This window comes from Thunnus maccoyii, chromosome 23, assembly GCF_910596095.1.
Source record: "Thunnus maccoyii chromosome 23, fThuMac1.1, whole genome shotgun sequence".
NCBI lineage: Eukaryota > Metazoa > Chordata > Actinopteri > Scombriformes > Scombridae > Thunnus > Thunnus maccoyii.
Window position 1 is genome coordinate 23,608,959 of NC_056555.1, and position 240,135 is coordinate 23,849,093.

At 38.2% G+C, this 240,135-nt stretch overlaps 11 protein-coding genes and 5 long non-coding RNA genes across 27 annotated transcripts; 8 read left to right on the forward strand and 8 right to left on the reverse strand.

The window, feature by feature from the left end:
• Positions 1-24,454: 24,454 nt before the first annotated feature.
• Positions 24,455-31,115, reverse strand: LOC121890752 (lysozyme g-like). The gene is made up of 8 exons (XM_042403290.1): positions 31,040-31,115; positions 28,711-28,764; positions 28,578-28,595; positions 27,968-28,045; positions 27,372-27,465; positions 26,755-26,872; positions 25,570-25,708; positions 24,455-24,732 (listed from the first exon to the last, which is right to left on the reverse strand). Exons 1-8 carry the CDS (start codon positions 31,110-31,112, stop codon positions 24,617-24,619), a joined length of 690 nt encoding a protein of 229 aa, XP_042259224.1. The 5' UTR covers positions 31,113-31,115; the 3' UTR covers positions 24,455-24,616.
• Positions 31,116-31,221: 106 nt separating this feature from the next.
• Positions 31,222-35,548, reverse strand: LOC121890774. The gene is made up of 3 exons (XR_006093927.1): positions 35,423-35,548; positions 31,738-31,808; positions 31,222-31,310 (listed from the first exon to the last, which is right to left on the reverse strand). It is a non-coding gene; the product is annotated as an uncharacterized LOC121890774 (long non-coding RNA).
• A 12,406-nt stretch (positions 35,549-47,954) lies between these two features.
• Positions 47,955-48,376, forward strand: LOC121890762 (histone H2B 1/2). The gene has a single exon (XM_042403300.1). The coding sequence runs from the start codon at positions 47,956-47,958 to the stop codon at positions 48,328-48,330; it is 375 nt and encodes a 124-aa protein (XP_042259234.1). The 5' UTR covers position 47,955; the 3' UTR covers positions 48,331-48,376.
• A 1,338-nt stretch (positions 48,377-49,714) lies between these two features.
• On the reverse strand, positions 49,715-50,142 carry LOC121890763 (histone H2B 3-like). The gene has a single exon (XM_042403301.1). It carries the CDS (start codon positions 50,127-50,129, stop codon positions 49,761-49,763), a length of 369 nt encoding a protein of 122 aa, XP_042259235.1. The 5' UTR covers positions 50,130-50,142; the 3' UTR covers positions 49,715-49,760.
• A 1,640-nt stretch (positions 50,143-51,782) lies between these two features.
• On the reverse strand, positions 51,783-52,189 carry LOC121890767 (histone H4). The gene has a single exon (XM_042403305.1). The coding sequence runs from the start codon at positions 52,144-52,146 to the stop codon at positions 51,835-51,837; it is 312 nt and encodes a 103-aa protein (XP_042259239.1). The 5' UTR covers positions 52,147-52,189; the 3' UTR covers positions 51,783-51,834.
• Positions 52,190-54,639: 2,450 nt separating this feature from the next.
• LOC121890758 (histone H2A-like) lies at positions 54,640-55,093 on the reverse strand. Its single transcript, XM_042403296.1, has one exon. The coding sequence runs from the start codon at positions 55,074-55,076 to the stop codon at positions 54,690-54,692; it is 387 nt and encodes a 128-aa protein (XP_042259230.1). The 5' UTR covers positions 55,077-55,093; the 3' UTR covers positions 54,640-54,689.
• Positions 55,094-63,146: 8,053 nt separating this feature from the next.
• LOC121890748 (CCR4-NOT transcription complex subunit 2-like) lies at positions 63,147-76,076 on the forward strand. Of its 3 annotated transcripts, none has more exons than XM_042403278.1 (15): positions 63,147-63,230; positions 65,768-65,899; positions 67,193-67,265; positions 68,040-68,187; positions 68,390-68,599; positions 69,581-69,660; positions 69,786-69,929; positions 70,034-70,164; positions 71,210-71,333; positions 71,479-71,635; positions 73,109-73,170; positions 73,933-73,982; positions 74,201-74,301; positions 74,385-74,529; positions 75,299-76,076. In XM_042403278.1, the coding sequence occupies exons 2-15, from the start codon at positions 65,780-65,782 to the stop codon at positions 75,383-75,385; spliced, it is 1,632 nt and encodes a 543-aa protein (XP_042259212.1). In that variant the 5' UTR covers positions 63,147-63,230; positions 65,768-65,779; the 3' UTR covers positions 75,386-76,076. The 3 variants fall into 3 exon arrangements, with proteins under 3 accessions (XP_042259212.1, XP_042259214.1, XP_042259213.1); XM_042403280.1 differs by having other exon boundaries at positions 69,786-69,911; XM_042403279.1 differs by lacking the exon at positions 63,147-63,230 and adding an exon at positions 63,265-63,965.
• Positions 76,077-81,392: 5,316 nt separating this feature from the next.
• On the forward strand, positions 81,393-124,869 carry LOC121890750 (calcium-activated potassium channel subunit beta-4-like). Of its 7 annotated transcripts, none has more exons than XM_042403287.1 (6): positions 81,393-81,486; positions 87,907-88,016; positions 89,133-89,683; positions 94,725-94,895; positions 113,012-113,139; positions 115,848-124,869. In XM_042403287.1, the coding sequence occupies exons 3-6, from the start codon at positions 89,519-89,521 to the stop codon at positions 116,170-116,172; spliced, it is 789 nt and encodes a 262-aa protein (XP_042259221.1). In that variant the 5' UTR covers positions 81,393-81,486; positions 87,907-88,016; positions 89,133-89,518; the 3' UTR covers positions 116,173-124,869. The 7 variants fall into 7 exon arrangements, with proteins under 7 accessions (XP_042259221.1, XP_042259216.1, XP_042259219.1 ...); XM_042403282.1 differs by having other exon boundaries at positions 89,502-89,683; XM_042403285.1 differs by lacking the exon at positions 81,393-81,486 and adding an exon at positions 86,332-86,367 and having other exon boundaries at positions 89,502-89,683.
• Positions 124,870-130,473: 5,604 nt separating this feature from the next.
• LOC121890769 lies at positions 130,474-143,151 on the forward strand. The gene is made up of 4 exons (XR_006093917.1): positions 130,474-130,633; positions 130,886-131,000; positions 142,770-142,909; positions 143,061-143,151. It is a non-coding gene; the product is annotated as an uncharacterized LOC121890769 (long non-coding RNA).
• ptprb (protein tyrosine phosphatase receptor type b) lies at positions 137,130-181,658 on the reverse strand. Of its 2 annotated transcripts, XM_042403265.1 has the most exons (40): positions 181,293-181,658; positions 177,248-177,671; positions 173,743-173,880; positions 172,318-172,458; positions 171,970-172,230; positions 171,584-171,871; positions 170,676-170,792; positions 170,411-170,557; positions 169,897-170,014; positions 168,977-169,122; positions 166,335-166,601; positions 165,592-165,650; positions 164,907-165,111; positions 164,686-164,783; positions 163,320-163,485; positions 163,078-163,208; positions 162,664-162,811; positions 162,297-162,566; positions 161,495-161,670; positions 161,147-161,297; positions 160,632-160,732; positions 159,977-160,142; positions 159,609-159,884; positions 156,131-156,409; positions 153,830-153,979; positions 153,494-153,633; positions 152,152-152,288; positions 151,940-152,046; positions 151,745-151,850; positions 149,930-150,010; positions 149,014-149,031; positions 148,791-148,872; positions 147,553-147,643; positions 144,663-144,739; positions 144,446-144,580; positions 143,022-143,144; positions 142,764-142,927; positions 141,608-141,743; positions 140,547-140,667; positions 137,130-139,432 (listed from the first exon to the last, which is right to left on the reverse strand). In XM_042403265.1, the coding sequence occupies exons 1-40, from the start codon at positions 181,356-181,358 to the stop codon at positions 139,410-139,412; spliced, it is 6,030 nt and encodes a 2,009-aa protein (XP_042259199.1). In that variant the 5' UTR covers positions 181,359-181,658; the 3' UTR covers positions 137,130-139,409. The 2 variants fall into 2 exon arrangements, with proteins under 2 accessions (XP_042259199.1, XP_042259198.1); XM_042403264.1 differs by having other exon boundaries at positions 163,078-163,485.
• On the forward strand, positions 145,973-153,917 carry LOC121890773. Its single transcript, XR_006093926.1, has 4 exons — positions 145,973-146,362; positions 151,756-151,883; positions 152,158-152,339; positions 153,836-153,917. It is a non-coding gene; the product is annotated as an uncharacterized LOC121890773 (long non-coding RNA).
• LOC121890775 lies at positions 157,507-159,684 on the forward strand. The gene is made up of 3 exons (XR_006093928.1): positions 157,507-158,575; positions 158,964-159,001; positions 159,599-159,684. It is a non-coding gene; the product is annotated as an uncharacterized LOC121890775 (long non-coding RNA).
• LOC121890772 lies at positions 166,557-170,750 on the forward strand. 3 transcript variants are annotated; one of them, XR_006093923.1, is made up of 4 exons: positions 166,557-166,764; positions 169,875-169,995; positions 170,429-170,488; positions 170,660-170,750. It is a non-coding gene; the product is annotated as an uncharacterized LOC121890772 (long non-coding RNA). The 3 variants fall into 3 exon arrangements; XR_006093924.1 differs by having other exon boundaries at positions 169,875-169,989; XR_006093925.1 differs by having other exon boundaries at positions 170,429-170,538; positions 170,660-170,746.
• Positions 181,659-190,278: 8,620 nt separating the features above from the next.
• ptprr (protein tyrosine phosphatase receptor type R) lies at positions 190,279-231,536 on the reverse strand. Its single transcript, XM_042403277.1, has 16 exons — positions 231,116-231,536; positions 224,375-224,718; positions 210,533-210,646; positions 210,301-210,450; positions 209,855-209,962; positions 205,628-205,750; positions 205,417-205,538; positions 204,600-204,734; positions 200,017-200,206; positions 198,524-198,608; positions 195,067-195,146; positions 193,797-193,934; positions 192,705-192,815; positions 192,438-192,595; positions 192,239-192,352; positions 190,279-191,205 (listed from the first exon to the last, which is right to left on the reverse strand). The coding sequence occupies exons 1-16, from the start codon at positions 231,159-231,161 to the stop codon at positions 191,112-191,114; spliced, it is 2,112 nt and encodes a 703-aa protein (XP_042259211.1). The 5' UTR covers positions 231,162-231,536; the 3' UTR covers positions 190,279-191,111.
• A 5,198-nt stretch (positions 231,537-236,734) lies between these two features.
• On the forward strand, positions 236,735-237,660 carry LOC121890759 (late histone H2A.L3). Its single transcript, XM_042403297.1, has one exon. The coding sequence runs from the start codon at positions 236,761-236,763 to the stop codon at positions 237,142-237,144; it is 384 nt and encodes a 127-aa protein (XP_042259231.1). The 5' UTR covers positions 236,735-236,760; the 3' UTR covers positions 237,145-237,660.
• Positions 237,661-239,063: 1,403 nt separating this feature from the next.
• LOC121890755 (histone H3) lies at positions 239,064-239,546 on the reverse strand. Its single transcript, XM_042403292.1, has one exon. The coding sequence runs from the start codon at positions 239,522-239,524 to the stop codon at positions 239,114-239,116; it is 411 nt and encodes a 136-aa protein (XP_042259226.1). The 5' UTR covers positions 239,525-239,546; the 3' UTR covers positions 239,064-239,113.
• Between the last annotated feature and the right edge of the window lie 589 nt (positions 239,547-240,135).

Here is a 240,135-nt window from a genome sequence, read left to right on the forward strand (position 1 = left end):
CTACTCAAGATCCCAACATTTATAATGATATCAAATATGTCAGCATGGATGTTGGGAAAATAGGAGGAAAATGATGTTCAACTTATCGACATTATTTACATTTAATGGAATGATGTCGCCATGAAAAAAATCACAGCATCTTGTGTTTAAATATTTCTGTTAATATAAACACTGCACAGCTTCATAATAGTGTTGGAACAAGTAAATACTGGATATTATATTTGTTGCTGTCTGATTGAGGTTTTTGGTTTAAATTTAAAGAACAAAATTTAAAGTGAAGTAGAGCTGGCCTATTAACCGAAAATGTATCAAGACCGACATTAAGACCCTCTCACTGACTTAATCTTTCTCATGTTGGTTAAGTCGGTTAATAATTTCCCCAATGCGTGCGTTCATGAAGTGTCCCTTTAAAACAATACTATGTTGTGTTCAGTCATGTGCCTCCGCCCCGTCCAACTAACATTAGTGCGAGTTCACTCAAAGCAAGCTGGCACCATGGATGACACAAGCACTAACACTGAGCCAACAAATAGACCTCAACCTGAGCAGCTTATAACTAAAAAGAATACCGTGTCTGTGGTTTGGACACATTTCAGCTTCAGTGAAGACCACACAGAGCAAAAATAATTCAAATGTAAACACTTTGGAAAAACAATTTCAGTGACCAAAGGTAACACCACCAATCTGTTTAATCACTTGGAACACAATCACATCACCGAATATGAAGAGTTCATGGCTCAAAAAAAGAGAGAAACTGACAAACGCTAAAGCGCTTCCACAAAGCAGCTGACACTAACACAAGCATTTACAAATGCCGCACATTATGCAAAGGATTCAAGACGATGGAAAGAAATAACTGATGCTATTGCATATTACATCATGAAGGATATGGATCCCATAGCTACGGTGGAACATAGTGGGTTTAAACATCTTGTTAAAACCCTCGACAAAAGATATGCTGTGCCATCGCAAAAATGTTTTTCCCAAACAGCAGTGCCCAACATGTACAAAACATGTCGTGAGAAGGTAGCTGCTGAACTCAAATCTGTTTAGTACTTTGTAGGAACGTCTGATCTCTGGTCAAGTACAAGGATGGAGCTATACTTGAGCCTTACGTCGCACTACATTGACGATGAATGGAACCTGCACAACAGATGCCTGAAGACGGCATATTTTCCAGATGATGACACATCAGAAATGATTGCACAGGGCCTGAGAAATATGCTGTCTGCATGGGACCTCATGGAAGAGAACCTCATGACCATTACGACAGACAACAGCACTAATGTCATCAAAGCTACACAGCTCAATGGACGGAAACAGGAGCAATGTTTTGGACACAGGTTGCACCTGGCAATTGATAGGTAGCACATCAGCTGATCAGACACTATGCTTCAGTTGAGCTAGAGCTATCTTTTAGTTCACTTTAAATAAATACTGTGACAATAATAATTAACTATTCATATAGCACTTTTCTTAATGTTACAATGTGCTTCATATTACAATGTTAACTTCACATTACAATTTAAAACAAAGCTCATCATTAAAGTAGAAATAAAAATTACTCTAGAAGTCTGTTATTAATCTATTATTAATTAAGTAGCTTTGAATTAAGAGATTTCTCCTCATCTATTATTTTGCTTACGTTTTACAGTTTGTAAAGTCTTTAGGTATAAGTCAAACCCTCAATAAAATAATAATTCATCTTTTCATATGTGTGTATTTCAGAAAATGCAACGGAAGATCAACGTGTGCGGCGGGAAATGAGGGTTTGCAAAAAGATTGTCAGTGCTTTTTCCTATAGTTGGAAAAAGAGGAAGGCGCTTGTGAAGGCAAAACAAGAGCTGAACCTGCCACAACACAAGTTGAAAACTGCATGTGGCGCCAGATGGGGATCAATGAAAATGATGACTGCAAGGATCTTTGAGCAAAAGAAAGCCATCACACAGGTCCTCGCTGATGATGAGAAATCAAGGCAACTTGTTCCATCGTGGGCTGACCTGGATGTCTTAGAGGCTGTCAACAAAGCTCTCTCCCAGGAGAAGAGTATGTGACCATTTCATTTGTGAACTCTGTCCTACAAATCCTCCGTTCATGAGTGCTGGCTGAGGAGGAAGATGACATAGAGCTGACTAAAACAATCAAAACCTGCATCCTTGAGTACCTTAAGGAGAAGTTCTCAGAACCCATCACAGAAGAGCTACTGGAAGCATACACTTCTGCACACCATGTCCCCACCATTCAGGAAGAAGTCAGAACAGAGATGATGGAGTCAGCAGCTGCAGTCCACAGGGAAAGTACCCCAGAGAGCATAGAGCCGTCTACGTCTTCATCAGAAGCAAAGAAACCAAGGAGGTCATTAGGAAGTTTTTTCAAAGGAAGTGAGGCAACCCCTTCAACTGCACCCACTGTGTCACTTCAGCAAACAGTAGAAGCACAGCTGAGCAGCTACTTGGTGTCTCTCATGCTGAATAGTGAGGAAAATCCACTGGAATGGTGGAGAAAGAATCATGTACACTTTCCCACTAAAAGCAAGGTGGTAAAAAAGTACTTTCGCATGCCAGCCACTAGCTCCCCATCCGAGCAGGTTTTCAGTTCGGGAGGAAACATTGTTACATGCCTCAGATACAGCCTGCTGATCCACTGGAGGTGTCTTGTCCAAGCTTTTCTCTTGCTCTTAATCAGCGGTGCTGCATTAACATTTTCACACATGGCGTTATTTAAAATAATTTATTTTGTTTGCAAGAGATGCAAGTTATTATTTTCTACTTTTTTTTAGGGAACTTGCTTTTTACTTTAGAACTAAAATGTGACCTTTTTCACAAGACATTTTCATTTCAAGTGATGTGTGCTTTGATTTCAACTGTTTGAAATATTCAATAAATAACCATAAATAGTTTATCTATGTGTGTTTCAAAAATTAATTAAAAAACACAAAGTTAACAAAGTTAATATGTTTCATTGGAAAAAAATATCCCAGTAGTTCAGCATGTTTACAGTACAGACCTTGTCAGAGAACTATGAGGGCAGTGTGTAAAAAAAAAGCATATAAAACAAATAAGTGTTCATTAATCATAATCGAGGTAAAAGTTTGAAATAATCCTGATATTGATTTAGTCATATCACCCAGCCCTAAAGTGAAGGTGAAATTTAATGTAAAACCCAAGAGTTTCAGAGGTTCAGAGTGAATTATCCAGTGTAGATTTTTCTTGTTATATGAAGGTTTTAAATGTGCAGCTCAACATTATTCTGACAGTCAAAGGACTAAACCACTGAAGAAGAAAATAGATCCTCAGTGTGGATCAGCATAATATCAGCTTTATGTCTGCAGTTTAGTGTCACCACAACTGTCACATCATATTAATCTCAGTACAGAAGTAAAAAATGGTGTCTGACCCCAGAGACTCCAGTCTACAGTGTGGACTCTCCAGAAAATCACACAGTGGCGTCACGTCACACATGTCGTTTCCTCCCAGATCCAGATCTCTCAGATGGGAGGGGTTGGACTTCAGAGCTGAGACCAGAGAAGCACAACTGGCCTTTGACAACCTGCAGGAACTCAATCTGAAGAAAGAATAAATGATGTAGATTAAAATCCATTTATAATCCAATCAGATGTGTTCAGGTTTTAAATGTGTAGTTCAACATTACTATGTCCTCATCAATGAGCTTTTCACTAAAACGAGCAGAGTAACTTTGTCATTGTGTTATTGTGGATCATCATGATGTCAGCCTTCTACATACATCATCCAAATGTCACCACAACATTCAGACACATATTCATGTCAACACTGATTCATAAAAAATACTTTAAACACCTGCAATAATCAGTGTGTGTGTGTGTGTGTGTGTGTGTGTGTGTGTGTGAGAGAGAGAGAGAGAAAGAGAGATTATTGTGAAGGATCAATATCAATTATCAGACATTATTGTGTAAAAAACATTAAACAATATAATAAAGAAATATTTCTCCTTCAGCAAGTAACTTGATCAATTTAAAACAGATATTAGTTGAGAGGATCTTCTGTGTACAGATGTGACTCTTTACCAAAAGTTATAAACATTCATTTACTTTAACAACTAACAGTGGACATTTTCTACACTTTCTTTAAGAATCAGTCATCTTTTATAACTACAGACTAAACTTTGTACAGTAAAAAAATGAAAATATGGAAAAAGAAAATGAACTTCATGGATGTAAGTTATGTATGTACATAAATTAGGTTCAGTTGTTAAACATTAAGATCAACAATAGTAACAGACAGTCAGTGAACTGACCTAAGAGTCTCCAGTATACAGTCTGGACTCTCCAGAAAATCACACAGTAGTTTTAATCCTGAGTCTTTCAGGTCGTTTCCTCTTAGATCAAGATCTCTCAGATGGGAGGGGTTGGACTTCAGAGCTGAGACCAGAGAAGCACAGCTGGTCTCTGACAACCTGCAGAGCCACAATCTGAATAAAGAATAAATGATGTAGATTAAAATCCATTTATAATCCAATCAGATGTCTTCAGGTTTTAAATGTGTAGTTCAACATTACTATGTCCTCATCAATCAGCTTTTCTCTAAAATGAGCAGAGTAACTTTGTGTTATTGTGGATCATCATGGTGTCAGCCTTCTACAGACATCATCCAAATGTCACCACAACATTCAGACACATATTCATGTCAACACTGATTCATTAGATTAGATTATTTTTTAGTTTGAACATGTTAAAATAACAAAATAAAATAAATAGGCAGCAAAACAAAAGAAATAAAAAATAACAGCAAACTTTCAGTAAGCAACACAAATAATAACCATTCAATGGAACTTTTCTAGTCCTACCCCTTTTTATAATTTATTAATAAAATCAAAGCCAAAAAACATTCAAAACAACACAAGAGAATAAAGATAACTTGCATAGAACCAATAACAACAAACAAAAACAACACAAGTCAAAAAGACACTCTGTACCAAATCATATTATTCCAGACCACCTCTTTGTTCATCCATTCTATATCTGTTCAATATGTTATTTTTAAAGATTTGTTTAAACTTACTTAATGTTCTACATGTTTTCATTTCTTCATTATAGTTGTTCCATAGATTAACTCCCTTTATTGTGATAACAATGACAATAACAACAATAATAATAATAATAATAATAATAATAATAATAATAATAATAATAATAATAATAATAATAATATTTATTGAGTTGACTTCCATGAGTTCATTCATAAAATTGATTCATAAAATGCTGATGAACTCAGTCAAGTCTGAAATTAGAGGATCAATATGAAATCAGACATGTTGAACTACACCTGTTCATTATTTATTACATGACCTCCTTCTTACTGTATTTGGTAGTTTAGTAGGTTTGTGTAATTAAAACATGTTATTGGTGGCAGTAATGATTCCTCCTGTCCATACTGACTGTGAAGTGGTCTCTTCCTAACACAGCTACACTGTAGGAAATAGTTCATAAGTTCAGCTGAAGCTGATATGAGGCTTTGACAATTTGGTAGACTCCCACTTGATTTATCTGACTCAAAGTTACAGACTATTTAGTTCAAAATTCCCTCTTTGAGTTATGATCCCTCCACTGCAGCTCAGCAAGGAAACACTGAAGAAACACAAAAATACTTACTTGATATGTGTAACTCAGACTGCTGAAGACTCATATTAGTTTAAACTCATTTTTCAAATGAATCAAATCATCAAATCATTTTTACACAGAATAAGACTGTGGATTTTAAATTTAAATTCTACAGATTTGTGCTCAGGGAAATACCGAAAATGTATTAACCAAACATGTGAACTTCAGTGAAGGATTTGAATTGAATATATAGAAAAAACTGCCAAAGCTACAGCCAGTAAACTGACCTCAGAGTCTCCAGTCTACAGTTTGGACTCTCCAGTCCAGCAGATAGAAGCTTCAATTTTGAACCAGTCGGATCTCTATTCAGGAAGTTTGCACTCAGGCCGTAAGTCAGATCACTCCTCAGGAGGTTTCCACTCAGGTCAAGCTCTCTTAGATGGGAGGGGTTGGACTTCAGAGCTGAGGCCACAACTTCACAGTGAGTCTCTGAGAGTTCACAGCCAGAAAGTCTGTAATGACACATATATTACAACATATGTTATCATGAAAGAGGACACTTTTTATTTACTTCCTGCATTTGATGACAAAACAGTTTGACATTCCCTATTTTGATTAACATTTGCTTTTCATATCAGTGATTAAGCTCATCTTTTTTAAAAATATATTTTTTTTTTTCTAAGGCATTTTATTCCTTTAATGTAAAGCGACAGTTGAGAGATAACAGGAAACAAGAGGAGAGAGAGAGAGAGAGGGAATGACATGCAACAAAGGTCAGCCACCCGAATCAAACCACTGATATTGTGATTATATGACATGTATCTTAACCAGTAGGCTACCAGAGCACTCCTAGTTCAGCTAATCGTATCTCACTGTGCTTGGATGAAACAATAATTCTCATCACTCTCTCTCATACCTGCAGACTTTTAATCTTTGTTTTGCTTTAATCTTGCAGATGAAGGGAGAGAAAATGGAGTTACATTGAGGCTTCCATAATGTGCTCAGTCTGTCTGTGTGATCTGATCCCATGTCTGTCTCCACAAAGTCAGCATGAGGACATCTTGATAAGAAAAACATTTTTACTGTCCACTATTTTTAATTTTTAATTTGACTGCAGTATATTTTTACTCAGTTCAGCTCAGTGAACAGTTACAGTTGAGAAAGATCATCTCTCATTGCTACCTGCTGTTGTCAGGTTCACATCCATAAGCGGCAAAATTTAGTGACAGTTGACAAACACAAATGAAACAAATGGCTTGACAATATTAAACCTGTACATAATCAAATATTAATGTAATTCAATATTTAGATGTGCAGGACAGACGACTGCATGATGTTTAGTTGTCAACATTCTTTTCTGAGAATCTGAAAAACTGATTCAGCACAAAAACAATTAACAAACCAATAAGGTTGAATTATTTTCATCATGATGTCATCATAAAGATGTTATCAGGGTGTCAGCATTAAAATATAACATTGATCTTTAATGTGTATAAGATCTCTTTAAACAGTCTGAATTCTACCATTCTGCTCTTATATATTCATCAGACCACTGTGCATTTCCTGCTACTACTCTTCTCTACACCAACAAGAGAGAAAACACCTGAGAGTTTCTTTCTGTGACTAACAGAATATAAGAAAGACTTAAAAACAAGACTGTGTAACACGACTTCCCTCTTTAAAATAAAAAGTTGAATTCATGAGAAATAAAGGGCACCATTGTTCGGTTCAACACACTCAGGGGTTTTGTCTCGTATGACCAGTAGTTTACGGAGGCTAATGTTGGTTAATGTTAGCAAACTTTAGATATTGTTGTATAACTGACATTATACAACAGGTAGTTCTGACCAAGCAATCTAATTGGTCAACTAGACATTTAGAACGTGCTCAAATCAGCATGACAGCACACTGAAGCTGAAATGATAGTTTCTGCGTCCGTGAGGGTCCGTGTGACGTAAATTTCATCAACTTGCTCAAATGAATAATGCCTCATCACTCTTATCATATTGCTGGCCAAGTTTTATATACATTAATGTAAAGTGTTAAAAGTTAAACCCTCTTTGTTCATTTAAAGAAGAAACAGAATCCTACATTAAAAAATTGTCTACCTCATGCAATAGAAAAGCTGTGAAGACTATAAATTTGTGCTCCAAATTTAATGAACTAATATAATTGTAATGTGTACATTTATTTTTTATATCTTTATTTTCTACTGCACCATTTTCATTTCATATTTATCTGTAATCCCTGGCGTTGTATATTTGTTTGTTCTATATTTCTGTTATATTACTCCATTTATGTTATCTGTATGTGATATTGAAGTTGAATGAATAAAAATATCACTCCGTCGTTCATTAGAACTGTAGACCGTTTATGTGCTGTGTTGCTTTGCTAGTGTCTTTGGGTTATTTTGTTTTGTGGGGATCTGCAGTGAAACCCCAGAGCGGAGTTTTGAGTTTTCCTCCTTTTATGTTTGTGAAACTGGATTGAACTGAACTGATTAGGGGTTGTGGGGAAAACAAAACGGACCCTTTACCGAGTGGATTGAACTCTGAGACTGTAGGACGAGTTACACACACACACACACACACTGAAAAACCCGAACCCTTCTCCACTCGTTATCGTTAACCGGCTCCCCCATAAACAGTAAAACTGAATCATTTTCCCTTCAGTTGAGTTTATCTCAGCTTCCACTCCGGCATCCTCCATCAGCTGTGCCGGTGAGTCGGTGACACGGAGCTACTAGCTTAAAAATGTCTGTGAAGTTTGCGGACGTAGCCGCTAAATCTGTCCATGGATTTTTTTTTTTCGGCGGATATCTTAGTTACAACAGGATTGAGCTAGCAGAGCAGTTTTGTGTTTATAAATGTCGTATTTATTCAGTTTGGGAAATGTCGCGATCTCTAGAAAGCATTAGCTCAAGTTGGCTGGCTGACTCAACAGGGACTAGAAATCGTCTCTGTTGCTTGGTCGTTACTAAGGGTCAGTCTACTTGCTGGAGTAGTAAACTAGGTTTCATTACATAGCAGTCTAGTGACGTGAGTGATTGTTTTCCAGGTATTAGTCATATCACTATGTATTTCCATAGAAACGGATATAACACAAGAAAAAAGTTTTTTTATTTTTAGAGCGAACTGCCTCACAATATAAATACATTTTGTTAACATCTTTTATTTTGTTGGTAAATGTTGTATAATCGCAATATTACCCTCGAGGGTGTGATTTACCGTCATTGTTGACACGACAGTGATGCGGTAAGCATCACGTGTAATATCACTTAATTACTGAATCAGTTTGGTGATTTGCTGATCCCTCGTGCTCACTATGAAATGACTCAGAAATCATTAAGAAAAAAAGATGAGGAAAGCAAATCTCTCTGACTTCAGAAATCACCTTTGGAAAATGATACAGATCTTATTTTAAACTCTTAATCATAGCAGTAAAAACAGTGTCTGTCTGATTATATATTATTTGCAGAAGCTTCTCATGTAATAATAACTTCACTACATTCACTGATAGCTGTAAAATACTGATATATGTTCTGTAATAAAACCTCAACCACAACCTCTAAAGTCCTTCATTTGTTTTACCAGGTTTGAATGACGCCTCCGTCACCCAAAGGAAGATAAATAGAAGAAAAGACTGTAAAATCCAATAATTACTAGAAATAAATACAATAACTGTTTTCATTAACTTAACAGCTATAAACTTAAAAATCAACATTATTTACACTCACAACATTTGAAACAGCTCAAGAACATCTGAGATTAAATATAACTGACATATTATTTCAGCTATGAACAAGTGGAGCACTATTTTAACAATAATAAGAATTTTATATTATTTATATTTGTAGAACTAAACTACTAATCTGCACTGATTTATAATGTTAATCACATCTGGACTTACAGAGCCTTTCTGCAGTTCCTCACAGCTGGGATCAGTCTCTGTCGTCCCCCCTCTGATGTGTTGTACTTCTGCAGGTCCAACTCATCCAGAACCTCCTCTGACATCTGCAGCATGTAGGCCAGAGCTGAGCAGTGGATCTCAGAGAGTTCCTTCTCTGATCTGTTCTCTGGCTTCAGGAACTCTTGGATCTCCTGATGTACTGAGAGGTCGTTCATCTCCATCAGACAGTGGAAGATGTTGATGCTTCTGTCAGGAGAGATATTGGACATGTTCATCTTCTTCAGGTTGTTGATGACTCTCTGGATGATTTCTGGACTGTTCTCTGTCTGACCCAGCAGGCCTCCTAAGAAACTCTGGTTGGACTCCAGAGAGAGGCCATGAAGGAAACGCACAAACAGATCCAGGTGGCCGTTTTTACTTTGGAGAGATTTCTCCATGGCTCTCTTCAGGAAGTCATCCAGAGATGAGTTACTGTAGTCTTTTACCAGGAAGTCATCCAGGAATGAGTTACTGTAGTATTCTCCCAGGAAGTCCTTCAGTACCTCTGTGTTGCTGTTGGTGTAACAGTGGTACATGTAGACTGCAGCCAGAAACTCCTGAACGCTCAGATGAACAAAGCAGTAAACTGTTTTGTGGGAGATCAAATTCTCTCTTTTGAAGATCTCTGTACAAAATCCTGATAACACCGAGGCCTCTTTGACATCAAGACCACACTGCTCCAGGTCTTTTTGGTAGAACATGATGTTTCCTTTCTCCAGTTGTTCAAACGCCAGCCTCCCCAGCTTCAGAAGAACTTCACTGTCAGCCTCCGTCAGCTCCTGTGAACTCGTCTCCTGTCCTTCATCATACTTGTCCTTCTTTCTCTTTGTCTGAACCAGCAGGAGGTGTGAGTACAGGTCAGTCAGGGTCTTGGGCAGCTCTCCTCTCTGGTCTGTAGTCAACATGTGCTCCACAACTCTAGCAGTGATCCAGCAGAAGACTGGGATGTAACACATGATGTGGAGGCTCCTGGATGTCTTGATGTGTGAGATGATTCTGCTGGACAGCTCTTCATCACTGAATCTCCTCCTGAAGTACTCCTCCTTCTGGACGTCAGTGAAGCCTCGTACTTCTGTTACCCTGTCAACACATTTCTGATCTAGGATCTGATTGGCTGCTGTAGGTCGGGAAGTTATCCAAATAAGAGCAAAGGGAAGCAGATTCCCCTTGAAGAGGTTTGTCAACAGCACATTGACTGATGACGTCTGTGTGACATCAGACATGACCTCATTGTTCTTGAAATCCAGTGAAAGTCTGCTTTCATCCAGGCCGTCAAAGATGAACAAAACTTTACAGTCTTTAGACTCGAGCTTCTCTGCTGTGACCTTCTGTAATGTTGGATGGAAAACATGGATCAGCATGAGGAGACTGTACTGCTTATCTTCAATCAAGTTCAGCTCCCTGAATGAAAGCGGAATCACCAAACTGATGTCTTGGTTTTTCGAGCCCTCTGCCCAGTCCAGAGTGAACTTCTGCACTGAGAAGGTTTTTCCAACACCAGCGACACCGCTCGTCAGAACAACTTTGATGATGTGTTTCTGTTGGTCGGGTAAGACTTTAAAGATGTCGTGGCACTTGATTGGAGTGTCATGGTGGATCTTCATCTTGGAAGCTGTTTCAAGCTGCCTCACCTCATGTTGGGTATTAACCTCTTCACTCTTTCCCTCTGTGATGTAGAGCTCAGTGTAGATCTTGTTGAGGAGGGTTTCACTCCCTGCTGCATCAGTTCCTTCAGTCACTTGTTGATATTTCCTGCTCAGATTAAACTTATATGTATCTAAGGCCTTCTGCAGTCCACTATCTGCTGAAAGAGAAGAAAAATATAGATTTGAACAACTATCAATATGTTTACATGCATTTATGTAACCAGGTTACACGGAGAAACCATGTTACGTGTGTAATTGGGGTGTAACACTGCCACAAGTGTGAGGGGAAGAGTAATATATAGATATCTAAATTGTATGGCTTAATACTAAAAACCCTTGCAAGGTTAAACCTCTGATTAACTCTATCCCTGTTACCCATACTTTTACTCTGGTGCCATGTGTAGTTTCCTGTAGGGAACACTGGTCAGAAAACCTGTGGCAGCCATGATCACAAGTGTAGGGGTGTGGGCCAGGGAACAACAGAGAGAATTGTTTGGGGCAGAAAAAGAGAAAAGCAAAGGGAGAAATGCTTCTGGAACGAGACAGAGGAGATCTGTAAGATCCTGGCTGTCTTCAATAGATAAAAAAGGCATTTAGCTCCTTTTTTATGGTGATTTCTCATCCATGTGGAGATAAAAGGAGATTCTGTGAATTGAGGACTATAACAATTGTGCTGAGGACTGGAGATCAACTCTAGGTCGGACCCGTTCCCTGTTCTACATCCGGCGAGTTTGATTCTATTGGACCCTTTTTCTTCTTTTTTGCAATACGTTGCTGTTCCTGATTCTATTCTTTTTCTGCATTTTGAAGGGAGGACATATACATCCATTTTTGGTTTTTTGGGACATTTCACTTGGACTATGTGAGCAGTATAAGGAGTTTTTTCTTTGAGTTGGACTAACATTGGACATTCAAATGGATGCTTAATGTGTGAATTTATTCCGTTTTCTTGATAAATTGTTGTGTTTGCATACATTTAAGTTTCCAATTAGTACATTTGTTTGTCAGCGTCAAGAGAGCTTTAAAGACATCCAAAACCAAATATCCTCATTTAACCTGATTGTATAAAAGGCTTGGACATTTATGGGTGCTTATCACTTTAATACTCACATTATCAGGCCGTAAGAGATGACGTATATTTACTGCGCTAGCATTTGCCATTGTGTGTGGGTGAAAGGAGCGAGTGCTAATGCGAAGGTGTATCATGTTGTGGTTAAGTTCACTCACCTGTAACGACCCATAAGTCTTTTTTTGAGCATCCTTATTTTGCCTGTGTGGTCCAGTGGTATTCCCGGTATTGAGTCAATGACGAGAAGTAAGTGTCTCATAAGTTTAACTACATATTTACATGTGTTCAGCGTGATGAGCGATACTTCCGGTGTTGTTACGATGCTCATGCAATAATTTTCTGGAGGAAGTATTAAGTTAGTTACGGTAATCTTTCATATGTTTAAGTTAAAGTAGTACTGTTTACACTGTTGTGACGAGTTAACTTAATAACACCTCCATTTAGGAAAATGTCCGTGGTGTGTGGTCGCCATTATGTAGTACTTTATTTGATCAAAGGGTGTCGCCATTATACTTTGTTATACTTTATGTGACTTGGTCAGTGATATATATGAGAAGTTTGTTTATTTCGCTGAGGAGTATTCTCATCTGTATGTAACTCAGGTATTATTCTGTTAAATGGGGACTGCAATGCTTTGATATATTTATGTTTAACTGAGTCTCAGTGGCACCATGGGTGTATATATTTCTTTATTCATGCTTAACTGTAATTATGACCTGTTGCGGTCAATATGACAGTGCCTAATGGTGATTTATTTGTTATTTCAGACTGATGACAGTACTGGTGTTGAACTGCCGATAAACACGGCTGGACCACAGCACAGTTCAGAGAAGCAATTACATCTCTTCATCCTCATTCCTGTATCCTGACCGATACACCATCCTGTTTACTGTCAAACCCTAAACGAGCTAGCCCTGCCTAATAAGCTCTCTAACACTGATCTTAGTAAATAGATCACAGGAGCTCTCTAATTGTAATTGTAACTAAGTTTAAAACTTAAGCTGATTGCTACAGGGGTAACGTGTTAACATGCACAGTACTGGTTACTGTAAATTTATGTGTACAAGCAACCAATCAGTGATCAGATTTCTCCTCTACACTGACCTTATTCTCAAAGCATGACTTTCTTATTTTATCAGTATTAGTGATAGAAGACATTTGTTAGTCCTTTGTTCTGTTTTGCTCTGTGTGTCTGAGTCAAAACTTTTCCTCGCAGCATGAATGTGTCTGAATTCAACAAACAGTAAAATGTTACGTGGTGGAAACTGACTCATTTAGACTTCTAGAGGACACTTTGTATTTGTTTAAGTTTTAGTTGGACTTTAAATACAAGGATAAATCACTCTGTAATGATCTCTCCTTTCATTCAGCTGCTTCACTTTCCCTATCTACAGCGTTTTATTAAGTACATGTTATATATTTACATGGCAGAGAAATTGACATTCTCCAGGAGAAATCTACCTGTTGAAAAATTTTAAATAATAATGCAATAGATTTAATTTGTACTGCACTTTTCCTTCTGATCCACAACTCCAATTACAGTAACCAATAACAGTTATTTTGTAGGACCACCCGTCAGAATTACGTCACTGCCCACCTGACAAGAGTTCATTCATGTTTTCCACAGTTGTATCCACAATCTTTCAATAATCCAATGACAACCCCCAAAATACCCGCACAGTGTGAAACCAGCCTCCAGGAAGTCCTGTATGTTTCAGAGCCGCTAACGTCTGTTGGTCAGTGGAGGAGATATTACCAGATTTAACGTGGGCATCAGCTTATGTAGTTTTGTTTGCATCATTGTATGATTGTTTAGTCTGACATCATGTGTATCTGTCACATTACTTTTGAGCACTATGTGTTAAAAGGTCTTTATCTCCCACACAGTTCTTTCTATGTTGACGTAAACCTACTGAAATTAAAGCTGAGACTTTAATGTGGTATCAGTTATACTATTTTAAATTGAATGTGCTGAAGCACAGAACCTGAAGAAGTGAAAAATTGTGTAATTGTCCAAATACTTACTGTTTGGACTGAATCTAAAATTATGAAAAATATAAAGACACAGGCTGTTTCTCCTCACAGATCTGCTGTCTGGATGTGATGTCATGTTTGTATCTTCCTGTGACCTTCTGCTCATGAGCCGATGTTTGACAACTCCCTCACCAGATCATTCCTGGTAACTGACAGAACAACTTTGTGTGGAAAAGGAAAACCAGGATCCAGGGCCGGACTGGCAAAATCATTCAGGCCGGGAAATATAGCACGAAATACAGTCCCAGTCAGGCCACTTTCTAAGCGGGGAGTCTGAGGGTCCCCAACTAGGAACATTTTAGTTACAAATACTGTGAATAACAAACTAATGAGCCAACATCTGCTTAGTATAATGTACTGTTATGAACCTCAAATAAAACCAAAGGTGCACATCAATAAGGAGGGAGACAACACATGGACTAACTTTCGACCAATAGTTATTAAATAATAAATAACTAAATAAATGACTAATATACTAACAAAATAGAAAATGTCTTGTACCTGCAGGTTGCTCTGAAGTAGTGGGCTTCTGTACTACTGTGGCATCAGTGCTACTCTCTCCACCTTCAAAAAGAAAAAAGCAAAAGCACAACACACCAGATCTTTTAATGTACCAATATAATACAGTTAACAACTCTCTCCATCTATTCAAAGAACAGAGCAAGAGCACAATACCCTCCTCAGTTTACCGATATACACTAACAGTTACCCATCGAAGGTTAAAATAGCCCTTTAACCAACACAAACATTAAATAACACAGATCTTTAACTTTCAACAAATTACAGTAGCTTGAATAGTGACAGAAGACGTTGTGTTGTCTCAATAATTTTCAATTATGAGCTCAAAGTATGAACTCACTGACTGAGATTTTCACCAAAATGCATTAATTTTCAAATATTCACCACATTAACTAGACTAGATATGCCAATTATGCCATCCATGTATTTGAGGAAGTTAAGGGAACAAACACGTTTATTATTGATTATCCAGTTTCTTGGCAGCTTTAACATTGTCAGGAGACGATGATGACGCATCGCTAACATTAGCTATGTTAGCTAGGTAGCTAACGTTAGCTAGCTAGGAAAGAGGGAAGAGTCCCGCTGCCAGTCCGGGCCTGCCATGACCATCTTCTGGAGCAGGCCCTGAGAGGGACCTGGAGGCCACACCAGCACCGATATGACCCAGTCAAACTTTACCCAAAAAAGCAACATGGGGTTGCTGCCATGCTGGCTCACTGGGGTTTGTTGCATTGCCAGTCAGATGGTGGATGAAGGTAAAGGTCTTGGTGTTCAGACTCCAGACCACCTTCATATTCACTTGAATGAGAAAGTGTGTCCAAACTTTTGACTGGTACTGCAGGTCTGCTGGTCTCATTGAAGAATGACGTTTGCAAGTACTGGACATATTACATAGTAATGTTTTTTTAAGTGATGTACTTATTTTGAGGATCTCAGAATTCGAATAATTTATTGATTTTTAGTTTTTATCCTGAGAACTTTTGATCACAGTATGTTGAATTATTTGGTACTGTACAGCAGCAGCTGTGTGTGTCCAAGGCAAATTTCCCGCTGAGACAATAAAGACTTATCTTATCTTATTTGTAGCCAAGTATGAAGTGGTTGAGATAAGTTCTAGAGGCTGTAAAAAGTTCTTTATCTCATTATCTCTTCTGGGTCCCCAGTGAGAAAGTTCAAGTATCTTGGGCTCTTGCTTCCCAGTAAGGGTAAGATGGAGAGTGAGACTAACAGATGACTGGTTGCAGCAGCAACAAGGATGCGGCAGGTAAAAACAGGAACACAGTTGTTGTGTTTTCATGTTGTGAGCCAGTTAACCAAATTTATTTTAGCTTGTGAGACATTTAAGAAATATTCTTTATCCTGCTACTTTTTGATGGTGGTACCATAAAGAACGATAAATCAATCTCTAACATTATTTCTACATATTTTTGTTAACACATTACTATTAATAGAACACTGTAACTCATAACTCATGTAATAATTTATGAAATGCATGTGACACTGACTTACCTTTTGGTCCAGAGCTGGAGTTTTGTAAACACTGCACCAGATCATTCCTGTTGATCTTTCCTAAAATCTTCATGGTTACCTGCAGAGCTCCAGGATCCTGATATTTCTGTACCATTAGATCCACTGTGTCCCGCCTTGCTGCTTTCTCCAGCTGAGCCCTTGGGATGCCTTCTGGGTTCAGGAGCCACTTGAAATTCTCATATTCATCTTCTTTTAATTCCTGCAGAGTTTCCCAGAGGTCCTCTTTAAGCTTTGCCATTATGGCCTCCTGCTGAAAATAAGAGACATTTTAAATAGGAAGGACATGTATTCAGTTCTCATCTCATGACACTTTACCAGTATGATTTTGGAAATGTGCATGTTAAATGTAAATCATCTACTGTTTGAACAAACAGATCACAACTTTGATTATTTTCATAGTTTCAGTTTTTCACCACTGAAAACTCATGACAATCCACATTATCACATGAATTCCAGCTGAATACATTTACATCCTCTGTGAGGAAGCAAACAACAGACTTTTTGCTGCCACGTTCCAAGTGTGAAGCTTTTGGTGTCTGTATTTCATATCAAATGAGTACATCTCATTTTTATTGTTGCACTTTCGGTGGGCAGTATCATGTTTTTATGAAGTGCTGCCCTCTGCTGGTATTACAGCACATTTAAGGATAAACTTTTATATTTTTACCTCACATACCTCTACAGGAGTTCATGAATGTTCAGCTGATAACGTTGGACGCTGAGAGGAGCTGTTTGTCCTGCGAAAACCTGAAGGGAAAATAATGATGAGATACTACACTTCACCATTTTCATTCCTGGTGCTTAAACTGGGAGGTCAGAGGTCAGCTGCTGATCATGAGCCAACAGACATACAGTGTCTTTCTCAAGGACAATTCAGAGTGAAAGATGCTTGTCAACATTATGATTTGAGGAACCACTGAACCTCTTGTATCATCTACTAGTGCTGCTACAGTTGTTGGTGATAAACACTCATCCTGTTTCCTCTGGTTGAGCTAGATGCCAAAACCTGCAGGAAAGTTTATTTATACAGTAAATTTCATACATAAAGGCAGTTTAAAGTGCTTTACACAATATATTGAAGTAGAGAATAATGACTGTCTGCTGTTTTCACAATTCCTGGAGTCCACTCAACTTCTTCAGCTAAACACCAGGAAAGGAAGAAACTGTGGCTGCACCTCACAGCAGGTATTTTTGCTCTTTGATTGAAATGTCTCTGAACAAGACACTGTTGAAGGATGCACCCTCTTACTGCCTTTCTTGGAATGATCTTCCATTATACAGTTTTTTAAAATTGTAATATATATATATATATTACAATTTTATGTGCCCTTCCTCACAGTTTTGGCCAAAAGTAGGATCACTATTTTCTACGCATCCAATCTCATCACTATGACCTCCTCAGACACAGAATCTGTAATATAGCTGGCGTCATGAATGCATAACTAAAAGAGCACTAAAGCCATACAGAATTTCTTTCCTATAACATTGCCGGATTCACTATAGATAGTTTAAAAAACAGGATTGAAATCAATGCAGCAGAACCAGAGATATTATTTTTTATTCCACACGTTCTTCTTTCATGTCAAAACCTGGTGCCTACATTACCCACAATGCAACTCAATTCACTCTACTGTACTGATTCAGGTGTGAGTGTCACAGGTTTAACTCCTCCAACTGGCCTGAAATCATGTTTCAAAAAACAGTAAATAAACTGCAGAAACACTGCAGCTGACAGAAAGAGGAGGTCATATTATACAGAGAAATATTAGTTTTTTTCTGAATAAATGTTCATTTGACTTATAAAAAAGGAAGCTAAAGGTCAACGAGAATGCTGAGCTTTAAAGTTTCATCAGGAGTCATTAATAAAACCATCAAACACATCATGTTAGGAAAGTAGTTTAAACACACACACAAAGGGCGACCATTTACTGCATACTGCCGATAGAAACTGAGTACAATCAGCCACCGTCAGTAATTAACACAAACACATATTAGACTGTCAAACCAATAACTAACAGCAGTCAGCGTCAGACAACCTTATCATACTTTCACAGCTACCTGCTGTTTCTGTAGTGGTGACAAAATGTTAAAGATGTACATAGTAGCAGTGAATTAAACTGAAACTCCCTGCGCTCTCCGGGGAAAGTATTACGCCAAACTTCCTCTAATAAATATGACATATTAACAATTCCTTACGTGTCCGCAAAAACACATCATTCTAGAAACACAAGATAAAAGGCGTCATATGTCGACAGTCTTCTTGTCAACTCGACATTAATTTAATCCATAAAGATAAACTATATTTGTGAACAAACTTTACATTTTGGATTTTGTCGCCTCAACTCGCCACCAGCCTCCGTTGGTTAGCTGCACTATTTTAGTGGAAGAAGACGGTGGGAATGAGAGGCGAACAGTTTCAAGAATTACATTTCTCACTAAAATACGTGCTGGACGGTGGATCAGATACACGCAGAATTAAACACCGACTCGTAACATTGTTAATTCACCGTCCATCGTGTGTGACGGTATTTGAGGATTTATTTCGGTCGTTATAGTCACTTTGCTGCTTCACGTTTGGTGCTGGACTACGGAGAGCCCCTGGGGTCACATGGTAGAAAAAAACTCGATGTGTAAATCCGTACTGGACAGAGCGCACCTTCACTATTTGCATGAGCCAAAACTAAAGACTCAGGACAATATTAAACATGTTTGATTTGATCGGAACGTCAAGACGAGATAAAGACTGAGTTGAGACGCTCGGACTGAGTTTTTTGACCACCTTACACCAAACGGTGGAAATGACGGGAGCGCGCCACAACTCTGGCAAAACTCTCATGATTTTATTCCGACATTGGAAATGTGTCTGCGACAGTGACATCTTTTGAAAAGTCGTTTGGTGTGAGGCCGACATGAGTCCTTCTTTACTGACTTCTCTCTATTTTAACCGAACCAGCGTTACATCACTGTAAGGACGCAGAAACCAGGAAAAGAAAAAAGGAAACAACGTTTGAAGACGTCAACGCTGTAATTTCATATTTTTCTGACACAGTTTAATCAACTAAACAATGAATCAGAAAAATAATCATCAGATTGATCAATAATGCCAGTAATCATTATTTACAGCTCTAATATTAACACTCACCCTGCCTCAGACTGTTTTCCTCCTTCTGCTCTGTTGACTTTAAAATGGAGTCTGAAGAACAGACTGAATACTTTCACTTTCAGTGTTCCTCCCTGTTTGTTCCTCCCGCCTTCTTCTTTACCGGAAGTCACACGTGTGTGTGTGTGTGTGTGTGTGTGTGTGTGTGTGTATGTGTGTGTGTGTGTGTGTGTGTGTGTGTGTGTGTGTTTCAGATTTAGGATCAGTTAATTGGGGACAGAAACCATCTCTCTGTATAAAACAAGGAATCTCTGTCTGTCTGTATGTTTGTTCTTCGTATATCATATATCTGAAGCAATTTCACTCCACTGGCACTTTAGTGATTTTATCAACAAGATAACAAAATAAAGCAACTGCACAGAAATAACGGAATAATGCTTCAAATATAAATAAGTGGCTTAATGGGGTTTCAGTGCATCCATGTGAAGTCGTTAACATACTGTCCTATTTCATCTGAACCAGACATCACACTTAAGGAAGAAGTTCTGTCACATATTGTAAGAATAAAGTGGTTTGTATGTTTAGAAGAGGACATGGTTTAATAACGGTCATAAAGATAATATATATTTATATAATTATGATTTTAACAGAGTGCTCACCTGGACTTTTATTTTATTATATCCATCACATCTGTTATATTTCACTTTCATATTTTGATCATCTTTAAAGTATTGACTGTATATACTGTTACATATGTATCTACATTGTGTAAATGATCAATAAACAATTTATTTTAACATACATGGACAATGTGTCCAAACAACCCACAGTGGAAATATGAAAGAGTAAAGGAGGCCGATTCTGCATCTTGAGACAGTCGTCTATAGAGTCTGAGCAGTAAACACTAGTGGAAACAGCGTCACATTATGCCCAAAAAAATATGTTATCACATTATTTTCCCTCTCACATATCAAAGTGTAATTTTCCAGAAGTATTTTCTAGCTGACAGAAGCTGCTGCCTGGACTTCAGCCTGATATGACCTGTATGACCTCATCATCAAAATACTTTAAACCTGATGTCTTCACATTATTTTGTGTGCAAACAGGTCAGTTGTGGATGTGGCCTGCTGTGACTGCAGGCTCAGTCACCAAAGACTTCAGTTTGTATTGTATTATTATTATTTTATTGTATAATCTGAACTGTGTATTAAATAATATTTAAACATTGGAAATGAAACATGAAAGGGAACAATTGCTTCTTAAAATATAAAAATATTTCAGTCTGTTGAGGCTTAAATTAAACTCAGTCACTTGGTCTCCATTTATTTGTTGTATAAAATTATTATTGAATTCACTTGATAACTTTATTGGTTGATTTAACAATGAAAATGCATCTTAATAAACATATTAATGTTAGTTAAAAAAATAGCATGCAGCACATCACACTACATTGTCAGCTACTATTTAAAATATGCGACACAGAAACACATCATACAAGACATATAAAGCAATAAATTGGGAAATATTAATGTTAATATAAATTTAGACACTAATAGAAACATGAAGAACAGAAGCACAGACATGAAAAGCACAAATAGTTCATAAGATCCTGAACAATAATCACTGTGACTGAATTAAACATCAACTTGTAACAGTCAATCTAAAATAAACACTCACATGACTACAATGAGTGTTCTAACTTTACAACCCATCAGATCAATATTGTCATCAATCGCCTTTTAATTTCACTCCAGACTGAAAAGCGAGGTGTGCATTTATATTATTAGATTATTTGATATTTAAACGGTAAAACGTTTTCTTACTCCACTTCCTGTTTTGTTAGTTATGCTGCTCTTCTGTCATGTCTTAATCTCTTACCTGGAAACTTATTTATCACAAGTTGACAGTTATTGATCACCTCTTTGCTTTGGGACTTAAGTTGTCTCATTTTATACAACAAAAGTAGGTGATCAATCATCTTTCTGTTCTTTCTGTTTATTGAGTTTGAGAGAGAGAAGTTGTTAATGACCAATTTAGGTTAAAAGCAGATGCTGTAAGCTTTTAATTGCCTTTAAATCACAGTGTTATTGTTAGTTACAGATGTGGAAGTTATGTATATAGTGAAGTTATTGGAAGTGATTTGCTGTTAATTGCCATGATTGCACTAAACTATAATGATGTGTGGTGAATGGTGAGGCAGGAGCTGTATGACATGCAGGTGTTACCAGTTAAGGCTCGATGTGCATGTTATCTTTATTAGTAAAGTTAAATACCATATTCTTGTAAAATCTATGGTTAGATCTAATAGTTATTATACATCTCAACTTTTCTTTATGTTGTGCATAGTAGTAATGAAAGATAATTTACATTATTATATGATTTGATTGATAGTGGTTGAACTACTCTTTGCTACTCGTTATTTTTCATCACTTTGGCTGATAAGTTAAATTAGTGATAATTTCCTCAATAACGTGCATAAGAGTATTATTATTTGCAGTTGTTTCACTTGCTATATATTCCTTTTATATGTGTTTCAGAAGCACACACCCTCCTATCCTCATACACCTTTAAATGAGGCAACAATGAAGGTTCAAGTTCAAGTGGAAATGACCAAGTTTGTCATTTAACCCCTAAAACTAAGAAACAGTGACTAATCAGACGTCCTGCAGCAATTCCTCTCTTCACATCAGCAGTCAGTAACCTTGAGATAACCTTCAGATAACCTTGAGCAACAACAAATCTGCCAGTCCTGAAGATTGCATGCTGTTATTTGTCAGCAGAGGGAATGCTAACTGTTAGCTTGTGGACGACAGAGTAACATCAGACAGCTTGATGATCCCTGACTGTTCCAGGATCAGCAGCTTGGACAGCGGTTGTGTCTCTTTGCTGCAGAATGTTGTAATGATCCACCTGAGCTGTACAGGAGAGCAGGAGGAGGAGAGAGACTGGAGACTCTCAAACCTTTATCACACATCAACACATTATTTAACACCAAATACCTTTTCAGTTGATATCAGTATGATAGCTGCTGGACTCAGATAACGTTACAGATTGAAGGATATGAATCTGAATGGCAGCCAGTAGCAGCTATCTGGATAACTGCTCCTTCCTACAACGTAAGGCACTGTGCTGAAATTTCACTGACCAATATCAGTGATAATAACTAATGCAATTTCCATAAAAACATAGATTTCTGTTCTGAGTTGCACCAGTTATGTATATATTTTAGTACAATTCTATCATTTAATACACAGCACTACATTTTTAATTTAATAAGAGTCTATAAATGTTTAATCTAAATAATTTCAAAAACTACTGTCAACCTATCCCAAGAGAGACGTCTTTTCTTACCTTAAAGGAGCACCAGAGTACCTCAGTGATTAGCATGAGTCAGGAACTTTGGTTGGAGTGTATAAAAATACAAACCACTTTTATTTGGTTTTACAAAGCAAGCGTTCTAAGATTACAAAAATAGTAAAATACAAAAATCAAAAATTAAAGAGAGTCTCTAAGAGATCTCAAAATTAAAATCTTTTTAAAAAATGTTTTTAAAATTAAAATCTCAAAATTTTTAAGGCTTTTCACCTCCTCTTCCTTGTATTACCACATATTGTTTAGCTTCACATCTGACAACTTCATGACTTTACATAAAAAGATGAACATTCTGTCACGTATAAGGTACAGAAAACTTTTGTTTTTGAGGTCGTTATCAAAGGATTTCTGCAAGATGCAGGAACACAGCTCCTGTATTGCTTCAGAGTTTCAGGTGGTTGCTTAAGTTTGCCATGTTTGTTTGTACTTTTATGGTCATTTCTAGAAGGGACAGTTCTTAGTTTGGGACACGTTGCACACGTTAAGCAAATTCATCAGAAGCTGGTGCAACACATTATGTTAATTTGTCTCCAACTTGAGTAAAAAACAGTTTAGAAAAGGCCTGAAAGTAGGCCTGAATAGAGTTTGTCTCGGCCACATATAGTGGAACTTTGAAGAGACTCAACGACTGGAAAAATTGCAGTGAAAAACTCAAAACCCATGAGAACAGTCCAGAACATTTTAGGCACATGACATCATGGCAGGAGTCATCTATCGAGTTTAATCTATGAATAACCAAGTGCCAGTGTCTGTATGTTACTAACAGGTAGTTGGTAATATTTCATTATTTATTCATTTTTTGATACATGATTCGTTTGTTAGAGAAATTAATTTTAAATTCTAAAAATAAAAATATATATTTTTGTCTTGAAAGCATTGTGGTGTCTGATGTTTGTTGTCTATATTTTTACTGTAGAATGAGCGAGTGGTGACGAGGCAGCACTGGTGGGGTAATTTGGGTGGAATGTGGTTGGGAGGGGGCATTAAAATGGCTAGAGCCGGCCCTGTTTGAATCTATTGTACAAACATCATAACAATATGTTTGTTTCCAAACAACATCAACAACAACAACAACATAACACTGAGCTGAAAACTTGAGAAGAGCCAGTTTGTAATCTCACTACTCAGCGGGTTTGTTTGGCAAAATCTACACAAACTGTGACAAAATTATGATGTGAGGTTAGAAGAACTGCATGTTCAGGGTGGATATTATTTTCAATCTACACATCACTTTTATGAAATGGACAGAATACATTTGTGACATCATGAAAATACAACTGATGATAATGGAAACTTTTTTCCCCTTATGTTTCCGGTGGGAAAGCTGTGTCACTTTATCACAGGTCACATATTTGTCTTAAAAAAAACTGTTGAGATTGGCAGAAACACAATCAGACCTCCAAGACGACGGCTAGTGGAGGTGAAAGCATAATTATACTTCACATTAGGCTGGTGCTGAACTTCTGGTATAAAAAAAAAAAAAATCATATTTGTAGCCATGTGTGTCTCTTCATGTCTGCTGTTGTGCTCGTCATTTATGGCTTATTATTAATATAAACACACTTATTTAGGACGGTCAAAATGACATCCAGCAGGAAACTGTACTATAAAATATAAGTAGAAAATGCAAAGTAGCTACGTAGACTGAGCTCAAACAAACAAAAACCAACAACAGACAGCTAAAAAATAATGATCCATCTTCCTCTTTCTAAACCCTGTTGCTCTATTTTCATATTAATTCATTAATTCATTTTCTCCTCTATGGTGTGTTTGTGTGAATGCAGCAGTTAAACACGAACAAAAAGGAAATGATCTGACATTCAGAAGCCTTCGCAGGCGAACCATTGCGCTCTGGCGACCACGTCGTTGGCGAAGTCACTGTCTATGTCTTCATATTTCTCCGGAAAAACTCCTGTCATGTAGCACGTCAACGCTCCTAAAGAGAGAGAGAGAGAGAGAAATGTTATTATAGGAATACATGTGTATGTAAAACATCTGTTATTTTCTGTGGCATCTGTAAATGAAGCTTTGTATATATTATTATATATACTGTGTTTATTTACTGATTTCCTACATTTTCCAGAAAGCTTAAGTCAACTTCCAGACAGCATATATTTTTCTGGAAGTTGTTTTTAGGCCACAACTAACAATTAGTGTCATTATAAATCAATCTGATCCAATTTATCCATCAATTATTTGATTTATAAAATGTCAGAAAAAGGTGAAAAATGCCCGTCAGATGTTCTCAGAGTCCTTGTTGACGTCATCAAATTGTCCAATCAACAACTCAAAACCCAAATCCTCACATTGTAGGAGAGAAATTTGGACAAAATTCTTTAAAACGTTACTTAAACAGTTAATATTCTGTCAATTGATTAAGTGATTCATTGTTGCAGCTCTAAATTCTGTTGAAGTTGCACTAAAATGATTTTCTTTCCTGCTGTCCAACCAAATATGGGACCAAATGGGTCAAATAATCAGTATTTTCAGCCAAACAAACTTAATAATAAGGAATTTTTTCATAATTGAAGACACAAATTACAAATTTGAGGGATTGATTTATCAAATATGTAACCAGAAGTTAAGTAGCTTTAAAGTATCTCTGCAATGAAGTTAAGTGTTTATGGTGACTGACAGGAAGAATGAAACTGTTTAATTAGTGTAGTTAGTTCATGTAAAATGTGCAACTTGAACTGTTCACGATTTTCGCAACAATTCAACAAATCACGAGTGATCACACAGTGAGGAAATGGCAGTCGTCCACGTTTTTTACCTTTGAGCTGCTGTTCTTTGCTCCAGTTCCTCTTCCTCATCCGCATGGTCTTGATGAGCCCGACGACGACTCTGACGCCTTGTTCCAAGTGATCCTTGCCGAACGGGTCGTCTTTCACTGCGTGGTAATCTTTATTGAGCTGCACAAAAGAGACACAGAGTCTTCACGTCTGTTTCATTACCCAAAACTGGATGTTTTCTTTATTTTATGGCTCACCAGCTACACAGCACCGTAGTCTCGAGATACCAGACAGACGGCGATCTCCACCGACTGATTGTCTGGGGATTTCTAAATGCTCAGTTGTTGCTTGAACGGCCGCTAACAAACTTACACCCCTTACATTTCGTCAAGGGCATGGCTTATTGGAAATGATGCTCTCCTCTCCATTCTCCTCCACAGTGAACTGCATGTTACCGCCCCAACTCTCTAAATGTTTTCACCCAGTTTTAACAATAAAAGCTGGGAGATTGTTCTCAGTCTCAAAGTGTTTAGACACTGACTGTGAGTCTAACAGCACCCAACCATCATGCACAAGGTCAGACAGACATAAAAATCTGCAGTCTTTGACGACACAAGACACACACCTGAAACGAGGATTTTAAATATGACTAGGAGGTAATGAAATGTTAATTTTATAAGTCTCCCATCTGATCATAATCCATTTTCAGTAGTTTAAAACACTGTAGAAGTCTTTGCACCAATTTAACATTAACTGGTTGAAAGTCAAATTTTCAGACATTATCATTCATTAAACGATTTTTAATTAATTGTCCTGAAATTTAATATCTGATCAAATCATTTCATTTGTAGGTTTTTCACATTTTATTACAAAATAGTCATTAAAATAATTGTACAATATCACAAGGTTTTGAAATTCAGTTACCTTCTAATAAAGTACAACACAACAAGCTTCGTTTGATCACGTTTTTTAACTTATTCCTCATGATGTTCACATGATGAGCAACAAGACTGTTAAGAAACATGAACACCAGCTCCATCAACATCTTTCAACAGTTCAAACTGCTCTGTGATCAGAAGGAGACCTTCACACAATTTAGGAGATAAGAATAATGTTGTGGCCAAATGTGACAGAATATAACAAGATGTAATGAATCACATGGTGGAAAAGTGGTTCTATCATTAAAAATAACAGGATAACAACACTAAGAATCAACACAGACACACCTGCATGAGGCCGAAGCAGTTCGGGTCGCCCTTTCCGAAGCCGTCAGGTCTTAGTTGGGTTCCTGCCTGAGACTGTTTGGAGATGATGGCGGCGATCAGAGCCGGGTGGACTTTGAGTCTGCAGGAGAAAACAGCTAACATGACTTTAATAGTGTTTAATTTACCTCAGTAACAATTAATGAAACCATATCATTAGGACAGTCCTGATCAGGCTACTTATATTTATGTAGTTACATACACAAGATACTGCCTGAGATACAGTATGATGAGATATATATGTATCTGTCCCATTAAAATAACGCTCTCTCAGTACAGACGCAAAAAACTACAAAGATGCAGAAAAAAAACTACAAAAAAACCTATCAAAAAAATGAATAAAATGACACACAAAACTGCTAAAAAGATGCAATATGACCAAAAAGATGCAAAAAAGGCTACAGAGACACAAGACGACCACAAAGATGATGTCTAGTTGAACTAAATACTGAAGTTGCAGCCTCAGTTTTTCCACGAATGTCAGCACCTTCCGGTTCTGCACAATATCACTGAAATGGCGCTGCCCTCACTGTGAATGTTTTTATTTAAATGCAGCAGGTCTGAGTTGTTGTTTTACATACTTTTCTCCTACACTGATGATGTTGTCTTTGTACTTCGACACCTCCTCTTGGTCTCTATCTGCCATCATCTCAGAAGCTTCAACGCCGGTCAGATCTGAAGCAGAGAGTCAGACATGTGACTGTGAAGGTTGTAGTAGTAGTAGTAGTAGAAGAAGTAGTAGTAGTACAACAGGCTCTGTCTCCAGAAGTATATGAACCCAACATAAGATCAGTTAGTTCATCTTAATTATTAGATCAAGATGAAATATCCTTTATGACCATCAATCAGGTGACGTCCAGATGAACGTGGCAGTAAGAAGTTGTTTGTTGATGCAAAGCAACATTTTCTCCCACAAAGTCAGTCACAAGAAAAGTTTGTTTTTGTCAAGATGATCTTTTAATAAGCTCAATGTCATCATGATTTCCCTCCCACTGAAATACTCCTGCAGCTCCTAACAGGAGCCTAAATATAGGCTGTTACAGGCTTTACTTCCCAAGAAAACTGATAAAATGATTTTATTCCTTCTCCTAAAACTAAATTAAAACCTCAGCTCTTCCCATCGACATGGAGGTGAAGTTCCTGAGTATATAAAAGCTTCCTGTCTAGGTGAACTGACCTGTGCCGTGCAGCTGGTTTGCTCTCATTGTTTCCTCAGAAGCTCCTGTTGTGTCCACCTTGGTGATGTCTCCATACTCTGAAACACACAGATCACACTTGTTCAGCACCGTCTCATCACTTAACAATAGACCGTAATACAATAGACCTTAATATCACAGAAACTCACCAACAGTATTTACATCACTGGAAGATTTTACTGAACTAGAGCTGCAACAATTAGCTGATTAATCAATTGTCCACTATTTACATTAATTGCCAATTGTTTTGAGAACTGATTAATTGCTTTGAGTCATTTTTTAAGAAGAAAATGTCCAAATTCTCTGATTTCAGCTTCTTAAATGTGAATATTTCCAGGTTTCTTTAGTCTCTATGACAGTAAACCGAATATCTTTTTTGTGGATAAAACAAAACATTTGAGAACATCATCTTGGACTTTGAGAAACACTGATTCACATTCACGATTTTCTGAACCAAAATAATCAATTAATCAAGAAAATTATCAAAAAAATAATCATTAGTTTCAGGCCTAAACTGAACTATTTTGATCTCTGGTTTAAAAGGAGACTTTACAGTATTTAACTAAAATCCTGACAGGAAACAGTGTTTACCTGTGTATCTGTCATTACCTGCAAAAACAAAACAGAAAACATCAGTTTAGGAGCAAATTATTGTTAAAAAAAAACCTAAATAAAATAATATATGTATAACTAATTATAATAATAAATAATAATAATTATATACTCATTGTTTTCTCAGAAGTTCCTTTTGTGTCCATGTTTTTGATGTCTCTGTTCTCTGAAACACACAGAAGCAATCACACCTGTTCAGCACCGTCTCATCACTTCTAATGACAGTGAAGACGTCATTCTGGTCAGTTCAGAGCTCTACTATTGGTTCTGATTCTCTCAATCGTCCTCGTCTGTTTCTACCCTGATGGGGTGAAGTTATTTTCCTGGAAGTGACATCACTCTAACAGACGTTTGAATCACAGAAACTCACCAACAGTATTTACATCACTGGATTTTACTGAACTAGAGCTGCAACAATTAGTCGATTAATCGATTAGTTGTCCACTATTAAATTAACTAGGGCAGTGCCCGTTCAAAATGTGCCTGTTCGAGATGGACCGATTTCTCAACACCTAGAGAGAGTTGTGCCCCTCCCCTAAACGCCTCTCATGCAGACTATTGGTAGACGCCACAATTTACCCATGTTCCCTAAATGCCTCATGTGCAGAATATCTGGAGACTATAATTTTGAGCTGAGCTGAAGTTGATGGGATGAACTGTAGTGCCTGTTCAAAACATGCCTGAGACATCTTGCACTGTGTCTTGAACATACATACAAAGTTCCTGCATGTGAGAAACGGAAACAGAGCTGAACTCTTTAAACCTTTTTCAGTTCATTCTCTATGGTAGCTCTCATCAGGTACTTGCTGTCACTGTTTCATCTCATATCATGCAGTACTTCACTCATGGTTCTGATGATGTCACTCGTAATTAACAACCCCGCCTCTTTCACATGAACGCGCTTGTAGATGGAAAACCTAGAGTTGACTGAGCTGGGTGATAACCAGCTTCATAGTTCTGGTTATCTGGATGGACAATGTAAGGCTCAGTGAATGAAAAGATAATGAAAAGATGTCCTGGGTATGCTGAACTTGCTTCGTAGTACAGGCCTCAGGTTACTCAGAGAAACCAGGTTATGTGAGCAATCAGGGAACGTGTTAACATGTACAGTAGTAACCTGGTTACTGTAGATCTGTGTGCACAAGCAACCAATCAGTGATCAGATTTCTCCTCTACACTGACCTTATTCTCAAAGCATGACTTTCTTATTTTATCAGTATTAGTGATAGAAGACATTTGTTAGTCCTGACTTTTTGTTCTGTTTTGCTCTGTGTGTCTGAGTCAGAACTTTTCCTCACAGCATGAATGTGTCTGAATTCAACAAACAGTGAAATGTTACGTGGTGGAAACTGACTTATTTAGACTTCTAGAGGACACTTTGTGTTTGTTTAAGTTATAGTTGGACTTTAAATACAAGGATAAATCACTCTGTAATGATTTCTCCTTTCATTCAGCTGCTTCACTTTCCCTATCTACAGCGTTTTATTAACTACATGTTATGTATTTACATGGCAGAGGAGAAATTGACATTCTCCAGGAGAAATCTACCTGGGGAAATAATAAAAATAATTAAATAATAGATTTAATTTAATTTAATTAATTTTTAATTAAACTGCCAGTCGGATGGTGGATGAAGGTAAAGGTCTTGGTGTTCAGACCTCAGACCATCTTCCCTTCACTTAGATGATAAAATGCATCCAAACTTTTGACTGGTACTGCAGGTCTGCTGGTCTCATTGAACCATGACGTTTGCAAGTACTGACTTGATTTCTAAACGTCCGGTGACACGGTTCCACCAGCAACACAGACACACAAACAAGTGATGTATGTTTTTTTAAGGGATGTACTTATTTTGAGGATCTCAGAATTCAAAGAATTTATTGATTTTTAGTTTTCATCCTGAGAACTTTTGATCACAGTATGTTGAATTATTTGGTGCTGTACAGCAGCAGTTGTGTGTGTCCAAAGCAAATTTCCCTCTGAGACAATAAAGACTTATCTTATCTTATTTGTAGCCAAGTATGAAGTGGTTGAGATAAGTTCTAGAGGCTGTAAAAAGTTCTTTATCTCATTATCTCTTCTGGGTCCCCAGTGAGAAAGTTCAAGTATCTTGGGCTCTTGCTTCCCAGTAAGGGTAAGATGGAGAGTGAGACTAACAGATGACTGGTTGCAGCAGCAACAAGGATGCGGCAGGTAAAAACAGGAACACAGTTGTTGTGTTTTCATGTTGTGAGCCAGTTAACCAAATTTATTTTAGCTTGTGAGACATTTAAGAAATATTCTTTATCCTGCTACTTTTTGATGAAGGTGGTACCATAAAGAACGACAAATCAATCTCTAACATTATTTCTACATATTTTTGTTAACACATTACTATTAATAGAACACTATAACTCATAACTCATGTAATAATTTATGAAATGCATGTGACACTGACTTACCTTTTGGTCCAGAGCTGGAGTTTTGTAAATGCTGCACCAGATCATTCCTGTTGATCTTTCCTAAAATCTTCATGGTTACCTGCAGAGCTCCAGGATCCTGATATTTCTGTACTATTAGATCCACTGTTTCCTGCCTGTCTGCTTTCTCCAGCTGAGCCGTTGGGATGCCTTCTGGGTTCAGGAGCCACTTGAAATTCTTAAACTCATCTTCTTTTAATTCCTGCAGAGTTTTCCAGAGGTCCTCTTTAAGTTTCTCCATTATGGCCTCCTGCTGAAAATAAGAGACATTTTAAATAGGAAGGACATGTATTCAGTTCTCATCTCATGACACTTTACCAGTATGACTTTTGTACTTGTGCATGTTAAATGTAAATCATCTACTGCTTGAAAAAACAGGTCACAACTTTGGTTATTTTCATAGTTTCAGTCTTTCACCACTGGAAACTCATGACAATCCACATTATCACATGAATTCCAGCTGAATACATTTACATCCTCTGTGAGGAAGCAAACAACAAACTTTTTGCTGCCACGTTCCAAGTGTGAAGCTTTTGGTGTCTGTATTTCATATCAAATGAGTATATCTCATTTTTATTGTTGCACTTTCGGTGAGCAGTATCATGTTTTTATGAAGTGCTGCCCTCTGCTGGTATTACAGCACATTTAAGGATAAACTTTTATATTTTTACCTCACATACCTCTACAGGAGTTCATGAATGGTCAGCTGATAACGTTGGACGCTGAGAGGAGCTGTTTGTCCTGCAAAAACCTGAAGGGAAAATAATAATGATGAGATACTACACTTCACCATTTTCATTCCTGGTGCTTAAACTGGGAGGTCAGAGGTCAGCTGCTGATCATGAGCCAACAGACATACAGTGTCTTTCTCAAGGACAACTCAGGAGGAAAGATGCTTGTCAACATTATGATTTGAGGAACCACTGAACCTCTTGTATCATCTACTAGTGCTGCTACAGTTGTTGGTGATAAACACTCATCCTGTTTCCTCTGGTTGAGCTAGATGCCAAAACCTGCAGGAAAGTTTATTTATACCGTAAATTTCATACATAAAGGCAGTTTAAAGTGCTTTACACAATATATTGAAGTAGAGAATAATGACTGTCTGCTGTTTTCACAATTCCTGGAGTCCGCTCAACTTCTTCAGCTAAACACCAGGAAAGGAAGAAACTGTGGCTGCACCTCACAGCAGGTATTTTTGCTCTTTGATTGAAATGTCTCTGAACAAGACATTGTTGAAGGATGCACCCTCTTACTGCCTTTCTTGGAGTGATCTTCCATTATGCAGTTTTTTCAAAATTATATATATATATATATATAATTTTACAATTTTATGTGCCCTTCCTCACAGTTTTGGCCCAAAGTAGGATCACTATTTTCTACGCATCCAATCTGATCACTATGACCTCCTCAGACACAGAATCTGTAATATAGCTGGCGTCATGAATGCATAACTAAAAGAGCACTAAAGTCATTCAGCATTTCTTTCCTGTAACATTGTCGTATTCACAATAGATAGTTTAAAAAACAGGATCGAAATCAATGCAGCAGAACCAGAGATTTCATTTTTTATTCCACACGTTCTTCTTTCCTGTCAAAACCTGGTGCCTACATTACCCACAATGCAACTCAATTCACTCCACTGTACAGATTCAGGTGTGAGTGTCACAGGTTTAACTCCTCCAACTGGCCTGAAATCATGTTTCAAAAAAAAAAAAAAAAACAGTAAATAAACTGCAGATACACTGCAGCTGACAGAAAGGGGAGGTCATATTATACAGAGAAATATTATTTTTTTCTGGGTGAATAAATGTTCACGTGACTAATAAAAAAGGAAGCTAAAGGTCAACGATTGATTGATTGGGCCCACATTTCTCTTCCGGCCTACATACCGCGTGGAATGATGGCACTTGGGCGGTCCGCTCCTGTTTGCCAGATCCAGGCCACAAGCCTGGTTTGCTTGTGGCCTGGATCTGGCAAACACTGTGATTTCATATTTTTCTGACACAGTTTAATTAAACAATTAATCTGAAAAATAATCAGCAGATTGATCAATAATAACATTAATCATAATTTTCAGCTCTAATATTAACACTCATCCTGCCTCAGACTGTTTTCCTCCTTCTGCTCTGTTGACTTTAAAATGGAGTCTGAAGAACAGACTGAATACTTTCACTTTCAGTGTTCCTCCCTGTTTGTTGAAGGCAGGAGGCCTTCTACTTTACTGGAAGACACGTGTTTGTGTGTGTGTGTGTGTGACTTTTCCCAGTGGCCTGGCCTGATAAGTGGCCCGCCGCAGCCTGCAGATTTTTTCTTTTCTTTTTTGGACCCTGAATGACCCTGAAATATTATTTTTTTCTGAATAAATGTTCATGTGACTTATAAAAAAGGAAGCTAAAGGTCAACGAGAATGCTGAGCTTTAAAGTTTCATCAGGAGTCATCTCAGATACGGAAGTGGGCCACTTCAGGCAATGATACGGCACTGCTGGTCTTCTTCTGGCCCGGACAAAACGGATATGAGCCTGAAGTGGCCTACCTGTAAAATAACAAATATGGCCCAAATATCCCAAAACAAATGTGGACCATTTTTGGCAAAGGTGCAGTGCTCTCGGCGATATGTGAACTGGATATGATCCTAAAGTCGCCCATGTGATACATAGTGAATATGGCCCAAATATCACAAAACAAACGTGGGCCACCTTTGGCAAAGATCTGGCACAGTCGACAATATTTAATGTGGGTGTAAACCAAAAGTGGCCCACATATGGTGCAGCAAATGTGTCCCGGTTATCTTAAACATATCTGGGCCAGTTCTGGCAAATATGAGACACAGTAAGAACTAGCTAATCTGGCCAAAATATGGTTGAACAGTATTGGGCCACTATAGGTAAAGATGCGGCGCAATTGGTACAGGCTAATCTGGAAGTGAGCCTAAAATGGCCCGTATATGATATGGCGCATATGGCCCAAATATTTTACAACAATCTGGGCCCATTCTGACAAATATACGACACAGCCCAGATAGCTAAATTGCTGTGGCCCTTATCCAACACTTTCATCCGGCCCACATACTGCGTGAAATGATGGCACTTGGGCGGTCCGCTCCTGTTTGCCAGATCCAGGCCACAAGCCTGGTTTGCTTGTGGCTTGGATCTGGCAAACACTGTGGTTTCATATTTTTCTGACACAGTTTAATTAAACAATTAATCTGAAAAATAATCAGCAGATTGATCAATAATAACAGTAATCATAATTTTCAGCTCTAATATTAACACTCATCCTGCCTCAGACTGTTTTCCTCCTTCTGCTCTGTTGACTTTAAAATGGAGTCTGAAGAACAGACTGAATACTTTCACTTTCAGTGTTCCTCCCTGTTTGTTGAAGGCAGGAGGCCTTCTACTTTACTGGAAGTCACGTGTTTGTGTGTGTGTGTGACTTTTCCCAGTGGCCTGGCCTGATAAGTGGCCCGCCGCAGCCTGCAGATTTTTTCTTTTCTTTTTTGGACTCTGAATGACCCTGAAATATTAATTTTTTCTAAATAAATGTTCATTTGACTTATAAAAAAGGAAGCTAAAGGTCAACGAGAATGCTGAGCTTTAAAGTTTCATCAGGAGTCATTAATAAAACCATCAAACACATGACGTTAGGAAAGTAGTTTAAACACACACACAAAGTATTTACTGCATACTGAAGATAGAAACTCAATACAGCCAACATCAGTAATCAAGACAAACACATATTAGACTGTCAAACCAATAACTAACAGCAGTCAGCATCAGACAACCTTATCATACTTTCGTAGCTACCTGCTGTTTCTGTAGTGGTGACAAAATGTTAAAGATGTACATAGTAGCAGTGAATTATACTGAAACTCCCTCTAGAAACACAAGATAAAAGGCGTCATATGTCGACAGTCTTCTTGTCAACTTGGCAGTAATTTAATGCATAAAGATAAAATATATTTGAGTAAAAACTACAACTAAAAATACAACTCGATTCACTCCACTGTATAGATTCAGATGTGTTATGTTAGCAGAGAATAACGTAGCCTGGAGCTGGAGCCTCCAGCAGAGATGAAGAGCTACAGAGGTCTGGTCATTTTCAAACTTCTAAGTTATATATTATATTATGGCTGATACATAAACGTGTAGCTGGTCATATGGAGATAATTTGGACTACTTTGTACACTGTTTTCATCCATATAAATGCATATTTTGTCAAATGATCATATAATCAAATTTGTAGGTAAAATCTTTGCAAAGTCAATAGTTACTCCAGCTGTCAGATACATTTAGTGCAGTAGAGAGAGCAGACGCTGACTCAGAGACTTTGAACATTAATAGTAATGTGTTATTAACACTCACCCTGCCTTATACGTCCTGTTTTCCTCCTTTTGCTCTGTCGACAGTAAAATGGAGTCTGAACTGAATGATTGTATAATTTCACTCTCAGTGTTTCCTTCCCTCAGAGTTGCTCCTCCCCTCTACATATCCTGTACTTCAGTACTGTGGAAGATTTAAAACATCTAAATAAAAGGAATCAAACAAAGAAATAAAGTAAAATACAATAAACACTATGAAGTGTATTTACTTTTTAGGTAGGTATTTACAGTGTTAATCATTGTCTGTAATAGCTGTCATAATTGAATAAAACATGTTAAAAGGACAATTATTGAGCTTTTTGAGTTTAATTAAACTGAATGAATTATTTTTCATTCATTCAACTCTGATTCTTATACTTCATCAGTCCCTGTTACAGACGGACTGTAGTATTACAGTGTAGAGATGCCATTTTATGTAGCCCCAGTTTTATAGTAATATGAATAGTAGCAGTAAGACTAATACTGGCAGTATTAGCAACAGTTGCACTAACAGTGATATAATAGTAACAGTAATACTATCAACTCAGAGCTCAAGACTCAAGACAAACAAGTCTGCACAAGTGAACAGGAAGACCTGGGAGTAGCAGCCAGTAGTGAGAACAGGAAGTAGCAGCCAGTAGTGAGAACAGGAAGTGTTCTTGACTGTAAAATGGAGACTGAAATGAATGATTGTATAATTTCACTTTCAGTGTTTCCTTCCCTCAGAGCTGCTCCTCCCCTCTACATCTCCTGTACTGCAGTACTGTGGAAGATTTAAAACGTCTAAATAATGCTCTCTGAGAGATTTTTACTATTTAAAATTTTTAGTACCTCAGTGCATGAGTTATTAGATAAATGTTTGTAATTAATTGATCCACCATTCCAGTCTATCTGTAAATGTTGATGCTGTGTAATAAAGTCTCCATATACCAGTTTGTACAGAGGACCATGTCTGGCTCTCCCTCTCCTCTTCCTCCACATGGAGAGATCTCCAACCCAGGGAGCATTTCTGGAGACATTTTTAACAAAGGCTACTTTTAATCTGGTACCAAACTCAAAAGCTCCCAACCCACCATATTCTTTGCTTTTATATCATAAATCTCGTTTGGTGACTTCTCTAGTTGTTCAGCAGATTAAATTAACACACTGTTTGTTTATTTTTGTTATCATTTTGTTGGCTGGAGGGAGAATGTTAGCCAAAAAGAGGAGTTTGGACAGGATGAATGTTTTGACTATATTTATTCTTCATTTGTAATTAGTATTTTTATTTTCCCATTTCTTTACCTCTTCTTTAATTTCACCCAGTTTTTTCTCCCAGTTTATTTCACCACAGTCTTTGTTGCAGATAGTCAATCCGAGTATTTTAATTTCTGGTTTGATTTGAATTTTTATATTTTGTCTGTTACTTTCCTCTCCTATCCAAACTCCTTCAGTTTTGGCATGGTTTAATTTTGCTCCAGCAGCTTGCTCATAAATAAGTAAATGATTTACTAAAGCATCCATCTCAGCTTGATTTTTAATAACCACTGTGACATCATCGGCGTAGGCAATGGCTGCCACTACATGCGCATGCCCCACAGATGTGCCTGTGATGCGGCTATCAGAATTTATTTTTGATATTAAGGGACTGATGGCTAAGATATACAGATCAGCGCTCAGAGGACAGCCCTGCTTCACTCCTCTCTCCACCTCAAACCTTTCTGATAAAACCCTGTTTACATTTACACAGACACTAGTTTTTACATACAAACATATAACCATATGAATAAAATCATCTGGAAAGCCGTATGCTTTCAAAACTGACCACAGATAATCTCTGGATATATAATCAAAGGCTTTTTTTGGTCAAGACCGATAATGAAGAAATCTTTGTTAGGTTTGTGTATTATCTCTCTGAGGATACAGAGATTGTCCCACATTACTCAACCTTTAATTGCACATGTCTGTTCTTTGTCTATGATTTCATCCAAAGTATCATTTAGTCTATTCATAATTATTTTTGCAAAAATTTTATAGTCTGTATTCATTATAATCAGATGTCTGTAATTATCTTTATCAGATTCGTCTCCTTTTTTATACAATAAGCATAAAACACCTTCATAAAATGAGTCCCCCATACAGCTGCTTTGCAGACCTTCATTAAACATGGAGGTGAGCAGGGTTATAATTTCTTCATTATAGAGTTGATAGAACTCAGTTGGTAGACCATCTGGACCAGGACTCTTCCCAACATTTAATTGTCTGATGGCTTGAACCACCTCTTCTTTATTTATTTCTCCAATAAGTGGAGTAAAAGTCAACAGACTGTATGAAGGGACACCTTTCAAAAAAGTGCTCACAATGTCTTTGTCAGTTTCTATTTTTTTTGTATGCAATGGCACATAAATCTTTAATGGCCTCTCTTTTCATATCTTCACGAATAACAGTATCACCTTCTTTGTTTTTAATGAGTTTAATGAACTTACTTTCATGTTTTTTTTGACCGGAATTAATGGCATGAAGAAGATTTCCTCTATTCTCTATATCTGACTGTTTATATATATTATATAATAATTCATAATTAAGGGTGTCTATTTGTGTTTTTAAATTTAATATTGTTTTTTCATCTATAGTAATTTTTGTTTCTTCTGTTTTAAACTAATATACTGATTTATTAATGTATCATACCTTATGTTCTTTAGTTTATTCAATTCTTTACACTTAAATTTGAAAAAATCTTTTATTCTATATTTTAGTATTTCCCATAGTTTAGTATACGATTTAATTAAAATATTTAATTGAGTCACCTTATGAATTTTTGTTTTAGTTCAGTTATCAAATCTTTATTTTGTAAACTCTGTACATTTCACTTCCAAAAACCCTTGTTTACTGAGGTTCCAGATAATACAGAGGTTTTAACGAGTAGATGGTCAGAAAGATCATTCAGAATTGTTCCATAGTGAAGTACTTTGAAATTTGAGGACACATATATACGATCAATGCGAGTTTTAGTTTTTGAATCGAACCTGGTAAAGTCTGTACCAGAGGGGTTAACAGCTCTATACATGTCAGTTAACTTTGCTTGTTGACAAATTTCTTTTAATAATTTACCCTCTGGGCGCAGTTTAAACACTGTGTTGGCAATTCGGTCATTTTCTTCTGTAACTATATTAAAATCTCCACATAAAATAATGTTAAAACCTACCAACAAAAGCTCTCTAAGTCTTTTAAATAACTGACATTTCTTTTGTGCTTCTGGAGCAGTATGAACATTAATAATACAATATTTTTTACCTAGATAAAAACAGTCCACCATGAATAGTCTACCAGGTATTATGTCTCTTCTCCTTATTATATTTACTTCATGATTTTAAAAAAATATACCAATTCCATCTGCCTTATTCTCGCCTATTGATATTACACATTTACCTTTTGTCCATAAATTACTAACATCGTTCACATAATTGTTTGTGTTTAGTCTGAGTTCTTGCGTACGGTTCCTTTCTAGAGTCTGTACTCAAAGAAACCGATCTTTCCCCTAACCCTAACCAAGTGGTCTTTGTGCCTAAACCTAACCAGACCTTAACCACAGCGTTGTCACACCATAAAACATCATTATTCAACGGGTAGAAATGTTAATATGCTACGTTTGTAGAAATGTTGACATGATACGTGATTCATGTGTTGAAACGTAGATATTCAACGTTTCTGTGGTTTGCAGAAACGTTCAATGCCAACGTTTTCTTCTGGCGACTGGGTTGTACGTGGTGACCCCCGATTCTACAGAAGTTATCATTGGGAAAGGGGAACGAAATGCAAGAACCAAAGGTTGTACAAGACAGTCATGACACCATATATGGAATTGTTATTGATTATCTTACGCCTGGGACACACTGGATGCGTGAACCTCAGCAGTGCGTCGCTGAACTGCTGCGTCTCTCACGCTTGTAGCGTCCACACTGGAAGCGTGTCTGCTGCGGCACTTCTGCCACTGGCAGCCCTATCTTTCTATCGTCTTCCCTGTCTATTTCAGCTAAGAACTGCACGCGTCACGCGGCGAAAATAGGCGAGACCTCGAATCTCTAGATGAAGTGACGCAGCAGCCTCGCGTGAGACAAAATGAATGCCAAAATGAAAAGCAAGGGGTTCCAGGGGTCACAGGAAACAGGTGTCTGCAGACAGTGAAGTGTGATTTTAGTAATAACTTCACCTGCTAAATTAGGATCTGCTTTCTTTCTTTAAAATCAGTGTGAATTATCCAGCTAATAGAGTTGGGAAGTAAGAGGAGCTATTTTGGGCACCCCTGGTTCCTGGAGTAAAAATCTCATTCATTTTTCGTACAGACAATGTTACATGACTCATAGTTTGAGCACTTCTACAGCCTGGATTGGCATGAAACTCTCCTGGTTAAATCATCAGTACAAAAGATGAACAACTGCATTAGAAAATATCTGGTTTACATGTCACTCAGTGCAACGCTGTGACTCATTGACGTGTTTTTATATGTTTTTGGACAACAATATAGTGTACTGCAGTGCTGTAGTACTTTGGTGTCTAATAAACCTTTAAACTCAGATCTGTTACTCAAACTGTCCATCATGAATGTTATTCCACTGTCTCACCAATACCTGAGACAACTGTGATAGTTGCCAAACCATAACAAGACGTTCAGGTACAGTAGTTGTGTACTTGTCTGTTATGTTATTAACAACAGTGGCACTGACATGAAAACATAGTAAAATGTTGTTAAATTAAGAGTATGAAAGAAAACTCCTACTGGCATCTCTACCCTGTGGTACTGTATTGATAGCCCCAGTTTTGTAGTAATGTTATCAGTAACAGTAAGAATAATACTGGTAGTAATAGCAACAGTTGCATTAATACTAGTAGCACTAACGGTGATATAATAGTAATAGTAGTACTATCAACTCAGCACAAGACTCAAGACAAACAAGTCTGTACAAGTGTCACACCCATTGGGGAGAGAACAGGAAATAGCAGCCATTGGGGAGAGAACAGGAAATAGCAGCGATTGAGGAGAGAACAGGAAATAGCAGCCATTGGTGAGAGAACAAGAAATAGCAGCCAGTGGTGAGAGGACAGGAAGTGCTCTGTGGCTTTAAATATCTTTTAAACTCTGTCACCTCGACACAGATCTGCTTCTTGACTCAAACATGAAGCACAAAATAGATTTTTTATCAATTCATAAGTCAAAAGAAAGTTTTACATTCTCTCAATAGCGTGGCAAATATTGAAAATGTTCTTAGAATCAAACACAAAAATGTCCCCAACAGACGTCTTCCCTCTACAGTCCACAGGGAAATGCTGACTTAGAGACTTACATTAATAGTAATGTGTTATTAACACTCACCCTGCCTTATACGTCCTGTTTTCCTCCTTTTGCTCTGTTGACTGTAAAATGGAGACTGAACTGAATGATTGTATAATTTCACTTTCAGTGTTTCCTTCCCTCAGAGCTGCTCCTCCCCTCCACATCTCCTGTACTGCAGTACTGTGGAAGATTTAAAACGTCTAAATAAAAGAAATCAAACAAAGAAATAAAGTAAAATACAATAAACATTATAATGTGTATTTACTTTTTAGGTCAAAAGGACAATTATTGAGCCTTTTGAGTTTAATTAAAGTGAATGAATTATTTTTCATTGGGACATGAATTTCCATGCCACATTAAAATCAAACCACAGCACAGAAAACAAGCAAAAAGGTTTAAGGTGTTTCAACTTTTTAAATATACTTTATTGAGTTTTTGCAGAGGAAAGTTACAAAGTACATAAAAATAAATAGAACGAAATGATCAATCTCCATCATCATTATAATACATCATCAACAATAATACATCATTAAATAACAGTGATATGTGAGACATTACGTAGATAAAAGTAAGAAAACAACTTAAATATTTTTTTAAGGAACATATTCAATATAATCGTTAATCTTAATCATTAACATAATAATACATTGTCAGCAGCAATACATCAAACAACAAAAACACAGAGAATACACTTACAATGTTAACAAGTGTCAAAGTCTGAGTCTCTTTTGTTACCACTGTACATATTATTGTCCAATAAAATTCATGATGTGACCTTTGGCATTCTTTCTAGAAAGACACCATACATCACTTCATTGTAGTTTACATTTACATTAAAACCAACACCTGCCAATTTCCCCCACACATCTTTAGATCTTTGACATTTTAGGAGTAAATGTTCAATAGTTTCATTCTCGTTATAATTTTCAATAGGGCACTTTTCAGTTTTGACATAACAGCTTCACTTGATAACTGCTCAGACTGCTAGTCTCCCAACTGAATTTTGCCGCATGGTGTCTTGTTTTTACTAAAAATATTTTTAATACATACCTGTGATTCAGAGTCATCTAAATTTGCGTAGGGGAACACGCCGCCATACATGTTATCTTGTAGTTTAATATATATATTTTTACTAGACATTTCGACCCAAACAAACTTAGTTATAAAATCACTGTACATGAGTTTATAATATGGAACAGAGCTTCTTGCACATCCCTTTTTTTGGTCCAGCTCAGGGCTTCACCAATCCACATGGCATTTCTTTTAATACCTACTGCAATGTTTTTACAAAAAGCTATCTTTAATTTTAAACCTAGGTCTACAGACCGCCATCTTTTTTACTTTTGTATAGTAACTGCCTCTTTTGTAACTTCCCTAGTGGTCCCCCATATAAAATTGACTGCCATTTTATTTATTGTTTGTTTTTTTGGAGGGAAAAAAGTAGCTAAAAATAACAATTTAGATAAAATAAAAGTCTTTATTATTAATATTCTAATTTTATAATTATTTGATTTATTTTCCCATTTTTGCAGTTCCTCTTTTATCTCCCTTTCCTTGCCATCCCAATTTTTTTCATAACAGTTTTTATTACTTATTTGTACACCTAAAATCTTCATGTCGTATGTCTCTTCTTCTAAACCAGACTCCTTCGGTTTTGTTATGATTGAGTTTTGCACCAGATACTTCTTCATATAACTTAAATTGTTCATTTATTATGTCAAGTTCATTTTGGTTTTTAACTTTTACAGTAATATCATCAGCATATGCTAGGACTACCACCTGCTCCCCATTACTGGTTTTTGTTCCACTAAACCTGTTATCGTCCTTAATTCTCTTCAGGAGTGGATTTATAGCTAAGACATAGAGGGCTGCTGATAAAGGGCAACCCTGTATAACACCTCCGCTAATTTCAAATGTTTCTGTTAAAAACCCATTAACATTGATTTGAACTATAGATTGTGCATACATTAGTTTAATAACATTAATTAAATCTTGTTCAAATCCATACACTCTTAACACCTCCCACAGATATTCCTGAGATATAAAATCAAAGGCTTTCTTTTGATCCAGGCCTATAATGAAGAATTCATCCCCAGAATTGTTACTGATTGTATCTCTCAATGTTGCTAAATTATCCCACATCAGCCTTCCCTTGATAGCACATGTTTGTTCTTCTTCAATTACTTTTTGCAGGGTATCATACAGTCTATTCATAACTATTTTTGCAAGTATTTTATAATCAACATTCATGAGTGTGATATGTCTCCAGATATCTATTTCATATTTCTCTCCTTTCTTATAAATGAGTGATATAATACCATGATTCCAACATTAAAGACTGAGATTAACAGGTCTGTAATCTCATCTATACATGTTTGATAAAATTCACCAGGAAGTCCATCTGGACCAGGAGCTTTACCTTTATTTAATTCTACAATTGCTCGTTTAACTTCATCTTTAGTAATCTCACTTCCTAATGAACGTAGGTCAACCTCATGCTTTTTAACTGAATCAAGAAATGCACACAATTTAGAAACATTTATATCTATTTTCTTATACATTTTTTCACAGAGTTCTCTAATCGTTTCCCTCTTTGTTTGCTTATCTTCTGCCCATCATTATTTCGAATTGCAGCAACATGTTTATTCTGTAGTTTCTTTTTATGTAAGTTTGTCAGGCTATAATTATTACCGGGACTGTCTATATTGTTATCTATACCTGCCTGTAAACGACGGCAATGAGAGACATCATTATTCATTTTGGTCAATTCCGATTCAGTTTCACTCAAAGTATCTTTATCATCTTCTGTTTTATTTACTTTTATTTGTGGATCAACATACTTTAACATTAACACTCTATATTTTTCATTTCGTTCTTGATTCAGAATTTTACGTTTATATTTAAAAAAAAATACACACATCTTTCTTTCATGATCTCCCACAAATAAATATCAGATTTGGTTAATATATTTAAAGTCTTCATAATTTTAATTTTGTGCTTCCATTCTGCAAACATATTATTATCATTTAAACAATTTAATTTCCAGTACCCTTTTTTATTAGTTTTGCCAAAACGTAAAAGTACTTCTACTGACTGTCTTAAGTTCAGTGATTGTACCTTAGTCAAGAGTCAAGTCAAGGTTTACCAGGAAATTCGATGATTTAATACTTCATCACTGCGGGGCCTTAACTGGATCAGGCATGATTAGTTTGGTGGATTTTCTCAAAGGAATAAGGTGTTTAAGGTGTTTCACTGTTGTCCAGCAGAGAGCAGCATAGACCTGCCAACACTAAATACAGAACTGCCATTAGTTTTCATGAGGAGGTGCAGGGCAGCTTTTTGAAATGAAAATGGTGATTTAATTTAATTTGAAATAAATTAGAGAGAAAAGGCTAAATAATTGTCATTTTACCATTGATTTTCTTTTCATTATGACACAGTAAATACGTACATAATTTTAGGGAAATACATATAACAATGTGTGCTGTAGTTCAATGTAGTTATTTTTTAGATTTGTTTGCAATTAGATATTTTAAATCTTCCATACAGTACTGCAATGTTGAAGAGTCTGATAAACCTTTAAAACTGAAAAATAGATAACAGTAATTGTTCTGAGTGAAGATATGATCACAGTTTACTTGTCAACCATGGATGTATTAAATAAGAGCCTTTATAATACATCCATGTTCTCGACATACATCTCTTTGGCTCAAATTCCACACACTATTATTGTCCTCCAGGCAAAGTATATAATACAAAGGTTCCTACCTGCATAACATTCTTGTGCAGCCTGATGCTACAGTAATAGTAATACTAATAACAGTCATAACACTTTCAGTAGCAGTAATAGTAGAAACACTATCACTGCCATCATCAGTTAATCATCATTAATAATTTAATTGATTGCAAATATATTAATCAATGACATAGAGGAAGAAGGACATACGTCTTCCTCTTTGTCTGAACCAGCAGGAAGTGTGAGTACAGGTCAGTCAGGGTCTTGGGTAGTTGTGTTGTAATGTAAGTTATCAAATGACATTAAAAAACTGAGTCATCTTCAGGTCAGTTTACAGTAGAAACCGTCTCTCACTTTGTGGTCCAGGTTCTGCACAGACAGCAGTTTATTGCGAAGGCCTACTTTGGGTGTTGAATATCCTGCTGCATGTGTTATGAACTTATTTACCTGATCTCCCAGTCTGTCTGTGAGCTGCCTGTTTCACTGCAGGCAGACTGGTAGCTCACTCGCTACAGTGGGCGGAGAAATGAAGCCAATGAATCAATATATTGAAGAGGAGAGCGTTACACCTGTTCAATCCACACCGACTCCGACCTGCATTCAGTGTTTCTGTCTACAGAAGCAGCTGCAGGTCCTGAGAGGACAAACTGCCCTCAGCAGGCTGACTGACGGCAGAATGAACTGTTGTAAATTCTTGTTTCTTGTTTCTGTGTTTGTGTCGCAAATCCTTGCTTACTCATGTCATTTATACACCCCCCCCCCCCCCCCAGGTATGTAAAGGCCTTTAGTTGTAGGTTACTATCGTAACCAAAACATATATCAGTAATTAAACAAGGTTTATATATATATGTATATATATGTGTGTGTGTGTGTGTACCAACCCTGATCAGACCTTAGAAACCTGCTGGTAACTCACTCCTGATCAGTGTTGGAGAGTAACTGAGTACATTTACTGAAGTACAGTTTTGAGGTACTTGTACTTTACTTGAGTATTTCCATGTGATGCTACTTTCTACATTTCAGAGGGAAATATTCTACTTTCTACTCCACTACATTTATTTGACAGCTTTAGTTACTTTTCACATGAAGATTTGACACAATGGATAATATAACAAGCTTTTAAAATACAACACATTGTTAAAGATGAAACCAGTGGTTTCCAACCTTTTTGGCTTTTGATGTCTTACAAAAAGCAGTGTGTAGTCGGGGTCACATTTCACATGTCTATGAGTTGTTAACAGCTCCACCAAATAGTGATTTTTCCCTCTAAACTTCTCACATGCTTTCATTTCAATAAATGTTCAAATGATCCAATATTTCAGCAAAAATCAAAGATTAGAGAAAAAAATCCAAAAACTGAAAACAGATTTGTCTGGTGATCCTATGGAAGGGCCCGACCCCTAAGTTGGAAACCACTGGACTAAACTAGCTAACTTATGTTAGCTGGTAACATACGTTGGACAGCAGTTATGTCCAACTTACGCGACTAAACTGTGGGAAATACTAAAATATAGAATAAAATATTTATTTAAATTGAAATGTAAAGAATTAAATAAACATAAAAATAAAAAGTATGATGCATTAATAAGTCAATATATTAGTATGGAGCAGATGAAACAGATCAACTATTGATGAAGAAACAATATTAAACATAAAAACACAGAGATACACTTAATTATGGATATTATATAAAATATATAAACATATCTACATATCTTCAAACATACAGTTCAACAGCACCACACACCTACTACGACTGTTACTGCCACCACTGTGCTAACACTTCTTACGCAGAGATCAATAATCATAACTCAGACACGTTTACCAAACTATACATGACGACTATATCAAACAGCAAGCAGACATTATCAATCAGTTAAGGAAGGAGCCGCGCTGGTGACACCAATTAATCAGATAACTACAAACACCGTCATTATCTAAATAAACTGGTCAGTCTCTTCTTTAACTTAGATGCAAACACAGAGCACTAAACTGCAGCCTCGTCACTGTTCCCCTCTGACTTCTACTGTGCAGGTTACTGAGAGACACTCATCACATGGACCTTCACATAGTTGATGAAATAAAGCTTTATATAAAATGTGATGTAGCTATAATTTTATACTATCTCTAAGATTATATAACCATCAGTTATTTCTCACTTTTGATGACACGATTTTAGATTGTGTCATCACTAACTTCACTTATCTTCTCATTACAATCTTTATATTTTTAGCTTTAGCTGCTACTTGGAAACACCATTATATTAATGTGAATACACTGGTGTGATGCACAGTGTGATGTACCCTGTCAGGCTCTCTTGCCACAATTAAAATGTAAGTTAAAATGTATGTTTATGGGGTTAATATGGCCAAAGTACAACAGTGTGACAACATGTTCTCTCAGCTTCAAAAAACTTGAAGTTGTGATGATATAAAAGTTCTCCTCAGTTCAATCAATCCTTGAGAGAAGGTTCGGACAGTGCAGACACACCAAGTTTACAGTAATATGGATTCCTGGTTTCCAAAACATCTTGTCATTTTTGGTATTCAATTTTAGTTTTTAAAATGAGTACAACTTTAAGTTGTTTAGTGTTATCATGGCTCAATGATTACATATTAAGATCATTTCATTATAATGAAAATGTGGGAGAAGATTAAACACATAAAATGATAATCTGCTGAGGATTTGCATTTGTATATTTATTTGCTATATTGCTTCCTTGAAAGGATACTAGACATATGTAACAGACATAAATTGACAGAAAGAAAGGTAAACAAAGGTCAACAAAGGGGTAAACAGAACAGTAAAGTTAACACACAAGGAAATAAATATAAGGACGAATGGGGAGAGTATAATGGGAGTTTAGCTCCAGTCAAAAGTGGCAACATGGTAGTTTAATTGTATTTATTTGTGTATAATAATTTGAGTTTATTTGTTGTTTGCTAACTCTCTGGTGCTAACGAATTGTAATAGCTAATTCTAACAAAGTTTTAACTTTTTTATCTTGCCTTCTGTCTGTACTTTTTTGTTTAGAAAACAAATTAAACAGCTTTGGACCATCAGTCAAGATTGATTATTTATTCGACTGAGACGCTATAATAAAATACATATATTGTATTATATTATATTATATTATCTTATATTACTAATATCTGTCTCAGCAGCATTTGATTTTTCATCATGCCACGGGGTTTGATCATTGTTTAATTGAGTGAGATCAAACACTCACATCGTGTGAATTTAATACACCAAAAGTTTAAATGTAAAACGTGTTCATCCTCATCTCTTATGATTATTAGTTTTGAGACAGATGGCAGCAGGCTGTGATTCACTGAGCTGCTAACACCATCAGACCGGAGCCGCTGTAGTTGTTATGGTTACCAGCAGTGAGACCACGAGCAGCTCAGCCAATCACAGGAGGGCGGCAGCACAGCAACATTTGCATGGAGCCTGTATAAATTAAGTTGCTGTTCGTAACGTCGCAGAAAAAATGCCTGAACCAGCGAAGTCAGCGCCCAAGAAGGGCTCCAAGAAAGCCGTGACTAAGACCGCCGGCAAGGGAGGCAAGAAGAAGAGAAAGACCAGGAAGGAGAGCTACGCCATCTACGTGTACAAGGTGCTGAAGCAGGTCCACCCCGACACCGGCATCTCCTCCAAGGCCATGGGCATCATGAACTCCTTCGTGGGGGACATCTTTGAGCGCATCGCCGGTGAGGCTTCCCGCCTTGCTCACTACAACAAGCGCTCCACCATCACCTCCAGGGAGATCCAGACCGCCGTCCGCCTGCTGCTGCCCGGTGAGCTGGCCAAACACGCCGTGTCTGAAGGCACCAAGGCCGTCACCAAGTACACCAGCTCCAAGTAAACCCGCTGTCTGTACAATCAACTCAAAGGTCCTTTTCAGGACCACCCACACCTTCACCTCAGAGCTTCAGTCCTTCATGATGTTTCTTCAAGTTTATATATTGTGACTGTTGGTTTCTGGTTAAACCTAAATCAGTTTTCCAGCTGGTTTATTCAGACTTAAAATAAAAACAATCTGCTGGTTCAGTTTGTAATAAAATGGTAGCAGCAAACACAGCTGTTCAGACTAGAAACGGACACAATGTTCTCTCTGTCTAGACATACGCATGTTGAGTGTATTTTAAAGGGAAATATTAACACATCCAACAAAATTATACCCAGTGCAAAATATTTAAATATAATACCCTTATTTTATTTTGATCCACATGTAATGTGGAATAGACAAAAAGATTATATACCAACTAATATTTATCATGTGTCAAATGTTAGTATTATAATGGGTTTTCCCAATAATTGTTTTTTTGAACATGTATATGTTAAGTATACAAACGGGTAGATTATGTGTTACTCTTTATTTAGTTTAAAATAACAGAACTACAGGAGAAGTAGCAGTTTTGTCCACTTTTTATTTTATTCTAGACACAGCCAATTTAAGTGTATATCATGTGTAAATATGTCTTATTGCTTCATATACTGTATTCATATCACATTTGACAATAAAAATATTAGTTTATATATTATATTACAGACCAAACTCACTTTTTTTCATTTATGTGAAGCTTAACAACGTCTAACATATAAAACAAAAGAAAACAGATATACTTGAAAAAGTAATAAAATATAAAGAACACTTCCAGACTTATAGTATAATAGTTAAAGTGACCAATGACTGAACAAAAGTTAAGTGGTTCATGATAGAAAGAGAATTGATCTCAATATCAATAGACAGATATTGCTCTGTTGAAATGGCTGAAATGATGGATTATCAGTGCTTTATACAACTAGAAACAGTTTTTTTTTAAAAAAAAAGAAAAAGCATATATATACAGCAACAGAACAGTGTTATTAATAAAGTGACATAACATGTTAAGTTATTGGGCTCAACATCAAAACATTTCTCCATCCTTAAAATCATTTATATAAGACACAACAGTCAGAGAAAAGGACATCATTTAGATGGACATATTACTTTGATAATTCTCAATGTGTGGTGTAATATTTAATGTTCTTTCCTCCCAGTAACCTTTATAGCAGCCAACACTTATTGTGAAAAGTTCTCTACTGATCAACTTCAATGTAGGAATGAGTTCTTCATCCATTGATACAAAATCTATCCTTAAGTTTTTTTTTTTCAAAAATAAACAATCACAAAATACAAAATTAGGATTATGATTGAGACACTGAACAGACATCATGAAGGACTGAAGCTCTGAGGTGAAGGTGTGGGTGGTCCTGAAAAGGACCTTTGAGTTGTTGGGACCAACAGCGGGTTTACTTGGAGCTGGTGTACTTGGTGACGGCCTTGGTGCCCTCGGACACGGCGTGTTTGGCCAGCTCACCGGGCAGCAGCAGGCGGACGGCGGTCTGGATCTCCCTGGAGGTGATGGTGGAGCGCTTGTTGTAGTGAGCAAGGCGGGAAGCCTCACCGGCGATGCGTTCAAAGATGTCCCCCACGAAGGAGTTCATGATGCCCATGGCCTTGGAGGAGATGCCGGTGTCGGGGTGGACCTGCTTCAGCACCTTGTACACGTAGATGGCGTAGCTCTCCTTCCTGGTCTTTCTCTTCTTCTTGCCGGTCTTGGTGGCTTTAGAGACGGCTTTCTTGGAGCCTTTCTTCGGTGCTTTGACTGGATCAGGCATGATTGATCGTTGAATTTCCTCAAACGAATAACGATTCCGGTTCCAAACGGCCTCTATATATCCACCTGATGCAAACTTCACTGCGCCGTTGCTCGCACAGGATTGGTTGACTCGTTGTTAGCGAGACTGAGCATGCGCAGCGCCCCAACCCTTGAGAATCGATCTGACCGCCTTTTTACTGAAAGATCCGCCTCATCTGAAGAGTAGCCACAGTTTATAATATAATATGCTGTACAAAACCCATAACTATAGAGACATAAACATGTTATATTTAGATTTAACATTCATTCAAGCTGATATGTTTTATTAAAAAAAAATCCATGAATAGATTTTATGTCATTAATCCTCAATCAAAAATTGCTGGTGCTTTTCTCTCTGGAATAACAATACTGTAATGATGTTAATATGAATTTTATTGATTCTCCCAGCTGACACATGAAGATGGTGTTTCTCTGCTCAACAAAAAGAATAATAGTGATTCCTGCACTCTTCCAACTGAATGTAATGTCACCTTTTACTGGAACAATTTTATTTCTCAAAATATTTCCTGACTTTACCCCACAAATACATGATGAGAAATAAAGTAAAATATGTTTCCTTTAAAAGTTAAGTTACAGATTTTTACCCTGCTAGTTACTCATTTATAAACATTGTCTAGAAAATTCTTTACTAAAACTTTGCTCTGCTTCACTTTATTAGCATCAGACTTGGCACAGATAATGTTCAGATGTTGTTTTATGGTTTGCTAGAGGTTTGGGGGTTGCAACTACATAATCATAATGGGGACATTCACGCAAATACTGAACAGTTTTTTTAAGGCGGACATGTAATCTTTCATTTACTCTGACCCAGAGTAAGTGTTACTTTTATCATGATATAAAGATTATTCATATAAACCTTGTAGTTGCAGAGATATACTAAATTTATTTTGAGTTTGCCATTTTCGAGAAGGGGCCTGAGCCAGAGGACTAGGGATTAAGAGGTTAATCATGAGCAGAAAAAGAATGAATGAATAGATGAATAGAACGGTTTATAAAACTTTTGTTTGTTTGTGTTTTGTACTGCTTTGTATGTTTTGTTTATTTTTGTGTTGTAATGTGCAGATTTGTATTATTGAGTATTATGTATTTTAAATGCACATCCAGGAACGAGAACTGCAAACTGGCTTAATCTGTAAATCGATGTATGAGGCAGAAGTTCACACTATGTACAAATAAACATCTCTTGAACAATAACATTGAGGATTTTCCAGGCAGGTTTTACTATCAACATGTATGACCAATCAATATGTTTTAACTTGCATTATTGTCTATGGCAGGCATGAAATAAATAAGACCTTTGTGAAAAGTATTCTTAGAGGAAACCTGCAGAGTCTGCTTTTGGTTTAAGTGTAAAAACACAAGAAAAAAAACTCAGTAAAACTAGAGTTACAGCAGGAAGCTTTACTTTTGTACATCATGATAATTCTGCCTTAAGAGTACTTTTATAAGAATTTGGTTCTGTTCAAGACCTACAGATACCTCGTATATAGTAATAAACATAAGCAGCATAATCATTCATAACAGAACAGCTTTGATGTCTGGCGACAAAGTTAAATTTTTCCTAATGTGCAGCTATAACTGTTTAACAGGATATCGTCTCTTAGAGGAAGTGGCGGCTCTTAAAAGAGCCTTTGTGTTCTTGTCTCAGCAGGTCTGGATCAGGTTTAACCTCCGAAGCCGTACAGGGTGCGGCCCTGCCTCTTCAGCGCGTAAACCACGTCCATGGCGGTCACGGTCTTCCTCTTGGCGTGCTCGGTGTAGGTGACGGCATCACGGATCACGTTCTCCAGGAACACCTTCAGCACACCGCGGGTCTCCTCGTAGATCAGACCGGAGATACGCTTCACGCCGCCGCGGCGAGCCAGACGGCGGATGGCGGGTTTGGTGATTCCCTGGATGTTATCACGGAGGACTTTACGGTGACGCTTAGCGCCTCCTTTACCGAGTCCTTTGCCGCCTTTTCCTCTTCCGCTCATTTTTAACTGATCTCTTCTCGATCAAGACGAAAGTTAAATATGATTCGCGTCGGCAGAGCTTCTGTATTTAAAGCGTGTCTGCGGACGTAAGGGAGGACAGGCGGCGTCAACTTTACTGGGCGGAGCCAGATTCAGCCTCGCTTACGTAGTTTCGCCTCCATTTTGTATCTTTCTCTGTGATATTTGGCAGGTTAACCTGACAGTTAACTTCCTGCTGCTGGTTAGAAACAGACTCTCAGCTGTAGTATTTGTGTTGTTCTAACTGGACATGAAAAGAAGCTGAATGTGACGCAGCTCCTCTCATATCATATTATATAATATAACTCGCTGTACTAATGCATCAGGCAGAAGGATGTTTCCCTAGCATGACAGTTGAAGTAACATTATTATGTAATTATTGTAAATAGTGTGATTTTTCTGTGTAGTGAGAATAAAAGTTTGTTTGAAATGAAAGCTGTAATGCTCACATGTCCATTTTATCTCAGTCCCTCATTTGGTGAAAGTAGAGCGACTACACTTCTAATTAAAAACAATATGACAAAATGTAATTTTAGACATTTTTAAACATTTATCTGTTCTTTTATTCATGTATTATATTATTTTTATGGACCTAAGACTTTGGTTAAGGTATGTATGTAAAGAGTTAGGGATAATTTCTATAATCTGAGTTAAAATATTTCAGCTCTTGGGCCAAATTATCTCTTGACACAGTGCTCTACGTCATACTACAGAAAGCTGAAATTGTTCTGAACATTTTGATATGAAACACTTGGGTATTATTTTATAGGCAAGTGCCTTTAAAAGGCAAATTTAAGAAGATATCTAAAAATGGGGAAAGTATCCTTTGACCCCAGAGGTTAACCAACACTTCACATGACCTCCATCTGACAACAAATAAAAGATTTTAAAATGGAGGACGGCCTACTATGGCGGGAAATACTTCACAACAGTATGTAGATGTGTGTGTAAATATATGTGTACGTGGGGATACAGGAAATGCCATGAATGCTTATGTGTATCAGTTTTTACAGGGCCTCGTATTTATTCAACTATTAAAAGTAAAATTCTGGATTTAAGTGAAAATGCTTCACTTTTACTCACAAACGTCACCAAAAAAAAAAAGTTTTATCAAACTGGTTTTGAGTGTAAAATGCTGTTAAATGTCAGAGAGCTGCAGAGGTGTGTTCAGAGTAGATCCTTGATGACTTCATTTCATTGATCAGGATCAATGATACATTACTGAAACTGTACCATTAGGAATAGAGTCATTTTAGGCGATTATGTTATTTGTATTTGAATGTTTGATAGGATATTACACCACTTTTTCCTTTTATTTATATTTATCAGGGGTACAAACAAACAAAAAAAACATTGATTTTATTTCCAATCATTTTCTGATCATCTTCATTGTCTACACTTGTCAGCGTGGAACTGAATCCTCCTGATGTGATCTCTGGAACGTCTCGCTACATCATTGTTTCCATTTCTGACAATTTCCTGTTATTTCAGCCCGATTTATACATTAAAAATATATTCGATTGTTGTTCATTTCACATGTTAATTATTCCTGGACATTTTAGGATAACTTTTTGACTCTTAAGTTGGTTCTATAAAAGAGTAGCTTCATTCTACTACAGGGGTTTATTATTATATGTAATCTGATTGTATAATCTGGAATTAGGACACATGGAGAAATGGATCTATGTGCTCCTGGCAGACATGTTGATTCAGCACAACAGCAGCTCATAAAAAGTAAACTGAGGTAAAAACAAATAAATAAATAAACCAAAAGGCTTTTTTTGTCATTTGAGAAAAAAAAAACAAACATAATATAGCACTGTTATGATATACCATACAAATATAGTTGATCAAACATAACTAATCTTCATTGTTTAATGAGGAACCTGGTAATTGTTTTAATTGCAGGTTTTAAGTGTTGACTTTTAACCCTTTAATTCCACAAACTCGTTTGTAACACTCTTGGTAAGAATTAAAGTTATATTATTTCTCCCTTACACGTAAACATCTAATTGTTACTCTTAACAAGACTTTATTGATCCCCAGAGGAGAAATTTGCATGTTACAACAGTGCAGGAAAAAAGGAAACTGATAAGATCTACATGTAATGAGATTAAATCTATACACACACACACACAATACTTGAACTATACACACACAATTTAGCTGACTTGTGGATTGTAAGAAGAAGAAATGTGCAAAAGTGAAGGATCTGATAGATGTAGCTATAGTTATATAGTCTGTTATATAGGAGAAATGATACAATATTAAGTTAAATATACAGTAAATGTAATTGTTCAAATATGTAAAATACTGTAATGTCACAATTCTCTAGTAAAGAAACTTGCATACTGAAGGCTCGTTTTGTCATCATATTTAAATCAGATACCAGTATGACATCAATATCATAGTTTAAACACATGACTTACGTCAGCTATTGATAAGACTTAAAGGAAACGCTCTTTGATGAGGTGGTTGGCTCTTAAAAGAGCCGTTGTTGTGTTGTTGGGGAGCCGGTTCCATGTTTACTTCTTGGCGGGCTTCTCGGTCTTCTTGGGCAGCAGCACAGCCTGGATGTTGGGCAGCACGCCGCCCTGAGCGATGGTCACTCCGCCCAGCAGCTTGTTGAGCTCCTCGTCGTTGCGGACAGCCAGCTGCAGGTGACGGGGGATGATCCTGGTCTTCTTGTTGTCGCGGGCAGCGTTTCCGGCCAGCTCCAGGATCTCAGCGGTCAGATACTCCAGCACCGCCGCCAGGTACACCGGGGCTCCGGCACCGACACGCTCCGCATAGTTGCCCTTCCTCAGCAGCCTGTGGACTCTGCCGACCGGGAACTGAAGCCCGGCCCGGGAGGAACGGGTCTTTGCCTTCGCTCTGGCCTTACCGGCACCAGTTTTTCCTCGCCCAGACATCTTGTTTTCGTCGTTCTTCAGATTACAGAAGTACAATGCCCTTTGTCACCGGAAGCCTGGGTTATATAACCCCAACGGCTCACTAGCTGGTCGTTCATTGGTCAGATGGAGCTTCAGTGTGATCGTCCAATCAGAAGCGATTATGGCAAGTTACTGCCGGAACTACACAGTTTCCGGCCTGAGTAATGCAAAACAGCCACGATAAATAATAAGGTTTATTATAGATTATTGACTGGAATTTAGTGCAAAGTGAGGCATTACAAGATGTGTTTGGATCTGCATTTACGTCTTTACTATAATAATAATTCTTAATTATCTTTAACTAATTAAATAGGTTTATGAGAGTGAAAACAAAGAATATGGCGGTCTGGGTGCTGTAGATGGTGACAGATGAAAAATTGCCTTTGTAAAAAATATATCTGCCGCCATCACCAGAAATGCTCTCTGTGTTGGAGATGTTGGAATAAAAAGTGTAATAAAAGAGGAGGCAGGGCAAGACACGGCCCTTATTATAAATTATTATACAGGAATTTTATTACACAATACCAACATCTACAATAGACTGGAGCGTTCTGCCCAATAAAATGATGTCTAATAAAATAAATTATTTTAAATATGAGGGATTTATTAATTATCAAAATTTAACTTATAATGAAGGCACAGTGGTGATTAAAACAAAAACAACAAATATGTCAGAGAGCATTAAGGATGTCCGGTGGCTGATATCTGTGGGAAGACGTTGGTTACGTATCATAACCCCAGATTCTATGAGTATAGGCTTTGCCCTCTAAGAGCTGTTGCTATTGGGTTTAGGGCGAAGCTGATGTGGTCAATGCTCCACTGTGCCGCCACAGTCCACAAGCACGTAAACACACACTAGTTCACAACTCCATTAGGGCAGAGCACAATAAAATTAAATAAAAAGGCATAAGGCATGCTATGTTGTCACCCTGTTCCCGCCTTGTGTGAATGGTCAAAGTGAAAACATTACACTCATTCACCTGGCACACCTGCTGCTGTGGAGAGTGGGGACGATAATTACGCACTGTAAAATGTCCCAAACGTAAGCAGAGCAGGTGATGAAAAGGGCAAAAAACAGCCCCACTAATCCACAAAGATGTGAGCAGAGGAGGATACACATGGTGCACGCAGGTGTGCACAGAGAGCGCATAAGCACACATTTCACACACATTTCACACACAGTGAACTTATGTTGGGAGAGCACACAGGGTCGACTGTTACGTACTGTGACAGCCCCAGAGACTCATTCAAATAAGTTAAAAGAGAGTTTGAATATATGCCAGCTTGTAGCACATATAATGGCTCTCTACCAGATGAATGTGTGTGTGTAACGCGCTCAGAGCTGACAGCGTGTCACTGATCGTTGAGCACGTTCAACACTGAGTGAGTCAGGGAGGACTCAGACACGTCGTGTAAGTAGAACTGAATAAAAGGAGACGGTGAAGCCCACGATGCTGCCTCACAAATGTCTGTCGCTGCCATCCCTCTGAGGAGAGCTGTGGAGGAGGACAAGGCCCTCGTAGAGTGTGCATGAATGCCCAGCGGGGGATTCACCCCAGCTGCAGCATATGCCTGTGTGCTAGTGTCACACAGCCAGTGGGCCAAGCGCTGTTTTGTCAAACAGCTGCTGTGTCTGTCTGAGGCTTGCTGTGCGCGTCACATAACGAGACAAGGCATGCAATGGGCAGAGACAGCGTGACGTTTCTTCTCTCTAACTCTTGTGGGAAGACGGAAGTCCGTGGAGAGGGTCAGGATAGCTGACATCACCTTCCTGATGCCTTTCACCATCTCAGGAGGAAGCACGCCGGGCTGCCTAGTCATGGCGGAGACAGCAGAGGAGAGCAGGGCAAAGTTGTTAGCAGCTGCTACTGTCTGTGCAGCACACTGGTGCTCAGTAAGGCGGGTGGTAACTTGGTCCCGAGGAGAAGGTGGCGTAAGCTTGCGTCTGCTTCTAGTGATGGGACGACAGGGAACCCATGTTCTGTATCCCTGTGAACTCTGGTGAAGGGATTGTAACGAGCCACCGGTGCCTTCAGCTTTCCAGGTTCGGAAAAAGCTGCATCAATAAGCGGCCGAAACTCTGTGGCACGAGGCCACACCGGGAACTGCCTGGACGCCAGCTCCGAGACATAGACATCACCTCCTAAAACGCTGTGAGCAGGTGCAGGTGGATCTGCCAGCATAGGAATATCCTTCAGGTCAGCCGCCATCTTAATAATGCTCGAAAGATCTTGGAGGAGAGCCTTGGCTGGAAGGTGGCTAGCAGGCTGTGACGAAATAGCCACGCGAGCAGGGCTCCCTTATCGTTGTCGAGCTCCAGGTCTCCCAACGGGGAGAGGGGAGAGCCAGGGGGGCTGCCAGCGATGGAGGAAGCTGAGTCATCAGACTTGTGCCCAGTACCGTGCACCATCTGGTTGAAAAAATCCACAGCTTATTCAACTGTGAAGCTAGCACATTCATCCCATTTGTCATCTCCATCGCCCTCTAGCTGCAGCGCTGCGAAGGCCTCCACTTGTCGTCGCAGGTCTTCCGTTGGCAGGCGAGCGCTGAAGGCGCATGTTGCCCGGGCGGTGAGTGCCAGTCCTGCGTGTTTGGCACCGAGACATGTCTCGCAGCGGGGGTGGAAGTCAGAGGCCATTGTGTAGCCGATCTGACAGTAGGGGCACAAACATACCGCTCTGGCAGGGTGCTGAGTCTTGCTTGAAGACATAACCTCCAACTGCATACAAACGCTGAGGAAAAAATGGGAGCAGATCTCTGGTTACACCGGTATAATATACCGTGGATGTGGACCTGAGAGGGGCAACTGTGCAGGGCACAATGGTGCGAAAGATCATCTTCACGACTGCGCATGCACGTGGGGATAAACCCAATAGAAACAGCTCTTAGAGAGCGAAGCCTACACGAAATAGAAGTGGTTATGATGTTGGGCGTGAATGTGGGATTCGGCCTCAGAGTAGCTGCGCTCCCGTCATCTCTGATAATGAGACAAGAGGGAGAGGCTGAAAGCCCACATAAATCACTAATTCTCTTAGTCGAAGTCAGGGCTAGGAGAAGTGCTGTCGTTAATGACAGCTTTGAGAGAGATTTGCAATACAGGCTTCAAGGGGGGTTCCCCCAGAGCGCATAACACCAGGGGTAAATCCCGTTGTGGTGTCAAAGAGAGATCTCTGTTGCCTGACTCCTTTTAGAAAGCACTTAAGCAACGAGTGTGCAAGAACAGATCTTTCTCCATATCCTTCATGACAGGATGAAATGGCTGCAGCATAAGTTTTAACCATCGGTAGAGCCAGAGCCCCTTTCCACACACCAAACCTAATTTCTCTAGGAGCTCCCGTTCAGGGGCCAGACCCATAACTGGCTTATCAACAGGAATTGTAGGATTGCACCGTCCAGCTGCGAGAGTGCGTCCCTGTGCCATGGGAGTTGCCATGGTTTCCCTGATAGCAGCTGTATCATTGTCAGGAACCATGACGTGCTTCTTGTGCCTGGAGATGACGGGCACATGAAAATAAGCATCTTTTAGGTCGATGGATGTGAACCAATCACCAGGATGCACACATTCCAGCACGTTTTATGGTTAACATGAAACGGCCTCTTCATTATGGATTCGTTGAAGAGAGATGGGTCGAGAATCGGTCTCATTCCACCCTTGCTCTCCTCGCCTGGGGAGACTCAGGAAATAGCTCCCTTTTCCAGGAGCTCCGACGATTCTGCCATCAGAGCAGCTATCTCCGTCTGAGATGACATGAAAGTCTCCAACACCCCGTTGAATGGAGAGAGAATTAATCTTTCCATCCATTTGTTCATGGAAAGCAGACTTTGCCACGCTGAGCAGCGCTCTGAAAGCAGGCGTGCAAACGTTTGTGGAGCCTCTGTGGACATTCCTGACAGCCATTGTAACACCCTCACTGCCGCTGTATGAATCGATAGCTCGCTCGACACAGCCAATGGGAGGGCAGGGATGAAAGGGCTGCATGGGAGGATGCGTGACAGTGAGTGTGTCAGCATCTGCGCACCCAGACTCTGAGTCTGATTCATGCCATAGCGAGAAACCTCCACTAACTCGCACCGATTGGTGGGAAGTAGGGTGGGCGCAGAGAGGCGGAGAGTGTGTGCGGGCTGTTGTGCACATTTGGGAAGAGAAATGATGCTCATAAAAACATGAGAGAGTGACAGGACTGCCTCAGCGACTGATGCACTGTGTGAGAGTGCAGCAGAGGTAACGTGTGTCTCGGCACAAACAGTTGCTGTTTGAGAGGAAACTGCTCTTAAGTGACAGATGGGTGTGTCTGAAAAGAGCCGTTGTGTTTGACAGATTCCGGAGAAAAACACACTTCCCCCGCATCCTGTCGATATATCTCAGCTGTTTGTGAGGTGGCTCAACCGGTGGGTTGGACCAAGTGCAGGCCGGGCGCCAGCCTCTGGCAGCGGGACGGCGTGGAGCTTGTTGAGCCGTGGCTGGAGGACGCTGTGGCGGAGGAGGAGGCTGTGCAGGTGCGGGCCGAGGTGCAGCTGCAGCACTGTCTGTGGGGCGCCTTTGTCTGGAGCATGTGTCCCGGCAGTCGCGGCAGGAGTCTTGAGTCTTCTCACTCTGTCCGCTTCCTCGGATGCATTTTGAAGGTGTGTGGTGGTGCTCTGAGGGAGCAGCCCAAACAGCCCATTGGGGCTGATGGGGCCATCCAGCAGCTCCTGTCAGATCTGCACTGGGAGCTGGGACATGTGGAGCCACATTTTCTGCTGCAGTATTGTTTGCCACACCATAATCCAAGCCTGAGCCACTGTTGTCGCTGTGGAGAGGGTCAGGATAGCTGATGTCTGACGCTGTCTCTGGACGGAGCACGCTGGGCTGCTTAGCCATGGCAGAGAGAGCAGGGCGATGTTGTTAGGAGCTGCTGCTGTCTGGGCAGCACACTGGTGCGCAAGGTTTGAAAAAAATCACTTTAAGCAGCAAAATGGTGGCTAGACTCTCTTCCGGGTCCAGAAAATGCTGCATCGATGAACGGCCACAGCTCAGTGACACAAGGCCACACCAGGAGTTGCCTGGACGCTGGCTCCGGAGGTCTTCAATCCTATTATTTATTTATGCTACAGATAGGCTGTTCACACAGTGCATTTCCCAACACTGTGTGACATCAGATGAATAACATTTTTTCCCCTCATGTAGGAACATGAGTTAAGAGGAGGTGGAAGAGAAGATGCCACACAGTGGTGGTTTATAACCAAGGGCGTAGGTTTGGTTTATCTTTGGTATGAGCATGTTTGTTGGATGGCCAAAATAGTTCTGTATGTGCACTTGCTGTCTGTCTCTCTTTTCTCTTTCATATGCACACATGAACACACACATAAAGAGCCTGACTCTGCAAAATGTTTAAGTATAATAACCTGTAAGTACTGTTAAACCAACTGTCTGCTGTAAGGTTTTCAAACCTCACCTGAGATTCTGCAGCTCTGTCCTTTCGGTTTGTTGATTGATATCTTTGAATCATCTCCAAAACTTCTACACGTATTATTTTTCATTCAACTCCTGAACTCATGGCTACATCTTTCACTATGACATCGGCGCTCACCCGAGAGCTCACCTGTCTGTAGGCTGCTGCTGGATTTTCGTAATAAAATGATGCCTGACAGTCACAAACCGATCAGTTGGACAAGCTGTGGCTTATTTAGCTTATAGATGATGTCCGTGTCTTAATGACACAATAACTCTGCTCCTGATCCACTCATGTAAAAAGGGAGAGACGGCATTAAATAGTTAATATTTCTCCCACTTATTTAAAAATTAGTTTATTATGATTATTATTATCATTATACACTTTATTTATATAGTACCTTTTAAAAACAAAAAGACAGATATTTAAAAATAAGAAACAATAAACAATAAAATCCTAAAAAGATAAAAATAGGTAAAATCATAAGGAGTTAAAAAAGACAATATTGGTAGTAAAAACAACTGATAATAGTAAAAGCAATTTTAAGATATAAAAACCATGAAACAATATAAAAGAAATATCAAATAAAGGTTAGATTAATTAAAAGCAAGACCATAAAAATAAGTTTTGAGCTGCTTCTTGAAATTATCATCAGAGGTTGCTTGTCTAATATGCGGTGGGAGTCTGTTGCAAATCTTCGGTGCACAGACTAAGAAAAGCTGCTTCACCGTACTTTTTGCAATTTATTTGTGGCACATTTAGGACGCCAGTTTTAAGCGGCCTAAGCAAACTGTTTGGAACATACTCCACCAAGCAATCTGAAAGATATGAAAGTGCTAGACCATTTTGGGCTGTAAAAACAAATAAAAGAATTTTAAATTCTATCCTCAACGTTACACATAGCCACTGCAATGACACCAATACTGGTGTAATGTGTTCCCTTTTCCTAATTTTGGTTAAAAGTCTTGCTGCTGAATTTTGAACGAGTTGCAGCTGATCAATGTTTTTTTTTTTTTTTTTTTGGTAAACCAGTATAAATCACATTACTTTACATTAATCATAGCGTGAAAATACAAAGGCATGAGTCCTAGCATCTTCCAAAGAAAGGTAGGGTCTGATTCTTGCAATGTTCCTTAAATGATAAAAAGCTATCTTTGTAACATTACTGATATGACTTTTAAAATTCAGTTCAGAGTCAAGGATAACACCAAGTTTTTTACTTCTGGTTTAATCTGTAGAGCCGGATTTCCAAGCCTGCTTAAAATTTCTTCTCTTTGTGCATCTGTGCCAATTATAAGAACTTCTGTTTTGTCTTGATTTAATATAAGGAAGTCACCACTCATCCACTGTACAATACTAGAGAGGCAATGTATCAAGGGATTTAGGGCCTCCTTATCATCTGGTGCAACAGATAAATATAACTGGGTGTCATCTGCATAACAATGAAAATTTACACGACGGTTGCAAACAATTTCTCCAATTGGAAGCACACAGGGAAAACAGTAGTGGACCAAGAATTGAACCCTGAGGAACACCAAAGAGAAAATTGCGCTTGTCTGAAACATGTTCACCAAGGCTAACAAAATAGCATCTGCTAGTGAGGTAAGTATTAAACCAGTTCAGCACGGTTCCAGAGAGTACAATTCAACTTTCAAATTGGTTTAGGAGTATCTCATCACAGATAGTATCGAACACAGCACTTAGATCAAGAAGAACAAGGATTGAAATATTTTATTATCTGTGCTCACTCTAAGATCATTTATTACTTTTACAAGTGCTGTCTCAGTACTACGTCCTCTTCTAAAATCTGACTGGAATTTTTCATGGATGTCGTTTGGATTGTTTCCAGAACAATTTTATTAGCTAAGCTCAGTTGTCAGAGACACTTTGGTTCTTTTTTAAAAGAGACCTGAATTCACTTTGGGAGGCATATTCACCTACAGTAGAGTTGTTCAATTAAATGATATGTCCAAGCAACAATCACAAATTAGCTATCAACACCCAATGCCTGAAATTTAAATATAATAACAAGTGATGTTAGTTTTGTCCAGTGAAGTCAGGTAGTCAAATCGAGTATCCCCCATATCCCGTTTTTTCAGTCTTTATCACAATGATTCACCTTTTGCAGAGAACACACAAACCTGGCAACCCTCAAATTGCCCTTTGAAGTTGTGAAGATCGGCCAAAATGTCCTCACAACACAGAAATGTCATCACAATGCTGGTTTTCAAATGAAATGGGTTCTCTGAAAGATAGACAGACATGCGTACAGTTACACACACACACACACACACACACACATTTTGATGGTTTTGATGTTGATATACTGTATTTCATCTAATAATATGTTGTTGCTAATATTGCTGTTCTTTGTGTACTGTCCAAATATTTGGTCAATTTGTACTTTGATGCTTTGGCAAAATTGTTCTTGTGACTTTCATGCCAATAAAACCATAGAATTGAACTTAGCAAAGCAGAGTAGTGTAGAATAAAGTAGAGTACAGTATAGTAGAGTAGAACAGAGTAGTGTACAGGAGATTACAGTAGAATAGTGTATTATAGAGTACAGTAGTAAAGTGCAGTAGAGTAGAGAGTAGAGTAGAGTGATAGAGGCTCAGGGGTCAGAGGGGAAAGGCCTCCCAGCATCATCGCTGATGATGTCGGCCATCTTGGATTGTAGCGGGGAAGAAAGATTGATGCGGTGAGCTCCTTTTTTTATTCCTTTACTTTCTTTTCTCGGCGATGATCAGTTAGAGCCGCCTGGTGAAGAGCCCTGCGGATAAATGATAGTTAACCACGAAATCCGGCTGTGAACGAAAGTGGAAATAATTGTGATTTTTGTCCAGAGGTCCGCTTTCGCTGCTTTCTGTTGTTGTTTTGGGAGCTAACCGACGGAGGCCCCAACCGGGACACAAACACAGCAGCCCGCCGGTCCGCTCTCCTCTCGGGCAGTCTGTTCACACAACTGCATCTTAACCGATTTCATCGGCTCACCAACTCGTGTTATACCGGCTCAGAGGTGCTCCAGCTAGGGCTTTTAACGTTGTTTTTAGCCGAATAGCGCGCTTGGTTGTGTTAGCTTGGATGCTAACGCTCCCGTGTATTCGAATAGAACTAGCTGTTAGCATTTAGCTGTTAGCTTCCGCTACGGACTCAATGTATGAGCAGCTAACAAAGTAACACCAACTGTTATATGTGTTGAGACTTTACAAAGTGAACACTAGGCACCGTAAGTCGGTTTATTTGGGTTTGAACACCCTAACGGGATGTTTTATGTTAGAATTAGTCATAGTCATTAGCATTAGCTTCGTGGCTAGCATTAGCCTTTTGCGACAGTGCTGCAGCTCTTAACGTCGTTAGCTCCTAAACAAGAACAGGGAAGCTTAAAAAGCACTCGGCTGGCGACACACGGAGCCTTCCCACCAGAAACACACCGGTAATACACACTTTTATATAATATTTTAACCGTGTAAGCTCACAGTTTTTCACATTGTTTGGCGCTGTTGCACCGTCGGCAGTCGGCTAACCTAAGTTGCTCTAGTAAACAAAAATATTTCTGAGAGATTCCTGTGGATCTCTGTGTTTACATCGCCTCATGTTTATCAGGGATGACAGACAAACTACAGACTAGCAGCTTTTCATCATGGTTTAAACATTTTATAGCTGGCTGCTAGCCGTTTACTCTGCCTGACGAAAGCTGATTACTACGGGGGAATTCAAGTCAATTTTAAAATGTCCAGAAAATAGTACTATTGTTTCATGTGATTGCTCCCAAATTATCGCTGAAATCGTTTGATAAAACTGTTGTATGTTAACTGGATATTGTGTTCACTCGTTTGTAGTTTGTGACAGTTGTGTTCATCTGCTTGTAATGTTTGTGTTTATTGTTGTAACAATGTTTATGCTGCTCTCTTGATCATCACTCTTGTAAAAGAGATTTTAATCTCAATAAGACGTTTACCTGGTTACATATATCCAGGGCTTAACAATACACTTAACTTACTAGAGTTCGTTTTTTTTTCTCAGATTCTCCGTGGAAATCTGTTTCAGGTTTCTTTATTGTTACATCTCATTACGCAAGTATAAGAGAGTAAAAATATTAGGTTTCAGCTTATCCACAATGCAATAAGGAAAAAAATAAATATTTAAAACTAACAGATAAAAGTATAAACAACAAGAATGACTGTATATAAAGTGAAGTGTGGATGTTCTACCTAAAATATATATGAATATCTATATGTGTATGTACATATATGTGTGCTTACGTGTGTGTGTGACATCAGGCAGGCTTCAGGCCATCAGTGTCCGTTGTTCATAAGCCTGCGATACAGCTTGCCAGACAGTAGCAGCTGAAAGAGTCCATGGTTGGGGTGTCTGATGTCTTTAATAATCCTACGGGCCTTCCTGACACACCGCCTGTCATATATGTTGTTGATAGACTCACAACGACTATTACCAGGATTCAACCCGTCTGCTGGCGTTGTAGTAATAAGGGAAGTGCTGATATCTAATTTCATGCCATAATTATCACAGTAAACGGTATTATCATGATAATCAGCATTTCCTGAAATCCCTCTGTTAGTTGTTGGTAACATATAGTTCCGTTAGTTTGTGACAGTTCACCGGAAATTACTTTAAATTCAGGTCCGTGTCTGTGACTCTTAGATTTCTATGCACTCATTCATAATTTTAAAGTGAATTACAGTTCATGCATTTTGCAGCAAATTCAACAAATTGTATAACCATTTACAACACATCTCTGTAGTGTCGGGCTGCAACTAATTATCACTGTCAGTATTGATTAATCTGACAGTCTAATTGATTTATTGTTTAGTGTATGAGATGTCAGAAAATAGCAACATCACAGATTCCCAGAGCTCAGGTTTGTTATCAGGTTGCTTGTTTGTCTGCCAAACTATTCAAAACCAAAGTAATTCAGTTCACTATCATTGAAGACTAAGAATTTTTGGTTTGTGGTGTTGATATAAACATTATTCTCACCGTTAATCAATCAAAAATACAGTAGTTGTTATCTGTCGATCAGCTTTCGGGTTAATCTACTAATCATTGCTGACCTGATCTAAGACACCACAGTTACAGTCTCTACTGAGACTAGTTCCATACACATCGATGTATAAAACGCATCATACAGTCTCTCCTTAAAGAGTGGTTCAGATGCTGTTCGACCATCAAGTCTCTTCAGTTCTGACCGTTTTCCTGTCTTGTCTGGTTTCACAGGTGACACGCGGCATGTTTGGTGCTAACCGGAAGAAGTTTATGGAGGGAGGGGTAGAGAGCGACTATGCGGATGACTCCAGCCTCTACTACAGCCAACAGTCCATGTTCCCTCCACACCGCCCTGACAAAGATGTAAGCTCACAGAACATCCTAAACATCCTAAAGTCTTCTGTAAGATCATTTCAAAAAGTATAAAGACTTAGAAGAGCTGTTAAAGTTGAATATTTTAATGTTAGTGTAACTCTAGATCTGCTGGGATTACATATACTAAAGAAGGAAGAGAAAGTGTGATTATGTAATATAATAATAGAGGGTGTAGACTTGTATCAATACTTTTACAATATCAACTGAAATATGTCCATAACACTGATTATTGAAGCACTGAAAGCGGCACTACATGTCCGGTTAGTTTCATAATTGTGTTTTCTTATTCTTTGATCAGCTTGTTAGTGATTCAACTGAAAATTTTGACAATTTCAGACTATTGAATTTAGATAAAGTTATTGTTTAGCAGCTTGTGTTTAGACAACATTTAACATCTGAGATTTTTGGCTTGTTACAAAGTGTTTTGTAGAAAAATATGTTTATATATCTTGTTGGTATCAGAACCAGAACTTAGAAACGTATCGCATCGGCACGAGTGTTGAAGATTTTCAGCTTTAGTGTAGACGGACGTTAATCTCAGAGAGGGTCATATTTTTGTCAGACTTATTTATTTTGTCTTTAAGTACCTTCTTAATTACATTTATCCAACATAACATTTTTTCCCCGGTGGACCACTTAGCCAGTAGATCAGAGTTTTACTGACCTCTTATGTATTTTCACTGCTCCGGCAGCCAAAAAATGAAAATAACTCATTTTTTTCCTCATAATTTTGGTGATTTATTCATAATATACATCATACGTACAGCAGTGAGGTTGTTTTCCTGTAGTTATGGTTTCTTTATGTTTTGTCCTTCCTCTGCTGCTGGTAGAGAGGAGGGGCAGGCTGGTGTCGACCTCAAGTCTACAAGAATCCAACTCATTCTTAGCTAATTAGACTCAATCGTTACGTCCGCTGTGATCCTGTTAGTAACAGTTCTCTATTAGCATAACGAGCTCCGTATAGCGGCTGTGGATGAGAGCGGAGTCGCCTGCTGGAAGCTCATGTTCTGCTTGTTTAACGGTTGTTTGATAAAGTGCTCGTACCGTCTTTCTTACTGCAGGATTTAGTTGCACTTACGACAGCGAGCAGTCGTAGTCGACTCGATTAAAGTACAACATGAAGTCTGTTTCATTCTGTCTGCTCTGTGTGTGTGTGTGTGTGTGTGTGTGTGTGGCGCTCAGTTAACGTCGTCAGGAGATGTATATTGTTACATCGTTTGACGTCATCCAGCTGTAGAGCAACGAGGTTAACTGATGTGTTTGTGTCTCTTCTGTCTACAGATGCTGGCGTCTTCCTCTGCGTCCTCAACGGGTCAGCTGTCACAGCTAGGAGCCAGCTTATATGGCCCGCAGAGTAAGACGAACACACACGCAAAGATCGAATTAAGCAGGAAAATTAATCGACAACTATTTTGATAACCGATTAACTGTGAAGTCGTTTTTGGATTCTTAAATGTAAGAATCTGCTGCTTCTCTCAGTCTCACATGATGGTAAATTGAATATTTTGTGGACTGTTGATCAGACGAATCAGGGACATTTAATGACATCACCTTGCTCTCCAGCATGTTGTGATGGAGAATTTTTACTGTTTTCTGATGATTTATTTTCCAAACGATTCATCAAGAAAATAACTGGCGGATTATTTCATAATCAAAATAATTGTTAGTTGCAACACTACATTACTGTTTATTATTTTAATAAAGCGTGAAAGTTTAAAAAGACACTTTGAGATGAAGTTACAGTACATGAACGATGTAGACGAGGTGTTAGTTTGATGAGAATAAACACTTTGTTGTTTCCTCTCTCCCTCTCTTTCTCTCTCTGTCTCTCTCTCTATCTCTCTCTCTCTGTCTGTCTCTCTCTCTCTGTCTCTCTCTCTCTCTCTCTCTCTCTCAAATTCAAATAAGCTTTATTGGCATGACAGATCAGGAACCTATATTGCCAAAGCAGTACAGAAAGTTATAAACATTGACAGATGATTAATAATTATACAATAGTATGTAAATATAAACAGTCATATTAAATACAATATAATAAAAGGCATTCTCTCTCTCTCTCTCTCTCTCTCTCTCTCTCTCTCTCTCTCTCTCTCTCTCTCTCTCTCTCTCTCTCTCTCTCTGTGTGCAGGTGCTTTGGGATTTCCCATGCGTGGTATGAACAGCAGTGCAGCACCTCAGTTAAGTCGAAGTGGACTGAACCAATCTGCCAGCCAGCTCCCCAGTCATGCCAGTACACCCAACGCTGGCACAATGCACACACCTCCCTCGCCTAGCAGGTACAACACACACACACACACACACACACACACACACTCTCTCTCTCTGGCAGTGCATTTACGGGTCTGGAAAACATTTAAACTAATTTATTAAATCAGAATGCTGTTAAAACGGGTTAATTCCAGCTGGAAATCTCGTCGTCTTCACTGCTTGTGGCTTCAGTCTTAAAGTCTCTCTCTTTGTCTCTCTCTCTCTCTCCAGGGGTATTCTGCCTATGAGTAGCAGGAGCGTGCTGAACCACAGCCAGCAGGTGGGGGGTCCGACGGGGCAGCCGATCGGGATGGGAGGAGGGGGAGAGAGGGGAGGTGGAGGAGGGAGGAGTGGCAGCATGGGGAGTCCCAGCCGGTCATCACCCAGCATCATCGGCATGCCCAAGCAGCAGCAATCACGGCAGCCTTTCACTATCAACAGGTAACACACACACACACACACACCTCAATGCTGCTTCGACCTTTCATGAATCACACTCGGATTGTGTGATCGGCCGTCTGAGGTCGTTCTCTTAAAGGATGATTCCACTTCATCACAACTCATCAATAACGACATTATCCTCACCAAGTTAATAGCTGAGAGCTGGGAACACATCACTAAACCAACGAACCAAGAACATCTTGAGAACCTGCGTTTCAAGGGACTAAATTTAGCTCCTGTATGAGGTTCGCAGGGTCGGCTGTCGCTGATTGGTCAAACGCCGCGGACACCACGGCTGCTTCAACTCGCGCACCACCACATTCATAATACGAGGAAGTACTCAGATGTCGATCAGAAGACATTTCTTGTTGTTTATGAAGGTTAAAAATAAAGTTAGGCTTGAGAGAACCATCAAAACACTCAGAGTCACGCCACAGTAAATATAAAGAACAGGACGACTCGTTTTTTTTCCTCTTCAGAATTTCTTTTTAGTCCGTCATTGGTCTAATTTGCCTAATTTTTACGATTCTTCAGGAAATTGAGATTTGTTCCTCTGGTTCTGTACTTCCTGGAACCGGAAGGTGACCGGTTAAAAACATGACACAAAGTATCTGTTGTAAACATCCATCACAGTTTACAGCTCCAACTTTCACCTGCAACACTTAACCGAAGTTGTGTGCACAGTTTTCCTGACCGGTGTGATGGACCGCTCGTATCTTCTTGTTGTAGTGATGTCGCTCAGATCTCAGTAACGGATAGAAAAGATGGTCTAAACTCTGATAATAAGTCGTGATGGTCCTAAACCATCATGGGTAGTTGAAATAGTTGTGAAAAGTTTGAAATATTTTAAATAATAATAGTTTTAAGGCACTGTTATCGATCTTAAACGAGTTTAATCTCTTGTGATTTCAGTTCTGTATTATTTTTTTTTTAGGATTGCAGCTCTGAGAATAATCCATCTGTCTGTTTTGTGTGTGTCAGTATGTCAGGGTTTGGGGTGAACAGGAATCCAGGTTTCAACATGAACAACTCACTATCCAACAACATCTTCAATGGCACAGGTAAGAAGATACCAGTTTGGCTTTAATGGTTTCGTCTTGCTGTCGATGTTTCAACTCTGGTATCTGTTGTTTTTTTTGGGTAGAACTTCAAATATTTTGAACTTTTCTGTCATTTCTGTCTCCAGACGGCAGTGAGAATGTGACGGGGTTAGACCTGTCTGATTTCCCGGCGTTAGCGGACAGGAGTCGAAGGGACGGAGGCTCGAACCCCACCCCGCTGCTGAACCCGCTGGCCGGCCGGGCGCCGTACGGTACGAGTATGTGTGTGTGTGAGTGCGAGACCATAAAAGTCCTTTTACTTCACATTACATACATAATTTTTAATCTTCAGTTTCAGCGCACCACTGACTGCTTTCACCTCCTTTTTTTCCAGTTGGCATGGTAACAAAGCCGTCCAGTGAGCAGTCGCAGGACTTCTCCATCCATAACGAAGATTTCCCAGCTCTCCCTGGGCCAAACTACCAAACAAAAGACCCCACCAGCACCAGCGAAGACAGCAAACCGGTTAGATTTCCTGCTTCTCCACGTCTGTATTTCTATGTTTTTGATCCGTAAAGGGCTGGCATGGTGGAGCCTACTCAAGTCTATCTCCTCTGTCTTTTTAACTTAATATGAAAATGTGAACCTCGTGGCTCCAGAGCGAGCGATTGTTGAGGCGGTACTCGTTACGACGTCACACCAGAAAGTCAAATCAAATGTGCAGGAAGTTTTAGCGTGAGCTCACTGCCGCCGCCGTCGTAACTTCTGTAGTCGCAGTTTGTATTCCGGCCGGATGACGAGCGAAGCAGCACGCTGGAAGTGTTGCCGGTTGTTCAGCAGCTGAAAAGTCTTTACAGCCTTCCAGAGGATGGAAATTTACATCAGGAACGGCTGAAATTCATTTTTGGAGACAGTCTTCCCTCCGTTATCGGCGAGTGGTCGTGTGTTCGACACGTTTTGCAGCCGACTGTCTGCTTAACGAGACTCAGCTGCAGGATTTTCTACTTTTTCATCTTCAATCTTTGGATGAAGTTTTAAAACACGGTTTCTTTCTGTTACTCAGCTAAAGGAATAATGTATCTGTGCTAAAGCTAAGCTAGCAACCTCCAGCTACGTTTGAAAACAACAGGATTCAGGATCAGACTCCACTAGATACTGTCTAACATCTCCAGCTGCAGACATTACTGCAGGTATTCATTAGGTCCTATTCTGATTGGCTAGGGGTGAAAGTCGGGCCACACCTCCAGCCAATCAGAGTAGCTGCTCATCAAAAATGCAGATTTTATGTAAATATCTTCAGAAACATCCTGTTGGAGGACAGAGAGGAGTCTGGGCTGTAAGGAAAGATGGATTTAGAGACATCTAACTTTAACTTTTGTTAAATAAAATGTCACAGATATGTTTAAAAACACTCACATTTATAAAAAGGAGTCAAAAAAGGCCGTAATACCAGATCTTTAACTCCTCTTCTGCTGTTACTTCATGTGCTATTTTTCATCATGGTGTCCTTTTCTTGCTTAACTTTCTACTGTTTTTTTTTTTAAATTGTTTTGTTTTTTCGTCCAATCAGAATCTGAACTCATCAGGAAAGCCCGCCTCTAACTCAGATGGTCCTAAGTTCCCCGGCGATAAGAGCTCCGTGGCGCCGAGCAACAACAACCAGCAGAAGAAAGGGATTCAGGTGCTTCCTGACGGTGAGACACACACACACACACACACACACACACACACACACACACACACACACATACACACACTCATCCACACACACGGAAACGATGAAGTCGGGGTGTCAGTGACAGACTAACTCGTCTTAATGTGTGTGTGCGTGCGCGCCAGGGCGTGTGACCAACATCCCGGTCGGCATGGTGACGGACCAGTTCGGAATGATCGGCCTGCTGACGTTCATCCGGGCAGCGGAGACGGATCCCGGCATGGTCCACCTGGCACTGGGCTCTGACCTCACCACGCTCGGCCTGAACCTCAACTCACCTGAGTACGACGAACACACACACACACACACACACACACACACACACACACACACACACTGGCTGCTTTATAACTGAGCCAACAAGTAGTACAATGAGTCGACAGAAAATTAATCGCCAAATATTTTGATAATTAATTGTTTTTAGTCATTTTTAAAGAAAAATAATCTGGTTCCAGCCTCTCAAATGACTATTTCTGTTCTTCACTGACAGTAAACTGAAAATCTTTGGGACAAAACAAGACGTGAGGATTCTGGGAAAGGTGTTTTGAAAAAAGTAAAGTAACTTCAGGATATGCAGCAGACTAAATGTTGCTCCACCGCTGCTGCTACACATTTTTTTAATCCAGATCATGAAGTTGTGTTGTAGATTTATTAATGTGTTATCTGTGCAGCCACATCGATTTATCGGTTGATCGACAGAAAATTAATCTGCAAACATTTTGATAAACGAACAAATCGTTTGTCATTTTTGATGCAAACATGCCAAACATTTGCTGGTTCGAGGCTCATAATTTATGAGAATATGATGCTTTTCTTAGATGATAAATTACAGTAAAGTTTTGGACTGTTGGTTGAATAAAATACGGACGGATGTTGAAATGAGCGTTTTTTTAAACAGCTCCGGTTGTTTGTTCCTTCCAGGCAGCCGTTCAGGCCAAAGCTGCGTTACTGTCAGAGCAAAAACAACCACAGATGATGTTCGTTGTCGTGTGTTATGTAACTCAAGCTTTAAGTCTCTAAAAGTTTAATCCCGCTGTGATGTGACACTTCTGACTGAATCTAGAATCAAAGCAGGAAACACACAGGAGTAACAACAAGTCCCAGTGAGCCCACACACACACACACACACACACACACACACACACACACTAACATGTACATGTAAATAAAATGCAGCCGTGACTCATGTCATTAATGACATCTCTGCTTGTTCTTCTATGACAATCCACAAAATCAACGAGAGCATCGAATCTGTTTGCAGTCTTCTCATTTTTTAGGTTTTATCAGCTGCATCAACTTGTATTTTGTGTTTTAACTGAACCATAAAGTCGACACTTGGCTGTTTTTATTTTTTTAAAAGTAAAGGTTGCATATTTTTTGCTGTTCAAAAAGAGACAACAGAGTCTTTTTAATCAATAAATAATCTAGTTTACTGAGCACATCCTTCCATCCCAACCTGGATAAGTGGATTACTGACCAGCAGCTAACTGTCCGAACCTTAATCAGGATTTACAGACATTCAGAGCCGAGCAGCGACTCGTCCTGTCAGTTAACTCAGTCAGTGAAGAACTAAACTACTGTTAAACTATTTTACTGTTAGTCATCAGTATGGTTTATAATATCCTGTCTAATATCAGTTCACATGTAATTTTAATAGTATTTTGGCCCATGTGACCTCTCCTCTGATGATTCAGTTTTATTGATTATTGTCTTTTCATTGCATCATAATAACGAAACTCACTTCTGCTTCTGCAGGAATCTCTATCCTAAGTTTGCGTCTCCCTGGGCGTCAGCTCCGTGTCGACCGCAGGACATAGGTGAGTTTGACGCTTAAACGTTGTATATTTATGGAGTGAATGTTGGACTCACGTTCATCAGGCGGAGACAAACACAACTTCAGTGACTCGTAGACAAAAAGGAGCTCGGTTTGTTCACAGATGTGAGCGAGAACGCAAAAAAAGACGAAGAAGATCGAGCTGCAACTATAACTGAGTAGAAGATGGACAGAACGTTAATTATTCCAAGAATAAATGTCAAACGTTCTCTGCTTCCAGCTTCTTAAATGTGAGGATTTACTGTTTTTCTTTGTCATGAACAACATGACAAGTTGAATATCTTGACGTCACCGTCGGCTCCAGGCTCTGTGGACATCAGTTTTCACTATTTTTGAACATTTCATAGACAAAACAATTATTAGATTAATCGATAATGGAGATAATTGTTAGTTGTGGCTTTAATTTCAGCATTTGAACTGTTTGTCTGTCGGTTTTGGAGTTTTTCTGCCTCCAACCAGTTAAATCGAATTAAAGCATCTTGAAGTTTTGACACTCAAGACTCAAGAGAACTTAAACATAAATATCTGTATCTTAAATAACATTTAAGCTTTTTCAAAAAGTCAATATAAGGTGCATTTAAAAAGCAAAGGATTTGATCAGTTTAGATTCTATAACTGTTTCTCCTCCAACTTTTTTTTTATTTGAATCATTTCCTTCATCAACACCTTCTAGATAAACTGCAAGATTAAAACAAGTTCACACAGAGACTTGACAGTGTTTTTCTTTTTGCTTCTCTTCCTGCAGACTTCCACGTCCCCTCAGAGTATTTAACCAACATCCACATAAGGGACAAGGTATGTCCGCCAGAAAACATGAGAAGGATCCTTTTTATTTGATCTCGTTAGAGGAAAAGGAACTGTAGAATAATTCAGTCCGCCTTTATGTCTGAGCATCTTATTTTACTACTTTCTTCTGTGCTAGAAATATTGTCTTATATCCGTCCACGATTGTGATTGAATGAAGTGATAAATGTCTCACTTTAACCTTTAAATCCACACTCTCATGTCTCCAGTTAGCAGCTATTAAGTTGTCTCGGTATGGTGAAGATCTGCTGTTTTATCTCTACTATATGAACGGAGGAGACCTACTACAACTCCTGGCTGCAGTAGAACTGTAAGTGAACGCTGTGAATGTTTATATTCATGCGGTCGAAGAAGAAGTGACGTCACTTACAGGTTTGTCTGTCGGCGTTCCAGCTTTAACAGGGACTGGCGGTACCATAAAGAGGAGCGGGTTTGGATCACCCGGGCTCCAGGTATGGAGCCCACGCTGAAGACCAACGCCTACGAGAGAGGGACCTACTACTTCTTCGACTGCCTCAACTGGAGAAAGGTTGCCAAGGTGATCATACACACACACATATTTCACACCTGTTCCTGAGATACAGCTGAGTTTAACGCAGGATGACGTCAAATCTCCCTTAACCGTCTTTTGTTATTGTTTTTCTTATTTTGTCCAGGTGATCAGCTTAACTTGTAATTCATCAAAAACATTGTGATGTAAGAGAGTTTGTGTGATCATTTTCATTAAAGATCTTTCATGCATTTTATTATCACTGAAAATGACTCATCATACCTGAAGAAGACAACACACCACCAATACAATAAACAGCAGTTTCATTAAAAAACATATATTATGATTGTAATTGACTAATTACTTATTCAGTTAGGGGCTCTATACAACTTTAGGGCAACCGTAGTTGTATCTTTTAGTCTTTTTTTTACTAGTAGAATGTCTTAAATTATCGTTTAGACGATTCAAACTACAACTTAAAGCTGTATTTTTAAAAATAATCTCTCAAAACAATGATCTTAATTTAACAATCTTAAAATTAAGGCTGCAACTAACGATTTGTTTTTGAATATCGAGTAATCTGCCAATTATTTTCTGGATTAATGTCTGTAAAATGTCAGAAAATACTAAAAAAATGCCCATTAAAATGTCTAAAAGTGGAAGGCGACGTCTGGAAAAGTCTATAATGGATGAATAAAAAATGAATAAAAGGAGTAAGTAACCATGGAGATAGTCGCCGACGTCGCAGCTCTACTTCATAAATTTATACAGACGCAGAAGTAAAACTCTCTTATCTGTTTTTTTGGTTTGTTTTTAGGAGTTTCATCTTGAGTATGACAAACTAGAAGAGCGACCTCACGTTCCCTCCACCTTCAACTACAATCCTGCCCAGCAGGCCTTCTGATTGGCTCTCCCTCCTCCTGCCTGCCTGCCATTGGCCCTCCTGGCTCATCAGTCATCACCCCTCTAGGTTTTTCCACCTCCACACACTCAAAGTGAAGCTGGCCAATAAGGACTTTTTGGACTCCTGGCCGCCCCCCCCCCCCCCCCCCCAAACACCTTTCTGAATAGACTTTATCATTTTAACTTTTCTGATTTTGTTTTTCTTTACCTCATTCTCTCCTTTTTTTTTTTTTTTTTTAAATTTTTATTTCCCACCCCTCCTCCATGAGTTTGGTTTGGTTGATCTGTTATGTGGAGCACAGACTTAATGTCAACAGACAGCACAGTACAACACAGAGACTCAGCACTGTAAATAACTGTCCATCTGATCGAGTGATTCATGTTTCTATTCAGTCTTAAGAATCGACTATTTTTGTCTAGTAAAGCTTTTAAGAAGAACCAGATTTTAACACAGGATTCAATCACCTGTCAGGATGGATAATTATTTCACACTGTGTCACGCCTCTCTGGCATTTTTGGCAGGAACTGAAAATATTTATCATTTTTTGTCTATTTTTACCAGGTTTTCAGCATTACAGATCACACACACACACACACACACACACACACACACATCAGAAGACAGTCGACAGTCAGGAGAGGAAATGCAATGTACATTGTAGCACTATTTCTTAATAAAAGAAGAAAAAATATCTTTTTTTGGTTTGTTTATGTTATGTGGTGATACATGAAGCATTTTAAAGGCTCAACTTTTCGGTTTTTGACCTAATTTATCAGGCATAAACAGCAGCTTATTAATTATAGACAGATACAAGCTGAGAAACGTCACTGACTGGGACGTGTTTGGCGTTTTTAATGAACCGTTACTGTTTTTCACAGTTGGCTTGTTATTTACCTCGTAAAGGATCAGACTGATGTTATATACATATCTTTTCTTATTGTCAACAAATCCTGACAACAAAAACAACGTAAATCTTTAAAAAAAAAATTTCATGAACATATAGTTTAATTTTTCAAAAAGGCTCAGTAATTTCCTAAAACAGCTGATCGCCGTAGTTTTTAGCAAACAAACAGAAGGAAATGTTGCATTTGTTAGTTGCATTTTTGAAAAAAAATCAGAAAACAATCAACGTAATGTATTTATATTTCATATCTGTTTGATCATCACTGTGGAAAAATGTTCTGTCATTTTCTGGCTAAAATAAAATTTACAAAACCTCTTAATTCTTAAAAAAAAGTGAAAAAATCTGCAGGTATAATGAGAATATCAACAGAAATCAACATATTAAGTTTCTGCATCTTGAAACGAAAGAAGAAGGTTGATGCTCTAAATAGATTTTAGAAATTAATTTAAATAAATTGATTTACATTGTAAAATGTAAGGAAATAAGAATATATCAGGCTTTAGATACAAACACAATACTTGATAGTAGATCAGTTTGTTGGTTTGGAAACATGAGATTTGTTGACAATTAGAAAAAATATAGAAAATAGAAAATCATGTTCTTTACATGTCAGCAACAAAATTCACAGAAACAACAGATGCCTGAATATCACAGCTCTGTGGATTAAAGTAACTAGAATTTAAAATGCCAGAGTATCCTTCATACACACAGATTTCTCTGTTTTCATTGTCTGCTTTCTCATCTTTTCTTTTCTTTTTTGGTTTAAGATCCATTTCTACTCTGTTTCTTCACATTTTAATATTTAACTCCCTTTTTTTTAAGTTCTTTTGCTTTTTTCTCTTCTACCTCCCGCATTTATTGGCAGTGTTTATTCTCTGCCCGGCAACAGTCAAACCAATCAGGCTTTCTGATCATCATAAAGGTTCACCAAAAGGCAAAAGTAACCAAAAAAAAAAAGTCCCTATTTTAAAGGTGCACTATGTACGATTTGTTGGCCTGAATTTTAGTTTAAAACATTCAAAAATTAACAAAAATTATCAACAGAATGTGAAGAACATGTCAGACATATTGTGTTGCAGAGATGTCTACTGAAGTTAGCAACCAGCTAGCTAGCGCTGGTCCGTCCTGTCCTGTAATACCACTGTGTACCTCAGCAGGCGATGGTGAGTCACTGTAGCGTCCAGTCTGTCCTCGGTCCAACAACAAGAGAGGAAGAAGAAGTAGCGTCGCCCCGAGCAACCGGCCAGCAATGGCGGAGATTTTGAGCCATGCTGAAAGCTGCTGTGAGTTTCGTTGTAGGACTGTTTAATATGTCACTTCAAGTTTTTTCAGGCGAGAACATTTAGATTCCCAATATGTGGTCAGTTTATCCAAATAACGCCTGTTTGGAAATTAGCTCCGACATGGTTGGAGATGCCGCTGCTGCAGCCGCTGGCCGGGTGAGACAGCCGGTTATCTCAGCTGCATCATCTAATGTTGACGACGCCATCGCACAGATTCTCTGTAAACAGTAACCTTTATGCAGTGATAATTCTGAGAGTGGTGGTGGGTTTAGAGGAAGGGGGGTGGGCGGGTGGCCAAATCTTACATATTGCATCTTTAAGGCTAAGTATCATATTTTTTAAATTTTTATTTCCATTTCATGACATTAGTTTTAAATTCCCTCCAGGAGGCACCGATGTTCAGTCATGTGTATATATATATTTTCTATATATACATACATACGAGGCAGTATTTTTAAGAAAAGTGGAAAAACAAAAAGAGAAATAGTCAGAAACGAGGAGGCGCTCCCTCCTCTGGCCGCCAGTAAACGATGCAATACTAGACTTCCCGTTACCACGGAAACCACCATGGAGACGGTTTACAGGGGACCATGCCCGACTCCACCGACACCAACCTTTTAGCAACAACAACAACAACCGCTGTGCCGCGACGCGACGCGACGGCGGCGACATCTGTTGCCGTGACTACAGGGGCCAGCTCGTTCACACTGCAGCAGCAAAGCCAAGGACACGCCCACAGACCCATGTGACCTGTTCGAGAAGATTTTGATTGGAGGATGAGGACTGAGGCACTTGGCCGTTGGCTGTTTTATTAAATATGGCAGCTAGTGTTTTAATAGAAAAAAGAATAAAATAAATATTCTGGTAATGAAACTGAACGAGGAGTCCTGAGTGTTTTTTTTAGTCTTTATGGTGCAAAAATCTTTTGTTTTCCAGGACGGAGGAGCTCCAGAAGGTCCGACGACAACCTTCTTTTTCTTCAAACATAACTTTTAGAACACTCACTGTAAATATTATATATATATATATATATATATATATATATATATATATATATATATATATATATATATTTAAAGTTACGTCTAACATATTTCTTACTCAGTGGAGAAAGCTTTTAGTGGAGCTTTTGTTTCTTTTATTGTCAGATCTGTAATTATTGATAGAAAACTGAGATATCAGTCTCATATGGGGCAACAATTAATTATCGCATTTTTGATTAATCAAGTGTTTGGTCAATAAAATAAAGTCCGACCGACAGTCTAAAACCCAAAGATTTTCAGTTTACTGTCACACAAATTTTCACAATTAAAACGCTGGTAACAAATTAATTTTCTTCTGATTGGCTGATCAGTTAATCAGTAGTTTCAGCTGTAGTTTTATATGTGTGTATTTAAATATAAAATGTTTATGTAAAAGTTCAGAGATGCCCTCCAGACAAGTTTTAAGACGCTTTGAATAATAATTTGTATCTGACGTTTTGTTTTGTTTTTGTTTGTTTTTTTCGCAAAAAAAAATACTTCAAACTGAAATCTCCTTCATGTAAAAATCCTGAATCTCTGAATATGTAAATGTTGATGATGATGATGTCTCCTTCATCACTTCATCCTCCGTGTTTGTGCTCGTAGGTAAACGTGTTAAACTGAGATTTAAGGTGAGTTCAGAGAAACTTTCCTCTTTTAACAGATGAAGATGAAAACAAACTGCACAACCGTCCAACTGAAGAATAAAAAAAATGGTTTTTGATTGGAGGAGGACTTTAAAATGAGCGACTTCTGACTCGTTTCTTCCCGAATTATAAACAAGAACATCTTAACTAACCGATTTACGTTCTGCCTGACAGAAATATGTATTTACATGAGCAGCAGATCATAAGATTATATTAGAAAATGAATTACTGTTGTCACTAAACACAGTCCACACTCCTCACTTCAAGGTCCATTTAGTGACTTTTTTAAAGAACTTTCAATCATTTCACACATCTTCATCAGCAGGTGAGAGTTTGCTCAGTTGTTCTCATGGACTTGTAGCACTTAAGTTAAACTTCAGTGTTAATTCTTGACCTTGAAAACAGCAGCTGACAAAACATTAATAATAACTTTATCTGTAAAACATCTTTCATGCAAAGATTCTTTACAATACGAGATCAAAAACAACGTATGGGCAAAATACTAAATGACATGAATGGAAGCTCCGGAGCAGCTACTAAATGGACCTTGAGGTGAGATTGTTTTGTCAGCTGTGTTTCAGTAGTTCGTCCTCAGGAGGGCGCTGTAAGCTAAAGAAACCTCAACAGGCAGGCGAGCAAGTCAACTGCACTGATTAAACTGACGCTTCAATCTTTATTTAATCTATAAATGATCGATATATATCATATTTTATGTTCTCGGAATCTCTTATTTACATCCACTGAAAGGATTCATGTTGAGTAATATGAAGCAGAGAAGATTATTGTAATATTTCTGCAGCCAGGAAACATTTTGTATTATTGCACAACACTGAACGCTTCTAATTTTGTCGAAAGCAAATTGATTAAATTGACTTTTCATTACTGTTAATTTTACGCTCCAAGCAGCTGAATGTGTGATGACGAGGTGACGGCTGAAGAAAATGAATAAAATGAAGTTTATTGGAGACTGTTCTGGGTCGAGGGCTGATTTATAGCCTGCAGGTAAACACACACACACACACACACACCATACAGACGCTAAGCATTCTGGTAAAAGCAATAAAGACTTAATGTGGTGATAAAAGCAGAAACCGGCAGATTTTACTGCAGCGGTAGAGACACAGTGGAGATTAAAATCAGCTGTTAAATTTAGAGGAAACGACTCCAAACTCTCAAACCAACCGAAAAACAGAAGAAAGAAAAACTGCAGAGTGATGGAGGAACTAACGTTGCATCTGATCACATCATGTTTGTGTTCAGATGATCGACTAACAAAAGTTAAACAGTCAAAAACATGAAGATATTTAATTTACAATAATATGTGATCAAGAAAAGCAACAAATCATCTTATTTGAGAAGCTGGAGAACGTTTGAAACCTTTTCACTATTTTTGCTTGAAAAATGACTGAAATTGTTATTTTTCTGTCGATCGACTAATCTTCTACATGTATGTTTATGATTTGGTGTAGATATGTATCCACACGTGCACATACGTGTTTTTATTACCTTGTTTCATCTCAGTAATATTCTATTATTTAACTGGTTGTTGACTGTCTTAACAGTTATTTTACTGTCGCTACTTTTATTTAAATCTGTCCTGGTTTTGTTGCTCTATGAAGCACTTTGTAATCAATTAATCAATTAATGGACTAATTGCTTGAATTAAAACAATGATATGCTTTGTTGGAACATCGAGTCCTTCATCTTCTACATCACTGATTTAAAATATCAAACATCCCGAGAGACGATCAGAAACGTCACCTTCGTTTAGACCGCAGGAACTAAAACTTTCTCCACTGAATAGTTCCAGGAACTTTTGTATTTGACGACCGACTTGTTGGAGCTGTTTCTCTCTTATCTTGGTCCAGTTCTGGATCATCGGTTGAGTTTCTCTGAAAATGCTAACTTTGTTTTCAAGAAGTACAAACATCACAAATAAAATGTTTGAAATCGATGATGACGCCAGATGTCAAAGTTCACAAAGATCAAGCATGTCTGCACCCGAATTCAATACAAACAAACAGCAAGTGAAGATGAGGAGACTGTAACCTTCCTCACATCAATACATGAAACTAACAGAAACGTCATTTTTCCATCATGGTTTTTCTTTGACTGTCGCTCTTTTAATGACGTCATCCCGTCGTGTCTTCTTCTTCTTCTTCTGCGGCGGTTTAACGGCACCGACTGTTTATCTCCTGATATTCACACAACAACAGCAGGATAGAAACATCACAGGAAACATCAGGTAGAGTTCCTGAGTTACTAAAATTGTTCCTGGTGCTCTGGAAATGTTCTCACAGGAAGTCTCAGTCTTCAGTGCTGAACTTCACACAAACTCAAGACTCATAACTGCTTTTTTTCTTTCATTTGCTTGTATTTAGTTTGTAAATTCTCTGCATATATAGTTTCCATGCCTCCTGATATTCAGTTAATATAAATATAATGTTATTAGTGTTTAAATAGCAGTTATGCAACGTATCTAAAAAAAAAAAAAGTGTAACAAAGAGTGTGAGAGTGAGTGGGCGAATGTGAGAAGTTAAAACTGAAACTTACTTTCTTATTAAAGCAGATGAAGAAACTCCTCTTTTAAACATCACAGTCACACAACATTAACTTAACTGAAAACAACATCACGACTCATGACGTCTTTTTGTTGTTACCTTGTCTCATACAACAACAACAACAACAACAACAACAAGTTTCCTGTAATCTGTAATGAATCAGTCATCAGTCGGAGCTCCACAGCTGTTGAGATGCAGCAGAAACTAACATCCAAGAGTTAAAGAAACTTGTGTTGCTGAGTTTTCTTCTTGCAAAAAATATCAAGACAAACTACTTCATTTAAGTACAGAAGTTACAAAACCTTTATTATTGTGGCTTCAGTACACGATTAAAAACCAGACTGATGTGTATCGACCCAACACTCGTCTGCCTCAAGGTCAAACAATCACAGACCGACCAGTAAATACACCCAGTCACACACATGAGACTCTGCAGAGAGTATTGATGAAAACAAAGATACTTGTGGATTGTCTCCAAACAATACAAGTTAAAGAACAGTCAATTAAAGTCATAATAATAATAATAATCATTCTGGGAGATTGACAGATGGATATTTATCCTTTGCTTTTTACTACTCTCTGTATTTCCTTTAATGATGATAATAATATCTTTATTTGTTCAACAAACAGGATTAAAACATCTGTGACAGTTTATTCTTGACTATGTGAAAGCAGTGTGATAAATTCAGCTGTTTATTATTTGTTGCAAAAACTAATTATCTAATAATGTTAGTTATATAAAGTTATAGAAAAAAATTAGATTAAAACAACAATGAAAAGTTAAGCTACACAATTGTGAACAACATAAACCAAGACTATTATATGTAATTAAATAAGGTAAAACAATTATAAAGGCAATAATTAATAGAGAGACTGTGTTAAATTAATGCAGATAGGGAACAAAATTCATTTAAAATCACTAAAACACTTCAAGAACCAAGCATCCACATCATTACTGGTTGAGAAACAGTATTTTAAACTTTATACAACCTGTTGAAATTTTGTCGTAACTTCCTCGTTTGTCAAATTACAGGACTGACTGTCGTTTTGTGTTCGGCTTCTGCTGCTGTCAATGTTTGGAGTCGAAATAACACATTGAACATAATACGCTGCCCTCAGTATGATGGTGCAGAACAGGGCTGCAGCATCACTCCATTACATTTTTTACATCACAATGCTTTGAGAGTGGCAGCCATCGTCTCCATAATGAGGGATATTACCTGCCGCTGGTGGGATTTTCAACCAAATGTTGCCTTTGCAGTGAAAGCACAGCCGCTCTTTGTACAGCAGCACGACTTCTGCTGTTTGAGGACAGCGGGAGCAAATATTGTGCAGCCTGATCGCATCGTCTGAATGTTGATTTGAGTCAGACGATGCCCTTTTCTATCTGTTCTGTTTTATTTTCTGAAAGCACAAATCCAGTCCAAAGAGGGTACCAACTGTCGACACAGTCTGCATCATTTACATCCTTCATGCTAATACATCTCTGGAGATGTGTATATATATATATATATATGTATATATATGTATATATCAATTCCCTCCATTTTGCTTGTTTACATCCAGTCTGAGTTTTAATCTCAGGTGTGCTGAGTGATATTTCTGTGCTCTTCCTCATATTGCTGTTTTCTGACGCTCGGTGTTTGTGAGTGCTCTGCAGAGACACGTGTTCCTCCACGCTGATGTCCGTTATTATTTGTAATCTTTTGATCCACAGAGATGATAATAATCCTGCCACATGCCTCCCTGATTACCAATGCATAATGCTGAGGCTTTATTCTGGAGCCTTTCAGTGCTTCACGTTTATGCAACAGGCCGAGACAGAGCCGCAGCAGAGGGAGATAATACCGTACGTCCACTAGAGGTTGAAGGATATCATTGTTTAAAGGTCAACACTGATATTTTTACCATGCAGCTGCAAAAAAGTGACAGGATTCAATAACTTCACTATTATTTGACCATTTTCATAAAAAGAAAACTCTTCCGGTATTCAGTGTTTATTGAAGGAAAGACTCTTAAATTCTAAACAGCATTTCGATGATAAAACTAAATTTTTCCCCTGCAACAAAACTGATTAAATGTTTGAACTGCAGATAAAAATGACACAAGTTCTTCCTTTGTGACAACATGCTGTGCAGTCTAGCATTGTTCAAACCCACAGAACTTTATTTGTAATTCTGGTGGACATCTGGAACATTGCAAATATACCAAATATGTCAAGCTGAAATTTGCAAGTGTATGAGTCTAAAATGATACACAGGACATATATCAAATGTTTACATTGGAGGAAATGGTGCAGCCATAGAAAGTCCTCTGATTTTGAATATTTCACTCAGTGTCAGAGCTGGAACGAGATGTATCAGGGCTGCAACTAATAATTATCTTTATTATTGACTACCATCACATGGTTAAGAGAGACTCTCAAACCGGTTGATTTATCTGACTTTGGCGATTTTTTGTACTTGTGGACATCAGTATACTCCAACAGAAGTGTTTGTTGGATGGTCAAACTGTGTCTGAAACCCCTGTGACAGCTCCTGAAACTTTCTGAAACAGTGCATACATTTCGAGCATACCCTGACCTCTAGCCTCCTCAGCTCATTGTTTTCTTTCTGGCTGCACATGGATGGTGTGGTTCAGTCCCTTAGACTCTCCAAACTTGCGGTAAAATTATAAGCAGCTATTTCCAGGAGACAAGTTCTGATGAACACCACTGTACATGACCTACCCTGCACCAAGCAGCGGACAAAGTTAGAGACTAGCTGGTGAAGAAAGTGGAACATCTAGCAACTAAAGAGACAGATTTTTTTTCTCAGGAGTTGGTGGAGACCAAACCAGAGCTAAAAGAAGAGTTGATTTTGGACTTACTGTGTGTTCAGACAGCACACAAAGTGAATTTTAGAGGTGGCATGATTGCATACAAAGCCAATGGAAAGATGAGATTAGGCACAAATTGCCTCAGGGCAGTGCAAATAAACACAAATGTGTCCATGTGAGTTCAAAATGTTTCAGCTTGAGCAAAACATTTGTGCATATCTCGGGGATTTACGTATCTACTTAAACGTAGAGAGACTAGAGGAAAAAGGAGAAAGGCAAAAATTTGTCTTTCAAAGGCAAAAATTTGCTTCAATTTCTTTCTGGACACCTTTACATCCATCAGTTGGACACAAACATGACACCAATGGGACGATCGTGATGTTCTGTGTCTACTGGATGTCTAAATAGGTTGCTGTTTGCTAACATGTTAGCCAGAACAACTTGATAAGCTTCTGTTCCTGTGTTCAGCAGTCTTTCTGCCCCCTGGTAGTTAACAAATGATTAAAAGCAGCCTAAACTATGCTGTCCTACAGGGATCCGTTCTTGGGCCCTTACTATTTTCCATTAACATGCTACCACTTGGTCACATTAGTAAGAAACACAGTCAGTTACCAGTTCTATGCCAATGATTCACAGTTATATCTCCTCTGACACTAATGACATCAATCAATTAAGTAATCATAGAAGATGAGAAATGTGGACGATGGTGTCTGTGTTTACAAAAAGAGTCTGATATTTGGACAGGCTGGGACAGACCACCGGCCAGCAGGAACATCATAACAGCTTCTGCACAAACACCTAATAGTGTGTTTGATATGGTTTTTGGATCCTCAGCCCTCGGCGTGTCAACAAGTGCCTTTTTTACACAGACTGGACTCTTCACTGCAGGCTGAAAAGGAGAGAAGTCAATACATCTCAGTCAGCTCATTGATCGTTGGTCCCTGGAGGCCATTTTGGACGGCTGGTTGCATCTTTAACAGCGATCACACTCTAGCAGTCCACACACACACACACACACACACACACACGCAAACACAAACACGATGAAATGAAACTTTATCGATCCACGTAAAGACACTGTGTCATCACAGCAGCAAGTAATGAAGTACAGTAAAGATAATAGACATTATAGATGACAATACACATTTAAAAACACATCATTCAACAAATACAACGACCCAGTGAGTTTCTATTATAGAAAACAGCAAGATAATGTTCCTGAAATTACATAACCGTGAAAAATAATAATACATGTAGGGTTGGCTGATATGATGGTAGTGGTAATATTACCGTAATGTCTACCATCAGAGATTTATACTGTGGTTGCCATTGGTTTTATTTTTGCATCATTATGTTGCATTTTCCTGAATTGTCAGGTAATTAATTCACTGAATTAGACAAAAACAGACATTCCCATCTTGTGATTTTATCCTTAAACTGTTTCTCAACTTGTTTTCAGAAACTTTCCTTCATCAGTGTATACATACATACATATATATATATATATATATATTAGGGTTGCAGCTAGTGATTATTTTCATTATCACTTAATCTGTCGATTATTTTCTCGATTAATCGTTTAGTTGTTTGGTCCATAAATGTCCACAAACGTCCACATCAGTCCACAACCCAAAGATATTAAGTTTACTGTCATTTGTCCAAGCAGCAACCTCCGGGGCTGAAAAATGAAGCTAACGCGGAAGTGCCAAAAACTGCAGTTCCTTGAATGGCCACTTGAGGCTCCAAAAGTGAGTCAATCCTCATAGACCTCCATGTTAAAATGCCCAACTTCACAGCAGAAATAAACATGTTTATATTCTGGTACAGACAGTGATTTTTTATAACTCACCCATTTAAATTTTATGAGGGTAATAATTAAGGACGTGGCCACTTTGAGTGACAGGTCACTAACCGCTAGGTGGCTTGTTTCAGCAACCAGGCTTCATTCAGCCGCCTCAGCTCCACCTCTTTGTCCATTTTGGATTAGCTGGAAGTTAGGTGATGTCAGGTACTGCCAAGATGGCGCCAGCCGGAGACGCCCACTTTAAGCTTCAAAACCGCTCTCCAGAAACCAATGGGTGACGTCATGGTGGCTCCATATTTTTTACAATCTATGCATTTGTCGATCTCATCTACTACAACTGAAATGTAGAGTTTAAAAATATCTATAACCTTAATGCCTGTCCAAGTAGTTTATGTTTTTCTACAGTAAGCACCAAAGGTTTATATTAAAACTTTTTTGCTTGAGACCTGTTAGCTTTAGCCTCAATATTTTAGCATTACTGTATATCATGTAATTATGTAGTGATCGTGTGCATATTTAAGACCCTTTTACAAGATTCTAAGTTTAAACAACATTAAAAAGTCAGCTGCAGGCACAGTTTTTTAGCCAGTTTGCAGATTTGTAATGTTAGCATTAGCTTACACTAGCTAGCTGATAAAATCTGCTGGCAACAACTGTCATTTAAGACGACAAAATCACCTTCTGTTGGCCAGAAATGAGAAGCTGATTTTGTTTATTTCTGTGTGAAAACAAAGACCCTTTGTTTAAAAAATTATATGGTTGATGATAATCATTCCACTGTTAGCATTGTAAACTGCTTGATGTGCTTTGGTATTGATTAAGGGGGTTGAGACTTAGCAAACAGTGAACAAGTTCATTCTTGGCCTTGAAGTTGACAAAATAATCTCATCACAAGGAACATTTAGTCGTTGTTCTGAAGCTTTTTGTAAAGACTAAAATTTCCATTTACTATTCACTTACTTTTTTTATTACTATTTATTCAGTATTTACGTTAACGTGAACGAGAAGTCAAAATGCTTAAAGTATTCAGAAAATTCAGTCCAGTTTTCCAAATTAACCTTCGGTGAGATTATTTTGTTAACTTATTTCATTAAATATCTAAAGATGGAAATATGCTCCCGACAATCATCAGTGCAGAAAAAAGTTACTGTAGATGTTATTTTTGTTTGATTCGAGATTGGCAGATTTTGAAAACTTAAACTTTCAAAATCATTAAAACTTAGGTTTAATCTCGATGTTCATCTCATTGTGTTAAATATTTTATCAATAACTGCCTGGTATTGGTAAGTTGATCAAGACCCTACTTTTTTAGTATATTTGTCCTTTATAAAAGCAATCATGAAGCCCTGAGAAACGGAGGATTCTGAGAGAGAGTGATGTGCTCTCCCTGCACTAAGAGGCTTATCTCATCCAGCATGTAACAGTGAGAGAACAACAAGCAGCCAGTGGCGAAATAACATATAAATCTGGATTGAATCATCAGGCCACCGTGACGACCGAGCATCACTGAACCTGCAGACAGAAACAGAGAGCGAGAGAGATGAAACCACAGAAACATCCCAGATATCTGCAGGCTGCACTACATGGCCAAAAGTATGTGGACAACTGAACACTACACACATATCAGTATAATAGTTTCACTTAAATACAATTTTGAGGTACTTGTACTTTACTTGAGCATTTCTATACTTGATATTTCTACTCCACTACATTTATTTGACAGCTTTAGTTACTTTTCAGATGAAGATTTGACACAATGGATAATATAACAAGCTTTTAAAATACAACACATTGTTAAAGATGAAACCAGTGGTTTCCAACCTTTTTGGCTTTTGACGTCTTACAAAAAGCAGTGTGTAGTCGGGGTCACATTTCACATGTCTATGAGTTGTTAACAGCTCCACCAAATAGTGATTTTTCCCTCTAAACTTCTCACATGCTTTCATTTCAATAAATGTTCAAATGATCCAATATTTCAGCAAAAATCAAAGATTAGAGAAAAAGTCCAAAAACTGAAAACAGATTTGTGTATCAGAACTTTGTTTTTTCTTCTTTCCTCTCCCATTAATCATCTCACCACCCCTCAGATTTATCTGCTGACCCTTTGGAGGGGCCCCGACCCCTAGGTTGGGAACCACTGGACTAAACTAGCTAACTGTATATAAAGTAGTGTAAACTAGCTCCACCTCCAGCAGCTACAACAGTAACATGCTGCTCTAACACTGATGCTTCACTATTAATAATCTGATGATGTCATATATAATAATATATCAGTCAGAGGGACCAAACCACTACTTTTACTGCAATACTTTAAATACATCAAGCTCATAATACTTATGTACTTTTACTGCAATACTTTAACTACATCAAGCTCATAATACTTATGTACTTTTTACTTTAGTAGGATTTTTCATGTAGTATTAATAATGTACTTTATTACACAGTCATGGCAGTTGATTCTCTGCAAAATTAGTATTTTTACTTTTGATATTTTCAGTAAATCTAGCTGATAATACATTTTAAATGCAGGACTTTTACTGATGGAGTATTTTTGCTACTTTTACTGAAGTAAATGATGAGTAGCCTACCTCAACCACTGCTATTAAGTGAAGTTCATTTGCGTGAACTGACCCTTTAATATGGAAAGTTGAGGGTTGTTTCGTAGTAAAAGGTTTTTATTTTTTCTTGTGTTACTTTCTTTTGCAACAGAGACTTAAAATGAGCAGAATAAATGACAGAAATTAGGAGGGAGGAAGCTCACGAGGAGAGGAAGTGAAAATAGAAGATAAATAGAGGCAGTAGAGTCTGAAAGAGAGAGAGAGAGAGAGAGAGAGAGAGAGAGAGAGAGAGAGAGAGAGAGAGAGAGAGGGAGGGTAAATGAAGCCAGAGGCAGATAAAACCGATTCAGAGACAGAAAGCAGCCGGTGTTTAAACTCAACAGTTTCTCAGCAGCAGGCTGGCAAACGCCTCCTCCTCCTCCTCCTCCTCCTCTTCCACCTTCATCATCCTCCATCCTCCTCTTTTTCTCCTCCGCCTCCTCCTCCTCTTCCTCTCCTCCTCCTCTCCATGCCGGCGGAGGTCTCCGCGGGGCTGCCATGGCGAAGATCCGGGTGTCGTACGAGTACTCCGAGGCCGAGGACAAGAGCATCCGGCTGGGGTTGTTCCTGATCGCCTGCGGGATCCTCAGCCTCTTCATCCTGGGCTTCTGCTGGCTCAGCCCGACCCTGCAGAGCCTGCAGAGCAAGCCGGCCAACTGCACGGTGAGCCCGGGTACCAGCTCCGCGCAGCCGCCGGTGGTGGTGTCGGAGCTACGGACTGTAGTAGTTGTTGATGTAGTAGTAGTACTTAGTAGTAGTTGGAGGGTTAGTGGATGAAGTATTAGGGCTCAATAATATATACTAATAATAGTGACGTAACTTGTGACAGTGGAGTATTTGTGCTTATGTTTAGTAGTTGTATTATTGTAGTAGTAGTTTTGGTGTAGGTTGTGTAGAAGCAGCTGCTAGTATTAGTAATGTAGTATTTTTTAATGATATTAAAATATTGTTAGTATTTTTTGTGTATTAATAATATAATATCCAGCTTTTAAGTAGTAGCTGTTTTACCTGTATGAGTTTTACTATTAAGATAAACTAGTTACTATTATGAGTGTAACAGTAATCGTAATAATAGTGACGTATTATCACAGTGGAGTATTTTAGTAGCCTAGTTGTATTATTGTAGTCGTTGTTTTGGTATCAGTGGAAGTGTTGGCAATAACAACAGTAGTACAAGCAGCTGTTAGTATTAGTAATGTAGTATTTTTAGTGCTATTAGTGTCCAATTCAGGTGTAGTTGTGATAGTACTAGTCGCTGTGGTAGTATTTTTCAAGTGTGTCTTAAACCAACAGTCAGGAGCCCAAATGAACATTAAAGCTGTTTTTCTTGCTGTAATCATTCCTCCTGTTCATACTGACCATTAGAAGATCCCTTCATAATGACCTTACAATGGAAGTGATGGAGGACAAAATCCACAGTCCTCCTTCTGTGCAAAAATGTATTTAAAAGTTGATCTGAAGCTAATATGAAGCTTCAGCGTCCAAATGAGTCAAATCAAGTAGATATCTTTCAACGTTACAGTCTTTTTAGTGCCAAAGTCTTTTTGTTACTATACTTCCACCTGCAGCTCAACAGGGAAACACTGTCCGAGGAAACACAAAGAGGGAATCTGATACTAAAAAGACTGTAAATGTGTCAGATATCCACTTGATATGACTAACTCAGACTGCTGAAGCTGAATATAAGCTTCACACAGACTTTTAAATGACTGTGTGGACACACTGTGGATTTTATCCTCCATCACTTCCATTGAAAGCACATTTGAAGGATCTTTTAATATCCAGTATGAACAGGAGGAATGATTACAGACACCTGACTGCTGGTTTAAGACACACTTGTCCTTTAGTTTATTGTATAGTTGCTTCAGCAATATTAAAACTAGTTACTATTATGAGTATTATTAGTTTATTGGGGTTACTATCAGTAGCAGTACTAGAAGTATTAATAGATTATTGGCTGAAATGATTAGTTATAAACAGAAATTTTGAACATTTATTATTTCTTTAAGTCATTGATCAAGCAAAAAATACCAAACAGGCTCTGATATCAGCTTTTCCAATTTGATGATTTATTTGTTTTATCTAATCTAAGTTAAATATTTTGGACTTTGTTGGATTGAACAAGACATCTGAAGATGTCACCTACTGTTCAGCTCAGGGATATTTTGATAGACATGTTTCACAGTTTTCTTTTTTGGCATTTTATAAACTTCATGAATTTATTCATTGAAAAAAAAGAATCAACAGCAAAAATTAATTTCAGCACAAGTGATAATATAAAGGTTGGAAGTGGTGAATATGGCTTTATTCAGTTTGGTCTCACGTACAGCACGAGAGGAACACAGAACATCTCTGAACATCATGATGATTATGTCATATGTGAGTTTACATACATGATATTGTCATATTATTGGAAAACGTCTTTATTAAAATTGTGACAGTAATTGATGATGGTAGAGTACCTTTATTAGCTGACATCATACTGTCCTGCTGATGAAAATGTTAAAACCATTGTTACCTGCAGAGCTGCGACAATCAGCTGAATAATCGATCGACCAGAAATTAATCAGCATCAACATTCTCTCGTTTGAGCTTCTCAAGTGTTAAATTTGCTGCTTTATAATTTAATGAATATATTGGGGTTTCGGGCTGTTGTCGGACAAAACAAGACACTTGATGACATCACTTTGGGCTCCAGGAAACTGTAAGAGGGATTTTTGTCTGTTTTGATGTCATACGGTCCAGATGGTTAATCTACTAACTGAAAAAGTTGTAGAGATAGAAAATAATCATCAGTTGCAGGCGTATTTACATGTTTTCTATCATTTGAGTGAAGGTGCTCTGTGTTAATCTCCTTCAGACACTTGAAACGAGTGAAGTGTAGAGTGATGAATCAGCACAGGAACTAATACACACCAGTTTTATTAATTTGCTGTTAACATGAATAATTTTGATGGACAGTGAAGGTGATCAGATCAGTCACCCTGAGATGTCAATCAAACGTTACACTGACGCTGGAACTGTACGTTACTGACTGATGGCCGACCTGAAATTCTGTCCTGTCATTACTTCATTATTTAGTTTTGGTGTTTTTACCAAAAAAGTTTCTGATTCTTCTCCATTAAAAGTGAAGTTCCTGTTTTCCGTAACATTACTACAAAATTGTATTTACATCTAATTCACTTGTACTTTTCAGGTTTTTGTTCTGTTTTGCAGACAGTTTCTCAACTATACAGCTGCAAGATAAATATGTTTTAATAATCTATTAATCAGTTTATTATTTTCTAGTCAATAAACTATCAGAAAATAGTTACAAATGCCCATCACAATGTCACAGAGATGAATGAGTCAATGATATAAAACTGCAAAACAGCAAATCCTCACATTCGAGATGGTGGAAGAGCAACGTTTTTACTTGAAGAAAATGACTCAAGCAATAATTTGAATATTGAAATAGTTGCTGTTAAAAATCGATTAATTGTTGCAGCTTTATTCCCAATCAATCTGTTAAAATCTGTAAAATCGCTTCATCTCTGACTTTTTGTTGTGGTCACTGACGGCTGATTTATCATTTGTCAAAACAACCAATCAGAGTTTAGCAGGCGGGAATTAAAAGTAGATAATCCTGCTGTTCCTGAACCAGAAAAATGGTGACATACATGAACGAACAACAACTCTTATATATTAATTGTAGCTTTATTGTCAACTGAAAATGATGCAATGACGAGATAATAATTGGGCCAGGTTTTTACATCTTTAAAACAACACTGACATATTTTAAAGGTTTTGTCATATAATGTATCATATTTTTTTATTCCATCTGGAGCTTCCTTCACTCCCAAAAGAAGAATACAAACAGCTTGTACAACATTGTAACAACTAACCGACTAAAAACTGTGTCGTGGGCCGTTAAATGTTGAGAATCCTTGTGTGAAGGTCAAATTAGAGTTGAAACAACTGGTTAATTAACTGGTTTTGCAAACAGTTTTGATAATTGTGTAAGCCATTTGTCAATCAAAAATGTCGTTTACTGGCCCCGACTGCTCAGATATGAAGTTCTCTGTTTTATATCACAGCAAACTATCTTTAAGTTCTAGACGAAACAAGAAATGTTTTCACTATTTTCTGACGTTTTTAGACCAAACAATTAATCTATTAATCAAAAATAATTGATAGATGAATCAGTAATACATTGAATGTTAGTTGCAGCCCTGCTATGTCATAATTTTAGTGATGACTTTGCTGTTTGTTTGGTGTTTTTTTATACAGAAAATGGGTCCCTCCATTCTGAAGCAAAACATGACCTTTGGTTTTCACACACAAATTTAACATATTATTTGAAACGACAGGTCAACCAACTTCAAGCCTTTTTGCACTTATTTAGTCATCAAACATATTTAGTCATTAATCTGTTTTGTTTTACGAGCCAATACAAAGTGTGTTTTTGTACCTTCAGGTCATTTGGATGTGCAGGTTCCTTCATGCTGTGTCACTTTCCACTGCGGATTATTAAAAGTGTTTGCACAGCCTTTTAAAGCCACTGGGAGTTTTCAAATTGCAGGCGGCCACAGCTTGCACTCCTGTTTACTGCGGATGATGAATTCATACTGACTTGATTTATGTGGCTGTTAGCTTATTGCATCGTCCTGGAATAATGTTCATGCATTATAGAGAGTGGAAGACTTTTTTTTGTGTTTGTTTCTAAAAAAACAATGTCATGTGGCAGTGAGAGCGATGTCATTCACTAATCCACTGCTTAATATAACATAAATCACAATACTCTGACTTTATTGTAGCTCTCCAACCTTTTGAGTGATGAAGAAAGCTTTGACTTTTATCAAATCTGCGTAGATTGATTGTGTGTTACACGTTTATTGATATTTACTCTCATGCATGAGGTTGTTATTTATGTTATGTCTCTGTTAATGCACAGAAGAATTGCTGCAATCAGTCTTCATTTTTATTTGAAATATCTTGATCATTCAGGTCACGTTCTCTGACATATTCAGGCCTGACATCCAAAGATATTGTTTTGTCATTATTCAGTGTCTACACACATATTGATAGCAGTTATATGTATGAACAATTGTTCAGTAAGCAGTTTACAAAGACAACAGTGGCTGATATTGAAACATTGGGCCCTTGATTTCAGACATAAGTACAGTTACGAATGATTATTTTCATTATTGAGTAATCTGTCGATTATTTTCTCATCGTTTGGTCCATAAAATGTCAGAAAATGGTGAAAAGTGTCAATCACTGTTTCTCAAAGCCTGAGAACCTAAAATGTCTTGTTTTGTCTCAACCAACAGTCCAAAAACCCAAATACATTCAGTTTACTGTCATAGAGACTAAATAAACCAGAAAATATTCACATTTAAGAAGCTGGAATCAGAGAATTTGGATATTTTTTTCTTAAAAAAATGACTTGAAACGATGAATCTAATGATGTCATATACAATAATATATCAGTCAGAGCGACCAAACCACTTTTACTGCAATACTTTAACTACATTTTGCTGTTAAGACTTATGTACTTTTACTTAATAAGATTTTTCAAGCAGGACTTTTACTTGTAATGGAGTATTTTTACATTGCTGTGTTGGTACTTAAGTTAAGGATCTGGGTCAGAGAGAAAAAAAAGTGGCTAAATTAAATATACTTAAAGAGAAAATATTCTCATTGTCTGTTTTCTGTCCTCCAGGTGGTGTCGGTGTTGCGTCCTGAGGAAATGTTCGAGTGTGTGTTTACCTGCGGTGCGGACTGTAAAGGGACGTCGCTCTATCCCTGCCTGCAGATCTTCGTTAACAACTCGGAGTCCAACTCTGTGGCTCTGCTGCACTTTGATGAGCAGCAGCTGGTCCTCAACCCAAAGGTACCGACAAAGTGCTTTTTATTCGTTCACTGTGGTGTGTTAAACTTACAAATGATAGCAGCAATGTTCTTTGTTTTAAAAGTTTCATGTTGAGATTTACATAAAAACTTCAACTTCACCACGTTTTCAAATTGCAAATGTTATTATATCAACCCAATGTACATTTTTTTTACACTTTAGCTTGACTTGAGCCAGCTAGCAAGAGTTCTGCTGGATATTTGTGAAAATTGTGGCAAATTAGAAGCTTTGTTGAGTTGATGTTTGCTGTGTTACACCTTCAACAACTGTAAGCTAGCTAGCTGATATGGCTAACATTGGCTTTATCATCAGTGTCTTATCAGTCCAACAGATGCAGATTTATATTCTCTTATTCTTTAGATCTACAATGATTAGTTGATTAATCAGTTAGTCGCCAACTATCGCCAACTATTTTGATTATCAATTAATCGTCTTGAGTTATTCTTTAAGAAAAAATGTAAAAATTCTCTGATTCCAACTTCTCAAATGTATTTTCTGGTTTCTTTAGTCCTCTATGACAGTAAACTGAATATCTTTGGGTTAAATGAACCAATAAATAAAAATAACGTTGCCAATGCTACATCAGTATTAAAGAGTGAGACCGCTGTCCGAAGAAAAACGGCTACTAGCAAAAAAGGTGGAAGTGGCGTGACCTTGTTATACAACCACAAAACTTTGAAGTGGATGGTTGACTCAACAAATGTCCAACTTTTTCATGGGGGATCTCCGTTATGTTTCCTGTTTCCTTCCTACTGTCAATGTTGGTTTCTCTTAACTGCAACTGTCATTTAAAATTCTCTGTGAAGCTTATATTCAGCTTCATCAGTCTGAGTTAGTCATATCAAGTGGATATCTGACACATTTACAGTCTTTTTAGCATCAAATTCCCTCTTTGTGTTTCCTCGGACAGTGTTTCCCTGTTGAGCTGTGGTGCAAGTATAGTAACAAAAAGAGGGACTTTGGCACTAAAAAGACTGTAACGTTGAAAGATATCTACTTGATTTGACTCATTTGGACGCTGAAGCTTCATATTAGCTTCAGATCAACTTTTGGACTGTGGATTTTGTCCTCCATCACTTCCATTGTAAGGTCATTATGAAGTGATCTTCTAATGGTCAGTATGAACAGGAGGAATGATTACAGCAAGAAGAACAGGTTTAATGTTCATTTGGGCTCCTGACTGTTGGTTTAGGTTGACTTGAAACAATGTGAACCCGTCATTTAACCAGCGATGACAGACCTGGAAACACTCATATATGTTGTTTTTAAAGGAAATAAGAAACAACATATTAAGTCTGAAGTTTCAAAGGCTGCATCAGCGTTCACTCAGGTTTTAGACAAACTAAACCAAGTAAACATAATGAATGTTAGGCAACACATTTATATAAAGATATGGAGATATTTGTCAGCGTATCTGTGTAGAGTTAATGGATTTCCCTATAAAAAAAAGAGAAAAAAGGCAATTAAATTTCAGTTGATTGATGACTTTATTTCTAAACTTTTAATGTCAGACAGTTAGTAAATTCATTCATACTGGTTGTGGGTGAACTGGTTAGAGTGGTTGACGAGGATTTAGCACCACGCATCAAAAAACGGGTGAATCAGAAGTTAAATGGCTGAATGCTGAAACACTTGAAGATAAAAGTGGATTGATGTTTGTATCGCAGCATCTGAAGTCATGAGCTGAACAGAAATAGACGGAGTGAGAATGAACCAGTGAGACACAACAAGCGACCCTCAGTGTGTGAATGAAGGACTTAAAGTGAATGAGGACTTTTGTCCATGTCCGACTGAAAGGAGGAGACGGGTGGGTCCAACACAAAACAACACCAGCACAGACTCATACAGTACTCAGTGGGACGTGCACCTCTTCCTCTCCTCTTCTTCTTCTTCTTTGGTACACGTCCGCAGCGTCGCTACAGCAACAGAATAAATATAGAGGAGGGAGACGGCGCGTCATCGATGCCGCTCAGTTGCCATGGCGACCGTAATGGAGATGATGTGGAGAGACAGAGAGAAACAGAGAGAGAGAGACGAGTCACGCTTCATTCAGAAATCCTTTAAATGTCTAATAGAGAGAGAGAGAGAATATTAGGATGGATGTCACAGTCTCTCTCACTCTGTGACCTTTTATATATAACTAATGAGAGAGCTTCAAACAGAAAACCTTTAATGCTCCACCCCCTCCGAGGTCTGAATATGAAGAATGAATACTTCATTAACATGTTGGAGAGAAGACAAAACCCCCCAGTGCTTCTGTCCCTCTCAAATTAATATTTAAATATGTGGACCAGGATCCATAATCCAAACAAAACATAGATCAGTTTGTAACGATATGAGGTCTCTTTCACACCTGTTGGTTGGTTCATTTGGTCCAGATCATAGCCTGTATATAACCGGTGTGATGTCACCTGTTGGTTTCATTGGAGCTCAGAGTTGCAGGTTATGGTCGGCGCCATTTGGAGCCAAGACCTTCCAAATAAGGAGTGCAGAGTGTTACTTTCATGATCTCAGTTATGCGAACACAGCAGGTACTAATCCAGTAACATTAAACTTAGTGAAATATTGCCACAATAGTCCGAGTCAGTGTGAGCCAACTGTCAATCACAGCTGTCAATCAACACCCACACGGCAGACATCAAAGCTACTATAAGTCTTCAAATCTTATTAACGGAGCAATCATTTCCTAAATGACCACCAGCACACTTATTAGAGGGTCTGAATTTAGAGATTGAGACCAGAATGACTCGTTAAAAAAATGATTGACTCAGTATTTCTAGAGAGAAGTTGAGTCTTTTTGAAAGGGAGTCAGTTGGAGCATCTAGCGGCCGTCGACGGCACTTTAAAGCCGTGTTTCCACTACATGATACCAACTCGGCTCAACTCTACTCACTTTTGGTACCAGGTACTTTTCCGGTTTTCCACTTCATGTAGTACCCTCTCAGTGGGGGCGGGGTTTACAGGGATGATGGTTGCTGATTGTTATCTTCTAATTGTTTCATGGTGGTTACGTTCTAAAACACAGATAAATGACCATCAAAGACTCAACAGATGATTTACTCTGGAGACAGATGGTCCTCGACGGAGGTGATATCAAAAAAAGTACCAGATACTGTACCTGGTACGTCAGCCTCAAGACGCGGTGGCTGCTGATTGATCCAGATAAAGTGTAAACATAAAGTCATCTGGACCAACAGGTGATGGAAGAAAATCTCATTCTGGTGACTGACAGCAAGAAATGCAGCACTTTACTGAACCCTCATATGTTTATTCATCTTCTTTGGAGTCACAAAGAGCTCACCAAGAAATAATTGATAATGTGGTATTTGTCTAAACCAGTGGTTTCCAAACTTTGAGGTGACAGGAGAGACGTGACAGAACTTGTACTCTTGCTTTGAAGCATAACTCAGTCAAATCTGAACAGATATGAAACATGTTTTTAATCAGTGTGATTAAAAACGAAGAAGAAGAAGCTGCAGAACTTGCCTGAGAATCATCACATGTTTAAGTTTTCTTCAGTATCAACGTGATCCAGTGACAGTCGTCTGTACTTTCATGGCAACACTGCAAACAGGAGCTGCTAGAAGCTCATCCAGTATCTTTAATGGAGACTATTTGTCAAACTGTAAACACGTACTGGTTAAAGTTGTAGCTCACAGTTAACTCACTGAATCCATGGCAACGTTACACTTCCTGTTACCTCCAAATCAAAGTGAGACAAGGAACGAAGAACAGTAACAGGACAAAATCTATTCATAAGAACTTTTTTCAATACTTTTATGACATCACTAATGCTAACTTACATATATACATATTGGAGATAAATACTGAAGTGTCTGGACAACAAACATATAAAAACATATCATAACTTTTAGTGATAATGGATAAAACTATGAAAGTATGATCCAGGTTATTAAAACGTGGGATTTTCCTTTGACTCTGTGACCTTTTACCTGCGACTAATGAGAGAGACAGACGGACAGACGGACGCAGAGAGTTAATTGCACTGGCGTTTATAACGGACGTCGTCCCTGTAGAACAGCTGACTGGGAGACAGATGAAGAGAGAGAGAGACCTGCAGTTAATTGGTGTTGTGTCTATAGGGGGCGATTAGTTAATGGAGCCGCCTGTGGATCAGATGACTGACATGACATTAAGATCAACAGCAGCAGGACTGTTACAAAAACCAACCGTCTGTGTGTGTGTGTGTGTGTGTGTGTGTGTGTGTGTGTGTGTGTGTGTGGTAGTGTTAAAGGATAATTCTGGTTTATTACGACTTATTTTTGTACGTTTTTCCATAGTTTCCCTCCAGTAATAACCATTATTTTCATGATCGATACTTTGTTGAATGTTTCCTTGGTTGATCGTTTGGTCGTTTGGTTTATAAAATGTCAGAAAGTGGTGAAAATTGTCTGAAAATAACTGTTTCCCAAAGTCCTCAAATGTCTTGTTTTGTCTTGATCAAAGGTCAACAATCCAAAGATATTCAATTTACTATCAGTGAAGACTAAAGAAAGCAGAAAATATTCATTCATATCATATTATATTCACATGAAAAGCTTGAACTAGAGAATTTTTGCTTTTTTTCTTTAAAAATTGAAAAAAAAAAAAGATGAAGTGATTATGAAAACTGTTGACAGGCTCATATCTGAGATCTGGGAACATGATAATGTCACTAAAAAAACGTCTGGTTAGTCAAACTTATTTGGAAGATAAAACATCACTTAACAGCAAAATTATGTAACATTCACTACAGAATACAGATGGATTTTTACTCACATTTAAGTATTTTCTAACATTTTCTTTACTTTATAATTTATATGGATGTTGCTGTAAAGTGTGAAGGGTCACTGGTTACTGAAGGGTTTTACTCCATTCTGTATTCCTATTTTTTAATTTTTTCTTTAAACAATCTCTTCAATATTACTGATATTACTTAATATTACTCTCCTGTATAATGTGAAGATCCTATAGGTTTATATTCTGACCACCAGTTTCAATTATTTCAACTTCGTTTCTGAGAAATCACATTTTGTCTGTGATTTTTTGGCCTGGTGGATGGGTAAGAAAACTACAATACCCATGAGCCTCGGCTGCCTCGGTGGAGACTCACGCTGCAGATTGCAAAATCAGTTCTCTCAACATTGTAATCTTTAGAAAAAGAGGTAGCGCTGTGCTCCAGGACCGTGCTGTTGAAGATAAGGGTCATCACATAGAAGGAAAAAACAAACTTTAGTTTTTTAATTGTAAGTAGCCATGATGAATAAAAGCTTTTTAACTTAATCTCAGAGTTTTTTCATTTCTGCACCACGTATGAAGTTTGTTTTTTCCTTCTATTGTAATCTTTAGCTTCTGCCCGCCGTTAGCGGCGCATGTGATTGGCCGTCTCCTGCTGAAATGCACCTTGGGAATCATAGTTAACTTTTACCCCAGAATTTTTATGTCCACAGTCTTGTAGCTTCGACTTCTTACTAAAGAACCAGATATTTTCTAACACAGCTGTTCATCATTTGTTCTGATGAATCAACCAGGAGAGTTTCATATTGATCATAATTGTCATTTTTTATAGAAAAAATTCCCAAATTCTCTGATTCCAGCTTCTCAGATGTGAATATTTTCTGGTTTCTTTAGTCTCTATGACAGTAAACTGAATATCTTTGAGTTGTTGACTGTTGTTTGTTTGGGTTTTGGGAAACAGTTATTGACATTTTTCACCATTTTCAGACATTTTAGAGACCAAACGATTAATCGATCAATCAATAATGAAAGTAATCATTAGTTGCAGCTCTACAGCATCTATGCATTTAATGATGTCGCCTCATTATCAAATAACTTCACTGGGATTTATTTTGGAGTCACTTTGAGAGAAACAGAGCACGTCCAGTCAGAAGCTCTGATATTTGTTTTCACACCTGAACATGGTGCTTCATTTACGTTGTGCGTGCATGAACACACACCTGTACACACACACCTGTACACACACACACACACACACACACACACACACTGCAGCTCAGCTGTGTGTAGAAACTCTGGTTGTCCAATTACTTTTTTTTTTCTTCCAGACATTTTCTCTGCTCTCGTCTCCACAGTTCATTTATGTTCCTACAAAAATGAAATGAACCCATGACCCCAATAAACGGCCGATGGTTCAGGAGGTGTGTATCACAGGGTGTGTGTGTGTGTGTGTGTGTGTGTGTGTGTGTGTGTGTGTGTGTGTGTGTCTCCCACTGTAACTTTCTTTGGAGGTTATCAAACTGATGTATCAATGCGGCTCGTCTGCTCATCTCAGATCCAGCTGCTCCTATAAAGACACATTTTTGTAATATGTCATTTATTAAAGAAAAGACTATCAGACTTATTTATCTTCCAAAATAGCTCCACAAAGTCATACGAATCAAAACACAAAGAGACAAAGACACGCTAACAGAACTCAAAACCGCCCTGTAACGTTTCCCTGCATCAGACAGTATGTGGATTTTATTTAAGGAAGGAAATATCAGCTTCATTAGTTCAATTATGAGTCAAAACTAAAGTATAAAAGCAGCCAGAGTGTCATTAGAACTGCAGTACTGTAAAAATAGTCAGAACACATAGAAACTCTGATGTACCTACATTTTTTGTGGGATGTTATCTGTATTCAAATCGAGCGTCTGAGGATAGAAGATGTTATATTGCTGTACAGATTTTAAAGCCTCCCGACGCAAGTTTGGGATTTGATATATTAGATATTCAAGTAAATAAAACTGACTTGACTTGATGGAATATTGTTCAGTTATGAATAAAATGATCGGGAGGATGTTAACAAATCGATACGGTGTGTGAATAAAAAGCAAATGTTAGAAAGTAAATAAATGAATCATGTGACTGAAACGTCACTGACGAGCTGAAAACATCAGATCTGTGTGGAGCGACGATGATGAGGAGACTGTAACCTTCCTCACATCTGTACATGAAACTAACAGAAATGTCATATTTCCATCATGTTTTCCATCGTTTGAGTTTTGACTGCTGCTCTTCTTGTGGATTAAAACAAACATTTTCACATTTTCTTTCAAATCTGCTCTGCGTATCGGGTGGAAACCTGCTTCCTCTTTCTGTCTTATACTCGATTCTCTCTGAGCCTGTTTGCAGTTTATTGCTCTGAGCTCATAATGTTCCCTTGGCCTTCTATCAAGTATAGACATAACTCACCGCTCTCACACACACACACACACACATTAACACACACAGTATTAATGTAGCCAACCTAGCTTGGCTTGGCAGACTCCATTAAACTAGAAATGGATTGAATGGTGTGTGTTCATGTGTGTGTGTGTGTGAGCGTCCGCATGTATTTTACTTTACCAGTACACACACACACACACACACACACACAGGTCTACTCCAGCTACATTTTCCCAGAGTCCTTTTCTGCCCACATGTAATAACGGCATCCTGAGGTGTGTGTGATTGAGTGTGTGTCTTTATATGCCCTAAAGATAACTACCAGAGTGTGTGTGTGTTTATGTGCATCACATAATATATTTCATAAGTGCTGAAATCCCTGATTGAAGTCTTAACAACAAACTAAAGCAGCTTTAGCTTTGGAGGAGATCTGTAATATCTCAACACACACACACACACACACACACACATGCTGCTGATGCAGATGTTAGCTTCCTGATGGGGATTACTCCACATGTTTGTGGACCAGTAACGATGGCTGGTTTTGTTGCAGTGGTTCTGTAAATGTCGACACAGGTGTCCACATATGTCACATTTTATTTTTTAACAGTTTGTTAATAAATTTGTCTCTTTTATTGAGTCTAGTCTTCATTTGTTGGTGATGTTGTATGTAGCTTGTAGCACTGCTGCACTTTTTAGTAGCAAGTAGTTTATTAATAATAATAATCTTTATTTATATAGCACCTTACAAACCAGCATTACAAAAAGAAAAGCTGCATTAAAACAAACCAATGACAGCACTCCGATGTAATAAATCCAGCAGTGAAAGTAGGAAAAAAGTAGAATAAAATAACCAAAACATAATAAAAAAATATTTTAAAAAAAGGTAAAATAAACAAATAAAAGACATAAAACAGAATAAAAATGGAAACAAAAAACTTAACATTAAAAAAAAGGCTTTTTAAAAGCATTTTAAGAAATTATTTGCAAGCAGTATCAACATAAAATTGATCACAATTTGAAATACAGTTATAATCCCAGTAATCCCAGTACCAGTTCCCAGTCCCATACGCAGACAGGTAGTTTGATGGAGGGTTGATTTCAGTTTAATCTCTGTGTGAAGCCGCAATGATTAGTCGAAAATTAATCGCCAACTATTTTAATAATCGATCAATCGTTTCAGTCTTTTTTTCTTTCTTTTTTTTTAAGAAAAAATGTCCAAATTCTCTGATTGCAGCTTCTTAAATGTGAATATTTTCTGGTTTCTTTAGTCCATGATGACAGTAAACTGAATATTTTTGGGTTTTGGGCTGTTTTTAGGTTGTTTTGAAGATGTTTTAGGTCTACATTTTGCATCTTGGACTTTAGTAAACAGTGATCATAATCTTTCACCAATTTCTGACGTTTTATAGACCAAGCGACTAATTGATTAATCGAGACAACAATCATCAGCAAAGGCTGATTCCAGCAGCCTCTTCAGCAAGAACTAAATGCTCAAGTTCAAATTCAGTTTTCGAAGTGTGGCGTCGTCATGAGTGATGACCAAACATTTTTGTACCCCTGTGTTTGACGCTTCGATACACCAAACATTCTCTGTTTCTCAAATATAAGATTTATTTATTTTTGTTTCATATCATAGTAAACAGAAGATCTTTAGGCTTTCATTAAACCACATTAAGGGTTAATATTTTACACTGCACTGTTACTTTTATTCTCTTGTTTTATCTGTCTTATTACCCTTTTTAGCTTCTTTTTATTTCCAAATTGAACACTTTGTAATAGTTTTTATACGTCATTTAACTTGTGTTGCTTTTATATTCTGTTTTAATGCCTTTTATGCTCTATGTAAAGCACTTTGAATCGCCTTGTTGTTGAAATGTGCTATACAAATAAACTTGCCTTGCCTAGGTTTAGGGTCACTGGTTGGACAAATGAGACATTTGAGGACGTCACTTTGGGTTCTGGAAAAGTGTAATTGACATTTTTCTTTTACAATTTATTGACTAAATGATTAATCAATGAATTAAGCACACAATTAGCACATTAATCAATAACAAAAATGGCCACTAGTATCAAGTTGACATTGCTATGTATGTGTATGTGTTGCTCCAAAGTAAATACATGTTCAGCTGAGATTTAAAAGCCAGAAATATTCAGTATAACTACTAATTGAGCCGTACTGTAGGTACTGATCAATAATCACATCAATGCCTGGAGGTTTACTGTGAGTATTCTGTGACAAGCAGCGGAAGAAAAGACAAGTCTCTCTATACAGGAGATGAATTGGAGTCTCTTTCTTCCAGTTCCTGTCATTTAAAGAGCAAATCAGCACTAAATCCTGTGTTTTGAGCTGTAAAATGGAGATCCGGCTTCTGAATAGAGAAGAGAGACATGATGAACGGAGAGAGAGAGAGACAGAGAGAGAGAGGAAGGAAGAGGGGAGATGAAGGCAGGTGGGTGGTTTCACTGAGCCAATTACTCGCCGAGTAATTTCCTCGTTTATGACTTAATTATGTTATGAATGTAAATGACAAGAGCTCCAGGTACCCAGAGGGCAGCGCTGTTCGGCTGACTGACACACACACATTTTGTATTCATTTACCCACCCTGACCTCTGACTTTCACCGTTATTCTAATATTAACAATGAACTCTGATCCCAAACTAATCATTTTAAGTAACAATTGGCACAAAGTCCTCACTGTGGAGGCTGAAAAGGGCCAAAAACGGAAATATTCATTTATGAAAGTATGTGTTTCTGAAGGGCGGAAACGAAAAAAACCCACTTAATTTAATCACTCAGGAATGACAACAGCAATAATTATAGTATATGTGTGTGTGTGCGTGCACTGCTAACTTAATCTAATTAACTGTAATGAGGCAGAGCTTCTGGAGCTCAAGGACGCCAGGGGGGCCATCGGTGTCTCCCTGCCCAGCCAGTAGCCTCTGTCCCTGGGGATACACTCTCCTCTCTACATCTCTCTCTTTTTCAGAGCAGAGAATCACCCAAAATTGTTCTTAAAGTAAAGTTATTGGTGACATTTTCCTTTAACAAGAAGCCTTTGTTCATCCTGTCCTCGTAACTGTGTCTCTAAAGGAAAATTCAGGTTTATTCAGCCTCATATTTCTTATTTTTACAGTGAAGATCTTTTACACAAACTTCAGTCCAAAAGTGCAGGGACATAAGCAGTCAGATAGCAAACACATTTTTACTTATTTGTGAGAGAAAACAAAGTCAAATGTTAAAATGCAACAGTACAAACAGGACAACATTCAACACAAAATGCTAATAATAAAACAATATACACATGGGAGTAGATTTGGGTCTAGATTATTCCTACCAATAATAATAATCTGAAAAGATCTCGTCACTTTAACACCACACAACATTACCGGTAAAATCTACGCAGAACTGCCAGGTTTCTGTTTTTTCTGTGAAGGAGTGCTATGATAAAGGTTGAAAGAGATGGATATGGAGGATACCCAATTTGATGATCTGGCGACCCTCAACTCATAGAGCTTGTCCGTGACTACTCTCACCTATATGACGCTTGATGTCGCTGTTGCCGCTTTTTCTGCCGTGATCTCAGCATCAACAGTATTGTAACCTCCTCGAGAGTCGCCATGGTTACTGTTTACGTTGTGCAAAAACGGGGGTTCAAGGAAGATATTCTGGTGTTGACAAGGGATGATTAGAGCCCAATCTGCCCCCTAGTGGATACAGTTTTAAAGTACGCAAGCAAGAATGTGAATAATGACGCTGGAATCACGTACGTGTTGGTAAAAAACAAGTATATCAGTGGCTTGAGGTAAATATGCTCACTATAGAGTTTTTAATTAACAATCTAATATGCTAATATGTTTAACACAAAAAACTACAAACTGAAAATAACAATTTATCAAGAATTTCTGCAAATAGTATATGAACCCCAATATAATGAGTTACAAACCAAACCTAAAATGCCCTGAAAAATAACCATCAGATACCTGCAAGTTACTGCGAAAACTTCAAGGAAATTCGTGTAAGATTAAAGGACCTGTGTAACAAAGCGTTACCGAAAGCTGCTTGCAAACAATCTGTTTTCTAGTTTAGTTTGGAGGACTGTTTTAAGGAAAGTATTTTGTTAAGATTGTGATAGTTTTATCCGGAGAGATCCTCAGGCCTTTTCTCCTCTCAGGTAGTAGGGCAAACACACTCACACCTGCTTAAATAAGCACAGTCTGACCTGCTGATTCATCACTGTCCTGTTCATCCTCCCTCCAGAGGATGAGACAGACAGAGAGACAGACAGAGAGACAGGTCGATGCAGCCTCATGTTAATCTGTTTTGCAGTGTGCAGAGTTATTATCTATTTAGATTCATAATAAGGTTGTACGACGGAAACACACTGACTTCCTTTTATAATGTCAGCAGACGTCTGGACAGTTAATAAATTCATATTTTTATATTTTTTGCAGAAACTGAAGCTTTTTTCAGTGAATGCAACGCTATGTATCTGGAGAGCTGCGTACAGTTATTTTGGTTGGATAACAAAAAACACACAAACACACACACACTTGCGTTGATGAAATTAAGGTTTTGGCAATGTCTGAATACATAATTTAACAAAAATAACTTAAATAACTAAAATTATGAAGACAGTTCTGAGAAGCAGACGAACTTTTGAAAGCAGCCCTGAATAATTTAAAACATAACTTTAAAAATCTAATGCAAATAATATAAATATTTTATTTTATTATGCTCACATTCTGTCACATCACCACTGAAAACAGCAAAGTTTCACAGAAAATTCAATTAATCTCAGTGGAATCGCAGCGATCAGTAGATTCACTCGCTGGAGCAACATGAACCAGTGCAAATCTTTTTAACAAGTTAACAAGACACAATTTTGCATCGTTGACAGAATGAAGAGAGTCCAAAACTCAGGAAGATAACATTTACTGTTTTGCTCCATCCAGTTGGATTTAACCTCCTCTGACGGAGAATAAACAGCTCAACAAACGAGGAATAGTTTGCAGACAGTAATGAGATTCATAAACATCTTCTTTCACAAAGTCGTGCTGTGGGGCGACGGCGACTTTACACTGTTAACATGTGATGACCTCAGCGTCCTCTTTCTTCGCTCTGTTGCTCCTAAACTTCCAGCAGGACAAAGTTCACTTCTTCATTACCAACCAATCAAAGAACCTCTCTCCTTGACTGATCCAGTCAGGATGGACTGTGTTTGTGCTGTCAGCCTGTCTGGAAATGATTGATGCCCTCACGCTCACAGTTCATTGTTTGTGCTTGTGTGTTTTGTCAGTAAAGGTAGAGTCAGTGATTTCGGAGAAAGAGTGTTTAATACACTTTTTGTCAAATTCAGCTAATATCTCCTCACGGTCCACTAGCTGTCCGTTCAGTGTGTGTGCTCTGTAGATGAGAACTAAACACGACACTATTCCAGCCAATCAGCAGGAGGCGTTCATGCTCGTGCACAGGACAGGGAGGAGTCATCAGAGCAGCTGTTGAATGGTGGGAGGGCTGGTGAACTGGAGACAGAGAGGCTGTGGCCAATTCATATAGAAAGTGTTTTCTCATAGAATAGATACACTTCCATGTTATTAAATCTATGAATCTATCAATCCACATTGAATCCCAGACAGTCTCACAGAGACCCGCCGCGTTTTTTTACGCTCCGAGTCTGTTTCTGTTGCGTTTAGTGAAGCGTAATCTGAGCAGGCAGCTGTATGTGTGTTTTTAACTTTAACTTCAGTTTATTTAAAGTGCAAAGCACCCAGAGAGTCTCTTTACACTTTACAAGTCAATAAGAATGACAAGAGAAAGAGGAAAAATGAGGCACACGATAGTAAAAATACACACACACTCAGACATGTATACCAGTAGTAATGTTAATATTACAACACAAGGTTTAGGTTATTGAGATTATACAGCTTTAACAGGGTTGGAGCAGATTCATGTTAAAGAGAAAAACAATTTGTGGTTCGTGTTCCCAGCCGGTGAAATTAGGAATAGTCATAGTAAACAGAAAAAAAGACGTGTACCTTGTTAACCATATCAATGAATCAATCAATACAAACACTATTGATTTCTTCCCTCGGAGCCGATATGCAAACTATTTTCAGTAAATGTCTGCTGTCAGTCGGCCTGGTGAAGGCAGTTTGTCCTCTCAGCTGACAGACGACGGAGACACTGAACGCAGGTCGAGTGAGAAGTGAGGAGGCTGCAGAGAGGCGAAGAGTCTGGACCGACTGTTGTGAGAGGAACAGAAGTGACTCTACAGCTGACGCATCGCTCTGGATTCCACCATATTTCTCTTTTGGTTGTTGCCATGGCAATGGGTGTCCATGAATTGGGGGAGGGGGGTGGAGCTTCTGAAGGAGCTTGAGGGGAGGGGTTTTATTAATTGGGTGTTTAGTTCAAATATCATCAATCTCTCTCCAGAATAACTGACTCGACTTTTAAGCAGCTCATTCAAGAAAAGTTTGGACTTGAGCTGAAACTATTACTCGATCAACAGAGAATTAATTGGCAACTAAAATAAATTAATTAATTTAATGCAAATGATTTATTTCAGTATTTTTCAAGCATATTTTGTGTATATAAAAAATCTCTGCACACCTGAGTGTGTGACAGCTGCATCGGAGGAAAGTGCAACTTGAAAACTATGAGAAGAACTGCTGCACCGCCTCGCTTACTGCTGAAATATTTATGAGATCACAACGTTCAGTCTGTCCAACCTTCATCAGGTAGCAACACTTCCAGATATATACACATATAGTAGACGCCTCGATCATCCAATCAGAGGACCACTGACTGGTCTGGCTGATGAGCACATTGAACTTACTCAAAGCATATGCGTCACCAGTCAGAAAACAGCATTACAAAAATAAGAAAGATACAAAACGTCAATATAATGATGTAAATAAATCCATGTAACCTCAAAGTGAATTAAGAGCAAACATACTGATATATCATGAATCTTACAGTGTTATCAAACATATTACATTCATTATATATAAAAAAGTCAAAGGGGAGGAAGGTAAATTAGGGACAAAAGTCTTAATTTGTCAAAAAATGTTTTCAATGTCATCATACATTAAATATATCTCCTAATTGGCATTAGATACAATCGCATAAATAAATAGTATAATCAAGGGCAAATTCATCAGTGAATCTTTACGGTGATATCCATGTAATTTAAATAATAAAAGAAACATTATAGAGGCTGGGGATAAAATAGTTCAGAGGACCAATAGACGTAATCAATCCATAGATGTTATTAAAAAAACACTGTAAGGGATGTGAAAAAATGTGAATCTAGACATTTTAATGAAGGCATTACAGAACAGGGAAGACTAACTTATCATTTTTGTTAATACTCAGCTCCAGAATACACTAACTGGTGTAGATATTTGTCTAATAAATATAGCCTCACATGTAGAAGTTATAACATTACATTTAGTAGAAGTTCATCATTCAGTCTCTTGGGAGATGAAGTCTGTAACATAAATATCCAGAATGCTTCCCTTCCGATCACGTTTTCAGTCTCCAGACAGTAGTTCTGTGTAAGTTCTACACTGAAGCTCTTTGAGAAATTTATAATGTAGCACAAAGTCAAGAAGTTGTGATATGTAGCCCAACAAGCTAGTGAAGCTGTAAACAGAACAGTGTTCCTGCACATGCTCAGTGACGTCTGCCTTACACAGAACTACTCTCCGGAGACTGAAAATGTGATGCTGTTATTAGTCTTTGGAGCTGTTTCTAAACAAACTGACCAAACTCTTCATGATGAAGGAACATGTCACCCAGTGCAGCGCTGTGACTCACTGATGTGTTTTTAATAAGATATATCAGGCTTTGATACACACACAACACTTGTGAGTAGATCAGTTCATCGTTGGTTTGGATCCAAACATGAGATTGTTTACAATAAGAAAAATATAGAAAATCAGCAGACATATCCTTTAAAATATGTAATAATCATCATATATTATTTTGACTGTCTTGATTTCAGCCACCAACAAACCAAACCCTCTATAAGTGCGTCAGTGTGTCCATGCTTTGAATATCAAGAAGTGAAATAACACTGAGGGTAGAATTTAAATGAGTTTAGATCTGCTGTGTTCATCCTGTAAGCAGCAGGCCGTCGTTTTTATAAATCCAGCCGCATATCAACACACACACTCCAGATTGATCTCATTTAGGCCATTTATTAGAGACCTAAATACACACACGCGCACACAGACGTAATTGTAACCTCAGCCTGTTGGCATAGCAACTTCAATCATCCGGCAGGACGACCCTCTTATGACGTCATCAGGCGAGGAGGGTTTGATTGGCTGGATGATGAATGGCTGCTGTGCTGAGCAGCGTAGTAAGCTGACAATTACCTGAAACACAGACAGACATAGAGAGCCTGCACCGAGTAGTTAGAGAGAAAAACACATCAAGATCTGATCATAGAAACATCACACAAGCAAAACAAGTGTCCCTATTATCACTGAAAACATCACAGTAAGCAGTAATATGGGTAATTATTGCTTTATTGCCTTATATCTTACTCTGAAAGAACAATTTTCCTTCTATATTTATAGTTTGCTTCATGAGAATGATCATTTGAAAAGGTGATGCATGATTTTAATAGTTTTACAGGACAGAAAGTCAGAAATTTTGATCAGTGTCCTTAAAAACGCTAAAAAAAAAAAAGACCTTTATCTGTCTGTTAAAGTGATGTGTTTTGTCATTCAGACATACTGGGCTCACACTTGACAGGACATTTACAAAAAGAGACACGAACGCTTGTGTGATATTTGTCACCTTGTGAGAAACAGAAAGAGCAGCAGTGAGTTAAACATGTTCTGATAAGAAGGAAAACAGGCTGCGTCACTGATGAATTTTTTAAAACATACTTTACTTTCATTGAAGTCTTTAAGATCTGATATTATGGTTGTTTTTTTTTATTCATTTTTATAAATACTTAGTCTGTGATATTTTATTCACCAAAAAGCTGTTTCTTTAAATCCATCTTTCCTTACGGCCCAGGTTCCCCTCTGCAGGCTGTTTCAGAAGCTATTTACATAAAAATCTGCATTATTAATAACCACCTCCTGGAGGTGTGGCCCCCACCTTCACCCCAAGCCAATCAGAATTCGACCTAATGAATAATACAGATTTCCTTATTTTCCTAATGACCATTGTGAGTTGGGCTGCATAGAAACTCTCCTGGATAATATAACGACCCTACAGGTTTATATTATGACCTCTAGTGTCATTTCAACTTTTTTCCTGAGCAATCACATTTTGGTTGTCATTTTGGTGGACACCTAAAAAAAATACTACAATACCCATGAGCCTTAGCTGCTGTTATTATGGAAAAGAAGCCAAAAGAATCTACATCTGCTGATCGTAAAATCAGTTTTCTCTTCATCGTAATCTTTAGCTTCTGCTTGCTCGTTAGTGGCACACACGACCGTAATTTAAGCTATGTGATTGGATGTTTCTTGCTGAAGTGCACCTTGGGAGTCGTAGTTAATTTATTCCCTGAAATTTTTACGTAAACAGTCTTGTGCCTTCGACTTTTTATCAAAGAGCCAGATCATTTCTAAATTCCTCATCTTTCATACTGAATGATGTTGATCCAAGCCATAGAAGTTATCTAAATATGGGTCACGTAACGCTGTTTATGGGAAAAATAAATCAGATTCGTACTACTGGAACCAGGGGCGTCCAAAATATCTCATCCCTCTTCACATCTCTACCAGATCAGACTTGTTATGAGCAGATACTCGATGTTAAATGACTCTAATCAGGATCAAGAGCAAATAAAAATGTTATCAGATTGGTGTAATGTTGTGGAGACGAATGGTAGTTTGGGTTGCTATCACTACACACACACACACACACACACACACACACATACACACAAACACAGCCCTCTTCTCTGTACCAATCCCAATCACATCATCGTCATAGCAACCATTTGATCCACAGTAACCAGCCAGGCACCAATCAACCTCCTGCGATGTGAATCCGTGTGTCTGTGTTCATGTTTAGAAGCTGGAACTGAAAACCAAGAGGAAGATGCAGACCCCCTCTGAGCCAATCAGCAGCGAACTTATCACCTTGTTTTGACGTTATGACAGCGCCCTGCGCTGGCTAATAACGGCCATTTTTAGAGAAACAATCCTTCAAGTTTTATCAAAATCTGATCATCAGTCTAACCTGTTGTCCTCCAGCTCAACTGCCTGCCTCCTAAAAGAAAAATAAAAAAATAAAATAAATAAATAACAAGAGTAAAAAATTAAAATTTGGTTCAATCTTTGTTTCACTCTTACTAAATTATACAACAAAACTTACTTATAACCACAAGCAGCAAACAGAAGCTGGACTTTAGTCCTATAGTTTAGACATGAAGGGAAAAAAGTGATTTAAAACATTTTGTGTTTGTTCAGGATTCATTATTAGAGAAGATATTTAAATTAACAGCACAGACAAATCTATAAATTTTATAGATTATAATCTTTATTTTATCAGCATTTGATGGCTGTATTTTCAAAATAAAACTCTTTCTACAGGACCTCCTGGACAGACTTCCTCTTAAAAAGTGATGGAAGCTTGTTTCCTTGTGTCTACAACTCAGATTCGTCTATAAGAAGTAATGAATGAGTGATCGAGGGGATGATTTAAGACATCGCCTATGTTTGCTTAATTATTATGGAATTATATGGTCAAACTTTTCATGACTCTGAGCATCTATTTGGCTCAAAACTGCCAACAGGACCTAACGATGACCATGTTGATGTGGTTGAAAGCTCCATAACAAGCGAGTTAAGTGGACCGTGAGTTGAGATTTTGTCGAACGCTGAGTAGTTTTCTTCGAGGACGTTTGTGGCTGAACTACAGATGACCGTCGTGTCTCTCTTTGTGTCTCAGTGCTCGTTCGTGCCTCCGTGTGAGAGGGACAACCAGAAGAACAGAGACAGGGTCCTGCAGTGGGAGGATTACTTCACCAAAGAGGTCAGCAGCCAGTCCTTCACCTGCTTCTTCAACCAGCAGAGGAGGTGAGACACACACACACACACACACACATTTATTACACTGCGGTCTATTTTAAGGTGTGATACAGATAAATTGGAAACGGGATGTGTGATGCTGTGAAATTTGCCTCGGTGACAGATCATTGTTTCCACAGGAGATTACAGATGGCAACCAGCAGCATTACTGAGGCGTCTCTTTTTGACAGAACTGTTTCCACTTCACAGTTTGCTGCTTGTGACCTTTGACCCCTCAGAAATGACCCTTGACTTCAATTTAACAGTCTTCCACAACTTATAGCTCCATTTTTTTTAATAACATTTTTGCTGCTGCAGAAGATTACAAACTATAACAGGAGGAAGAAGCACAATCGTGTTTTGAATCTTCGGCACCATTTTAAACTGAAAGTCTTATAAAAGCACCACAATGTTCAAAACTTAATCGTGGATTCAACTTAGTTTATAGGGAGGTCACATGAAACAAAAACAGAAAATAGTGAACTCAAGACATCACATGACCACACTGAAACATGAAGCAAGTGATTAAAATATATATATATATATATATTATAGATAAAACATATTTTTAATAGATAAAAGTTTGTCTTTACTTCACTTTTTTCCTGTGAATAATTGGATAATTTGGCTTCTTCAAGATTCTAAAATTATTCAAACTAATCCAGGAAATTCAGTCTCTGATTTTTCTTGCTAGACATTTGAAACTGGTGACAAGTAGACGTTTTATTTAGAGCAATTAATTCTTTTTAGTAATATTTAAGAATAAACAGTTCTTTGGTTCCAGCTTATAATAATATAATACATATTATAATACAAATGAATATTATCTGGTTTATTTAGTCGTCACCAGTAAATATGAATAATGAATATATTTGGATTGATGACTGTTGGTTGGGACAAAACAAGACAATTAAGAATAGTGATCAACATTTTTCACTGCTTTCTGACATTTTATAGACCAGGTGACTAATCGATTCATCAAGTAAATAATCGACAGATTAATTGATAATAAAAATAATTAATAGTTGCTGCCCTAGTTTCATTTTTCAAGCCAAAAAGTTTGGTAATAACTGTCATTGAGGCTACAGTGTTCATGATACTCCAAAAAACAACAAAAAAAAGACAACTTACTGGTGAATTAGCTGGTTTTAGAGGAATAATCCGCTTGTGAGCAGGAAAGTGCTCAGTTTGATTTTGACTTCTCTTGTGTACAAGTCAGGAAGTCACCAGAAACGTTAAGGATTTATCAAGAGTGTGCTGATCCATTGATAAATCTTTCTAGTTTACGTCTGTAAGCTGTGTTATATGTTCTGCTGTAATCAGGTGATGTGTGCGAGCATAAAAGGTGTAAAAATCTGGGGATGTGGAGTTAGACAGAAGTGGAGGCTAGCAGCCCCAGGATACATTAGCCGCCACCAGCATAACACACCTGAATCTCAGACCAAACTGTCAGGGGTCAAGTTGCATTGTGGGTAGTGTAGGCACCAGGTTTTGACGAAAAAGAAGATAATCTGACAATGTTATAATGCTCTGAGATGCTTTGAGTTTGACTGTCGCTCTTTTAATGACGTCATCTCGTTGTATCACCGACTGTTAATCTCTTAATGTTCACACAACAGCGGTAGACGGAAACAAGCATTCATTTTAATTTTCTTTTGCTGATATTCTGGGAATTTGGTTAAATTTGCACTACAGTTAGATGGAAACCTGGCTACGATAGCAGATTAATGCCCAAGGTTTTGGAATCACATGTCCTATCAACTATCAAACATGAGTGTAGTGTTTGTTTGTCCACATACTTTTGGCCGTATGTGCTGTGTATACTGTAGGATTATACAGCAGAAGGAACTATAGAGTCTCCCTGAATCCTGTAACATAAATAGTTATTAAATAAAGTAGAACAGGTGAATTGATTTATAATGTTTGAAGGACTTTTCTTTTTAGCCTGTTATTCAGGTTACTGCAGGCCTTTTATGAAACAGAGCTCTTTTTTTTTTACACTGTGACTAAAAATTGATGAGATGCAGAAAAACAGAGATCGTCTTTACCTTGTCAGCTTAATCCTCCTGTTATTCACACGCGATGCTTACCTGTGACCTTGGCTGGTTTTATTTTTATCTCTGCACCAGAAGGATCAGAATGAGGAAACTCTGCTTCATAAGAGAGCCCAGTGGGAGCTCATTGATGCTGCAGATAAGCTCCCGTTTGGTATTGTAGAAAAAAACTGGAACACACAAAAAGGGTTTTTTAAAGTTAAAAAAAGGAAGGAACTGTCATTTTGTGTTGATTTTTGCGGCCCCTGTGGACAAAAGCGGTAGTGTTTTCCCAGAATGAGGACTACATTTCCCATGAGCACCACCGCCTCATGTCATAAAGATCTCAGCTAACACGTGCATTTGTTTAGGAAGCGAGTGAAAGAAGGAGCTGCTTATTTTTAAACACAGCTGTTTGCAGGATGCATAGGGACGAGGTAATGTATCTATTTGTGTCTGTGTAAGATTAGTAATTGTAATATGAGGATGGTGAAGCAAAGTAAGTACTGTTTTAGTACCGTTCATACACCAAGGCAGAGCAGCAGCAGCAGCGTCTGCTCCGTCTGTGTGCCGTTTTGAGTATCGTTTACCTGCGTGTTGGAAGTGTTCAGAGCTCAATATACAGTGACTGTAGTTTTGCGTGTGCTTTTATTGTTTTTTTATTTCTTCTTTTTGTGATTTCAGGCCTGACGACGTGTTGTGGCGCCGTTCCCATGACACCAGCGTCCTGCTGCACTGCGTCCTCTGGCCAATGGTGTCGCTCCTTCTGGGCACGCTCATCGTGCTGCTGACGGTTTGCGCTCGCTCCCTGGCCGTGCGAGCTGAGGCTCTCCAGAAAAGGAAATGCTCCTACGAGGTGTGCCAAGACTTGGGGACCGTGGCTTCAGATCGCCGTGGCAACAAAGCCGCTGACCCCCTCACGACAAACTCTGACCCCGAGCTGTCGTCGCCCTCTAGGACCCTGCCACTGTTTGCAGTGCCGGTGCGACGCCGCGATCGGGAACATTAAGACAGAGCAGAAAGTTGATTTCACGTCTTAGGACGCTGATGAGCTGGTGGGGGTCACAAAGCTGGCTGAGGACGCCACCGACAACCTGCTGCCGTCTGGTTTGTATGATCAGAAATGTCCAAATGAGACACAAACACGAGCAGAGGATGACAGGAAATCCACCCTGTTGCCTATAGATTTCAGCTGTAACTCTGCAGAGAAACATCAGCACCTTTCCTCTGATTTTAACTGAACAAATTGGATGAGCGGAGACTCACGGATGCTGCTGAGTTTAATCTTATTGAAGGGTTATTTAAATGAATGACACCAGTGCTGTGATAGATGGTACGATGAATCAGTTGTCTGATATGTTGGACTCTGCAGTCTTCTTTGTAGCTCTTCTATAAACTAAGCTTTCCTTCTGTAGCTCACTGCTTCTTACTCCAGTCCCAGTAGCCACAAATATGACTAAATAGAGAGCTGAAGTCTTGACACCACTTCCTTTCATAGGCTTCTGTAAGTCAATGCAATCTTATTTATTTATTTTTGTTCCTTGGGGTTTTAAGATAAATGAGTACCAACATCAGCGTGATTTTAAAAATGATTCATTTGTTAGCAGTTAAAAAAAAAACAACTAAATACAACTCATGAAGTTTTACGAGTACAGCGGTGTGCAAAATGTCAGTGTAACTGTTGGTTTCTTCCAAATCCTTCATATTCTCCAAGACTCTCTTCTAATGTTGCAACTTTTTCGATGTAATCTGTGCTGTCTAAAAACATCTGCACCATTCGGCCCACATGTCCTTTGTTCTGAGATATTTTGGGGGCATTTTTGTCTTTATTCAACTATCTTACAATAGAATCATAGAGGGGAGAGTTTTGGAGATAGAAGGATTTTAGTCTTAATTTTAGTCTTTACTGTGCTGAATCAAACAGGGACAACAAGGTCTTATACATGTAATATGCACCCTAACCACTAGTCCACCAGGATGCCCTGTTACAGCCGTGTGTGAACTAGACTCGCCTTGAATTGCCTCATTTTGTCGAGCTGGTTTAATCTGCAGAGATCTTGGACTTGTGGTTTCATTAAAGGCCACTAACAGCAGAAATACTTAATAAACAAGAGCATCAGATCATTTTTATCTAGATATATGTAGTGAACCACACAACGTACTGTTCAGTCAGGTCATGATTTGTAGTAATTGTCAATGGGGTTTATTTAAGCTTTTGTACGTTTGGGGCATAGCTCAGAAGTCTGATGAGAGAAAAAGTAAATGTTAAAATATAAATACATGATCTGTACATACTTACCTGTTTAGCTTTTACGAGCTCTTTTTATTTCCTCTTTTCATAATCATGTAACCCACAATAGAAAAGTAACCTCATCGTTTGACATGAGAAAACAAATATGTAAGTTAAAGTCCTGCTTTCATAATGTTACTTAAATATGCGTTAACAAGTATTAGAAGAAAAATATACTTCAGAGATGAAAAGCAGCAGCACTCATGATTAAAAGAATGATAAGTGAACCTGTGAGCAGTATTTTAACATTGTAGTTTAGTCTGACCACTGCTTTATACTGTTCCAGCTATAGTAATGTATATTATTTCATGAGCTTCTCTCATGTTTAAAATAAAATAAAACCCAAATATGCAGAGTAAAAACCAGCCTGCAGAAAAATATAGTGGAGTAAAAAATATCTCCATCTGAAATGCGGTACAGGAAAGAAGATAGTCTTTAGTAGTACCAGTAACTCAAACAACAAGGACATTGGGAAACAGAAAAGTTGTTTAATTCATGTAAGTCTTCGGAAAACAGGAAGGGTAAGAGGTGAAAAATAAAAAGAGCCAGTAAAAGGTAAATCTGGGATTCATTTCTTATGATATATTTAAATTATTGAACTTTATTATTTATTTATGTATTCAAATACACTCTTGACTCATCAGAGGGCCCATTAGTGGCTCCTGTTGCTTCAGGGACTCCGAACCGCCTGCTTGTTAATGATGTGAGAGCTCTTTGGACCATGAAGGTGTTTGCTGACAGCAGGAGCGAACCCCAGGCTCATATGTTGGAGGTTAAACTGGGAGCAGCAAACACTGCATTCATCAAATCAAACCAAAACAAAGAGGGTATAGAGGGTTCATATACAGCATTAGAGCATTCTGACATCAGTAAAACCAACTGCGACATGAGTCTCCCCATTGATTTACCATAATAATGACTGAAAACAGACACTGAGCTAGAAAAGTTGCAGTCGACCCTTTGATCAAGTCGCAATGGTTCAATTTGAGACCAAACTGGGAAATTTAGATCATTGAACCAGATTTCTCAGAAAGGAATAAAAGGATATTGTAAAACAAAAGTCCTGAAACAAAGCAATGCGTTGGTACACTACATGGCCAAACATATGTGAACAGCTAAACATTCCTAAATATTAGAAACATCTCTCAGTATAACTGAATAGAGTTCAGCCTCTAAAACTGAACATAAGGTTCATGAATGTTGGGATGCAGTATTTTAGTTTTATCTAGGTATATTTAACAAACTGGCAAGTGAGTGTAAAAATGTAGATGTCACCTCATTTTTTGATATTGCAAAACATTATTGAATGTGTACAGTAAAAAAATGGAAATCTCACAGCATGCTAGGCCGGCCCTAAACCCACTTGGCGTACCCCTCGTCTTAAAGCACCTTTAGACTGCGACAACAACGATCATGTAAGTTTATTGCAAGTCACCCTGTGCAAGATTGTCACAATCTGTGTCAGACCGTACTGTAATATCAGTGTGAAGCTGTCAGATTGTGCGCCAAATGTGTGGTGAATCACAGTGCTACAATGGAAATAGAAAAAAAGTAAATGAAAGCAAAGACGTCATCATCTTGTCACCCGTCTGCACAGCACTCAAACTTCTTTTTTGTTTCACCACCAATCGTTTTTGATTTGCCATGGATGTATTAAATGTGTTTTCCCACTAAACCTTATTCAAAAACTGCACTTACGAAATGTAAGCCATCATTTCGTGTCTTATTCTGATTGGTTGGTTTGTAGTCGTGGATCGTAGCAGTCTTTGGTCTCCAAAGCTCCAAATCGTCCGCCAGTGGACGAGTCTCACAGTGAGATCTAGGACACTCTTTTGCATTGATGACCAAAGATTTTGCCACATTTCTCTCACGATTGTCAACTTTCATTTCAGACTGTAGAATTAAAATTGATCAAAAATGCAGTTAGCAGTCCTAGCCCAAAAGTACAGCAATTTGTGGACAGTTGTGTGACTTTTGGCCATATAGTGTACATTGTGCACCAAGAAATGGGACAAAGCTTTGGATCACACCATTATCCAGCAGGTCGGTAATGAACAGTCATTGGCCTTCACCCTCATGTGTAATACGCTCAAGTCACGCATTTGGCTTTACTGCACTTGAGGAAGCTTCAACAAGAGTCCTTTAAACAGCCAAAACATCACGCTAAAACACAATCCTTATCAATCAAGACTTTGAATCTAATTAAGAAGATAATGAAATGTCTCTGCGTGTTAAACATGAATGTTGTAGCTCACTGAACTGAACAGCCCCAGGATGAAAACAACACACGGCCAGCGCCTGAAGGCCTTTCAAATGTCGCCTTCAGCAGTAATGAGGACAAAATCTAGACCATGTGAATAAAGTAGGGTGCAGATGGCCCCTCTCGGTTTCTACCCTGAGTTTAGACTGACAGGGAAAGCTGACAGCCGACCAAAGTGAGGAACAGGAAAGTGTATAAAAGAAATCATGTGTAACTGGCAGCACTTCAGGAGACACTTTGTTCCTTTTTCATGCAGCAGCTTGTAGGCTTCATTCTGGTAAAAATGGCTCTGATAAAAATCTCGGGTGATTTGTGTCTTAAATCACCAGTGACTCAGCTCCCCCCCCCCTCCTCCCTCAGTGTTTTTGTAGCAGTCAGGACTGAGGACTAGCTGTTGTGGTATGAAACTGAGCTGCTTTTAAGTGTTTTGGTGTTTAGACCAGCAATAAGACCAGATAATGATGTGTTTTGTTGTCTTGTACGTCAGGGTTTGTCTGCTGAAAGTAGAGGAACCATTTTTGTCGGAGCTGTTCCTCTCAGTGTGTAGCACAGGTCCAACCTGTCATTTTAGACACTCTGGCATCAATGCACTATAATATCTGTCTGTATGTCTGTAATATAAAGTTATAAGTTCTGCAGCTGTAGAACGTATTGATCTCTGACGTGCAGGGCCGCCACACTGACTTCTGTATTTGCTTTTGGTTGTGAGTTGACTCCTGCAGAGTTAAATGTGATTGAACTGAATTGTTTATTCAGGAAATGTTTATTGTCTTATTCATTCATTGTTTCACAGTAAAATAACAGAAACAGCAGAGAAGGACGGATGCTACTTTACTCTAGTGAGAGCAGGTGTAATAATGGATATTAATGACAGTAAAGTGTTTGATAAGAAGCTGTATAATTTTCAACTTGTGAAATATTGTTGTTAGCTTGTCATGAAAGCTCCCACAGTTTATGTTTACAACACTGCCCACACTATTTCCTACATACAAGGTTCAGGTTTCTATTCATTGTACTGGCTTTGAGTATCTTGAACAGTGCAAATCAACTCTTAAACTAAATGTCTCTTATTTGCATGTGAGCAAATCCAGTTTGATTGTACCATTAGGAAGGGCTTTCACACCAGAAGCACAAGCTTGACATTGTGCAAAGCAAGGACATCATTTCTAATGGTGAGAGAGGCTGCATGGGTCAGCGCCAGACTTAGTGGCCGTATTTCAATTTACTTCTGTAAAACATGTCAACAGGACAGTTACATGGGAGTGTTCACTTGTTGACTAAAACATTTGTATCATAAAGTGTTTCCCAGTGTTCACATGTAGGTGATGTTATTTGGTGAAACAGGGAGAGATGAGCGTTGTCACTCTCTACGTTCTTGTACAATAATCTGTATTCTTCTTCTTTCTAGTTCGACACACTTACACTGATTTCTAGAGATGAAACTGAAGAGGAAAGTGCAATTATAATGTTTTAAGAAGACTTTTTGAAAGCTGAATGTTTCCATGCAGAGCCAACAATAGAACTGCTATCATCAAACGTGATTCATCCTGTATCTGAGGGTGTTTTAAATCTTCAACTGTTGTCTCCAAATTTCTACAGTTCTCTCTCCAACATGCCTGACAGTCTAAAAATTACCTGGCGTGATGCTACTTGTTGCTTAGCAACAGCCACAAGGCTGGGTGATGTGGCTGCCAATGAAAACTAACAGCCGAACTTTAGTCTGCGGCTGCTTCTGTTCTCTGTGTGAACTGACTGTTGTTGTAAATACATAATTTCCTCCTCAGGTTCGGCTGTGGGACGATGTTTTATCACCATGTTTTGTGGTAAACTTGAATGTTGCTGTACGCTGCTGTAGCACATCTGGTTTGTGGAAAAGAAGTTTGTTCTGTGTTGATATCTGTGAGTCTTCAGATTTGTGTTAAGCAGGAGTAGAAAACGTTCCTCTGTAACGACTGAAAAACAAACTATGAATGTAAAAGATTATTTATTTCTCCTTAGACATCATGGACAAAAGCAAGAGAAGTGTTTTAAAGTTTCCCCAGTCTTAAGGCCTGGTCACACCAGTGTTTCCATGTAGCGGCTAATGCAATTTACTCCACAGGAATCGTCACAATCAATCATTTCCATAACAGAGCAGGCAGATCAGCCACTAGATCCCAGTAGCTCTACAAGAATACGTGCGGTTGTGTTTTTTTATTGGTCTTTTTATTTGTTTGTTCTGTGATAGAAGGCCTGTTTAAAGACTTTTGACAAATTTTGTATATTAATTTGTTCACATTCACATTTTTTATTGAACATTTTAAATATGCAGAGGCGGAGCAAATTGCGTTCAGATGCTGTAAATGTTTTGACCGCAATATATTTTTATTGTGCTGTTTTCGAAACGATCCAAGATATTGATAGTTGCATAAAAATGTGTTAATAACTGGAAAATAATTGTTGAAAATCAAATCAAATTCAATTAAAATTTCATTTTGAGATTTTCAGGGGGTCAAAGCTGTCAGTTAGGCCTTGTTCAGACTGAGAGCCCAAATCAGTTTTTTGGCATATCCAGATCCCATCCAGATTGATTTTAGAAAGTCTAGACAGCAAAAAAACACATGAAATGCAATTTTGCAATTTTTGGATCCAAGCCACATCTGGAGGTGGTTTGAAATACGATTCCAATTGGATTTCTACAGATGTGTCTCAGTCCGGACGCTCTGGCCGCTCAAATCGGATTTCAAAGTGTCTTCTGTATCGCTCGCAATGCAACACCCAACAGCAACCTCAAATCCAGAGTGACGGAAGTTCATTGAAGCGGCTCCATGCTGCTACTAGCAGTGAACAACAGTCTGTGGACAGATGCTGAAATAAATTGTCTGCTGGTATTTTGCGGCGAGACCTCTGTACAGGCAAAGCTGGAATTTCTCTGCCTGCAGTCTGAACAAAGCCTTAGACCCCAGAGACGTCTTGTATTTTAGACATTGACACTATTTTAGCTTATTAGCTGTGTGTCACCATCCAGCTTTATTTAACCTCTTCTGTCGGTGTAAAAACTGCAAAATAAAAGAAGAATGGTTTGCAGACAATTATGAGACAGGTGTTTATTTAAAATAGATCTTTTACATGAACTGTGTGAACTTAATGTCCCGTTAGCGATTGAGCTAAGCTAACGAGAGAGAGTTTTATTTTCTCTCTTCCATAACTTCTCATTGAAATGGTGTACAATAGTCAACAAACTGCCCAGGTGGAGTAAACAGAGCGGTAGAGAGGTTTAGAGAGCTATGGTGACTGCATGTCTGTAACTGGCTAGCATGTTAGCGGTTAGCTCGCCAGCTACATCAGTTCACCAACTACTCGGCGAGTAATCGCTATGTCACAAAGTTACTACAACCAAATACTTTTGCCGTGCCACTTTCTGGTGTGACCAGGCCTAGATAGATATCTGTGCACAAGTCTTAAATGACTTAATCAAGTATTTTGTTTTACACTCAGAGCTGCATCTATGAAGCTAAACTGAAAAGTGAAAAACTAACGTTATAATGAATATTTTATGGAGCCCCGAAGGCAACATGTGCTTTTTAAGGCTCTCATGTCGCCTTCAGGGCTCCATAAAATATAACTTGTTTGCTGTCATTTCTACAGAAATGATAGAGACAGAAAATTGTGGGTAATTTTTAACTACTAAAAGGGCATCCGCTACTTTCTTGTGTGAGCAAGAAAGTTTTTTGTGCACAACAGACTTTCTCCTGAGCATTAAGTAGTTTCCTGTGTAAACAACAAACCCTCTTGTTCACTTTGTAACTATTTCTGTCCTTAGTTTGACAAATGCTCTCCAAACAGTTCCGACAGCCACAAACCAACAGCAGTTTCCAAAGAAAATTCAGTGATGCTGCCATTCAGTCGCATTTTAGAACGTGATGTGACATTTAGAGGCATCAGGAAAACACACGAACAGACTCGGATTCTCACTAGGAGTGAATGATCCTGAGTTGTACGACTCCATGAATGTGACTTAAAACAAAAAGGTCAAATCCATGTATGAACATTAAGGACACTGTTATTACTGCATCTGCCTCCGTCTTCCCTTCTAGAGATACTTACTTTTTTCTTTCTTTCTTGCTTCATCTTTTATCCCCTGTATTTTTCCTCTTTTACTTCTTTTCCTCCATTCCCTCCTTTTTAATGCTGGGCAATGTTTAAATCATTATCTCAATGTTAATAAGAATATTTTCTAATATTGATATATAGTGTGTCAAAAATGTATAAACAAAATCATCTTTTAAATAGTCATAGAAATGCTATGAACTGTGTTATCACTGTTTATAAGTGTAAAACCAAAACTTCTATAACTAATTCTCTTCGTTTTTAATAACTTTGCTCAGAAATTGGACAAAAAAAAATTGTAGAACAACATAAGATCATAATATTCAACCTTACTTCTTTATTTTACTCTTCCCTGTTTTCATCCTCTATCATTGTGTTTCCAACCAGTATTTTTTTGTGCTAAAAATACAAACCTGTTGGACAGAAACGTTGACTTCGACGACAAATCAGTGACACAAATTAAAATCGCTGTGAAAGAAAGCATACACGCACTTTTATGAATCCGATTTTTTCAACTCATTTTTTCAGTTTTGACATCACTAAAACTTGTAAAATCCCTGAATCATCCATTCTCTCCAAAGAAAATGTAGCTTCTCTGTAGCATTTTTGTGTGTTTTTATGAGACTTAACGAGCTGTTGTCATCTTTCTGTCCGAGATGAATAATGTTAGATTTTCTATCTAAAGCCATATGCTAATCTGTGAACTGCAGTAGCAACTAAACTCTGTGTTTCACTTCATCACCACAGAAACTGAAAATGTTAAATTATATTATTTCAGATGCGGTTTTGGTATTTATTTAGATTTTAATTGATTTTTACCCCTGAGTTAATCAACACTGTATAATGTAGTCTTTCATTGACTGTATTATTATCATTATTGTATTTATTATAATAAGTGTGCAGGTGTCTCCTTTTGTTCTTTCTTCATCATATCTTTGTACTTTGCACTGTGTTGTCTGCAGGTATTTTGTCGTCCCTTCATCCTCTGTACCTCAGCATTGTACCATGTGACCCAGGTAGCCGCTTTGCCCGTGTTTTAACGATAATAATGATAACTATAGTGCCTAATAGAGATCTTTAAATAAAAACACATTTTGTCTTCAACCTGAACGTCTCATTGCAGCTTTTTCTGCCCCTTTGAACTTCATGTTTTTGCAAGTTTTTTGTTTTTTTTTAAAGTCTGATCACAAAAGAAAATCTGCTTACAAGTCACAATCTACGGTGGCCAACAAGGGCAAACATCCTGCAACTTAAGAAAACACAAGCAAATTAAGAAAATTGTCAGGTTAGGGAAGCAGGAGTGGACCCAAACACAGAGGCTGGAATGCAGATTTGATGAAAAAAAATCTCCTTTAATCGTGGATGTCATGAACAGGCAAACAGAGCTGAACAGAACTAGCAGACGAAACAAAACAAATGATCCAACAAAGACTCAACTCAAAACCAGACCTTAAATACAGACTAAACTAATCAGGGAATGGGGAACAGGTGACGAGACACAAGGGAGTGATTGGCTGAGGAAACACAGGAAGCAGGGCAGGGCTAACGAGGGTGAAGCAGGGCAGGTGAGGAGGAGTACATGAACACACAAGGGAAACACAGTAACAAAACTAAAACCCAGAAAACACAATACTCTAAATACAACCCACACCAACCCGTCCAAGAACCACCATGAACCTAAACTAAAGTATACAACACACCAGGCTAAACAACAAAAGGCAGTCCAAACCCACAACCCAACTATAACAAGAAAACCCACATGAACCGAAGGACTGAACAGAAGTGCAAACCAGGAGACCCCAAAGAACACACAAAGTCCAGGCAGGGTGTGACAAAAATATCTTCATCAATTTGTTGTAAATACCAGAACACATTACAGAAACGACAACAGAAAAGTGTTTCTAGAGGAGACTTAAAAGTGACGAACACTTCAATAACTCATAAGCAAAATGTTGTTAAAACACAAACGAGGCCTCTTTCCTACCGTATTTCCAATTAATTATATATTTTTTAGGTTGAACAACCACAAATTATTTGAACTACTTTAATGTAGTTATTTTATTTAAGCTCTATTTGACTAACTCGATTCAAGTACATTACATAGATGTTTTTAGTTTGAGTTGGACCAACAGGAGAAAAGCAAGTTGGACAAATACATTATAATGCATAGATGTAGTTGGTTTGAGTTGGGCTACATATATTTATTGGATAGAAATTCTGCCCACAATTTAATTGAGTTCATCCAATGAGTTGTTTTTTTTTTGAGTGTAGTGAGGTACTCTATGTACAGCCGGCTGTGAGACGAGTGCACAGGGACCGTCTAAAAAGTTCAACACTACAAAGAGCTACTTCAAACAATATTCAATAACCCCTAAACCTTTTTTCCAAAGTGGTGTCGTATAACCAACAGCAGACTACTGATGTGTGAAGTGATTTTGGGGACACTACACTGTATAAGAGTGAAGTTATTGAATATATTATAATATTATCTTTGTAACATTAACATGCTAATATTATCTTTGTATATTAGCATGCTAACGTTAGCTTTTGGGAAGAGCAAAAAAAAAGGAAAATGAGAAGAAGAAACAAAGACAAGAAAGAGGAAGAACAGTGATGGAAGACGTTGACCGTAGTACAACGTCCCTGTTTCAAATCTAGCTGAGGATGATTGTTGTTGCTTTTTGTCTCCACCCTCTTTTCCCTCATTTCCTGTCACCTCTCCACTATCTGCTATCAAATAAAGGCTTAGATGCTCACTTTAAAAAAAGGCAAGAAAAAAGACAAGTGGATGGAAGGAAAGATTGGAAAATGGAAGAAGGAAAGACAGGAAAAGGGAACGAAGAATGAAAAAGGTCAAGAGAGAGCTGCTACATGGATATTACAATGATGTGTGTGTGTCCTTTCATCTGTCCTCCCTCTTCTCCATTCATTCTCCACTCTTTTCATTCATTCAATCCCATCTAAATTGAGAGAGTTGAATAGCTTCCCACTAGACAAGAACAGGACACATCACACACACACATACACTTGTACTTGTATTGCCTGAGTCAGACCACTTGTTCTTCTAATCAATGAATATTCAATGACTCTCAAACACAAGCACATTGACCATCTCTCACCTTGGACGGCGGTGTTAATGCTGGGCCACTTATCCTCAGTTCTATTAGGATGAAACACAAACAGACACACTCTCCTACACAGGTATAACATGTTTTATCCTTGTACAGCTGGAATCAACCATCAACCTACACAAACATTGTCATCACCAAAATCTGATCACATTTATTCATTCAGGCCAGTCAGTGTATTATCCTAGAAATCCTGTCTATTAATGTATATTTAATGTACGTCCAGCACCAAAGCAGGAAACAGTTTGCGCGTTTCCATCCACCTGTTTTTAATCATACAAATGTGAAAAACAAATTCGAAATACTGCATAAGAAATTGATAAAAGCAAAATGCTAACTAGAGTTGCACGTAAGTCTAACGGGGTCGAAGCAATTAAAAAACGCTGTATTCTCTGATATTTGTTTAGCAGGACAACAATTCCTCCTAAAAGTACACAACGTTTGAGGTGGAAAAAACAACCAGTCACCAGAATCATTTGATCATCTGTTTTTCAGCATATCCTGTCACCAGTGTTACTTCAATTCCATTTCCATCCACCTGTTTTTATGTGTTTTCAATTTGCAAAAACAACAAAACAAAAAAAAATGTGCATGAAAAAGTCGAAATATTGCAAAAATGATTTTACGCTTGTCTGAGGTGTAAAAGCAGTTGTGTGGATAAAAATCAAACGCAAACCATAGACTGTATAAAAATATGGACGTAATCACCGTGACGTCACTCGTTGGTTTCTGAAGAGCGGTTTTGAAGCTTAAAGCGAGCCGCTCTGGCCGTCGCCATCTTGGCAGTACGTGACTCTGTCTAACTCCCGGTCAATTAAAAATGGGCAAAGAGGCGGGCCGAATGGCTGAAACAAGCCACCTAGCGGCTGGCGGACCTGTCACTCAAAGCAGCCATGTCCTTCATTATGCAGAACTTTACGGCTTAATAAAATTTAAACGGGCGAGTTATAAAAAAATTCACCCCCCGTACAGTTGTCATGAAAGAGGAAATTAGCTTTAGAGACCAAAACCGTTTTTTGTACCAGGCTGTAAACATGTTTATTTCTGCTGTAAAGTTGGGTATTTTAACATGGGGGTCTATGGGGGTTGACTCGCTTTTGGAGCCTCAAGTGGTCGTTCAAGGAACTGCAGTTTTTGGCACTTCCACATTGGCTTCATTTTACAGCCCCGGAGGTTGCTGCTTGATGTAAACAGACTGAGTGAATAAATGATGACGTACATGAATCATGTGACTTAAATGTCACTGAAGAGCTGAAAACATCAGATCTGTGTGGAGCAATGATGAAGAGACTGTAACCTTCCTCACACTAATACATGAAACTAACAGAAATGTCGTCACATTTTCCACATGGTTTCCCATCATTTGAGCTTTGACTGTCGCTCTTTTAATGACGTCATCTTGTTGCAACAGTTTAACGGCACCGATTAAAGAATTAGCGCCACCTGCTGTTTAACTGCTAATATTCACACAACAGCAGTGGATGGAAACAAACATTAAGAATTAGATTTTCGGCATATTTGATTAAAATGTGTGTTACATTTGGATTGAAACTTGGCTAGTTTATCCTTTTAGCAACGCAGAAAGTAAGTATGTTGAAGTCGGGGTGGTGGATTAACATGTAAGGCATCAGTTTAATTTAAAGGAGTTCACGTCCTGTCACAGACTACAATTAATATAAGCTTCTTATTAACCAACAAGTTTTCTCCTCAACCCTTAACTCAGTGTTTTAGTTACTTAACTTTAACCATACCTTACAGTTTAGACCTTCACCTTCACCGTACCGTAGTTGCCAAGACTAATTGTTGTCATTGAATATAATCTGCAGTTTTACAGAATCAACCAGCATCACATTCTTGTCTGGTGGGTTGCATCACAAAACCTCTGAGCTTCACCGATTAGTTGATTAACTGATCAGTCGATCAGCAGCTGCAACTAACAGTTATTGTCAATATCAGTCAATTAGTCATTTGGTCTATAAAATGTCAGATGATGGTAAAAAAAAAAAAAAAAACAAGCATTGATTATTGTTTCCCAAAAGCCCAAGATGCAACCTAAAATCTCTTGTTTTGTCCACAACCGAAATATATTTAGAAACCAGAAAAAAATTCACATTAAAGAAGCTTATTTTAAACAATTAATCGAATATCATTACAGTTGGGGATTAATTTTCCGTCACTTAATCGAATAACTGTTGCAGCTCTAGTCGACTGACAGAAAATGAACAGACAGCTATTTTGATAACTGATTAAATACTTTTGAAACGGTTGTAGCTTCTCAGATGTGACGATTTGCTGTCTTTCTTTATTATATATAACAGAGAATTTGATATCTTCTAGGTTTTGAACTAAACAAGCAAACTGAAGGCGTCACCGTGGGTTTTAAAACATTGTGAATGACGTTTTTAACATTTCATAGTCTAGAAGATTAATTGAGAAAATCATCTCAATTGATAATGGAAATAATCATTATTTAAATCTAAATATAATAACTTTCTTTGACTTCCTCATAAATGTTTCCTAAACATTTGCATCTGCTAAAAATGGCTTAGTTTCATGATTAATTTAATTGCTTCTGATCTGAACAAACAGTGAGCAGACTCATCAGTGACAGCAGCTGCTGTAGTGCTCAGGTGGACTGATAAACCTGCAGACTCTTGGTCCTCTGTGGCCATTTAACACTTCTGCTGTGAAGGCTTAAGACAACACTTTGTGAGCCGCCTACTCTCACACCCATAAATATGAACAACACTAAGATCAGCAGAACGAGAGCCTAATTGAAGACAGTGCATCAACTTCCTCCCTTCAGCTCTGACATCTAAGCAAAAAAAAAAAAAAAAAAAAAAGACCTGAAATAACCTCAAACATAAGATGAAAAACAGGACAGGAGAGATTCAGAAGCATATTTCTTCACTTTTGCTGGAATTTCTGTAATAATTATTTTTTGTTTTCTGTTTTTTTTTTTAAAAAAATACTGGATATTTTTATCTGGAGCTGTAGTCAATTAATCGATTAGAAAATTAATCAGCCACTATTTTGACAATGGTTTGAAAAATATTTGATGGTTCTGGCCTCTCAAGTGGGATAATTTGATGTGTTTGCTTGTCTTGCATTATAGTAAATAAAAATATTTTTGGGGTTTTGGACTGTTGCTCAGACAAAACAAGACATTTGATCAATGATGAAACTTAATCAGTGATGAAAATAATAGCTTATACCCAGATTTCATACAGTAGAAAAAGTAAAATATAGACAAGTCATGTAGATTGTAACTGGCATCAAACACCACCTGCATGTTTATGTAGCCCAGTCTAAAAAAGTTTCATGTTAGACAAATAAATATGTAAATAAATAGTGATACATAAATACAGTTAAATACAGTGTAGGAAGATTAATAAATCTTCGTCATTGTGTTGGTGAAGTTCATGCAGTTTGTTTGCTGTACATAGAAGCGTTTATCGCACAACCTAAACTCCAGAGGGCCTAAAGTTGTCCATCTTGACATTTTGTTAATTGCACTGGTTGTTACCAACTGGTCAGCCAGTTGGAAAGGTGGAGGGGCGGGACGTAGAGGACGCGATGGGCTACTCAGACGACAAACAGGAGCTGTGTGAAGATTTATACGCTGTTGAAGACATTTATGTACATTTATCGGTGGATGCAGAGTTTTACCGAGAGTAACTGACATAACAGCAACCTGCAGAAGGTAAATAACCTGTGTATGTATTGTTGTATCGCTTCATCAGGATGTAGTGTGTAAAAGATAGATGCTAATCGTGATTAGCGCGCTAATTACGTTAGCACATATTTTCGCTGTACTAGCAGCTAATGTTACTGTTTGTTGCTAATATGTGTTCATGTCAATTAGTTTAAAGCTCAAAATGCATTCAGCATGAGAAGTAAAGGAGCTTTAGGACGAGTTAAGTGATTGAGAAATACCGTCATGTACGTTTAATAGACTGAGGACCAGGAAACACTCGTTGGACTCTATGGAGGAGTTGATGTCTCCCGCCAGCCTGTAACCTCACTCATCATTCCCCTCATCCTTCATCCATGTTTCAACTCAAGGATTTGTGAGTAACAACTAACCAGTCCATGTGCTATTTTATGTGGTAGCTTGCATTTGCAAGTGAAGCGGCCATTTGTTTCAGGTCACTACGCTCCGAGCAACGACTCAGGCCCGCAACGTTTTAAGGGCACTGTTTAATTTTGGTTGCTGTGAGTGTGAGTGTGTGTGTGAGTTTGTGTGTGTGAGTTTGTGTGTGTGTGTGAGTGTGTGTGTGTGTGTGTGTGTGTGTGTGTGTGTGAGTGTGTGTGTGTGTGAGTGTGAGTGTGGGCCTTAAAGTTTGGAGCTTCGCTATCGGTAAATAAGATAGAAAAAGGTCATAACCTCTGAGAAAGGTTTGAAAAGCAAAAGGGAAACACGTCTAAGTTTGTATAATATTTTTACACCTGTTTTATTTTATTAATTGGTTTACATATACGTTTCATTAACTAAAGTAATTATTTGCATTTAAAGCACCGTGTGTGTCATCTTTACATTTCATTAAGGTGTGATTTGAGTTAAAACAAAACAAAACAAGGAATAGTAATCAAAACATAATTCTTAGTGGGATTTAAAATGAGTGATTCTTGCTATACAGTCCTGCTAAGTGGAGGCACCGACTTATATTTGTAGTTCATCGTTGGGTAAAAAGATTAAAAGCTGGTAATTTAATTTCAGTTACACAGGTAAACATACCCAGAGCTGCGCCCATAGTACTGCAACTGTTTTACAGTTATACGGGCAAATCTTCATCCTTTGATATGTCAGTTCTATAAAGCACCAATTTCACCATGAAATCCGCCCAATGTATTTGTTGCTGCTGGTGATTATTTAATGTGCATTTACTGAAATCTCAAACAAATTGAAGAAACTGAAGAGCATTTTTGATTTGATAAATAATCGTTGACTGCTGACAGTCAAAAACTGTAGTACAGAACTGTACAAACCATCATCTCGGGTGTTATTGGGTTGTTTTGATTTGTTGTTGAGCTAATTGGATCTTTATTAAGTCAACTGCCATCTAAATATTCCTTCAAGTTTGTTATTGTTGGTTTTTTTAAAAATGCTGACACAGCGAGGCTCATTACCTGCGTCAGCTGACGGACTGTGACCAGGTCTCAGTGACTCTTGATCATTTAAGTTCTCTCAGACTGAGGAGCTGCTTTTAGTACTAAAATGTTTTGTTAATTACTCTCAGATCAAACACTTAGCAGTCCTAAAGTTAGGATTGAGACGCTGCTCATTTTTAGGAGTTAGGAGCTTTTAGCCTGAGGATGTTTTGCAGATACAACCTCAGATTGCTTCATTTTAACACAAACCAAAAAGGTCACTGGTCTACAGCAGCACCATCGTCAACCTTTATTACATTTAGATATGAAACAACAAGACTGCAATTACTCAGTTGCAACTGTTTTGATTATCGATTCTTCTTCTTCTTCGTTTTTCAAGCAGAAGTTTATGTAATTGTCATTCTAACCATATCATCATGTTCCAGCTTTTCAAATATGAAGATTTGCTGCTTTTCTTATGTGATGGTACAGTAAACTCAATCAACAAGTTGGACAAACCCAGTTGGAAGACTTTTTGATGGACTTTTTCACTATTTTCTGACATTTTTATAGATAATCAATTCATTGATAAATTGAGAAAATAACCTGCAGTTTAATCAATGATGAAAATCATCATTAGTTGCAGCCCTAATTTACATTTTGTCTTATTTTCACTTGTAATTTACAATTTTCCACTGCTGTTTTTTAAATTATTACCACATTTAAACCTGACACCCTGAAGTAGAACTCTACATTATTAACACACAGTTCTTTATTTACAATCAATACATCCAAATTACTCCATTTGGGAGTCTGACTCATTTTTACCCTTATTTTCTTATTTTTTAAGACATATTCATTGAAAGAACCACTCTTGAGGAGAGGAAAATACACCGTGGCATATGGAGAACCCTTAACTTCCTCTAGTCTCTTCCCTCTTTAAGCCCCCCCCCCCCCTCATGTCTTCTTGTCTTAATGGAAGTTTTAATGTGCGTGTAAAAAGTGAGAAATGAAGTAATGTAAAATGTCAGCCTTTCTGATACCGGAGGTTTTGAAAGGTCAGCGCGTCAGAGATTCTGCATCACCATTAAAACTGACAGACAGAGTTCGTCCAGTTTCTCAGGGTGCTGACGGGAATGAGAATCCGGTCTCCTGTGAAAAACTGTGTTTAATTATACAAGTTCAGCTTGAAGTCGACATCAAACAACTCTCCCGTCTAAAGGACTAGGACTGCAACTAATTATCATTTTCATCATCAATCAGTCTGCATATTTTTATTTGTTTAGTCTGTAAAACATCAGAAAACTGTAGAAAATGCCCATAACAACATGCTAGAACACAAAATGACGTCATTGAATGTCTTGTTTTTTCCAACCAAATCTCCAAAACCCCCAAGACTTTTTCAATTTTTTGATAACCATCAAGACTAAAAAAAAAAAAGTGTGTTCTTGTGAAAACAGTTACATGTGTGTGTCTAGTCTTTGTAGGTTTTAATAATTGTAAGGTCTATTTCCAGTTTGTTGTTTGCTGCTGTTGGTCTGGCTTGTTGGGTTGGATTGGTTGCGTAGAAATACTTTGGTTTTGGTTGTTAAACACAATGGTGTTAGTATCCCTTAAACATATTAAATGGGATAACAGACTGTTTGTTCATAAGAATTTTGATGCTGTGGATCTCGGACAATTTGGGGCTTCAACTACCGGTGATTTTCAGCATTGATTATTCTGTTGGCAATTAGGAAACATTAGGGATATTTCAGAAGCAGGAACCAGAGAATTGTTGACATTTTTTCTTGATAAATGACTTGAACAATTAATTAATTAATATTCTGTCGTCCAACTAATTGATTTATCAACTAATCATCACAGCTTAAGGTTGTGGAGCTCCTCATGGCTATGGATGCCATGACCTACTAATATGAGGAAACGATTCTTAGGAATCACGTAACTGACGGTACGATTTATCTTCAGATTTATACCAACCCTTATAAGAACGTCTTCCTTTTGCACACAACCTTCTGTGTGTTGGAAAATCTTTTGTGATGTGAACTTATTGTAACTTTGGAACAAGTGTAGAGCTGCAACAATGCCAACTGATTTGAGAACCGGTAAATTGCTATAAGTCATTTTTCAAAAAGAAATGCTAATATTAAAGCTGCAAGCAGCATTGAACGGGCGTTCGCACCTTTATGGGCTTATAATATCTAAACCGTTCGAGTTATTACAACGTTTTTCCACAACCTTTGTTCAGCACAGTGTCATAAGTCATGTATTCAAGTTTGAAGCCGATACCATTAATGCCCTAGGAGGAGATAGTGTTTCTTGGGGGTCCAAAATTGGCGCAAAGTCGTACTTTGATGGGCAGATTGCGGACTTCCTGTTGGATTTAGGTCAGGGATGTCAGCTTATGATTTGTAGGTCTTGATGAGACGAATAATTGAGTTTTGGTTCGATCCCTCTACGACATTGCTACGGGCTGTGGTGGCCATATTTGATACATAGGTGGAGCTATAGAGCACATTTTGGCACTTTGGGGGATAATTTTTACATTTTATCAAATTTTTCACCGGACCTGATGTGCGTGCCAAATTTGGTGAGTTTTTGAGCATGTTTAGGGGGTCAAATTTAGGGTTGAACTGGCGTAATAATAAAGAAAGAATAATAAGAAAGAAACAAACACACGCCCCTTTGGGGCTCAGGCCCTAATTATCTGCTTCCAGCTTCTTAAATGTGAATATTTCCTGGTTTCTTTGGCCCTCTATGACAATGAATTGTATATGTCAGGGTTGAGGAGCTTGGTTGGGACAGAACAAGACAGTTGAGGTTGGGAATCAACCAAACAACTTATCGATTAATTGAGAAAATAATCAACAGATTAATCAATAATGAAAATAATCATTAGTTGCAGCCCTAAGAATGTAGTCATCTGTTACAAAGGCTACGTTCATACCAGCTGGACTTTGGGACTGACTGGAAGCTGGTGGGGCGTTGGATGATTTCTAACTTTGCCACAGTATAACTCTGCCAGGACAGAGGGGAGAACGAGCTGGATGTTTGGACCAGAGGGATTTTGGCTCAGTTCGACCTCTCTGACAGGGACTCCCTGATGCCTGCTGTATCTGGGTTACCCAGTTCTGCTTCAGCCTCAGTGTGCCCTAGATCAATATGGAAATCAGATGTTTGAAAATCGGCTCCACAGATGCTGACTAGAAAAGAACAAAAGTAGCAAGACTTGATCTTTTTTCTTGCCTCAAATGCCTTTCCCTGTCTTTCCACAATTTCCTTAATGCTTTGTCAAATATATTATCAATATTATTATTATCATTATTATTATTATTATTATTATTTGCACCAGCTATGGTCACCTCATGGGGAAAGCTACTGGGCACAAACACAAAGGTTTTTAAAGTGTTTTAAAAACCCAACAATAAAACAGAAATGACAGATATTAGACCAACCAAATATATAATCAGCACAAAGTCATACAATAATAAGAATACTCAGACTTTTTGGGAAATGCTTGTTTGATTAGAAAATCAATATCGATTTTATCCTCGAGCTTCCAGCACACAGAGGTCTGGGACATGTTTAGCCGATGATTGGACATTTATACTGTAGGTTCAAGTGTCTTTGGTGCGTTTTAGTTTAATTTAGGTTTTCAAAAGATTGAAAAGATTCCTGAAATTGTAGCTCAAACTTTGTAGATGACATGGCAGATTTGGCTCCCTCCTCTTTATGTGAAAACGTAGAATTCATTTAAAGTCAAACTGTTTATCTAACCTTTATACTGCATGTTTGCTATCAAAGAATACAGGAAGCTCAGGGGTAAAAATGCAGATTTTAACACATCCTGTCACCGATTTTTAAAAGGTGTTGATGATTCTCAGCTGTAACCGAGTTTTTGGTTTTTATTGACTTTGCATAAAACAATGGTAGGTCTGCATGAGACTTAACTTTAACATCTTAATTACTAATGTTTATAGTTTTTAATTTGTACAGTTTGCTCTGAATCATTGATTTTTAAACAAACATTTGAAGAATGTTAATGTCAGGAGATTGCATCATCACAGTACAATTTCACAGAAAAGTTAATAAACTAAATTGTTGAATTATTGTCTAGCTCAATTCTAGAAAAAAATACCCTGAAATGTTCATTTTTGTCGCTGTGTAAAAACAGTATAAAACAGCTATGCAAGGAAATGTTCAAATCCAGTAATTGCAGGGTCATTAGCATCCAGAGACCTCAATCTGCTGTTGCTGCAGAAGTTAATGAGAATTAACCAAGGGTTAATAAGTTGAAAAACAGATCATGTAAAAGCTAATGAGGATTTTAAAAATAGAGTGGGGTCCAGAAGTCTGAGACCACTTTCCAACTTGAATGGGAAAGTGGTCTCAGACTTTTGGACCCCACTGTATATGTAAAAGTTTGGAATAATGATTTTTTTTAATGTTATGTAAATGTTATAATTTTATAAGTTATGCAAAAGTTAAAATAAAAGATAATAAAAAGTTAGAAGATATGTCTTGTAAAAATTATTAACATGTCAAATTACAAAATAACATTTGTAAAAATTTGGAATATAGAAGCTAATAAGCTTTTTTTTTTTTACTTATAAAAAGTTGTAATTTAATAGCTAAAAATTTAGTTAAAAATTTAAAGATGCTTTATTTCTGTAAAACCTCTAAATTAAAAAAAACTAATAAAGTTTTGTAAAAATTATAAACAATTTACAAAATTATCCATGTAAAATTGTTGAATATAGATATTTTTTTTAAGCTATGTAAAGGTTATAATTTTTAAAGTTTGAAAAATTGAAAAAAGCTGCAGTTCTGTAAAAGTTAAATAAAAAAAAGCTCATGAAAAGTTTAAAAATGTTTTGTAAAAAATTATAAGTTTCATATAAGTCAATGGCAATTTACAAAATGATTTCTGTAAAAAGTTATAAATATACAAGTCAATCAACATTTTAAAAAGTTATAAAACTAAGGGAAACTTTAAAAGTATATTTTAAAATTTTTACTAATGTATAATTAGACTATTGATGTTAATGACTGTGTGTCACACTTAATGTTCCTCTCAAACACAAAAACTGACAAAACACACACAAGCATAGTTTGGCAGCTATTTTTAATTAGCACTTTATGATCCAGTTTCCAGTAATCTGACAGCAAGTTTACATTCTTTTAGGGCTGGGTGATATGTCTTAAATCAATATCATTAATCAATAGAATACATTTCTAATTTCAATATCTCTCACAATATGACAAATGTATGTGCAATCATACATAAAAGTTTACATCACAAATTTTGATAATTTTTTGTTAGACTTTAAGTACAGTTTGATGGGAATGATAAACTTACATTATATTTTGTTAAACTATTATATTTAAAGCTCATATACTACTACTACTACTAATAATAATGATAAGGTTTCCTCTGAAAGATAAACAATAATATTGAACTATTGCCCAGCCCTATATTCTTTTCAGTAATTCAAACCAATGATCATTATGTCCCTTAAAAATAAATCCATAAAATGCATCGTATACAAGCCTAAATCGTTTAAAATCCTCCAGCAGTTGAGTCAAACATTAAGAGAATAGTGTTTACCAAATATTTCATAAAATTTAATGGCAAATGTGAAATTTTAATGCTTTTTAAACTAAAAAAAATCTTACAATATCGGGTTTTCTTTTGTTCAGACACTCATGGGATTAAAAAAAAGTCACATTTTTATTCCAGAAACTCAATTCAGTCAACTAGTAATGTATTTTAAAGGGGGAAAAATTAGAAGTTCCTTACAGAAGCGTAATGCATGCACTGGAGGAAAAAAAGCCTTGTTTTTCTGCATTAACAAGATAATTGTCATGATTTTCAGATATCTTATTAATTCAGAAAAACAGCAGTTTTTTTTCTCAAGTGAATGCATCACGCTTCCATAATTCCTGCATCATATTCAGACTTGTACTTTCATTTTGTTTAAAGTTTTCAACTTTTATGAACAACTTCATGAAAGAGGTATATGTTTAGTGTTTTTTTTTTTTTGTTTTTGTTTTTTTTTTTAGAAATAAACGACTCAAAAGCTGTACTTACAGTAAGTTGAAGTCTGAATACAGCAGGTTATATTGCTCGCAGCTACATGAGAAGTGTTTTATTTCAAATATCTAAATACACAGCATGAAAAAAGTTGACATACAGTATATATATTCATTATCATGTTAAAAAAAAAAGAGTATTCCATCAATATTTACATACAGCAATATGTGTAACTTTTTAAATAAACAGCTTATATGGAGCAGTGAGTGAGGACTTAAAATAGAGGGTATAAAAAATAGATGGCTCTTTCCTCCCCTGTGATCAGTCAGTTACATCACGGATAGCTGCTATGCTATCACTGCTAGCTAACATCAGATCTGAACACACCAACGACCTGAGTTCAACCCGTGTTTCCTTTCAACATTAAAGAAAATCATGATCTACTTTGATTAAGAAATTGGACTCTTAATGCAAATTCATCTCAAAGTGACTCATTTTTAAAAGTTGAGTCATGAGTGGGGGATTTTGAGAAAGTCTCCAACAAGTAAAGCAAATTATTAAAAAGGTGCAATAAACAACATTCAGCTCCACTAGATGTCAGCACTCCCTTTGTGTGTGTTGTAATCCGAGCCTCTCAGTTCTCCCTATCCTCCCTGATTGCGTCTTCAACCCAGCAGCCGGGTCACAAACTTAATCATATTACAACATATTACAGCCAAACAGTTCACTAAAATAAGTTTGTGAAAACATTTGAGGTGAGAAATAGGTAATGCACTAACAGAATCTCGATCCACATTTGATCAGCACTGCCTAGTTTGACAGTTTGGTCTGAGTTTCTGTCAGTTCAAGGACCGCTTTCTTTTTTTTCCAACTTTATTGAGTAAACGACGCACACATTTGTTTTGGTCTAAGATGCTGATGCTCTGGTGCAACATCTAGTGGGGCTGAATGTCTTGTATTGCACCTTTTTTAAATAACTGCAGACTACATCTATTTAAAAAAAAACAAAACAAAAAAAACGTCCCTATTATCCTAAAAATTTTTTCATTGTAATTAAAACATTATCTGCATTTACTCTCAAATTTCCATTAACAAAGGTCAAGATCACTGATAAAAACTAGTGGAGAATAAATAAAATTTAGCAGTAATTTAAGTTTTTCTTTTCGTAACCAGTGACCTATTATATCATTTGTATGTTTTCTTATTTTTTTGATCACGTTTACATGACTGATTTTCACATTTTGTCTGATGTGTAGCTAGCTTTCTCTGTTAACTCAGATAGTTTTTATTGTTATTACTGAGCTAAAAGAGCAAAGTGTCTTCTCTTCTTGAATCCATGGATGTCACTGTATGTTTAGCGTCCAGTGTAGATGAAATCTAAAAAGAGACAAACAGGAAAAACAAGCAGGTTAGTTAAAGGGCAAAGTAGAAATGGTCAATTTTTTAAAGGTCTATTCTTTCATCCATACTTGGAGTAACCTGAGAGTGAGATTGGCGGAGTGGAAATTTGGTGTAATTTATAGTAAATATTTAAAAAACTACAAATATTTGCTATTTAATGTTGATTTTAATCTGTATAATTATCTATTTATAAAATTATATTTATAATGAAACCATTTACAGAATTTAAAAATGAATATTGTCAGATAGTGGATGATTATAGCAATTTATACCTGTTTGTACTGTAGTAGCAATGTTGAAAATTAATGACTTTTTATAGTAATATTGGAAAATTACACAATTTTGCATGACTGTGATTAAGTACCTTGAGTTTACAAACACTGACATCTAGTTATTACATATTTAAACATTCAATTTCTTGACAGATTGTATGGAAACTGTCATAATGTTAGAAAGTTGCAGATATGGTAACACAATATTTTTTATCCATCATCCACTCGCACTGTTTGATAAGTTACATTTTAATAACCGGCCGAATTTAGATTTCATTTAATTAAATGGAAAGAATTTACATGATTAAAATAAATCTTTACTCAATTAGTAATATTAGATCTGCAATGATTAGTCAATTAACTAAGTGACAGAAAATTATTCAGCAACTATTTTGATACTTGAATAATAATTTTAATTAGTTTTTAAAGCAAAAACATAAAACATTTGCTGGTTGCAACTTTTTTCGGTTGAAACTCTTCTGTGTCATATGTTGATAAACTGAATATCTTTTACATTTCTGACAGTTAATCAGACAAAACAAGACATTTGAAAAGCTCTAAGAAATTATAACAGACATTTTGTACTATTTTCAGACATTTCATTTTATAGACAACATGATTAATCTATAATAAAAATAATCGTAAGTTGCAGCTCTAGTTAATATTATAGAATATATTATATAATAGGCTCCACTGCAATGCTGAATACAAATATTTTGGAGACTGATTTCTCGTAATAGTCCCCACAAGTTTAAAATAAAGTAGGGGTTAACTTTATAATAAATATCATGAAGGTGGTGTTTTTGTGTGAGTCTCACCGCGGCAGTACTCAGGGTTGAAGTTTTCATAGATGGGGTACAGAGGATTCTCCTGTTCGCTGCGATGTTTCCTGGCTCTCAGGACGTCCCGCACGCACTGATGCAGGAAGGCATACTGGCACTGCAAAACACACAAAGATGTGGAAAGTTTAATCAAAATATTTTTATATGGATCACTGTATTGGCTTGATAATGTTTAATTCATCAGGAAAAAGTTTTGTTTTATATTACATACATAAATACACTCTCAGTTTGGTTTGGACCAATATTTACTGCTGTTTTAGCTCCGGTTTGGTCCAAATTTTACTGGAGTTTTAGCTCTAGATTGGTCTAAAATTTCCTGTTGTACCTTAAGTTTTGTCCAATATTCACTGTTTTTTTTAATCCTAGTTTTGTCCAAAATTAGCTGCTATTTTAGCCCTGTTATGGTCTAATATTTACTGCCATTTAGCTCCAGTTTGGTCCAATAATTATTGGTGTTTTAGCTCTGGTTTGGTCCAATATTTACTGGCGATTCCAGATAGAAGATTTAACCAACTGAATCAATCTTAACTAATCCTGAGTGTGAAAACTCTTTTAGTTCTAGTACAGCTGATTAGAGTTCAGTTAACTTTGAATTAAGTGTATACATGGTGAATGGAAAAAATAGTAACATATGGAGCTCCGTTACTATGATTGATAATTGCAAGAGCTAGAAATGTTAATGTGTTTATATGTGGACTATTCTCATAGATTTTATATCTTAAAAAACAAAACAAAAAAATCCCTACATCTAAAAAGTTAAGTGTTATGTTTTATTCAGCTTAATCCAGTTTATAAATATCCTGTTGAAATCTGACAGGGACAAAATGCATCGGCAGCAATTGACCATAAAATACTAACACCTTTTTAGTAAAAAAGACAATTGTAACCTCATTCACTGATAAAGTAATAATGGTAATCTACAGTTGAAAAGGCTGTATAACGTTTTTTTTAGTCTTTAATACAACTGAAATGTGACTTTATTAAAAACTTGGACAGGGTCTTGATGGAGCACTCCTCAGCTGTATGTGGGGGTGTACCTCGGTCTGGACCATGTGCTGGCGGTGCAGGCGGAGGTCGAATATACAGCCGTACAGGTCAATGGTTCCTTTGGAGTCCATCTGCTGTAGAACTCGATCCAATGCAATAAATGTCCCTGTACGTCCAACACCGGCACTAGACACAAACACATACACCGTAAAACTTCAAACTATAGATCCGTCATACCTGAAATACAAACTCTGAAACATGTACAGTGTAATGCAATATAACACAACAGTCCTACAATAAGTTTTGGATGTGTTTGGCTTTGTTCATCTCATTTATAGGTGGAAAGAATACCAGCAAATCCTTAGTTAGGGCTTGTTGAACTTAACAGGAATGCAATTACGCCAATGGTGCTGAAATAATCATTTGATTAAAGATAATCACCAACAATTTTGATTGTTTAAGTCAGTTATTAAGCAATAATTGCTGATTTCAGCCTCTTAAATGTGAAGATTTGCTGCTTTTATATCATTGTAAAGTGAATAAGTTTGGATTTCGGACTGTTGGTCGGTCATAAGACATTTGATGACATCACTTTGAATGTACAGAGAATAGCTGCAACTAACAGTTATTTTGATTATATATTAATCTGCCAAATGCTTTGTTGATTAACTGATTTATTGTTTGATCAATAAAATAGTGAAAAACAGCCATAACAAGTTTCCAGAGCCCAGGCCGGCGTCTTCGAATTGGTTGTTTGTTCGAACAACAGTTTAAAACCTGAATATTTTCAATTTCCAATCATCAACGACAAACTAAAACATGAAATCTCCACAGTTGTAAGGACGTAATCAGCAAATTTTTGTCATTTTACTTGAAAAATGTTGCTGATGAATTTTCTGTCAATCAAATAAACAGTTGACTTACTGCTTCAGTTCTACTTGTTTCCGATTAAAATCAAACAGTTTTAATGTTTTTTTGTAAACTCCCAACTAATCAAAGGTTAGAGCTGCAACAATAGTCAAATAGTTAATTGATAGAAAATTAATTACCAGCTATTTTGATAATCAACAAATGATTTAGTCATTTTTTTAAAGTAAAAAAAGCTGAAATTCCCTGTTTCCAGCTTCTTAAATGTGAATATAAAAATTGTTTTTGTTTAATACCACAGAGGATTATGCACACACACACAAACACACTCTGTCCTACCTGCAGTGTACAACGGTGGCTCCGGTGCTGGGTGATCGGTCCACGTAGTCCCGGACCGTCCTGACAAACTGGATCAGGGACTGAGTGCTCTCTGGGACTCCGTGATCGGGCCACACGGTGTAGTGGAAGTGACGCAGCACACGAGGGTAACTGCAGCCGCTCTCCTGTCAGGGTGTATTGATTATGTATTATTAAAACTCTGAATTATTTAACTCTAAATTAACTTGCAAGAGAAAAAGAACTAAAGATCAGTAGTACCGAGGTGATCTTGAACTCTCGGATGGTCCACTCCGGCAGGACGGACTCTGACAGCATCTGAATGACCAGGTCACCGTAGTACAGCGGCTCTCTGTCTGCAGGCCAGTACTGATCACACTTCACCTGCAAAACACAAACCAAAACCACATTCATATGCTTTTAATGCTCCAACTAATAGTTATGTTCATTACATTCTTGATTAATCAAGCATTTGATCTTTAAAACATTTGACAATGGTGAAAAACGCCCATCACGTTTTTCCAGAGCCCAAGTTTTCAAATGATTGTGTATGACGGTACAGAACCCAAAGATGTCAAGTTTATAAAATGATTATAAAAGACAAAGAAAAACAGCAAATCCTGACTTTCAGAAGCTGGAACCGAGCTGCACCTGAATCAGCATATTCCTGTCCCATGGGGGTCTGCATTTCATTTTGTCATGTGCTTGTGGTTCCTGCTCTCCCTCATCTACAGATACATTTTTATAAATACTTATTATAACTAATGTTTCTTCTTCAACACACCTCACCTACAATTATGAAACATATATTATTCACAGCCCAGTTATAGCACACCTCAGCTCCTCACACTAAACTTCTATAACAGCCTACTTGACTCATGTTTTACCTTTTAAGACTCACATTCCAAAGTCTTTGTTCGTCATGTGAGAGATCATACATGAACCAAAACTTACATGATCTGTGAAACCTGCAAAGAGATTAATGTCTGCTTTATCCTCCAGTGTGCGTATTGATGAGGTGTAGCGAAAACTGGGAGAATAATTACATTCCACAATTACATCAAATATATTTTACTAAATATTTAGGTCTCAAAATAATATCAGTAGCTACAAATCATCACTGGAATCATCTAATCTACTCTATTGTAATATTTTTTTTATTCCTGTGTTGTCTTCTGTCTCTGCCCGTCTTGCTTTTCTACTGACTCTCAAATTTTGTGGGAATCTTTCCATTAAATTGTGATATTTCTTATATAAAAGTGAAAAAGTTTGGTCAAAGGGTGGCAGTGGAAATGTCAGCTTGCCTACAACTCTGAGGACCCTGACAGTTCATTTTATAAGCAGCTATAAAGACATCAGTATCCTCAGTAGAGCTGCAACAATCAGTTGATTAATCCAGTATTTGATCGACAGAAAATTAATCAACAACTACAGTATTTTGTACTTTTTCAATTAAAAATACCAAAAATTCTCTGGTTCCAGCTTCCCAAATGTAAGGATTTGATTTCAGCTTTTTCACTTTTTTTTTTTTTTAAATACTTATTCACTACATTAATAGATTAGTTGAGAACATAATCAGCAGATTAATCGCTAATGAAAACAATCATTAGTTCATTACTCTTGAGCACAGTTTTTTTGAACGAACAAAAACAAGAGGATCAAAAATGTAATCACTGACGACTTACCCGTCCCTTCTCCACGCATTGCGTCACCATGACGATGTTGTAGACGCCGTGCTCCCACACCATCCTCCAGAAGTCGTCCTTGGTGCCGGGCAGCGGGCCCTGGGTGGCGATGTACTCCCTCCGGTAGTTATTACCCTGCAGAGGAGGGGCGTCTGAGTGAGTATGTGTGTGTGTGTTGAGTGTGTGTGTGTGTGAGTGTATGAGTGTGTGTACATACAGGTATGTAGCTGGCGTTGATGTAGTCGGAGCAGGGGTCGTCCTCCAGGTACGACAGCTTCACTCTGGTAGAATCATCTAGAAAACAGAAAATCTAATTATCTTCTAAACCTAGCAGATATTATGAGTGTGAGAAGTCTTTTTTTATGAATAGGGTTTTAATGTAGTAGTTCACATCAAAGTTGTTTTTAAAGCTGTATAGACTATTTTAGCCACTTTGGGGGAAGAAGAACTCCACAACATCTGATTCATATTACTTTATAAGGTTTTTATGGCTAATATGTTAGCAAACAGTTGCTTATTTCCACATCCAGCAGTGATGGAGCAACATTATCATTCATGTGAAGTCGTGTTTCTGTCCACCTGGTGAATGTAAGTCCAATATTCACTCTCTTTTAGCTCTGTTTTTGGTCTCCATCAACTCCTGAGGGAAATATCTGGCTCTTTAGCTGCTAAATGCTGTACTTTCTTAACCAACTAGTCTCTAACTGTGTCTGTCAGCTGTTTGCTGCAGGGCAGGTAGTGTACAGTGGGTTTTCCATTAGTTGATGAACCAAAACTAGAAGCTAAAGGAGGCTGAAAACGTCTGTAAAGCTGCACAGTTTGTGATATATATTTGTGGGTTCTACAATATGAGCCACGAATCCTCTTTTTCACATTACTTACTGTCATTTGATACATTGTTGAAATAAAAATATTTATTAGAGCAACTTTAATGCTTTGTGTAAGAGTAAAAAACAACAAATTTTAAAAATGAACAAGAATCAAGGTTTAACTTTTATGGTGTGTTCACACCAAATGCAAAGTGTATTCTTCTTGTGGTGCCATTACATACAAAGTCAATGCAAAAACACTCAGCGACCAAGCAGCAACCTCTGGGGCTGTAAAATGAAGCCAATGCGGAAGTGCCAAAAACTGCAGTTCCTTGAACGACCACTTGAGGCTCAAAAAGCGAGTCAATCTCCATAGACCTCCATGTTAAAATGTCCAACTTAACAGCAGAAATAAACATGTTTACAGTCTGGTACAAAAAATGGTTTTGGTCTCTGTAGCTAATTTCCTCTTTCATGACAACTGTACGGGGGGTGAATTTTTTTATAACTCACCCGTTTAAATTTTATTAAGCTGTAAAGTTCTGCATAATGAAGGACATGGCTGCTTTGAGTGACAGGTCCGCCAGCCGCTAGGTGGCTTGTTTCAGCCATTGGGCCCGCCTCTTTGCCCATTTTTGATTGGCTGGGAGTTAGGCAGCATCACGCACTGCCAAGATGGCGACGGCCGGAGCGGCTCGCTTTGAGCTTCAAAACCGCTCTTCAGAAACCAACGAGTGACGTCACGGTGACTACGTCCATATTTTTATACAGTCTATGTCGGCGACGCGACTGACGATGTAAATTTGCGATATATGGATCATTCACATGAAGTGAAAATATTCAACTTGAGCAAAAAATTTGCGCGTATCACAGGACTCTGCAGAGTGTTGTGAGTGGAGAACCAGAGGGACGGAAACAGACTGCTGCTGAGCGCCAAGGAACTTTTGTTTGTCCAATTAGTCGTCCAGAACCCAAAGATATTCAGTTTACAATGATATAAATCAGATCATTTTTGATTGATAAGTAACCTAATTTATTAATCAACTCATTGTTTCAGCTCCACAGTGAACCTTTGGTGGTTAAACCATGAAGGGCAGATTCCTCACAGGTAAACACTTAGTTATTATCTGACTGTAACTGAAACCATTTAAACTTTTGTTACAAACTAACACCTGCATCATGACAAACAAAATGACACAAGGCTTTTTTTAAAAATCACATTTAACAGTTTTTCTCTTTTATTGTTCTAAGTGAGAATATTTGTTGAAATGTTAAATGTATTTTCTTTGGGTCACAGCTGAACCTCTTCACATTTACAAAGTGAAAAACAATGATTCATTTTATTGTGTGTGTGTGTGTGTGTGGGTGTGTGTGTGTGTGCACGTGTTCTGACAGTTAATTATAGAGCTACATGAATCACATTTTTCTGTTCGTATAGAAAATTGGCTTCAGTTACACATGACTGACACTTAATGACTTTATATGAACTGAGATACCGATTGACTAACAATAACACACACACACACACACACACTGATATCAACTGTTTAAATGTAAATAATGTCATCACTTTCTGTAATGATCATGAAAATCTATTTGACCTGGTTTTGTAAACTCATGAGGGGAATATTAAGATTCTTGCAGAATCTGACATTAATGACTGTTTTACCTTATATTATTGTTTAGTATTATACTCCATTTTACTTTTATACTTTTTTAACTATATGATTTTATTTGCCTCATTTCAACCGATAGACTGTATAAAAAAAGTTAACGTAGCCATCGTGACGTCACCCGATGGTTTGCGGACTCCCATTTTGAAGCCTCGAGTTTGGCCATCTTGGTTTTTTTGGAGCCAGACGTGATGAGAAGTGACCATATTTGGACGAGAGCGTGGCGCTGGGGACGAGCTCCCCGGGGTCCAACTTGTGACTTGTCAATCACAAGGTAGCCACGCCCTAAAGCACACGCTGCTTTATCGTCTATTTCAATCTAAATGAGATCATAATTTACGGAGGAAAGGAGGACGGAAGTGAAGTGAAGAAGAAGGAAGTAGGAGAAGAGGTCTCAAGCCTCATACTGGTACATCACCGTCACCATGGGAACAGGTGCAGTCTCATTAGTTAAAGCTCTTAACGAATTCATTTGTTTATTTTCATTTCATTGAGGAACTCAATTTGACTCCATTTAAGCTGATTTTTATATTCTTTTTCTTTCTTGTATGTAATTTGTTGCTGCAGGGGAGAAAATTAAAGCCATTTAATCAAACGATACACACAGTGATGCATCAGTACTAACATGGCAGGATGTTGTTGTAGCGGTTCTTTCCTCGGTTCTCCGGCAGTCGGGCGACGTCCATCGTCTGGTTGCGGCCCACGTCCTTCAGATCCTGCACAGACACAGTATTTTCTTGTGAAATGAATGCACATTCTGTAAAAACTGTCACATCTTTTTCTCCACAACTTTAGAAGAGACTGCATCAGGGTTTTACTGGAAAATTTGTGTCCACGCATCACGTCGTAAACTAAAATTCTGATCTCTTTTAATGGGATTATCTCCCAGTCACACTGAAAAGTCTCACGATAAAATAGATGTGTGGCGCTCAAAGTTTGGTGACCATCATCAGCACACGAGGTAAGTAATCACCCGGTTAGATATTTGATCTGACGTATCACTGCAACTTACTGTTACAACAAGTGAGGTAAGATAAGAAAAAAGCTAAATAAATGTAGTTTAAAGTTGATTTAGATGTGAGCTGAAGCAACTATACAATAAACTAAAGGACAAGTGTATCTTAAAGCAGCAGTCAGGTGTCTGTAATCATTCCTCCTGTTCATACTGGATATTAAAAGATCCTTCAAATGTGTTTTCAATGTTAGTGATGGAGGCCAAAATCCACAGTGTGTCCACACAGTCATTTCAAAGTCTGTGTGAAGCTTCTATTCAGCTTCAGCAGTCTGAGTTAGTCATATCAAGTGGATATCTGACACATTTACAGTCTTTTTAGCATCAAATTCCCTCTTTGTGTTTCCTCGGACAGTGTTTCCCTGTTGAGCTGCAGGTGGAAGTATAGTAACAAAAAGAGGAACTTTGGCACTAAAAAGACTGTAACGTTGAAAGATATCTACTTGATTTGACTCATTTGGACGCTGAAGCTTCATATTAGCTTCAGATAAACTTTAAAATACATTTTTTGCACAGAAGGAGGACTGTGGATTGGTATTTTGGATGGTACCCTATGTGTGCTATGGGCATCATTACATGATGCCATCGGGTTAATGGACTTTATTGGATTATTATTTTGATTAATCTTTTAGTCTTTAAAATGTGAGACAATTTAAAAATAACCTCCATTTCTCAGAGCCTCAGGTCATGTAAATATATTAATTTACAATGATATTCAAACCGAGAAAACATTTGCCAGTCAGATATTCAACTCTGAAAACTGCTGTTGTGATCAGGCCCTTTAAGCGTCCCACTAGAGTCCACTCTCAGTTTACTACTGATATAAAAACGTGTCGAAATGTCTCTTTTACCTCAAACTCCTCTGACAGCAGGTAGTTGGAGTCGGCCTGAAGTTTGTTCAGATGGGACTCAAAGTGACAGGCTTTGATAGGACTGCACAGATACAGACAGACATATCACGTTAACCGTCACATTTCAAGATTTACAAAAAACAATCCAACAATTCTGACTATTTATCAGTTTTGAAACTTCCTTGTCCAGTTAAAACTTGATGCAAAATAAAGAGACTCTTACCTGGTGACTCGACGGTTACTGCAACACAAAGACAGGCAGTCAGTTATTATTGTTGTACATATACAGGCAAATATGAGTCTGTTATCACACAGTTAGAGGCACATTTCACAGCCCATCTTAAACTGTAATAATTAACTGAATGTTAATCTGTTCAGCAGTAGGTAAAGATATAAAGTTATGTTAATTCTCAGTAATTAACAACAATTAACAACAACAGTGACAGTTATTCTCAATAATTACTGTAAAAATATTAATAACTTAGTATATACCACTGCAGTGATACATAGTTTTGTTCTGACCTTGATAATTACCCAAAAATTTCTTGTCATCAATTTTAGAGATTGCCAAATATTCATATTGTATTAATTTGGCTAAATGTTGAACGAAATGCACATAAAAAAAAAAAAACTTTTTAGTCAAGATTCATCAATTGGTCGGTGTTAATTAAATATTTAATCAATATATCTGAAGAAAAACATGATATTCATCAGTCAGCAATCTGAACTGATACCAGAAGTAGGTCACACCAATAATTTGAGAGCAGATATTTAATAAATACATACTTGTCATAATTCTCAAACATCGGAGGAGCTTATTTAATCAATGTCCAATCCTGTTATAACGATAACTATTATCCATTCCTGCTATTAATAAAGCACAAATTAATTGTCAAACTGACACTTAATGAGCTGCGCTGAGCATACGAACACACTCAGAGTAATTAACAGCTGCTGTGACTGTGGCGGGTGAATGATGAGGTAATCAGAGAGAGAGAGAGAGACTTTATTGGAAACTAATACTTCACACACTCACATATTGGACGTAGGAGGTATTGGAAACTAATCTCTCTCTGTGTCTGTCTCTCTCTCTCTCACATATACTGAAGAAAAATAAATAGAGCCACACACACACTTACCTCCTGACACCCATATATATCCCTGAAGCCGGCACCTCTTTCCACATACTCATCCTCACCACCGGGTTCTCCTGTACAGCCCTACACACACACACACACACACACATATATATATATATATATAAGACAATATATACACATAACAAACTGCAGACAGCATCTTACAACAACAACATTTAGTGTTAGTTTTCCCCTTATGGAGAAAGTCAAACTGTTCATGACTCATATAACAGGTCGTATGTTCAACATAAACCTGCATTAACTGATGGTAAGAACTCTGACATATCATCAGCTTTCCAGTTGACATGTTGAACTTGTTAGCAAACGGTTGCTTATTTCCACATCCAGCAGTTAAAACATGATCATCACATTGATGATGTCAATAATTACTTGTGGGGTTCCTCAGGGTTCTATTCTTGATCTTTTGTAGTTTCAATCTAGTTAAAGCTGCTTGAAATGATGTTTTTTGTCCACTTGTTTTCAGCAGAATAGTCTCTAAACATGACTTCTGTCATATTATCAGCGTATAGAGCAGTTGTGGCTAACATGTTAACAAACAGCTTCTTATTTCCACATCCAGCAGTTACGGAGCAACATTATCATTCATGTGGAGTCGTGTTTCTGTCCAATATTCACTCTCTTTTATCTCTGTTTTTACTCTCTACCAACTCCTGAGGGAAATATCTGGCTCTTTAGCTGCTAAATGCTCCACTATGTTCACCAGCTAGTCTACAGCTAACTGTGTCTGTTTGCTGTTTGGTGCTGAGCAGGTAGTGTACAACGGCTTTTGACAGCTTTTTCTCTGAAAACGACGCTATGAGACGCTGAGAGTGAACCAGAACAGTAAAGTTGCAGCCAGACAGATAAACAATGAGCTGAAACTCACTATAAAGCTCCGTAAAGCCGAGAGGAGCTGCAGAGTCACTGATAGATTCATCACTACGAGCCACAACCGACACATTACACACTGACACATCAGACATTGTTATAAAAATATTGATTATAGCCAAATCTGTGTTGTTGTTTTTTTTACATGTTTTCCTTTAAACCTTTCTTAAGATTTCCTTAAAAAACACAAATTATTGAACAAATTAAACCATCTATCAACCCTCTGAAACTCCAGCATCGTATTCCTGAAGGAGCTGAGACGTTCTTGAAACGGAAAAGAAGAAAGGAGAAGCCTAAATAAAGTTAAAGTTACAAGTGTTTTTTATGAATACTGTAAATATGATCAGCTGCTGTTGGCCGCATCATTCCTGTTCCACAGGTAGTTTTCCTGATCTGCTGTATTACAAAAACAACCTGACTGTTTATTAATTGGTCAGCTGATCTGACAGGACAGTAAACACACTGGATCAAAGGGGTTGTTGCCGTCCAGCAAAAACGTCAGCAGAGGATACACCTGTAGGCTCCTCGTCTCCTCCGAGGTGCATTTTATGGATTGAAAGATCCTCACTGATGTCGGAGGGAGAACAATTTCCCGGTCAGAGCCGGAGGATGGAGGAGCGAGGACGGGAGGAAGCATAAATTAGCCGAATGAAAATCACCCTGTGTGGTTCTAAGCCAATGAATCTTTTAATGGGCCTAATTAACTCAATACTCTAAATGAACAGAGACTTATATGAACTAAACGACTGGAGTGTTAATTAGAGGTGTTTGTAGCTCTACTTTTTAACTTCGGACACGGACAAAGACTTCCAAATATCAAACTGTTCCTTTAAGACCTGGTTCTGGGGTTAAGGTTAGAATAAGGTCTAGAGACTGAGGGTCCCCACAAGTACAGCAGTGTAAACGCGTGTGTTTTTGTGTACTTACACTTTGCGTAGCCGCTGTCTGTAAACCAGCAGCGAGACGACGGCCACCATCATACCGATGAGGAACATCCCGGCGCTCAAACCCTCCACGACGCCACCTAGAGGCTCTGACGCAGAACGACACACACGTCAATAAACAGGTCGGTACAGGAAGTGTGTGTGTGTGTGTGTGTGTTTGTGTGTGTGAGGTGCTCACCTGCGTGCGTCCTGAGTGGTGTCGACAGGTGCGTGTCAGTGAAGAGCGGCTGAGGAAACTCTTTGTGGTTTTCATCAAACAGTCTGGTGAAAGCTCGTACACTCAGCCTACACACACACACACACACACACACACGTCATTAGTAATTTAAATGAAGGGATTTGCTGCCTTGCTCGAAGGTGCTCCGTCAGGCTGCATATGTGTGTGTTTACCTGTAGGAGGTTTTGGGTTTCAGCGGTCCGTCACAGAAGCCGCCGTAGCTGTCACTCAGGTAGAGGTCGTCGTCATGGTAACGATCGCAAGCCCCACCCAGCCGGTCTCCTCCTGCCCCCAGGTTCACCTCCACCACCTGATCAATTCATTGATTGATTGAATTGACACACAAAGTCAACACAAACATGTACAAATAAAACTCTTCTTTTATTTTGTTCTGTATGAAGTAGAGCTGCAACTAACAATTATTTTCATTATCGATTCATCTGTTGATTGTTCTCTCAATTAATCAATTAGTCGTTTTGTCTATAAAATGTCAGAAAATGATCTGTATCCCAAAACTGCAACCTGCAGCGTCTTGTTTTGTCCAACCAACAGTCCTCAACCCAGAATTTACTGTCATATAAACAAACCAGAAAACATTCACATGTTGACATTTTTTCTATTAAAAACAAAAAGAATCAAAACAATAAATTGATTATCAAAATAGTTGCCGGTTAATCAGCTCATCAATTTCTTCATTGGATCATTTTTTTTGCAAATTAGTTAAAAGTTGATTTACTTGTTCATTTGTAGGAATTTTTCCCACATCAGTGTTCAGCATTAATTATGTCGTTAATGTTATATTTATATTATCAATATTATTATTGTAGTTTCTGATATTTAATCACTTTGTCGTACTTGTGTTGATTGTGGTAGATTTAGTCATTACTGCTCTCGTCTGTTGATGCGTTCATAATTGTTTTAGTTTTATTAGCACTGCTGTTATCAGACAATTTGTATTAATAGAAATAAACAAATTAAATATATTAAACAAACACTAACTTTTTTTTAACAAAATTGTTTCTACAATTATGATGTAATAAGTTTGTTTTATTTTCTATAATTTCCTTCCTGTTTGTCATCCTTGAGATGTTTTTGTTTTTGAATATCAGCTTATAATCGCAATAACAAACCACGAGTCATGTAACGGTATCTAGAGCACATTTACATTTGAGTGCTCTGTATAGTGCACAAAAAAAAAAATGCACAATTACAATTTTTAGGAAGACAATGTGCTACAGAGAAGAGGTGGAAAAAAAATGTTTGTATACAAGAAAAAATGTTCTTGTATACTAAAGCTTTACTCGACTTCCCTTATTGGTTCCACTAATGATCACATGACTACAAGCTTTTGTCATTACTGGTAATTATTTTAGACTGCTAATTAATATATATAAAGAAAAAAGTAAATTTATATCTACTTAATCCTCCAAACAAAAAGTGAAAACCATTTGTATTTTCAAAATTCTGAACAAAAACCTAAATGTTTCCTTGAGTTACTGTCGTTTCCTGTGTTACCTGTCCGCCGGAGGTCTCGCTGTCCTGCGGGCAGCGGCTGGAGAAGTAGGCGGTTTGATAGGCTCTGACGGAGGAGTTGTTGATGTAGTCGCGGTAGGAGGGCAGAGGGTGGCGCTGCTCCGGCTGCAGGAGCTCATTGGCTGTCAGAAGAGACACGAACAGTCAGAGGACGACGTGAAAACGGCAACACTTAACGATGAAAGTCTAGACTTTGTTCTCTGGCTGAAATCTGTTTCTCTGAACTCATTTGTGATTTTAGAAGTGTATTTAGCAAACGTTTGGAACTTCCTGAGTATATCAAAGTTATTTAAAGTTATTTAAAACGTATGTATGTACTGTCAGACTCGGCCACGATGACGGCAAAGTATCGGACGGCTCCGTTTGCGTCGCTGAACCAGGAGCAGTTGAAGCGGAACAAGATGGAGGATGAAGTGACCTTGGACGATCTCTCGCTGACACGCACACTGGGGGGCGGGACCGGCGGACCTGGGAGGACATGGGTTGGTTACACAGACTGTCAATCAAATAATAAAACAGCTTAAAATGTACTCTATGTGTATAGAAATCTATGTACTTTTATGTTCTTTTGTTTGTCCCTTTTTAAACTTATTTTTGTTGCTTGTTCGACTGTAAATTAATTTGTTCTAATTTCTGATATTTGTCTCGAGGAGCTTTCTTTGTTCTGCTTTTGACAAAATATTGAATACAGTTAAGTTTTTTTGTTTTGTTTGTAAGTATGGAGGTTCATTTCTACCAAAAAATAGATGAAATATGTATAACAAAAATGAGAAAGGTCAAAATTTCAGCTTCCTATCTCATAATTACGATTGTATTATCTTAAACTTATGAAGTCTTACTGCTATTTCATAAGTTACAGAACATCATAATTTTTTGCTTAGTATGTCAAAAGATAGACTTAAGTCAAAACTATGAGATAATAACTTCATAAGACTTAATTTTGACTTAATATCTTATAATTTACTATCAAATTTTCTTACCCAAGAACTTCAGTCAAAATTCTGACTTATTTTCTGTAATTTACAAATAATAAGTTCATAATTATGAGAAACTAAGTTTAATTATTGAATTACTCCATATAATAATATAAATTATAATTTAAATATATTTTTAAATTATGTGATGGTGAATCATTTCTATCAGGCAAACTTTTCTTCATTTTTTTTATTTTTTTTTTTTTCTCTCAACTCACTCTGTGTTTTCTCCACTTTTCCATCATCTCCTTGTCTCTCTCTTATCTTGGGAAATGTCACAAATACATTTCTTAAAAAAAAACTTTTCGGGGGGGGGATTTTTTTACTGTTTCTGTTTCCAGTCCAATTGTGTCAGGATGATTTATAATGCAGCAAAGAGAGAGAAAGAGGGAGAGGGAACGAGAGTCGAACAAAGAGAAGAAATAAAAAAGACTGTAAATCAGAAGGGAAAAAAGTTTTCAGACTGTGATTTTGGGTCACAGTGACTTTTTGAAAAAAGGGCAAAGAGTGAAAAATAAGAATCAAGTGACATCTCCTTATTTTGCCACTGTGAATACACACTTAAAAAGTTCATTTTATTCATTCTCTCTGTCTCGTACCAGAAGTTCAAACCTGACCTACTTATAACATGATTTATACTTTAGTAAACATCAGTGGTGGAAAAATGTATTCAGATCCTTTACTACAGTAGAAGTACATAAGTATTATGAGCTTGATGTAGTTAAAGTATTGCAGTAAAAGTACATAAGTATTATGAGCTTGATGTAGTTAAAGTATTGCAGTAAAAGTACATAAGTATTATGAGCTTGATGTAGTTAAAGTATTGCAGTAAAAGTACGTAAGTATTATGAGCTTGATGTAGTTAAAGTATTGCAGTAAAAGTACATAAGTATTATGAGCTTGATGTAGTTAAAGTATTGCAGTAAAAGTACATAAGTATTATGAGCTTGATGTAGTTAAAGTATTGCAGTAAAAGTACATAAGTATTATGAGCTTGATGTAGTTAAAGTATTGCAGTAAAAGTACATAAGTATTATGAGCTTGATGTAGTTAAAGTATTGCAGTAAAAGTAGTGGTTTGGTCCCTCTGACTGATATATTATTATATATGACATCATTAGATTATTAATAGTGAAGCATCAGTGTTAGAGCAGCATGTTACTGTTGTAGCTGCTGGAGGTGGAGCTAGTTTACACTACTTTATATACAGTTAGCTAGTTTAGTCCAGTGGTTCCCAAGCTAGGGGTCGGGCCCCTCCAAAGGGTCAGCAGATAAATCTGAGGGGTGGTGAGATGATTAATGGGAGAGGAAAGAAGAAAAAACAAAGTTCTGATACACAAATCTGTTTTCAGTTTTTGGACTTTTTCTCTAATCTTTGATTTTTGCTGAAATATTGGATCATTTGAACATTTACTGAAGTAAAAGTAATTGTTTTGCAGAAATTCTTCCACTTAGACTGATACATTAATACTAAGCTGGAAGGATCTTTAAGAGTTTACACACAAACTTCATCCTGTTGTTCCCTCTGTCTCTGTCCCTGGTGAGCAGCCCTATTTAAAGAGACTTTCTATTTAAACAACCGACTCAACTACAGCACCTGAGGGGAGTGTGTGTGTGCGTGTGTGTGTGCGCGTGTGTGCACTCACGGTCTATCATGGTGACAGTGGTGTGTGTTGCAGGTGGGCTCATGTGTCCAGCCGACGACACTCTGACTGTCACCGAGTATTTCCGGTACGCCTCCAAGTGGTCCAGCGTTACCGCGGTGACACCCCCCGCCAGCTGCAGTGCCGAGGTCAGCTCCCCGTCGTCATGGCGGCGACACTCGACCTCGTAGGAGTCGAAGTCGGAGAGAGGAGGCGACCAGGAGCACGAGAGGGAGGATGACGAGACAGGGAAGCAGTGGATGGACTTCAGAGGAGATGGACCTGGAGGAGGAGAGGAAACAAGGAGAGGAGGAGAGGAGGAGAGGAGGGCAGGAGAGGAAACAAGGAGAGGAGGGGAGGAGAGGAGGAGAGGAAACAAGGAGAGGAGGGGAGGAGAGGAAACAAGGAGAGGAGGGGAGGAGAGGAAACGAGGAGGAGAGGAAACAAGGAGAGGAGGGGAGGAGGAGAGGAAACAAGGAGATAAGTAAGAGAGGAAGAAAGGAAAGAGGATGATAGGGTAGAAGGACATGAAAGGAGAAGATAAAGAAAGTAAAAGAGAAGAGGAGAAAGTGAGGAAGGAGATTGATGAGGAGAGGGGAAGGAAAGGTAAGTAGAAAAGGAGAGAGAAGGACATGAAAGGAGAGTGAAGGAGAAGACAAAAGGAAGGAGAATGGAAAGGAGAGGACAGGATGAGAGAAGAGGAAAGAAAAGAAAAGGAGGTGACCGAAGAGGAGAAAACGTCAGGAGATAAAGAAAGGGGAGGACGAGGAAGAGGAGATAAAGGAAAGACAAAAGAAAAGAAAGGAGTTACAGCAACAAAAGTTGAGTGTGTCTTTTCTTATTTTCCGCTCCGCTGACAGTGAACTAGTTTTTGCTGAGTCACAGTTTTATTACATTTCTATTTTCACATGAAGCTGGACTCACACAAACACACAGTGTGACACTACGCGTCTGTGAGCGATGAGTCCGCCGCTGTTAAAGGTAACGTCCCTGTTTATTTGTCCTGATCAGATGATAAACGCGCCGTCTCTTTAAGGGAAAGATGAATGAGTGTGAGAGAGAGAGAGAGAGGACACAAACAAGACGCTGGAGGAGAAACATTTTTCATTTTCTGGCTCGTGGCAGACTGATAAATCTGTACTTATTTATATAAAAACAACCGTCACCTCTTCATGGATTTAACCTAATCCCGACCGATGCAGTCTGGATACTTTTTGTAGCCGTCTACAGCTGCAGTGATTAAAAGAAAATGAAATCAGCGACTATTTTGATCATCAGTTGTTCATTTCGGTCGTTTTTTTTCAATCAGCATTTTTGGTTCCAGCTTCTCAAATGTGTCATACGTGACAATAAATTGAATATCTTAAGAAGTTCATTGATTAAACAATTCATCAATTATTCAAGAAAATAATCAGATAATGTAAAGAATCATTAGTTGCAGCTCTATATCCGTCTCAAATCCCCAAAATTGCCCTGAGCTCAGTGTGTTCGGTACATTTAACCTATAATCTTTCAAAATAAAAGTTAAAATAGTAATTTATTGATTACGTCATGTTTTTTGTAACATGTATATTTTAATTTTCGTGCCTTTTGAGAAAATGAAGACTGTGATAATGAGTCATGTGACTCAGATGTGTTTATCACAGCTGTGAGCACTCAGCCGCTGTACTGAGCGAACCTGAAGAAGCTACAGGCGAAACGCCTTGTTGGCTCTTAATAAAGTCACAGTAAAGTCATTACAGTGTTGATTTTCACCTGATATGTTCCTGTGACCGACCAGCACCTGACTGAAAATACTGGCTGTGCAGGACGAGTTCTGTCCTTTAGTCATTTATTACATTTTAATCAAAAGTAATGAAACTGCTGATTCGTCTGACTAAAGGAACAAACGACATACAACGTTCTGTATTGTTCTTACTGTCAACAACGTGTTAGTTTGTCTCTCAATAAACTTTACTGAAGACATGAATCTTTAACAGCTCACAAATATATAGTTTTATGTTTTAAAAAGGCTCAATAATTCACTAAAACAGGAGGAAATAGTGCGTTTGTCTTGGGGACTATTTTCAGCGGCGGATGAATCCACATTTAGTGTTCTAGTGAGCATCTAGTGAGTCAGTTCATCGTTGGTTTGTACAGGTGAGTGACAATAAGAAGATTAGAGAAAATCAGCAGCCTAATACTTTAAATAGTTATTATTTTTATTGTTTAAGCGACTGTACTTCCTGTGTAATCTTCTTCTCTTTGGAGAACATTTTAGAAATCTTGCACACTAAAATCAAACTGCTACCAAAGTTCTTGCTGCACAACAACAACAAGTTAGAGAGAATTCACCAAAATATCTTTTCTCCTCTGAGAGCGTGTCACCATCTATTTCTGGTAAACACTGCGTCACCTCTTCAGTTGACCTCAGCTGACAGGAACCAGGAGGCAACGGAGAGAAACTGGGTCAGTTTATACATATTTATGTGCGTGTTGAAGCCTTTGAGTTTTAATTCCTCTTTGGCGATCGGTTTTGATCCCTTCGGTCAGTCAGACACACAAACACACAGAATGTGATTAAAAATGGATTCAGAGCCGGAGAGACAGACAGACGTGTGTGTTCTCCTTTCACATTCAGGACCTTTGTTACGTTGCCATCTAGTGGTCAGAAGGAAAAACACATCATATGTTCTTCCAACTTTGTGTCAACAGTTCATGTTTGTCTCTTTCCTGTTTTAGCTCTACAGTGTGTTTAACAGTCGTTTTTAACTTCCTACATTTGTAGGATTATGACAGAAACACTATACCAGTCATCAGGCTGCTTTTTTTTTTTTTGCTTTTTTTTTAATTTCAGGACAAGTTAGGCTGTTCAGAAACGACACAATGTTGCATGTAAGTATAACTAGATATGCTCCAGGAGACTTTTTATGGGGGAAAAAAGCTGAAAATATAAATGTAAATTTTGTAATTTTTCTTGTCTTAATCAGTAATTTTAAAGCTTTAGTTTAAAAGAGTTTTATTTGTTTTATTTTTTATCTATTTTATGTATAAGTCACCTATAACTTGTATCTTGGTGAGCATTAGTCTGCTGATCCATATTAACCGTCTTGTCAATCACCTGTAAAACCCTTTGAATTAAATTCAGCTTGTATGAAAGGTCCAACTGTATATAATTAAAGTTTGATTGATTGATTTTAAGAAGCTTGAAATCATCAAAGAGATCCATGAGATAGACAGAAAGACCTTTCTAATGATTTATATTATATCATAATGATATTAATGCATAATATATATTTGTTGGAATAATCAACATTGCAGTTGTTTGATTTAATTTCATCCTTTTCTTTTTCTTTCGTGCTTCACATTTCCTCCAGTCATGCTTCATACGTAGATGTAATGCTGCCTGGCAACAGTGTTTTTGTTTCTTTTGTTGTTATTGACATAAAAAAAAAAAGATTTTCTAATATAAACTGAGTGACAACATCTCAGCTCCACCTACTTGTCCTGACGCTCCTCTGGATTGGCTGACTCCTGACTGTGGGCCCGCCCCCGGCCCCGCTGACAGTCGTCACGGTGAAGTTGTACTGTCGCCCTGGAAACATCCCGCCCACGACGCGTCTGGTCAGGTGAGTCTGTGTGATTGACAGGCGGTCTGGAGGAGTCCACTGCAGACTGAAGTTGTCGTAGTCTCCGGAGGCGGGACCAGACCATGACAGCTCTATCGTGTCATTGGTCGGGCCTTGTTTGACGGACAGGTGAGTGGGTGGCTCTGGTGCTATAAGGGGGAAAAAAAATTATCTATTAATATAAAAACAAAAGTATCTTTAATTATAACTAAAGTCACTCTGCGTTTATCTGTTTTCTTACTGGTGCGTCCAAATGCTGAGATGTTACTGGTCAGCTCCCCGCTGTGTGTGATGACCTCAGCGCGGTACAGCCTACCAGGGGTCAGCCCAGGGAACATGTGACTCCTGTGCTCCGCCCCCAGCGTCTGAGTCCCGAGAGTGGCTCCAGAGACGTCGTACAATACCACCTTAAATCACACACACACAAGGAAATGTACAAGATTTAGCACGAAGGACACAAAAACAGAAGAAAGAAAACGTCATTCAAACTTTTTTTTTCCCTGTGAACGTAAACACCGAGGCTGGTGAGGTTTATTTGTATTATAAAATTTTTCTGTCATGTTCAACCACCTCTCCCTCTTTCCAGGTGGTTTCCTATAATATTGTTTCATGTCCTGCTGTAGTTTGTCTGTTGCGGCCGGAAGGTTTGGAGCAGATCCAGACGGCATGAACAAAAAGTTTAAATGCCTTTTCCAGACAACAGCAGCACTGTTAAAGGACGGGTTCACAATTTCTCAAGTGTGTCTTAAAACAACAGTCAGGAGCCAAAAATGAAATATCAGAGAGGATGAGGTCAACAAGTTAGAAGATGTATATTGGGACTACGAGTATTTTCATTGTAAATGTATTTGTAGGATTATGTTTAGTCTAAAACCAGCGTGACTCTGTTTGTTTACCTCGTAGCGGCTCCAGCTTCCCTCTCCGTGCTGCCAGCTGACCGTCAGTCTGTCCGTCCGTCCTGAACTCTGAACCTGCAGCGACGAGATGGGAGACGGGACTGCAGAGCAGAGGGAGGGACGGAAAGATGAAAAAAAAACATGATCATGATGAGCTAAGAAACTATTTAAAGGGTAAAAATACAAAAAGACATTAATACAGAAGATGGTGAAGAAGAGCAAAAGAGAAGATCAGATTAAGATTAAAATAAAATGAGGAATAAAAGAGGAAGAGGAGAGCAAAAAAAAGAAATGATGATGTTGAGAAAAACAAAGAGGAAAAAGAAGATGAGAAATGTATGAAATCAAAGACGGAAGAAGAAGAGAACAAAAAGTGAACGAGAAAGAAAACAATCAGGATCATAAATGAGATGTTGAAAAGAAAGAAGATAAACAAGAATGAGGATTTGTGAGAGAAGAAGATGAAGAAAGAGAAGATGAATATATCAATAATTAATAATAATACGTAGACTGACCGGTTCTGGCGAGTACGGAGGAGTCGCTGTTCATGCCTCGGCTCCAGCTCACCACCTGCAGTCTGTACAGACTTCCTGCTCGCAGGCCGGAGAACACACAGCTGTCTGCAGCTGGACCGACCTTCTGCAGGTCCACTAACTCACCAGCAGCCTAAAACACACACACACACGTTACAATATCACACTAACACAAACTGCAGCTGTAGTTAAAGATGAAGCAACGATACAAGAACCGTCTGAAAAACTGAAAAAAAAGTCAAATATTTATGTTTGATGTACAGAATCTGCCTTAAAGCAACTTTTATTTGGTTAAATCAGTGTCACATGGATCATCAAAGCTCCACCCACCTGCTGATGATCCTTCCTGCTTCCTGCGGTGCCCTGTCTGTGATTGGCCGTCGCCTCCGCAACGCTGTAGAGCGACAGGTCGTAGATGTCGACGTGTCCGTCCGAGGGACGCCAAGAGAAGGAGAGAGAGGAGCAGTTGGACGCAGTGACTGTCAGATTGCTGACAGCAGCCGGACCTGAGAGAGACACAGAGGTTTGTTTGAAATAAAAGAATCCTGGAAAGATCAGTTAAGAGCCAGCGATGGTTGCACAATCCAAACAAACTTCGTCCTAACTTTCCACCAAACTTCATTAAAGTTTTTACGATAAACCGCAAGTTCAGCTGAAGGTCAACAGAGGCACTGGAACCGAAAAATTATGTAACACACAAAGGTCTTTAAAGCAAAACTATGTAACTTTTAAATGTACATAAAGTTCATCCTCTCATAAATAAACAAGATTTAGATTTATAAGCAACACTAATCATCGACTTAATCAATCCTAACATCTGTTTCTGGCCACCACATCTTATTGTTCGGGCACTTCTTTACAACCCTTTGGTGATTAAAGTCTGTGAGGTTTTACTGCTCAGGGACGACAGAACTGGGCCATAAACTTCCATAAACTGAGGAGCACAAACCATAACATCACTTCCTTTATTGTCATGATAAACGCAAGAAATACAACAGCAGAGTTCCAGAGAGACCTTTTCTTTAGTTACAGTAAAGACGGACACAGAGTCGCAAGGCTCTTCCTGTCTACATGTCCAAGTGTCTTTGAGCAAGATTCCCCCCAAAATCCCTGATATAACGTGTTGACTCACGTGTTTGTCCCTCTGCTGTGGCCTCCAGCGATGGGACGCCGCCGCTCAGTGTCACCACGCGGATGCGGTACCACTTCCCAGACGTCAGGCCGCCCAGCCGCTCGCTGCGACTCTCCACAGCGACCGACTGATTGGCCAGAACGACGCCAGCCTCGTCCAACAGCTGCAGGCTGTATCCATCGTACACGCCCACCGGCCTCTCCCAGGTGACGGTCAGGCTGTGGGTGGTGTGGTCGTTATCCGCCTGCAGGGCGGTGACTCTGGCCGGGGCTGGAAACACACAATAATCAACAATAATCAATATTCGTTCTCCTCAAACATGAATCTCTATATTTAAATCAATCCAACCGATCGAGCAGTCTCTCACCCGTCCTGCCGGTGGCTTTGTTGCTATTGGTCAGCTTCCCACTCAGTGATTGGACAGTGATGGTGTAGGCGTGGCCTGGGGTCAGATCCGGGAAGTCCAGGGAGGAGACATGTTTGGGGACAAGACGAGTCTCGACCGCGACGCCGTCCTAGAGACAGGAAGTGACAACAGAATATATCATCTATTAATACGTCCGTCACTGATTCCTCGAACATCTTTGAAATCATTTATCTTTTTAAAAAGTGTTTTATTAATGTTGTTGTTTGTTTACCTTACCATCTAGTTATATAATTGTATTTTAAACGTTTCTGTAAAGCACTTTGGTCCACGTTTCTTTACATGTAATCTCTATAAATAAACTGACTTGACGATATTGAATATTGAATAAATACTGAATGGTGCAGCCTGACGTACCGTAGAGGACAGCGAAACGATGTACATGTCCAGGTCTCCGTCTCCAGGCGTCCAGGAGACCACCAGCCCCCCCACAGAGTCCATCAGGCTCGGCCGAGGAGCCAGGTGGAGGTTTCCTACCGCACTGGGAACTGGAGAGGACAGAAACCAGGTGGGAGGGGAATCTGGAGTCACCACAACTGGACTTTTTTGCAGAGTCAAAGTGTTAAACCTGATAGAGGAAGAATAATCGGTGGTCCTACCTGTCCGTCCCTCAATGAACTGAGGTCTCTGGTACGGACCGCTGAACGTCGACACCACAATCTTATAAAGCCGTCCTGGGGTCAGAGAGGTCAGTTGGTGATGTCGCACCTCGCTGCCCAACGTGACCGGAGGATAAACACGAGTGTCGTTGAAGAGCAGAGTGACCTGGAGACAAACAGTGAGATCATTAAAGAACAGGATCAAAACCTCACAGCTTCATTAGCCAAACAGGAACAGTCCTGGAGTTATTAAGATCTAAAGGTTCATCCTCTGAGAGGCAGGAAGTCATATATATAATAGTCATAATATTTATTTTGTACTTGTGTAAGTGGAAATTATATTTTTTTGAGTCACCAAAGCCCAAAATATCCATAAAAACTTCAATATAGAGAAGTAGAGATAGTAGAAAGTACTCTGAAGGGTGTTTATTTATTTATTTATTTATTTATTTATTTATTTATGTGAAAATGTTGGAAATTGTCAGTTTAAACATGTAAACAGTATCATTTATGTATTTTTCCCCCTTTAACTTCAGTCGGACTCTTTTCTTATATTTTTACATGCAGTTTGAACATGTTGAAATGAGAAATTGTTCACATTAATTCTTGAATGTCTCTAAGATAGAAGTAAGACAAACATCTGATCTTAATAAACTTCACTGTGTGATAGAGTTGGTCAGTAGAATCATATCATGATGGTATCATGATTTTAAAAAGTTGTTTTGTAATAATTCCAAGTAAACACTAATTAAAAACGATTTATTATGCTTTTTCTGATGTAATGTATAATAGTGGAACACAGATCGTTGCATCGAGCATCCATTCAATCATTTTATATGTGATTATGCAGAAATCTATGAAACATATTGTTACCACATTTATCCCAATATTTAGCATTTATAATCAGAATATAAACACCTGTAGACACCTGTAAGTTTTTGCTGCTGTATAAACAGATAATAAATAAAATATAATGAAACACAGTTGTAATTATATAACATATGTTTTATTATTTCTTCAAATGTCCTAATGTCTACTTCTAACTGCATTAAATGCTGAAGATGCAGATTTAAACCTGAGATTTAAGTCAAAGATTTTACTATTAAAGAAATCTGATGTGTTAAATCAGCATCAGATGACGAGTATTTAACTATTTTAAAATGACTTCATGCTGTTTGCTCACATATACAGTCAAGATGCTAGTTTAGCTAAGCTAAGCTAAGCTAAGCTAAGCTAAGCTCACTTATCAGCACACAGGAAACTATAAAAAGCCTCCATGAATTTGTCTCATTCTGGTTAAAAAGAAAAACTGCTCAAAAACACTTATTTCTTTAGTACCAGATGATGTAAAAAATATAGTAAACACCTCATAGTGGTCCACATCTCCCGGGGCGGGACTCCAGGTCACAGTCAGATCACCTGTTCCTGTGTTGCCTAGCGACAGATTGCCCACAGCTGCTGGAACTGAAGGAAAACAAGACTTTGACTCAAAATCACCAATAAAAAAAACGGATACAAAACACAAAAACACATCAATTTCACATCATCACTGGACAACTGCTCTAGTTTCTCTGGTTTGGGACTCACAGGTGCGTCCATCGGTGGACACGCTGCTGACATAGCTGCCGCTCCAGGTTTCCACAGTGACGGTGTAGAGTCTCCCCGGCGTCAGGGACGAGAAGACGCACTCGTTGTGTCCGGCGGAGACGCTCTTGTTCTGCAGCATGCTGTTGTTGTAATGGATCAGAACCACGTAACGGTCCATATCTCCAGCTGCATGACGCCAGTACACCTGAACACACAACACAATACTGCTCGTACTACTACTGCTATATATTATAATATATGATAATATATATTGCAAACATAATTTTATCAAAGAAATGCACGATCGATCAATTAATGTTTGAGTTCATGTCAATGTTGACCAGTAAGTAGAGCTGCAACGATTAGTCGATTAATCAATTAGTTGCCAACTATTAAACTAATCGCCAACTATTTTGATAATCGATTAATTGCTTGGAGTCATTTTATAATTTAAAAAAATGTCAAAGTTCTGATTTCAGCTTCTCAAGTGTGAATATTTGCTGGTTTCTTTAGTCTCTATGACAGTAAAACCAAAAACAAATCAATTAAGTGATTCTGCAGAAAATGAGACCGTGTTTGTAAATGAAACAAGTCTTGATAAAGACATTTATACTCAAACATCTCAACCTTAACATCACTAATATGTTGTATAATCTAAGTTCTTATACTCCTGAAACAAACGCACCTTGAGGAAGTCGTCTCTTGCAGAGTGAACCGCTGTTGGGTTTTGCACAGTGGCAGGTTCTGCAAAACAGAAAATATATAAAATAATACTGAAAGACATGTTTCATATCATTACTCTCTGAGGAAGAAATACTCAGATGCTTTACCTCAGTAAAAATACCAATACAGCAATGTAAAAATACTCAGTTTTTTGGACTTTTTCTTTGCTGAAATATTGGATCATTTGAACATTTATTGAAATGAAAGCATGTGAGAAGTTTAGAGGGAAAAATCACTATTTGGTGGAGCTGTTAACAACTCATAGACATGTGAAATGTGACCCCGACTACACACTGCTTTTTGTAAGACGTCAAAAGCCAAAAAGGTTGGAAACCACTGGTTTCATCTTTAACAATGTGTTGTATTTTAAAAGCTTGTTCTATTATCCATTGTGTCAAATCTTCATCTGAAAAGTAACTAAAGCTGTCAAATAAATGTAGTGGAGTAGAAAGTACAATATTTCCCTCTGAAATGTAGAAAGTAGCATCACATGGAAATACTCAAGTAAAGTACAAGTACCTCAAAACTGTACTTAAGTAAAGTATTTGGTTAAATGTACTTAGTTACTTTCCACCACTGACTCACAGAATATATGATAATTGGAGCATGAGGAAGTAAATAAATGAACAAACATGAACTCATGTAAACTAGAATTTAAATTAAATATATATTTATATTTAAACTCAAGTCTATCTCATGTCTTACGTGTCCGGGCTTGAACCGTGGTGGCGTTCTCCAGGCCGCCGCTCCTCGTCACTATGAAGACCGAGTACAGCCGCCCGGCGACCAGCGAGCTGAAGGAGCCCTCTGGTGGCGAGGAGCGGGACACGACCAGCGTGTGGACGATTCGACTCCCGTCCTGAAGACGCACCTGGTAGCTGTCGACCACGCCCACCGCGGGACGCCATGACACCTGCAGAGCGTCCGACTTGCCGCCGTTAGCAACGGTTACCTCAGAGACCGATGCCGGGCCTGAAAGTAAAATATGACCGTGGTTATTAAAGTTTAAAAATTAGAAAAGAAGAGTTTTAAATTAAATAAAACAATTCATCTACCTGAGACCGGCCTTTATTTATCTAAACACGTCAGTGTATCCGGCCAGTAGAAGAGACTCAGCTGTTCAATATAGTTTTGGGTGAGTTCATATTTTTCAAATCCCATCATCACTGAGTATTTCTATGACGTCATGTCACTTTGCCATACCTTGGCGTTTCCTGAAACAACGCCCCAGGAGAGGGGGGGGGGGGGGGGCTGGCGGCGGGATTGGTTTTTGTTTTTGCCAACCAGAGTGCTAATTGGTTGGCATAACACACACACACACACACACACACACACACACACACACAGATACACAGTCTGTCCTGAAAATAACTGGGGTATTATATAGTAACACAATAGGTGCTTTGAGCAGGAAGGTGTGTGTGTGTGTGTGTGCAGGAAGCCTTTGAGCAGGGTATTGGGAGTGTCTTTGTATGTGTGGAACATTCCAGACCTCCTTTTTGGCATTTAAGCTATTGTTCTAAAAACTCTCTGATGTTATCACAACACACACACACTTTTACTGAGACACACACACACACACACACACACACACACACACACACACACACACACACACACGTTATGCAGAAGTTACACTGAACTTGAAATATTAGTTATAACTCTAATAGTAAAAGTTATGGTTTTCACACCAAAATACAATGTTTAATGCAAAGTAAAAGCGGGCTAATATTACTATAATAAGCTACGTTTTGTAATTACTTTTTAAAAATATAGAATAACAACTTAATGACTCCGTCTTATGAAATGTTGTGTTTACTGTAATGTGTTTTGCACCTCGGGGCCACCGTATTTAACTATTAAAAATATCAAATGTCGATACTGTTTTTATGATATTAAACTAATTACATACATAGATTAAGTTATATCATCAGTTCCAGTGTGACAGGAACAAACTTTCTGCTTGATTGTTTTGTGGAGACAAAACTGAAAGCAGCAGGAAAATGAAGATGAGTCGTGGTCTGAGAGACATAATCGATATAAATTGAATCTCATACAAGTTTAGTCAGCGTTAAAGCAGCCATTTGTTCTTTGAGGGAGATCATCAGGTCGCTGCTTGGACTCTGATTGGCTCCTGCATGTTGTGCATGTTTGCTGTATCCAAGTTAGCTGTCAATAAACGGAATAGTAAATAATAGTAAACGGAAGCTACAAATTCACTTCACTCATTAAGTCCTACTGCAAAGATTAAGAGCCACTTCACATCACTTATAGTGATAACGGTATATTAAATTCAACTAAAATGAAATAACAACTTGCCCATGAAATTATTCTTTGTACCTTGAAAATAAATATGTTATTACTTTAAAAATGGAAAAGACAACAGCTACTGAAAATTCCAATTAAATCGATGTGAAATCATACGGGGAGATGTTTTACAAGCAGTGAGAACCACATTTTGAGGCTGAAGTATCAGAGTCAACCCTGTTAGCGCAGTTCAAACTTATTTTATATACATATAATGTATCACTCTTCCTCCAAAATCCTTCCTCTTCATCATCGTCCACATTGACAACATCTCTTATTAATGTATTAACATTTCTCCCGAGTTGTTTTAACTTTACAGCACTGCTGAAAACAATAACAGATGAATCTACTGTTATCAGTCATGGGAAGAAAAGCCATAATCACAATGACAATTCTAACAAAAATAAACTATATTCATCATAATCTCAATATTAACTTTTTTAGCGTTCTTGTTTTGTCGGAGGTTTGTTTCTTGCTTGGTTGAGGAGGTCAGAGAGTTTTTCCGGTTAACAGCAGCTGAATGTGCTCGAGGGGAAACAACACAAGTCTTGCATGGGAATATTGCCACACAATAAGAGCCTGACTGCCAATCAAACAGTCTTACGTAACAGTGTGTGTGTGTTTGTGTGTGTTTGTGAGTGTTGTGAACTGTTCACATTTTCTCTCAAGTCTTAAACAGTAACAACAGTCGCCGTTTGAGTCTCTGGTGAAAACAAACTTCCACTTGTCATATTTGTGTTAATACTTTTTTTCATTGTGAGAAAAGCAGATTTTAATCTTTTCATCAATTAAACAATGAAGTCTGTAGAAGGAGGATAACCGGAGCTTTAACCTCTGGGAATTTGGTGAAAGAAAAGACTGTTTGTGTTTCTTTGTAATGGCATTTTTTCTCAACAGTTTTATTTCATGATGTCACCGGGTTGAGTTTAAATGATTCATTAATTTATACATTTATTTCATAAAGTTTTTTTTTTTGAAATCCTAAAAATCAGCTCAGAGGAATAAAAGTTTAAATATGATTTTAAGTCGGAGCGGCTCACCTGTGCGTCCTTCGAGGCTGGTGGTTTTAGACTGAACCCCACCGCTGACAGTGGCGGCCTGCAGCCTGTAGAGGGCGCCGGGTGTTAAACCAGCCAGCAGCAGAGAAGAAGAACCAGCTGGAACGCTGCGGTTCTGAACCACAACGCTGTGGAACATGAGGAATGTTTAGTAAATTAACAAATCATTTTCTCTTGTTTTTTTTGTTTTTTTGCTATTTTCCTGCAACAAAAGCGGAACTTTAAAAAAAAATGCACCTTTTTTTAAATTATTTTTTTACAAAGAATAGAGTTTAAAATGCTGTTGTTACAAAAAGATCTGTGACCCATCTCTGCTATCAAAATATATGACCATTTAAAAAAAAAAAGCTTTTGTAGCATTGTTAAAACTGAGGGAAAAAAGCTGGTGGGTTAACCAAACAAAGAGAACCACTTAGTAGCTGTTCTGAAGCTTTCAATCGTATCACACAGTCTTCCTCGACACATGGAGTCGCCCATTTTTTAACACTAATAATCTCAAATCCTAAAAAAGCTCTTAAAAAACTGACATATTTTAACATTTACATTTCCATGACAGGTGGGCGAACTTAATCTACTGATGAAGAGTGTGTGATACAGCTGAAAGCTCAAGAAAAAGCTACTAAACTGTTTTTGACAAATGCTATTTATGTCAAAGTCAAGAATAACCGTTTAATCTCAGCTTTTAAGTTGTTAAAAAATAGATTTTTCTCTCTCTCTCTCTCTGTGGAGCTATATGCTAGCATTTTCCCCCTGCTTCCAGTCTTTGTGCTAAGCTAGGCTAACTGCATCCTGAACTTGCCTCTGCTCTGGATGTGCTGAGATGGAACTGACATCTATTTCTTATGAGTCTTATGAACAAGAGTTTCTAAAATCTTTGCAGTTCCTGGTTTAGAAACACACACCTGTCCTGCAGCAGGGTCAACGTGTACGAGTCCACGTCTCCCGGTGGTTTTTGCCACGATGCCTGAAGGCTGTCGACTCCAGAGCTACTCAGGGTGATGGTACTCAACGCCATGGGAACTGCAATACACACACACACACACACACACACACACACACACACACACACACACACACACACACACACACACACACACATACACACACACATACACACACACACCGTACAGTTGAGATACATGCATGTGAGGACAGTGGTTTTATATCAGTTTAGCTAATAACTGTCTGAATACATAATGCACATTTACAAACTAAAAAGGCTCAGATGCTCATTTTTGTCTTTTATTCACTATTTTAAAGTGTTTTCAACTTTCAAATTTGAACTTTAAAAGGTTTAAGTTTAAATATAATGCTGTATTATGTGTATTGCTGAGTTTGAAAATCATTACACTACTTTATTATTTATACTTTTTTTAGATTAGCGTTCATGCTAAGCTAAAATAATAAAGACCTCACCTGTCCTTCCCTCCAAAGACACAGAGGTGTTCTGTTTCCCGCTCCTGGTCGTCACGGTGATGGTGTACCGTCTCCCAGGTGTGAGAACATTGAACGTGCACTCCCTCATGTTAGGCTCCACCTCTCTGGTATCCACGGTGACATTATCTATCAGATACAGGAAGCAGTAATTATAATAATGATGAAAATATATCAGAGAGTTAAAATCACTGCTAAATAACCTTTTTTTATTTTTAAATCTGATTAAAGTGGTCCGAATGGTTACCGTGGCGAATTGTCAGGAAGTAGCTGTCACGTGAACCCGAGGGGGCGTGGCTCCACATGGCGCTGAGCGAGGTCTCGTCCGAGTGTCGTATGTGGAGGTCCAACACCTGAGCAGGAGCTGCAGAGAGAAAGTTGATCTGGACTCAACGGTGTTCAGGTTCAGGCCTTTTCAGATTCCCTCTGCAGCAATTTCATCTTTAAATACTGTAATAATTTCAGTAATGGAGTGGATGTATTTTCATTTATTTATGCAGTAATATATATTTTATTTTTTACATTTTTAATTTACTAGCATATTTCTGTAGTTATGTTTCTGTATTTTAGTAAGTGATATATTTACCATCATATATTTCTGCACAAATATATAATTACTTTCAGTTTATATTCTGTCATATATTTTGGCAGTAACATATATTTCTTATCATATTTCTGTAGTTATGTGTCATTGTATTTCTGCCATATATTTCTACAGTAAAATACATTTTCTGATATACAGTATATTGGTGCAGTAGTTTATATATTTGTCATTTCTGCCATAATGTGTATTTTCTTATATTAGTAATATCTAGTTATATAAATTTTCCATTCTGTATCTCTGCTATCTATATCAGCAGCTATATACATTTCCAGTCATGTACTGTATTAATGCTGTTATGCATTTTTCTATCATTCACTATATTTCTGCAGTTTTGATTGTGTGTTTTCTGTCATGTATTTGTATAGTAAAATATATACATGTTTTTGCAGTAATAAGCATTTTCTGTAGATATGTTTCTGCATTTTAGCAGTGATGTAATGTATATTTCCTCTACATATTTCTGCAGTTTCGATCCCTTCTTCCTGCAGTAGTGTACAGTATTTTTTTCATGCTTCTGTATTTCCTGACATATATTTCTGCGGTCATCTCACCTGTTGATCCCTCACAGCTGCTCTCAGCAATCAGTCCTCCGCTCTCTACTCTCAGCACAGCTCTGTACAGCTTTCCAGGCGTTAGTCCCGTCCCAGGAAAGCTAAAGTTCACAGCCTCCCTGTCCAGAGCGGTGCTGACTAACTGCTGGGAACCGTCGAACAGGAACAACCTGTAGCTTTCCCAGCGGCCGGCGGGGGACGACCAAGAGAGGAGGAGGCCACCGGAGGAGGAAGAGGAGGAGGAGGAGGAGGAGGGAGACAGGGAGAGGAGAGACGCCGCCTCTGGAGCTGAGACAAGACAAAGATAGAGTAAAGACAAGGAAAGGAAAGAAAAAAAACAACACTACAGAGCATCATCATCATCATCACCATCATCATCATCTCACCTGTTCTGGCGGTGATTTCTGATTGGTTTGTCAGCTTGCCGCTCTTTGACATCACAGCAACCTGATAGGCTGAGCCGGGGGTCAGCTGATCGACGGTGACTTGGGCGGCGTCCCCAGGAAGGGTCGTCTCCCACCGGCTCGAGTCATTGGACGAGAGGGTGACCGTGAGTGCGTCCAGGTCACCTTCTGGCTGTTGCCATGACAACCGCAAGCTCGTGCTGTTGTTGTAATCGGTGGTGAGGTTGGAGACAGCCGCGGGGACTAAAGACAGAGAGATTTAGATATTAAAATTTCTTTCCTTCTTTCTACCTTCCCTCCCTCTTCCCTTCTCTCTCTCTCTCTCTCTACCTGTCCGAGCCTCGATCGTCCTGCTGTTCTGCAGACCGCTTGCCTCCGTCACCATGGTAACGTTGTACAGCCGTCCAGGCGTCAGGTTGACCAGCGTGTGTTGCGTCGCCGTGCTCTCCAGCGTCTCGTTGATCAGCACACCTGCAGACACACAGGAGGGAAAAAAAGAAAGAAAAAGGAGGATTATAGCTGCATTTTATGAGCTTAGTGATTAATGTAAAGTTTTGAATGTGATCAACTCTCAGATACAGTAAATGTAGTGGAGTAAAAGTACAATATTTGCCTCTTTAATTAAAGACTATAAAGGTTTATACTCCCGTCTGCTCAGTCAGTAAATCACAGTTGATTGTGCAACAGTGTACATCCTGGTTCATAGAAATGTTTAATTGTCTATATATGATTTCAAAAAGAGATAAACTTTTGGTTCAAACCTTTATGAGGTTTCTATTTCGTTCTAACCTTTGATCGAGAGTGTAATTTCCACTGGTGACCTATCCTATTTTAATCCACATCACTTTTAGTTTCAGTTTGATTCGTTTACTTTAATCTGTCTAAACGACTTCCTCTCACTATCCAACCGCCCAAATCCACATGACAGAAGCTCCGAGTTCATCGAAATCTCAACATGTTCATCTGAGTCTCCTTTATTAAACTTTAAAAGCAGTAGCCAAGTTATTTTCTTCCCTTTTTTTCCTCTCAGGCGACATGCACACGGCCCTAACCTCTTCATCTCAAGTCTCTTGTTTGATATTTCCTCGCTCCTCCCTGGAACAGGAAGTCGTTCTGGTCCGCCATTTTAAAGGCCGTCTCAAAGCTCTTGTTTCTGCTCAGAGGCAGCGAGGACACTGCAGCTGATCAGACTGATCTGATGCGTCACAACATCACGGCGGTTTCATATCGACGTGTTTTCTGATTCATCATCTAGTTAAAAATCTGTTAATTGTTGCTCTGATCAACATAAGAATCATAAACAACTTTCTTCATTTATTAGAAAGATTTTTTCTTTTCATGAGATGTTATTATGGATAAAATTAAAGTCAGGAAGAGTCTGTCTGTCAGCAAGAAACACGTTTTAAACACATTTTTATATTTTGTCATTTCAATTCCAGGTTTGATATGAGTTACATAATTTCCTTTTTCCCTGAAACATTTAGCCTAATAAATAATTTCCAGTGTTCAAAAGACACTCTGATCAGATTCTGGGTTATTAAAAGATGAATTCATGCAAATAATTAATACATAATATAAAGGCATCCTGTCACTATAAATGGTTCATGTAACAGTACACGTGTGCAGCAGTTAAAGCCGACTGACTGTCTCGTGTCTCGTGGATGTTTTGTCTCTTTGGTTTTTTTTTGACGGGAGAAGCTCTCCTGCTGACCGACAGCTGTTCTTCCTGTCGGGGTAAAAACATGACAGATGTACCTGATTGATCCGGACTCTGAGGACGTTCCCGCAGCTGCAGCCTGAAGCGCTGCGTCCTGCCGGGGCCGGCCTGCCACGAGAGACCCAGGCTGCTGCAAGTCCTGGAGGTCACTGCCAGGCCGCTCACTGCTGACGGCCCTGATACAAAAACACACACACACACACACACACACACACACACACACACACACACACACACACACACACACACACACACACACACACACACACACACACACACACACTGTCAGCTACAGAACAAGGTGTGAAGCTGACAGCTGATGTGTTCAATCCACAGAAACTGTTTCCGTCGACTCTGATGAATCTTTACTGGATCCCACTGAGTGGAAGCATGAAAAGATGGGAATTCATGTCACTATATAAATGAGAAACTGGACTCAACCACAGGTGTTTTGTACATGTATGTATTTATATGAAGTGAAACTCATCTAAAATCATAAACTTAAACCTGCATTAACACTAGTTCTCAGGAGAAACAAGTCATGAACACAACACTGACACATCATCACCTTTTTTGAGCTTGTTAGCAAATTATTTCCACATCCAGCAGTTACGGAGCAACATTATCATTCATTTGGAGTCGTGTTTCTGTCCAATATTCACTCTCTTTTAGCTCTGTTTTTGTTCTCCACCAACCCCTGAGGGAAATATCTGGCTCTTTAGCTGCTAAATGCTCCACTATGTTCACCAGCTAGTCTACAGCTAACTGTGAGCAGGTAGTGTACAGCGGCTTTTTACAGCTTTTACTCTGAAAACGACGCTATGAGACGCTGAGAGTGAACCAGAACAGTAAAGTTGCAGCCGGACAGATAAACAATGAGCTGAAACTCACTATAAAGCTCCGTAAAGCAGAGAGGAGCTGATTCATCACTACGAGCCACAACCAACACATTACACACTGACAGCTTGTATATCATCATATAAAATATCGATTATAGCCGCTTTAAAACTCAGTGAGTGATGATGGCAGAAACATCAGACTGAAAATAGCTGCAGACCAGACACTTGGTGTTTGTCTCAGTGTGGCTCTCAGGGCAGAGATGTCATAGCCTGATAATATTGTTTGACCTCAGGTTGGAAGCACCACTGGCGACACAGTGACACAAACATACACATGACCCAGTTAGACCACTGAGAGAGGCATTGTGGGAAAAAAACTCGGGAGTAGGAGTGTTTTTGAGTGTGCGTGTGTGTGTGAACTGGACTCCTACAGCGCTCAGACTTTGATGACAAGGCCACAGATTGAAGTGATGGATCCTTTTCCTGCTGAAAAAAAACCTTCCTGCTGCCTGAACTGAAACATGTTCGACACAGATAAATCACATTAAAGGAACAGTCCCGCAGTTTGGAACGCAACGTGGAAATCTTCTCTCTTTATGATCAACATGTCTCTGTAGCGGACACACAAGATCTGATCCCAGGAAGACAGACAACAAGAGGTCTTGTCCTCCATGTTTTTTTTAAAGGCACTAAAACACCAATAAAAGAGGAGAAGTTGTATGTTGTCTGTGGTTCTGGTAAAGCTTTCTGAGTGCGTCAAAACAGCCGCCCCGCAACGCTTCACACCACTGTCCTATTTGTAGCATCGATGCCCCTGAAAGAACGCATTTTTATTCCAGAGAAAAAGTTGTAATTCAACACAATGTTCGCCCAACTACAGACCTTATTTACTAGTTCGTGGAGGCTTTTCACTGTAGTTTTAACTATTAACTATACTTGTGCTTTTATCTACAAGTAAAAAAAAAACAACAATTAATTAATGGTTGATCTGCTGCTTTTAAAACATAATCTCACTGCTACAATTATTATTTTTTCAAGTTATGAATCAAAATAAACAACTACAATGGGCAACTCACTCATTTTGGTTGTCCAGCCTGTACTGGTAGAACTGGAGTTACATCCAGGTAACTAATATATTGATGTGCTGCAGCATTATGCTTCCTATTGCTGCTACGGAGCGCAATGTTAGCGAATCACTGAGTGCTGAGGTCACATGGCTGGAAGGTTTTTGGCTACGACATCACGTATTTTTAACAGTTCTTTATCTTTTTCCTACCTGTTTCTTGTGCTGCTGTAACATGTTATAAAAATGTTTTCCTCTTGGCTGAGGAGGAAGTTGGAATATTGATTAAGATAACAGCTGAATAACTTGAAGGTTATTTTTGCATTTTGTGTCTGTTGAACACACCTGTACCTGTAAGAGTTAGCAATGCTACTGCTCAGGTCGGAGACGTTTGAGGTTAAATAGCCAGAAGTTTACACCCTATTCACAATATTTAGTCAAATATTCTGTTCTGCTCTATTGTTTCCATCAGTTTTGACCTCTTTTGAAGTAAAAGAACATGACACGACCTCCTTGTCATGTTGAGTCTTTGTGTGTGTGTGTGTGTGAGAGCTAATGTCATGTAGCTTCCCCTCTCTGCGGCTCTGTGATTAGCTACAGGAACCACTGCCCTGCTGAGAGAGAGTGATAGAGCAGTAAAAGTGTGTGTGTGTGTGTGTGTGTGTGTGTGTGTCTCAACACTGGCGGGCGTCCAGAACAGAAGTTGGACCCTCAGTGTGTATTTCCATCGTGGGCAGAGCTCAGGGTTCAGCCATTTCCTGCCTCCATTGTTTCTTTGTTCTGTGGGAAGCACTGGGAAAGGGCGTGAGGGTGTGTGTTAGCGTGTGTTTGGGAAACAGGGTGTTACTGCACCCAACTGAGTCCCGACAGTAACCTTCTCAGCAATGCAAAACACTTTACTGTCGTGTGTGTGTGTGTGTGCGTTCTTATCTTTCGAGGCACACTGACCTTTAGTATCTCACATAACTTATTTTTACCTGTTTTAACTCTTCAGGTAGACATTACAAGTGTTAGCAGGTTTTTTTAAAAAGGATAGATTCACAATTCGTCAAGCGTGTATCAGGTCAGGTGTGATCATCGCAGTAATCGTCCCTCCTGTTCATACTGCACTGACTAATAACAGCGTCACGTTTTCAGTCTCCAGAGAGTAGTTCTGTGTAAGGCAGACGCCACTGAGCATGTGCAGAAACACGGTTTCTGTTTACAGCTTCGCTAGCTTGTTGTGCTGCGTATCACAACCTCTTGACTTTGTACTACATTATAAATTTGTCAAAGAACTTCAGCCCAAAGTGACGACAGCTTTACACAGAACTACTCTCCAGAGACTGAAAACTCAACGCTGGAGCCGTTTCTAAACAAACTCCTCATAATGAAGGAACATGTCTATGGAACAGAGGAATAAGATATATCAGGCCGTGGATACGCACACAATACTTAATAAAGAAAACATTTTATCCTTAATGAACTTTGTCAGTAAATCAAATCATGTGTGTTTTTTATATTTTTTGTGTTGTGTGACAAGCTAAATGTGCATCACTGTGCCATCAGAGGTGATAATAGCTAACGACACTAAAATAAGACCTGGTAATCTTCATTTTGGACACGGGAGGAAATGTTTGGACAGACTGAATCAGGACTTACGGGTGTGCAGGGTGAGGTTGGCCATCTCCCCGTCGCTCTGGGATTGAACCTGCAGCTGGTAGGCAGTTCCAGGCTCCAGTTGATCCAACACACAGGTGAAGAAGTCGCCTCCTGCGTCCTTGCTCCCTCCATCCTCACCTCCTAGCTGGTTGGTTCCCAGATAGTTCACCACTGTCTCTTCCCGCTTCTCCTCTCCTCGCTCCTTTCCTCCGATATCATTAGTCTCTATCTCCTCGTCTCCTCTTCTTTGTCTCCTGCATTCTGCGCCGTCTGCTCCGGTGTCCGGAGATGTCATGGTGAAGGAGCAATCCCGTCCATGTGTGTTCACTGTCAGTGATATGGAGTCCAGACTGGACACTGGTTCAGAAACAAAGATGCTACATGGAGCAGACTGATCCTCTGCGGGAGCTGCACTGCTCAGATCCTGACAAGAGACGAGACACGAACATCAATTAGATGAGGAACTTCAAAGGTGTCCATATGAAGAGTGGAAGAGGTTTTCCTCGCTGTAATCATTCCTCCTGTTCATACTGGATATTAAAAGATCCTTCAAATGTGTTTTCAATGGAAGTGATGGAGGCCAAAATCCACAGTGTGTCCACACAGTCATTTAAAAGTCTGTGTGAAGCTTCTATTCAGCTTCATCAGTCTGAGTGGATATCTGACACATTTACAGTCTTTTTAGCATCAAATTCCCTCTTTGTGTTTCCTCGGACAGTGTTTCCCTGTTGAGCTGCAGGTGGAAGTATAGTAACAAAAAGAGGGACTTTGGCACTAAAAAGACTGTAACGTTGAAAGATATCTACTTGATTTGACTCATTTGGACGCTGAAGCTTCATATTAGCTTCAGATCAACTTTGAAATACATTTTTGCACAGAAGGACTGTGGATTTTGTCCCCCATCACTTCCATTGTAAGGTCATTATGAAGGGATCTTCTAATGGTCAGTATGAACAGGAGGAATGATTACAGCAAGAAAAACAGCTTTAATGTTCATTTGGGCTCCTGACTGTTGGTTTAAGACACACTTGAAAAACTGTGAACTCGTCCTTCAAGAGAACATTTTATTTTGAACTTGGGTCTTGTTTTTATTATCTCCACTAGCTCCTTCACAAACCCAAAATCTGCAGCAGCTTATAGTTTTAAAGGTATTTTGATGAACTAACAGATGTCTATTGTCTGACCAGAATAATCAATGTTTGCCTGTTCTGCTCTGTTCCTCTTTTTTTGCTTTACATATGTTAAAGTAGACACTGTTGGATTTAAAAATTGATTACAAACAAGGCAAACATTTTATTGTTTGAATTTGTATTGTTTAAAATATATAAAAATTAAAAGTGTGATTAATTTTTTAGTTAAAATCCTTAAAACCAAAAAACAATGGACCTTCTCTGTTGGTGCCAAGAAAGCATCAAATGGACTGCTGTGGTAGTTAATCAGCTGCGGTTATTTAAAGAACTCTAACTGCAGTGTGTCTTTTAATCGATGTTTTGGGTTCAAACATTCAACCGACCTTTGACCCTGTGTGACTTAAGTGATAATACAGTTGGTGACAGACCCCGGTTGTTCTGAGCTCTATAACCTTTAATACAGGAAATTAGAACAAAAACATTAAATAATTTGTCACTGATAAAGGAGTTCAGGGAGTTCAGAGGCGACAATGCTGCTGGGAGGAGAGAGACAGATAGACAGACAGGAAGAGAAGGAAATGACGAATGAAACTGCATAAATATCAGTGTTGTTCATGGATACTGAAGTAGTGATCCAGCGGAGACAGACGTTTACAGATAAAGAAACCTGCAAGCTGCTTTTAACGATTACACGATTACATTCATCCTAATTTGAAATAGTCTAGTCTACCATATATGTGTGTCCAGTACAGACATGTTTAGCCTAGTTTAGCACAAAGACTGGGAGCCAATGTAGAAATAGAAATGTAAAAAGAGACGGAATTTTAGCAGCAATCAGCATCGGTCGATTTGCTGGGCGAACGCCAAGGGGGCCTTCAGACCAACGTCAGCTCTGCGTGAAAAACGCAGCCCTCCCATTCATTTGAATGGCGGCAGTGTGTTTGCGCAGTGGGGGTGTCACCGCCCAATGCTCGGCAAAAAAAACGCAGCAGTAGTTGGGGTAGTTGTTATTTTTTGTTTGATTCTTAGTTTTCTTAGTTCTTGTTTTTGTACAGTATATTTTTTCTATTTTTTACTTTTTTTTTTTACAGAATAAATTCATGATTTATTATAACCGATCTTTTATCTTCGTAACCTGCGCGTCACTAGTGGCCTCCGCCCAGCGACTACAGATAAAAATGAGCTTTTAGCGATATCTGGTGCAATATATGTATTGTGCATTGTACCTGCTAAATAAACAATGAAATAAATAAATGATAAACCTTTAAACACATTAATCTGTAGCTCTAACTGGTCTTCATCGATTGTATTTCATTGTCTCACTGGTACCTCAAACAACACGTCCCCACCACCGCAGCAGTGTTGATTCTCAGTGGGATTGACAGTACTATCAACAGTTTGACATCACACACAGTCAAAGTTCAAAGACAATAAAAAATATATATTTTTTAAAAGTTTTAAGCAACATGCACAGCTGTCTGGCTAGTACCACTAGCAGGTGTCACAAATGTTACAAATCCTACAGAATCACTCATGCTGAAACTACAGTTGATTAATCAATTAGATGTTAGACAAAGAAATTAATCAGCAATCATTTTTGATAATTGATTAGTCATTCATTAGTCATTTTCAAGCAAAGATCTCTGTTTGCAGCTTTTCACGCATGTTTTAAACTGTTGGTTGGACAGAACAAAACATTTGAAGACGTCACCTTGTGAATTGAATTTTTTACCACTAACATTTTACAGGGTGAACAATTAATTAAAAAAAAAAAAAAAAAAGATAGGTTAATTGATAATTTTTTGCAGCTCAGAAAAAACACATAATAGTTTTATATACTGCATATTTAATTGTTTGGGATAACAGCTCCTACATTAGAAAGAATAATTCTCACAGTATCTCTGGTGAATGCTGAGGTTTAATCATAACTACGAGGTGTCATCATTTTTGTAAGACAAGCTTCCTTTATAGAAAAACTTCATCCCTGTTTACATAGAGAACAAGATCTCAGGAACTCTGATGGCTGAAACAACATGAAAAAGTTTCCTCATAAGAAATAATGCAACATCTTCAGTGTCGCCTCGGTTAACCAAACAGTCCACTTACTAATAACCTACTTCCTATATGTGCTTAACAGAAACAATATTGAGTGTTTAAGCCCTTAAATGACGACTAGATGAGCTCATCTGTTTCTGCACTTATAGTGGCAGCAATTTATGTAACATCTTGATCTTTCTTATTAATCAAGAAACAATTAGACATTTTGTTGCCATATATACAAAGTCTCTTATGAGCAAAAATCATAACAAAACAAAATCAATGGAGAAAAAATGTCTTGTTTATATTTTCATCATGTTTTACATCATATAAACATTAAAAATGTAATATTCAATTCCGAATGTTATTGTTCACTTCTTAAGGAAAACACTGGCTTTGTTTTGATATTGAGATTTGAGTTTCTTGTTATAATAACAAAGATTTGAGAAATATTTTCATTTACTGATTTAATGCTTTTTAAGACCCAAACAAAGAAAATTGAATACCTTTTCCACCACAGATCAAATGCACATTCAGGTTGGGTGATATGGTTTAAATCAATGACGATACTAATATGGATTATTTTTTTCCAATATTGATATATACATCTCCATATAACAAACATGCAAATCGCATATAAAATGGTCTAAATGTAATAATCAGAATGTTCAGTGCAATGAACTGTGTTGCAGTGTTGTGCATCACATGAAACAAAACCTCACGTTACTAGTTTTGGTGTCTTAATGTTCAAGTAAAATGTAAAAGTGAATCTTATAAACTCTCAAATAACATGTTTTCTCACCAATTATTGCACAAAAATAGACATTAATTGATTGATTTTCCACATGGATCATAAACATATATGGGATCAGACTCACCTGGAGCAGCAGCAGTGAGGTGAACCACAGGCACCAAAGATAACTGTGAACTTTACATTTCAGCATTTTTATCCTCCTTCAGATCCTCAGACCGAGCAAACACCACCATAATCCTGAGGCTGAGGTAGAAGATGTGCGTTTATATTCACTATCTTATAGTTAGATTTCGGAAAATATCCTTCTCTGCTGTCGCTGTGGTCGTCAAAGGAAATAGTATCCTTCTGTTGGAAAAGAAAACAGCTGGAAAACAACTAGTTAAATATCCTTTTTTCCTTAAAACTACAAAAAAAAAAGTTTTCAGTTTTTCTTAATATTTATTCTTTTGTCCGTCGTCTCTTCTTTGTCTTCTGTCCATCCTAATCTCAAACCTCTCAGATCTAAACTCAGTCTTTCCTCCCTTTTCTCCGGACTCCCTCCCCGTCTCCCTTCCTGCCTGTCTGTCTGTCTGTCTTTCTGCCTGTCTGTCTCTCAGTCAGACTCTATAGTGTCGAGGTTGGGAGTCACTAACGGACTTCCTCAATCAAGCCAACAGCTCTGTGACTCACTGCAAAGGCACAACTACAAACTCCTGACTGGATGACGGCTATAAATAGTCCTGCACTACAATAGCAGCACACCTAGCTGCACTAACAGCAGAGGTAGATGTTATAAATAGAGACAAATGTTTGATTTATTCCCACTGAGACGGGATCATTGCGGACTTTCTGTGTCTTTTCTCTTGTCGTCTTTTGATGAGGCTTCATTACTGCTTCTCAGGTGTAAATTTAGTTTTGGCTCCACATGCATCCCTGCTTTGCTTTTGGTTTCTGGTTTGCAATATTAGTCATATAGTTTTCAAATTAATCTTTACAATTATGTCTTATTGGGTCTTAAATAAAACAAGAGGAATGTGGTTTGCAAAGATTTTGTTATTTTGTTTTTGTGGTGCTTGCTTATTTTTTGTGCTGTTATTTCTATGAATAATTTACTGACATGATCATTGGTTAATTATCTTGTAATCTCAAGATAAACACATTTTCTCCTAATCACCACTCAATTATTCAATTTTTTCTCATTACCCGTTTTGTTTTTTCTGGTGCTTAAATTTATTTTTTGAAACTATTATTCTTAAAAAAAACAAACAAACAAACAAACAAACAAAAAAAACACCCATTCCCTTGATACTTTGGAGGACATTTTGATAATCAACACCATTAAAAGTATGACAAATTAGATATTATCAGTTACTGTTTGCAATGTACCCATGGATGTACAGACAAACTATTGATTACTTTGATACTGAAGAAAACCTAAAAACGTGATGATTCTCAGGCAAGTTTTACTGTTATAAGAAGCTTTTTCTAGGATTTCAAAGTGGATTTATGGATGTTTATACACAATGGACATTAGAGATTATGATATCCACAGAAAGTATACATCACACTGAATGTGTGTTCAGATTTGACTGGGTTGTGAGTTTTAACGCAAATTGCTGTAAATGGGCTAAGAGTTAAAGGATTTAAAAATTGCCTCTATGAGCTGTGATTCATGTCCACTGCTGCAGCAACTGCTGATTGTGTAGGTGAGCAGGTAAAATCAGCAGGCCAAACTACTAAAAGTAACTTCCACTGGTAAGTACCTGTCCCCTTAACCCTAAGTGATATCATATCCTCACACTTGGAAAACCTCTGAATTAATGTTTTCCCCCACCTGAATGCAGGATGAGTCATCAAAAGTTGTTTTACAGTTAGATAAAAGAGAGACTTTGATATAAACATACTTAGAAATGCTTGTTTTTTAAATGTATATTTTACATATATTAAGAGATGACAGAACATTTAACAAAGGGAAAAAGGATTAGAGCTTGGAAAAGTTTAAGAAGAGTGTGGTAGCCCAGAGCAGCCGAGGTTGCTAATAAGTTTTTATTTATTTATTTATTTTTTATTGTCTCCATGTCAAAACTTAATTCTTGTCATCTCTAGATTTTCAGTCTTTTAGTGCTCTTGTTAGTTTCTAAAAACAGCCTCAGTAATTAAAAGTAACCAATATCTCATAATTATGATTGATCTTTTTCTTTTTTTTTAAAGCTATAAAGTATTTTTCTCATAATCAAAAGTCTATTACTGGTAAATCTGTTGTACTGACAACCCACAGAGGTTGACTTTTCTATTATGTAGCATTACATGTTAAAGGCCAAACTGCTTTTGTTTCAGTTGGTAGGCGCTACTTTTAGTCATCCCCACCTCTTTCCTTCCTTCCTGCTCCCCTCGTCTCTCCGTCAGACTGTTTCACTCTCTCAACATGTGACAAAGAGGGTTTCTAGGAATATACACTCATCAAGAACTTTATTAGGAACACCTGTGCAATCTAAAGCAATCCAATACAACAGCTCTGCCATAAATTCTACTTTTACGAAGCTTATACATTTTCAGTTTTTGTTGACATTGTCATAAAGGTGATAATTCTACTTTATGTTTATTATTGAGGTCACAATGGGTGGGTATTTTTTCCACCCCATTAACATACATGGGGGGTATTAGGAAGATTTTTTCAATATATAAAAAGCTGTTGTATTGGATTGCATTAGATTGCACAGGTGTTTCTAATAAAGTGCTGAGTGATTATATGTTGTCATTAAGGCGTCTTGTCGCCCTGCTGTATTATATTCAATTGCCATCGTGCCATCAACTCCCACAATTATTATTAGGCATGTCTGATATAGACATAACATAAAGGTTTAAAAAATTACAGGTAATAATGTGAAACCTGGGAAACGGTATTTTGAATAAACTGGCTAGCATGGAAGAAGAAGTCTTGGACCTTATATCCGTTATCCAGATATCTGCTGGCTACACCGGAACCCCCGAAATATTGGCCATCACCCCCAGAGGCTAAATCGTCGTTAGACAGATAGCCGATGGGTTCTGAGATTGGTATATGGTGAACCCATTATTACACTTTGTCGTGTATGTCTTGATCTCTTTTATTATTAGCTTTTCATCATCTTCATTTCTCATTTTGTATTTTAGCTGTGTTTTTATACTTTATCATCACCACTCTAAAGAGCCTTGGAGATTTCTCTAGGCTTGGGGTTATGAGAGTGGGGATGTTAATGGGATTGCAAATGTGGTTATTTCTATTTTTTTTTTTTTTTTTTTTTTTACAGCTGTTTTATAGGGGACATATCATGCGCATTTCCAGATCTATATTTATATTCTGGGGCTCTACTGGAATATCTTTGCATGATTTACAGTTAAAAACTCCTTATTTATCTTCTACTGGTCCTTTATGCAGCCCCTCAGTTCAGCCTCTGTCTGAAACAGGCCGTTTTAGCTCCTGTCTCTTTAAGGCCCGCCTCCCGATGAGCCCACTCTGTTCTGATTGGTCAGCTTCAGGAAGCTTCCTCCGGCTCTGGAGTAAACAAACTATAGTAGCAGGATTTCACTTCTTTTTGTCCTTTACTCCAAATGACAACTTTGAAAATACATCCATACATGTTTGAGCCGAAATGAGATCCAGAATATAAGAGTGGACAACGCAAACAACACATAGAAAAACCTTAGCAACAACCTTAGCAACCAAAGCTACAGTCAGTACGGATGGCCGTTTATGCGCATGTGTGACAAGCTGACGTCAGCAAGGTAAGGCAAGGTAGAAAAAACATCGCCAAGGAAGTATTCAGAGCAGGTTGAAGCCCTGGATTTTGACTTTCAGAGAGCATTTCTACATAAGTTCACCTCAAATTTTGGAACTTTGACCATGTTTTACAAAGATGTCTGACATCATAACAGTATACGTATAAATAAAAAAAGAAAAAAGAAAAATCACAAGAAGCATCATAGATCATTTAAATAAAATTGGTGCCGCTTTGCTTTGCTTGAAACGGCTCTTCTTGCATTGACTTAATTAACATTGTTTCAGTCTGTAGACCCTCTAAGAATGGAAAGATTTTAACAGAAAATTTAATACAGTGAGTAAAGTGACAAACAGTGTGCAAGATTCTTTTGTTCCTTCACAGTAAAATATCTTTAATCCAAAACACCTGTTAAGACATTACAGTGTGCTAGAATGTTGCCAAAATGATTTGTAAAGACAAAGAAATACGGACTGAGCAAAGTTAACTTGGTTTCATAAATGGAGTTTAATAATCAATAAACCAAACTTCATTCCTACCTCCTGTGAAACGTCACCAAACCAGTGTTGATCCATTAAACCAACAGCAAACCTAATATTCCCAGGTCCCAGCTTCAATCTGTCCCAGACAGCATGAGTCAGAGCTCCAGATGGTTTTATGTCCAGTATTTATGTACAGATTACAGGTAACAATATATAGATAGAGTAGATAAAGAGGTTACAGAACTACTCAGTGGCTAATGTTCTGGACTATTACAACATTCAAGTTGATTAGTAATACATTAAAAAACCACGTACCGTACGTACATTATTTAGCATCAGGTGTACTCTGGCTGAGCTTTAATGCCCACACAGCAGGAGGTTAAAGGGAATCTAACATTTTTAATTTTGATGTGGTAGTTTTTGTATTAAACACCTATAACTATTAGGTAGCTATTAATAGCAGATATGACTATTTAGCATGTTGTAACTCATCACTTTTAACTGATTAGAAATTAAATGGGCGGTTAAGAAAATGTCAGCTTGCTAGCAGGCTAACCATGGTATCTGTTCACTTTACTAACACCATTCAGTTTAACTCGTTTAATAGCACATTCACAAACATCTTAGAAATTAGTATTAGTCTGTAAACATTAACATGAATGCTAAATGAGTTTGTTGGATAGTTAGTTAGCAAGCTAACAGTTCAGGTTACTTGAGTTTACTGCCATCCCTGAAAGGTTTAAAATGAACTTCTAATAGTTAAAATATTTTAAAAGTAATATACGTAAGTAATAACAAACCCTGAAACTTTTTCACCTTCTGTCACAGTTACTGTGCTTTGACTCAGCATAACTGGTCATAGAAGAAGAATTTGTATTGTATCTCACACAAGTATTCATAATCATGTGCAGAGTATTATGGTGGTAAAAGTTTGCTTAATTGATGTAATGTTTCTAATAATGTCGCTAACATTATTACCTGAATGAACCTAGTTATTTCACTGGCTACTGTTTGCAAAAGAACCAACCTTCCCATGAGATAAAAATGGCTAACATTAAGGCTAATTAATGTGAGCAATACTTGTATTGTTATGGTATGAGTAAACTGTAATGTTCTTACTTTCTCAGGCCAAATGTGATTTTATAATTTGTCAATCTTGTTTTCGTTAGTTTAGTTTAGTGGCGTTTAACATAGTAGCATCCTGAACTGCGATGTAAAGTCCTGATCCAGGTGGCAATGATCAGGTGGTGACAAACCAAACAGACTATCCTTTAGACAACTCATAGGGATTTACAGTATTTAGTTTCTGAACATCAAGCCTTTACAAACCAAAAAAAGTAACACTTAATTTGATGGCTTTGTAGTTTCCTATTAGTTTCCTAGGAGGTTTCCTGGAAATAACCATGTAATTTGGTATTTATTTTAGGAACATATGAGACAAAGTTTTTGAGTTTAGGTAGCAATGTTGTAAAGACAAGCAGTTGTTTATTTTTAGGGGACCTTTCTTAACTGCTCCATTTAAACCCAAGTAAATATTAAGTAAGTATCAATTTATTATTGGACACATTATTCTCCATATATAGTGAAATGCATTCTTGACAATAGACAAATTTCACATTTTTGTTATGTTCAGTTGACCTACTATGACCTGACTAAAGGTTGGGAATGAAAAGTTTGGATTTAAATAATTGTAAGTGTACTAATTAAACATCATCTCCATTTTCAGTAAACCATAAGTTTCTTTCTAGGAAATTGTAGGTAACTATGGGATGTGTAAAATAAAGTGGTGCCCACTAAAATAAAAGAGAAGTAAACTTCAATTCCTGTATTAAACTATAAGCAAAGATACAAAAAAGGAGTCAAACTGCAAAAACAGATATATTTTCTCTACAATGTGATGACAGGAATTTACTGTCTGTAAATTGAAAATGTCTAGTGTCCCTTTAAGCTCCATCAACAGTCAACAACAATAAAATACAGGACATGAACCACCACCTACTCTACAGACACAATACTATGTCAGAGGCAGTGTGTGTTGTTGTACCCGCTGCTGCAGTGGGCATAGAGGCTGGGCTCAACTCTCTTTCACTTCAGTCAGATCAAAGAGGGAATCATGAAGAATTCATAATCTATAACACATAGTAATTCGCCAGATTATTCATTATTTAGAGTTTTGAATCGTTTTCATTAATTGACTGAAGTGAAAAGTATGTTGATGATGGTCCCAGGAGGCATGTTAGACATGTAGACAAAGAGATGCAGGTCCAAAGTCTCTTGATTGTATCACAAGTACAGGAATAAATAAAAAAGAATTTGGTACATAGAAAAAGAAGAGTCTTCAAAGTTTCTCTCATTTATTGTCCAACGACGGTCCGGTCCCAACGCTCCCAGATTTAGCAGCAAGATCTCCATGTTTGTGGTCCTTGGATTGAAATATTACTGCCCACATTAGGTTTAATAGCACTTTAACATGTACTGTACACTGTTATCCCATTCACACAGAGAGCAGATTAGATGCGTATGTATGTTCTTCATTACTGGCATTACTGTAGAAACCTCAGATCTCCAAAATTAGTCAATGGCCAAGAAACTGACAAAACCACCTCAGTACTTTTGGTCTTGTTTCACATTTTACTCCGAAATATGGGAATATTGAACATATAAAAACTAAACCTTGTTATTTCACTGACATTTTGTCTCTAATGCACTGGCACTCAGATGATTTGGCTAAGGAATGTTTTTTTGTTGTTATTTTGACATTTTTCAATGCAGTGTCAATGAAAATTAACTTGAAAACCTCTCAGAAGACATAAAAAATACATTTGTCAATACATTTTGTTCAGAAGATCAGCTCTCCTTATCTTTTGTCTCCTCCTCAAAGTTGTTTGTAGGCAATTTTTTTTAAAAAATTGCTCCACAGATATGGAGCCTTAAAGAGTTAAGTTTGGGGTTGTGTCTGCTTGTTTGATTTTCTGTGTCTGATAAAAAAACTGAAAGTCAGTTGTTAATTCTGTCCAGCTCCTGTAAACTTGACAATTTAGAGATAATGAGGTTTATACCCCAAATGGCTAGCTTTCACACGAGTTGACAAATGGCTGATAGCTACTAAACACATCAAAAACATATAAAAAACAGTATAAAAATAAAGTTATTATTAGTTTGATTCACCAAAATAACATACTTACTAGATAACATAATTTACAACAGCACATCGATGAGATGACTGCACCATTGTGACTTAAATTATTTCACATTTTTGGTATAAAGCAACATATTACACAACAGGGGAATTGTCAATGCAATGCAATAAATGAGGTTAGCTATTATACTAAATATAAACTCTGAGACCAAGCAGCACAAAACTTTTTAAATATTTGTTGCAAAAGAAATTAGTCTCATGTTTTTCACTAAAAAGATCAAGATATTTTAACGATATTCATTTTCAGTATAGATCAAACAGCAATAAACATTTTAGGCCTAAGTGCCACCTCATGTTTGGGCTAGCCTGTGTTTCACTAGCCTCCATTTCTCAATATATTTTGATGTTTTTTCATTGATCTTTCTAAAAAGTTAAACATGATAGAAGGGTTTTCTGTCCATATTCTAGTATAAATGGGTCTCTACTACTGCACTGGATTGAAAACATTTGAACACCTCTGCAATTTAAGATAAAGATTAAGATAAAACAATTATTTCGTTAGCATTTCAAAACAGTTCCCACGAGACTTAGACACAAGCTGTATTTGTTGAATACTATAAAAATAATTATTGTAACAAAGAAATGTTTGTAATTCTATGAGCACAGTTTAACAATGAAATACTAAATTTAACTGGTTTAACAAAGTATTGCATTAGCATAGCTTGCTTGTGATAGCATTAGTTTATAGGTTAGCCTTCAGTGAACATAAAGAATATGGATTAACACTGAACTATTAAAGCTAGGATTAGCCTCTATGGGGAGTTGCACTACAGCTTGCCTGGGAATTCTATGCTTAGCAGAAGCTTATTTTTCATGACATTGGTCTGTTAGCTTTTAGCTTGTGTTGTATGGCTGGAGACAGCCCCATTTATGACCTCTGTACATCACTGCGGATAACATATGTCCAGTGAAAATGAGAAGAGAGGAGTGGTACAGTCTGGAGATGAAGATTAAAAAGTTGGTTTTGCTCTGGGCTAAAATTTTCTCATTCTGATCAAAGAGGTGCAACTCATCACCGCTGCTTAATCTTGATTGTAAATGAAATGGATGTTTAGACAATATCACTTGGTTAGCTGGTTTACCATAGTATTTGCTCACCTAACCAACACTGTTCGGTTGAACTGAATAGCACATTTGCTAAGGTATAAGAGGCTAGCCTTATCATATAAATATAATTATGAATGTGTTTGCAAAATGAGGCTTCAGGCTAGTTAGCAAGCTCACTTTTGAGGTTACTCAAGATGAACATTTTTGTATGTCTGAAAGTTTAAAATGACTTTCTAATCATTGAGACATACAGTATTGTGCAAATGTTTTAGGCACTTTAGATATTTAGATTCTTATGAATAATGCAACACCATCAGGGGAGGCGTCTGACCGTCCCAAATTTATTCTGCAGCAGGACAACGAGCCCAAACATCCAGCCAGAGTCCTAAAGAACTATCTTCAGTGACAAGAGGAACAAGGAGTCCTGCAACAGATGGTCTCTGATCTCAACATCATGGAGTCAGTCTGGGATTAACATGAAGAGACAGAAGCAGCAGAAGAACTGTGGCAACTTCTCCAAGATGCAGAAACCACCAACCTGCCAAGTACCTGAAAAACTGTGTGCAGGTGAACTGAGGAGAACTGCTGCTGTTTTAAAGGCAAAGCTGCTCACAGCAAATACTGATTTCATTTAGGTTTCTTCTGTCTACTCAACTTTGTATCAAGTTAATTGATGAATAAAAACTATTCATGGCATTATTTTTGAAAGCATCTTCACTTTACTTTAAATGCCTACAACCTTTGCACAGTACTGTAGATGAGATCATGAAAATACCTTTGAAGATACAAACTGTTGCTGGATAAGATGTAGGTTTATGTAGGTAGCACAATGTTACCGAATCACTGAGTTACAGACAGAGTGCTGAGGTCACAAATGGGGCATGGCTGGAAGGGTTGGTTCAACAGTGGTGTAGTAGCCAAAAGCTACTATCCAAAACCAAAGGTGCAACCAGCTAACAGTCATTTTCCAGTACCCTTTCTTATAAGAACATCACATTACAAAATAATTTTAAAATCCTATAAGACACATAAACACAATAGTGTTAATTAACAATGTACTGTACCATCAAATTCAGTCAGTCACTTCAAACTATTTCTACGTCTCCATGACAGAAAAGAGGTAATAGGACAGTCTGGTTGGTTAAAAACGATGCAATCCAACAGTCAATTAGTTAAGAGAAGTGAAGTGGGCGGGTCTCTCGAGTTCTTCTGAAGAACCACTCACCAACAACATGTGAAGTAGAAACCGCAGACAAGAAGAATGGATACATTCCACTATCAGAAATTTACCTTTTCTCTTTCCGTCAACAGGCTCCGCCCACAACAGTCCTCATTGGTTGTCCATCAAACTCAAAGACCTCCTCCAGAAATCCCAAATCTCAGAGAACTCCCAAATCTCAGAGATCACACCTGCTAAGGACTCGCAACCTTCACACATTTTCCAGGTTAAAGCCACCCCCTCCTGTGGCGGTGCAAGCTCAATGGACGATTTCTGCAGAGAGGCGGGACTCGTATAGGCTCAAGGCGTGATGGACGAACTCATACTGCTCACCCGTCTGGATCATACCACCTCTGCACAAGGACAGACAGAAATGAAATTGGTTTTAGTCACAATAATATTAATTAAAAAAACTTTATTTATATATCACATTTCATACAACAGATGATGATAACAGAATCTTAAACCACAAAACAACCATTTGTATTTGTTTAAATCAAGAGACTGTACACAGTTGCATTGGTAGTTATACCACTGCCAATGTAATTAACATTAACATTAACTGCCCATACACATTATATATGCAACAGGTGAAGACAGGAGGAAAAAAATCTGTTTGTGCATACATTGTCAGGACATGACATTTTTTTATTTTTTTACAGACATTGTTGGGACATCCAGGGACAAAAAGCTGGTCCCCACAAGGTTTACCATTTATTTAAGGATTTTGGATAATTTATCTCAGCGTTTGGGGAAAATTAATTTTACAAACCATGTGATTAAATACAAAGTCAATGTAAAGATGTACATATGCACAAACAGGCAACAACTTGCTCTAGACGCCACAAATTGAAAACCTCCCAAGAAGGTTGAAAATGTTTTAAAACATTAAAACAACTGCACTTACACACAGCTTTTTAAAGTCATTTCATTAACATATAGAGACAAGAAAAAAAACAGAGAGAAAAATACCATAAAGACAACCCCTTCTATTCTATACACACCTGTATTTTGTAAAAGAAATACTTTCTGAAGATATGAAACTGGAAGGTATGATACTAGTCTGGTTGGGAAAGTATTCTACAGAAACTATTAGTCCAAGGGTAAGAATAGTCATCCTGGAAGCCTTTTCTCTTGAAAAGTGAAACATTAAGCCGGACAACTAAACAATGAGCTGAAACTCACTATAAAGCTCCGTAAAGCCGAGAGGAGCTGCAGAGTCACTGATAATTTTCTGTAGGTTCATCACTACGAACCACGACCAACACATTACGCACTGACAGATCATACAGTGTTATTATAAAAATATAGATTGCAGCTGTTTTAAGTTAGGGTTAAGGTATATATGTTCTTGCAAGTAAAGCAGTACATGTTTGTGTGTGTTACCTGTCAGCTCTGAGCTGGCAGATGATGCCCAGTACGTCCACCACTCCCTCCAACTGCAGCTGCCGACAACCTATTGTGGTGGCAATGAAGCAGCCCGTTCGGCCAATCCCAGCACTGCAAGCAAAGGAGCATGGGTAATGGAGTTATTTAACAATATTTTAGTTGTAGCAGAAAAGCCAGTTTCTCTGTCTGTACGTACCTGCAGTGAACTATAACTGGTCCCATGGTGGCGGCCGTCTGCCTGTCCGTCTCAACGTCAGTCATCAGCTGTAGCAGTGGCAGTGCTGAGTCGGGGGTTTTATGGTCGGGCCATGATGTGTACCAGTAATGCTGCAGTGTACGGGTTTGATTCCCACACTTCACACAAAAGCACATGTATGTTTTAAATTCCAAGCCCCAAGTTTAAACAAAAAGACATTTCAGACAAATGTTTAACAGAGATAGGAATGTTTAGAGGTGTCTGTACCTTGAGTGTGAGGCTGCGAGTGGTGTAGTGTTCACACTCTCGGATGCTGTTGACTAGAACCTCGACCTTCCCATAGATCCCTCTCTTCTCCGGCCAATACAGAACACACTTCTACAGAGACGAGGATATAGAAACAGGGAAATTATGGGTAAGAAATGTTTCATGTTTTCATTTTCCATTCCTGCCTTGCTTTTTCCAAATCATGTCATCAGTTTCTACATTTTAAAAATGATCCCTGTTGGTGCATTCAAGGATGCTCAGACATTTGTGGTTTCAGAATCAGCAGCAAAACAGCAAACAACCACATTTTATTATCGTTTTCACAACATCCATGTTTTCTCACTGGTGCGTTTCCATCCACCTGTTTTTATTTGCAATTTCAATTTGCACATTAAAAAACACCTGAGTCAAAATGCCGAAAATCATAAGACTGTAAAATGTTTTTACACTTGACTAACTTGGAAAGTTGGTGTATCAATAAAAGCAAAATATGACAAAGTGCAAATGTAAACAGACTGAGTGAATAAACCATGACGTACATTAATCATGTGACTTAAACGTCACTGAAGAGCTGAAAACATCAGATCTGTGTGGAGTGATGATGAGGAGACTGTAACCTTCCTCACATCAATACATGAAACAAACAGAAATGTCATATTTCCATCATGTTTTCCATCGTTTGAACTTTGACTGCTGCTCTTGTAATGACATCATCTTGTTGTGTCTTCTTCTGCAACGGTTTAATGGCACCAACTGGAGATTTAGCACCGCCAGCTGTTCATCTCCTAATATTCATATAAGAGCCGTGGATAGCCACACGCATCAATTCAAATTTTCTTTTGCCAATTTTCTGAAAACTCAGGCAAAATTTGTGCTACATTTGGATGGAAACCTAGTTATGTGTATCTTCTTGGTTTGACCTTACAACAATCTGCAATCTTCCAATGAAAACTTTATTCATGATTGTTCAGTATAGTAGTTTTTGAAACAGTTCCACCTCCGCACTAACATCCATCGCTCTCTAACTTCTTCTTGTCTTTGTTTCTGAAGTTACAGCACTTAAATCTCACAGCTTGGCCATTTCAACATTACCTCGTTCTTCTCCTTCAGTTTGGTGATCATGACAATGACCGGCGCCTCTTCTTGCCAGGCCATCTGCCAGAAGTCATTCACCGTGTTCACCATGGGACCCTGTGTGGCGATGTACGCCTTCTCATCGCCTAGGTAACCCTGGGACAGGAGCCAATCACATGACAGTGTCAGAAGCGTAATGGACGGTAGTAGGAACACTGTTTTTTGTCATTTGTAATGCCGTTTTTTTAATTTCCTTTTTCTAAATGAGGTGAGGTAATACACCTTATCTTATTATTTATTCCAGATATTTATATGTGTGTTTATGTATACAGACAGATCACATGAACTAAACCCTACAGGTACTGATTTCATACTTTGTGTATTTGCTCAATATCAATAATATTAATAGTAATATATGTCTTCATAGGAGAAGTTATAATTGTTGATAAATACTGTACATTAATAAACACTTAAACATTATAGTATGTTATAAACTGTTAAATTAACAGTTATATACTGATTATAAATGCTAAATAGGCGAACTTAAGGTAATGTGCTTAGAAACTGTTCCTTGACTCGTTTGATTGGATGAACAAAACATCCTGATCTCTACAGGACAGCTTAGATCATAAAGTTACAATCAGCTTCATGCTTAATATTTCCGCCTATATTGTCTTAATACTCACCGGTTTTTGTGTGGTGAACGTGCTTGCCTACACTGCACATACATGACAGTACTAAAAGTGGCACACGGTATGTATTGTATGTAGGATGAAGAATTTAAACACAGCTTCTGTTTTCTCATATGGTCTGACAGTTAAAACAGTTTCAGTGGAGTTTCCTGACAGGAAGAAAGTCTATTGTATCAGAGTCTGAGAGCGACATTACAATCTTCTGCAGGAGTATACTTTCACTGTGTGTGTGTGTGTCTGTGTGTGTTTGTGTGTGTAAATGTATTTTCGTGAGGGGTCTCCAGCCAAAACAAAAAAAAATTCTCGACATTCCAGATATGTGATGGGATAATGTCAGTGTGTCGATTGTTTGCTCCCAGACTACAGATTTGACAAAGAAATGTTGTCATAATTAGCTTAAATTAAACAAAGATACAAGTGAAAAGCCTCATCTGGACATAGTGAGTCAAAAGTCCAAGGAATCTCAAATATTTTAAACTGTGAACAAACCTGCAAAGAAAACTGGTACAAAGACAGAAACACACTACACATAACTGCTGACTTTATAATTGTCTCCTTGTCTTAGTCAAAAGGTAGTGTTTACTGTTAATACCCACCCGTATATAGTTGGCATTGATGTAGGAACTCAGCAGGTCGTTGCAGCTCTTTGACTTCAGGATCACTCTGGAATGAGGGTCTAGGAGACAAGGGAAGGAGAGGAGGAAGGACACAAGAGAGGGAGCAAGGAAAAGAGAGGAAACAAAGAGAGGATAAACACAATAAAGAAGGAGTTAGATCTAAGGATTTCTGCTGCCCAGCTCCTCGTGGTTCATAAGTAACAAAAGCTGAACACATTATACAGCCTCATCTTCACCTCATCTTCTTAGGTTGGTTGTGTTTCCATTTCAGACTCAGTCTTTGTTTTGTTCTGGAGCTTGTTTTAGACTTTGAGGGTCCGTTTTAAATTCAGTTTTGACTTGATCTCGACTTTGACCTTGACCCTATTTTAGACAAGGTCTTGAATCCACTTTGGAAATGCTTTCAAGCCCCTTTCAAACTTAATCTTGACTTGGTCTCATGGCTATTTAAGGCTTAGTTTTAAACTGATTCTGACCCGCTTTTAGTCTTAGTCTTGATCCTCTTTTAGACTGGGGCTTCAACTTGGTCTCATGCCCCTTTTAGACTTTGTTTCAAGCTCCTTTACAACTCATTCTTGACTTGTTTTCATGGCCATTTTAGGCTCAGTTTTAAACTCATCATGCTCCTTTTAGACTTGTTTTATACTCTATTTTAGACTTGATGAGGAGAAGGAAACAAATATTGAGCACATACACATAATGCACAGTGTACCTGGCCGCGGGACCTGGTTTAATTTAAAAAAATGCACAATGCTTCCTGCAGTTGGGTCAGATCACGTTTGTAACTGGACTGAGACCGCCTCTTCAACAAGGTCTCAGTCCTGTTGTTTTGGTCTGCACCTAAGTGCGATTGCCATTTTCACACCGGCCCAAATGGACCGCAGCAAGGGGGTTAATGCTCCAGGGTTTGATTCAACCAAACTAAACAAGGCAGGTGTGAAAACGCCCTAAGGCTCAGTTTGTAATCGACATGCTTTTAGTTTCAGTCTTGATCCCCTCTTACAATAAGTCTTTGACTTGGTCTCCGGCTCCTTTTAGACTTGGTCTCTACTTCCCTTTTCACTTAGTTTCTACTTCGTTTTAGACTTGTTTTCAAGTCCCTTTGAAACTCAATCTTGATTTGGTCTCATGGCCATTTCAGGCTCAGTTTTAAACTGATCCTGACCTGCTTTTAGTCTCAGTCTTGATCCTCTTTTTGCCTGGGTCTCAAGACCATTATAGACTTGTTTTGTACTCCCTTTTGGACTTTGTCTCAAACCCCTGTTAAACTCAGCCTGCCAATATCAACATAAACGCAAAATGCTTTCGGTTACAATGACATTTAAAATGAGATTAAGATTTGAGGCATAAGCCCAGTTCACGTTATGGTTTACTTTTACCATGTTTACCTTGTACACTCTCGAACACCATGCAGTGTACATATGTTCACAGACATACTTTGCTAACACTAAGATTTTATTAAACCCATCTTGCACAGTTTGACATACACTAAACCTACACAATAGTTATTGTCGCACCATCTGAAGGCATTTTACACTTGGCTTTGACTCGTACAGCACTTCGTCGTGTCATTGTCTTGACTGCAGTCTTGAACACTTCAGGAAAGACAACACCGAATAGAGAACACAGGATGGAGTTTGACTGACAGCAACTGTAGGTGAGCATTCCTTTCTCTTGATTGGCCGGAAGGAAGGAAGGAACACCCCCACTCAACTGTTGTATTGATAACCCCGCCCCCCTCTCCAAAACATGTATATGTGTGTGTGTGTGTGTGTTTATGCGTGTGCGTGTTATATAATGTCTTAATCAGGCTCAGTGTTTGGCTGGCTGTGTGAGAACAAACTGTGCTCTGAGAAAAAAAAATGTATTGTTCAAGTGTGTGTGTGTGTGTGTGTGTGTGTGTGTGTGTGTGTGTGTGTGTGTCCAAGCCTATTTTCGGGGATATATTTCAGACTAACTACCAGTTAACTGAGGACGGCTTGTCCAATTGGGGACAAACGCCGTGTCCCCAATTGGGTTACGTCGATCGTTTTTCTAACCCAGTTTAGATGAAACCATGCCCACTTCCATATGATGAAAGCCTTGACGACTGCATTCCCATGCAAACCACGCTCATGCAGGTCTTGCGGATGAATGTAACGTTTATCAGGCCACAAATGAGACAAGAAGAATTAGCTAGCTAGCGTGCTATTTCCTAAGTGTATGTTAAGTGGGTGTCTGGTGTTTATTAATGGGAAACGTTAATTCTGAAAGACTATGAGTTAACAATTAGAGTCACGTATAGAGGCCGTATGTGTAGCTTGTAAAACAACAACACGAGGCACTGACTTTGATGACTTTACTCTTTATCAGACCACAAGAATTAGCTAGCTAGCATGTTATTTCCTAACTGTTGAATGCAGTCAATTGAAAGACCTTTAGTAATGTTAACTTATTGGCATGACACCAACTGAAGGAACGTAATTCTGTATGTGTCAATCTTACCACCAATGCTGTCAGAGTCATTGTTTTTTGATAGAGACTGACTGGGGGGTTTAAACTGTTCACATAAATTATACACCCATCTTGTACCTAATATAGGAATAGATGACTATCTCCACATCTGCTGTTTCCATAAAGGGTATGCCCCCACTAAAGATCTCCAATCTTTCATTGATCAACATTTTAATATGATACATGCAATACATTGATTGTTCACTTGTCCAAGTCCATGATTACTGTTTAAGGATGTGCTGTCACAAAATCCTATTGCATTATGCCAAGTTGTTATGAAATCTATTTTTAAGTCATTCCAAGTTAATGTTATGGTCATTGACTTGTTATTCTTCTCAGATCACCATCATTATTTTGCTATATTTTCTCAGAACATTTTGCATGTTTTGTATTTTCAGGATTCTGATTCTGCTGCACAAGAAAAGGTCTACCAAAACCTCAACATTTTAGAAATGCAGACTCCTACCAAACATTTTCGGGCATGTGCCATCCCCCAGGGCTGTGCTGGGACTCTGCAACCTGACTGACTGAGTACAAGCTGGACAGAGAAGCCTGAAGAAAGATTCCCATTAAAAATTGCCACTTGTATATACAATAAAGTTTTCTACTCTACTGTATCCTGATGTGATGGCAATAACTTAAAAAAGGAAAAATGAATCCAATACTATGCATTTGTGTGTGAGCGCAGTTTCCATTGGAACGCAGCCGTTGAGGCTTCCCTCGTTCCATCAAGGCTTTCATCATACGGAAGCGGATGTGGTTTCAACTAAATTGGGTAAGGGTTTGGGTAAGCCTCCAGGAAATGAAAGAAAGTCTATGTAATGTCCCCGAAAGTGACCTAAGTAAATGTGTGTGTGTGTGTGTGTGTGTGTGTGTGTTGATGCTGATGACACAAGAGTTGTTTTGGAACTGTTGGCCTCTCTTAGCAACAGTGAGTACTCACTGGGCAGTATGGTCTTGTATCTGTTTTTGGGTCCGTGGTTTGGGATATCCAGCTCCTTGGGATCAGTGAAATTCATGGGTATTTCCTGAGATGGGAGAAAAGACAACATTAAATGTTAGAAATGTGCTTTTTTTTCTCCTGGACGAACATCACGAACATATATACTGTATTTATTTTATACTGTTAAGTGATGCCCTCACCAATAGAAAATTTTCATGAAACAATATCCTCGATTTTACTGCACACAGGAACTCAGGACTCTGCTGGATAGTGTAACGATCCTATAGGTTTATGTTATGATCAGCAGTTATTTCAACAATAACTCTGAGAAATTCTGTTTTATCCATCAGTTTGCAGTGGTGGAAAGTAACTAAGTACATTTACTTAAGTACTGTACTTAAATACAATTTTGAGACACTTGTACTTTACATGAGTATTTCCATGTGATACTACTTTATACTTCCACTCCACTACATTTCAGAGGGAAATATTGTACTTTCTACTCCACTACATTTATTTGACAGCTTTAGTTACTTTTCAGATGAAGATTTGACACAATGGATAATATAACAAGCTTTTAAAATACAACACATTGTTAAAGATGAAACCAGTGGTTTCCAACCTTTTTGGCTTTTGACCAAACTGATAGTTTTACCGCAATACTTTAACTACATCAAGCTCATGTACTTTCAGTGTAGTAGGGTTTTTCATGCAGGACTCTTACATTGCTGTATTGGTACTTTTAATTAAGTAAAGGATCTGTGTACTTCCTCACCAGTGTCGGTCTGGTGGATGACTAGAAATACTACAATACCCATGAGCCTCAGCCACTGTTGCTATAGAGAAGAAGCCAGTCAGAGGTGTGAACTTAAAACTCTTTGTTGTAAACAAAATATGGCGACATATTTGCTGAATGCAACCAAAATTGACCCTGAAATTACATGGTAATCTCTAACTTCCTTATGAACAGAATTTAAAGTTCAGTGATTGGATGTTTCTTGCCTAAATGCAGCTTGGGAGTGGTAGTCAACTTCCCCTGCAAGGTTTTTATGTCCACAAGCTTTTTTTTTTTTCAATCAAACAACCAGATATTTTCTAACACAGTTGTTCATCTTTTGTACTGATGATTTTACCAGAAGAGTTTCATGTTGATCCTGAAACTTTGTCTGGGAAAAATTAATGTGATTTTTACTTCCTGAACTATTGGCGACTGCAGTAGCTCCTCCAACTTCAAAACTCTATTAGTTAACAAGTATTATCACTGATATCTAATTGAAACCTGTAGGGCTGGATGAGACAGAAACAGACTTTGAGCAACTGATGCTTGCTACAAATGTATTCTAGTGCCTGGTGGGACAGATTTGAACCTGTGACCTTATGGTTACATGATAAATTGTCACCAAAGCAGTTGACTTTGCCTCAACTTTTAAATCAAAAACTGAAATGTGAAGTTATTTTACTCATAAAAAAAAACTGTGTGTCTCATTACTTACGGCGAACTCGGCGTGCAGCTTATGTGTGTTGTTGATGATGTCACGGAGCTGCTGCCGTGTGAGTGGCCGACCGGCGGACAGCAAGTACTCCCTGGCTGCTGCTTCCCTCGGGGTTACCACGGCAACGCTGAGAGGCTCCACAGACCCCAGAGCTGACATGTCCAACACCAGAGAGACATTAGACCCTCGTCTGCAGAGGAAAAGAGAGTCAGACAGTCATTAAACATCTTAATCTTCTGCTCTGCTTGTGATACAACAACAAATTATCACTTTAAGCAACATTTGATTTGCTTTTTGGAAATAAGGTCTCCAGCTACTTAAGTGGATGATGGGAGGGTATTTAATTGAATAAATGAAAAAAAACACCATAAAATCAAAGAATTTTAAATGGAAATTTCTCCCTTCTGGTTTCTGGACAAGAGCACAGGACAAGAGATTTGCAGAGCAGATTTGTTGCTGTAGGAGACACATTTCAGTTGGACTTTAAAGGCTTTTAGTGTAAAAGAGGATGAATTCTTTGCACAGTGAGGTGTCAGAGGAGAAGAAGAAGCAGAAGAAAGACAAGGTGTGCTTTGATGGGTGTGTGTTGGTGGACTCTCTTCGTCTAGCTACGTGTTGGCCGGCTTCCTCTCCAGGATGCTGTTACTTCCTATTCGTCTGATTGCCTATTGGCTGCCATCCAGAGTGGAGAACACACACACACACACACACACACACACAAGAGACACAGACACCAAGAAAAACATCCTGTTCTCACTCTGAGCCTGAAATCTTCCTTCCTTTTCTTACCTTGAGAAACATAGTGTTCTCCGCACTTTAACGCCCTCGCTCTGAACGCTGATGTAACCAGAACAAAATGGCCTCCGAGGTTCGAATGTGTAAGTCAGCGGAAGAGTTAAGAGCAGTAGATAAAGGCTAAAGTGCTCAACACTGAGCCAAGGTGCAGATAAAGATGTTTTCTTTTCAGTTATGAAACTGTTTAAGAGGGAGACTTAGGACTTAGGAAATTAACTTTGGCCAAGTTTTGAAGAGCTCTTAAATAGCAGCTGCACAGAAACCAAGTCCGCTGATTCTGAATAATGAGGCCAGTGTTTCCTTACCCAACAATATTCAGAGTTGATTCATTTGCTTGCGTTGTTTGGTTTAAACAGATTTTAAGTCTCCAACTTTTGACCTGAATGTGAAACGTTCCAACAGCTTGTTTTGACTCTTTTACTAAACTTTGACTTTGATTAAATTTAGTTAAACTTCCCCACTTTTTCCACCAAAGTGACATACAAAGTGACAAATAACCCAAACCACAGCAGCTATCTTCATAGCTAGCTTCTTCAGGGAGGCTGTGGCTCAGGATGTAGAGCGGGTCGTCCATTAATCAGAAGGTCAGTGGTTCGATTCCTGTTTGCATGTTGAAGCATGCAAGTAATCCATGGTGAGATACTGAACCCTAAATCTCTCCCAATGGGTGTGCCATTGGTGTGTGAGTGTGAGATTAGAAACATTTGTAAAGCACATCGGATAAAAAGTGTTATGTCGCTCCTGATGAGCAGGTTGTGTGTGAATGGGTGAATATTGGCATGTGTTGTAAAGCGCTGTTAGTGGTTGGTAGACTAGAAAAGTGCTTTAAAAATGCATAGCTAAGCCCTTATAATGACTGGATGGGAGTATGTTACATTCCAGTTGTGCCACGTCTGTCACGGTTCAAATGTTCATCAGAAGTGTTTCAGAAATGTCTTCAAGCGTTCTGTTCTTCAGTCGCCAATATTGAAATTTTGTCATTTTGCTAACATTTCTGAAAACATGTGTAAAGCTCATTAATTATCTATGTAGTAACCGATACTTGAACAGATAATCAATTAATCATTCTCAGTCATTTTTTAGGAAAAAATGCAAAAATTCTCTGGTTCCAGCTTCTCAAATGTGAATATTTTCTGGTTTCTTTATTCCTCTATGACAGTAAACTGAATATCTTTGGGTTGTGGACTGTTGGTTGGGATGAATCAACATTTGAGGAAGTCACCTTGGGCTTTTTTTCACTATTTTCTGAAATTTTATAGGCCAAACAACTAATCAATTCATTGAAAAAATAATATTTTTTTAATTGTTTCAGCTCCTCTAATAAAACTACTGACCCTGATAAATGTGTCTGCTGATTTCTGACAGCAGCAACCTCAAATTCTTCTTTTCACTCTTTGGCAACATTTTCGTGAATGAAACTCGCCCATAAACAGAACAGGGCGCCTTATATGGACATTTTAGGGGCGTTGATGATGCTAATGATGAAATCTCAGGAACGTTCACCTCCTCATGAACAGACTGAAACTGGAAAAATACTACAAGTTTGTGACATTAAGAGAGTTTTTTGGAACACTTGTAAAAACAAACATTACAGAAAAAAGTCAGATGGTTTTAGGAGAGGTGCATTGTGCCTTAAAGAGTCAAAACTTTGAGTCATATATCATAAGTGTTATAACTTCTTTTGACTTACTAAATCATTATTTTAACGTAATAGAGTATTCCTAACTTTTCATCTTTTCCTGGTGGAAATTGGCTTCTGTGTAGTTGTGATAGCACCTCCGATGGCTGCAAGTTGACTTAACCACGTACTGAAATGAACTGAGAAAGATGGCTGTCTGAAAGGTAGGAAGTTGCTCTAAAAACTGATGGTATTCTTTGGAAAACTGTCAGCAGTGGTGTAAAGTGCATGTGAATTGTAGGAAATGGGCTAAAACATGCAAAAACATGGCAAAGGGTCCTTAAGGGGGAAGTTTAATGGTAATCTGAGGAATATTCAGGTCGGAGCTCTAATGTACATTTTCCTGACCTTCATGTAAACACCCGCCTGAGGACACGTACACACACACCGTATACTTTATGCAGGAAGTCTTCTCAGCTATAGTGCTGATATCTCTGAGCTATAAGATGAGAACAAACACACATCTCTGTTTAAAGGCTTCTCGTCTGCACGTACGCAGCTCAACACCTGACTGCTCCAACAATCACAGGTTAGAGGTTACTGCCGTCTAAACATACACACACCCACATACACACACACAAGTTTGTGCAGCTATCCTTGTTAGGACACTGCACTGAATTCCATTCATTGTGGACAGCCTGACTCAAACCCTAACGATTCATGCTTAACCTTAACCAGGACCTCAGAAATGACGTTTTGCCTCATTATGACCGAGCTTTGATGCTCATGAGGACTACTGGTCCAGACAAGGTTGGCGTTTATACTGGAAAAGGTCCCAGTGAGGTAACAAAAATGCACAAACACACTGTTCTTCCGTTCCTAAACATGGTGGACAATCTGAGCACTCGTTAGGTCAAGTGTGTTTCCCTCCAAATTTAAAAGGCTCACTCAGTGACTCAGAGTTTATCAGAGGTTGTTTTGCTGATGAGAGCCAGTGAACTCTCTTTTTATTTCATTTTTACTTAATTATTTTAAGTTTTCTAAAGAAGCAAAGTGGCCTGACTTGGCTCCACACTCACAGACCACCTGAACTACCCACCATACTTTGGTTTTCATTTCTCTAAAAACCTGAATGAACATTGCATGAAAGAGGACATATTCTGCATATTTCCAGTTCTATATTTATATTCTAGGGCTCTACTGGAATATATTTGTATGATTTCCAGTTAAAAACTCCTTATTTATCTTCTACTGGTCCTTTATGCAGCCCCTCAGTTCAGCCTCTGTCTGAAACAGGCAGTTTTGGCTCCTGTCTCTTTAAGGCCCCGCCATTCAATTTCACCTCAAGTTTTGGAAGTTTGACCATGTTTAACATTTGACATAATAATAGTATACGAATGAGAGAAAATCACAAAATAGAAAATATGTCTGCTGTAAGTGGGTGTGCAAATAATTATTATTTACATTATCATTTAATCTGCTGGTTTCTTTTTTCAGTTAATCTTTTCGATCGTGAAATATGCAGCGTAAAGTTACCCGCAGGTGAAGGTGATTTGTCCAACCAATAGTCCAAAATTCAAAGATAATCAGTTTACAAAGACATAAAACAGAGAAAAACATAAAATCTTTACATCTGAGAAAGCAAAGCAACAAATGAAGTTATCATTAATGTTGATACTAATTATCAAAATAGTTTAGATTAAGATCCTGTTGATCGACTCATTGATAACTCATATGATCGTTGTAGCTCTAAACTTAAGTGCAGCACTTCCATACCGATGTGGAGTAAACAAACTACGATGTAACTAACTTCAGCAAGAAAAGTTAGCTACCTCATGTCTGTTGTTGATGTGACATTCAGAAGCAAATGTCAGCTGACCAAAGATGCTCCTCACAAAAACCTGTCTTTTTGTCTTGATTGACTTTTATTTTGGTCACTTTATAAAGAAATCAGTTATAGAGTTTGAAAATGTTAACTTGAACGGCTAGTGGGCGTCGCCTGAGTCAGTCAGTATGTAGTTGAGAGGTGCATACATTTCATATCTGTAGTTCAGTTCAAGTGATAATAAAATAAAAATGTTATATTGTTGTTTTTTAGTCCATATTGTGTCTCACAGACACATTAACATGCGGAGGGACAGTATTTATCTCTGTGTTTCCTCCTTCTCACCTTTCTTGAAGTCCTGCGGCAGGTTTCATCCTGAAGGGGGAGGGGCAGGGTTTTAGCTCGTTATTGGCTGTCACCGGGGCAACGCTGGCCTGGGGGGCGTGGTCGTTGCTGTTGACGACAGGGGCAGGGGCGGAGCTAGGAAGAGAATAATTATATTTATGGCAATCAATTAAACAACTGATTTGTTGGGGAAAAACAAAACAAAAACAGTCACATTTGACAAAAAAAAATCTCCACTCAAGTTCCACTTACTCGCTTTTGAGCGTATCACAGAGTTTTCATCATCTACTGTCAAGCTCAACATGGACGAGGAGTCCATGCTCAGAATAATAGAGAGTTTGAACATCTACAGCTCCATAACAACTGAGCAAACTTTATCTGCAGATGAAAACCATGTGCTCTGTAGGAAAACACCAGAAAAGAAGCAAGTAAGTTGACCTTGAGTGGAGATTATTTTGTCTACTGGTGTTTTCAAGGTAAAAAAGTAAAGTGTCACGTTAAAGAGTGATTCTTTAAACATGTAAAGGAGCAATTTAAATTCCATGAATCTAATGGAAGTAAATCATCTTTATTATTGTCACTTCAAACAACATAAAATGAGGCGAAGTCATCCAGAGAACACAAAATAGAAGCTCTTAAATTCAAGATCACATGTCTGGTATTTACTTTATTTATATATTTATTTATTTACTTTACTGCTTTTCTCCATCATGTGAGAACATCTTAATTCGGATGTCAAATCCAGTTCTGTGCAAATACGCCTCTGTAAAAAGCATCGTGGGATACATCCACAGCGCAGCGTTGTTCGCCGACTTACCTGGGCAGAGGGACAACAGGAGGAGCGAGGTGGCGGCAGGCTGCGATTGGCTGCTGCTGGGGGATGGGCGTGGCTACAGCTGGAGGGAGCTCAGCTTGGACCATGCTTCCTGACGTCACAACCTGGAGAACACCAGGAATCATCCGTGAGTCGTTAAAAATGCGTTTATACATGTAAAAGGCAGAAGAACTTTTGGCGTTTGGTGCCGAACCTTGGTGCCCTTTGACCTCTGGGCGGAGTCTGGAGGGACGGTTGGGGTCAGGTGGAGGTCAGGGGGCGGAGCTTTCAGCTGTCTGTTGGAACCCTGAACCTTCTCTTTAAGTCGGTACAGAACCTGGAGATCAGACAGACAGGAGACGAAATCAAGGATCAGTTTCTGTTTAAACTAGTGATTCATTAATCATTTTAGAGCTGCAACGATCAGTCAATTAATCCTTTAGTTGCCAACTACTAAATTAATTACAGACTATTTTGATAATCGATTCATCGTTTTGAGTCATTTTTTAAGAAGAAAATGTCCAAATTCTCTGATTCCAGCTTCTTAAATGTGAATATTTTCTGTCTTTAGTTGTCTGTGACAGTAAACTGAATATCTGGGTTGTTGACTGTTGGTCGGGATAAAACAGGACATCTCGGGAAACAGTGATCAACATTTTTCACCATTTTCTGATATTTTATAGACCAAACTACTAATTGATTAATCAAGAAAATAATCAACAGATTAATCCATAATGACAATAATAATAATAAATTAGTTGCAGCCCTGAATCATTTTGTCTACACAACATCAGCAAACCCAAAGTGACGTCATCAGACGTGTGTTTATGTCCGACCAACAGTCCAAAACCCAAAAACATGTAGTAACGTTAAGACAAGGAGAAGCTTTTTTTTTGTTGTTGTTTTACATTTGAGAAGCTTAAACAAGAGATGGATTTGATTTTTTACTTTTAAAATGAATTCAACAATTACCAACATTTTTTTCATGTCTACTTTTGACATCTTTTTCCTTTATTATTCAACTTGCAGTGCACACTTTAGGCCGACCTAACGAGGCAGTTTAAATATGTTTTTACGGCTGAATAGCTCTGCATGAAGAACACATTGTTTCCTGTTATATTCTGTATGTTATCCTGTAGTATTTTCTACTTTGGACAGCATTAGACAGACGTTTCAACCAAAGCATGAAAAAAATAAAGAGCATCAAAATGCTGCTCTTTAAAGAGGGTTTAACTCAAAATGAACACACTGCTCGCGTCACCGACTGCTGCCGGCTGTCATATATTCAACTCAGATTACTGGCCGGGAGGGACCGCCCGGCTCGCCTTCAAACATCTCGGTTACTGTATCGAGCTGACAAAGGAGGTCGGTGGGACAGTAAGACCTGAAAGTAACTTCATCCAAAATTCATTTACTTGTTTTCACAACCTGAAGCCAGATCAGTATCAGTCGGCATACAGCTGAGAGAGCCTCAACATTACTGGAGAGAGTGAGTTAAAGTTTTTCACCCAAATATTGAGCAGTTTCCTCTTTATTAGAGAAAAAAGAAAGATTGTGAGTGGAGAAAAGTGTAGGCACTTGTATAGTATATATGACATGAAAAGATTTTGCATTTAGATTTAAATTGCTCTCTTGGACTAAGAGACAGGACATACTACAGATCACTGTTTATGAGCTGCATCATCACTGTGCTTTCTGTGTACAAGTGCTCCCTCGTGTGGCTGAAATATCAAACTGCAACTGGTGAAAAAAAACTAAATTACTAAAAACACTGGACCGGGGACGAATGCTGCCTGAATGAGACACATGTATTTGTTACCAGAAGATGCAGGTTTTACTGTCTTGTATTCATACAGAGGATGGACCAGATTTTGGCATGAAACAAAAATGAAAACTAACTAGCTAACTACATTATACTACAAAATATTTTGTATTATTTTTCTATTATTTTATGTTTTTAAAATTGTATTTCCCTCTTTCCTTCTCCTGTTTTACTTTATTTTTATAATTTGTATGTATTTTACTATTTTTTTATTTAATCAACTATTTGATTAATAGTTGAAAAAAAACTGTGTCACCATGTGATTCTTTTATTTAGAAATACTTGCCTGTTTGTGTGTGTGTGTGTGTGTGTGTGTGTGTGTGTGTGTGTGTGTGTGTGTGTGTGTGTGTGTGTGTGCGTGCGCGCGCGTGTGTGTGTGTGTGTGTGTGTGTGTGTGTGTGTGTGTGCGTGTGTGTGGCTGAAGGCCAGGACACACTGACCTTTTGACCAGGGTCACAAATTGGCTAACGGCAGTTGGCTTAGTTCAGCCAATCACAGCAGCCGAGGTGGACGGTTTAGCATGATGTCAGCGATTATGCTGATCTGTATCTGTGTGTGTGTGTGTGTGTGTGTGTGTGTGTGTGTGTGTGTGTGTGTGTGTGTGTGAGTGTGTGTGCTCTTCTACTTCTATCTTTGTGAGGACTAAATATTTTAGTTTTACATTCTGGGAGTGACGACATCCTCACTGCTTTAAAGGGCTGTTTGATCATTAAGACTTTGTATTAAAATGACACATATTCTGCATATTTCCAGCTCTATATTTACATTCTGGGGCTCTACTGGAATATTTTTGCATGATTTCCAGTTAAAAACTCCTTATTTATCTTCTACTGGTCCTTTATGCAGCCCCTTAGTTCAGCCTCTGTCTGAAACAGGCCGTTTTAGCTTCCTGTCTCTTTAAGGCCCCGCCTCCTGATGAGTAGGGATGGGAATAGAAAAGATTTTATTGATGCCAATGCTATTATCAATTCTGCTTATCAGTCCGTTTCTTTATCGATTCCCTCGCTGACTCCTGATCAATTTTCTGAGTGGAAAAAAAGTAGCGCAATTGTTTTATTATCCCTGAGTCTGAACACAGTTGATGGGCGAGGTGAGCTGGCTGCAGCAACACTCTGTCGTCTAAAATGGGTGAAATGAGAGAATATTTATACAGCATTCATTTCCATTCATGTTTTCTTAGTCAAAGAAAAAAATCTGCTAAGTCTGCCTGCATATATTATTATAACATAAGATATTTACCCTCAGTAACAGACATGCTGCTCGGTTGGGAGGTAGCGGCACACATGCGTAGAGTGTCAAATACATCACATCCCTGCCATTTAAGCCCATATTGCATAGAAAAATGTTTCAGCCTGTTGCTGGTGTTTCATTTTACAGACATTACAACAAGCACTGTTGTCACTGTTCTTTCTGAAATGAAGCCAAACTTTCAACTGTTTCTTCCTCTCCGCTATGACTCCTCTTGGTTGCAAGTTTCCAGCAGTGTAGGCGCACGAGTTTGACGTCATTGTTTTGAAATGCGCAACTGTCAGAAAAACAAGCTGGCATCGATAAAAGGAAATTGATAAGATCGGAGGCATATGATGCTGATGGATAGGACAATTTGGAACCAGCTCTCGACTGGAGCTGGTTCTTGATTCCCATCCCTACCGATGAGTCCACCCGGGTTTTGTCTTACAGGCAGCATTTTTACATTCGATCTGGAACTAAATTTTCAGAATTTTAACCATGTTTGACATCTGACATCAGAACGGTATATAAATGACATAAAAATCACACAAAGCAGAATATGTCCCTTGAAGACTAGAGACATGTTTAGTTTAGGGTTTCCAAGGTAGAAATGTTGCATTATTAAAATGTTTTTTTTGGATATTGCTATATATGTCCTTTAACTCCCACATAAATCAAATTTCAAGGACTGCCTTTTTTCACTTACATAATATCGCAAAAATCAGACACATCCTATCCCTAAAAGATGCAGAAAAACTTCTAGGCTGGATTATTGCAATTCCTTATTATCAGGCTGCCCTAACAAGTCTCTAAAGACTCTCCAGCTGGTCCAGAATGCAGCTGCACGTGTTCTGACTAAAACTAGAAAAAGAGATCACATTTCTCCCATTTTAGCTTCACTACATTGGCTTCCTGTAAAATCTAGAATAGAATTTAAAATCCTTCTCCTAACTTACAAAGCCCTTAATGGTCAGGCACCATCATATCTTGAAGAGCTCATAGTACCGTATTATCCCACTAGAACACTGCGCTCCCAGTATGCAGCTTACTGGTGGTTCCTACAGTCTTTAAAAGTAGAATGGGAGGCAGAGCCTTCAGCTATCAGGCTCCTCTTCTATGGAACCATCTACCAGATTGGGTCCGGGGTGCAGACACCCTCTCTATGTTTAAGAGTAGGCTTAAAACTTTCCTTTTTGATAAAGCTTATAGTTAGGGCCGACCAGGCTCGCCTTGGATCAGCCCTTAGTTATGCTGCTATAGGCCTAGACTACTGGAGGACTTCCCATGATGCACTGAGCTCCTCCACCCGCCCCACCCCCCCATCTCAGTAGTCTGTGAGGGTGCACATAAATACAAATACGTGTGTGTGTGTGAGATTCTGTATATTACCATCAAGCAGGTGATGACAATGACGAAGATGGTGAAGAAGAGGACAACGGCGTAAAAACCTTCCCGGCTCCACACGTGATCCCTCTGCTCACCCTGCAGGACGTTCTTCTACGGGAGAGAAAGTTCATCAAGTTTAGAAAAACCGATACTGAGACTTACAGGGAGCTTCTGATTTGTTACTGTAACATTATTACAGGAGAGCAGTCATATTCCTCATTCCTGCATGATAGAGAGTAATAATATTAATCTAATATATAAAGCTGCTCTGTTCTTCAGGTTGATCGATGGGACTTTAATAGTTCCATTAAAGTTTTAGCAGCAGCACTCTGCACTCTAATAATCCCAATCCATCTTCTCCGTCTGTCTCCACGGGGACTAACGAGGCTGCCTAATGAACCGTGGTTACCTAGGAGACCAGGCTCACACACACAAACACACATGCACACCTCAGTAGAGACTTCAGTGATGCCGAAGTGTCCCAGGTGGCGGTGAAGGACCCTGACGTTCAGTGATTGGATGACCTCTTCAGCTGGGCGGGGTTCGGAGATCCCCAGCCTATCAGAGGACACGAAGAGCTCAATGCCATTCTTCTTCTCCTGTAAGAATAGTTAAATTTATCAGTCAATCAATCAATCCATCGATTGGTGATGTGTAATAAGTGAATAAAGTGTATCTTACATTTAGCCGGTTGATGTGCACGTGTCCCACAGGAACGCCCAGCGCTGCTGCTACACCTTTCCGAAACCACTGAAGAAGACTGATGTTCAGCCTCCTCACATCCACAGCCAGGTACTGAGAGAGAGAGAGAGAGAGAGAGAGAGAGAGAGAGAGAGAGAGAGAGAGAGAGAGAGAGAGAGGTGGATAGAAAAGAGAGAGAGAGGATTGATTTAAAAAAAAAAAAAACTAAATCAAAACAAGACAAAATATTTCTCATTCAAATAACAGAAATATCAGAAGTTTACACCCAGCTGGATCAACCCTGAGGTGAACGTTACCAGGACATGCGCCTCCTTTCTTTTTGAGTATTTCGGATCATAAATAAACAAATCAGATGAAAAACATCCTCCCAGTCCTCCGAACCTACACTCAAAAAGTGCAAAAAAAAGTGATACCAGACAATCAGAGATTTCCACCGCAGCAATGTAAAAATACTCAATTTCAAGTAAAAGTCCTGCATGAAAAATCCTACTACAGTAAAAATACATAAGTATTATGAGCTTGATGTAGTTAAAGTATTGCAGTAAAAGTACATAAGTATTATGAGCTTGATGTAGTTAAAGTATTGCAGTAAAAGTACATAAGTATTATGAGCTTGATGTAGTTAAAGTATTGCAGTAAAAGTACATAAGTATTATGAGCTTGATGTAGTTAAAGTATTGCAGTAAAAGTACATAAGTATTATGAGCTTGATGTAGTTAAAGTATTGCAGTAAAAGTACATAAGTATTATGAGCTTGATGTAGTTAAAGTATTGCAGTAAAAGTAGTGGTTTGGTCCCTCTGACTGATATATTATTATATATGACATCATTAGATTATTAATAGTGAAGCATCAGTGTTAGAGCAGCATGTTACTGTTGTAGCTGCTGGAGGTGGAGCTAGTTTACACTACTTTATATACAGTTAGCTAGTTTAGTCCAGTGGTTCCCAACCTAGGGGTCGGGCCCCTCCAAAGGGTCAGCAGATAAATCTGAGGGGTGGTGAGATGATTAATGGGAGAGGAAAGAAGAAAAAACAAAGTTCTGATACACAAATCTGTTTTCAGTTTTTGGACTTTTTCTCTAATCTTTGATTTTTGCTGAAATATTGGATCATTTGAACATTTATTGAAATGAAAGCATGTGAGAAGTTTAGAGGGAAAAATCACTATTTGGTGGAGCTGTTAACAACTCATAGACATGTGAAATGTGACCCCGACTACACACTGCTTTTTGTAAGACGTCAAAAGCCAAAAAGGTTGGAAACCACTGGTTTCATCTTTAACAATGTGTTGTATTTTAAAAGCTTGTTATATTATCCATTGTGTCAAATCTTGTGGAAGTACAAAGTAGCATCACATGGAAACACTCAAGTAAAGTAAAAGTACCTCAAAATTGTACTTAAGTACAGTACTTGAGTAAATGTACTTAGTTACTTTCCACCACTAGCAGCTCCGGGCTACATTAGCCGCTACTAGCATAACACATCCCTATCTCTGAACTGTCAGCGGCCAAGTTGCATTGTGGGTAACGAAGGCAGCAGGTTTTGAAAAGGCAGAAGGATATATAGAATAAAAAATACGATATCTCTGGTTCTGCTGCATTGATTTTGATTCTAAACTATCCATCGTGAGTCTGATGATGTTACAGGAGTGTGATGCTGATCGGATCAATACTTTTTTAATATATCTGTTACATGTAGATCATCCCTCAATTCCCGCTCTGTAATTTTATTTCTCTCCTTCTGGTTTTGCCTCTTCTGGTTTTCCCAGCAGTCTCTCGGCTTTCAGCCAAACTGATATGGGAGACAGGTGAACACACACACACACACACACACACACACCAATGACTCATCCTGGATTTTACTGCTATCAATTTCTGTTTGTAGAAGAAAAAAAAAAAAAAACGTTAGCAAAAACAACAAGAAACAAGCGTTTGGAGGAAGACCCAGAGGGCTTCTGAACATTAACACCGTTGATCGGTTTGTGTTGCTGATGTTGCCGAGACACACAGACTCACCTTCTCCTGTTTCTGACTCTCACATCTCTGTCTAAAAATCTTAAATTAGGTGGAAATTTCTGACAGATTTCTTGAGCAGTTTTTTTTAAAGAAATAATCTGATCTGATTTTATCACTTTGCCTTCTTATCCTCAATCACATGATAAGATCATCTGACCTGGTGTTTCATCTCAGTGTAGAGCTGCAACTGCTGTTTTTATTACTGATTCAACTGTCCATTATTTTCTCAATTACTTGATCTTTGGGTCTATATGTATATATCTATATATCTATATATAGAGAGATATTTGGGTCTGAATGTTTCCCAAAGTCCTAGCTGACGTCCTCAAATGTCTTGTTTTGTCCACAAAACAAAGATATTCAGTTTACTGTCATAGAGACTAAAGAAACCAGAAAATATTCACATTTGAGAAGCTGGAATCAGAGAATTTTAGTATTTTTTCTTCTTTTTTAAAAAAAAAAATGACTTAATCTAATTGATCAATGGATCATTACAGCTCCATGTTTAACTCTGAGTAAAATGAAAAAGCAGGCAGTTCCTCCAAATTACAGATTGTTCCTTTTAAACAAGGTTAGAAGAAAACAAACATGCAGCTCTCTGATCGAACACTGTGTGTGTGTGTGTGTGTGTGTGTGTGTGTGTGTGTGTGTGTGTCTTGTAATGGCTACAACAACAACAACAACAACAACATGTTCTGCTGCCACTTAATTCAATATCAGGAACAATAACCACAGCCAGACAGCCTCAACACACACACACACGATGTTATTATCAGTCTGTGTCTGGTTTCAGTTTGTTCTGTTAAACAAACTCTTATTTTTCTCTCTCATACCTGAAATTAAAATAGTGGCAAAACTACACAACAAATGCAAACAACTTATGATATTTTTCATTATTTACTGATCCAACAATGATTTACTCAATTAATCAATTAATAGTTTACTCTATAAAATATCACCACAATGTTCCAGAGATGGTTTTGTCCAAACAAACGGTTCAAAACATGAAGATATTCCCTTTAAATGTCATAAATCACCAAAAAACCCACAAAATATTCACATTTCAAGAGCTGGAACTAATAAATATTTTTCATTTTTGTTTTAAAAACTACTCAAACAAATAATTGATTATCAAAATCAATCAATGGACTAATTGTGTCAACTCTAAACTGCAGTAATCCACTAAACAAGCTGAAAACCAACAACCGGAGCAGACATCCACCAACTCAACTGAATGAAAGTTTAACATAAAAGCAATTCAACAACAAACGATGCAAAGAGCAAACAAGTAAACAACTCTAGCCAATGAATGAGAAGAAGAAAACCCGGAAAACTACACGACTGAATAACCAAACATCAGTCTTACCGAGTGAACATGTAAACATTGTTGATCCTCCCTGTCGACCACAGGAAGCTTTTCACTGAATGAACAGAGAGAGAGAGATGCTGCCTGTCAGTCAGAGCTCAGGGACTTCTCGCTCCAATTCATGATCTCGCCATTCCTTGATCTCTGGTTGGCTTAGAGGGGTATGGAGCTCAACCTGCCACCTCATTGGCTGTCGCCCAGGTAATGCCATTATCCCGCTGCTCTTCCTGTCGGGATCAGGTGCTATTTTTGTCTGACACACACACACACACACACACACACACACACACAAACACACACACACGGTAATAACTGCTAATTAGCTGATAGCCCTCGGGGCAGTAGATGGGGAATCCAATTTGAATCAATCAGATATCGGGTGGGGGGGTAAAAGTGGTGGAGAAGAAAAAGAAACATAAAATATTACAAGAAAAAGAGAAAATCAATGTGAAATGAGCATTTTTCTATGAGTTATAATTTGAAAGTATTTAACTGAATCTGAATACAAATTCTTTCAAATTCCTTAAAGCAGCAATCATCACTATTTTTTATAATAACAGTGTGTAATGTGTTGTGCATGTCTCGTAGTTATGAACCTACAGAGAATTATCATCGACTCTGCAGCTCCCATCCTCAGGTTTTTCTCCTCCCCTCAGAGAAAAAGCTCTAAAAACCAACTAAAAACCAACTGTACACACCTGCTCAGCACCAAACAGCAAACCAGCTACTCATATATATATATATATACACATACATATTTATTTATTTATACATATTATTATTTATACATATTTATTTATTTTAACCAGCTATCATTTTGTAAATCACACTTTTGCATGTAACTGACTTTTATGTAACGTTTGTCTTGCTTTGAAAAAGGAAAAAAAACAAACAAACTTGTACACATTCTTCTCATGAAAAGTATTAATAATTAATTTCATGTGGTTATGTTCTATTCTTATGGTTATCCATTTTTAATTCTCTCTCCCTCACACACACACACACACACACACACACAAGGTTGGGCAGCTATCCTTGTTAGGACATTGCACTGACTACCATTCATTGTGGACAGCCCAACCCAAACCTTAACCAGGGCCTCAGAAATGGGACCAGGCTCACACACACACACACACACACTGCAGATCACCTCCTTGTGGCATTTGGAGGTTTTATGGTCTTTGATAACCATCAGTTTTACATTTTTACAAGCACGTTGCCGACAGTGGGAGCAAATCATCAACTGACTCTCGTTGAAAACCAGCCAGTCTCATATCTCCCCACTGTTGGTTCTTCTCTGCTTCTCACTGAAAAATCGCCTTTTAACTTTTGGTTCATGAGTTTTCTTCTCTCGCGCAGGCGTACTGACAGTCTCTCTCTTTACACCTGCGATGTAAAGCCACACTGCTGATGTTAAAATAGTCCATCAGATTAGGCTAGAAGCGCTCTCCGGCTTTCTTATTCTTCTGATAAAATTTGCGGCAGACTAGACACAGCAAAGGTGTATCGCTGCCCTCCACAGGTCATTTGTAGAACAACTCCACTGAATGCCACCGGCCACCGTGGCTGGTAGGGTTGAGAAAATTCACCAGCCTCTTCACAAAGTCCCTGGCATCTGACCTGTGGCCGGTGCTAATGTCCATCCCTGAGTTAATGCAGGTTTAATGAATCCACTAAAGCTGAAGATGAGCTGAAACCTTGGGGACATTACTGTGTTTAGAAACGGCTCCAAAGACTAGTAACAGCGATTACATTTTCAGTCTCTAGAGAGTAGTTCTGTGTAAGGCAGACGCCACTGAGCATGTGCAGGAACACGGTTCTGTTTACAGCTTCGCTAGCTTGTTGTGCTACAAATCACAACCTTTTGACTTTGTACTGCATTATAAAGTACAGTACTTGCACAGAACTACTCTCTAGAGACTGAAAACGTGATAGTTGTTATTAGTCTATGGAGCCATTTTTAAACAAACTAATGTGACAAAACTCTTCATAAGACATTTTATCGTCCTGTCATGTTCACGATACCAAAGAGTTTTGAAGATATTGTTCTAGACATCTGCCCTGGAGGTAGTGACCATTTTACAGTTACTGGAATCTACTGTCCAACATCCACAAACTGTGAGGCCCTGAAAGAAATTGCAAAATTAATATCATCTCATGTTAAGTTATTTTGGGTGATTTGAATTTAGATTGGCTCAAAAAAACAAACAAAAAACAAACAAACAAACAGCGCAGTGGTGTGATTCATTGACGTGTTTTTAATAGTTTTTAATAAGATATATCAGCTTTGATACACACACAACACTTGTTAGTAGATCAGTTCATTGTTGGTTTGGATCCAAACATGAGATTTGTTCACATTATGTTGACAATATATTTTAAGATTAATCAGTGACACATTTAGTCATTCAACAAGGCCACTGTAACATGGACCCGTTATAAGATGTGATATTGATTTATTGATTTTCACTGCTTGTTTTCTGTGTTGTTACCACCCTAAATTATTAATCATCAACTCTTTCCAGTAAGCAGCTGGACAGTTGGAAATATTTTCTCTAATGTGAATGTAATGAGACAGCATGACTAACACTAACAATAAAAAAAACATATAATGTTCTAATGTATCTTCCTGAACAATAAAATTATTGTTTTGGGTCTTTTTTTTTTTTTTTCGTTTTCACTTTTTGTATTTGATGTTTTTATTATTTGTGTGTATTTTGGTTGCTTTTGAGTGTGCAGGCTATGTAAATTATATAAATTGTATATTGTCTCTATTATTAATCATTATTAACAATAAAAAAAGATTTCTTTTTATAAAATGATCATAAGCTAGTCATTTTTTTTGCAGTGTGTGTGTGTTGTTTTTTTTTTGTGCAGCTTCTCTCGGCGCTGACAGGGAAAACGTGAGCGCCACGTGCAGCATTCAGCTCAATGAGATCACACACACACACACACACACACACACACACACACATATATAGCTGAATGAGTGGGTCGACATGAGGTTAGATTATTCACGCTTGTGTTGCTTCCTTTGAGAAAAAACGCTCCAGTTCAGTGCAGAGCGGCTGTAATCTGACATCAGACCTCCTTATTCTTATTCCTCTTTGATTTCTTTCTTTTTAATAACTGACTATAGTGAATTTTACTAAAATTATATTATATTATATTACAATATTTGAAAAAATACATGAAAAATCACATCATTATACAGCAGCATTCAGCAGTAGTTTGGGCTTTTGGTTGCTCTACAACCACAAACACTCATGTGTACAGTATGTGGTGACTCGTCCTGTATAAAGTAGATAAAATCGTGTAAACCAAGTGTCCATCAAGAAAACACAAGAAGCAGCAGAAGTCGTTAGAAGTGAACGGAGCGAACTCGCAGACTCCTGATGAATCATGTTTCTCTCTGTGGGTTTGAAGTGGCGTCAAACTTGCCTCCATTCGCGGACGTAACACACACGGCTGCCATGCATTATTCAATAGTTAAACACACACACACACACACACACACACACACACACACACACAAAGAGGCTAGTCTTTAACACATGAGTGTGTAGGCTGAGGTTTAAAGTTGAACCTGTCTGCTCTGATTTGATGCAGCACGTTAAAGATCCAGACATGTTTTACGATGTTTATAAAATGCTCTAGTTTGAATAATAATGTGTCTAATATGGTTTTTCCACAAAAAAAGTTCAATTATCTTGTTAGAATCCTTAAAATAACATCTCCTCCTTCTCCCTCGTTAAAATGTTAGACTTTCCTGCAGGACATCAGATGTCTCTTCACTGTAATTTCCATTTTCAGTGTTTGTACACCGGAGGCTTCAAGTTTCCACATCACACTTGTGGAAGTTGCGTATTGGACCACGATTAGCTCCAAACTAGTTATGATGTCACATATCATGGCCATAGGAGCGCATGTTAAACTGGAGATTTATGGTGAACTTGCATACTAACTGCACATACAACACTGTGTAAAAGTTTTAGGCCCTTTAGATGTTTAGATTTTCCATAACGCGACGCCATCAGAGAGGCGTCTGATCATCTGCAGCATGACAACGAGCCCAAACATCCAACCAGAGTCATAAAGATCTATCTGGGATTAACATGAAGAGACAGAAGCAGCTGAAGAAGAACTGTGGCGACTTCTCCAACAAACACTGCTGCTGTTTTAAAAGGCAAAGCTGCTCACAACAAATACTGATTTCATTTTAGGTTTCTCCTGTTTACTCAACTTCATATGAAGTTAACGGACAAATAAAAACTATTTGTAGCATCATTTTTGAAAGCATCTTTATTTTTAGCGCCCAAAACTTTTGCACGGCAGCTTCAAGCCTCTAGAAAAACAGATCGACACATCCCTGCTATACCGTGCTGTACCTCTGTTGTCTGATTCAACAACCAGCTTGCACGTGTTGTAGGAACCTGACAGGAGACCAAAGGCCACACACACACACACACACACACACACACACATATACAGTAATATCTTGCAGGCATGTGGTGTGATGCAGAGATGGGAGGTGACTGGGTACCATCTGGGACTTACACAACCTCCCTCTCTATCTCTCAGCTTCCATCAAAATGTATAAATTACACATATAATATATACAGTTTAAAATATATATATATATTTTATATAATATATAAATAATAAAAAATAAAAACATAAAATAAAAGTTGTTTAAAGTCTACTTTTTAGAATAAAATTTAAAAAAAATAATGCAATCAATAACAGGACTGCAACTAACAGTCTTTTTCATTATAATTTAATTGTTAGTTGCAATCACAGAAGACAAAGTAAAGCAGTAAGGTAATGTTTGGTATTTAAAGAGGATATATATATTCATATTCTGGGGCTCTACTGCAATAAAAACTCCTTATTTATCTTCTACTGGTCCTTTATGCAGCCCCTCAGTTCAGCCTCTGTCTGAAACAGGCCGTTTTAGCTCCTGTCTCTTTAAGGCCCCGCCTCCTGATGAGCCCACTCTGTTCTGATTGGTCAGCTTTCAGGAAGCTTCCTCTGACTCCGGAGGCTACGTAAACAAACTATAGTAGCAGGATTTCACTTCTTTTTCTCCTTCTTTACTCCAAATGTCAACTTTTCAAATCCATCCGTACATGTTGGAGCTGAATCACATCTGATATGAAACGTGATAAATACACGGAAACTCCTTGATGAAAGCACCTGTGTGATTATCTGACAGTGAGAGTTTATCTCAGTAAAATTTAAATCTCTACTACATCATATACCAATAAATTAATAAAATATCTTGATTGATGTCAGTATTGATCCACTGATATACTTCTTTGATTTTTTTCTGATGCAAAGCATCAACAGATTTTCACAAATGGCCGAATAAAACCTGCAGATATTTAAACATAACACTTAGAAAATGTAGAAAAACATGCATTATTAAATATTTCTTCATGTGCATTTACAGAAAAGTGTGTATAAACTGACTATTTTGCTAAAAAATCATTTCCTCTCAGTGCTTTCAGGCTCTGTTCTGTCACTAAACCTCTTTCTCTGCATCCATTAGTGACGTGGTTGCCATAGTGATGTGATGGAACAGCGCCTGCAGGGACATGTCATGTGACCACACACACACACACACACACACACACACACACACACACACACACACACACACACACACAGGAAGTCAATTAACACAGAATAGTGTTATGTAAGGCAGGGCTGAGCCTCACAGCAGTTTCTCATTGATAAAAGCAGAAAGGGAGCGAGAGGACAGAGTGGAGTAAAAATCAACCGGATCCCAATAACTGCATTTGTTTCAGTTTGTGTTGTGTGACATGCTGCTTCACTGTGTGACCTCCTCCTGTACTTGTAAGTCAAATAAATAAAAACCACCAACAGGAAAAACAAAAGGGTTAAGTTATGTTCTGCTGTTGCTCTGGAGCTTGTTTTCTGCTCCTTTGTTGAGGAAATAATGTTGTTTTAGCTGCGTGTGCTCCGGAGTGGGCGACTTGTCATTGCAGGGGTGTTTTCCTGTTAAATGTGTAGCGGTTGATGGAAGCAGCTAGCCGCTTCATTAGCTGGAGAGCTAATACCTGCAGGATGTTTCTAGTCAGATAGCATAGTTTTTGTTGTGTTGCTGTGTCGTTATACAGGTTGTTTGTTGGCAAGGCACTCGGGAACGCACAAATACGTCACTTCCGTGAATAGCTGAAGAAAAAAGGCCCGGGGCCTACACAGACGGAGAAAGTCAGGTAACGTCTCATTTTTTACATTACTACCTGTTCACTCATTGGCAATAAAAAACCATTAATACATGTAAATTGCCTCTAAAGTTAAAGTTTCTGTAAAGTTTCTTCTTCCAATGTTCCAAATTCTTTGCATTGCGTGGTAAACGGTAAGTGGACTGCATTTATATAGCGCATTTCTAGCCTACCGACCACTCAGAGCGCTTTGCAACACATGCCGACATTCACTCATCACACACACATTCATACACTGATAGCAGAGGCGGCCATGCAAGTGTCAACCTGCTCATCAGGAGCGATATAGTGCTTTAAAATGTTTCTATTGCACACTCACACACTCACACACTCACTGATGTTGCCCTCAAAGGCTATCGCTAGCAGGTTTATCCCTCGCGCAGCACTGAGAAGATTTAGCCCGGGCCCACCTTCGCGATGGGCTCTACTCCCGGTCTCACCTTGAGTATAAACTGCATTGAGATCACACAATCAGCTCCCAAAAACAGCTTTTTCTTCAGCCATTCATGGAGCCACTGGGAGCCCAGGACTTAAGAGGGCTGCGCCTATACTCATAGAATCTGGAGATAAGGTCCAAACTTACTGAAAGTGATAAATGAGGTGCTCTTATGGCTCGCTGCAGGCATCACATTTGAAATGGCAACACCACAAAACCAACACAGTTCCTGTTCTTTGTATTTCCTGCTGCATTAGTCGGATGTATTGAATGAATGAATACATCCATTTATATAACTGGCGTTCACTTTTTGTTTGTTTTTTGTTTTTTCACTAGTCCACAAATGCCTCAGAACAGCCAACGTGAATATATTATTTATGTACTTTAAGAACAAAGTTAGATTTCATATGAATATTTCATTGCACTCCTACCGAGTGTGTGTGTATATGTGTGTGTGTGTGTGCATGTGGGGTGAGTGTTTTATTTATCAGGCAGTGTGCAGGGTGACCTATATCCCACTGCAAGGACCCCTGGATCCTGACTGCTGTGAAGACTGTTTACTGAAACCCCGGCTAACTCCGCTAACTTAAACTGAACTGAACTCCATCAGTCTTTTGGTTTCAACCGGACTGCCTCCCCTCCCACAATGCATCTGTGGTGGCGACAGCTCAGACTGCTTCAGCGGAGGATTGTGGGAGTGTCGGTGATGAAATTTCACAGCTGACGCATGTAGATGTGCAGTTTAATTAATAATCTGTTGTATTTTTCCTATAAATACATGTCTGCTAATGTGAAACAGACAGTGTCCCAATTCCACACTTTACTAACAACAGTCCACTATTAAAGAAATTAATATAGTTTAATGTTTTATATCAAAGGATAGGTTTACAAATCTTCATGTGTCTGTTAAACCAGCAGTCAGGTGTCCATAGTAACAGTGAAAGAGGTTTTCCTCGCTGTAATCATTCCTGCTGTTCATACTGGATATTAAAAGATCCTTCAAATGTGTTTTCAATGGAAGTGATGGAGGATAAAATCCACAGTGTGTCCACACAGTCATTTAAAAGTCTGTGTGAAGCTTCTATTCAGCTTCAGCAGTCTGAGTTAGTCATATCAAGTGGATATCTGACACATTTACAGTCTTTTTAGCATCAAATTCCCTCTTTGTGTTTCCTCGGACAGTGTTTCCCTGTTGAGCTGCAGGTGGAAGTATAGTAACAAAAAGAGGAACTTTGGCACTAAAAAGACTGTAACGTTGAAAGATATCTACTTGATTTGACTCATTTGGACGCTGAAGCTTCATATTAGCTTCAGATCAACTTTGAAATACATTTTTGCACAGATGGAGGACTGTGGATTTTGTCCTCCATCACTTCCATTGTAAGGTCATTATGAAGGGATCTTCTAATGGTCAGTATGAACAGGAGGAATGATTACAGCAAGAAAAACATGTTTAATGTTCATTTGGGCTCCTGATTGTTGGTTTAAGACAGACTAACTTTAATAATTGAGGATGTTATATTGCTGATATTGGACTATACAAATAAAAATGGACTTGACTTCGACCACCTTCATCTCTGGGAAATTATAACGGGCATTTTATCTGTTTCCTGTCATTTTATAAAGAAGATTAATCATGAAAATACTTGAAAAGATTAAATAGATTTTTTATTGAGTATGATATAAAATCTGAGTGAAAATCATCTTTTAAGTGGAAATATACTTTGTGATTTTCTGTTATTTATTTCCTGTTCTGATGTCGGATGTTAATCATGATCAAAGTTCCAAAACTTGAGGTGAACGTATGTAGAAATGCTGCCTGTAAGACAAAAGTCAGGACTTTAACCTGATCTGAACGTGTCGTTTGCAAAGTGACCTCTACTTCCTCCTCATGATGACATCAGACGGATGGATTTGAGAAGTTGACATTTGGAGTAAAGAAGGAGAAAAAGAAGTGAAATCCTGCTACTATAGTTTGTTTACGTAGCCTCCGGAGCCGGAGGAAGCTTCCTGAAAGCTGACCAATCAGAACAGAGTGGGCTCATCAGGAGGCGGGGCCTTAAAGAGACAGGAAACGGCCTGTTTCAGACAGAGGCTGAACTGAGGGGCTGCATAAAGGACCAGTAGAAGATAAATAAGGAGTTTTTAACTGGAAATCATGCAAATATATTCCAGTAGAGCCCCAGAATATAAATATAGAGCTGGAGATGTGCAGAATATGTCGTCTCTGAGATACTGGGTAGTGGTCCGGAAAAAATGGGTAAAACCAAGTCTCTCATCCTGTCTCACTGTCTGTCTCCTCCTGTCTCTCTTTCGTGTCCTCCCGTACTCTTTTGTCTCCTCCTGTCTCTCTGTCTGTCTCACTCATATTCAACCAGTACATACCTGTCTCTCTCTCTCTCTCTCTCTCTCTTTCTGTCTCTCTCAATGTCATTCTGAAGGTCGCTGCTGTTTATCTAAATGTTATGCAACCATCCATTGTGTAGGTAAGTGGGTCTCTCACACACACACACACACACATTCATGATTAATGTTGCCATAGCAACAGAGAGTGCTGCATTTCTCCTCCAGCGCCGTGGATACAGACCCGTCTGCGGAGCACCAGCCGCCTCTCATCCATCTTTCACTATTACTGTCTGTTTGCTCTGACCTCTGACCTTTGAGATGAAGGAGATGACCCTTGTTCATCAAACCATCATATCAGTAACAAGGCTCTGAGATTTAAGCTAACATATCAAACATTACATGAGTCCTGTTTGCCAATAAACATGGGATTATAATTAATCAAAAAATACCTTTAGACTTTAAAATCATCCTCACTGACTTCAGACTTGATCTCTGATAATAACTGTAACACACTGCTTTACATCCCCTTATTGAACATTTATAAGCACTATATACACACATGTTAATAAATGTTTATAATGCACTATAATCTAGTTATAAGCTGATATAAGGACATTTAAAGTGTTTATTAATGTACAGTATTTGTTCGACTGGTCAACTACAACTGTTTTACTATGTTATAGTTACAGTTGTTAAACTAACACGTGTATCTACTTATAACTACATTATAGTGTGTTATAAACCATTTATTAACTGCTTATATATGAGTATAAATTGGGGGACTTTAAAGTGTTACCATAACAACAACAACAACAATACACATCAGCCATGTCACGGAGCATTTGACATGCTTCAGTAACACCTGTAGCACAAACCAGACGTGCAGTACAGACAGAAGACGTCAAAACAGCAGACAGGATGTACCGATAATCTTTTTGAAAAAAAAAAAAACACGCTGCTTACGATAGGAAATAGGACAGCGGCGTGTCATGAGGTGTTGCCAGATGCATGTAGTGTTGGTTTGTTGAAGCACTGTGAACATTTCTACAGGAGCAGAGTTGACTTTAGATTGTTTGATTTAAACACATCTTACAGGTTTCTCACTGAGCAGCAAAACTTCCAAATTTAAGGCTCAGAGGATCTGATTCATCCTCCCTGAATCACACAGTCGAACCTCACAAATACCAAAACTAATGAAACTTCTCAACTCCTAAAAACCTCTACGTCAATCACCAGAACCTAAAAACTAAATAAAACTACATTTCACAACTGCATTTGTAGTAAATTTCCATGTTTTCTAGTGTTAATGTATTTCATACTTAAAGTCCATTAGAAATGAACTAGAAGGAGACATCCAACTTCCCATTTTCCTTCTTGGTCACCCAATCAGGGAGCACATTACTCACCACGGTAACCAGATGGCGTGCAGACACCACGGCGTGCTCCGGCTGCGCCTCGTGCTCCGGCCGAGCCAGCAGGTTGAGGGTTCGCTGGTCGTCGGGCTCCTGACGGAACCGAGACTCTAAGAGCGCAGGTGGCATCACTTTGGCTTCTGTAGCCGGGTGCTGACGGTGACGATGGTGGTGGTGGTGGTGGTGAAGATGATGACGGTGATGGTGGATGTGGGGATCTGATGGGTTGTCCGCGTCGTACTGGGGGGTCAAGTCCGGCTGAGGGTGCAGAGGTGGAGGGAGGCGGCTGGAGCGACGAGGAGGGAAGAGACGCAGCTCGTGATCACCAGAGGACGATTCTGAGGAGAAGAAGAAAAGAAAATGTGACGTTTGCAACCTAATAAACTTTGTTTATTGATTTATTTATATTGTTTTAATGTTAAATAAGTGGGAACGTTTGTGTATTTGGTATTTTATTCTGTCTAGGGCTGCAACTAATGATTACTTTCATTATCCATTAATCTACCAATTATTCTCTCAACTAATTGATTTTTTTATTTTGTCTATAAAACATCAGAAAATAGAGAAAAGTTCCTGCTAAAGCTCAAGGTAACGTCTTCAAACGTCTCATTTCGTCCAATCAACAGTCCAAAACCCAAAGATATTCAGTTTACTGTCATGTACGACACAGAAAAGCTTCAAATTCTCACATCTGAAAGCTGCAACAACTGAATATTTGCTGTTTTGGCTTAAAAAACTTAAACAATGATACGATTATCAAAATAGTAGCTTCTCAAATGTGATGATTTGATGCTTTTCTTTGTCATACATGACAGTAAACTGATTGTCTTTTGGTTTTGGACTGTTGGTTGGACAAAATAAGGAATCTGAAGACGTCATCTTAGACTGTGGAAAATCATTTTGAGCATTTTTCTGACATTTTACAGACAAAACAATTAAATGTTGACAGTTTTCAGGAGGAGAGCTTTCGCTAACAGTCAGTTCAGACTTGAAATATTTTAGGAAAAAGAGGACAGAGACGGTTTTATTCTTATTCGTTTTCATGATGAATCTAACTGTAGCTTTAACAAAAATCTCCCTCCTCCAACAGCACATTCAGCAGGACCCAGAGAGACAGCAGGAGATCCCATCTGTCTCTCTGTGTCTCTGCTGTCACAGCGTCTTCAGTCAGGACCGAGAGGCTTTCATCAGTCTGCAGGCAGGCTGAGAGGAAACCCCTGCACATCGACCCAACTCACCCAACCGTGATGAATGTGAACACTGCATAATTCATCCTCAGTCTTTATTTATCCTGGGTGAAAAAAAATAAAAAAAACCTACTGAGCAAACTGCTTTTTATCCCCCCCCCGCCCCCCCCCCCCCCCCGCCGGCAGGATCCTGCTTCACATTCACAGCTGCTGACGTTCATACTGAGAGCTGAAGGACCTGAGATTGACCCGTCCATTTAACAAATATACAGACCAGAACCTGAGGGAACAGTCAGCCGCTGGACCTGAGCCCAGACAGACTGCTGGGTTTCCAGCAAATACTCTTCACTGCAAGCTGGAAGTCGCAACAAAAAAAAGTTCATAAATAGTCTCTTAGCGATGAAAAAAGACTGCATTAATCTCTGAGATGGATACAAGCAGCAGATTCTTAACTTCATGTCTTCGTTGGTTGCTCCTCATGAGTTATTTAGATCAACATTATTTAATTAAACTATTTCTACTCATTCAGCAACTTAGTTGTACAGAAGCTACCCAGCATCTCATTCTATGCAGGTCAATTATGACTTGAACATGAACGCAATTTCATAATTACAGTAACTCTGATATGACTGGAATCAGCTCCATAAATGACTTCCAGCACATCTCAGGGAAGGAAATTTGCTTTATATATGAATTTATTGGTATGTGATGAATGCACAACACTGGCAGAAGATAAACGACACCTCCATGATGTTGTGGTGGAACTATGATAGCTTTAAAGGTCGACTAGTGCTTCAACTAATGATTATTGTATCGAAAAACCATTTAGTTTTTAAAATGTAACAGGAGTCCAAACACCAAAGATAATCAATTCACAGTGATATAAAAACAGAGAAAAGCAGCAAATCATCACATTTGGGAGCTTGAATCATTGAATGATTTATATTTTTGATTCATAAATGACTTAAAGTGCTACAACTACCTTTTTTTGCCCCATTATCGATTAATCTGACAATTGGTCTGTGAAATGTTCCACAGTTCAGAACCAACAGATACTGAGTATAACTGACTGTTATACATCATATGTCAAAGCAAAACAGAAAATCCTGACATATGAAAACCTCAAACTAAAGAATGTTTGGCCAAACCTCAGTCAAGACCACATTTAATCACAACATGTTAAATACTGCAGACAGACAACCAGAGTTTCTGACCTACAAGGTGTTTCAGCTCCATGAAACTGAACGTCAAACTACATCCAGTCTGGCAGACATTTTGCCAAATTCTAAGATTATTTGAGGCCAATTTGAGGTTAAAAACTTGCTCAATCTTCAAGTATCTGCTCAACATTAGAGAATAAAAACAGAGGAATAAATCATAGCAAACATGACAAAGGTGACTAATGAAGCAGCAGGTGTTGTTCATGTTATCAGACTGGTCTTGGGGTCAAATAGAGCTGATGTCTATAAGTGTTAGTTCCACTAGAAGATTCTCCTACAGCGTCAATCAGACAAGTCTGCTGCTTGTTCTGGCAGAAAATACACTGAAAGAAAGACAGAAAGAAACTATCTGACTTCTGTCTACCAGCCTGTCTGGAAAACATGTTTTTCTCGGGTGTATCTGTGCCAGATTTAAAGTTATGCAAGTCGATAAACACAGACAGAAATCATGAATAGTAAATCTGTATTTTAAGGTAGAATCTACAATGTAAAGACAACTTCCTGCTTTAGAGAATGAGTTTCTTCGGGCTTGTCTGTGAATGACTGACTCAGACTGCTGAAGCCTCACATCAACTTCTAAATGCATTTCTGCATAAAATGACTGCGAGATGCAGCAGAGAGAAATAAAATAATGTAAGAAACACAGATGTGACCGAGGAGCTGACACAGCTTCTCTCTCTGACATCTTTTCTCCCTAGCGACAGCATCTTGGTTGCTATACACGACACCGAGCTGAGGCGTGCGCCGATTGGACGGAGGGGTCAGCCCTGCCTCTCCTCTGTGGGAGCTGCCGGCCAATCACAGGTGGGGATGGAGAGGGCTGACCGGGTAACTCTGCGGGGAGACACCACACACTCCCCAACAGTAGAAAGGGACTGAGGGTTTGTCTGTTTACCTCTAATTTTATATAATAAATAAACATCCATAGATTTTGTTTATAATCAGGAAAATAATGCCTCTTGTTTCTGCGTTTGAAAATATTACACTGCTTGTCATAAAGAGGCCGCAACAACTCAGAAACAGGAATACATCATTTAGAAAATACATATTTATGTTTAAGACTACTGCATTTATGATTATATTACAGTTAAGATAAGAAAAAGTCAAACAAACAAAATAATGCAGTAAAGAGTCCATCATAATCCTGCTGATGCTGTTCAAAGTTTTTGCTTTAACTTCAGTAATTTCTGTAAAGTCAGCAAGAAAAATGTCTGTATATTCAGTTATAATTAAAGTGGTTATAATTAATATTTTTTATAACAACAATATATGAAATGACAGTGTCTAATATGAAAGAGAATTATATTAGATTTATAGTGAATTACGGCTCTTCAGCTAAGTTTTTATCCAAATGTACCACAAATTTTAACCGAATTTACAGAAAAATCAGCAGGAGAAAACATGACTTCATGTTTGTTTCCATCCACTGCTGATGTGTGAATGTTAACAGATAAACAGCAGGTGGCGCTAAATCTCCAGTCGGTGCCGTTAAACCGTCGCAGAAGAAGAGGACACGTCATTAAACGCTCAAACGACGGAAGACATGATGGAAATATGACATTATGACGTTTCATGTATTGATGTGAGGAAGGTTACGGTCTCCTCATCGTCGCTCCACACAAATCTGATGTTTTCAGCTCTTCAGTGACGTTTAAGTCACATGAATCATGTACGTCATCGTTTATTCACTCAGTCTGTTTACGTTTGCTGTTACACCTCAGACAAGCGTAAAAACTTTTTTTGTGATATTTCAGGATTTTTTCAAAGTTCAGGTTTTTCTATGCGCAAGTTGAAAATGCAAATAAATCAAGGTGGATGGAAACGCACCTATTCAATCAATCAGACAGACCTTATTTGTATACCACTTTTCATGCTAATACAATGTAACACAAGTACTTTACACAAAACACACACAAACAATAAATGACTACGTTATAAATAAAGGACTCAATAAAAACAGGAACTGAGAATCTATTGTTTATCTGTCCGGCTGCAACTTTACTGTTCTGGTTCACTCTCAGCGCTCTCATAGCGTCGTTCTCAGAGAAAAAGCTGTAAAAAGCCGCTGTTCACTACCTGCTGAGCACCGAATGGCAAACAGACACAGTTAGCTGTAGACTAGCTGCTGAACATAGTGGAGCATTTAGCAGCTAAAGAGTCAGATATTTCCTTCAGGAGTTGGTGGAGAACAAAAACAGAGCTAAAAGAGACTGAATATTGGAATTACCTGTTTACAGTGAAGCCAAACAAATATGATAATATTGAACTCATGATCAGATGTTGTCTCAACCATTGCAAGATTTTGTGCACTGCATCAGGTCCATGCATCATTTCCTGCAAATCCCTTGTCCACAGGAGAGACAGACTCCACCACCAGCACAGATGTAAATTTTAAGGAATTTCCTTAATCTGTAGTCGGCTGTGTTTACAATCAAATGTTAATTAATCGTTTTTTTATTTATTTTTAATCATTAACAGCAACTATTTGATAATCAATTAATCACTGACCTTCCTAGCCACTAGCAATTAAAAGTACATATAAGAGGAAACCACAGCATGGAAATATGAATGAATGAATATCCAATGCTGAAAAAAAACGCCAGTCATAAATAAATAGTACTAAAACTTGTCCAGATTCTCCAGCTGTCGACCAATCAGGCCACAGTAAAGCAGCGGGGACTTGTCTGATGGCTTACTCCGACCTAAATTCAACTTTGAATGTTCACACAGGAAAACCAAAATGAAGTTTCAGTCTGCACAATGTGGCATGTCAAACACGTTATATGTTTCCACAGCCTCACTAACCAGCTGTGATCACTACCTGCAGGTGGTCCACATCATGTGACTGGCTGCATCATGTTCTTTAAACCACATACTTTCAATTTTATTCTTGATTTAAGGAGGGCTGCAACTAACTATTATTTTCTCCATTAATCGATTTGTCATTTGATCCATAAAATGTCAGGATATGGTGAAAAATCTCATTCACTGTTTCCCAAAGCTCAAGACGACGTCCTTAAATGTCCCAAAGAGATTCACTTTACTGTCATAGAGGACTAAAGACACCAAAAAATATTCACATTTGAGGAGCTTCAACAGAGAAACATTTTTTAACTTAAAAAAATGCCTTAAAAAGATTAATGGATTATCAAAACAGTTGGTGATTAATTCAATAATTGGCAACTAATCGACTAATTATTGCAGCTCTAGATTTAAGGAACCTTTTGAAACATTTCTGCTCCCAATACAAGTTTCTCCCGACTGCCATGATAGTGGCATTTGCTGCATTTTGTTTGTATAAGTTGACAGTGATTTAGATTTTGGGATGCTACTGGACAAGGCAACACAATAAATTAGTATGTTTAACTGCTAAATTTGTGTGTGTGTGTGTGTGTGTGTGTGTGTGTGTGTGAATTAACCACTGGTTTCCGTTGGTTTCCTTATACATCAACATAAAAACACCCTCTGGTAGAACCCATAAAGGTTAATATGTCAACACAGATTCCTCGTGTGTCACGTTGAGAACACTGACTGAGGCCTTCAGACTGAACAGATCCACCCAGCCTCCTGTAAAATCACCTTAACACCATTATAATACTCTTCATTTCTCCAGTCAGTACAACACTATCTGGTTCCAGCTTCTTCAAATGTGACAATTTGCTGCATTTCTCCGTTTTAGGTTTCAGACTGTTTGTCAGACTAGGAGAGCAGTCTGAAGACTGTGACCTCTGGGAAGAGAATTTGGCATTTTACCTAAATGATTAACAGGATATAATATATATTGATACATTACTATTGGGAATTATAGAAAATATCAAATGCAAGGATCATCATCACTGTATGATCTCTTCTAATAATGTTATTGTAGAAGATTTGCATGTGAAAATTTAATCCTGTTTTACGTTTAACGACACATTTCCAAACAACTATTTCATATTCTTATTATATTACTGTAGATAATCTGGGCTTCTGTTGTGAGGATTTTAATGTGCAGTATCCTTCTAAACAGATTTTAGGGCTGCAACAAACATTTTTAAGGATTAATCAATAACAAAAATCATATATTATGTGCATTTTCAATGGATTGGTAGATCTCACAAGTTACAGAGGTTTTCATATTTTTATCTGAGCAACCGTCTAAAAAAAAACAAAGGTTTTAGGCTGCAAGCAAGCAAATGCTCGCATTTTGAGGAGCTGCAACAAAATGTTTGGTATTTTATGAGATAAATGACTTAAAGCAGTAATTGCTAACCAAAATAAAAGGCTAATCCATCGACTGATAGCTAGTATGTCTGGTTAAAGGCAGCATACAGACAACAGACGCTTACCTGTGATCAGCAGCTGTGTCCATGTTAGACACAAGAACAGAAACATGGTGAGAAATCCTGCTCCTCTTCTGCGGCTCAAACTGAAATAAATCTGCTCCTAGAGCTTATTCCTCTGCAGCTTCGCTCAGTGCAATAATGATGCATCAAGGAAAACAGCCGGTGGTTATTTCCGTACATCTGTTTGAGTGTCCGTAGCATGCAGCATGAGGGAGGGGACGCTGCCAGAGCTCCACAGATCCGCTCCGCCGGCCCCTGCGACGCTACTTCCCCGCCCTGCGGTGCCCTACAGCGGCCTGGCTGAGGGAGGAAGTGCCGCTGTGGAGCAGGAGGAGCACCGAGGAGAAGCAGAGGTTTTTTCCATCTGACAGTCAGAGACGGAGGGGGGGGAGGTTTGTGAAGAGAGGAGGTGCAGGTGGAGGCTGATGATGATGATGATGATGATGATGATGAGACACTGGAAGGGGAGGAGAAAAGGCGTGGTGGTGAAGAGACGAAGGTTTATACTGATAGGGGAGAACGGGGTAAATAGAGCCAGTGGGTAAAATGAGTCACCTCCTTTATCTAGGTAACCATAAACAAAAGCAAACATGTGACCACAAATTAAGAAAGTATAGTTCACGTTAGTCAATCCATCTCGGACTCAAGCACATGGAGAGAGTGGTCAGCAAAACAGAGCAAATAAAATATTTGTCATGCCAAGTGACTTCATCATGTTACTTAAGTTATTAGTCTTGTATCTCAATTAGTATAGACACATTTTGGACATTAATACATGTTAATTTAAGTCAATGTAAGCGACAAAACAAGGTCATAAACTTAGTATAACTGTGGATCTGAACCACTGTGTGAAACAGTTTTGTCATAATGGAGGTTGTAGGGTAAAACGTGCCAGTGATGTTGGAGCAAGTTGAGTCAATGGTTCAATTTACCCCCAAAAATTATTTTCTGATATTCTAGAGACTAGAGACCATGTTCATGTTTGATCCCTGTTATAAGTGTTACAATGTTGATGAATTAATACCTAATTGTTGACTAATGTTAAGTTTAAGCCACACACAAACATGCTGGTGACAAATTAAGGGAAAAACCAACATAAAGTGTCTTAGTAAGGTGTTGGGCCACCAGAACAGCATCAATACACCTTGGCATTGATTCTACAGTCTCTGAACTCTTCTGGAGGGATGAACACTATTCTTCAAAAAGATCTTCCCCCATTTGATGTTTTGATGATGGTGGTGGAGAGCGCTGTCAGTCAACATGTCAGTCCAAAATCTCCCATAGGTGTTCAGCTTGGTTGAGATCTGGTGACCGTGAAGGTCATAGCATATGATTCATGTCATTTTCATACTAATCAAACTATTCGGTGACCCCTCATGCTCTATGGATGGGGGCATTGTCACCCAGGAGGAGACCACTCCCATCAGGATAGAAATGTTTCATCATAGGATAAAGCTGATCACTCAGAACAACTTTGTATTGATCAGCAGTGATCCTTCCCTCTAAGGGGACAAGTGGACCCAAACTATGCCAGCAAAATGCCCCCCACAGCATAACAGAGCCACCAGACCCCTCACTGTAGGGGTCAATCATTCAGGCCTGGACCAGTTTTTCCTTTGATTTGTCACCTGTCTGTAAACACAAAAGCACATTTACACATTTATTCTTTCTGTATCTAACACACAAAGATCACAGTTTAATCTTTACTGAAAATGTTTGGGTAACTTGTTGAACAACAGGACACCAACATATTATTTTACTTAAAAGTACAAGTTTTTGCCTTTGTTAAATTGATGGCATTACTAAAGTTCAAAATGATCCCAAATTTGTTTGATTTTGTGTAATTTTTATACCAGTATTTAATGGTAGCACTATTTACCCCATCCTCATGCTCATTTTACCCCTATCTTGGGGTAAATTGTGCCATAGGACTAACTTTTTTTGATGGGTCATCATCCTAAAACCACAATAATTAGATAACTTGTTTTAATTTCCATGGATACACAACAACCTAAGTTATATATAGTAAAAATTATTTAAAACAAATACACTTTAATTTTGTTGTTGTGAATTACTGGATAATTTTACCTCTTTAGGCCTCTAAAAGTGAACCAAATAAAACAGGGAAATCCTTCTTTGGTGAGGTATGTTAAGGTTTTATTTGTCATGTACACATTATACAAGATGATGGCAGTGAAATTATAGAAAAACTGAGATAAAAAATATAAACAGCAATAAAAATTTAAGCAATAAGTGTAACAAAAAATGTTAAAAATAATAAATAAAAGAACTGTTGTGCAAACGATACAACAGCCATACATTGAGGAGTCCGTTTTTGAGGTTATAGGACTGGCTGAAGGGTCACAAGTAGAAATTGATTTGTTTTAAGGGGCGACAACTATATGGACTAAAAGTGATTCTAATGATATCAGGCACACCCATGTCCGCCCTGAAAAAAATTCTGCCATTTTGGATTTTTGCTAAACACATTTTTTGCTCCTGTTGGCACATATTTCATCTAATCTTCACCAAACTTGGTACATACCATATTTCGATGACCCTGAACAAAACGTATTAGTTCGTTTTTTAATATCACTTACTGCTTGTCTGTAATTGGTTACCAAACTTTTGAAAGGCGTGGTCTGATGCCCTAAACGGGCCAAAACTCTTCAGTGCTAAATTGGATTGCAGCCAAATTGGGGTTGTACATACAGCCACACTGCATCAGTGTGTAACATTTGATACAATTCTATCCACAGGGGGTGCTACTGTAATATTATAACATAATATTTCTACAATTCTGTTGTCTTTAATAAAATGAAACTTGGTACACAAGTTCTCCATGAGAATGTGCACAACATATTGAAACATGGCACCAATGGCCCCACCTTGTGGCCATTAGTGAAACACCACCATACCACTTATAAACTGCTGTATCTCTTAAATGTAATATTGCATGGTAATTAAATTCAACAAAATTGTACAGATGGGGATGCTGAACAAGTCCATAGCATTTGATACAATTTCACCTGTAATTGGCACTACAAGATCTTTAGTTATGATAGAGGCATGGTGATGTCAACTGGTCTGTCTGTCAGTCCTCCACATCCATGCTTCCGGCCATAATTAATTTTAGATTTGAGATAAGTTATTTAGATAACTATAACTATGATTTCCATAAAAAATTGAAAATCTAAATAGCCTATGGTGATGCCCCAAATTTGTAGCGCCACCAAGTCAGACTGGATCTATCTAATGTTACATCAATCACACTCAAATTCTTCCAATGTTTCATCTTTTTTTGTTGTAAATTACTGGATAATTTTACCTCTTTAGGCCTCTAAAAGTGAACCAAATAAAACAGGGAAAATCTTCTTTGGTAAAGTATGTTAAGGTTTTATTTGTCACGTTCACATTATACAAGATAATGGCATTGAAATTATAGAAAAACTGAGATAAAGATATGAACAGTAATAAAAATTTAACCGACATGTGTAACAAAAAGAAGCTAAAAATAATGAATAAAAGAACTATTGTGCAAATGATGCAACAGTGCCATATATTCAGTCAGTTTTTGAGGTTATAAGTCAGTTATGGTATTTGGTTGACTGGTTGAAGGGTCACAAGTGGAAACTGATTTGTTTTAAGAGGTGACAACTATATGGACTAAAGGTGAGGTGTATGAGGTGGACAGTTGTACTATCATAGTCCATGTAAACATTGAGAAAGTGGATCCTCCCTAAAGCTCCCATCATTTATAGGAAGTCCTGCCCATCGTCTGGCTCTCCCTGACTCCTTAATTCACTTTCACTCCCTCCTATGAACAACAGACGACTCACACTAACATCTCTGTACATGTTTCCTGTTTTTATCGGCAGCAGCAGCAACAGCAAGCAGGATGATTCAGTTCAAAGACTTGATCGAGCTTCTCTTCACCAGCTTCAACATCATCTTCGTGGTGAGTAACTGAGCATAAAAGGAAAAAGAAAAAGGCTGTAATTTACTTTTTCAGTATATCGTTGATACTAAAACAAAGTGCTCATAAGGAGGATGAGAAAAGTGATGATGACACATGAAAAATTTGCAGCCAGAGAACATGAGTAACATCTGCTGGTGAAATAGATGAAGTGCAGTTGTGAGTTTGCATTTCACTGAACTTGAATCTGTTTGTTATTGACAGTAGTGGAAAGTAACTAAGTACATTTATTTACTTAAGTACTGTTCCTAAGTACAGTTTTGAGGTACTTATACTTTACTTGAGTATTTCCATTTGATGCTACTTTATACTTTCACTCAGATGAAGATTTGACACAATGGATAATATAACAAGCTTTTAAAATACAACACATTGTTAAAGATGAAACCAGTGGTTTCCAACCTTTTTGTCTTTTGACGTCTTACAAAAAGCAGTGTGTAGTCGGGGTCACATTTCACATGTCTATGAGTTGTTAACAGCTCCACCAAATAGTGATTTTTCCCTCTAAACTTCTCACATGCTTTCATTTCAATAAATGTTCAAATGATCCAATATTTCAGCAAAAATCAAAGATTAGAGAAAAAGTCCAAAAACTGAAAACAGATTTGTGTATCAGAACTTTGTTTTTTCTTCTTTCCTCTCCCATTAATCATCTCACCACCCCTCAGATTTATCTGCTGACCCTTTGGAGGGGCCCGACCCCTAGGTTGGGAATAACCTCCTGTTTTGTCAATTTATTTATATAGCAGCAAATCACAACAGAAGGTCTGTCAGGGCACTTTTCACATAGAGCAGGGCTTGCTACCTCTTGTAATTGTACACTGCTCAAATATTCCTTTTCACTGGGAAATATGTCACAGTAAACTGGCTTAACTGGGAGCAGGTCTCAGGTCTTGCCGGTGTACCGAGAGGGGCAACTATACTTAAATGACTTAATTTATTGATTGGGACAGTGTGCAGTTTTTAAACATTAAAGATGCACTGCACAGGAGTTAGCTCAAAGCTAATTTGCATACGCAGTCCCCAACAATCAAAACATACAACAGCACAACAACAAACAATACAAAGCAAAAAACACACAGAACACACCATACAAAAAGCAAAGCTACACACAACAGCACATCACATACACTAATTAGAAAGCACAGTGGCGTGAAAGAAAATCTTCTTGACTGCGAATGCACACAGAGATAAACCCAACAACGCCTATACTGAATCTGTGATTACCGTACAACCAACGTTATTGGGTAAATTTCACATATGCAGAGTAAAATTCTTCACTTGGAATAAATGTTCTTTTGATAGAATTTAACACAGATTTAGATTCTGACTACACAGCAACAAAAAACTGTGTGTACTTTTCTGTATTATGTTTTTTTACTATTATAATTATTATCTTTGTTGTCATTGTGTTGATGTTGTTGTAATTCACAATGAACTATTTAAAGTATGGTTAATCTCTCACTTTTATTATTGATTTAGTTGTCACTACTTTATTGTGAAAATCCTGAGCGGAAATCTTACTTAAAGCGGAATTTGATCCTCTCGTTTCTGATTGGGCAACCACAGTTACGCTCATAATGACCAATGAGCGAGCAGCTGTGTAGCCATATAACGTAGTTGTGACGTGTTTAGAGTTATTCTCTGAGTTTTCTAAGCTAAGAGTAACAAGATGTCTGGACGTGGTAAGGGTGCCGGTAAGGCCAGAGCCAAGGCGAAGTCCCGCTCCTCCCGGGCCGGGCTTCAATTCCCGGTCGGCAGAGTCCACAGGCTGCTGAGGAAGGGTAACTACGCTCAGCGTGTCGGTGCCGGAGCCCCGGTGTACCTGGCGGCGGTGCTGGAGTACCTGACCGCTGAGATCCTGGAGCTGGCCGGAAACGCTGCCCGCGACAACAAGAAGACCAGGATCATCCCCCGTCACCTGCAGCTGGCTGTCCGCAACGACGAGGAGCTCAACAAGCTGCTGGGCGGAGTGACCATCGCTCAGGGCGGCGTGCTGCCCAACATCCAGGCTGTGCTGCTGCCCAAGAAGACCGAGAAGCCCGCCAAGAAGTAAACACGGAACCGGTTCCTCAACTACACAACAACACAACAACAAAACAACGGCTCTTTTAAGAGCCACAACCGACATCTAAAGATCATGTTCCGTTAATATCTGAAACACGCTAATGTTCTAGTCCTGAGATATAAAAGCAAACCGCTTGTTCTCTCATCAGTGTGATTAGAGCTACTTGCTACTGTCACTACAGAATTTGCCAGAGAACTTTTCCTTGAATTCACATTAAAATCACTTTATTCATTGTGCAGAATAACATTTCGTTTGCACAGTGAAATTGTTAAAATGTGGTTTGTAACACTAATTATAATTTAAGAGATGAGAATGAAATGGTTAAAATGAGGCTCAGGACAAAACCAGACAAAAACAAAGATATGAACATAAAGTTGATGTTTCATCGTCACGTGGTGAGGATTCATCTTATTATTCACCCAAAATATTACTTCTCTCTACTGCTGCCATTCTGTGTTTCTTTGCATCTGAGCACTTTTAAAATACATTTGAAATCCGAGTCAGTTTTATAGGTTGTGTTGTTGTTTAGGTTTCACAGTAACATGTACAGCTTTATACATTTAGTTTACAGCTTTACACGTTTACAATATAGTTTGACACCAAGACAGGAAGGTGTTTTTCATCAGACTGTGAAGTGATTTCAAACCAATTTAATATAAAATATCAGTGTCTAATTTTCATTCAAAAAAAGTTATATTATCTGACATGTACTCCTCCATCTTTAAATATGCAAGTATATTTAATTTAAATCACTCATAACTGTATATTATATACAGTTTGACACAGTTCTTTAACTGGTGTTTTAATGTTTTGATTATTCTTAAATCTGAGTAGTTTGCAGGTTAATGTGTATTACAGTTAGTTTATTTTTATAATATACAAAATTTACTATAGCTAAGATCTGTCCATCATGTGATTTTAAACTGAAGAATGTAAAACCATCTGGGACATTAGATAAGTGTTTGGACAATTAAACATTTTTTTGTTCTACCTTTGATCCTGCAGGAAAATGTTTTTCATTAGACTATAAAGTGATTTCATATAAATTTATAAGTTAGTGACTAAAATCTTCACAAAAAAACTCATTTTAGCACAACATTATACATTTCTGAATGGATTTACGTTTAGGCTGCAATCTGAGTTTAAACTTGAACATATACAGTTAAAGACCATGTTGTTTCTATTATGTTATGCAGTTATGTGTGTAGTTTAAAATTTCCACTCTATTATGAATAATTTCTCATTCACAGTCTACCTGGATTATTTTACCAGAGACTGTTAAACTGTGTTGGACTTGTATAAAAATAGTGTTGCTGTTATTCAAACAATACATGTAAAATAGAGAGTATGAGTTTATAGACCGGGAAAGAAAAAAAACAAATAGGATAACTGGGTTACACCTCTGAATACTTACTTCTCAAGAGTATATATATATAAATATATATATATATATATATATATATATATATATATATATATATATATATATATATATATATATATATAAATATATATATATATAAATATATATATATATATATATATATATATATATATATAAATATATATATATATATATATATATATATATAAATATATAAATATATATATATATATATATATATATATATATATATAAATATATATATATAAATATAAATATATATAAATATAAATATATATAAATATAAATATATATATATATATATATATATATATATATATATATATATATATATTTATTTAAGTTATTTAGTCTGCTGTATGTGTACAGGACATCATACTGTTAAGTGTTCACATAACCATGGTTCTATTGATACACTTTCAGAATTCACTATAATAAAATGTGGGAGAAGATTAATTACATAAAGTAATTTGATAATAGGACGTGTTGCTCTGTCAGAGAGTTGGTGGCTCTTAAAAGAGCCGTTGTGAGTATCAGCAGGTCTGGGGGAGTTTAAGCTCTCTCTCCGCGGATGCGGCGGGCCAGCTGGATGTCTTTGGGCATGATGGTGACCCTCTTGGCGTGGATGGCGCACAGGTTGGTGTCCTCGAACAGGCCGACCAGGTAAGCCTCGCTGGCCTCCTGCAGAGCCATGACAGCGGAGCTCTGGAAGCGCAGGTCGGTCTTGAAGTCCTGAGCGATCTCCCTCACCAGGCGCTGGAAGGGCAGCTTGCGGATCAGCAGCTCGGTGGACTTCTGGTAGCGGCGGATCTCTCTCAGAGCCACGGTACCGGGCCTGTAACGGTGGGGCTTCTTCACTCCGCCGGTGGCCGGGGCGCTCTTGCGGGCGGCCTTGGTGGCCAGCTGCTTCCTGGGAGCTTTTCCTCCGGTGGATTTACGGGCGGTCTGCTTGGTTCTGGCCATTTCTCTCTCTGTGGATCTTCCGCTTCAACAGAATAAACAAAGAATGTCGTTTCACTGCGAGCTGCGGCTTTATAAAGGAGGAGCTGCAGCGCGCGCTCCTCCAGGCCGGAGTAGCGCGCGCTGCAGCTCCTCTACTATTGGAGAGGAAATTCAAATTAAACCCCGCCCCCACATCAGCTGACTAACGGCTCCGGAAGAAAGAAGAAAACAAAGAAAACACGTTTATATTTATCATTTTATCTGAATGACCTTAAGTAACCTCTTACTGCCTTCACATGCGAGCAAGGATTTCTCTTTTCCTTTAGATGACTTCTTCAGGTTCTATAATAGGGATTCTGCGCAATAAACTTCATCGCTTCCGGTTCAGGTCCCCTTTACGAGCTACATTGCGGATGGCGCTGTTTCCTTCTAGATGCCTGCAGGAGCTTCCAAAACTGACCATAACAAATGTCCACCGTATATGCAGGCTGACATCTAAAACCTGGAGATGCAAAACTCAGAACAGCTGATCAGAGTCAGTTCAATCATCTCTTAGTTAAGCGCATGAGTGATAAATAAAAAGAATCATAAAATATATAAAATGCACATTATGTGCAATAGAGATTTCAGGT

Bases quoted from the DNA above. Each gene is read 5' to 3' on its own strand.
- LOC121890752 (XM_042403290.1), bottom strand. From the start codon at position 31,112: ATGAAGATTTTAGGAAAGATCAACAGGAATGATCTGGTGCAGCATTTA. The intron at 28,765-31,039 runs GTAAGTCAGTGT...TGTGTGTTTCAG, and splicing joins CTCCAGCTCTGGACCAAAAG to AGAACAGAGACATCAAAAAC. The intron at 25,709-26,754 runs GTGTGTCTGTGT...TCTTTTGTGCAG, and splicing joins ACTGCTTCGGCCTCATGCAG to CTCAATAAAGATTACCACGC.
- LOC121890762 (XM_042403300.1), top strand. From the start codon at position 47,956: ATGCCTGAACCAGCGAAGTCAGCGCCCAAGAAGGGCTCCAAGAAAGCC.
- LOC121890763 (XM_042403301.1), bottom strand. From the start codon at position 50,129: ATGCCTGATCCAGTCAAAGCACCGAAGAAAGGCTCCAAGAAAGCCGTC.
- LOC121890767 (XM_042403305.1), bottom strand. From the start codon at position 52,146: ATGAGCGGAAGAGGAAAAGGCGGCAAAGGACTCGGTAAAGGAGGCGCT.
- LOC121890758 (XM_042403296.1), bottom strand. From the start codon at position 55,076: ATGTCTGGGCGAGGAAAAACTGGTGCCGGTAAGGCCAGAGCGAAGGCA.
- LOC121890748 (XM_042403278.1), top strand. From the start codon at position 65,780: ATGTTTGGTGCTAACCGGAAGAAGTTTATGGAGGGAGGGGTAGAGAGC. The intron at 67,266-68,039 runs GTAAGACGAACA...CTCTGTGTGCAG, and splicing joins CAGCTTATATGGCCCGCAGA to GTGCTTTGGGATTTCCCATG. The intron at 71,636-73,108 runs GTACGACGAACA...CTGCTTCTGCAG, and splicing joins CTGAACCTCAACTCACCTGA to GAATCTCTATCCTAAGTTTG.
- LOC121890750 (XM_042403281.1), top strand. The intron at 88,017-89,527 runs GTATGTGGACAA...GCCATGGCGAAG, and splicing joins GCTGCACTACATGGCCAAAA to ATCCGGGTGTCGTACGAGTA. The intron at 94,896-113,011 runs GTACCGACAAAG...TTTGTGTCTCAG, and splicing joins AGCTGGTCCTCAACCCAAAG to TGCTCGTTCGTGCCTCCGTG.
- ptprb (XM_042403264.1), bottom strand. From the start codon at position 181,358: ATGCTGAAATGTAAAGTTCACAGTTATCTTTGGTGCCTGTGGTTCACC. The intron at 160,733-161,146 runs GTCAGTCTACGT...TCTGCTCTGCAG, and splicing joins CTCCGTACTCGCCAGAACCG to TCCCGTCTCCCATCTCGTCG. The intron at 150,011-151,744 runs GTAAGTACACAA...GTGTGTGTGTAG, and splicing joins AGACAGCGGCTACGCAAAGT to GGCTGTACAGGAGAACCCGG.
- ptprr (XM_042403277.1), bottom strand. From the start codon at position 231,161: ATGTTTCTGTTCTTGTGTCTAACATGGACACAGCTGCTGATCACAG. The intron at 204,735-205,416 runs GTAAGTCGGCGA...TTCTCTTCCTAG, and splicing joins CCTGTTGTCCCTCTGCCCAG to CTCCGCCCCTGCCCCTGTCG. The intron at 193,935-195,066 runs GTGGGTATTAAC...CTCCTGTCCCAG, and splicing joins TCAATGCCAACTATATACGG to GGTTACCTAGGCGATGAGAA.
- LOC121890759 (XM_042403297.1), top strand. From the start codon at position 236,761: ATGTCTGGACGTGGTAAGGGTGCCGGTAAGGCCAGAGCCAAGGCGAAG.
- LOC121890755 (XM_042403292.1), bottom strand. From the start codon at position 239,524: ATGGCCAGAACCAAGCAGACCGCCCGTAAATCCACCGGAGGAAAAGCT.